Source organism: Xyrauchen texanus, chromosome 18 (genome assembly GCF_025860055.1).
Source record: "Xyrauchen texanus isolate HMW12.3.18 chromosome 18, RBS_HiC_50CHRs, whole genome shotgun sequence".
Classification (NCBI taxonomy): domain Eukaryota; kingdom Metazoa; phylum Chordata; class Actinopteri; order Cypriniformes; family Catostomidae; genus Xyrauchen; species Xyrauchen texanus.
This window is the reverse complement of record NC_068293.1, coordinates 10,676,912-10,962,759: the sequence shown is the minus strand read 5'-3', so window position 1 is coordinate 10,962,759 and position 285,848 is coordinate 10,676,912. Positions and strand designations below refer to the sequence as shown.

General features: G+C 38.6%; 5 protein-coding genes across 7 annotated transcripts; 1 reads left to right on the top strand and 4 right to left on the bottom strand.

Moving 5' to 3' along the window:
- Positions 1 to 5,114: 5,114 nt before the first annotated feature.
- On the bottom strand, positions 5,115 to 17,255 carry LOC127658584 (poliovirus receptor-like). Of its 2 annotated transcripts, none has more exons than XM_052147951.1 (5): positions 17,009 to 17,255; positions 14,414 to 14,728; positions 10,773 to 10,878; positions 7,655 to 7,806; positions 5,115 to 7,490 (listed from the first exon to the last, which is right to left on the bottom strand). In XM_052147951.1, exons 1-5 carry the CDS (start codon positions 17,073 to 17,075, stop codon positions 7,456 to 7,458), a joined length of 675 nt encoding a protein of 224 aa, XP_052003911.1. In that variant the 5' UTR covers positions 17,076 to 17,255; the 3' UTR covers positions 5,115 to 7,455. The 2 variants fall into 2 exon arrangements, with proteins under 2 accessions (XP_052003911.1, XP_052003912.1); XM_052147952.1 differs by having other exon boundaries at positions 7,655 to 7,803.
- A 68,051-nt stretch (positions 17,256 to 85,306) lies between these two features.
- On the bottom strand, positions 85,307 to 91,294 carry LOC127658579 (cell surface glycoprotein CD200 receptor 1-A-like). The gene is made up of 7 exons (XM_052147946.1): positions 90,996 to 91,294; positions 89,485 to 89,556; positions 88,350 to 88,655; positions 87,887 to 88,150; positions 87,451 to 87,568; positions 86,667 to 86,730; positions 85,307 to 85,827 (listed from the first exon to the last, which is right to left on the bottom strand). Exons 1-7 carry the CDS (start codon positions 91,063 to 91,065, stop codon positions 85,735 to 85,737), a joined length of 987 nt encoding a protein of 328 aa, XP_052003906.1. The 5' UTR covers positions 91,066 to 91,294; the 3' UTR covers positions 85,307 to 85,734.
- Positions 91,295 to 108,779: 17,485 nt separating this feature from the next.
- Positions 108,780 to 157,954, top strand: LOC127658575 (nuclear receptor subfamily 1 group I member 2-like). Its single transcript, XM_052147940.1, has 9 exons — positions 108,780 to 109,103; positions 130,614 to 130,805; positions 132,288 to 132,418; positions 135,173 to 135,342; positions 138,259 to 138,542; positions 141,188 to 141,333; positions 147,622 to 147,738; positions 151,947 to 152,052; positions 153,892 to 157,954. Exons 2-9 carry the CDS (start codon positions 130,678 to 130,680, stop codon positions 154,028 to 154,030), a joined length of 1,221 nt encoding a protein of 406 aa, XP_052003900.1. The 5' UTR covers positions 108,780 to 109,103; positions 130,614 to 130,677; the 3' UTR covers positions 154,031 to 157,954.
- Positions 157,955 to 160,096: 2,142 nt separating this feature from the next.
- LOC127658587 (glycogen synthase kinase-3 beta) lies at positions 160,097 to 256,776 on the bottom strand. 2 transcript variants are annotated; one of them, XM_052147956.1, is made up of 11 exons: positions 255,957 to 256,776; positions 202,223 to 202,416; positions 183,161 to 183,244; positions 174,713 to 174,823; positions 172,305 to 172,435; positions 171,158 to 171,264; positions 170,572 to 170,669; positions 169,091 to 169,198; positions 164,737 to 164,923; positions 164,466 to 164,564; positions 160,097 to 161,008 (listed from the first exon to the last, which is right to left on the bottom strand). In XM_052147956.1, exons 1-11 carry the CDS (start codon positions 256,042 to 256,044, stop codon positions 160,938 to 160,940), a joined length of 1,278 nt encoding a protein of 425 aa, XP_052003916.1. In that variant the 5' UTR covers positions 256,045 to 256,776; the 3' UTR covers positions 160,097 to 160,937. The 2 variants fall into 2 exon arrangements, with proteins under 2 accessions (XP_052003916.1, XP_052003917.1); XM_052147957.1 differs by having other exon boundaries at positions 169,103 to 169,198.
- A 5,804-nt stretch (positions 256,777 to 262,580) lies between these two features.
- LOC127659361 (probable G-protein coupled receptor 156) lies at positions 262,581 to 270,867 on the bottom strand. Its single transcript, XM_052149147.1, has 9 exons — positions 270,751 to 270,867; positions 269,972 to 270,099; positions 268,706 to 268,841; positions 268,304 to 268,414; positions 267,285 to 267,410; positions 265,833 to 265,928; positions 265,418 to 265,654; positions 264,368 to 264,529; positions 262,581 to 263,819 (listed from the first exon to the last, which is right to left on the bottom strand). Exons 1-9 carry the CDS (start codon positions 270,865 to 270,867, stop codon positions 262,581 to 262,583), a joined length of 2,352 nt encoding a protein of 783 aa, XP_052005107.1.
- Positions 270,868 to 285,848: the final 14,981 nt, after the last annotated feature.

Below are 285,848 nucleotides of genomic sequence, written 5' to 3'. Positions count from 1 at the left end.
CTCATCAGTGGTCTCCTGTTGGTTATACTACAACACTTAGTTTGGAAAAATGTCCCTTTTCATATTTTTAAGGAATTTTATTAGGAAAAATATTCAATAACTTCACTGTTACACATTGTAGTGTCACCAAATTCAGTTCACACATCAGTGGTCTCCTGCTGGTTATACTACAACACTTGGAGAAATGTGTTTTTGCATAATTGGGGTATTTTAATTTTTTTATTTTTAATGTTCTTATGGTGAACTCATAGAGCTCATGGCTGCCTCATGGCCACTGCCTTTAAACCAATCAAATGCAAGATTCATAGGGTGACTATGTCACTAGCCAATCAGAAGCAACTTTCAATTAAGCTCTACCTGCAGTGATCTCGTTTTAGTCTGCAAAAAACCTATGAGCTGGAAAGCAATCTTTCAGTTCTTCATGCAGTTGGATTCCATTGACATTTTTTCTTCAGTCCAGTTCCATCATTATATGTAAGTAATCTTTTGTTTTTATTGTCTTTTCATTGTAGTTATTAACCTAGATAGTTGAAGTATGCTTGTATACCTGTTCAGTCTCAGAAATTAAAATTTGATATAGATCTTGTGTGTAAGTTTGTAGTGTCACTTAAACTCATGCTACCAAAAGACATCAATCAATCTCAGGATGGTTGGGCAAAGAGAGATGGAGCAAAGCCCCACACTGCCAACACCAAATTTTACACTGCTCCACCCACTGTTCCAGTTCCAAAGAGAGCAAAGTCAACTCTAACCACTGGCAAAGATCTTCAGAAGAGCACAGATGTGAAGAACAGCAGCAATGATCTCACATGTAAAGTGTCTGAGCCTGCAACAGAGGTACTTTTTTGCTGATCACTAAAATAAAATGTATCCACTAAACAGATTAAAATCAAGTAATTGTAACTTGTAGAGCCTGAAACCACTTAGCAATTTGCAGAGCTATATAAACATTAAGGAAGCATTATGAAACATTAAGAATTAAGCCAGCTGTATTGACACCCAAGGTGTGTTCACCCCAGGACACATGGTCCATCTTCCAATAAATACTTGCAAAATCACATAAAATAACTATTCTAATAATGTGAGAAATATCCATGAATACAAAATGTGGTGGGCTAGTTTAATGACAGCTTTCTGTACCAGGACGGTAGAATGTGCAGACAGAGTATTGCACATTTAAGGCATACTGAACAGAGGCTGAATTTCACCCTGCGGCACAGGGAGTTTCAGAATTTGAGGCCTGATGAACTCATCATATGAGGCAAGTTTCTCATTAAAACTGTGGTTGTACCAGATTGTTTATCTCAAATTAATCCATCTGTTGATGCATCAATCCTTAAAAATGTTTTTGGGAAAATATCATGGGTTGTTCTGCATAAAATGATATCCAAGTAGATTGTCAGTCCAGAAGTTCTGGAGTGACTTCAGACAAACCAATCTCACCAAAGTGTTGCAAAAATGATCTATTCTCAAACTTGTTGACAGCAATGTGATCAAACATTAACTTTAGCCTCTAAGTTACCTGACATTTTTGTGTGATTAATTTTCTTTACAATTTATTCAGAAGGTGATAGAATGTTACATTGGAGCCATCCTCAATTGTAAGAATATACCACATGAATCACTACACCATGGGTGTCATTTTACACCGGCACAAGAGAACAGATGACCAGGCAAGGGTTAAAAAAGGTAGGAAGATCTGTAATAATTTATTATAATTGTATCACTTTAGTACTGTATTCTGAAAGGGTGTCAGTACGGTTTGAAATGTGTGTATAGACCATTTATAGTGTTATTATAATCCTTGATATGAAACTGGAATATGTTGTTTTTAGCCAATACATTTTGGTTCGTCCTGTGGAGGATAATGCATAATGTATACTGTGTACATGCAATCTCTCTTTTACTTCTGTATATTAAATAGATTAGAGAAAAAAATAGTTTTTACATTTTCATACATTGTATCAGGTCAAATTTGATGACTATGATGGAGCCATTGGATTTGTCAATATAAAAAATGCACACTGGAAACTTGTGGTGAGTATATACCTACTCATGTAATACTTTGTGCCTTTAAGCACTTTTTCATGTTTCGTTGTTTGTGCATTTAAAGGTTATCAGCCTTACAATTGCTATAAAGATTTATAACTACATATAATCAAGTAAATATAACTAAATATACATTAATATTTCTTAAACATTTTAATACAAGTTAATGTTCTTTTTTTAAATGTAATTAATCAACTCACAGACAGTGTCATATACTGATATTTGTATCTCACGCAGCCTTATTTTGTTCATGCTAATAATAACATATTACCAGTGCCTCAAGATGCCTCTTCATTGTCTTCATCTCTATTTTTGTGAAATCATTTAAAATGATTGCCCAAACAAAGCACTCAGTTCATCCAACAGTATCTCATTGATGGTCCATGCTGCTCATCTAAAGTTTTGAGTCTTCTGTCATTCACTAAGACCCCTAATGGTGAAACTCACGTCCAACTGATCTGAAAGCTTAGAATTTTCTCAATACTTTTAAGAAGAATGTTAAAATATACCTAAATAAATGACTTGCTACTTTTTATACTCATACTTTTAAGTCTATTTTGTACAGTAAATGTACTTTCAATGCTGTGTATCAGTTTTTCAACTGTGGTTTTTAAGTTTTATATATATATAAAAAAAAGCTTATTTTATATTTATTACTGATGACATATTTAAAGATGGCATGGTGTAATGATATGTAATTTTTCAAACAGTATCTTCATGCCCTTTCAGACCACATTTTTGTGGTTGATTCTATGCAAGTGTCAAATGAATTTGAGGACTCCAAAAAGGCTGGCTACAGATTTGGGTAATATAAAATAGATTATGGGAAATAAATAGGTTACACACATTTTGGGGAAATTCGAAAATAATGTCTAATTATTTCGATTATGTGCAAATACAAAACAAAAATGTATTTTAGACAGTATTTCAAGATGCGCCGGAATAGATTTGGAAAGGAGGACTGGGATAACATCAAGTGGCAGCCTGGCAAGATAAACCACACATTTCAAAATGATTGCACCAGTTGCAGTTGATTGGTTGTGATGCAGGTGATTCTATGCAACATAGAATAGGTTAAATAACCTAAAACGTGTAGTTTTACTATGTAAGATCATACACCGTACATGTGTTATTATGCCATTCATACAGATGACGATGATGGAATTTCCAAACATACCTGTAACGTTTGTTGCCCAAGGAGTCAAGAGGAGATGCAGGAGTAGAAACTTTAAATCCTTTAATTACAATAACTGGAGTGGAACAAACACTGGAGTGGAACAAACACAGGAGTAACATAAAAAATAACAATACAATTCAAGGATTGACAACTACTGACAAACTGGAGGGTACTCTGAACTTAATAAGGGAATGATATACAGGTGGGGATAACGAGGGAGTGATCGGGGCAGTGACTTCTAGGAAACGTAGTGCAGGAGAGAACTTCAAAATAAGAGCCCTTGAATGTGGTGAAGACCCCCCCCCCCCCTCTTTAAATGGGCGACTCCTGGCACCCCAAGACACAGAAGAAAGATCCCAGGAGGATGATCGGGGCCTGGGGGGTGGCTTCCGGGCTGGGAATGGATCAGGAGGCCTGGGAGGCCGCTGCAGGATAGGGACTGGTTCAGGAGGCCTAGGAGGCGGCCGCAGGACAGGGACTGGGTCTGGAGAGAGAGGATCAGGAGTTGGCCACAGGGCAAGGACTGGTTCTGAAGGTCTGGGAGGCGGCTGCAGGGCAGGGACTGGTTCTGGAGGTCTGGGAGGCAGCCGCAGGGCAGGGACTGGTTCTGGAGGCCCGGGAGGTGGCCGCAGGGCAGGGACTGGCTCTGGAGGCCTAGGATTGGGTGGAACCGTGTAAGGCGGAGCCATGGAAGGCTCCGGGGCGGTGCCGTGGAAGGCGGAGCCACGGAAGGCTCAGGAGGCTTTGGGGGCGGAGCCGTGGAGAGCACTGGCAGAAACAGAAGAGAAGGTGCCCTCTTCCTACACTTTCTCCTTCGGCCAGCAGTGAGCGTGGTTACGTGGACGGTCGAGGCTACAGGCCCTGGCTCTGGGTCGGTCGAGGCTACAGGCTCTGGCTCGCTGACCGTGGCAGGCATGGGCTCTGGCTCTCTGACCGTGGCAGGCATGGGCTCTGGCTCGCTGACTGTGGCAGGCATGGGCTCTGGCTCGCTGACCGTGGCAGGCATGGGCTCTGGCTCGCTGAAGCAGTGAATCAACCACTGGAAACAGGATAGGATTGGTCCCTATAAAAAACTCTAAGGACAATGCAAAGGACATTTTTCCAAACTAAGTGTTGTAGTATAACCAGCAGGAGGTCACTGATGTATGAACTGAATTTGGTGACACTACAATGTGTAACAGTGAAGTTATTTAATATTTTTCCTAAAAATAAATTCCCAAAAATATGAAAAAGGAATTTTTTCCAAACTAAGTGTTGTAGTACAACCAGCAGGAGGCCACTGATGTGTGAACTGAATTTGGTGACACTAAAATGTGTATCATTGAAGATATTGAATATTTTCCCCCAATAAAATTCCCCAAAAATATGAAAAAGTAATTTTTAACAAACTATGTGTTGTAGTATAACCAGCAGGAGGTCACTGATGTGTAAAGTGAATTTGGTGACACTACAATGTGTAACAGTGAAGTTATTGAATATATTTGTAGTATCGCTTTTCGGTTTTGCACTTTGCAGACGGTCCCTGCGGACTTGAGTCTCAGCCGGCTGCGCTTAGAGAGCAATGTAATTTGTCCAGCTATGATGGAGGCTTGTTTTGATGTAAACGAGGTTGTAGCTCGTTGTCTACATTACTGCTGTTTGAAATAGGTGTTGTTTGTGTTTTAAGAATGTTTCTCGTATGAGTTATTGATCCGGGAAGTTCGAATCTGTGAATATACGTCCAACTTTACCGAACTAGAAAAGACGTGCCTTTTCAGCGTGAAGGTCGGATCCGACAGATTGCTTGTCGCTGGAATCTTATCATGTTGCATCTCGTTATGACAAGGTGTAACACCAAATGGAAATATTAGCTAATAATTTTGCTTTGCTGAAAATACGGAATTATGTTAGATACTGTACATATGATGTTTACACACTGTCACTGTGTTAGAAATAAAAGTCTTCTAAACGATAGCAGTGCCTTTTCTCTCCGTCTTTTATTGAGTCATGAATGAATCAGTACAAAGCCTCCAACGTTGGGGAGCGAAAGTAGCTCAACTCTTCTTATGTGTGGCATACACAGATATACTACAATAGTGAAGGGAGTTCACAATTCTAACCAATCAGAGCACACATTACCTCATAGATAACAATTCCATATGGCAAAGGCTCCTATATTCCTTGAGAGCCTTCGGACCTCTGCCATACACACTATTACAATCTACACACAACACAATGTATACACAGAGAAAGAAAAGGAGGGGGCTCCTTACAACTCCAAGTTAATATGAAACAGATGTTTGATAATGCATACAGAAAGGAATGCAGCAACTCAGCATCTCTCTTGGACAGAGCTGAGATATAGAAATAATATTTCTATTTCTTACACACTGATTACATACATTTAAAATGTTTTAAATTCAAAATTGTCTCTGACTACATCTAAATATTATTTTCATAAACACATATGTAATGGAAGAGCATGCTTATCTAGTTAAATAATAACAGTTTCAAATCAGACATGACATAATACATTAGAATTATATTCCGCCATAGCATTATTATACATAATATTCAGCATATAGTAGATTAATATGACACTATCATTAAAGCTTTGCTTTTGTCGTGTTCTTTTTTGAGGAGAAGAAGTCAAGTATTCAAAGTAAAAATTGTATTTATTAACAAGAAAGAATAAGTACAAAAATCATTCAGCCTGCTGGGGATCTAGTCTGCTTCACCCATAAGCTCTGCTCGAAAAGATCCCATTTCTCCTGTGTTCCCTTCTTTTCTACATTTCTGACCCAGGGTGTATTCCTTTGTTCTCCGGTTTTTACTCTTTTGATTGGCTTATTTTTGCCACCGGGTCATCTCCAATATTCTAAGAGATAAGTGCCACTCATTCCGTTGGTTTGTTTTTGCTGCAGTGGGATTACTGGTTTTGCCTCCCATTGGTTCATTCTTATCAGTTTTTTGCCTAAAGAATTTACAATGTAGGTACTGTTTCAAGGTTCCCCTGCCTAAAGAAGTTAGGACAAAAACTCTGATTAACATGGAAATGATAACTTATATCGTGTGTCGCGGCATCACGCCATGTCTGGTTAGGACATGGTGTCACCATTGCCTTCTTTTGGGCCTACAACTCCACGTGACAGGGATGGACCATTTAGCAAAATTAAGAACAGCACTTGTTTGCTACATTTTAAAGGAAAGAAACATTTTCATATGACTTTAAAGTAATAATAAAAATCAATCTTAACTTTTATTGATTCAGGCTTAGTTTTAAGAAATGTGAACCAAACCATGAGCTCAGTATCATGAACTAAAATGAATTGTGAAATGAGTGAATTGTTACACGCCTAATTACATCACACACGCATACCGCTGCTAACCGGAAGTAATAATTTATAGTTTAAAGTACTTACATTTATTTGTATTTTTTCACACCATCACACATCATGTCACTTTAGAAGACATTATTTTAACCTCTGGATGACGTTTATGCTGGTTGTTCTTTTTGGAGCTTCAATGGACCGACTGAGCTGAGATTATTATTATTTTTTTCTTTAAATGTGTTCTGCAGAAGACAGAAAGTCATACACACCTGGGATATCATGAGGGTGAGTAAATGATGAGAGAATTTACATATATTTACATATATTCCCAATATACATTCTCCTCCATGCTCAGTAGGGGGCGATATACATGAAGAATGTGAACCATCAAAAAGACAAGAAGAATGTGAAAGTGGAGATTTATAGTATCTACGCGACAAATCGTGCACTCACTAAATTCAACAGGTGCTCAAACGCGCTGCTGACAGTTGCAAGAGAGAGAGAGCGGGAGAGATTTACTCGCAGCTTCTGGAATTAAATATATTATATTACATTAAAATATGAAAGTTTCCCAAATCATGGGATCATCATGGGCCAACTTTGGTTGCCCTGGTTTGGGCATCTCTGTCTACACACTTTTGCATTATTATATTAAAGGGCTGAATCCATTAGATAGAACATTTTTACCTAAATTACACATTCACATGCAAAGAAAAATGAGGCAAAATTATAAAGACCACTTTTCAACATTGAAGTAACCATAAAACCCTGAACCCACAGAACATAAAAAGATGCGCTTCAACCTTGCGCATAACAGTCTCAACTGGTGACCATCCCCCGGAAATCCATGCAAGCTCATGACTGTTAGAAATGTTAACAAATTAAATATGTTGTTGAATAATGTCCAGGATCGAGTGCTCAAAGCTCAGAATGGATGTCTCCCATATTATCCTCTAGAAAAGATAAAACACATGATAACAACTATAGGCTAACCAAACTGTATCACTGTAATCAAAACATGCCTACTCAAAATAATTTTATTACATAACTTTTCCTCAACATTTCAGACATTCCAAGCTAACACAACTCATTTTTGTGATTAACCCACAGTATTTACCTATGTCCCAGTAGAGTGAGCCAAATCCAGCACCATACTTATTTGAAGCATTGCAGATATAAAGGCCACTGAGGTCAGGTGTCCGTATCAAGAAGTACAGTCTATTCCCCTCTTCTTTAATGGAATCATCAAGGATTGCCTGGTGCATCCTACTCCATGAAGAGGAAGAGAAGACAGTGATGTGCAAGGCTAAGGAGATGATTGTGGATAATAGGAAAACACAGCAGGTCTCAATTATCATCAAATTGGTAAAGGGTGGTGAGAGTCCTTGGAGTCTATTTTATCATGTATCCACATATTTTATCTATAGGCCCTCAAGGCTCCTGTCCCATTATACTTCTTTACATATGGAGATTTCTTTTATTTACTTATAACTTAGTACTTTCCATTTACTTTACATAGAGAAGAGTTTAACTTGTATTCCTTTGTTATACATTGTGTTAACATACCCATGACATCTTTTGCACATCTGTCTATTGTCTCTTGTCAGTGTCTTGCAAGCTGATCCTCATCTTAAAGGGTTAGTTCACCCAAAAATCTGCACGTTCACTGGCTTCTTCTATCCTCTGCGCTTCCACGTTCGTCACTTCTCAACAAAGCTTAAGCTATGCCTACGTCATATGCCGGAACTCGACTCTCTCTTGAACGCACTGACGGCCGTTACCAGAAGCCAGTGATTATAGTTTATAAAGTTATAAGTATAGATATTTTTCTCGCAAAAATGCATTGCTTTGCTTCAGAAGGCCTTTATTAACCCCCTGGAGCCGTATGGATTACTTTTTTGATGGATGGATGTGCTTTTTTGTGCTTCAAAATCTAAGGTACCATTCACTCCCTTTATAAACCTTGGAAGAGCCTGGATATTTTTTTTATATAACTTCGATTTTGTTTGGCTGAAAGAAGAAAGTCATGTACACATAGGATGGATTGAGGGTGAGTAAATTATGGGATAATTTTCATTTTTGGTTGAACTAACCTTTTAAGCATTTCAGTGGCTGTGCAAATGATAAATAAAACGTGACTTGACCAAGGGACAAACAGCTGGGACAAACAATCAAAAGGGAGGAGAAACTTTTGTTGTTGACAAGGCTGTGTGACCAATCAAATTGTGCAGTATTTTGGTTCAAATGTATCTGTCACTTGGTGGAAATTAGCCAATTATTTTATCTTGGGAGAAGCATGCAGAAGCAACATGGACAAGTTGCTGTATGATATGCCTTCATCCTTGGTGACCCCGAGTTTGAAACAATGACAATTCAAGGGACATTTATAATCTAAACATGTTCAAACTATAAAGACATGTTTTCAAAAGAAATCAATGGGATCTGACGTTATGAACACATGCTGCTGTCATTTGAAGGATAATATTAATTGATTTCATGTTACATTTTTGTTTACCTTTTACAATTTTGGTATTGTATTGGGTTCCACTTGACATCCAATTTAAAATCTGGGTTCTGAAGCAAAACCAGTTGCAATGCTGTAGGGTTCACAAACCTTCAAGCAGCACTTGTATTTATTGTAAATTTACATTTACGTTATTGTCACAATAACCATCCCACATGCACATTCTGTTTGTCAGTTTGTGAAGTGTATATCAGCCAAGCAATAAATGTAAATGTAGATGTAAATGTGTTTTTAATGTAGATGTAAAAGCGTGCGGTTCTCTTACTGTTTACTGGTTTAGAAACTGGAGGAATGCTGCAGCTAAACATTTTAAATGGACTGCTTATGGATCATTATGGAATCAATACTAAGAGATCAAATAAAAAAACATCTTATAAACAAAGATCCTATTGGGTAATATAACTAGGAAATGTAAGCACAGCGTAGTTCTAGAGGGAAGACTAGCAACTGTACATCATTGCACCATTAGCTGGGTAATTCCCAGCCAGTCACATGTAAGCCATTGCTTTATAAGTCTGCTCACAATCTATCAAATTGCTGTTTCAGTGTGCTAATGCGGCAACCTCCACCACCTCACCACCACCAGTTGAGTCCCGTCCTGCACGGGGGTAGGCTCCTCGCCCCTGCCTTCTATCTCCAGCAGGATATGACAGTTCCGAGTACTACAACTTCGGACTGCCAGACGGGGCCTACGCCTAAGAGAGACTTTACTTTTCTGTTTTATATTCATCAAATAAATGTCATCTTCAATTTCACTCAAGTCTGCGAGTCTTCCTGATAGAAGTGAAAGGTTCAACACCACTCAGGAAATACATGTATCTACACAATTTGCAACCACAAACCAGTGGATAACTTGTGACTGAGAGTGGATAATTTAGATAACAGTAACTGCTTTTTTGTTAACCATTACTGACAGTCCACAGTCCATAATTATACAGTTACAATCGGAATTTTGTAATCTTGTCTTTTGAGAGTAAACTATTGAGATGAAAGTTTCTAATAAATGTCTTTTAAGTTTAACAATCACATTTTGGTTAATACTCTGGAAAACATTGCCATTCCATTGATATTACATGTACTGATAAAAATCTACTTACTAAAAGACAAGCAGTGCTGGGTAGTAATGGATTACATGTAATCTAGAATATTTACTCATATTACAAAAAAGTATGTAATTGGATTACATTATATTTTATAATGTGCATAATCAGATTCTAGATGCATTTTTTGGGATTAAAAGAATACATCACCAATCAGCAGTAATTTACTAATTATGAACCTGAATTGTAAAACAGCAGTCTGTATAGTACAGTATATACTGTATTTTAAAACATCTTGCCATGTGTACAAATTGAATATCTCTTCATAAATATAAACATGTTCTTATTGTCTTGAGTAACATAAATTGATGACACTTTAAGCACCTTTTTTAACTTAGCAACAGACAACTAGCATGTTTCCATTTGATTTTATGTTAACTAATGTTTAATGAAAGTGTTTAATTGGTACTTAATACATTTAAAATTACTGATTAGAATTTAATAAAAATATGAAATAGTTAATCCAAAAGTAATCATCTTAGATTACCTAACAATGTAATCTGAAATATTATGTAATGGATTACAATTTAAATTGTTTAATTTGTAATAAGTACCATATTACATGTCAGAAGTTATCTACCCAGCACTTAGGACAAGATCACATGTCCTACCTGTGCCAGCTGAAGCTGGCTGCAGGATTGGCATCTGCCTCACACTGATACCCATGTACACTGGAGAAGTTCTCAAGTGGTGACACAGTGACCAACTGAGGTGGATCTATAAAACACACAAACAAATACATGCTGATCAATTAATCGCATTGAAAGTGGCTTTAGAAGTCAATATAGAGTATATTTTGTTTTATTTCCATACCACTGAGAACCCTACATTTGACAGCAATACATATTGCAATTGAGCCAGTCAGTTTTCAAAGGACGTGTTTTTGCATTCTGTCTGGGCTGTTTTAAATTTGTCCTTCTGAGTACATGTGCGTCAGATGGACGGGTTTAAAGCTGTGCACACTTTCTTTTTTAACACAAATTTTTGTTCTCAATAATTTTACATTATTATGTATTAATGCAATCCAGTGCAAAAACAATTCACTCATATCTATACTTATGTAATATATCCTACCTCTTCTATCAGTAGAAACTGTATGTCTGAATCTAAGAACTAAAAGGAGTGAATTCAAGGAATGAAAACCGAAAACAAACAAAACGGAACAAAGTGATTTTCTATTGTTCCGGAGTGAAAACGCTATTTTTAAATATCGGTAGCTGGTTGTTAATTCCGTTCCAATAATTTTTCTATAAAACCAAAAGACAAGAGGATCAGTACATTTCTGGATCTACACCACATCATGTTGCCCGAAAAAATGAAACATGCTTGGATCCTGAAGGAAACTGTTGGATCACAATTTTCTTTGCCTAGTTATTTGCCTGTTGTGGATGTTGCATTCTGTAAATGAAGACCTTTTTAAAAACTAAATGTAATTACTACATACTTTATACATGCACAGCTAATCCAGATATAATGAAAGCATTATTAGAGATAAAATGTGTATTGCTCAGTTGATTCTCTTATGAAATCTAGCAACACTTAAATAACCAACGTTTACCACATAGTATTGTCATTTTAAAAAGATTTTAGAAAAGTGTTTTTTTGCTCAGAACAAACAAAAATGTAAAATATTGAGTTTTTAGTCCCTGGTCTTAACATATATGTCATATTTGTTCACAACTTATTTATATACATATTTTCCATATTTTATAAAAATGTCCTATTTTATTTTATGTGCACTGGAAGCTTCTTTTACCAAGACAAATTCCTTGAGTGTGTGTAAACATACTTGGCAATAAAGCTCATTCTGATAATGACATTATTTTAGTAATCATTTTTGTCTTTTGGAAAAAATGGCTTTAACATATTTTCAAGGTGTTACGTTCCCGTGTTGTCTGCCCCGTGTTTTCTGTTTCACATGTCACTTATCCCGTTCCATGTCACGTTTTCCTTGTTGTCCGCTCCGTGTTTCACTTGTCTTTGTCTAAAGAACTACAATTCCCACAATTCCCGGCCTCCCTCGCTGCCTGCACTCATCATTGTTCTCACCTGTGTCTCGTTTAGTCTTCATTGTGTCTGTGTATTTAAACCCTGTTGTTTTCCTTTTCCTTTGTCGTTCGTTGTATGGTTACATGTCGTTCCCATGCCCCTGTTTCCTGCCCCTTCGTTTATGTTCTTCAGCTGTGTGTTCTTTTTGTGTTAGAGTTAGTTTTTTTCCCATCGTGGACTTTTCTTTGTGTTTATTGTTTGTTATCAATAATAAAGCCGCTTTTGGATCCTAGCCACCCGTCTGCCTTCTCCTGCTTCCCACATCCTACATTACACAAGGCTTAGTCCATTTATTTGAGTAACTTTGGATATATATATATATATATATATATATATATATATATATATATATATATTATTATTATTTTTTTTAAACATTTAAAGATAACTATGTATCATTATTTCATCATTATATATTGAATTATTTTTTATATGAGGGGCTTTCTCCGCAAATATTTGTAAATGCGATTAATCACGATTAATTAATCGGGACACCATGTAATTAATTCGATTAAAAAAAAAAAAAATATATATATATATATATATATATATATATATATATATATATAAAATCGCTGTCATTTTCTGCATATCGCATTTTGTGGTCCGTTCTGCATAATGCTGCGGCTCATTATAGCTTATCGCAGCCCATTAGGTCTGTTTCGCGGCCAACCTACCGGACCACTCGGTTCTCTCAATGGCCAGTCTGCCCCTGATCGGCCCCAAAATGCATCGGCCCAACGGGAAAACGCCCGGTATGCCAGATTACCAGTCCAGCCCTGTCGACTATGCCATTACAGACATGGACCCCTCCTATACATGCATTCACTGTCAGACCAGTCTTCCTTATAAAACCAAGGTCAAATGAATATGTTCCTAAAGAATATCCAACACCATAGAACAGCCCAAGGGCCCAGCAACCTATTCAAACTAAACCCAACATACAAATGGTCCCCAGAATATGAGTCTGAATTCCTTAGTGGAATTAGCTCCAAAGAAATGTCCAGCCTAATTAATAGATTTCATATAACATAGTTTATGGCTAACAAGAATTATGTAAATTCTGCAGTACAACAATTAAATGATATTCATCAAATGTGCTCAAAGCAAACCGACTCCATACAAACAAGAAAACTAAACTAAAAACTGGGGATGTAAAATTAAAATAAAACTCTCAAACAAAAACACAGGGAGCCACACTAAGATGAAACCAGACAAAATTGTGAAGCACTCAGGGTTAATAAAAATACAATACGCCACAAAAAGCAATGACACCTAAACCACACTCTTAATGAAATTCAAGCCTCAATTAATAATAATCAGTTCTGGGAAATATGGAACAGTCTGAATAAACAACACAGCCAGGACATACAAAACTGAGAAATATGGAAATTCTATTTTAAAAACACATACAAAGAAATTTCACCAGAAAATATCACACCTGAGCAGAAAAACATTCACAATACGCTGTAAATTGAAATCTACTATAAAAAAATAGTGACTCAATCCGGGTGGCGGAGGATGAATCTCAGTTGCCTCCGTGTCTGAGACAGTCAATCCGCACATTTTATCATGTGGCTTATAGAACGTTTTACCACGAAGACATAGCAGGTGTAGAGGCTTCACGCTATTTTCTGCGGCATCCACGCACAACTCACCACGTGCCCCACCAAGAGCGAGAACCACATTATAGCGACCACAAGGAGGTTACCCCATGTAACTCTACCCTCCCTAGCAACCAGGACAATTTGTAATGTTTAATGTGTGTTCATGTATTTCATGTTTTTAATTTTGAAAAGTTCAAACTGCACTTGGGTTCTCCATCTTCACGTCATCGTCTTTGTCTTCGCCAGCGCCAGCAGCTCTGTTACACAATTTGTTTGCTTAGGAGACCTGGCTGGAGTCACTCAACACACCCTTGATTCAAACTCGTGACTCTAGGCATGGTAGCCAACGTCTTCACTTTCATGCACATGTAAAAGTTGTAATTTGATTGCTCTATTTCTCTTTTTACTCTCAGTTACTATCAACCAACCATCTAGGATGTGGCACCAGAATGAGAGAAAGTAGACTACTAAACCTACTAAGTAAACATTTACAGAATTAGATGTCTAGCCTCACTGGTCAATGACCACTGCAATAACAAACATGAATCTAAGGGTTTGAAATGTCATCAGTGTGGTTCTGTGCCTCTTCTACTTACAGTGAACAACAATCTTATGATTCATTTCCAGATCCTCTTTCAATGTAGAATGTCTCACCACACACTGGACATTGTGCTGATTCATCTCTACAGTTGGGACTCCAATCAAACTGCTAGTGACTGTGTATGTCCCATCCAGATGTTTAACAGCGTTGGTCAATACCTTCACAGAATCAATCAAAGTGCCCAAATGCCATGAGACCTGGGCGGCGGGCTGGGATCTGGAAGCTGTGCAGGTCGCCAAGGGAACCGCCGAGAATCCAACCATGGGAGTTGCATCAGTAGTCACACTCACATTCGCAGGCCTAACTGTGGCTGGTGAACATGAATAACTAGATCAGTTAATAACAACTTTTAAAGCATTATCACATTAAATCAATTTAATGAAAATTATGGAGAATATGAAAAAAAAGCAGGAAACCGATGGAGTGCGTACTACAGGTAGGGAATGAGGTTTTGCCCCAAGTGAAGGAGTTCAAGTACCTCGGGGTCTTGTTCACGAGTGAGGGGACAATGGAGCGGGAGGTTGGCCGGAGAATCGGGGCAGCAGGGGCGGTATTGCACTCGCTCTATCGCACCGTTGTCACGAAAAGAGAGCTGAGCCGAAAGGCAAAGCTCTCGATCTACCGGTCAATTTTTGTTCCTACCCTCACCTATGGTCATGAAGGTTGGGTCATGACCGAAAGAACTAGGTCGCGAGTACAAGCGGCCGAAATGGGCTTCCTCAGAAGGGTGGCGGGCTTCTCCCTTAGAGATAGGGTGAGGAGCTCAGTCATCCGTGAGGAGCTCGGAGTAGAGCCGCTGCTCCTTTGCGTTGAAAGGAGTCAGTTGAGGTGGTTTGGGCATCTGGTAAGGATGCCCCTGGCCGCCTCCCTAGGGAGGTGTTTCAGGCACGTCCAGCTGGGAGGAGGCCTCGGGGAAGACCCAGGACTAGGTGGAGAGATTACATCTCCACACTGGCCTGGGAACGCCTCGGGGTCGCCCAGTCAGAGCTGGTTAATGTGGCTCGGGATAGGGAAGTTTGGGGCCCCCTGCTGGAGCAGCTGCCCCCGCGACCCGACTTCGGATAAGCGGTTGAAGATGGATGGATGGATGGATGAAAAAAAAGATCTGTGTAGGCAGTTCTTGCTTATTGTAGTTTAAAAGAAATTAGATCCATTAGCAAACTAATAAAAGTAGTTGAACGAAGGCTGACAGAAGTCAGTAAGTCTGTACAAATCATATCACATCACAGGCTAATTGTGTTGCTCAGCAGCTTTCATGAAGCTCAATTACTGTAAACCACAAGACCTGTGTGGTAATGGGGCATGGCCGAGCGAGCTATTGAGAGCAAAGCCTTGAGGAAGAAAAGTAAGTATTTGCAACTGTGGGAAATGATCTCTAACAGTTGTTTGTGTTTGCAGTGTGAGCTGAGACGGATAAAAGAGCAGTCCAGGCCACCGGAGGAGAGAGACTGACACATGCTTGCTATGCCCCATTTGCATTTGTATTATTTTATTTCTTAAACAATTATTTTAAGAATATATCATTATATTATTTACAATACACATATTTTAATGATATTTTAGGGGGGGACAACCCTCCCAGTGATTTCCACCTATGGCTGTGACACTGTGAAGTGGAAATGTGAAGTGGAAATGTGTGTAGTCTCTGCTTCCTCATGACAGAGAGTTCACAACCCGTTTTTATCTGTTTTTATTATTCCAGTTATCTGCTTAGGAAGTATTTTACCAAGTTAAAAAACATTCCATTGATAATGTCACAACTAAAGTTTGTACAGCCGCTGAAGACAGATAATATTGTGTTTACATGTGAAATCCCATACAGTATATGTATATGTTTATTAAACATTTGACTATGTTAATATTTTCATGCCAATAAAGCTTCTTTAACCTGAATAAAGCTCCCATTGATTTGACGGCATACAAATAAAAAAAAGCCTCAGCAAAAGCCCTGATGAAAAATTAGCCAAATAAATGCACAGAGATATGTACCTTTGACCCACACTAAACAATAGAGATTGGTGCATGCAGGAAATAAAAGTAATTACATAGAAGTTACTGTATAATCAAGCCTCAAAGTCTGTTTTAAAACAATATTATAAGGAGGAATGAAAACATGCAAAACAGGTCTATTGTAATTTTTCAATAGCGTGAGAAAGTATTGTGGCATACAGTATGTTCAATAATGACAAAAATGTAATAATGGCAATTCAAAGTGATAAAATATTTAATCTCAGAACAAATTGTATCTAAATGTACTAAATTCTCTTAATCTGTCAGAGAAAAACATAATTTCCACATTGAATATATACAGTATAATAGGCTATACCCCTACACAGATATTTAAAATGCAACAGTAATAAGGTGAATTCATTGTGGCGCAATTTGAGTTCAGATTAAATTATATTTTATCTATATGATCTAAACTAAACTCTATTAATCTGTTTGATTTAAACTACATGTTGTCCACATTGGCTATACTGTATTACTATATACTTGTATTCTGGATTTAAATGTCTGCATTGCTAGCAACAACTTGCTTATCACTAAACCACAAATATTAGGCTAATGATGTAAAGTGAAAATCACTTACCTCGTTCTCCTTTGCAGATGAAAAAATACAAAACAAAAGTTATTGTCTTTAATTGAAGGGAAAACATGCTTATATAGAGGGAAATGAAGTGAGTGCCTTCACATATGTCCCAATGAAAAGAACACAGCTGGTTGTGAGCGAGTCCCTTTCACTTTCCAATCCATACTCTTGTATGGGTTGTCACTTGACAGGCAGCCAATATTAATATGAAATACCCATTAACTCTTTAACTAAAGATGGTAGTGAGAAACATATCACACCATTCTCAGTCTGTGGCAATAAATAAAGATTGTATTCTATTTAAGGACAAAGCCATGCATGATTGAGTGGCCATTGGCTCACAAAATTTCATAGTCTCACAAATATGCTATATGTGCAAAATCTGCATACACACTTGAGCAGGATGAGCACATATGGTGTAGGTAAAGGAAATGTAAACCACATGTGTGAGAATGTAGCCTACATGAGAAGAGTACAATGACAGAATGAAAATATGTCTTTGTATCAACTCCCTGAAGAAGGCACCGCAAACATCCAACGTAAAACATTTTATTGTCAGTACTTTTCAGTGTAACAAAACAATCAACACCACTGCTTTTCAGCAACATGAACACACATTAACGGGGTGCTTTCAGCTTCACACAGACACACACAGCTTCCTTGTGTCTTTCTCTTTCTGTGTCTTTCTCGACTGCAACTCTGGTTGCAGCTTTATCCCTAATTCACTAATTCACTCCTGGTAGGGTTGCACCAGCTGTGGGTAAGGTCTCACTTAAGTCAGTGCTTAATTTGGTTGCACCGCCTGTTCTTAACGCAAGACTTAACAAGTAGGTCGTAAGCTCTGCGTAAAGTAATGCGTAGTCATTTACCTGAATTGTTCCAATAAACAACCTTTACAGAAGTGTTAAAAACCACTCATACTTTCTATCTATTACTCCATCACTTTCTTTTTCTATCTTTACATCACTCTTTTTATTCTTTCTTTCACTCTATCACTTTAAAGGGTAACTAAACCCCTGCTCAGAGTCTGACTCCACCCACTAGCAATATTTGAAAAATGCTGGAAAAGTGGGCAGACCCCAGCGGGGAAACCGAGGGCAGGGCTGAGCGGGGGGCGTGCACCTGAGACCCGTAGTGACGGATTAATTGACAGCTGCTGTCAGACTCTATGTTATTATTATTCCTCACACGGTCGCAAGACGACATGTACATGAATCTGGCATGGTGAGCTGGAACCTGCTTTCGTCAGCTCTCACCGCTTACGTCTACGAACTACCGCAAACAGCCAATAGGAAAATTCAACTGCAGTAGCCACAGTTCAACCTGAAGAGGGCAGCATTCAGATGTTTTTACACCATAGTGTAATGTTGTTACAGTTACATTACTAGGTTCGCAATGTTCAGTGTTACATTAGTTAATAATAATGTTGTGTTTCTACCTCATTATGGGAGGGGTTGGAGTTATGTGGGAGGAGGGGAGTTTCTTCTTGTTGTCATGACTCCTCCGGGGGGGTTGTGTGTGAGAGGCAGCGTGAGACAAGTGTTAGACGGCTGTGATATTGAGTGTAAAGGCGAGGGTTACGGCCATAACAGTAGCCCTATATTTGTGAAGTGTTCAATAAACACGAAAAGAGTTCAGTTGTCGTAGTGTTAAATGAGAAACGCTACATTTGGTGTCAGAAGTGACGAACTTAGCGCAAATTCAAGCTGGACCGCAATGGACGCTAAGATGGATGCCGGGGCTCGGGTTAAAGTGAAAGTAGAAAAGACGAAGGATGAATGCTTGTGGACAAACGATCCTTATGTGGAGCAGTGGTCTGTGAGAAATGCAGCTGGCTCTATGGAAGCTGCCGAAGCCGTATTTGCTCCGCCCTTAGTCCCAGATGGTGAGATCGCACAGCACAGTTTTCGCGCCGACATGACAGCGCACGCATACCCCAGTACGGTGCCTTCACACAATGACGCAGGGACACGTGATGTAAACAAACATGGCGGCGCCCATATGCGGATCGGATACGTTGGAGATTCAGACCAAACGCTCGCTATCAAAACACCGAAGTACTCGGGTAAGGCAGATTGGGATGCTTTTAAAGCGCAGTTTGAACTGCTAGCTGATGCTGCTGGTTGGACAGAAAGACATAAGGCTTTACAGTTAGCTCTGTGCCTCACTGATGATGCAGCTGCCTGCCTGATACTGTTGAGCTCTGGGGAGAGAAATGATTATGCAGCATTAGTTGGGGCTCTTCAGAGACGTTTTGGACAATGTTATCAGCCTGTCCTTTTAAGGACTGAGTTTAATAACAGGTGCAGACAACATGGAGAGCCATTAAGAGTTTTGGCTAATGACATTGAAAGCCTATGCAAACGTGCCTACGCTGACATGCCATCCACAGTCCAGAATGAGCTAGCTAGAGACCGATTTATCCAAGCCCTTAGCCCAAGAGAACTACGTATTCAAACGCAGCTGGCTCATCCTAATACTTTAAGTGAAGCATTGGAGCTTGCTGTGGAAAGAGAAATAGTGGGAAGTGAAATGGAGCAGGATGTCCTTCCACCAATGGTGCGAACTGCAATTATGACTGATCCACCCACCAGAGAGCCTATACAACGAGATAACACAGCACGCGCAACAACAATGCAGCAGGGCCGCACAATGTCAGAATTTCGCACACGTCGTCGGCTTCTAAGCTGCTGGGGGTGTGGCCAGCCAGGCCACCTGATTAGACAATGTCCCAGGTTCAGTGGCATTCAGGGAAACGCCCAAGGGCCCGTGTAGATGGGAGGACGCGGGCCTGTGATGATACTCCCCAAGGTATGCCCACACCTCAAGAGGTGGGTTGGGGGGTGGGGGAATGTGCTACATCGGCCCCTATGGAGACAGTAATAACAGTGGGGTGGACTTATGTCGGAAATTTCTGCCACATACCAATTTTAGTGGGGGGAGTCGCATGTACAGCCCTGGTCGACACAGGATCAAATGCAACTTTGGTGCGGCCTGATCTGGTCCCAGAGGGGACTGCAGTAGAACCGACATTAGCTCGACTAAAAACTGTGACTGGTGATTTCGCCCCAATAAAAGGAAAGGGGACCTTTCTGTTCAATGTCGGAGGCCTGTCTGTGTCGTTCCACATGTGGGTGGCTGATGTGCAAGACCCCTGTATTCTTGGCTTAGACTTCCTGAAGGCTATAGGTTGTGTAGTAGACTTAAGCAGAGACGTACTTGCTCTTCCTAATGGACGCTCTGTGCAAATGACCCCACCCTCCCCATGCCCAGGTCCTTCGCCCATATTTGTGTACGCTATGGAGACCTCAAATCATGCCTCTGCTGCTGTGTCCTCAGACCATAGTCTTCCACTGCACGTCATGACCCATCCAATAACCCTCCATCAGCAGCTCGACCCAAATTGCTATTCAGATAGAAAACACATGCTACCCCAGGTTGGCTCAGCCCAAAGACCCGTACAACTCAGTGAGCAAGATTTGGAGCGGGTTTCAGCAGTAAGAGACATCTGGACCAAAAACCATGATGGGCTGAACCAACAGCAGCAGGATGACTTATGGCAGGTCATGTCAGATTTTAAAGACATTTTTGATCTTAATGATGATGAAGTAGGCCTCACACATCTTGTGGAGCCTGTTATTGATACCGGAGATGCCCAACCCATCAGAGTACGACCACGGCGTCTTCCCCTTACAGGAGGGGGCAGACAAAGAGCTAGAGTTAATGTTGAAGGCAGGTATAGTTGAGCCATCTGAAAGCCCTTGGGCATCGGCAGTTGTCATGATGCCCCGGAAGAAAAGTTCCAGATGGCGGTTCTGTATAGATTACAGGCCGCTTAATAAAGTAACAAAAAAAGACTCATATCCCTTACCTAGAATAGATGAGTCACTCGACTTAGTGGCCGGCTCATCCTGGTTTTCCACCCTTGACCTTCGAAGTGGCTATTGGCAAGTGCCACTGTCAGCAGAGTCTGCTGCAAAGACTGCATTCTGCACAAATAAGGGTCTCTGGCAGTTTAAAGTTCTCCCTTTCGGCCTTTGCAATGCCCCTGCAACATTTGAGAGGCTCATGGACAAGGTATTGAGTGGAGTTCCCCATCAGGAGTGCCTTGTGTACTTAGACGACCTTTTGATCCATGGTGGTTCGTTCGAGGCAGCCCTCGAAGCCCTGCGGCGAGTACTGGAGAGGGTAGCGGCAGCCGGTCTGAGGTTGCACCCTGATAAATGCCACTTTATGAGACGTGAGGTGGAATTTCTGGGCCACAAATTAAGGAGTGAAGGCATTGGCACTTTGGAGGAGAAGATTTGTGCCATCAGAGACTGGCCGACACTCACTGATCAGAGGCAACTGAAAAGTTTTCTGGGGCTAGCCTCCTATTATAGGAAATTTGTGAAGGGGTTCTCTTGTGTAGGAGCGCCGCTCTTCCGCCTCCTACAGAAAGATTGTAACTTCGATTGGTCTGAGGAATGCCAGGAAGCATTTAACACACTCAAACGGGCATTGATGGAGAGCCCTGTCCTTGTTCCCCCTAACACTGCTTTGCCTTTTGTCCTAGACATGGATGCTAGCAACGTTGGCATGGGGGCAGTCCTGTCGCAAGAAGGGCCAGATGGAGAGAAAGTCGTGGCTTACTTCAGCAGGGTGCTCAGTAAGAGTGAGCGGCGCTACTGTGTCACTAGACGGGAGCTCCTCGCCGTGGTCATGGCCGTGAGACACTTTAAATACTACCTATGTGGGGCAACGTTCACAATAACAACAGACCATGCTGCACTTCAATGGCTGTTGTCCTTCAGAGAACCCGAAGATCAAGTGGCACGATGGCTGGAAGAACTTCAATCTTATGACTTCACGGTGGTCCATAGAGCTGGGTCCATTCACGCCAATGCGGATGCATTATCTAGACGCCCATGCGCTGCTGAAGGTTGCCGCCACTGTGATAAAAAAGAGATGCGTGAGAATGAGCTATGTCAAGAGAACATGGCAGTGCAGCCTGCCTGTGGGATGCTTAGGGTGTTTGAAACAACAGAATGGAGGCTGCAACAAGAACAGGACATGGATCTGCAGCCTGTGATGAGATGGACAGAAGGACAACAGAGACCCAACTGGGGGGACATTGCAGGATTTTCTCCGGCTACTAAGGGTTTGTGGTCCAAATTTGACACACTGTGACTGAGCAATGGAGTGCTTCAACGAGCATGGAAGGAGCCTGCTACAGGGGAGTAGAGATGGCAGGTGGTAGTGCCAAAAGTGTGTGTGAGAGGCAGCATGAGACAAGTGTTAGACGGCTGTGATATTGAGTGTAAAGGCGTGGGTTACGGACATAACAGTAGCCCTATATTTGTGAAGTGTTCAATAAACACGAAAAGAGTTCAGTTGTCATAGTGTTAAATGAGAAACGCTACAATATATTGTAGAATTAAAACACTTTATACACAAATGTCAAAAAAATTACTTGAATCAATGACCAGTACTAATAAAGCCCCATTCTTACAGATCATTAACCTAAAAAAAGTTGGTTTAGGGTTTAGTTACCCTTTAAGTCATGGAAAACTGTTGCAATGAGTCAGTGTGGTTTCTATGAGTGAAACTCCTATTGAATACCACTGATCTGATTGTATATTAACAAAAATTTAATAGTTACAGTTAATAGTTACAATAGTATCAGCATCTGTTACAAAATAATTGTTTTCATTTTTATAATTTTCATAACTTCCAGTTAACCTGTCAGATTTGTGATTTTTGCAACAGCTTCTTATAGCTTATGTATTGCATTGTTTAATTTAAGTGGGTAGTTGTTAATTTTAGTCCTTTTTCCCCTCATGAAACATGAATGAAACATGAGTCAACAGTTAAAGGAATAGTTCACCCAGAAATGAAAATTCTCTCATAATTTACTGATCCTCACACCATTACAGATGTGTATGACTTTTTGTCTTCTTTGCAGATGTTGGGGAAATTATCCTAATAAAGTAAGACACATGAGAAGTTGTGAGGAGGAGGATGTTGTGGCTGGGCCGTGATGGAGCATGGCCTGAGCTGAATCAGCTGATCAGCGGGAGAGTGAGATAAGGGGCAACCGGAGACGCCGGTTCAGGAGAGAGAGATGTATGCGGCCACGCTGCATGTGTGTCTGTGTCCTTATTCTTTATGTTGTTTTAAGTTCATTTATATCATTAAAGTATATGTTTACTGTTCAGCTGGTTCCCGCCTCCTCCTTGCCCATCCTTATACCATTACAGTGGTGCTGAAATCTGGGAGGGAGGCAGGATGCACTATCACGGTGTCCTCGCTGCTGCCGTCTGCCAGGGAAGCAGCCATGGCCGTCTGCCTTGGGATGGAGGGGTCGTTGCTGGCATCTGCCGTCTGCCAAGAAGGAGAGGAGCGGTTCCGTCCTCCAGGGGCCGGAGGACTCGCTATCGTCCGCCGGGGGCGTCTCTTGCTCTCTCTCTCTCTGTGTCTCCACTCACCCTTTTACTCTCCCCATGCATCCCCTCTTCTCTCCCCCAGGTTCGCAGGAGTTTGGGTGGACCACCGGCTGATGATAGGTGTGGGTGAGAAACAGATCAATATTTACAGTAAGTCCTTTTTTAATATAAATCTTCACCTTTGACCAGCATCGACCAGTAGGTGGCGTTATGCATGGAAAATGAAAATCGCAAAAAAACAAAAAGAAGAATGTGGACGTGAAAGTGGAGATTAAAATGAATAAGGACTTAAATATGGATATGTTTCTCACCCACACTCATCATATCATTTTAGAAGACATTAATTTAACCACTGGAGTTGTGTGGATTACTTGTATGCTGCCTTTATATGCTTTTGGAGCTTCTAAATATTGGTCACCATACACTTGCATTTTCTGGACCTACAGAGCTGAAATATTTCCCCAAAAATCTTAATTTGTTTTCTGCAGAAGAAAGAAAGTCATACACATCTGGGATGGCATGAAGGTGAGTAAATGATGAAACAATTTTCATTTTTGGTTGAACTATTCCTTTAAGTACTATCTGACATTAACCCTTTTTAAGTTACCTCACTATCACTGACAGCACACAAGGACAGTTAAAAACCAGTAGAAGGAGCCATGGCTCTATAGTGTTACCAGTTTGGAATCCTTTGCAAAATCTGTATTGTCCTCATGTAGACCTAAGGTTTAATATTTTAATTCTTTGACCAAAACTGTGTACTGTATGGGTGAAACGTTCACAAATGTTGATTCCATCTTTAAATACAGTACATAAAATTCTATTAGACAAATTTATTTAATACTTTACAAGATTAGGGGAACATAATGAAGTGACTTACTCTGTATGAGTTTATTTATGGTCACAGGTAAATTGAACTGTAGCTAATATTATTTCCGTATTACAGTGTATACATATGTGGCAGGATAAGTGATTAATCATCATATTAGCCTGTTTGGGGTATGGCTTTGGCAGACCAATGAGGTGGGAGCTACCATACTATTTATAGACTTACTTTAAAGGGTGTATACGTGTCCTGGTGATTCTGGGTTCCTCGCTCCCTGGCATTTCCGTTTCCGTTCAGGTATGTTGAGGCTTTGCTCACGGTGTAATGATGTGAACATCTCAAGGCTAATAATACAGTTTGATTAGAGCGGAGCTATATTTATATGATAACAAGTTTTTAATGATGCTGAAAATAAAATATATATTTTTTATGATACTCACGTCTCACTTTCTCTTATTTCTTTGCTTTCAATTGGTAAAACTTACCTGTGTGCCCTTATTGAGAGCACTGACGTGCGGTCTGGGTAGGCAAACTAGGCACTGCCTACCCTGCCAAAATTCAAAAATAAAATGTTTAATATATAATAAACTTGTATTTGTATTTTTACTTTTTATTCTTGTGATTTATATATGCAATATGTGTGTTATTCCAGTTGTTTAGACGTTATGATGACAAATGTAGCAGTTACGCATAATCAACTAAAAACAAATGGTAGAATAAGCAGTGCTTTTACGGTCCATTCATTGCAGATGACAAGCGGCAAACCCATGTTGCGCATGCGCACTTCGATCCTGTATTCTTTAACATGTACGGCAAAAAGCACAAATCTGCTGTGCCTTTTGACGTAAATATGTTATGCCCGTAATCATCTCCGTTATGTATCAGACATGGACCAATTAAAATCGAGATATTCCTGGACATTTGCGTAGCTAACGTCATTACACCACAGCTAGCCAAATTCAAAATCAAAATGACAGCACCGGCCGTAATCACGGAATTAAAAAATTTTTCCAAGCTCGATTTTAATTCCAAATATGAGTTAATTGCAAGAGTGAGGTCTACGCCAGCCTTGGATGGACTAGTACAGCAAAAGGGCCCAAAAAGTATCCGATCATTTCAAAGTGATTGGTATGTAAGAAAAGATTGGCTATGTGGCTGTGCTAACAATCAGCGGCTGTACTGCTATCCCTGCCTGCTTTTTTTCAACCAGTCAGACTGTTTGGACTTCAGCGGGATATTGCCGATGATATGGTGTGTGTGTGTGTGTGTGTGTGTGAGAGAGAGAGTGTGAGAGAGTGTGTGAGAGTGTGTTTGTGAGAGAGAGAGAGAGAGAGAGAGAGAGAGAGAGAGAGAGAGAGAGAGAGAGAGAGAGAGAGTATACGATAAACATCCTGATTTGTACATTTCTTGATATGCCTCGCTTGTGCGTAACGTTCACTGTTATTACGTATTATTAGCTTAAACAATAAATCAGGTAATCTGGCTTTCATAACTCAGTGCCTAGCCTCTTTAAGACATCACCGCACGTCACTGATTGAGAGTACTTCCCTGGCTCTCCCCCAGGGTTGTGTAGTTGGATTTAACTTTGAGAATGCCACACATATACAGTGTGTGGCTCATGAATTACTCACAACATGAAGCTAATGTATTGTAGATTTAGATTTATAATGGTGTCTGCTGCAAATACAAAAATCATTACAACAGTATCAGCTGCCATGTGGCCAGGGTTGGGAGGGTTACTTTAGAAATGTATTCCACTACAGAATACAGAATACATGTTGTAAAATGTAATCTGTAACGTATTCCGTTAGATTACTCAAGGTCAGTAACATATTCTAAATACTTTGGATTACTACTTCAGTATTGGTAGATTTTTTTCACCAGTACAGTAAGACAAAATATATGTTAAAAATAAATGATCTGAAAAACCTAAATATCTTATGCAGTGTTGTTTCTAAAACAAGATTAATCAAATTGATCTTGTTTTAAGGATTTGTAGATATTTTTACCTGAAAAACAATACAAAAATTATTATCAAGAATATGATTTTTGTCATAATATCAAAGGCCTTACAAGAAAAAAGAAATTATGATCCAAAGTGAATTTTCTTGATAAAAAAATATGATCGTGTCTGGTAACATGTGCATGTAAAATGGCTAGAAACTGCATTTTAGCTTAGCGTAAAGCTGACAATTTACACAAGGTTTATTTCTATTTCTTCTGCTCCAAACGTACTTCATACTTACTTCTCTGTTTGCTCGTATGAATGTAACACATCATAAGAAAGTGTTTCACTGCTGTTCAAATGCACTTTGGATCACATCATTTATATGTATAAAGGTTTCCATCTGAAAGGACTAAATATTAAATGAAACAATTGACAATAAAATGCAAAGTAATCTCTTCAGTAATCAAAATACTTTTTGAATGTAAATGTATTCTAAATACCAATTATTTAAATTGTAACTAGTGGAATACAGTTACTTATATTTTGTATTTTAAAGGCGTAACCCCATTTTGTATATGTATTCCATTACTCCCCTACCCTGCATGTGGCACTGTTAAGGGATACTTTGCCCAAACATGACAATTCTGTGATTCTCTGGAACACAAAATTAGATGTTTGTTAGAATGAATCACATTTTACTTTCATTATGAAAAAAAAAGAAAGTGAATAGTGATACTACCTGACCATGTACCACAGGAAAAAGTAATTTGGACTTGCAGTGGCAAATGAGATTGGATTGGCTGTTAGTCTCACATGGTCTGATTTCACGAAAGAACAAAGCTATTGTTTCAGCCATCTGACAAATTTTTTTGATTTGGCAAGATCACAAGTGCTGAAACATGTTACATTTTCTAAGTATCAATAGTCATGATAAAATGTGAGTGTGTGAGTAATATGGTAACTGAAGTGACATCACATTTACATTCTATGTATTTATCCAAAGCATGATGTTTTTACCTATACATACATATCTCTGAGAACTGAATTCAATCTTGCCGTTGGTTGCGGCATACTCTTGTTGAGCTATAAGAAAAAAGCAATTGAAATTTCTACATCTTTAAAGAAATCTCACATCTATAGAAGTTGTGCTTACAGAATAGGTTGTGTAAATTCTATCAAGATTATAATTTAAACAAAGCAAGCAAAAAATGATGTCTGGTTCTCAGAATCCCAATGCAGCCAGGGAAAAAGTAACAAAAACAAACAAGCTTCCTGTGACGAGTCTGGTCCGTGTGGGATAGAGGAAGCATGGTACAGGTAACCGTTTCTTCAAACTCTTTATTCACAGAATAATAAATCAGCATTTGTCTGCTTTTCAAATATCCACTCTAAACACACAAACACGCTGCTGCGCATCTCTCTCCCCTTTCTCTTTCTTTGACTCTCCTTTTATCAGTCACCCCAGGATTACTGGAACGAGAAACAGCTGTTAGACATAATTCCCCTCAGGTGTGAATCCTTACCACTTTCTCTCTCTCTAAAAAAAACGCTCAATCATGCCGTCATCACCCCATACCCCCATTTCTGGAAAGGAAATCCACGTCAGACATCTGTGCCCCGGCCTGTAAAAGCCTGTAACCTCAGATACCAACGGGTGATCCGTGCGTAAAATCTAGTGTCTAATAAAATCGAGCTGTGCCTAACTGATCAAGCAATTCATTAACACGAGGCATTGGGTATGCATCAAATTTAGACACTGCATTTACTTTCCTATAATCTACACAGAACTGGACCAACCAGTAACTCTTAGGGACCAGCTAAATTTGGCTGGACCATTCACTGTGGGATTATTCTATTACTCCCATCTTGAGCATAGCATCCAAATCTTCCCATACCACTTTATTTTTGTGTTCGGGAAGTTGGTAGGGATGACTACGTACCACTCCCCTCGGGGTGGTCTCGATGTGGTGCTCTATGAGATTCGTACAACCGGGTAGAGGTGAGAACACATCTGAAAACATATTATATGTGATTTGAGATGGCGAGAGGTGGTCTCCACAAGGGACTGGGTTGATTTGACTAGTGACTTTGGAATTTACCTCTGGCCCAAGCCCCTCCCTCTACAGAACTACCATCGCCAAAATCCCATGGACCGCCTCCCTCCATGCTTTCAGGAGGTTGAGATGGTATATCTGACATGCATTGCCTCTATCCATTCATGTCACCTCATAATCGAGATCCCTATGTGACCTGCCATTGGATTATAATAAGCTGTCTGGAATAACATTTCCCTTAGGCTCTTCCACCGCGTTTCAGCGGCTTGTAGGGGACTCATACGCCCCTGGCAGTGGCCCTGATCACTCCAGGCGGTCGGTTAGGAACCCCTTCTCCCCTCGCGGTCGACGGCTGTCCACCGCTTCCAGGCGGCTGGGCTCCTCGTCCCCCGACAGATGGCCGCGGCTGCTCCGTTGGGGTGGACGGTAGTGGCGAGAACTCTACTATGGCGTATCCCTCCTCCTTCACGGATTTAGACACCAGTGTAACATAGTCTAATGGAAAGGAGGCGAGAACCGACTTGACAATATAAATGATATTTTAATTGTAAACTGAAACAAAAGACAGGCTTGATTAGCCTGATAAGGGACCGGGTGTCCGCCCTGCGACAGTCTCCTACCACAATACAAAGACAAACTACCTGATGTCGTGGACGTGGCGCACCGACTTGGTCGTAATAACTCAAGGAACAACACACTTAGAGTAATAATCTTCCAGTTCACTTCACGCTTCTACAGGGATGCTGTCTGGCGCGCTGCCAAAGATTCGGTCTTTCTGAAGAACAACTACCTGAGAATCACTGAGAATCTCCGGCCGACAGAGAGAGAAGGCTGAAATTATGGCCCGCTGTTGAAAAAGCACGTAAAGAAAACGAGAGAGCTTTTTTTCGGTGGTCGTGCTTTTGTAGACGGTGTTGAGATCTTGCCATGATCTTAAGATGTAATGGATTCCTTCACCTTCTGTGATTGAGCTGGTGACAGTAGCTCATGTACTACAGTCTCATTCGATGCAGTGGTATCTGTTTTGTTGTTTGATTTAAGGACTTTATACGAATCTCGTTTTAGAAGCTCAAATGTTTCTTGATTGTTACATGTATATAAAAGAAACGCACATTTTTTTCTTTCTTTGCACTAAAAGAGGGATTGCTGTTCTCATCCCTGGTGAGCACATTTGTTGCGACCGTTAAAGATTTGCTATAACCTATAGAAATCTTTTGGTTTAAATTGTTTGTGGTCTTTATCCATTGTCTCTTTTAACTGTAGAGGGTTAAGCAATATTATAATATCTTAAGCGCTTTAATACAGATTCTTGCTTTTTACAAGAATGCCATTCTAATATTAAAGACGTTAATTTTTGGAGATCGCAATGGGGACTAGATTTATGGATCTCTCATGGTACTGCCCATTCGGCTGGGGTTTGTATCTTGAAAAATCGCTTTAAAGGGAAAATATTAAGTTCTGATTGCTGGATCAATTACCATTGTCTGGACATAATATTTTACTTGCTCTTGAAATCTCAAACGTAATGTGTATTATTATAAATGTTTATGGTTTTAATTCACAAAAAGACAATAAGGCCTTTTTTGACAGATTAGGTGATCGAGTGGTTTGTATGTTGAATAGGTATGCCAATTTCTCTTTGATATTTGGAGGTGATTTGAATGTAGTCCTGGATAATAAATTAGATAGATGGCCTCCACAATCTGGTAGTTCAACTCCTAATTATGTAACTAAGTTTATGAAGGATTTTTTCTTAATTGATGCATGGAGAAAATCTCACCCATCACAAGTATCCTTTACTTGGAGTAATAATTCATTATCAAGTCAGTCTAGGATTGATTATTGGCTTACATCCAAGGATTTAGAAAATATTATGACTGATATAATACCATCTCCATTTTCAGACCACAAGGCTATCTCTGTAAGTATTCCCTTTAAATCTTTGGAAAATTTAAATAGAAAATCTTCCTACTGGAAACTGAATAATTCCGTACTGCACATAATGAGATAATCACCAGTATAGCAAAATGAATCTCATTTTATTGGAATAAAGCAAAAAATTATAAAAATTACAGTAGCAATTAGGAGCTTCTTAAATTTGAAATTGGAAAATTTCTTAGGAAATATTGCAGCAAACTAGCAAAAATTAGGAAAATTGATGAGGATAAAATTTTAGGAAAAACTTCTATCTTATTATCTAAAAAAAAAATAGAGGAAATTTCTGAATTGGACAGAGCGGAACTTACTGAACAGAAGCTTAAATTAGAGGAAATTTACAAAAGAAAGGCTGAAGGAGCCTTTATAAGATCTCAAAGAAAATGGCTTGAATAGGGCGAAAAGAGTTCTGCCTATTTTTTTATACTTGAGATACAACAAGCAAAAAAATTATTATATTGAACAATTGAATATTAATGGTGATATTGCCGAGGATCCCAAAATAATTGCTAATTTTTGTTTTGAGTTTTATAGTAATCTATATACCTCTAATTTTTATCAACAATCTACTAATAAGTTTTTTGAGACCTTGCACAACATAAAGCAGCTTAGCATTGAGGATTCTAATGTATGCGAAGCCCCTTTTAGATTACAAGAAATTATTGATGCCATAAATGATTTGAAAAATAATAAGTCTCCAGGAACAGATGGTTTAACTGCTGAATTTTATAAAGCATTTAGTAAGACCTTAGCTCCTTTTTTGTTTGAAGTTTTTATGGAGAGTCTTGAAAAAGCTTTGCTTCCTCCAACCCTGTGTCAAGGACTTATCACCCTAATTTCAAAACCAAATAAAGATCGATAGTTGGTGGCCAATTACGTTGCTAAATAATGATTATAAAATAATTGCTTTGGTTTTATCAAAAAGACTGAAATGTGTTTTAAACAATCTGATTGATGAATGTCAATCTGGCTTTTTACAAAAAAGGCACATCTTCAATAATATACGTTTGGTTCTGGATATTTTAGATTACTCTGACTTTATCTCAAATGATTGTTTTATCCTCTTCTTAGACTATTATAAAGCTTTCGATTCCTTAGAACATGAGTTATTATTTCAGACCCTTCATAAAATGGGATTTGGTGAGTTTTTTTTGTAGATCTATCAAAATGCTTTTCACCAATGGCAATAGCTCTATTAAATTCAGTGGTGGCACCTCTCCTAGATTTGCTCGGAATCGTGGAGTCAGGCAGGGATGCCCAATATCTCCGTATTTGTTTCTGATAGTTACAGAGCTTCTAAACTTACACATTAGAGAACGCCCTATAAAAAGAATCACCATTAATGACACCGAAGTGATTATAAGTCAGTTAGCCAATGAGAACGCCTTGTTTCTAAATGATGTCTCTCAAGTAGCTATAGCATTAGAAACTCTTAAGCCCTTCTCCAAAGCCTCAGGTCTTTACCTTAATATTAATAACTGTGAGCTGCTTCCAGTTGGTCACTGCGTGGAGTCCTCAATTTGTAACATTCCTATAAGAGATAGCGTCACCTATTTGGGGGTTAAAATAATTAAAGATAACAAGACTAGGTGCCCCTCCAATTTTTCCCCAATTATTGAAAAGACATGCAAGGCACTGAATCATTGGTTGCAGAAAGATCTGTCAATCAAGGGTAGAGTTCTGCTCACTAAACAGAAGGAATTTCTCGCTTAAACAGTCACTTTATGTTGACAAAAACACATGTAAATTAATTGACTGTATGTTAGGCAAATATTTATGGAAAAACAAAGTTCACTACATTAAGAAATCAGTAATACTAAATTCATATGATAAAGGCGGTTTAAATTTTTTCGACTTTAGCTCTATGAACAAACTTTTAAAATAAACTGGCTTAGACAATATTTTTAAAATCCATGGTCTGTTTGGAATACAATCCCTCAACATATTTTTTCTCATTTGAGTGGTATAACATTTCTATTAATGTGCAATTATAAGATTGAAAAACTTTTTTTCAAATCAACAATTCAACTCTCTAAATTTTATCAACAAGCACTTGCTGCTTGGAGTCTCATATACAAACACAACTTTTCTCCCCAAAGATTCTTTATCTGGAATAACGGCAATATTTTGTATAGGAATAAATCTTTATTTTTTTCACAATTTGTTTAAGAATGGGTTGTTATTAGTGAGTCAGTTATTCAATAATGAAGGGACTTTATTTGAGTTTGCAGACTTTATCTCAAAATACAAAATATCTATTACATTAAAATAATTCAATGTGGTTAAAAAGACTATACCTGCTGAGGTGAGTATGCTTTTTAGAAATTGTGTCTATAAGTCTGCACTCTCTGTCTGTCCTCCAGACCTGAAAATACCCCAGTTGGTTCGATTTTCTTTTCCATTAAAATATTTTTCTCATGTTTTGGTCCTGCCAAGAGAGATTCATTGCTGTTAATATCTTAAAAACTTTTATCTTATCCTATTAGTATGTGATATTAGGTTTGTTACGAATGCAGACAGCGAAGGCAGACGAGGAGAGCGGATCTAAGTGCAGCCTACTTTATTATTACAAACACAAAAACACAAAGGAAAACCCTCAATGGGGAAAATAAACACAACACCGAAAACACAGGCAGGGAACACACACCGGGCTAACAACATTCAACGAAAGACAAGGACTGAACCAAAAACCAGGATATAAATACACAAGGACAGGATGATTACAAATGATAAACAGGTGTGAACAATGACACAAAATGGCAGTGATGATGACAGGTGGATACTGGGAAGTGTAGTTCTTTAAACAATAGACTAGTGAGACAGTGGAGCTAAACAAGGGACAAAAGTGAACCTATGGAAAACAAAAGGGACAAACATGGAAACCAAAAGGGGCAACGGTAAAACAAGACAAGGTAACCCTAACAAGGTTATTATATTAAGGACCATTACTTAAAGGATGCTGGTTTCATTATACATTTTATTTTACTTTTATGTAAATTGCATATCCATAAATGTAAATTGACAAATGGCAAACCTAACTTTATATTGCTTAAGAAGGAGATCAAAATGTGCATTGATGTAATGTCAAAATCTAAAAATAGCAAAGCAATTAAAACAATGGCAATATGTTCTTTATTTAACATTTTTATATAGAAAGTATTTACTTATGCTTATTCAATAATATATAGATATGTACCCTCTCTATCTGTTTTTTTTTTTCTTATTTTTTTTGTACTTTTACTCTGTTTTATATTGTATTGTGAAGCAACTCACAGAGCTTACATAGATGGCACCAGCTCCACCTCGCCAGCCAGTGAATTACAAACCACACACAGAGACACTTTATTACAGGACCCATCCACAAAAATTCACCTCAATAATGTAGTAAATGCTGGCCAATTCGTACCCAAGATTAATGGATGGGGGAGGCTAACCGTACCCTCAACACTATGATTTTGTCCCCGAAATTGAATGATGACCATCACTACCGGGTAATCGTGTATATCCCCGTGCACAATCCTCATCTTCACCCTCTGATCTATGCCCAAAGCCTCATCTTGAATCAAACATTAATGGATAGTGGTTTGATTACAACTGTTATCCACCAAGGCTTGATATGTATTCTTCTTGATACTCACAGGTATCCGGTACATTCCAGTTCAATCGGGGGCAGCCCGTAGGGTGTCGGGGATCCGCTCTATCACGGAACATTGGTCTTGGAAGTGCCCTGGCTCCCCGCAACTCAAAGGTTTCCAATTCCATAACTGGATTTTAAAAAAATTATACAAATAAGAGATGAGAAAATAAAGCTGAGATGGATCATGAAGCATCTGAAGTTACATTTTAGAACATGCCTTTTATATACAGTTTCTGTTCTCTTTGAGAATGGCCTCTTCGTCCAAATATGTACTCATGATATCATCCAAAAATATCATCCAGTAATATCATCCAAGAAAATCTTGTGCCTTGATTATTTACATCATCACTCCTTCTAACAGGACATCCTAGCTTAACCTATTTCAGAGAACTCTTTTATTTTATATGCATAAAACACACTGTAATCACTTCATATGATTACATATTTTATATTAACTAGCAATAATTTCTTTCTACATTAATTTGATTAGTATATTAAATGATTTCCCTTATTTCAGTTTATTGGTCACACAACACATCCCTGTGAGAAGAAGTGTGTGTGATGCCACAAGAAGTCATTGAGGCTTCTTATTGATGCATGATTCTTGATTTATCCCAATACTCCCAGTTCCATATATTGTCTGCATCAAATCATGCATTGTCGGTCTCTGTTCTATTAAAAGCATTATCTTATTATTCCTTGACACAGACAAATCATGCATTGTCTGACTCTATTCTATTAAAAACATTCATAGAAGAGCCTTACAAAAAGACACAGAGAGAGACTGTTATTCTCCCTAGAGAAGCCAAGCTGCATTTTTCTATTGATTTGCACTTTGATTATTAAACTAAGTAAATTATAATTAAATCAATAAATGAACGATTAAATATCTAACATATTAAATAACATTCATAATGCAGTTATTCATGTTACATTGATTACACATGGTCATTTTTAGGTCATTGCACATTGCATGCATGTTAATGCCATCATCATAATAGACTAACCGAATGATTAAATGAAAATATACTATATATTCCTCCCATTAGGACATAATAGTCCCACTAAATTTGCCTAATTCAAGAGTTATAATTCTATAATACTTATACTTATGTAACGCTTGAGCAGAGAGGCAGACGAGGAGATGCGGATCCAAATGCAGTTAAGAATTTATTAAATAAACAAACAAGTAAACACAAAGGAACAACCCTCAATGGGGAAATAAAACATAAAACTGAAAACTAAACACGATGAACACAAACAGAGAACTCAGGCAGGGAACACATACCAGGCTAATAACATACCTCCATTAACAAACAACGACTGACAGAGACTGAACAAACAGACAGGGTTTAAATACATAAATGTGGGACAAAGGGGCCAATGAACAAACAGGACTCAAACAAGATAACAAGGAGATTAACAGAAACCAAAGGCAAATTAACAATGGCAGGTGAAAACAATGAACAGTGAACACGAGGGAAAACAAGACTGTGGAGCTACAAAAGGGACAAAAGTGAAAACTAAGGAGTACAAAAGTGACAAAAATGGTAAACAAAAGGGCAACAGTGGAACAAGACAGGGTATACATAACAACTTATAATACTTAATAATCCAGTCCATTCACTCATCACTTTCTATTGACCAATTGTACAGCACTCCTGTCTTAACCAGATAGGAGTAAAAGATCCAGTCTCCCTCAACCCTACACTCAAGAGAGATAAAATATTATGTTATAAGCATGAGCGTGTAAATGGTTCAGCACTTTTGAGTTTCACAGTTTTGTAGAATATAACAGAAAACATAATTCAAAACCATAACATTTTTATTAGAGTAACATGAAGATCTAAATCAGTAAGTATATCAGTCATTAAAATTAAAAAGTTATTTTCTTTTAAAGATCACTGTGGCAGCAGGCGCGTGGTCAAATGCCCATCCGGAGAGAGAGAAAGCGGTAAGGGCCCTTACACCTGAGCTAAATTATGCCTAACACCTGTTTCTAATTCCAGTGAGCATGGGGAGAGTGGCATTAAAGCAGCCACACAACCAGCAGACAGGAGTGAGAGCCTGGGTCGAGAAAGTTATTATTGTGAAGCTGAAGAGATGATTATTGTGAAGCTGAAGAGATGATTATTGTGAAACTGAAGAGATTATTGTGTGACGCTGTGAGTGCTGAAGCATGGTCATTAAAATCCTTACCTGTGAGTGGAGCAACCTGCTTCCTGTGTCCTCCTTACTGACCACCCTCACACTGGTACCGAAAGTTGGAAGTACGTCCCATGGAACTCTCCAACCAGTTAACCGAAATCCTCCAATCCCTTGCCGGCCTACATCAAACTCACAAACAAACCTGAGCTGCGCCAAGAAGAAGACTGCCAGTTCTTTGAGATTCTGCGAGCTCAAGCAGAGGACCGGCACGCGATCCAGAGCCTCCTCAGCCAGGAGAGAGCCCTGGCCACGACCCCAGAAAGCCACAGCCCCCTGCCCCACCCACACTCTTAAAGATGGGGGCGGAAAATGACCCAGAGGCCTTTCTCGATATTTTGAATGAACCGCGGAGATCTAGGAATGGCCGTGTGACCAGTGGGCGGCCAGACTCCTTCTGTTGCGGTCCAGGGAATCCCAGCTTGTGGCACAACAACTGCCGGCGGCTAACCTCCTGGCTTATGAGGACCTAAAAAAGCCAATTCTGCAATGGGTTAGCTACAGTCCAGAGCAGTACCGCCAGCTCTTCAGAACCCGGAAGCTGGAGAGGACCGGTTGCCCGTTTGTGTTCTCCTAACAGCTCCATGCCGCATCTCCATGGTGACGCATGCCGGAAGAGGCTGCTGGTAGGGACTCACGATGTAGAGGGAGTGGTCAACTGAGCGATGCTAGAACAGCTGATCCGTCGACTGCCAAAGGGAATGGCGGAGTGGGTCCAGTGCCACCACCTGGCGTTGCTGGAGGAAGCAGTCCGACTGGCAGAGGACCATATGGCGGTGTACTCAAGGGCGGAAGAGCCCTCTTCTTCTCTCTCCCCTCCCCCTTCCCTCTCACTCTGCTCTCTCCCCATGCTCATTGGAATTAGAAACAGGTGTTAGGCATAATTTAGCTTAGGTGTAAGCGCCCTTACCATTTTCTCTCTCTCCGGATGGGCGCTTGACCACACCCTCGCTGCCACAATCCCATTGACAAAAGATATTCAACCAATTCACTTTGCATAATGTAGAGGGCCACCACTGGGGAGAGGTTAGGCTAGCACTTACATCCCAGGGCATGGCTTTTCATTCATCTCCTCATATATATATATTAATTGGAGGAATCAGTTTCCTCCCATATTGGTCTTTCTGTCCATCCAGGAGGGTTGTCATTGTATTGTTTACTGTATTACTGTCATCTGCTTCGTTGTTGCTCGGATCAAGAATTATTTGATCAGTGGTAACACACAACAAAATATTATTCCTCTCACAAGCCCAATCATTATACCAATTTTAGCCAACCATGCACCCCATTTCTTCAACAATTATATCTAAATTGTTATAAATAAGCAAGACAACCAATCTTAAACTTTTGTCAGCACAACATTTTTCCATTCTTCATTACAATTAAAATGTACATGAGTTCTATAAAAGCATAAGTAAAAGTAATAATTCATCTTTCAATCTTAATTATTCATCATACAAGCATTCCCAGGTTTGTTTAACCGTTTCCAGCTGGAGCATTCAAATTTGGGAACTATTATTCCCATGGTTCCTGTCTCAATATCTTCGCCGTCCAATCACCGATTTTATTTCTGAAAACTGCCAGATGACAATATAAGCTAAAGGCATATATGATTGGATAAGGGGTTACTGGGCATGAATAATAAATGTATCATCATCTGTGTCATCCTCCATTTACCTGAGTGGAGCCAGAGAGGATGTCATGCGTGATTACCTCCAGTGTTGGATTTACTGCTTCAAATTGAAAACTGAGGCAATGTTTCAAGGTAAGACAAGTTATTTAACATGTGTTGTCAATATTGTCTATTGAAAGTCAAATGTTTTAGTTACGAAGCAATTATTTGTAGGAGTAATGCTATTTTTTTTCTGGAAAAAATTATGGCGTCCATCGGACAGGCAGTTAGCCTCTATTTTTAAGCACATTTCTGTGAAACTTGCTAAATAAACATTAGCTAGCAATACTATGTACATTTTTAACTAAAAATCAATAACGTTTTTTGCCAATTTTGTCGCTTGTGAAAAATCCAACTGAAGTAATGTGAGGCAGAGAGCAGACGCTGTTTTTTTAACTGGCCAGCTAGTTAAATAAGTTATCTAGATTTTTGATTTTCCCAAGTAATAAAAAAAATGGTAGATATCTTTCTATAATGTAGCAGATAGCCTCACTCATCCATCACACAGTAAAAAAAAAAATACATATAAATAAACCTTCAGCTGCCAAGTTAGGCTACTGAGAATTTGGGGGTAAAATGTGCTAAATTGTCTTGAAAATAATGGCAATAATTGTCCTAAAAGTAGGCAAAATTTTCTATATCCAATATATATATGTGTGTGTGTGTGTGTGTGTGTGTGTGTGTGTGTGTGTGTGTGTGTGTGTGTGTGTGTGTGTGTGTGTGTGTGTGTGTGTGTGTGTATGTATTTATTTGGGGTTAAATATGAAATTTCTTTGACAGGTTTAGTGAGAATCACCCATTCTACATAGAAATACATTTTGTTTAGATGATTTCTTTGACTTTGATTTATTTAAAATTGCCTGCACTAACCTTTCCAGAGCAAGAACTCCACACACTGCAGCAACTGCATTTAGATTGTGTGTAGCTTCCTGTTCAAAAGGAAAGTGTGATAGGGCTGTCTGAAGTTGGACATTCTGGTTAGTCTGCAAGCCTTTGGTGACTATTCAGTGTATGGATTTATGAAGAACACACTGCTGGCTACCAATTGTTGTACTTTTTTCTGTTGTAGAGATGGATAGAGACTATGGTTCCCTGCTCAGCACCCTCAAGAGGAGAAGGCAGCTGACTGCTTATGAGCTTAGGTTCATAGCAGAGGAGGACAAGGCTCATGAGGGCATGAGCACACAGGAGGAAGATCTGCTGGACCAGGAACTACTGCAGGAACACCCGGACCACGAGGATATGGAGGATGAGATGGGACCTTATCCCCAGCCAAGACCATCAACTGGGTATGCATGAATGTGTATGTATTGTTTGTTTCTTTTTCTCATATGACTGATACTCACAGTAACACTAACACTGTTACTCTTATTATTTTGGGTATGGCTAGCAATTCCCGCACAGGTTCAATGTCAGTTTCTCTAACTCTGGACAAACGCTCAACCATGTTCCTTTGCTTTAAGCCATCCCAGGTGTACCAGGAATGTAGAAAACTGAATCTTCCAAGAAAAACAGTTCAAAAGAACTTAATATGCTGCATTTATAAAGAAAATAAATGCTCTTTCATGTTTGTCCACCACAAAAAATAAAATTGTGCTGAAATATTTAATGCTTAATTCTGTTACACCAATTAATCTCAGGAGGCTAAAAAACTTGGCCATTCCTGCACTTTTGCCCTAAACACTTCCTAAATCAATACAGCATTATTATTACATATTCATTAACCATTTAAATTCCTCTTGCATATTGCAGATAATACATTTTCCACTGGTATACTGGAAGCATACTGAAGTGAAGCAGGCCACAACCTTTCAGTATTTGCTGGGGCACTTCCAGCATGGCTTAATTTTCCCACCATTGCTCTGGGTTCAGAGAATGTCTGGAGTAGTGTTTCTCAAATTGTTGTACAAACCCAACACTTGCAAAATTGTTTATCAAGCTAAAGTGAACAAAAATGTCCTTGAAATCGTACATTGAAATGTATTAATATTACCATGAACTGCACATGCCTAATAATATATAAAATTATTAAGTGTTTGATTTCTAAATGTCTGTTGTGTATTCATGGTTTCATGTTCTTTGCAGCCAATATTCACCACACAGAACACATTGTGGTTGATAAAACAGGTTTATCCTTGTTACAAGTGAAAGCAAGCAGTCTGGGTCATTTTTTTTCTCTCATTTGCATGGGCATGGCACACAAACTGTCCATGTTGGCTTTTGCCTAATTTGCATTCTAACATGCAACACATTGCTTTGATGTCAACAACTAAAAATATGGAAGGAGTTCCCTCAATATTAACTATGCATTGTTATATGATTAATTACATCTGATTTTTTCATTTATCATTGTATTTTTTCCCTGCTCTCCATGACCTATTAGAACAGACCTGCGACCCATTTTTGGGTTGCAACCCACCATTTAAGAACCACTGGTCTAGTTAAGAAGGCATAATAATTTTGCAATGAAAAGGAATAGGCTGTAAATATAAGTACATTAAAAACGAAATATAAGACTTACTATCAACCAATCAACCTTGTAAATGTATATTTTCTATTTATAATATAAACATCACAAAATAAAAAAGATATCATAGAATCATCAGCATTTTTCAATAGAGACTGTAATTTACTTAGTGTGGGAATAGCAACTTTTAAAAACGTGTCTTATAGCTATGCATTCTATTACATTCTGCTGTGCTGCATCTAGCTGTGTTTGAATGCAAGAACTTGTTGTGTGAGAATGGCCCCTTACTCTAACCTTCATACTAGTTATACCTTACTTAAACACAAGGATTTATCATAGGAATAAGATCTTTCATAATTTAGAGAAGTCTGGTCTTCATTGGCTGGAAAAGCAATTCTATCACACGCAGGCTTGAGTGAGGTTTAAGATGCCATTTATTTGATGAATGTAAAACAGAAAAGTAATGTCTCTCTTTGGCGTAGGCCCCATCTGGAAGTCCGAGGGAGTTGTACTCGGAACCGTCATATTGCATGTCATGGGGAATTCCTTTTGGCCACTTCATGTGTCACGATTCCCTTGTTGTCTGCCCTGTGTTTCACCAGTTTGTGTCAAAAACTACACTTCCCACAATTCCCGGCCCTCATCACTGCCAGCCCTGTGTCATTGTTCTCACCTGATTGTCGTTTTGTCATTACCATGTCTGTGTATTTAAACCCTGCTGTTTCTCCATTCCTCTGTCGATTGTTGTTGAATGTTGATGCCTGTATGTTTTCCTTGCCCTTCGTGGATGTTTCTCCAGCCTGTGTTCGTCTTGGATGTCTCCGTGTTTTTGTTTCATTGTTTCCCTTCGTGGATGTTTCTTTTGTTCCTGTTTGTTTGCCTTCACTTTTTTATTAATAAAGAACCGCATTTAGATCCCCACTCCTCGTCTGCCCTCATCTGCATTCCTAACATCATGCTTTTATACTGATTGGATAGCTATTTAATCACATAAAGACCAAGTGTAAATGCCCTCCAAAATGTATTAAACACAAATAGCACCACAAGAGGTCATCACAACACCAAAGTCACAAGACATGACATGCAATGTAAAAATGCATCTAAACTGAACTATGCCAGTAGGTGTAATTTTGGGAGCCCAATAATGACAAATAAAATGCAGCACATACCAGTTGTTGCCTTTTATACCACAATTGTCGAAACAATTGTAGAAATTTTAGCTGCCCCCTCTTTTCATGAACCACATCAAAGCATAATTTCCCTGTCTGGCATTGGCAACATAAAGGACATAAACTCTATATTTGCAGGTTAAGTTGGAATAGTAAAGCATATTTATATGTATTTTGCAAATACATATTTAAAGTATGTGGCCTCATGTAAATAAAATGTGCATTCTCAATCAGATAGCAATCTAATTGATCAAGATGCATGAAGTGAAATAGGCCCTCAAACTCTATCAAAAGTAACTTCAGGACTACATCAACATGAGTTATGAGAGACTTTCTCACAATCATTAAATAATTGTGATAAAATAAAACTGCCAGCTTTGTTTGAAAAGATATACTTAAGATACTGTTTTATAACAAGCCAGAGTGAGGCACCCAAGATCTTTATTTGATATGTCTGAGGATCATAAAGAAACAATCAAAATATTAATGAAAAATAGCTGAAAATACTGAGAGAAAATTCCTTCTGCCTTCTTGGTTGTTATGTGTTCACAATTGCTGACACCCGGTTGGTTAACATATCTTTGGAGGGTGGGGTTGTGAAAAGAGGGTTTATGGTTCAAGGGATGTGGTCTACGTTAGCAAAATGGCTTAAAGCACCTATATAAATGGGGCTCACACTGAGAAATAAATATTAGTTATTAAAATACTGGTTGTGGTAATACCACACACACACCACAAAGAAAAAGATTTTTCTGTTCTTATTTGGGTAGAAATGATCTGAAGGATTTATGTTAAAAGAATTACAGGTCATCTCATTGAAGGAGATGTAGGTCACAGGAAGAGACTTATTAGCCTACTTCCTGGTCTACATTTCTGAAGAAAACACCAACATTCAACTAACTGTTTCTCTGTCTCTTCTTGGCAAGTGCTGCTCATCATGGGCAGTCCACATACAATGTGTAAAACACAGAAAATGCATACATGCACAAAGTTAAATTTCAATTTAAGGGGCAGTGGTGGCTCAGTGTACTGACCAGAAGGTCGGGGGTTCAAGCCCCAGCACCACCAAGATGCCACCGTTGGGCCCTTGAGGTGCTTTTAACCCTATCTGCTCCAGGGGCGCCGTATCATGACTGAACCTGCACTCTGACCAGTTTGTGGAAACCTCACTCCCCTTGCCTCAAGAGGTGCACTAGCGACTGACGCTAGAGGCTGTAGCCTTTAGCCTCCTCGTCAGCACAGCCGCCTCCAACGCCGATTCAAATCCCGTTCGGAGTGGGTCGAGCAGGACTGGTTACAATGGTGCCAAGCAAGTGAGGATTGGGGGGGTGAGTCTAACAGTAACCAGCTGGTAGGCATCTGTGCAGTGTGTAAACCTCACTCCCCTTGCCTCAAGAGGTGCACTAGCGACTGACGCTACAGCACGGCTGCCTCCCACGCCGATTCAAATCCCGTTCGGAGTGGGTCGAGCAGGACTGGTTACAATGGTGAAATGCGAGTGAGGTTTGGGGGGGTGAGTCTAACAGTAGCCAGCTGGTAGGCATCTGTGCAGTGTGTAAACCTCACTCCCCTGGCCTCAAGAGGTACACTAGCTACTGACGCTAGAGGCTGCATCCTTTAGACTTCTCATTAGCATGCCCATCTCCCATGCCGGTTTGAATCCCGTTCGGAGAGGGTTGAGCAGGACAGGTTACATATGTGCAGCTAATATTAGCGTGGATTGCTGATGAACCAGTGATAATGCGATTCAAGCTTTGCAAAGGAACTGTTATTATTGTTATTGAAGAATGGGGCAGTTAAAAACACTTGGACTTGACTGCAAAACCGTGAGTAAAAAGTATTATTTAAGAATATTACAAATGTCATCACAGTTTGATAGTTTATTGTGCTGCTGTGCTTGAGTGAACAGTTTAATATATTCAGATGCAGTGTGTTGGAGGTACGTTTTCAGATTAAGTTTCGAATATGGCTGAATTTGAACGGCTGCATGATGTTGCCCAAACAGAACAATCGGCATTTACATTGAAGTTTAAGGGAGATGTTTCAGCCAGAGGGCCAGGTCAGGGTGGAAAATTATCATTTATTATTAAACTATGACAGTTTTTGTGCAAAAACCTTTACTGACATTATTAGTGGACATCAGTGAAAATTATTAAATTGCAACAATTAGTAAGCTAACAGGACACAGTTGTGCAACTGTGTCCTGTTTTTCAAAGATACATGTTTCCAAACATTTCTGCAAGCTATATATCTAAAGTGTACTATATTGTCATAATAAACAGTGTAGCTAGCCAATTTTTGCTCACAGACTTAATGTTATCTTCATTTCAGTTTGTTAGCTAGCAAGCTGATGGTATTGCAGGACTAAAGATGATAAAATCAATCAAATTTGTCTTGTCTTCATTATTTTTCAGGTGCCATATTGAAATATTTAGGGCTTCAAAAGGCAGATGGGGATTCAGGTACACAAATTCCTTGTCAATAACCATTTTGTATGTAATCATTAGTATAAATGGCTAATGCAAGAGCCTGTCACATAAGAAGATTCTCACCAGTCACTGATGAGACACAGAAAAAAGACAGATTAGTTGCTACTTACAGATTATTTTTTCTCTGTTACATTTCACTCAAAATGTTTCCAGACATCAAAATATTTCAGTATTATTGTGCGACAACAATATTTATGTAGTTTATGAAAGAAATACAGATGACTAATTCACAATCACAAAAAGGTTTGCGTCAACAGCAGCGAACATACAGAATATAGGGAAAATTAGCTGTCACACAGGAAAGTTGTCAAACAGAAACCTTGGAATGCATGTATGACTTTGGATTGAAACGGTAATATAGAACGCTGTTGAGATGCATGAGATGACATCCCTATGCCATCAGAGTTTCCATATAATGAACTAATGCCATGAAGCCTTTGTGATTAGGATCTCTCTTCTCTGCTCCCCTTTCCCCTTTTAAAACTATTGAGATATTTTTTGAAAGATATTCATCTACTTTTTGTTATCCTAAGCTTTGCCCTGCCTAATGCTTCTGTCCAAAAGCAGCTCTCTCAAAGGCAGACCTACAGCGAGGGCCAAGAAAAAAACTGGGTGATTGATAAGCTCTGAAAACTGACATAACAGAGCTGAAAACATTATTAAAAGAGCACAACTATAAACAGGAGAATTCACATACAACTGAAATTGCAACCAACAAAATATGGCAACCATAAAACAGGAATTGAGAGAATTATGAGGTAGAGAGGGTGCCAGGATATTACTATTTTGTAGCTCTTTGGTTTCTCCAAAGCACATTTTTGTTATAATAACAATTTATTACAAATAAATAATACACATTAGGATAACAAGTTTAATCATTATGTACAGAAAGCGAAAAAGCTTCGTCCTTTTTCTTTTTGAACACTCAAATGCAAATTTCTTACAGAATTCTATATATTGTATCTTTCTTCTTCTGATTTACTTATCTTTGTACTTCTGTTGTTTAGGAATAATTATATAAATCCAGACAAGCTGTTTTTGCAGCTTAGTTTATATTAATTATCTTTTTCAACTGGGCTCTGTTAAGAAAAATTCAACCATTAAAATAGAAAACTATGTTGATCTTATAATTTTGCAAAGTTAAATGGATAGAAACAACTCAGATGCACAGGTAGATGTGCTGGGCATTATTGCCTACCGCAGCTTGGCCAGGTTTTGCTACCCATTAAATCCTTCTCCAAAAACTCCCAGATAAGGACAGAGTGGGTGAGCTCTACATGTCTATCCTCCTCTACATGTTTCTTCACCACGTATCACAATTGTTCCCTATGATTACATTCTTTCATCTGTACACCCAAATAGCCAGAAGCTCACTTTTTCTGCTTCTTCTGCCATTTCCTTCAGAGACATCTTCAACACTGATCCAAAGATAGCGATGTTTTTCAACAGGTGCTGCATGGATGCATGGTCGACACCTGACCTCCACGGGGTAAACGGTAGACCTCCATCCATTTTCCCTGCACTTGGTGGCCAAATCAGAAGTTATAGCTTCTTCCTCTCATAGGCTGCCCTCCAGTACCTCTTCCCATGGGATAGTAAGTTCAATAATTATGACTTTCCTAGCTGTTTCTGACCATAACACTATGTCTGGCCTCAAGGAGGTAATGGCAATCTCGGAAGTACATTTTAGCTGCTGACCAAGCTCGACCACCATTGACCAATCACTTCCATGTGCCAGGATTGACCCTTCCTCCCTCCATGCCATGACTTGTTTTTAACAAACTCAATGTACCTCCCCTGAGTAGTATGATGGGCTTTATTCTAGACACCTCAATGATCTCTGCCAGCTTACGCAGAACCTGATCATGTCACCACCTGTACCATCCATGTGCCAATGTGGTCTTTCACCCAGCCAACATGTGCTGCAGCTTTGCTCTTGAGGCTTTGCTCTTGAGACCTCGCTGAGGGGACAACTTTCCTATTTGCCATACCACAGAGACAAATTTCCAGGGCTTGGAAGAGGTGGATCTTATTAGAGAACTTAGCCTGGCCTGGGGAGTCTGACCATAACACTATGACACTAGAAATAATTACAGGCTACATTATAGGCACACAGAATGTCGATATGTTTCTTCAAATTAGAGGCAGGATTAATTATTTTATATGGATTGAGCAAGTTAAACTCACATGACACGATCAAGCAACTGGCCTTTTTCACTGCAAAAATACCTTTCAGGTGTGGCCGTGATGTTCAGGTGTTGAACTGTGCTTGAGGATTTCTCCATATCCATTACAGTTGCCGCCAAATCTCCAGCTGCTGTTCAAAGTTGTTACGTGTGATTTCATTTGACGGGAGTCACGAGACTCTCCCTAGCCAATCAAGTTGATGGATAAAAATCTAATCAGGACAGGGAAGTATCGAATACAGATGGTTGGAAAATAGTGCAGTAAAAGTACAGTTACAGCAATTAAAATGTAACTTAAACTACTTAAAAAAAGTACAATTCTTGAGAAAAAAGTAGTTAATTACAGTAACATGAGTATTTGTAATTCGTTACTTTACACCCCTGCTTGGACCAGATGACTCGAGAGGTAAACTAATAATTTCTGTTTCCTGTTTGAGCATTGCATAGCGTTTATGGCTGTCACATGACAAAAGAACGAATGACTTGGACCAAAAGAGTTGAAAGGTGAACTAATTATTAGTAGTTAATAGTTTCCTGTACAGTGCCTATACGGTTTTCACGTAAAAATCGTAATGTGCATGCACGGCCAACACAAAATGAACAAATCCCTCTCTGAGACTACTCGTTCATCTGAGTCACATAAAAGATCGTTCATGAAAGACCAATCACTATATTTCAGCCTGCGGCTGGGCAATGACAGTACAGTTAGCCTCAAACACTCCTGGATATGTGGTCTTGTAGCTTACTTGAGATTTAGGCAGGAATGAACAGGAACACAATACACAAAGCTGCTATTAAACTGGTGGATGCTCTTTTTATGGTGTCTGATTGGTTCCAAAGCCTAGTGAACTGTATTTTTATATATTCAAAAAAACTTCATTTAGTATGTTTTTAAGCAATTTCAATTATGGGGTCACTAGAAATGTCCTCATAAACATAATTTAAAACATAATACCCTTGTAATTACCACACACAAACTCGAACTCACACAAACACCCACATGTATGATATGTTTTAAAATAAGAGGGGTAGTCAGAAACATATTTTTTGCATCAAATAAAACACAGAACTATTGATGACTTTGTACCTTAATAGGGTAACGTATCTAGGGAGATACAACTCATAATATCCAAAATACTGTGTATAAAATATATAAAAAATTCCTTTGGATATCTGTTAATTAAGTCCAAATGAAATAAAAAGTGATGTGAAATGATTGTTTGTTTATCATTTTCCACTCTTGCCTGTTTTAGGGTTAAAGGTATAGTTCACTAACAAAACTAAAATTATATTCTCATTCACTATTTTACAGTAAACCCAAAGTAAACACTTTTTTCAGGTCCGAAAAAGAGGATGTATGTTCACCCTACTTACACTCCATGGAAAAAGGGGAGTGGCTGCCAATTTAAAGCATTCTAAATCAGTCACATGAGGTTCCATAACAACTAAGATGCTGCCTTTGAAGGCAGTTGCCGTTGTAAGCAGTGAAGAAGTTCACTAGGTTTTGGAACAAAGAATGATAACCATTTGTGTTGGCATGAAATCCAAGAGCTTTGTAAATCAACAGAGCTACATGCCATCACTGAGTGGTTACAGCCCACAAGTTTTAACCTTTAGTTCAAAACTACAGAGATGCCCATTCAAACCACAGTGCTGGCCAAAATGGCTGACACGCTTCACATTTTGATGGTGGATAAGCAATTTGCATTCTTGCAAAAGCATGACCCCTTCAGATAAATGCAGCACTATGAATAAGATATGCGTGAATATGATTAAAGGAACAGTGCATCCAAAAATGTTTTTTATGTCATTATTTACTCATCCTTGTATTGTTCTTATTTCTATGGATTGTTTTTGAAGAAGTTCATAGTGGCTGCATTTCAAGCTCTACATAACAATTCGTCAATGAAATATACTTTTGTGCTCCATTGGAAAAAAACAAACGCATATGGTTTTGGAATGACATGAGTAAAAATTGGAAATTTACTTTTAGAGTAGGTTTAAAAGTGGGTACTTTTTACTTCACTCAAGTATATTTTTAAATGTTTTTTTTTACTTTAACTTCTTTACAATGTTTGGCGTTACTGTCATTACATTACTTGGGTTAACCCTCTGGTGCCGACGGACGTGCCGGTGCGTCCTGCTGGATATTTTCGTCATTACAGCAGAAACAACTTAAAATACTCCATCATTTTTGGGTATACAGATAAGTGTAAAACATCATTAGAGACTATAAAGGGTCTACTTTTATTTGTGTACACTCACAATAACAACAAAATCTTGTGCTTTTGTAAAATAAAGAAAATAAGCAGTCTCTGTGTTCACAAGCATATTTCAGAAACAAGACACAAAAATTAACTGAAACTCCACGAATACTTATCACACAAACATGAAACATATGTCTAAAGAAAGCATAAAATGTCTACTTTTAAATAAAACAATTCAAATTTAAAACAAATATTCTCCTGCAATGTAATCTGTATGAAACAAAGCGATGTACGGTTTTCCTGGCTCAGCTTCATTATAGGTAATGTGATCACACCCACCAGCAGAGCGCACCATTCATATGCTAATGTCCTGAGACAATCAAGGGAAAAGTACACGCCCTCGACTGCGTGTTCTGCGTGTTTGTAAACTCCTGGATGTAAGGATGAGTTAACATTTTCCTCAGAAGAACAGCGGGACTCAGATGAACGTTTGTATTTTGAAGAGAGACTTGATCCAGCTGAGGATACAATTTCAGATGAGTAAGTCATTTAGTTTTCATTAGCTGACAAACTATTTTATATAAACATATACGTACACATTCCAGACAGGATTCAAAGTATTGACATTTGAAATATGTCCTAATAGGCAAGTTTTAGGAACATTTAAATGCTGTTTCGGCTAAATCAGGCATTTAAATTGTATGCTGTATGATATAAATATGATATGTAATATAATATAAAAATTATATGAATGTTTAGATTATATTTTAACGTGTTTATGCTGCCTCATTATCATCAACAAAGCTTGTGCTTGCAAATATCTGTTCAGGTGTAAATGAGTCAAATGCACTTTAAATATGCCCATATTAGAAAATCAGCATATTATGATGATATCTGAAGGATCATGTGACACTGAAGACTGCAGTAATGATGCTGAAAATTCAGCTTTGATCACAAATTGCATTTTACAATATATTTAAATAGAAAACTGTTGTTTTAAATTGTAAAAAGAGTTCACAATATAAATGTTTTTACTGTATTTTGGATCAAATAAATCCAGTCTTGGTGAGCAGAAGAGACTTCTTTTAACGGTAGTGTAGGTCTAAAATTAAGTAAAGTCTTTATGTAAAGAAAATGTATAGTCAGAGTACTTCTTTTAACTTAAAACTTGATTTTGATCATTAAGTCTCCTCACATTCATTCTCTCTCAGTCACATTCCTCATTGATAGGCCCAGGGGAGGGGTCTTTTTTATCCTCAGGTGTGAATCACATAAATATTCATGATAGTTCATGCCTCCTCGCATAGCCTATTACCTTTCAACACTAAAATTTTCATACAAAAGTTAAATTACTATATTGTTTTGTATGAATGAGTGATCAGGATGGTTTTCACATCATTTTGTAGCAGAAACTCTAGGCTACAAGATCCAGTTCTCAAAAGTCTTGTGGACAAATGTTTAGTATGTGTTATATGACCTTATTTCAGTGACTTAACATTTCTGTTTTTTCAAAACCACGCATGAACATTATTTTCTCAAAAATACAAACATGTACACACATGTTGTTCACATATTATTGTAGCCCAGTTTGTGCTGAATCTGAAATCGTTCACTTGTTCACTATTTCCTATATAGTGAATGGCAGTTAGTGCACTATATCTCAGCAGTAAGTGAACGAAATTAGTGAATTTCTTATGTGAGTGTCGGAGCTCTGGGGCTGGTGCAGAAACGTCACATATGACATTTTAAAATACTTGGGCCTTATTTGTTATTCTTATTAAAAAATATATTAATTCAAGAAATCTTCATTCTTTTTTTCATTTTTACTGTGTGTTAATATAAAGAGTAAAAAATGTTATCAAATAAAGAGTACATTTTAAAATGTACCTGTATGTTCCCCGTCTGTCGCTCACTACGACGTTGTGTCGAAGAAGTGACACTAGGGGTCTCTCTTGAGATCCTTGCGCATCTCTGAACTTGAGAAAAAGCCCGTGAGAAATTGTCAGACAGAATTTGCATGTCCCGCCCCCTGACATACAGGTATAAAGGGAGGGAAAGGCTTCTGTCTATTCAGAATTTTTCTTCAGAGCCGAACGGTTGTGTGATCAGTGAGCTGCATTCATGAGACTGTTCACTTCATCTCTGCTAGAGTGTATGCTGTTGGATCTATGGCGCATATCAGCGGCTTTCTCCTTCTCTGCACAGCAGTGCAGCTTTGCCCCTGTGCACTTCGACAGTGCTTTTAAAAGAGAATGTTTTCCTAAAAGAGTTTATATCTCTAAAAGAGCAATACACAACTGGCGTTGGACGTCCTTTTCAGTACGCGTCTTTTTAAAGATGTCTTTCCGCCCCTATGTAGTTCCTGGATGCGGTCGAATTTCTCTCCACTTCTGACAGTCAAAAGAGCTGCCTCGTGTGCCTGGGCTGCAATCAATCATTCACTCAGTGCGAGAACATAGCCATGGCAACTTTGCAGGCGCGGCTTATTTTCCTCATGAGAGAAAGCCACTTCAGCCGCCCCCCACGCCTGGTGGCGATGAAGGCGATTTGGGGCTTTCAGCGGGCTCGGTTTCACCAGGTAAATCCCCACGAACCACCCGCTCCCCAGCACGCTCGTTTGCTTCCATCCGGGCTCAAGGTGAGTGCGGCTTGCCTCATGGCCAGTCTGTTTACTCCCTCAGACCCCGCAACCTGGATGATGATTTTGCCGCTGCATCGGAGAGCGTCACAGCGGCGTCTGATGCTGATGAGTAGACTGGGCTGCCACCTCTGGGTCTGCTCGTCCAGTGTGAGCCTGAGGCTATGCTTGCCGGACCGGCATGTCGACCGGCATGGCTAGACGATTGGTTACCGGGTCAGGGCGGTGCTTGCAGCCACCCCGGTTCCTTTCTTCCCAGAGGTGCATGACGAGTTGACAAAGCCGTAGGGGGCACCTTTTACTGCACGAAACCGGCTTCCTCTCTACTACGCTCTCAATACCCTCGATGGTGGAGCGGCTCCGAGCTGTCTCCGCCCGGCATGCCATGGCCCCCCTGCAATCCACCAGGCCAAGGCACTTGTAGATCTGCACTTGGGTAGTCCTGTTCCTGATGTGCTGCAGGAACTGTGTTCAATGACCGATCACAGTTCACAGCAGTGAAGATACAGATGGGCCGTGCTCTGTCTGCTTGCCGAGGGCGTCCTCCTGCGGCTTCCAAACATCAGGCAGCTCCACTTCAACCTGGGCCCAGCTCTCAGTCCCATCGTCGAGTGCCCCGCAGGAAGCGCACGCCCCCCGTCTCCCGAACGTCCTCGAGGACCCGGAAGGCTCCCAAGCATTCCTGAGACAGACGACCCAGGGAACGAGACATTTGCTCCGGAGCTGGTAAGCAGACAACTCCATCCCCCCGGTGGAGGGCCGGGAGGAGAACCTTCAGTTTAAGGTATTTTTTTTGCCACACCCCCTTTGGCTGCAGGTCTCACATTCTCAATAACAGAGCAATTTCCTCTCCCCCTTGGTCACTTGGACCGCAAATGCCATCATCATGGCAACCCGGTGCCACACTTCAGCAGTCCCGGTAACCCGGACATGGACCCCCCGCCTCCGGACCCACGACAGCTGCCCCCCGGCTGGCCGGTTCTGATGAGTCCATAGGATGCCTACATGAGACCTCCTCCTCAGTCACTACCCACCCCTGAAGACGCCAACACCCTGCGTGCGGAGATCGTGATCCTTCTACTTAAAGATGGGATAGAGCCTGTCCCTCCAGACGAGAGGGTCTCTACAGCCCTTATTTATAATATATAGTTGAGTATGCAGATGCCCACTTCCCTTAGCAAGAGCTGCCTCTACGATCTTCGTGAAGACGCGAGGGGACAGGGACAGGCCGAAAGGGAGGACCTTGTACTGATATGCCTGGCTGTCGAATGCGAACCGTAAGAAGAGTCAGTGTCGAGGCAGAATGGAGACGTGGAAGTACGCAGTTAAGAACGCAGTTAAGAATCTGTTTCTGCGTGAGCATTTTGAATGGGAAGTGGAGCGAACACCGCTGAAACGAGGCTTTGTGGCTATGAGCGGCACCCTGCCCGGAACCGATCGAGTAGCCGGCGGCCCGGGAAAGCATAGCGGACATCTGCGCATCAGCCTCAGACTGGGCGAGCAGACCCGAAGGTGGCAGCACAGACGAGTCATCAGCATCAGACGCCGCTGTGACGTTATCCGATGTAGCGGCGATATCGTCATCCAATTCCGGGGGCTCAAGGGAGAATGCCGGATGGCTGCGAGGCGAGCCGCACTCATCCCGAGCTCGGACGGAAGCAAGCAAGCATGCCAGGGGCAGGTGGTTCGTGGGGATTTTTCTGAAGTGGCTTTTACTTGTGAGAAAAGAAAGCCGCGACCGCAATGTTGTCATGGCTATGTTCTCGCACTGAGAACATGAACCATTCATAAAACGCTGCGTGTGATCGCAGCCCGTGTGTGGGATCAGCTAGACTGTAAGGTGCATTAGAAGTGCCCGATAAGACAGCCACATCTATGGCAAGTACTACAGAAAGCGTGGGGTGAAATGTCACCTGGACAAAAGGACAGCTAGAATGCCAAGGATCTGCAAAACTTTCATTGTTGCACGTGGAGATGTTTTTTTTTATGACAACTCTTTGAAGTAGTTTAAGGAATTCTGAAAAAAAAACTATTCTTCCAAATTGTAATAGTAATTTGCACGTTATTAATGTCCTGACTATATTTTGTGATTAGTCGAATGCCACTTTGGTGAATAAAAGTACCAATTTCTTTCCATAAGAGCAAAATCTGTACATTATTCCAAACTTTTGGCCCCCAGTGTATCTCACATGCATATCAGGAGCAGAGAATATCAAAAACACATGCACACCAGAATGATGATTGTAAGGTGCTGAATCTAAACAATGTCTAAAATCCAAAGAAAGAGAGCTTGCACACTATACTGCTCCAAAAGATCTTCATACCATCAAAGTAAACAGTACATCAACATTACAACATCCCTGCATATGGATTTAGATTTCAGACAGCCCCTCGAATAGCAGTCCTCAACTTATGCTAAAGCATGCACATATAAGGACTTGATTATAGAAAGAACATTCAAGCAAAATCTCATGATGGAAACGTGACTGACTATCAATGAGTGCAGGAGTGAGAAAACAGCTGCTCCTGCTATATTGACTCACAAGAGTCTCCTCAATACACAGAGTATGCACTTCACAAATCCACCCACAGCGTTATCTCATGTCAATGAAGTAATTAAATTCTGAAAGCATATCATATTAGTTAAAAAGCTAATAATAATAAAAGCAGTATGTTTGTCATTTTCAGAAGATAGGAGTTTTTTTTTTTACACCGGACATATTGGGTGCTCCAATTTCTCTGATTCATTTTAATACAGGTGGTCTATTTTGGGCTAAAAAGTCTCTGTTTAAAAAAAATGTTCAAGCTAATTTATAGATGTTTTACCAGTGCCCGATTCTGTTTTAGAGAGCCCTTAGAAGTGTGAAATGGACTTCAGTTGTTCTGTCTGCTTTCACTGATGTCATAGCTCAGGATAGTTGTTAGTGAAGGGCGTCAGACATCGCCACCACGAGGAATTAGAGTGTGGGCATGCCAAATTGGGTAGAAAAGGCAATTAAAAAAAAAACATAAAAAAAAGAAAAGAAAAAGGGCGTCAGAAATCTTTCTCTTCTATCAGCCAATAAGTGATTAAGCACAAGGTTTCTGCAATTTAAGCTGAGAAATTATTTCAAAAATGAAAAAAAAAAAAAGAAAAAAAATGGATATAGCTTTGAGTGAGGTGACAACTATATACAAAGATGTTCAAAATTAGAAAAGTGTCAGACTTGATCGCACTTGACTGTTGAATTCATTCTTTTGTTTGTTTACCATTTGTGCACCATCTGCATGCATTTAATAAACCACACTTTACAACATTTTTACCATATAAAGTGGTCAGAGGCCTTGTATTAGTGTGCAGAAACTTGAATGAGAGGAAACATCAGGCTTGGAGCGTAACCTTATTTGTATATTGTTATCACATGTCTCTGGCCTTTTTTTCAGTCTCATATGCAATTTTCATAGAAGACTACATAGTACTATCACTGCATACAACATTATTTAAAGAGCTACATAATTTAAACATATTACAGTACAAAAGGGAAATATGACCTATTGCAGTACACCTATTATGTTTATCACAACAGTGGTAAGCAAAGGTTTGAGGTGAGACCCAAGCAAAAGAAATAATTAAAGAAAATAAATCCTTAATCTACACTTAAAAAAAAGGAAAACAAAGATGACAAAACATACATAACCCATTTCCCAGTACTGTTTATAAAGCAGAAAAAAATTGTTTGGAAAAATTCATGCACCCTATTGGTCTGTGCAAAAAACAAGTGAAAGCCCACACGTTGCTGCAGCAGTCTGGGTTTTTACCTCTTTGCCATATCTTTGGAAAGAATCAAGCATGGGGTCCAAAACAACAAAGTTATAATGTTCTCAGACAATAAATTGTATCGCTTATCTGATGTCCTTCTTCCCACCAGTGACCTTTGGTTTCCTTGCTTTAGGAACGTCTGTTGTATTGATATAAATGGGCTCTTCAGTAAAACAGAACAAATGGAAAGTCTGATATTAAAAATAGATTCTGTATGAGTATTGGTGTTTAAGGTATCCACAAACTTTTGGCCATTTGGTGTAGCAGCATTTCAATGATTTTCAGTTATATATTTCAATATGCATTTCTAAATTCAAACAGCAACCATATATTGAGCAGCTCTGTGTGAAGAAAGTTATTCATAATAGATATAATAATAAAAGAGGAACAATAAATGAAAATCACACTTACCTGAAGTGCAACAACACTTTTTTCTACATTTGAGGATGAATATGGTGGCTACAATAAGGACAACTGTGAGTGCTGAGCACACGGGTATTGCAATCAGTGCTCTGTTAGGATCATGCAATTCTATGAAGAAAGAAAGACAACAAAATTTTAATATAAAAGTAGCTGTAAATAATGCTCTGTATTTCATAACATTAGAAACACCCAGTTCTCCATTGTCTACCATTCCAATGGATTTTGATGTCATCACTGTTTCAGTTTTTGAGTTGTTAGGATTTGTAGTGGTCAAAAGATTAAATTCACTGTTAAGATGTCGTTTAGTTGTAACGTGCCTTTTTTATTATAGATACTGTGTTAGGCTGTGAGTCATACCTGTGTTTAATTGTTGATGTGAGAGGCAGACAGGCAGGAGAGCAAGAAGACAAGCAGGCAGTTAGACAGGAGGGCAGGCAGGCAAGTAAGGGGATAGGCATGTATACAGGCAGGCAATACACAGTAGTATCTAATCAAATTGCTAAATTCCAAACAAGGGGTTTGCAATTTGGTCAGCTTTCCAATAACAAAATGAAGAGCAACAGAAGCTGTAGAATAAAGGCGGAACAAAACTGTTAAGTCAACAGCATCTTCCACTGTCTAACTAAGAAAGTCTTTTTGAGCACATGGAAGACACCATATTAACACCTCAGGTGACCTGGGTAAACGTCAATATAAAAGTCTCAAGCCAAAGGCCAATAAATTCTGTAGTCCTACATCTCCAGCCCCTTTTAGCAACTGCGTGAAGCATAAGATAACATAATATAACAAAAGATTATCCATGACAAGGGAGCCCTTTGGACCCAAAAAAATAATAATATTAAAGAAAATGTGTGAAATGCAAATGGATGCGATGTATAGTATTTGTCACCATCGTCTTCTGGCATACAGGTCCTGTTTTCCAAATAATCCAGGTGGTAATAAGGATTGGACCTTGAGTTGGAGTAAGTGACTGGGGTTAGTGGCTCAAAGTCATTGGGATCATCTTTCATTTGATCATTCGATCAGTCGTTCCCAAACACCTCCCTTTTGAAGGAGACTGCCTTTTATTTGTTCCACATTCCAAGACATTATAGATTCCCTCAACTCCTTTTCAGTAGAGCTAAAATTTGTTCCATTGTTTAATCTTAGCTCTCTCACTTGGCCTCTTCTAGAAATGAAATGCCTGAATGCATTTATACAGGAGTCTGTATCCAGAGAGTGTGTCACCTCCAGATGTACTGCCCTACAGGTGAGACAGGTTAAAATCACACCATACCGCTTAACCTCGCCCTCTCTTATCATCTATTGGACCAAAATATTCAACTCCGACATGAGTAAAAGGAGGAAGGTTGGGGGTCAAATGGTCAAACGGGAGGTCCGCCATCTTTTGTTCACCTGTGCATAATGCCACCTGCAGGGAACACACATAATTTTCCTTGCCAAGGAATTTGCACAAGGGATCCAGAACCTTTTCCGTAGAGTAGACAACATGTGGTTTCTTCCACTGTGCCCAACTTGCTGGTGGATATGACGAAGCCCAAGCTTGGAAACATGATGTTCTATAGGCAAAATTGCAGGATGTTTCTGTTCATCTGGAAATGTCACCTTGCTGAGACGACCACAAACTCTTAAGATATCAAGGTTAAGCACTGGGTCCAGCCTAAAAATGGAGCTCTTCCTACTGACATTCTTTCCACTGTGTAAGTTTGCCATGTCCTGTGGAAATCCTTGGTGTTGGCAAAGCTTTACAATACTACACTTTGTATACTATACAATGTATACTTTTATTTTGCCTTGTTGACAGTTAACATTTTCAAATTATCTCTTTCGTTGTAGGAGTAAGTTCTTAAACTTAAGCATCCATGCTACAGTATTCTTGAGTTTATTCCAGCTTGAAAGATAATTTTGGAATATGCTGGTAGCATCACAGTTGTTTGTAACAGTGATGTTGACTGTAATCTTTTCTCTTCTTAACTCAGGGTAATCTTGATGGATTGGAAATTTGGATGGAGGATCAGGCCAAAGTTGTGGTAAATCACTTACAAAGTTTGGTCCTTTGATCCAGGTTCTATTTATGAGGAACTCCTCAACATGCAGTCCACGGGAGGCATAATCTGCTGGGTTCACCTTGCCAGAAATGTGCTTCCACTGTGAGACTTCAGATGTGCCCCTGATGATGTTGACATGCTTTGCAACAAAGGTGTTGAACCATCTACATTCATTTCTAATGTACTTCAGAACAGTTGAACTGTCCTGTCCAAAATACAGACTGTTCCAATTGCATCAGCAATTCAGTGGACAGCATACGGTCAACACAAACTGCCAAAACTGCAGCAGTTAGCTCAAGACGTGGGATAGTCATCAACTTTAATGGTGCCACTCTCAAACAAAAGCCACATGTACTTCGTCACATCTGTTGGTAAATCTTAAATAGGTCACTGCACCATATACAGAAATCACTAGAGATAATGTTAAAGAGGTGTGTGAATTTGCAAAAACTATGTCAGACACTGTAATATGCTCTGCCCACCTCTCTGCTCATCGTGGTGACGAGGTTTATAGTAATTTAGTGTTACTGACTGGCTGGATGTCTGAGTGGTGTATGGAGAATAGAATAGGATTTATAGACAATTGGAAGAGTTTTTGGGGTAGACCTGACCTGCTAAAGAGAGACAGACTCCTTCCCTGGGATGGTGCCACTCTCCTTTCTCCTTTTCATAACATAGTCTTAATAATGATAGTATTTGAATAACTGGGGCCCGGGTCAAGAAGCAGACAAACTGGTTAATCCAAACGTCTGCTAGCTGCCTTGAGACGTCACACAGGTCACATAAACTACATCACATAGAGACTGTATCTCCTAGATATCATATAGAGACTGTGTCTGTTCCATGAACTACTAAACACAAAACTCACTAAATCATTTAGAAAAAAAATTATTTAGGTCAAACTTGAACAAAACAAAAATATTTTAAGATAAACATCATATAAATATATATATATATATATATATATATATATATATATATATATATATATATATATATATATATATATATATTGGAGATATATATTCATCATATTAAAATAGGGCTACTAAACATTAGGAATCTTTCAACCAAAGCACTAAATGTAAAAATTAAATTCTTAGAGATAATAGATTGGATGAGCTCTGTTTGACTGAAATCTGGCTTAAAACCAATGAATATATTAGTTTAAATGAATCGACTCCCCCAGTTATTGTTATAAACATGTGCCTTGTCTGAAGGGTCGAGAAGGAGGTGTGGCTACAATTTGGTTGCTACAAACTGGGTGTTACTCAGAGGACAGTATATATTTAGTAATGAACTTCTTACTTTTATTTAGTAATATAATTATTTTTGAACTAATAATGCGATAAATAATAATGTGACACCGTCAGATATAGATATAAATAAATAAAAATCTGTCGTCTTTTACCCTTGCTACAGTATATAGATCACACGGGTCATATTCTTATTTCTTTGGTGAATTTGCAAATTTATTGTCAGAACTTGTAGTTACAGTAGATAGAGCTTTAATTGTTGGTGACTTTAACATTCACATAGATAATGAAAAGGACACATTGGGATTAGCATTTATTGATATTCTCAACTCTCTTGTAGTCAGACAAAATGTAACAGGACCAACTCATCATCATAATCATACACTAGATTTAATTCTGTCATATGGAGTTGATAATATAGAAATTCTGTCACAGAGCGATGACATCTCGGATTATTACCTCCTCTCTTGTATGCTGCTATCAGCTAATGTTACTCAATCTACACCATGCTATCATTCAGGTACAACTATTCTTTCGACCACTAAAGATAGCTTCATTAATAATCTTCCAGATCTATCTCATACACTCAGTAAACCCAAAGCCTAGAAGAACAAGATGAAATGACATAAAATATCAATACAGTCATCTCTAGCACTCTTGATGGTGTTGCCCCCCACTTCTATTAAAGAAAATTAAAGAAAAAAGCCCTGCACCATGGTACTATGATCACACTCATGCTCTCAAGAGAGCAGCTCGGAAAATGGAGCGCAAGAGGTAGAATACAAAATTAGATGTATTTTGCGGTGCATGAAAAGGTTAGTGTCTGTAGCTACAGACTGCTACGTGTGCATATTTTAGCAAACTCATAGAAAATAACCCCAACAATCCTAGGAGTTTATTTAGTACTGTGGCTAAATTGGTTAGGAATAAAGGCTCAACAGAACCAGATATTCCATCACAGCACAAGAGTAATGACTTCATGAATTTCTTTATGGATAAAATTTAAATAATCAGAAATAAAATTAAGCAATCATCTGTCACAGTACCTCAAAAAAACCGTGTCTCATAATTTTCCTCACGTGCAACTTCAATCCTTTGCTGTCATAGGTCACAAAAGCTAACAAAACTTATCGAAACATCAAAAGCCACAACATGTATGTTGGATCTAATACCAATCAAGCTCTTAAAAGAGGTATTCCCTGTAATCTCAGAACCTCTTCTTAATATTATTAACTCCTCGCTATCTTAGGGCATTTCCCAAGAAACTTTAAAATGGCAGTTATCAAACGTCTAGGTTACGTATGTAACCTCTGTTCCCCGATGGAGGGAACGAGACGTTGTGTCAGAGAAGCGACACTGGGGGTCTCTCTTGAGCGCCGATATTAACCTCTGATCTATGAAAAAAGGCCAATGAGAAGTTGGCAGCCGGTATTTGCATGTCCCGCCCCCGGACATACGGGTTTTTAGATGCCGCAAATACAGGAGTTCATTCAGGATTTTTCTGAGGAGCCGGAAATGGTCCGGACACAACAGTGGCTCCATCGGGGAACGGAGGTTACATACATAACCTAGACGTTCCCCTTCTGTCGCTCTCTCCACGCTGTGTCAGAGAAGCGACACTAGGGGTCCACTTATAAAAGTGCCATGCGCTGAGCGTGTACGTGAACTGCTGATACAGGAGCGAGCAGGTATTCTTACGTGCAGGACGACCAACTGTATCAGGCTGCACGTACCCTTCCCCAATGCCCCATTCAAGCCATCAGAATCCTTTTCGTTACCCTGGAAGGGGGAACAAGGTGATGGCCGCCAACCTGGGAACAGGCCAGCCTGGCTGGGCCTCTTTTTCTCTATGTTTCTCGTGATAGAGCAACTATGGCCGGGGCCCTTACACGCATTGAGGGAAGGGGGTCTTAGCCCTTCTTTCAGGGGGAGAAGACCCTGCGGAGGCCACACCTACCCGGCAGGGGAGGCAAAGAGTGGCAAATGCATCACATGGCCTGTTAGGACCCATGTGGAAAAGTTGGTACGGTGGTAGATCCAGCCTCGTAGAGGGGGGAAGCATACAGCACGGCGACCGAGGCAGCTGTAACTGCCTAAGGGAGACACGGGGGTCCGCTCGTGAGGGGACAGTACCGTGGAATTACACACAGGGGGAGTCCGAGCAGGAGGCCTTACCTGTGGAGCACCTATTCCAGTACAGGGTAGCCTTCGTGGACCCGTAGTGGCTTGGGTCGGCGAGATCCTCCGCTGAACTGTGGACCCAACAGGGTTAGGGAGGAGTCAACCAGCGACCTGAAGATGGGGTCTTCTGGGAACGGAGGCGCACTATTTTACCTCGGCTGAGGGAAAGGGCGCTAGGCGCAAACGATTCACCCGGTCAGAACGTCAGCGTGTTACCGAGTTCTACTGGCTCGGACCTGAGAAAACACGGGACAATACTGACTCAACACGGAGGTTGTAAAACCTCGAGAACGTGTTAGGTGTTGCCCACCCCGCTGCTCTGCTGATGTCTGCTAGGGAGGTGCCCCTGGCCAGTGCCCATGAGGACGCAACACCCCTGGTTGAGTGAGCTCGGACCCGCAAGGGGGGGAGCACGGCCTGGGTGTGATAAGCCAATGAAATTGCGTCGACAACCCAGTGGGCAAGCCTCTGTTTGGAGACAGCGTTCCCTTTCCGCTGTCTCCCGAAGCAGACAAAGAGCTGCTCAGAGCGTCTAGTGCTCTGCGCGGCGTCCAGATAGATACTGAAAAGCACGCGACTGGACACAGCAACGCAAGGGTTGGGTCTGCCTCCTCCCAGGGCAGCGCTTGCAGGTTCACTACCTGATCTCTGAAGGGTGTGGTAGGAACCTTGGGCACATAGCCCGGTCAGCGTCTTAGGATCACGTATGTGTCTGCCGGACCTAACTCCAGGCAAGTGTCGCTAACAGAGAACGCTTGCAGGTCCCCGACCCTCTTGATGGAGGCGGCAGCCAATCAGCAGGGCGGTCTTGAGAGAGAGGGCCCTGAGTCCAGCTGAATCTAGCGGCTCAAGAGGGGACTCTGGAGGCCCGTGAGGACGATCGAGAGATCCCAGGAGGGGAATAGGTTAGGCCGGAGGGAGTTAGCCTCCGGGCACCTTTGGGGAACCTGACAATTAAGTCGTGCTTACCAAGAGACTTGCCGCCTATCGTGTCGTGGTGAGTCGCGACGGCGGTGACATACACCTTGAGGGCGGAGGGGACAGCCTCCTCTCCAGCCTCTCCTGAAGAAACACGAGCACTGACCTAACCGCAAGACTTCTGCGTGGTCTTCAGCTCGGAAGAACACCAGTTCGCGAACAGACGCCACTTTAGGGCGTAAAGATGCCTGGTCGAGGGGGCTCTGGCTTGGTTGATAGTATCTATGATGGTCGGTGGTAGGCCGGCTAGATCTTCCGCATCCCGTCCAGGGGCCAGATGTGGAGGTTCCAGAGGTCTGGGTGCGGGTGCCAGAGCGTGCCCTGTCCCTGAGAAAGAAGGTCCTTCCTCAGGGGAATTCGCCAGGGAGGGGCTGTCACGAGGAGCTTGAGGTCCGAGAACCAAGTCCGGGTGGGCCAGTAGGGGGCCACCAGAATGACTTGCTCTTCGTCCTCCCTGACCTTGCATAGCACCTGTGCAAGAAGGCTCACTGGGGGAAATGCATACTTGCGCAGCCCAGCGGGCCAGCTGAGTGCCAACGCATCTGCCCCGAGGGGAGCCTCTGTCCGGCCATAGCAGAGCGGGCAGTGGGAGGTTTCTTGGGAGGCAAACAGGTCTACCTGGGCCTTGCTGAACCGGTCCCAGATCAGCTGGACCGACTGGGGGTGGAGCCTCCACTCTCCGCCGGGCAAGCTTTGTCTTGACAGCGCGTCCGGTATCACATTGAGGTTGCCGGGGATGTGAGTGGCGCGCAGTGACTTGAGTCGCTGCTGACTCCAAAGGAGGAGACGACGGGCGAGCTGTGACATGTGGAGGGAGCGTACTCCGCCTTGGCGATTTATGTAGGCTACCACTGTGGTGCTGTCTGCCCTGACTAGGACGTGTTTGTCTCGAATTAACGGGAGAAACTTCCTCAGGGCAAAGAAAACAGCCAGCAGCTCTAGGCAGTTGATATGCCAACGCAGCGGGGCCCGGTTCCAACGGCCTGCGGCTGCGTGCCCGTTGCACACGGCGCCCCAACCCAATTCAGAGGCGTCGGTTGTAACCAGAACGCGTCGGGACACCTGCTGCAAGGGTACCCCTGCCCGTAGAAAGCAGAGGTGTGTCCAGGGTTTGAGGGTTTGGCGGCAGGCGGTGGTAACTATCACATTGTGCGTGCCGCGGCGCCATGCTCGTCTCAGGACTCGAGTCTGGAGCCAGTGCTGAAGTGGTCTCATATGCATCAACCCCAGTGGCGCGGCCGCCGTGGAGGATGCCATATGCCCCAGGAGCTGTTGGAATCGTTTTAGAGGGACCAAGGTAACTGGCTTGAGGGAAGCGAGGTATTTCAGCACCGACTGAGCACGCTCGTTGGAGAGACGTGCTGTCATTGAGACTGAGTCTAACTCCAAACCGAGAAAAGAGATGCTCCGGACTGGGGTGAGCTTGCTCTTTTCCCAGTTGACCTGAAGCCCCAAACGGCTGAGGTGCCTGAGCACCTGGTCTCTGTGCGCGCATAGTAACTCTCGCGAGGGGGCCAGGATGAGCCAGTCGTCGAGGTAATTGAGTATGCATATGCCGGCTTCTCGGAGTGGGGCAAGAGCTGCCTCTGTGACTTTCGTGAAGATGCGAGGGGATAGAGACAGACCGAAGGGGAGGACTTTGTACTGATAGGCCTGGCCGTCGAACGCGAACCGTAGGAAGGGTCAGTGTCGAGGGCGAATCGAGATGTGATAGTACGCGTCCTTCAGGTCTACCGCTGCGAACCAATCTAGATGCTGGACGCCAGATAGAATTTCTGGGTGAGCATTTTGAACGGGAGTTTGGACAGGGTCCGATTGAAAACTCGTAGGTCCAAGATCGGTCGTAAGCCGCCGCCTTTCTTGGGTACAACGAAGTAAGGGCTGTAGAAACTCTTCTTTGTTTCGGTTGATTAGAAGGGAGGCGATTTCTTCGCGCAGGGAATGGGCATGTTCGCCGTGTACTGCAGAAATATGAACGCCCACGAAGGGGGGCGGAGGCCTTGCAAACTGAATTGCTAACCGAGTTGAATGGTCCGGTGCAACCAGCGTGACGGGCTGGGCAGTGAAAGCCACACCTCTAAGCTCCGTGCTAGGGGCAGCAAGGGGACGAGTATTTTGGACGTACCCGGCGGGGCTTCGCAGCGGTGCGGAACAGGTAATGCGGCGTCGGGAGGCAGTGAAGCGCTGTTACGCTATCCGATGCAGCGGTGATGTCATCATCCAATGCCGGGGAGCTCGAGGGACGGGACGGTAGGCCGTTAAGCGGACCGCACTAATCCCGAGCTCGGGGGAAGCAGGCAAGCGTGCCGGGAGGCGGGAGGTTTCGAGGGGATTTACCCGGCGAAAGCGTCCCGTTATTCTCCCCAGATCGTCTTTCATCGCCCGCGGCGCCTGCCTCAATCCTGTAGGAAGGAGGCGAGGCGTGGGGGGCGGCTGAAATGGCTCTCTCTCACTACAAGAGAAAGCAGAGATCGCAACGCTGCCGCGGTTATGTTCTCACACTGAAAACATAACTCATTGGAGAGAATGCTCATCCCGAGCTCGGACGGAAACAAGCAAGCGTGCCGGGAGGCGGGGGTTTCGAGGGGTTCACCCGGCTAAACGGAGCCTGTCATTGTCCCCAGATCGCTTTCATCGCCACGGCGCCAGCCTCAATCCCGTGGGAAGGAGGCGAGGCGCTGGGCGGCTGAAGCGGCTTTCTCACTACAAGAGAAAGCCTACGACCGCAATGCTGTCATGGCTATGTTCTCGCGACTGAAAACATAGACCATTCATAAAAACGCTGCCTGCGCGTGATCGCAACCCAGGAATGCAAGGCAGTTTTTATGACCGTCAGAGGTGGGGAGAAATCAACCACATCCAGAAACTACACAGGGGCGAAATATCATCTTTAAAAAGACGCGTCCTGAGAAGGACGCTCAACGCCGCTGTGTTTTGCTCTTTTAGAGCGAAAATTACTCTTTAGAATAACTCTTTCGAAGTTGTCTGCACTGTCGGCGCTCAGGGGCAAGAATGCACAGCCGTGCACGAAGGAGAAAGCCGCTGTTATGCGCCGTCAAATCCAACAGCATGCAGAGCGCCAGAGGATTAAACAGGAACTTGGTGTGTAACTCGCAGCAGACTGCATGCACGACCATCAGCTCCGAATAAATTTTCTGAATGAACTCTTGTATTTGCGCCGCCTAAATACCCGTATGTCCGGGGGCGGGACATGCAAATACCGGCTGCCAACTTCTCATTGGCCTTTTTTCATAGATCAGAGGTGAATATCGGCGCTCAAGAGAGACCCCCAGTGTCGCTTCTCTGACACAACGTGGAGAGAGTGACAGAAGGGGAACTGTTTAATAAGCCACAAATGGCTAACTATAGACAGATTTCATATCTCCCGTTTATGCCAAAAATACTAGAAAAGGTAGTATCCTACCAAATATGTTCATTTCTACAGAGAAATAGTAAATATGAACAATTTCAGTCAGGATTTAGGCCTCATCACAATACAGAGACTGCACTTATCAGAGTTACAAATTACTTGCTCTTATCATCTGATCACGACTGCATTTCACCTCTAGTGCTTATAGATCTTAGTGCTGCATTCGGCACGATAGATCAAGACATTCTCTTGAATAGGCTAGAGAATTATGTTGGCATTTGTGGAGTTGCATTAGCATGGTTTAGGTCCTATTTAGCAGACCGCTACCATTTTGTCTATGTAAATGAGGAATTGTCAAACCAAACAAAAGTAAAGTATGGAGTGCCATAGGGATCAGTTTTAGGGCCTCTGCTTTTCTCCTTGTATATGCTTCCCCTGGGAGATATTATCAGGAATCGTGGAATTTTCCACTGTTATGCTGATGATACCAAACTTTATATTTCTTCAAAACCTGACGAAATTTCACATTTCTCCAAATTAGTAGAGTGCATCAATGAAATAAAAGATTGGATGGCCAGAAATGTCCTTCTGCTCAAGTCCGACAAAACAGAGGTACTCATTATTGGACAAAATACCTCTAAAAATAAACCGCTAAAATATAATTTGACTCTTGATGGATGTACTGTTACATTGTCGTCAACAGCGAAGAACTTATGTGTTATGTTTGATACCAATCTGCCCTTTGAAAATCAAATTACTAATGTTTGTAGAACGGGGAATTAACCGGAGCAGGTGGTCCCATTGTGGTTCCCAAATCACCCCCAGTGCTCGTCGCGCTGGCCTCATACCCGTAGGTAGAAGGACCGAGGCAGGGAGCCTCTGGGGTGGCTTGCTTTCTTACGAAAGCGAGTTGCGACCGCAACGTTGCCATAGTCATGGCTTCACAATGAGGACATGACGCATCCACAAAAGATGTCTCGGTGTGGGCAGTGCCCAGGCACGAAAGACAGCAATTGTGGCCGTCGGAAGGTGAGAAATATCGAAGACAACCAGGAATAACACGCAATCGGAAGGGCATCTTTAGAAAGACGTGTCTTGAAAAAGATATTCCGATGTGTGCCGCTCTTTTAGAATATACTCTTTTGTGAGGGAAAACACTCTTTTAGAATATACTCTGGTGATTTGCTGAAGTGCCCAGGGACGATCTAAGCAGTGCACCCGTGCAGAGAGGAGAGAAAGCCGCTGTAATGTGCCGTAAATATCCAGCAGAGGTGAGGGATGCAATCACTTGCTCAGCTTGAACCATCGACCGTTCAGCTCCAAAGAGAAAATATGTATGAGTGGAATGCACGTCCCCCTTTATACCCGTATGTCCGGGTATAAAGTTCCAATTACCATTGGCATTTTATCAAAGATCAGAGGTGTTTCGGCTCTGATCTTTGATAAAAGTCACTACATCGACACAACGTCGAGTGAGTGACAAAAGGGGAACATGTTCTACTTGACAAAATCATTGTCACTGTGTATGTTTAGCTGGCACAAAGTGTCGAATCAACAATTTCCATTAGAAAGGAACGTAATCTGTCATTGTTAGATTAGCGTGTGCAGTGTTTGGAAAGGTACCTGAATGTTTAAATGTTGAGTTGTACACAGTGTTGTTGTGTTGTTCCAAGTCTTGAGCTAGGAAAACCATGTATTAATATCAACAAATATACACACCCCTAAAATAATTAATAATTCTTTGTTAATTATAAAAATAACACCATTCTTATCAAATCCTATTAAATTATTATAGTAAAACAATCATGAGATAAACAGCCTAAAAATAATTGTAAGACATTAGTGTGAGGTACCATTAAGTACTTGAAAATAAATCTGCTGTGTTTGCATTCTTTGATCCTGGAAAATGATGGTGCATGAGTAGTTCCCAGAGTCTTCATCTTTAACATCTTTTATGTAAAGTGTACCGTTCTCTGATATCTGCATCCTAGTACTCTTACTGAAAATCCTTGTATCACGATTTGGTTTTTTATTTAGAGAAATCTTGGCCAGCAGAATTGTTTTTATGCTTGTATGATATTTCCATTCAACCTCATTGATAGAAGTCCCCGCCAGAAGTTCAGGTAGAGGAAACAGTATAGTCTTTCCCTTCATTATGGATATGTCCACACCTTTTACAAGAGAGACAATAAGGTTTTTAATTCATTAAAAGTTGTTGGTGTCACTGAACAGTAAATGGTTAGTTAATGGCAGTAAATAAAAATGAACTGTAATGATAATTTAATATATCATCATATATACAGTATATATTATTACATTCTGAAGAGTTTCACACACGTAAAGCATGTTTAAGACTTTTGGGTGAGAGTGTAAAAAAGGCAGTATAACAGAAGTATGGGCAATTTATATGTTTGGTGGTCAAATATGAAATGTTTCAAAACTCTACCCACACAAACACATACATATACAATGTACAATGTAACAAAACAAAAAAAAAGCAAAAATAGAATTAGTTATAAACTTGTAAAATGACAACCTTATGTACCCTTTATTGCCAAATTGCACTATATATTTCACTTTGTAAGTGGTGAGGCATACTGAAAACGAATAGTTGCAGGTTCAAACACACTAAGAAGTGTTCCAGGGGCTATAACCATTGTGCCCTGTCTGTGAACAAGGCATCTGACCTCAGGTTGCTACATGAAGACCTTCCCTCTAATGAATGTAATGTTAGGCACTTTGTTTAAATCCATCAGCAGAATGACAACTTTCTACACTTGCATACTACACATAAATATGAACGTAAACATGGTATTTAACATATATTTAATTGCATAACAAATGGAAACTTAAAACAATCAATGTATTACAAGAGTAATGCCAGTATAAAATGCATTGAACCGCATAGTAATCATATATGGATCATAGAGGACCCACATATGAAGTATAGGGGTAGTGATACAAATTCTTTTATATTTTAAAGAATATTAAATAAAACGCTAAAAAGGTCAGTTCACATGGTCAAAGACACCTTAACTGAGAAATACCACAAGTGGCAGATCAAAAGACCACTTCATGTAAAACATTATAGTCAGAAAATAGATGGCCGTGCAGTTTTTATCCCACTTTTGTTTTCTAGGGTTAAAGTAAAACAACTGAAAAATAATGTATATAAGATCACAAGTCTCACCTGAAGTCAGCTGCATAAGAGTAAAAAAGATGATGCACTGATAATTTCTCATCCCAGCTAAAATCCACCATAAAAAATAAATAAATAAAACACTGTTAAAGTCATCAAGGCTGCTTTTCCAATACTTTCTCTCCCAAACAAGGAGAGTATTTTTAATATTTCTTTTCGTTTTCTGGCAGAAAGAGAGGTGCGGAGTGAGAAGTGCAGAGCTGATTAGGTTTTAATGTATACGCTGGCTCTCAAATGCTTTTTTCATTATTAAGTGACTGTGCTTTCTATCGTAGATGTTGTCATATTGCCCCCTAAAGAACTGATGATGGCACTGCAGAGAAATAATTAATCTGAACAAACTTTTCCCCAACCAAAGTTACAAGCCAAAGTGGGGTCAAATGGCAAATAAGTTATATTTTTGCTACAAGCTTAGTGTATAAACTCATGGACAGATTGTAAAATTAGATCAACAATTACATTTTCAAATACTGTAAAACTTCCTGTCAATAAAGCATAGCAGTTCATGGTGTGTGTGTGTGTGTGTGAGAGAGAGAGAGAGAGAGAGAGAGAGAGGGAGAGAGAGAGAGTATTATTTTTATCTACCCTGTGGTCTTAAAGGATATGCTCAACTTCCTGTGCTCAGCAAACAATAAATGCCAGACACCAAACATGAATCATTTGTGCTCAATTAATCTTCAAAGTCTACATGAACTATCTGGAACAGCAAGAAGTATTAAACCAGTCAATAAAAAAGCCCTGACTGATTGTGTGTGTTTTCTAAAAAAAGAAATAATAATAATATTAATAAAAAAATGAATAATCAGAAATGCACAGATGCTATCCAAAACATTTGTTTTCCATACACTTTTCAGCCCTCTTCATATCAAGAACCCTTTTTGCTGTATCTAGTTCCATATGAGGCTTTCTGATGAACTACTGAATAAAAAGTTCCTTCTGGATCTTTAAAAGTTTCTGCCATGACATCAGTAACATCAATGCACAGAATTGGTCTGATGACACATTTCCATATTTATAGAGATGGAATATGAATATGAAAATGCTCTTTAGCAAAAAATAAATAAATAAAAAAATGGTCATTTATAGAATAGTTGTCATGGAATAACACACACACACACACACACACATTATATGGATTGGAGAAATGCATGAAAATAGAAGTGTGTGCGCCAGCGTGCTCAGAGGCAAATGAAAACCACAGAACACAGGAAATTCAAACAGATTACAAGCACTGTAGTTTTAACTCTTTACACGGAATTATCTCTGCACTTAAACACTCCATCCCTCTCTGCTTCTATTACTGAATGCTGTTGTATCTTATACTGTCCAACTGACAGGTTTGACATTTTATGTTTCACTGTTAATCTCTGACTAGACGGTTTCAGGACTACACTGTCATCTGTGTTTATTGGTCCAGTATTTACGTTACGGCAGACAAGTAATATTGAACTTGCTGGAACTATGGGAAATTCCTTTAGCAAGAAAAGGTAGGTCATCTAAAGAGCTTGATTATGTACTGGTAATATGTAGGGAATCAGTAATCTATTAGGCTACTATAAGTCTAATGCTGTTTATTAGACAGAGTTATTAAGCCTTTCTGAATGCTAATGCTAATCTTTCTAGTTGCGGAAACGTTATCATAGATTTTCTGATATGTTAAACTGCAGTACATACAATATGTGATTTACATTACATGTTTTAAACTACTTTTTTATCCTCAGAAAAAAGAAACCACAAGAAACTGGTAAGATTTCTTTTCTTTTTTTTCCAGTTTAAAATCTAATTTTTTGAAGACAAAATGTTAAAGCCAATGTATTTTTAAGGAAGTCCTTTTTTACAAAATAAGCCAGGCTTCTGCAAGCATGAGTCTATTTTTATGTGAGCAAAGTGCATGTCATGTCAATAGCTCTTTTGTATGCATGCACTCCTATAGCTGAGAGTGCTATTTTTACAGAATGTTGGTGTGATACAAATTCATAAAGAGCATATGTAAATGGATGCCTGCACTGTTCCCTCACCACTGAACTGGTAGTGATAGCTAATGTACTTTGTATGTTCCATCAAGCAGATATTGGTAATCCGAATGACACAGCCGCAATGGTAAGAATGCATTCTGAATTGTATTTTTATTGTAATCTAGTTAGATTTACATTTTCATCTTTCTTTAATGGTGGCCCAGTAGTGCACAACACAACGAAATTCAAAAAGCAAACATAAGTTCACAACACAACGGAAACAAGCCACAACACAACGAAATAGCCACAACACAACGAAATAGCCACAACACAATGGAATAGCCTCAACACAACGAAATAGCCACAACACAATGGAATAGCCACAACACAACGAAATAGCCACAACACAACGGAAATGATCCCGACCACTAGGGGGCAGCGTCGGCACTAAAAAGCCGATATTTCCTCAGGAGATTTTATTTTAAAATTATTATATAGGCCTAAAGGCGCACACATTCATTTTGACTGTCTGATCAGCCTCACGTTCTGTTCCTGTCAATCATACACAAGGTGTCAACCAATTATATGGCATGAGGGCGGGGCCGAGCCATCACACACACACACACACACACACACACACACACACACACACACACACACACACACACACACATACAGCGTCAAACTCGGAGGAGAGGAGAGGAAAAACACATGTGAAAACAAAGCAAAAGCAGGAAAATGAGTCGGAAGCACAGCAGCATTTGGAACCACTTTAATGATGTGGACAATGTTAAAGCAGAGTGTAGAATTTGCCAAAAAAAAATATTGCATAAAGCCGGTTCTACGCACAACCTACACCGGCATATGCAAACTGTGCACCCAACTGTGAAGCTAACAGAGCTTCGAGAAACAGCTTTTTCTTTAATATGGGTTCTATTATGTTCAGATTGTATTTGTTTTGAATGTTTTTTCTATACATTAAAAAGTTCTAATGCAAATGCTTAATAGTATTATTTTTTCATAACAAATCAATGCATTTTTAAAGAAATTGTGAGACATTGCGAGTATGATTTCATTTAATAACTGAATTAGAATTGTTTTCACACCTATCATAGAGAAAACATTTTTTTTTTAAAGAGCCGTTTGTGAGCCAAAAGAGCCGGCTCTTTTCAGTGAGCTGAGTCAAATGAGCCGACTCACGAAAAACAGCCGGATTGCCCATCACTAATCCAGACCGCCAGCGGTAACGCATGGGAGATTGAGAGCAATTTACCGTTTCCGGAGACCACCTGTCCCCCTAGTGGTCGGGAGCATTTCCGTTGTGTTGTGGCTATTCCGTTGTGTTGTGGCTATTTCGTTGTGTTGTGGCTTGTTTCCGTTGTGTTGTGGCTTTTTTGCGTTGTGTTGTGGCTTGTTTCCGTTGTGTTGCGGCTTTTTTGCGTTGTGTTGTGGCTTGTTTCCGTTGTGTTGTGAACTTATGTTTGCTTTTTGAATTTCGTTGTGTTGTGCACTACTGGGCCACCGTATTCATTGGCAGTGTAAATTTTTTAAATTAAAATATTACAACTGTACAATTTAAACTCACAGTGTTTTCATTTGTTATATCCTTTGCCCTTTACCTTACATCTTTAATACTATCTAGTAGTTATTTTCAAATATGAAAATTAAAACACTTTCAGACAGGTATGGTGTCAGTTTCATCACAGTAATTCTAGGTTTTTTAAGGCTTTTCCACCTGAACAGCTGCCTAAAAAGCATTCAATGCTTGTTCTGCATTTTAGTGCATCATAAAGTCTGCCCTGAATGGGTCTGTTGACTAGAATATTCAAATGATGACCTGCACAGCATTTAACCACAGTGTTTTCTTCCTCTTTCTCTATCTAAATTATGCTATCAATAAAAATGTAACCCAGCTGGAAAACACTGTGAAGGTAAATGACACTGAGGGGGAAAAAAATTAAATGAATACATTTCCACATCCTTGCAGAAATTGCATAACTTCCTTGAAAGTTGCATTTTATTTTCTAAGCCAGTTTACGCATTCATTTTTGAAAGTGTCAAAAAAATGTTTTAGCAGACAGAGCTTTCTAAACCAAAACCAGCGATTGTACTGCCTCACTGCTCAGTCAGTCAGAGAACCTTTTCTGATCATACAATAAACATGTGAATGAATTAACTTCTTCATTAACTCATTAATTAACTGATCCATTAATTAATTACTTGCTTCATCAGTGAAAACTTTTATCCTTTCCACCAATCTCTAAACTGTGTACAGAGGATGGCAAGATATTATGGACAACAAAGGATCTATGCTGCCTTAGTAACAAGCCAGATGAAGGTATCTTAGTAGGTATCATGGCTATGCAAAAAAGTCTTGAAGCCTTCCTACTTCCGTATACTGCTATCAGAGGCAGCATGCTTCTGGTATCTGATACATCCTTATCTAAATGTTATCCTATACTTACAGTGTACTTACTAATTACAGTATGGTGTCCCTTGATGAGCCTGGGGATATATGGCCTATACATGGGGTAAAATGATGACAGATCATGGATTACCTTTTATTCCCTTGAAGTAATCATACAGTTTCTATCCCAGATCTATCACTTCTAGGCTACACCCCAATTCATTCTAGCTCTATAGAAAAGATACTGTTGAACATTTCAATCATTATTGGCCAAGGAAAAAAGATACTGTTAATTGAGCTCATGTTGACTTTTTGTGAAATCAGGTCATTTAATCTGACCAAACACATCACAAGATTAAGTGTTTTAATTTAAAATACCTAAATACCTATAAGCAACACACCTGCAGTCATTTATAGTACCGTAAACCTTCTTGTATTAGGTATACAGCTGGATCAAAAGTAAAAAAAGACGTAGTTTTTTACATCCAAAAAGACATTTGATTGTACATATACAGTATATATATATATATATATATATATATATATATATATACACAACAACCAAAAATCTTGTACAAATCTATACATGGACAAGCAAGGAGAAATGTATTTATTGTACATATATTTTGTGGTCTATACTATAAAATTAATATATGTAAAAAAGAAATTGAAAAATTTGTGAAATGATGTCTAAGTATGGTCCAAAAGTGTAATGTGTTATATAAATATGTATGTACAAGCAAGTTATCCAGATGTTAACATGCCAAGGAAACGATCCAAGGACACATTAGATGTTGAATTTAATTTGGATGAACTAAACCTGGCAATTAATGGATGCAAAAATACTGCACCTATAGCCTCCCCAGATACCCCAAAAAACATTGTGTAGTTTCCCACATCCCTGGGGGGAGGCATATCTAGTATATCTTGGGAGCAGGCCACGCCAGCTGCGGCCTTTTCTCTCTAAGCATTCTCTCCACAGAGTATTAGATACCGCTGGGGCCTTTAATGCTCACAAAATGCGCCGGGGAAGGAGTTCTTTTCCTTTTTTATTCTTTCAGGGGGAAAAGACCCCATGGAGACCACACCCTGCCCCGAAGGGGGGTAAACATGTGGCAAATACATGCGGCAGTAAGTCCTGCCCTTCGAAGGGGAGGAGCTCTACAAGCACAGCGACCAGAACAGCGAGGGCTCTGCCCAAGGGAGATGCGGGTTTGTGTTTGAGCGATTGTGTTTACCATTGTGGGCGGTAGACCATTTAATTCTTCTGCCTCCTGTCCAGGGACCAGACGTTCCTTCCTTCAAGATCCTTCCTCAGGTGAATTTGCCAGGGAGGTGCTGTCATGAGGAGCATGAGGTCAAAGAACCAAGTCTGGATGGGCCAATACGGTGCCACGAGGGTGACTTATTCCTCGTCCTCCCCGACCTTGCACAAGGTCTGTGCAAGTAGGCTCACTGGAGTGAAAGCGCACTTGCACAGCCCCGGGGCCAGCTGTGTTGCAAGTTGCGACATGCGACGAGAGTGTAAACCGCCTTGCCGGTTTATTTAAGCCACTGTCACCATGTTGTCCATCCGGACCAACATGTGCTTGCTCTGTACTGCCAGCAACTCGAGGTAGTTGACGTGCCAACACAGGCGTTGTCCTGTCCAGGAACCGGTGGCTGTGTGCCCATTGCACATGGCGCCTCAGCCTGACTTGGAGGCATATGTCATAACCTGACATGCCTGGACACTTTCTGTGGGGGGACTCAAGCCCGCAGGAATGCAAGATCTGTCCAAGGGCTGCAGAGGCAGGCGGGCGTGATAGCCATGCGATGTGTGCTGCGGCACCATGCGTACCTCAAGACTCGAGTCTGAAGCCAGTGCTGTAGTGGTCTCATATACATTAAACTGAGTGGCGTGACTGACGCTGAGGATGCCATATGCCCCAGGAGCTGAAAGTATTTCAGTTGGACCGCCATTCTCCACCTGGATAAGTTCAGGCAGTTCAGCACTGAATGCTCACGCTCGCTAGTGAGGCGCGCTAAAATTGAGACTGAGTCTAACGCCATGCCGAGAAAAGAGATGAACCGGGGAGAGCTTGCTCTTTTCCCAGTTGACCTGAAGCCCTAAATGGCTGAGGTACGTGAGAACCAGTTCCCTGTGTGCACACAGTAACTCCCGAGAGTGCACTATAATCAGACAATCTTCAAGGTAATTGAGTATTCTAATACCTACTTCGCTTAACAGGGCAAGGGCTGCCACTGTGACCTTCGTGAAGACACGAGGGGACAGGGACAGGTCAAAGGGGAGGACCTTGTACTGATATGCCCGACCGCCAAACGTGAACCATAGGAAGGGTCTGTGTCGAGGAAAAAAACAAGACGTGAAAGTACACGTCCTTCAGGTCTACAGCCGCAAACTAATCTTAATGCTGGATGCATGTCAAAATGTGCTTGTGAGTCAGCATCTTGAAAGGGAGATTGTGCGAGGCCAGGTTCAGAACTCGCAGGTCCAGGATTGGCCGCAACCCACCGCCCTTCTTCGGAATGATGAAGTAAAGGGTGTCAAACCCTTGCCTCACCTCGAATGGAGGGACAGGCTCTATCGCACCCTTCTGCAGAAGGGCTGCGATCTCTGCACGTAAGATGGCAGCGTTCTTGCCCTTCACTGACGTGAAGTGAACGCCGCGAAACCGTATCGGGAATGAGTGGTCCACGGGGGATTACCCAGCAGAACCGTACACATAGAAGCCCCCAAATCGCCTCGTCAAACGGGGCGGCCTCATATCGTAGGTAGAAGGACCAGTGGAGGGGACAGCTGAAGTGGCTTTCCCCTGGAAGAAGGAAAGCTATGACCGCAACGTAGCCATGGTCATGTTCTTGCAATGAGAACATGAACCATCCATGAACTCTTCCTCAACGTGATTACTGCTCAGACACGTAAGGCAGCGATCGTGGCCGTCAGAGGCGGAGAGTTAATAACCGCGCACAGGAACTACACAGAGCCTGAAAGGCTTCTTTAAAAAGACGTGCAAATATTACTCTTTAGAGGAGAAATACACTCTTTTAGAGCTGTCGAAGTGCCCTGGGGCATTGTTCTGCACTAAGCGTGCAGATGGAGAGAACAGCAAACGCCTCTTTACAGGTTAATTAGAACAGCAGTGGTTTCAGCTCGCTGATACACAACCGCTTGGCTCTGAAGAAAAGATCAGAATGCACTCTGCATTCCAGCTCCCTTTTATACCTGTATCTGTGGTAGTGGCATGCAAATTCTACTTGCCAATTCTCATTGGCCTTTTCTCAAAGATTTGAAGGTGTTTTTGTGCTCCCAAGAGCGACCCCTAGTTTCACTATAATGACACAACGTCGAGTGAGTGACAGAAGGGGAACATATAATATAAAGTGTGGAGTACCACAGGGAAGTGTGATTAGTACAATATTCTTTCACATTTTAAAAAATGACATTTTTGATGAAATAGGATTAGGAATTTGAGCTGCTTTATATGCTGACGATGGCATTTTGAGGAAAATTGGAAGAAATGTAGAACACATAACATCAGTTCTTCAAAAAGCAATATTAGAGGTGGAAAGATGGTCAATAAAATGGGGATTTAAGTTATCAGTTAGTATATCATGTTGTATGTACTTTTCAAATATATTTATCCCTGAAAATAACAATCTTTATCTGTATGGTAGTCCACTAGAGAGAGTGTTTACATAAAGTATACATGAAGAACACATATAATATGATAGAGAATAAAGGTAAGAAAGTTATACATTTGATGAGGGCCATATCAAGTTGTGGATGGGGTGCAGATAAAAATTCAATGATGAGTATATACAGACGTATGTTAAGATCCATTATTGACCATTTTATTTTGCCGCTGCTCTATATATTGGATATACTGGATATCAGTAAACTGGATAAAATGCAGACTAAGGCCTTGAGATTATGTACTGGGGCACTTCGTCATACCCCAAATACTGCTTTATTTCTAGTGACAGAAGAACTCCCATTAGACTTAAGAAGAAGCCAACCATCTTTAGCATATTAGAGTAGACTTAAGAGCAGTAATAAAGAACATCAAACTATGAAAGTACTGGAAGATTACTGGGAATATCAGAGGAATCAGGGAAGAGGTTTTTGATGGGCATTCAATGAAGTTAAAGTTAAATAATTAAATATGGTTTATCACGAGTAGAATAAGCACCATCAGTTTTAATAAGAGTAATCCCACAGTGGTTATTTCATGACAAAGGTAGACGTTAACCTAGCAAAGAATAAAGAAGTGTATGAAAACTGAAGAGATTAATTTGCATTTTACTGTCATTTGTTTCATTTCATTTTTAGTCCTTTCAGATGGAAAAATGTAAACATATAAATGATGTGATCCAAAGTGCATTTGAACAGCGGTGAAACACTTTTTTATGATGTGTTACATTCATACGAGCAGACAGAGAAGTACGTTTGAAGTAAGTTTGGAGTAAGTACAAAATCACTAGTAAACATGAAAATAGTTTACGGAAATTAAATTGCAGATATGTTGGCAAAAAAAGGTAGAGGAACATTATCGACATTGAGGTTCCATTAGGCAGAGGTGAAATAAATCAATAATTAAATCAAGTATTCAAAAAGAGTGGCAGACGAAAAGGGATTTATGCAGTACAGGAATATTTTATTATATGATACATACATCAGTTAAGGAGGCATACTATTTAGGGAGATATAGGAAAGAGGAGGTGATTCTATCTAGATTGCAATTTGGACATACAGGGCTTAATGCGTCATTACATTTAATAGGTAAACATAATACAGGTAGATGTGATTTTTGTGGGGAAATGGAAACAGTAGAACACGTAATATTGAAATGTAGAAAATATTTAGAAAGAAATGTAAGGGCAGCATAGTTCTAGCGGGATGACTAGCAGCTGTACATCATCGCATTAGCTGGGTAATTCCTAGCCAATTGCATGTAAGCCACCAGTTGAGCCCTGTCCCGCATGGGGGTAGGGCCCTCGCCCCTGCCTCCTATCTCCGGCAGGATATGACGGTTCCGAGTACAACTCCCTCGGAGTCGGGGCCTACGCCAAAGAGAGACATTACGTTTCTGTTTTACATTCATCAAATAAATGGCATCTTAAACCTCACTCAAACCTCACTTAAACCTCACTCTTCCCGATAGAAAGAATATGATTGAGAATGTAAAAGGTTATTCATAAGATAAAGTATGATAAATTGGATCATAGGGAAAGGTATACAAGATCAAATTAATCAAAGAGCAATTATGACTTTCTTGATAGACAGGTTTAGACCAGTGTATTTGATACGGAAGAGGGTCTTGATATATTATTAACATAAAACTCACTACACTGATATATAGCTGAACACACATCAGCCTGACCCCACCATAGCTGGCACCCAAACATAAGAAGAAAGGTAGAAAGTTCACCCATGTTGGTTGCAAAAAAAAAAAAAAACAGTATGTGGCGGTATGTGCCTAAGGTGCATAATATGCCAAAACCCTAAAGAAGAAGCTTATAGGTATTTAGCACTGATGAAGGAGTTATCCTGAAAACTTTGTGCTGCTGCACATGGCACTTTTTGTACATCCTTTGCTCTGTTGGGTCCTTTGTAGAAATATATTGACATACGTTTTTTTCCTATTTTGAGTGCGGACCCCATTTTTACCTTTAGCATATTTATAGGTCTACGCAGTATGCACCTGAACAATTGGATAAAACATTTTTATTTTTTTTATTTATTTTTTTTTCAACTTGGACTGGTGTTTGACAGTGTTGTTTGTTATATTACACTTTTAAATAAAGAATGTATTTCACGTGCATGTGTTTTCTTTCTGACCTTCAGACATCACCTACAGAAGACGTCCTCTATGCCTCCATTAACCACAGTAGGGTCAAAGCAGAAATGCCTTTGAGAGACCTTGAGGACAATGATTGCAATTATACTGTTGTAAAGATTCCTGATGAGATGACAAACCCGACCATACACAAAGACAATGAGGACTGTTCAGATGATTATGTGCTCATGGGCTGAGCATTGTAACCCTGATATGGCTAAAATCAGCACATTCCACTGGAATGGACAACCTGAGATTTACTTTGTAAATGATATTATAATGATATTCTGTTTTTTTTATTATTATTTATTTGTGGGTTTTTCATTTATTTTAAAGGTCGGGTTTTGTTTTTGTTCTTTTCAAAGTTCTGTGACTGCATCTACAGTATGGGGCTATATAAAGCATGTAAAGGAATTATTATTATTTCTTTATAATTCTTTTGGTGCATTTTGCATTTTGATGCGTTAAAGGCTCCATAAAATCAGAATTGAAGTTTTGTGACTTTTAGTTCATGTATGTTAGCTTTGAAAATCACTTTTAGCAGATATACACATTTAATATTTACAGTATTTTTTCTGACAGATTCTGTTCTGAAAAAAAAAAAAAACGAATTTAAAAAGTGTCATCCTGCACTCATGGCCTTTCCACATTTTTGTTCAATCAAATGCTCTCTACTCTAGAAATGGACGCATAGTGGGAGTTCTGTCAGGAAGACTCATAGTAGCAGTACACCATTCATTCAATTCAGGCATCATCCAATCATAATCCAGCATCTGCATTGTAAACTCTGCAGCTGTCTTTCATCGCTCTTTATGTGTGTTGAAGATTTCACACACTCATATGAGTGAAACACACAATCGTGGTGCACACTCTTAATATTTGGATTATACATAGTTTGGTTTACTCACTATGACGTTCACGTTCAGTGCATCTGGTCTCCATCATCAATATACACAAGTCCTCTGATTCTTCTTCTTTTGGGGTAACAATTGTCAATGCCTCTAGCTTGTTGGGGTTTAGGCTTTCCGCTATCAATGTTCTTAATTCTCTGTTCATCATATTCCTTACTACATCGGTATCGTTTTTCAAACAGCAATTCTCTGTGCTCGGTGTACACCTCAGGCAATCTGGCAATCATTCTCTTTGATTTTACTCACCTGTGTCTCATTGTCCTGTGTGTATTTATTCCCTCTCTGTGTTTGTCTGTTCCCCGCTCGTTTGTCTCTTGACACTATGTCTTCGTTCCAGCCCCTTTATAGCCTCAGTGATTAAAGAATGAAAAACTCGTTTTTTACATGAGTGATTGTCCACTATTTTTGTCCAACTCATTTGTTAGTTTTTTTCCATTCTGAGTGCAAATCCCAATTTCTTCAGTTGGAAGTGCCCATTGGATTGCTATTCCATGTTCTCATTCTGACGTTCTCTCTGTTTTGCCAGACCAATGTATGGTTCCCTCTGTCTGCCCTCAGCCTCTCAGGATCAGATGTCGACTAGGCTGAATGCTTCACGCTTGAGCCACGTGTATCAAACGACCAGACAACCTGAGTGGTTCCATTCCTGTTGGTCACCTGTGGATCCAGGCTCTTCGCTATTTATTTTGTTTTTAACTTCACCCCACTGAGCATTCCTGAGCCTTTAATAAGCCTCTGCTAATTCACACTTGCATTTGGGTTCCGTGCCTCTGCATTGATTCTTGTGTTCTGCTCGTTACTCCTAACTTAATTCAGGGATCAGATGCGTCATACGCATTGTTCTTAAGGGTATTGCACAAATATTGCCGGCAAAGAGCCCCTCCCTGCTCGCGGTCTGTGGTCTCAGACCCCATCGCTTTTCAGCAGCTGGAAGGCATCTCCTCAGCCTCTGGCAGTGGCCCTGACTGCTCAAGGCAGTCGGTTAGGAGCCCCTCCTCCCCTCGTGGTCGTCCCTCTGCTCTCAAGTGACTGGGCTCCTCCGTCCTCTGGCAGATGGCCGTGGCTGCTCCATTGGGGTGGATATTAGTGGCGAGGACTCCGCGCATCCCTCCTCCTTCCCGTGTTTCGGCACCAGTGTATCATGGTTCAATGGAAAGGAGGCGGCGAGAAACGGCTTGACAATATAAATTATAGTTTAATTATGATCTTAACCAAAAAGACAAATACACACAGATGTTGGGCAGCTGTCCGTAACTCTCCCTCTGTCACACTGCCGTCTTCGGTTGCCTTTATCCCTCTCGGGCTTCATCAGCCTAATTAGGAGCCGGGTGTGCGGAATCACGACCCAGCCCCGGCTGTTGGCATTTGGCAGCACGTTTGACCTCTGGTGTGGGGAGGCCGACTCAATTTGAGTTATTCAAACAACATCATTGAAGTGGGCCGTCACTGCAGAACTCGTTGTAGAAGCGCGTGTGTTTGCATCGGTTTACCACACTAATGATGGCCCTGTTTATAATTTATTGTTAAAAATATATACACCTCGGGAAAACAAATGATGGGATTTTTACTTCCACATCCAGACCGTAATTAAAAACAAAGAAGAAAAAAATTTACGAGGCCTTTAATATATTCCACTCCAACTTCCAACTAAGTTTCAATAGTGTTTACCACAACACAGGAAATAGTCTTCAAAGCAATTATAGCCCTTATCCAAAATGTGTAAATGTTGTACAGTGAATAAACATGCATATACAATGAAACTTAAGTGAGAATTATTATTTTTTTTCATTAATAAGGTAAATTAGTAGTTGACTAAATGTGGTCAATCTTTAAGAATACAATTTGTTTGGTAACACACTGATAAAAATTTGTTTGGGATTACACTGTAAAGGTACACTATGAAGGATTTCTCATTTAGTCCTTCATTAGAAATGAACAAAATACCTACAATAGGTCTTATGCTTTTACACTTAGAGCTGTCGGGTTCCATTTGTTATTACATTTCAGGCTTCCGGCTTTCATCTTTGTGTGTTTACATCACGTCTGTTACCAAAGAACAAGGTCTAACAGCAGATAGGGTACAATGGAGCTTAAGGCACACCTGTAGGATAATTAGCTTTTTCTGGTCACTAAATGCATCACGAGATTTAAAATAAATAAATTATATATATATATATATTATTAAATATTGATGGAATTTGTGTGGGGAAAAAAATTATAACAGAATTAAAATTCAGTTTTTAAATAAGGTGGCAAAAAGGGTTACACTTTTTGGGGGTAAAAGGCCCCAGGGGGTTTATAGTGATATTGTGTAGATTTAGGGGCAATAGGGCAAATTGTCAATTAATGTAAAAAAAATAGAGAGACTGCAAGATGCATTTTTGAGTAACTAATTAATTTAATTCTTATTACTTCTGAAATGAGTGCATAATTTGGTGTTCATTTCAATCACAGTATTCTAGAAACAAAGTATAAACAGTGTCTTTTGTCTCAAAATAAATGTGATAATCAGAGATTTTCATTAGCAACATACATTTGCAACATTTTAAAGATGGTTAAATATGACCTTAAAATCAAACTTTAGACATTGCACAGAATGATCTCATGGATCAAGAAAATATTGCATTGTTTATTGACAGACAGGTATTTAGGAAGGTGCTGTAGAATGTTTTGTTGCTATTGAGGATTTGGGGAGACAATAAAGCCAAATGTTCCTTTAGCTCCATTGTACACTGCGCTACTTACTTTCTCTGACGACATACATCTTTTAGAACTTTCTTACTATCAATGATGACACTTGGTGTTGCTAGTCAACTCTGCTCTGATAGCATGCATATGTTCAACCTGAAACCATCAGATTCCTCTGCGCAGAAGAGCAGTGCTGAAGCACAACTTTCTTATTTATTTAGATTTGTTTGTGTGTTTGTTTAGATGTTACTAGAGGAACCAGAATTCCATAGCATACTGTTAATTTGCAACTTTTCAATAAGATTACACCACCATTACCACTAGAGAGCGCAAAATGCTTTTGAATGTTATGTAAAGTAATTTGTCTTAGAAACCAAGGCACATTACAAAGCTCTATCATCTAAATTTCGATCGAATGAAAATTCTCGCTGTCATAGTTTTTGGGGATTCCCTGTTTTATCAAAATCAAAAGATGTTGATATCATCCCACCAGTATCAGTTTCGGCAGGAGTATCTTGTGTAATATCTGAGGGTGTACCTGATCTTTCCTTTCCAATGACAAGAATGCAGAAGGGTATATAGTTACCCCGAAGTTTCCACTTCATTACCCTCCACGCTTACTCATCCACGGTGATGGTGTGATTATTTTTTCATTCGCCTCAATGTGGCTGAGATTCTACTGGGCTGACTCTATTCACAAACCCTCAATGTTACATATTTTAATAAGTAATTAGTCACAAACACCACTTGATGGTGGCTGTATTAAAAGCATATACAAGTCAGACACACAAGTCACGTTATTAAACATCAATTTTGACCCAAAGCCAGGCCTGTTTGTGCAGAAAACCACTGGAATCAAACATTAATAATATGTAACAGGTTGAAAGTAGTTCATTTAAAAAGATCTTTATATTTTTTATTAAACTAAGATTTTCAGTTCACATACAGTTATGTGAACTGAAAAAAACTCTTCTTAATATTATTAACTCTTTGCTGTCCTTAGGACATGGCCCAAGAAACTTTAAAATGGCAGTTATCAAGCCACAACTTGATCCTGGAGAACTGGCTAAATATAGACCAATTTCAAATTTCCTGTTTATGACGAAAATACTAGAAAACATAGTATCCTCCCAAATATGTTCATTTCTACAGAGAAATCGTATATATGACAATTTCAGTCAGGATATAGGCCTCATCACAGTACAGAGACTGCACTTATCAGAGTTACAAATTACTTGCTTTTATCATCTGATCGCAGCTGCATTTGATTTCTAGTGCTATTAGATCTTAGTGCTGCATTTGACATGATAGATCATGACATTCTCTTGAATAGGCTGGAGAATTATGTTGGCATTTGTGGAGTTGCATTAGCATGGTTTTGGTCCTATTTATCAGACCGCTACCTCTTTGTCTATGTAAATGAATTATTGTCAAACCAAACAAAAGTTAAGTATGGAGTGCCACAGGGATCAGTTTTAGGGCCTCTGCTTTTCTCCTTGTATATGCTTCCCCCGGGAGATATTATCAGGAATCGTGGAATAAGTTTCCACTGTTATGCCGATGATACCCAACTTTATATTTCTTCAAAACCTGATGAGATTTCACATTTCTCCAAATTAGCAGAATTTATTAATGAAATAAATATTGGATGGCCAGAAATTTCCAAAAAACAGAGGTACAAATTATTGCAAAAACCGCCGCTAAAATATAATTTGGCTCTTGATGAATGTACTGTTACATTGTCTTCAAGTGAATAACTTGGGTGTTTTATTTAATACCAATCTTTCCTTAGAAAATCAAGTTTGAAGAACATCATTCTTCCACCTAAGACATATTGCTAAATTATGACACATGCTCTCTGTTGCTGATGCCAAAAAAATAATTAATGTGTTCATGACCTCAAGACTAGATTATTGTAATTATTGGGAAGATGTCCAGCAAGATCAATAAATAAACTTCAATTGGTTCAAAATACAGCAGCCAGAGTGCTGACGAGAACCAAGAAATATGATCATATTAGCCCCATTTGATCATCGTTACATTGGCTACCTGTTAAATTTCGTATACATTTTAAAACTACGTACAAAGCTTTGAATGGTCAAGCTCCACAGTACATAAGTGACCTTCTACCACGCTATATTCCATCACATTCAGTACCAATCGCAAAATTCTGGCATGTTAATAGTTCCTAGAATATCAAAATCCACTAAAGGAGGTAGATCCTTTTCATATTTGGCTCCTAAACTATGGAATAGTCTCCCAGTTTAATTCTAGACTAAAGACTCATCTATTTAGCCAGGCATACACCCAATTTATCCATCAACTCACAATTAGGCTGCTTTAGTTAGGTCTGCTAGAACCAGAAACAGTGATCATGATCTATAAATCTGCAATATATTGAATGGCATCTATGTTAATATTATTTTATTAGTTTCCCTGTCTCAACCTCGGAACTCCTATCCTGAGTTCACCAGATCCGGCATCATGTTGGACTCCACTGCTACGTGTCTCTGAGTGATGATGACTAATGGTAGCCAGTGTCAGCCAAACAACACTTCAATCTATTACGATGGACTTCAGAGGATGAACTGATGCCAACTCCAACCATAAGGCATGGGATACATCATATGCCATTGTCTGAACCTTGGACCTAGGATAGACCTCACCGAAACAACCGGCCAGGTTGAATTGCGATGCACCTCACTGATCTCAGCCAGCATCACCTCTGTCTAATGATGGACAACACTCTTGAAATGGAATACATCGTCTATCAATTAATTGGCAACAAAAGCCTTCATCAGCCAACTAACAAGGACAATTGTATCTATGTAAACTTCTGCAGTTAAACCAGGATGGACTTCAAAGATATTAGTCATTAATCTTACAGTTCATACAAATTCTGTTTAAACACTGACCCTTAACACTTACTTAGTTTAATCATTTTTAACCATGACTTGCACTATACATAAGTAATATTTACATTGTATTCATGATGTTAGCCAGAGGGGAACTGGCCCCCACAGTGATTCTGGTTTCTCCCATGGTTATTTTTTCTCCATTAACCTTATGGCGTTTTGTGTTCCTTGCCACAGTCCCCTTCAGCTTGCTCACTGGGTTTCTAAATACAATTATTATTTAAATACTTATTTTTAAACACAATTCACACTTGTATTTTATCAAACTACATAATGATGACTCATAGACATTATAGATATTACAGTTTCATTTTCTGTTAATGCATGATATTCTGTAAAGCTGCTTTGAAACGATGTGTGTTGTGAAAGATGATATTCAAATAAAAATTACAAGACTTGACTTAAAGTAATTATGTTTATTTATATATTTTTTATACATTTTAATTGTGCAAAATGTAAAATATGTTCTCTTTGATTTTTTTTACAAGGCCCACTTTAGTATTTTGAGGACAAAGTTGTTTGCTGTAGTTTTATCACCTTTTAAACTATGAAAGGAAAGATATCGTCACAAATTTGAAAATAAAAATATTTGTTAAAGTGAATAATAATAGACAATGTCTACAAATCTGTATTTTAATGATATCGCTGCCGCTGAAGTAGTCCAAAGTATGTTCCTTTGTAATCACCTTTCATAATTTTACTTAGTGTGGCATTTGTCCCTCAGTTAAAGCCAGTTTGTTTCGAGATGCTCTCTTGAAATGAGTATGATTCTCATGTGTATGATTTTCTTGTGTGTAATTCTGACCACACTTTTCTCTGTAAATTCTTAGTCAACATGTGTCACTCTTCTGGTATCCCATTTCATCGTGAAAAGTGATGAAAGTGTGTGGCTTGCTGCTTAAGCATTGAAGAGTTCAGCTGAGGAGTTGTAGATGAAGTTGACTCGCTGTATATAACTTGCATAGGGTTCCACCTCTTCAACATCATGGGGCTTCATACACATAGCATATGCTTCAGTGAGTGGTACATCAAAAATCATGCTTTTATGCAGTTTAAAATACAAAAACTCCCCATCAAAAGTTTGGACACACATACTTACTCTTTATCATTACTTTTTCCATTTCATAACTACAACAAATGGAAGTATGGGAATTATGTTGTGAGCAAAAAAAAAATGCTTGGTAACACTAAAATAAGGTTAGCGTTGTTAACATTATTTGACAACATTAGTAAACATGAACTAACAATGAACAATGCTTTTACAGCAATTATTCATCTTAGTTAATTTTCGTTTCAAAAGTTGTATTTCTAACATTAGTTAATGCACTATGAATCAACATGAATGAACTATGAACAATTAAATTTTTAATAACAAAGATTTATAAAAGCTGTAAAAATATATATTGTTCATTGTTAGTCAATGATACCTAATGCACATTCTAATCGTAACAAATGTAACCTTATTATAAAGTACTACCAAACTATCTTAAATTTAAGACAGATCTGCACACTTAATTTTCCTTTAAATTAAAATGTTAGCTTTGTTTGTTAGTTAATTAAATAAATTCATACATTTATTTTTGTCTACAAAACTAAGGTCTAAGGCACTTAAGGATATGCCTTTAGATCATAAGGCAATGTACATAAATTCAGCCAAGTGTGTCCAAACTATTGTTTGACAGTGTACATAAAACAAATGAAATAGTCAATCTTGATGTAGTCCAAAGAAAATACAAATAATAATTATACAATAAAATATATATATATATATATATATATATATATATATATATATATATATATATAACACCACTTGATCTTACTCCTTACCTGGATTGGTTTGTCTTTAGCAGGGGTAGAGATTTTGGATTTGCAGCAAAGCATTTTCAATACACTAAACAGACATTGAAAAAAATAGCTATTAATAAGACAGACATTAATAATGAATCAACCTACCAATGCTCTCGATCACAAAATTTTAGGTGAAGGGTTAGGCCAGATAATTTAAATATGCAAAAAGGTGGGGTCTTAGTAGCTCAGCCAGTACTGACACTGACTACAAACCCTGGAGTCGTGAGTTCGAATCCAGGGTGTGAGTCACTCAGCACACCCTGGATTCGAACTCACGACTCACACCCTGGATTCGAACTCACGACTCACACCCTGGATTCGAACTCACGACTCCAGGGTTTGTAGTCAGGTCTCCTAAGCACATGGGGAAACCTCCTTGTGGTTACTATTAGTGGTTCTCGCTCTCATTGGGGTGCGTGGTAAGTTGTGTGTGGATTGTGGAGTGTAGCATGAGCCTCCACATGCTGCAAGTCTCCACGGTGTCATGCACAACGAGCCACGTGATAAGATGCGTGGATTGACTGTCTCAGAAGCGGAGGCAACTGAGACTTGTCCTCCACCACCCAGATTGAGGTGAGTAACAGCACCACCACGAGGACCTACTAAGTAGTGGGCATTCCAAAAATTGAGGAGAAAAGGAGATAAACAAATATATATATATATATATATATATATATACACCACTTGACTTGATATATATATATATATATATGCAAAAAGGTTCAATTCAACAGCAGTTAATCATGGCATTAAGAGATCCTACCTTAGTTTGTTAAGCTTCCTGCATAGTACATAAACCACAGCCAGAAATACAATGATAAAACACACAGAGCCGACTGCAATGGCAATAATTTCCCATGGAAATTTGTGATCTGAAACAGCTGAAATGAGAAAAGATTAGTTCAAATTAACTCTAATATCAAATTATATAATAAATATAATACATTTAAAATGGAATATAAACAGATACAACTGCAGTATTGTATTGTCAAAGCAAATGTCTTTTTGAATGTAATACCTACTGTTGCTATAATGTGGGTACGTATACATTAATGATTTCCCACCCATAGGCTTTGTGCTGTCAATTTCTTTTTACCATTTTTAGCTAGAGTCTGAGCATCATTTCATAAAAATGACCCACTATCTCATTGAAAGTCATTGAAAAAAAGTGTTCATGCACTTAAATACAGTGTGCTTACCTGGTTTTCTAAGATCAGGTGTTATGTGCTGTTGCCAGTTAGGGTAATTGGCCACACAGGTGAGGTTACTAACATTTACAACATCGCGCAGATATACTCGATTCTCCACAAAATGCACATTACCATTTTTGATAATGCTGGTATTCTGAGTAATGTGCAATGCAGGTTCCCAATGAAGAGTGGGTGCAGACTGTTCATATTTGGCTTCACAGACAACATACCACTGACCATTTTTAAACTCCTGCTTGCTGACAAGATTGGGAACTAAAAAAAAAGGAATTTATAATATCAGTAACACACCAGAATATCAATACCATTGGCTACATTTCTGGTCCAAAATACTTAGTCCAACAAATCGAAGTGTTCACTCTTCACTAGCTCGTGACCACTTTGAGAAGTATAATAGTTTTTACTAGTCTTATTGAATGAAACAAAGTTGATGTGAACAATAACTTGTACTTACCAATTACAGAAACATTCACTGTTTGAGCATATGTTCCTTCCCTATAGGATATATCACACGAGTAAAATCCTTCATCTTCCTTTGAAATGTTGTAAATGAATAATGAAACTCCATTTGAGTGTTTGAGATGCATCTTTCCATCATTACAACTGGATTCCAGCCTGGATGGCTCCATGCCGATGAAACACTTTCTGCTTTTCAAGCTAATATTCCAGGTGATATAGATCAGCTCATTCCATTTAACCTCAGAATTTCCACATGTTAAATTGACATTGTGGCCCTCCACAAACGTCTCAGCTTTGAAAACTACAGAAAATATTTGAATGTGTATAAAATTAGATTAAAATAGCTGAATAATAGTGATAATTAGAATTTGTTATCTAGAGCATTACAAGAAAAGAAAAATAACTGTTTGTTCTGCTTTCATGGTAAAAAAAAATAAAAAATAATAATAAAACATTTGTTGTTCTATTCATACTCTATAGCTGATTTGGTTGGTATTAGCAAGCAAACTCACAAACAAATATTAAGACATGATGAACATGAATCTAACTAAAATTATCTCTCCCAGCCATGCCAGACTGCTCTTATACCATGGTGTTGCTTCCTTCCTTAACCCCAAATAACACCTATACTACTGTAATATTTTTGGACAGTGAAGCTTTACTTTCACAACAAATGTGACACATTTGTCACTTTCCACGAATATGGTAAACTTTGAAGTTCCATAACATTTTTTTAAAGCATTAAATCCCCTAAAGCAAAAATACCATGGTTTATTTTGTTCAAATTATTACATATGTTAGATAAATGAATTATCTAAAATGAAATTAACCTAGCATGAAAAGTCTGGAGTAAGCATGTGATTTCCAAACTGTAGTTTTACTTAAAATTGTGATACCCAAGAACTAAAACCATTTTCAACAGAATAGCAAAAGACAAGAACATAATTTCCTTACATTTACTACATTTTTTATTTTTTTTTTTAACATTGACTACACTCTGCAAGAACAATACTCTGTTATGCAAGATACTGAACAAATCTTAATATTTAATGTGTCTGAAATCTAAAGGTAAGGTGGTTAATTTACCCAAATAAATAATAAGGAAGAAAATAAAAGTGTAGCTTTCTGACCTGTTAATTTACTTTCCAGCTTGTCATTCCTAGCTTGAAGTGGTTGTGTTAAGTTGATGTTTTGCTCTTCTCCTAAGATGGTTAGTGATAAAGCATGTTAGTACCATGTTATCATGACAGCTCAGCCACTCAGAACATGGAAACAGAGTCTGTCAAGTTAGTTTTTTCTCAAAAGTAGACTGTGTGTTTGTTACACAAATGTAAGTGTAGGGATGCTAAAGTTTAGTAGAAGCTTCGATCACATGGATAAATCATGTGTTATATCATCTCTGATTTTTGGTTAAAGAATAGGCAAGCATTTATCAAGATTATTTTAGTACAAGGAAAAGGGGTGTCATTCTGAACCAAATGCAGTTTGAACACCTGGCCTGCAGTAAATCAACAACTGACATACCACCCCATGAACTACATTTAATGGCATTATTGTGAACAGTCAAAGCACAAATGTCATTTGTTTCCATGTACATTACACTTGCTCATAAGGTCATGCTCTACATTTACAGGTTTCTATTCAGGTGTTTCTGTCAGCCTCACAAACCTCAGCAAATCAGTTACACCCATAGAATCCCCCCAGAAAGGAAGAAAGCCTTGTCATGGCATGTGCTCTTATAATAGAAACAAACAAAAATAGAAACACACACAAAGAATCACATGCACGTGAGAGTACAGATTCCTCATTCTGCTCTACATCCATCACTATTTTGAGCTCTATGTAACCACAGAAAGGCACCATACTAACTTTCCTTGCATTCTACTGTAAGTGGAACAGTATAGAATTAGATTTCCCCCTACAGTGATCAACAATTACTGTCAGTTACACTCTCAATTTAATCACATTGCTAAGTCATGACCTGACACTTCAATATACACTAAAGTCGAGTAAAAGTTTGGACACATTAGCCTTAAAATGTTTCAAACTAAATGCTTACGCTTGAATGCTTGATTACATTTGTTGACAAAAAAAACAATTTATATATATATATATATATATATATATATATATATATATATATATATAATTGTACCGAGGTAGGCCTACTATATGAATTTATGTACAAAACTACTTTTTATTTTTATTTTTTGCAATGGGTAAGTTGGACCAGACAGTGAGGGAAATACAGTCAACAAGTGTCCAGTATACATGGGAGCTCCAACATTTTTTAAAAAGCATCTGAAGAGAAAGTCCTGAGTGTGCAGAGCTGTAATCTAATACATTTTGGACACTAAATAACTCACATACATCAGTTGCATAATTTATAATACTTTACTATTATTGTTGTTAAATATGGAAATATTAATAATAAAGAATGAGTAGGTGTTGGCAAACGTTTGACACACAGTTTTGTAATTAAAAAAAACCACAGGCCACAATGTTAACCACAAATCAAAAATATGCCTACATAAAATGGTAAATGACTTAGGTTATCTATTACATCTCATAAGATAAGGGTGAAATGATTCTTAAAAGTATAGCTACAGACATTTTCACATTGAAATTTATTTGAACTAACCTTTGGTATGATGTCTTGCCACGAAGAAGCTCAGGAGGATGACCACTGTCAATGTCTTATTGTTTGTCATGGCTTAAAAACTCCAGTCAACTCCTATTCACTCACAAGTTCCTTTAATATACTTTCTATGGTCTGAACTCTTGTGTCCAGATTTAAACTGTTATGCGCTTGTAGTCAAAGTACTTTTAACCAGCTTGCCCGATTGTCTTTTTCAAAAGCACTTAAAAGTCACACATTCTTTTTTCATCACTCTGATTATAGACACACTTAATCACTCTTAAGAATAAAGTAATACAGGTTTAATCTGAAGCTACTCTTTACCAATCTCTCACACATTCTCTCTTTCCCTTGTCTCTGTTCTCCTCCTTTTGTTTCCTTTAATGGTGTGATGCTGTCGTACACTCCTCCATTTTTTCTTTTTTTTATCATTTCTTTTTCTTCTCCCACATATGAAAATGTTGACTTCCTGCCTTGTTAACCACTGCAGTCATTTGTGAGAGAGTGTTTTCTTAAAGCAAGAACATTGCAGTTTGTCAGTGTGTAGCCTATAAGGTGATATTGGTTAATTTTGTTATCCAGTTGACAGAATTACGAGAGTACACCTTACAGCAACCTGAAAGCCCCATTCTGAACTTTCTGATTTATGATGAAGCCTGCTTTGGTGAAAAAAACCTTTTTGCTTGCTATAACATATTGGAAAAATATGCTAAATAAAAAATAAAGTTGTAACAATCAAGCAAAATAATCAAAAGTTTATACAAAAGGTATTAAGCGCCTAGTTTTGTCTCAAATACCCAAATTTAAAATCTTTCACAGGTGCCATGACAAAGCATCACTGGGGCAATGTTTGCCAGCATCATTAAAATGTTGCCCTATTAAACTCATTCCATTACTTTACCCAATGCTATATTATGTTAAATAATTTGAAAATTCTCTTATCATTTACTCATTCCTTTATAATTACATTTTTAGTTTGCTGTGGGACATAAAGGATGTTTTTAGAATGTCCTAATTGTGGCTCCAAAAATTAGAAAGGCACCATAAAAATTATCATAATAGTAATCCTATATTCGTATTCGCTTTATTCCAGGTCTTGCGATGCCATGTGATTGCTTTGTGTGAGGCACATGTCCAAATTTAAGTCTTTATTTAATAATCAACATTCCCATCCACCATAACAGTCAGATCCCACACTCGTTTAAAGGGTTAGTTCACCTAAAAATTAAAATGGATTAAAAATGTATATAAAAAAAGGACTTAACTATTGATCTTTTTCCCACCCACATTTATCATATCACTGCTGAAGACATGGATTAATGCCTTAAGGCCTGTTCAGACCAAATCTGTGAAATTTTTGCAAGATGAACTGATAAGATCTATTCACACAGAGACCATAAAAAATTAAAAGCTTGGAATTTCACCCTGGAAAAATGGCAAAAAGCTAATATGTCATTGGTCAGTTCGTTTTCATCATGGTCTGAAGGAAAAACAAATCTGACAGCTCTCTGTAAAAGAAACCTTATGTTCCCCGTCTGTCGCTCACTTCGACATTGTGTCAAAGAAGCGACACTAGGGGTCTCTCTTGAGAGCCTTTAGCATCTCTGATCTATGAGAAAAGGCCAATGAGAAATTGGAAGACAAAATTTGCATGTCCCGCCCCCGGATTATACCGCCATACGGTTATAAAGGGAGGGAAATGCATCTGTTTCATTCCGAAATTTTATTCGGAGCCGAATGGTTGTGTATGCAGCGAGCTGCGAGTCACACACTGTTCCTCCCATCTATGAATACGATTGCTGTTTGATCTACGGCGCATATCAGCGGCTTTCTCCTTTCTAGGATGACGTCTTCACTGACCTTCAAAGCCTACAGTTCCACCAGACAGGCCGCTTCCACCCTGCATGCCATGGCCCTCCTGCAAGTCCACCAGGCCAAGGCTCTTAAAAATCTGCACTTGTGTAGTCCTGATCCCGACGTGCTGCAGGAACTGCGCTCAGCGACCAACCTCGCCCTCAGGGCCACGAAGGTCACAGCGTGGGCACTCGGGGAGGCGATGGCCACTCTCGTGGTTCAGAAACGTCATCTGTGGCTGAACATGGTCGAGATGCGCGAAGTGGACAAAACACACTTCCTCAACGCACCTGTCTCCCAGTTCGGCCTTTTCGGCGACACCGTCGAGGACTTCGCCCAGCAGTTCTCAGCGGTGAAAACATCACATCATGCCCCATCGCACCTCCAGCACGGGCCGTACCCCGTCAGCTCTCCTGCGGCACCTAAGAAACATACAGCTCCGCTTCAACCCGGGCCCTACTCTCAGCCCCACCATTGAGCACCCCGCAGAAGGTGCACGCCCGTCGGTGGATGGCCGGGAGGAGAATCTTCAGTTAAGTTTATTTACTTTGTCACACCCCCTTTGGGCTGTGGTACACACATTCTCAATAAAAGAGCAATTCCCTTTGTCTCTGGGTCACCTGGCCCGCAAATGCTGTTCTCTCGGCACTCTGCCGCCACACCTCAACAGTCCCGGCACATTGGACGCAGACCTCTCGCCTCCAGCCCCACGACTGTTGTCCCCCGTCCAGCCGGTTCTGATGAGTCTAGAGGACGCCTCCGTGGGACCTCCTCCGCAGTCACTAACCCGCCCCCCGCCGGGTGTACGGAGCGAGGTAAGTGCTTCGAGTCTTCTCTCAGCACTAGAGCCTCGGGACACTTTTTTGCCTCCCGACGCAGCATTACCTACTCCGCCCTGCTACGAAGCCCCGCCGGGTACGTCAAAAATAATTGTCCCCTTAGTGCCCCTAGCACGGAGCTTGGACGCATGGCTCTCGCATCCCAATCCATCACGCTGGCTGGCCAGGACCATTCAACTCATTTATGCAATTCAGTTTGCTCAACCTGGCCCACTCCCAAGAGTTACTATGCGCCCACAGGGACCAGGTGCTCAGGCACCTCAGACGTTTAGGGCTTCAGGTCAACTGGGAAAAGAGCAAGCTCACCCCGGTTCAGAGCATCTCTTTTCGCGGCATGGAGTTAGACTCAGTCTCAATGTTAGCACGCCTCACCAACGAGTGTGCACAGTCAGTGCTGAAATGTCTCACCACGTTCAGGCCGGGCACGGCGGTCCCCTTAAAACATTTCCAGAGGCTCCTGGGGCATATGTGTCCTTCTCAGCAGTTCGCCTCCCGAGAGACCTCCCACTGCGCTCTGGTACGCCCGAACAGAGGCTCCCCTCGGGGCAGATGCGCTGGAACACAGCTGGCCCGCAGGGTTGTGCAAGTACGCATTTCCCCCAGTGAGCCTTCTTGCACAGGTGCTGTTCAAGGTCAGGGAGGACAGGGAACATGTCATTCTAGTGGCTCCCTATTGGCCCACTCGGACTTGGTTCTCAGATCTCATACTCCTCGCGACATCCCCTCCCTGGCAAATCCCCCTGAGGAAGGACCTTCTTTCTCCGGGACGGGGCATGTTCTGACATCCACACCCAGACCTCTGGAACCTCCATGTCTGGCCCCTGGACAGGAGAGGTTGGAGGGGAGGAGAGGTTGGAGGGAGGGAGGCTGTCCCCCTCCACCTTGAAGGTGTATGTAGCTGCTATTGCGGCCCACCACGACACAGTAGATGGCAAGTCTTTGGGTAAGCACGACTTAATTATCAGGTTCCTAAGAGGCGCCCGGAGGTTAAATCCCACTCGGCCGAGCTTGTTCCCCTCAGGGATCTCTCAGTGGTCCTCTCGGGCCTTCAGATACCCCCCTTCGAGCCGCTACAATCAGTCAGAATTAGGGCCCTCTCCTTGAAGACGGCCCTCCTGTTCGCGCTCGCCTCCATCAAAAGTGTCGGGGACCTGTAAGGGTTCTCTGTCAGCGACAGCTGCCTGGAGTTCGGTCCGGCAGACACTCACGTGATCCTAAGACCGCGACCGGACTACGTGCCCAAGGTTCCTACCACTCCTTTCAGGGACCAGGTAGTGAACCTGCAAGCGCTGCCCCGGGAGGAGGCAAGCCCAGCCCCTTCGTTGCTGTGTCCGGTACGTGCTTTGCATATCTACTTGGACCGCACGCAGAGCTTTAGACGTTCTGAGCAGCTCTTTGTCTGCTTTTGTGGACAGCAGAAAGGGAACACTGTCGCCAAACAGAGGCTTTCCCACTGGGTAGTGGATGCCATTATGTTGGCCTTTCACACCCAAGCCCCCCCCCCCCCCCACGGGTACAAGCACACTCAACAAGAAGTGTTGTGTCCTCATGGGCACTGGCCAGCGGCACCTCCCTGGCAGACATATGCAGAGCAGCGGGTTGGGAAACACCCAATACCTTTGCGAGATTTTACAATCTCAGGGTTGAGTCGGTTTCTTCCCGTGTTTTCTCAGGTCCTAGCTGGTAGACATACTGACCTGGTGGACCGCTAGCACATAGCGCCCTGAGGTAATACCGTGCGCTTTTACCCCAGGAGATCCCATGAACTCGGCTCCCTGGATGAATCCAGCGGATGAATTCGCTGACCAAGATCAGTGCGGATACTCAATTTAACCTGTGGGTAAATAGGTACTCCACAGGACAGGCTCTAATGTGGACTTTTTTTCCCCCTGTGTATTTTCCGCTGTACGGTCCCCTTGCGAGCGGACCCGCGTCTCCCTTGGGCAGTCCTCACGGACCCCCGGTCGCCGTGTTTGTAGCAACTCCTCCCTCCCAATGAGGTAGGATCTACCACCGCGCCATTCTCCACATGTGACCTAAAAGCCCATGTGATGTATTTCACCACTCTTTACCTCCCCCAGTCTGGGCAGATGTGGTCTCCTCAGGGTCTTCCCCCCTGAAAGAATAGGAAAACTGGGAAAGATCGCCTTCCCCGATGCATATGATAGCGTTAAGATGGCCCCAGCTGCTTTAACTCTATGCGAGAAACATAGAGAGAGAAAGGCACGGCTGGCGCGGCCTGCTCCCATGCTTGGCACGTCACCTTGTTCGCCCCTGTCAGGGGTAAAGAACCAGAAGGCTTTGACGATTTTATGGGGTATTGGGGAAGGGTACGTGCAGCCTGGAACAGCCGATCCCTTTGGCACGTAAAATACCTGCCCGCTCCTGTGTCAGCAGTACACGTACACGGCTCAGCGCGTGGCGTGATTTAAATTGGACCCCTAGTGTCGCTTCTTCGACACAACGTTGAAGTGAACGACAGACGGGGAACGTCTAGTTTACCGAAAATAAATTCATAAGGGTCTCCTAGAATGAAACGCATTTCCCTCCCTTTATACACATATGTCTGGTGGCGGGACATGTAAATTCTGTCTGCCAATTTCTCATTGGCCTATTCTCATAGATCAGAGATGCGAAAGGCTCTCAAGAGAGACCCCTAGTGTCACTTCTTCGACACAACGTCTTGCTCCCTCCATCAGGGAACGGAGGTTACGTACGTAACTTAGACGATTGTTGGCAGACTATTTGGTGGACCAAATGTGAAAAGCTCCATAGGAATTTTTCAGAAGATCAATCGCTCAGAAAAACAAGGATTTGGTGTGAATAGGCCTTAAATGTGCTTTTTGGAGCTTCAAATTTCTGGCCACCATTCACTTGCATTGTGAGAACAAACAGAGCTGAAATATTTTCTAAAATGTTTCATTTGTGTTTTGCAGAAGAAAGAAATCTGGGATATGAAGGTGAGTAAATGATGAGAGAATTTTCTTTTTTGGGCTGAACACTCATAAATATCTACATAAAAGTGTAATGTATCTAAAATTTTTCCACTACTTTCCACTACATGTTTCATTTTGTTTATAATTGGTTAGGTTTAGCATTAGGGGATATAAAATATGAACATGATAGTATAATATTATTAAACGAATATATTTATAAATATAGGAATACATTACAGTTAAACATGCAGTAAATCCAAAAATTGCAGCGCTTTTATGGAACGGTTTAAACTAAGGTGAAAAAAAGAATGTCAATGATGTTTTCGTGTTGCAAGCAAAACGTCTCTTATGAGGCTGCCCTCAGGTACCACTCTTACAATCGTTATTTTTTCACTCTAGCATATTGCATTTTAAGTAAATACAACATGTAATTGGTTTGGCTATTGTTCCAGAACTCTTTGACTTTCTTTTGCAGAACACCAAAGGAAAAAGGTTTATTAGAGCGGCACTCTTAGCACCATATAAGCATCATGAATGTAGTTTTTATGACTTGTGCATAAGTACTGCACGTATTCTGAAGCCATACTATAGATTTGTGAGAGGAACAGACTACATTTTAAGATCTTTAAATTCTTGTTTGACAGTTGTGTTTATCATTCATTTCCACTGAATGAAACAGAGCAGCTTGGACATTCTACTAAATAACTCCTTTTGTGTTCTACAAAAGAAAATAAATTCATAAGGGTCTCAAAAGACATGATGTGATTAAACCATGACAGAATTTTAATTTTGCGGTGGAACTACTACTTTAAAGGTTAGGCGTTCATTTATAAAATGCACTGTGACAAGTTTGTCAGTTGTCTTCCTCATACAGTAATATTGAATTATATCGAGTTGGACTATCCTTGCATAATGTATGTTAAATGAGGTTGTGTAAAATAGCACCATCAATTGATGCTTGTGCAGGTGTTGTGCGTAGTTCAGACAGATCCGGCCACACAGGATGCAGTTATCAATGCCCCCCTTCAATCACATATGGGAATAAGGGAATTATATCATAATAATAAGACTTCATGCACTTTACTAATCTCTGACCTGAATGTGCATTGTGGTGGTCTGGAGTCCACCATTTGCCTCATCACAGTGCATTGAATGTTGAGTATTGTCTTTTATGGCCACAAAAGATAAGGCCATGATGGTGTGGTATTACACGTTCAGTAATCAGAACAACATTGTACCGTTGTTGTAATGAAGTTGCTCAATTCGAAGGTTCTCAAATTATGATATCCAATATCATAGTGAATGGTGAAGTTAAGGTAGCACATTTAATAGACTTATCAACTCTTCAAAGAGATCAAAAATCATCCCATATCTTATGTTGTTTGTCAAAGGATTTTTGTCCAGTCAAACTCTTTGAGCAAATTCATGTCAGTTGATGAAAAGGTAGCCAAATTATGAAGATGTAAACCAGGACAGGATGTGTGACATGCCTTTCAAACCCTCAAAAACCATGACTACATCTGCACAAGGTAAAATAAAATGACCCAGATTGCATGAAATACAGATTCAGAATTGTGTTGAGTTGCCACTTGATGTCTAATGTAAAATCTGGGTTTTGAAGCAAAATCAGTAGCGTTATTGTGTTTAATGTGATAGGTTGAACAATTTCATAATTCTTGCATACCTTCTTACCTCTAAAAATAATTTGATACCTTAGAATAAAAAAAACTGTATAAAAATCTAACAATCTGTGGATGTTTGTTTGCAACTCTGCCCTCTTTTTTTTTCTCTTGAAACACAAAAACACCCACCCACACATATGTATACAGTGAAAACTTGACAGCACAACCCTCAAACAAACAATCCACTACAAAATGTGAGGGCTGTGTCACTTACGGCAAATCAGATGACATGCAGCAAAATGCAATGTACCGTAATGGAAGAGCATGAGGTACTTTCGATTGAAACTGTTGTGTGATAATGTGAGTGCACATTTCTTGTGATCTTATTCTCGTTCAGTCTATCATCAGAAGATTTAACAACTGACATCGAGCAAGTTAACGCTTATCTGCCACCATTGTTGAGCAGGTGCATGCTAACTTAACCGCATAATGTTGAAGACCAATCAGACGTTTACTGTTCTCACACCAATGATTATTTTGAATGTGTGTTATGTTTTAGCTGATGGAGTTAAAATGCCATATTTGCCAAACATAAGTCATTATGCTTCATATTTTTATCTTCATTCTTTAAGAAGTGTGAGATATTTTTAACATCATTTTCTTTCTTCTAAACAATTAGATGGGGAGCAAAAGGAACCATTTACATTTCTCTCTTGTGGAACAAAAAATAGAAAATAAAAATAATATAAGTTTTAGAAGAGATATCAACAATTTTCAAACTGTGCTCAGATTTGCCATGATAGCAAAGTCTGCAATCAAAAGCCAGAGATTTCAATATGAACTCAAAACATTTCTCATCAGTCTCTTCCAACAGCTAAATATATGGGCTATGCTGTCCATATTACTTGTATAGGTCTGTACTCTATACTGTAAGTCAAAAGTCTTAGGAATTTTAGAAGAACAAATTAAGACAAAGTTAATGCTTAAATGAAACAGATTTTTTGGGGGTAATTTGACCTTTATAGTGCTACAAACATGTCATCATTGTCAGAGAGATGAGAATAACTTGAATGAAATTAACTTAAAAAAATGTACCCCTTTGTTTCTGATCACAGACCACGTGGGCCCCCTGGTGGGCACTCGTTTCAGTGTCAGAAGCTGGCACTTTGCTGCACACTACAATGCATTACAGAATCAGGCTCTGTCTCTTTTGGATGAGGATTAGGGCCAAGTAAAAATATATCTATGATTTCAAGAATAAAGTCATACTATTTTGAGAATAAAGGAAACATTTCTAGAATAAAGTTATTGTAACATGTAGGTGTTGGACAGAAAGACCCAGGAGCTGAGGTAACAGTTCCAAAAATATTTATTATGTCAATAATGCGCCACTGCAGAGTCAAGAGTACGGTGTTCATCAGTGGAGTGTGTGCATTGTGAAAGTCAGGAGGAGCTTGGCAGAATCCTCCATAGAAGCTGAGAGAGATGTCCAGCAGACAGTGCGAGCAACAGCAGAAGTTTAGATCCCCGGCACATGGGCATAGAGCGGAATTCCTTTGTGGATTGCCAGCAGAGGTGGGTAGAGTAGCCAAAAACTGTTCTCAAGTAAAAGTACAATTACTTTAAAAAAAAAAATCAATCAAGTAGAGGTAAAAGTACTAACATAAATAATTACTTGAGTTGGAGTAAGAAAGAATGCAATTAAAAGAGTGCTCAAGTAGTGAGTATCTCGTTACTTTCACAAATGACAGAGACTGTCTGTCCCAAACATTATGTCTAACATATTTTGTGTTCCACATAACACAAAGCATCACACTGGTTTGGAACAACATGAGGGTAGATAAATTATTACAGAATATTAAAATATGGCTGAGCTATCACTTTAAAGAGATAGTTCACCCAAAAATGATATTCTCTCATAATTTACTCACCCTCATGCCATCCCAGATGTGTATGACTTTCTTTCTTCTGCAGAACACAAATTCAGATTTTTAAAAGAATATTTAACGTAGGCCAAATTTTTGATGCTCCAGAAAGCACATAAATGCAGCATAAAAGTAATACATAAGACTCCAGTGGTGAAATCCATATCTCCAGAAGTGATATGATAGGTGTGGGTGAGAAACAATATTTGTCATTTTATGCTAGACAGCAGGGGGCGATATGCAGAGAAGAATGTAAAAAAAAACAAAAACACAAGAATAAGAATGTGAAAGTGATCTGTTTCTGTTTCTCATCCACACCTATCATATCACTTCTGCAGATACTGATTTAACTAGTTATGGGTTACTTTTACGCTGACTTTGATTTTGTTTAGCTTTACAATTTTGGCACCCATTCACTTGCATTGTATGGACCTGCAGAGCTGAGAAATTATTCTAAAAAATTTTATTTGTGTTCAGCAGATGAAAGAAAGTCATACACATCTAGGGTGGCAAGTGGGCGAGTAAGTAATGAGAATTAACATTTTTGGGTGAACTAACCCTTTAAGGACTCTTGTCAGATCTGGATGAATTAGTCAATAAGAGAGGTTTGGAAGGATTTATAGTAATTATTACAGTGAAAATGTCCCACAGGGACAATATATATATTGCTAAATTACTTTTTGACAAATCATTACTTGATTAAAATAACATAATAGCAAATAGAGAGACAAAACATACAGATACAATGTAATCAAATGTTTGTACTCATTTATTTTATATTTTTATATTGTTTATATTAACACACATTATATATTAAAAATGACAAACAGAATGAAGATTTGTTTTATTAATATATTATTTAATAAGAATAACAATTAAGGCCCAAGTATTTAAAAATTTGGTATGTGACGTTGTTTCTGCACCAGCCCCAGAGATCCGACGCTTTGTGTATACGTCAGCATTCCAATTCACTCACTCATTTCGTTCCCTTACTGCTGAGATATAGTGCACTAACTGCCATTCACTATAATAGGAAATAGTGAATGAGTGAACGATTTTGGACACAGCCACTCAATTCGCCACTCGTTGTGAACACAAAGAAATGCTGTCTGTTCGCGCTCCAGTTGTTTATCATGCGAATGGTAGAGCAAAAGACATTTATTTACACTTAATTTGGATGTTTACATGGATTTATACAGTTAATCCACTTGAAATATCTGAGATAGCTTCAGGGCTGGACTGGTAATCTGGCATACCGGGCATTTTCCCTGTGGGCCGACGCTCTTTGGGGCCGACCAGGGGCGAACTGGCCATCCGGAGAACCGAGCGGGCTGGTGGGTTGGCACTGAGAACATGAACCATTTATAAAACGCTGCCTGTGTGTGATCGCAGCCCAGACATGAATTATGACTGACAAAAGCGCCGAGATTTCTGCCTCATCCAGGAACTACACAAAGGAGGAAAGACATCTTTAAAAAGACGCGTCTTTAAAAAGACATTCAACTCCAATGTGTATACTCTTTCAGAGGAAATAAACTCTTTTACAGGCCTATTTGCTCTTTAAGGAAACGCTGTCGAAGCGCTCAGGGGCGTGGACTGCACTAGCGTGCAGAGAAGGGAGAAAGCCACTGGTAATGTGCTGTAGGATCCAACAGCAAAATTCTGTCTGCCAATTTCTCATTGGCCTTTTCTCAGGTTCAGAGGTAACCGAGGCCTTCAAGAAAGACCCCTAGTGTAGCTTCATTTGACACAATGTAGGGTGAGCGACAAACATTCTCCCCAGTTCAAAAACATTATTTGAATTTTTTTTACTTGGGTGGAGAAATTGCTTGTTGCTGACTTTGGCAACTTTATAAAGACCCATCTAGCAGCCTGTTGTATAAGGGTCAAAGAGAGGGTGTTAAATGGCTATACAAAATATTTGACACTGTAACATTATAAGTGGACAGATAATTAAAAATATATATGATAAGCCCCCTTTAAGAATTAAACATGTGAGTTTTGTTTCTCAGGGCTTGTCTGGGACAAGTGGATTTTTGTTAAAGAGTGAAAAGTGAGAACAGACTGATTAAAAGGTCAATAACCAAAAAATAGCCGGCTATATTTGTGATAGCTTAGGCCCGTGTCACTTATTAAAAAGTTCATATTGTTATTCTGCTTTTGAAAGTAATCCAGAGCATGTCATTTTATAATTCGCTAGAGATCTAATAACAGCTGTGCTCTGTTTGATTGACAGGCAGCGTATGTGTTTGAGCTGATCATGCACGTGTGTTCTGAAAATCCTCACGCTAAAGTGCACCTGAATGGTCAAATACAGTCCACCAAAATGCCGTCTTGGTGAGGTATTCATGTAAACACAGAAAGTGTCTAAATCTAAAGATGTCTAAAGTGAATGTAAACAGCGGAGAAAAAAGCTGATTTGTATTAAAATATCGGACTTGTAAGAATAAGCTAATAGACCTGCTTTTGTCTAGTGAGTCATTATAATAATCAAACAACAATAACAAGAAAACGATAAATCACTCACTGCACTATAACTTTTGTAGCTTTAAAATTATATTAATCAGAATCAGCTTTACTGCCAAGTATGCTTACACATACAAGGAATTTGTCTCGGTGACAGGAGCTTCCAGTGCACAAACAATACAGCAACAAGACAGAGATAATAATAAAATATATAAATTAAAAATAAAAGTGAATAGAAAATAAAGTATATATAGAAATACACAATAGGACAATATAAATATATATATATATATATATATATATATATATATATATATATATATATATATATATATATATATATATATATATATTTATGTATAGTTCTTGAAGGGGGCAGGGGCAAACAATCATCCTCTCAGGAGTCTGAACTTTCCTTTGTAATCTTCTGGATATCAGTCTGAACTTTCCTTTGTAATCTTCTGATATCCAAATTCGTAGCTGCACCAAACCAGAGAGTTACTGAAATGCAGAGGAAAGACTCAATGACTGCTGAGTAGAACTGGATTAGCAGCACCTGTGGCAGGTTGAACTTCCTCAGCTGGCAAAGGAAGTACAACATCTGCTGGGCTTTTTTCACAATGGAGTCAATGTGGGTCTCCAAATTAAGGTCCTGTGAGATGGTAGTACCCAGGAACCTGAATGACTCCACTGCTGCCACAGTGCTGTTTAGGATGATGAGGGGGGTCAATGTTGAGGTGTTCCGTTTTGAGTGTGTTCAGCTCCAGGTTGTTATGACTGCACCAGAGAGCCAGCCGTTCAAACTCCCTTTGGTATGCAGACTCATCGTCATCTTGGATGAGGCCAATGACAGAAGTGTCATCTGCAAACTTCAGGAGCTTGACATAGTGGTTCTTGGCAGTCATTTGTATACAGGGAGAAGAGTAGAGGGAGAGCACACATCCCTGGGGGGCACCTGTGCTGATTGTACATGTGCTGGAAGTGAATTTCCCCTGTCTCACTAGCTGATGTCTGTCCGTCAGAAAGCTGGTAATCAACTGACAGATAGACGTGGGAACAGAGAATAGCTGGGAAGATGGTGTTGAAAGCCAAATCCTTGCATATGTCCCTGGTCTGTCCAAATGTTGTAGGATATGATGCAATCCCATGTTGACTGCATCATCCACAGACCTGTTTGCTCTATAAACAAATTGAAGGGGATCCAGAAAGGGTCCAGTGATGTCCAGGTGGGCCAAAACCAGTCTCTCATATGATTTCATGACCACAGATGTCACAGGTCTGTTGTCATTAAGTCCTTTGATTTTGGGTTTCCTTGGGACAGGAATGATGATTGAGCATTTGAAACAGCATAGGACTTCACACTGCTCCAGTGATCTATTGAAGATCAGTGTGAACATGGCAGCCAGCTGGTTAGCCCATGATTTTTGACAAGCGAGTGAAACTTCATCTGGGCCCTGTACTTTCCTTGTCTTTTGTTTTTTCGGAAGACATGGCACACCTCTTCATAGATCTTAAATGCAGGTTGAGGAGATGAGGAAAGAAAACTGGCCATCATCTTCGTACAGAAAGTACTTCTGGAGATCTATCCAGAATCAGGTAACGTGCAAAAAGCTCAGTGGGTGAAGCGTGTTTATCTCTAACTTATTGTGTGGTCGTTGATGTAAATGGATAATAACGTATGATGGTGTCAGATATATGAGGGGAAGGAAAAACGGTTTGAACTGATCCAAGAACTTCACACCACCCACGCATTGCAGAGAGAGGAGCTGGATAAGAAGGAGGTGGAAAAACAGGTTCTAGCCTTACAGAGGCACAGAGACATCCACTCTGACATGCTAAGACTGAGGATATGGCACAGGTAGGACAGTAAGCACCAACCATTAAATTCACTTGGCTGATAAAACTGTGTACTTATCTCAGTGTACTAATAATGTGGTTCTTAATGCGTTCCAGACTACGCTGTTTGTTCATTATCTCCACATAAACCTAACAGCACCACTGCTTTATCACACAGTACTACTGACCTTCTCCAATTATTTGTGATTCAAACAGGCTTTATCAGCATGACTATGCACTTGAGGATTCAAATTTGTATGAGTTTATTTTATTATGAATACATACTGTCATTTTTGGAACTCAAAAATGCAAGATGCAAAAATGGCTTGTTCTGTACTTTCGCAACTCACTGAGAAAGCAAGAAATATACTCTTATACTTAAACACCAGAAGAACTAACGATAAGCAAAACCTTGTGCTGGTTGCGGCTGTGTGTAGCACCTGTTGATCTGCATATCCTTCTAAAAGATCCCAAACAACAGCTGAAGGTTATTTTAATTAGGTCCCAGATGATTTCAGTCTTATCTTAACAGATTCTGCAGCATCTTTCAGCGAGGCTATTAGTTTAGGATGGGGCAGTTCAAAACGATATTATGCATGTAATGAGATCGATGCATCTCGCTACAATAGATGTGTTTTGCTCTAGGGGTTCCCCAACGCACTTGAGCACAAACACACATGCGTCGTATTCTCCAACAGAAACCACTTTTGTTAAAGCGCTTTCTCTTATCAGCCTTTTTAAACACTTAAATGGCTGCATTCACATTTGCATTACATTTCAGAAAGGCTTTCTGCAAAACTCAGAATAAGTCTTTGTTTTTAAATGCATGTAAATAAAAGATAGAAAGCCTAAGTGAAGTGAAATGATGTCCACACAGCAAACCATGAAAGGAACTATGCTTCTAACCACAGGTGCAGAGCTGTAGTTCCAACCACACAACTTTGCGATGCTGTTTGTGATTGTTCGTTGGAACTGCAGTTTCGGGAAACACCAAATCGTAGAACTGTGTTGGTAAGGATGTAACTTACGATTATGGTTGGCTAACAATGTTTTTGGGAAACGCACCCCTGGTTGACTAGTATTTTTGCTGGTAAACAGCTTGTCTATGCTGATCCATCAGCTAGACCAGCACAAAACCAGCCTGAACCAGTATGGGAATGTATGCTGATCTGAGCTGGTCTTTTACAGAGAAGCAAAAAAAAAAAACAATTAAACACAAATGTGTCAAAGAGGGAGCTTATTTTTATTTTTGAGATTGATTACGTTGTGATTTTGGGTAAACTGTTTGCCAGAGACTTCCCATAACAAGTAAACTGATATGAGAGTGTAATTAACTAAACCAAACTTTACACAAACAGCAGAGAGCAGAAAGCCGCTGGGCAAATGCTGCTTTAAAAGGGGACCTATTATGCAAAATTCCCGTTTACATGGTGTTTGTACATAAATGTGAGTTGGCAGTGTGTGTACACAACCACCTTACAATGTTAAAAGTCCACCCACTCCTCTTTCTTATATTTCTATTAATCAAAAACAGTGTGTCAAAATGAATAGTTCTAATGTTAGAACTATTCATTTTGACATTTGGCCTCGCCCACGAAAGGTGACGGACTCCACTCTATTATCATTGATCTACTCACAGTCTGCCATTTTTTCCGTGCTGGAGCAGATACAGTTAGAAGAATAATGTCTCAGCTTCATAAGTGTCATAAGTGTTTTGTTGTTGGCTGTAAAAGACTTCATGTACTCCCAGCATCAGAGCCACTGAAGACGCTGTTTTCTTTTTGAAGGAAATGTGCCCCAAAACTTACAAAAATGTGTGTGTGTTTGTACAAATCACAAATCATTTAAACTCCGGACTGCTTTGTGAATGAGTGTCAATATAAAGCAGGATTTTCAAAAATAATTGATTCTCAAGCATGGATCAGTACCAACTGTTCATGTTCCAGCTTTATATCCTGAAGATGTTATGTGAATGTTTGCAAATGGCCTTTCCGAATGTGCTTGTTAGCTGATTCCACGGCTAATGCAGCTTAAGTTACCATAGTCTCTGATTGTATTCACGGAGACCAGAGTTACAGTATGTCAGGGCGGGGAACAGCAGCTAATTTGCATTTAAAGAGACACACACACACACACACACACACACACACACACACACACACACACACACACACATGAAAAACGGCATGTTTTTTGATTCCACCCAAAAAGAGGCATTTACAACATGGTATAATAAATGATCTGTGGGGTATTTTGAACTGAAACTTCACAGACACATTCTGGGGAAACCTGAGATTTATATTACAACTTGTAAAAAGGGGCATACTAGGTCTCCTTTAACTTTCTTTGCACCAAAATAGCATCTTGTTTCATCTTAAATTGTCAAATTAATAAACGCATTTTACTCTCCGTTTTTATCAGAGAGCATTCTCTATTTCTTAGCAGTGTAGTAGTAAACAGGTCACACATTCAGCATGGCTTAAGAAACATCACCCTTGGAAATAAATAAATAAATAAAGGCATCATTGGAGGTTATGCAGGTACATATAAATGGAGGTTTACTTGGAGTCCAATGTTATTACCAATACAAAACACAGCAACAAGTGAATGATTTACTTACTCTTTACTATAAATGCTGACGTTAGAAAATTATCCAACATTAGGCCATCACTGTACATCATGTGGTTGTGTAATAGTTTATAAACTCTGGTATTATTAGCCTTCTATTTATTTACATTGTGGTCAATAACGGCTGAACTTTTACACATTCTCCAGGAATGCAGCTGCTGCTTACTTCCGCATTGCAAAAATAAGGTGGATATAGTCATACCTGTCAACATTTGGGTACCAAAATACGGGAGACCTCTGAGCGAGGCCTCCCTTATATAAATATATATATGTATTTTTAATTTTTTTGTGTGTGTGTCTTCTCCCATCTACCAGTGATGCTTGATTCAACTTCCCACGTCTACTACTGCACAGATATCAACAGCGCAACTGGGTTATAGATTGCAGGTTGAGGTCACAAATTGGTTGAAATTTGTATGATGTGTTGATTGTGTGAGTAGGATGCGTTTCATGCAAGATCTGGCAACTGGACAACTTTGGAATAATATACTGATGTGATTATTCATATCACAAGGTTTGGGCCATACAAATGACAGGAGTTTCCCGTGAGAAATATCAAAACAGGAGGGGGCGGGAGATCAGTGTAAAATACAGGAGACTCCCGGGAATAACGGGAGAGTTGAGAGGTATGGATACAGTGCACAATTTCAGGTGGAAAGTAGGAGTGTCTGAATTAAGAGTAATTGTAATTAAGTATAATTCCATTTTTTTATTCTAAATTTTATGTAAAAAGCACCCACTTTTAAACCTATCCTAAAAGTATTTTTTTTTCCAAAAAGGTACTCAAGTAAATGCAGCATGTTACTACCCACCTCTGCAAGGGATGGTAGTTATCAAGTCTCACACTAAGAGCTTGGCATTAGCAGACATTTAATCATGTTGTGATGTTGTTTGATGTTTCTGTGTTTAAAGAGATAGTTCACCCAAAAATGCAAATTCTCGCATCATTTACTCACCGTCATGCCATCCCAGATGTGTCTGACTTTCTTTCTTCTGCAGAAAGTAAACAAAGATATTTAGAAATATATCTCAGCTCTGTTGGTCCTCACAATTTAAGTGAATGTGTACCAGAATTTTGAAGCTCCAGAGGCAATTTCCTCTTTCACTTTTTATTTCACATTCTTCATTTGTTTTTGCCGATTTGCATTCTTCGTGCATGTCGCCACCTACTGGGTAGAGTGGAGAATGTATAGTAAAAAAAGACTTACCTATCATATTGCTTCAGAAGACATGGATTTAAACACTGGAGTCATATGAATAAATGTTATTCTGCCTTTGTGTGATTTTTGCAGCTTTAAAATTTTGGTACACATTCACTTGCATTGCGAGGACCGACAGAGCTGAAATATTATTTTTAAAATATTGACTTGTGTTCAGCAGAAGAAAATAAGTCATACACATCTGGGATGGCATGAGGTTGCATAAATGATTAAATAATTTTCATTTTTGGTAAACTACCTTTTAAGTCGTGTAATATGATTTATATATAAGTAAGCCATCCTGAGCTCTCCTTGGATCGAATTATATTAAATAGTATGAGAACCGCTGCCCTAGCCACCATAATGTTAAAGGGAAATCAATACAGTTCAGCTCTGTAACAGTTGCATAACTACAAATGTTCTATAAACAAATTGCATAATATGATCCTCCTTTCAGTTTTGCCCCGCCTGCGTTTTCTTGCTTTCACCCACATTCCCTCTCGAAATGTAGATATTCAGATCTTTTGACTGATCAGCAAACTAGGAAAATACCATTCGTTTCAAGTGGGAACATCAGACACGTTTTTTCATTTTCCTGTCAAACGCGTCCTTCTCAGGACATCAGTAACCAGGAAGTAAGACATGTACTCGCTTGTCAAGTCCTCGGTCAGTTGAGTGAGTGAAATTAGGACTCGAACTCAGTATCTGAGTTTGTCTGTGTGGCTGGTCGTGTCATGATTTATGACTTTGGGGCTCGTTGTGTCTTATCATGAGGAATTACATGAATGTCCGGCTGATGTGACATGGTAAGTGCGTTTCTTTTTATTTACATGTACTGTGGAAAGTAGCGCGTTGACAACAACTGTTGAGCGTGCAGTGGAATTAAATCTTGCTGTTGAAAACTATAGGAATTCAATACAACACATTTTTTTGTGTTTAACGTGATTTAAACGGGAAGAAGAAATGTATAAAGACTGATGATGCGTCGGCTCTACACATTACAACATGTCGTATCGGAGGTCAGATCTTAAGCGATTATTAAACAAACTTCTGGTCTCAGTAGAATATAAGAGCGGAAAAGTTAGTTTTATATTTGACATTCTAGACAATACCCATTATCTCTGCGTGCCTATATCATTTTAAAACCAAACCAACTTGGACATGCATGAATAGGTTTTCTTTGCCTAGCACAAAGCTGAATTTAAAAGATTTTTTTTTTTCATATCAGTTTTATTAGCCCTAAAAATCAATTACGCAATTGAACCATTTTATATTGACACCACAAATATAAAATGTTCTTAAAAATATTTAATGTAATGTAAATGTTTGTTATATTATAATTCCATTAAACTCAATGACCGTTTGACCTAGAGACATAAAACCAACCATAAAACACTCAGAATATTATTCTTCATATAGAACAAGACTTTCCAGTGCTTTACAGATATTTAATCAGAGTCTATTAAACTAAATTATAAAAAAAAAATATCAATGACTATAGAATTATAATATCTGGATTAAAATTACTGAACATTTACTCCCTAAAACAAGTCTTGTGCTAAATGAAGAATAATATTCTGAATGTTTTATGGTTGGTTTTATGTCTCTAGGTCAAACGGTCATTGAGTTCAATGGAATTATAATATTGCAAACATTTACATTACTATATTTATTTGGAAACACATAGAATGTAAATTCCACAAACAGAGTGTTGTGTCATGAAAGGGGTATTTTTAAGAAAATGTTATATTTGTTGTGATGTCATAATATCAAATGGTTAAATTGTGTAATTGATTTATAGGGCTAATAAAATGGATATGAAAAAAAAAATAATTTAATATTCAACTTTGTGCTAGGCATAGAAACAACCTACTCATGCATGTCCAGGTTGGTTTGGCTTGAAAATGTGATTTGCATGGAGAGTTTAATGGGTATTGTTGTGAATGTCAAATATAAATCAAACTTTACCACACTTAAAAAGTTTCAGGTCATCAATTAAGATCAGTCTGAAATGTTTGTGGTTGTTGCCGCATTATTTCACCTGAAACGTGCATTCGGGTGAATAAGAAGCTGAATTCTGCCTTCTCCTGCAGAGCAGGTTTAAAACAAAGACAAAATCACAAATCTCAGTTTGTTATGCTAAAACCCCAAGGAATGCTTTATACTATCAGACTGTTAGCTTGTTTCAGACATGTTGACCTATTGCAGTTAGCTGAACATGCTGTTGCTCCAGTGCAATACCTTGGTGTGAGATATTCACACAAAGATTCTCATATCTCATTCAATTAAAAAAATATATATGTTTACAATAATTGCCTTCCAAATGCTTTTAGAGAATATTCTCATGTCACAAAAACATGTTTCTTTCTTGACTTTGATATAAACAAATATATATAAAACATGTCAAAGGCTTTGCTTTGTGTTTGAAAGGAGACAAATTGTGTTACATGGAAATTGGAAAAAATTCAGAAATCGGTAAATCTGCCCTGCCTCCTCTCCACATTAACAATGGAAAGTTGCTTTGTATCATGTGCAGTACAGAACATAATTTACAAGATATTAAGAGAAATATACAATAAGACCTGTTTATTGTCAACATTACTTCAGTGGTATCAAGATTTGGGGTTTGCTCTAAACAAATACAGAGTCCTAAATATTAATCCTCTACAATTAGTTCAGTCCAAACTGTTTTCCTCAAACTTTTTTTTGTGGAGTGTTTCAGCCATCTATTTTTGATTTTTGTTAACTTCCAATGGAAAATCTCCAATTGACTAATGCTCAGGATATAAAATATGATTGACAGCGATGATGCCATTGTAATATTTGAATTTGTGATTACTCTTCTTTCTTACATTTATCAGCATACTACTGAATTTTGTCCTTCTTGTAGCCTGTAGCCACCTTTAAGTGAAACAGTGACTATGTGTTGATTCTCGTGTGCGTCACGTGTCAATGCGGCTGACTGAAAATGACGATGGAGAATTTCATGAATGAATCAAAGCCAGTGTAACTTTCGTAACACTGTTCTTTGACTGAATCTAGTTAGTTATATTGCTCAGTTTTGGGCTTAATAATGGCCTAATACAATACGCTGGAATAATAAAAATAAAAATGTAGTGTCATTACTGGAAATTCACTTAAAGGACCAATTTTATAACAAAGTTTGAAAAGGTTTATGTGGATGTAATAAGTTAGGTAAGATTTGATTCTTTAAATTACAACAATATATCAAACTTTTAATGTGTAATTACATGACATTGTCCATTAAAATAAATTCACCATTACTATCGCAGTAGGGTGCCATTGCAGGCTGTTAATGTCATCCCTAATGTGATTTTAGTGAGTGTTCACTGTCCCTTCCCCCTTCATCTCTCTCTCTGTCTCCTATTCTATCTTCCTATGTCTCTCCCCCACCCCAACAATAGAATTTCAATAGGTTTGACAGCTGGTTATATAATTGCACTTATTTTTTTTAACTTCCTGGGAATTTGCAAAGCAGCATTTACACATTGACGCCTGTTAGAAACAAGCTCTGAATTAATGTAATGTGGAATTCAAATTCCGTGGAGTGCTACTCTCCAAACCACAGAGTTAAAATAATTTTTCATAATTACTGTTATTATTAAAGTTTGAACTACAAAGCATTTTGTCCTCAGGCATATGACGTCATCAAAGAGAGTCGCGGGGGTAGTGGTTTATGCATGCAGTACAGGTCATTTTAGGAGCATTGGCTGATCAGAACAGTATCTGATTTGGGCCACATTTAAATAGTCATGTGAACAACCTCACAAAAAAATCAGATTTGAGCAGAAAAGCCTTATTTGAGCCATATTCAGCTGTGGTGTGAAAATAGCCATAGACTCACAGTCACATGTGGATGTTTTGGAAGAGAGTGTATTATAGATTTGAAAACAGATACTGTAATTCTGACTCTAAATTTGGATTGGATGTGATTCATTTGAAGCCGTTGTAAAATACAGATAAATGTACATGTGTAACCACATATTCTATATCAATGCTCTACAGTAAGTTGTTACATTGTTTGCCACCTGTAAACAGTCAAGACGAGGAACTGTATTACTAGGGATGCATGATATATCGACTGCCAAACCCAATAATATACTTGTCTGAAAAATAGTTTATTCTGGTAATTACTAATAATTAAAGGTGACAAAATTGTTATTATTAAATTAATTCATTTAATTTAAAAAATTAATTTTTAATTATTAATGCATTTAACAATTTGACATTGTATTCACTGCACTGAGGCATAAACCACAACACACACACAACAGTGATTCCGTGTTAATGATCAAGTGATGGAGAAAGGACCTCTTTACCAAATTTTTGGTAAGAAAATGTATAGACTTCACGGAACTTCAGTGTGCCTGATATCAAGCATCTTAGCTCTGTTAAAACAGGTTCCCCATTTAAATAATTGAGAATTCTGGTTTAAATGTAATGTTTGGCTAAAATTTTATGGTATGCCGATTTTTTTGGTGTGTGTGTGTGCATTTTGTTATTACACTTTTTGCATTTTATTTTCATCGATAACACATTGAGTCATTACATCGCTCTTTGGACCCAGAGAGTGAACGTCTAGGTTACGTATGTAACCTCCGTTCCCCGATGGAGGGAACGAGACGTTGTGTCAGAGAAGCAACACTAGGGGTCTCTCTTGAGCGCCGATATTCACCTCTGAACTATGAAAAAAGGCCAATGAGAGTTGGCAACCAGTATTTGCATGTCCCGCCCCCGGACATACGGGTATTTAAGCGGCGCAAATACGGGAGTTCATTCAGGATTTTTCTGAGGAGCCGGAAATGGTCCGGCCACAACAGGGGCTCGGCTTAGCGACGTGGCAGGGGAGACACAACGTCTCGTTCCCTCCATCGGGGAATGGAGGTTACATACGTAACCTAGACGTTCCCCTTCTGTCGCTCTCTCCACGTTGTGTCAGAGAAGCGACACTAGGGGTCCACTTAAAAAGAGCCATGCGCTGAGCCGTGTACGTGATCCGCTGATACAGGAGCGAGCAGGTATTCCTACGTGCAGAACGACCAACTGTATCAGGCTGCTGTAACTGCCTAAAGGAAACACGGAGTCAACTCGTGAGGGGACAGAACCATGGTTTTACACACAGGGGGAGTCCGAACAGGAGGCCTTAACTGTGGGGCACCTATACCAGTACAGGGTAGCTTGCGGTACCCGCAGTGGTTTGGGTCGGCGAGTTCCTCCGCAGAACTGCGACCCACGAGGGCTAGGGAGGAGTCAACCAGTGTCCCAAACCTGGGATCTCCTGGGAATGAAGGCGCACTGTTTCCCCTGGTGAGGGGAAGGGCTGGGTGCAAGCGATTCACCTGGTCAGATCGTGGACGTGCCACCGAGTTCTACGGGCTCGGTACCTGAGAGAACACGGGACGATACTGACTCAACTCGGAGATTGTAGAATCTCGCAAAAATGTTAGGTGTTGCCTCGCCCGCTGCTCTACAAATGTCTGCTAGGGCATTGCCCCTAGCCAGTGCCCACGAGGACGCAACACTCCTGGTGGAGTGGGCTCGGACCCGCAAAGGGGGGGGCACGGCCTGGGTGTGATAAGCCAGGGAAATGCCGTCGACAACCCAGTGGGCGAGTCTCTGCTTGGAGACAGCATTCCCTTTCTGCTGTCCCCCAAAGTAGACGAAGAGCTGCTCAGAGCGTCTGGTGCTCTGTGTGCGGTCCAGGTAAATACGTAAGGCACGTACTGGACACAGCAGTGAAAGGGCTGGGTCTGCCTCCTCCCGGGGCATCGCTTGCAGGTTCACCACCTGATCCCTGAAGGGTGTGGTAGGAACCTTGGGCACGTAGCCCGGTCGCGGTCTTAGGATCACGAAAGTGTCCTGCTGACTCCAAAGGAGGAGACGACGGGCGAGCTGTGACATGTGGAGGGAGCGTACTCCGCCTTGGCGGTTTATGTAGGCCACCACCGTGGTGCTGTCTGTCCTGACTAGGACATGCTTGCCACGAATCAATGGAAGAAATTTCTTCAGGGCAAGAAAAACGGCCAGCAGCTCTAGGCAGTTGATGTGCCAGTGCAGCGGGCCTCGGTTCCACCGGCCTGCGGCTGCGCGCCCGTTGCACACGGCGCCCCAACCCAATTTGGAGGCGTCGGTTGTAACCAGAACGCGACGGGACACCTGCTGCAAGGGTACTCCTGCCCGTAGAAAGCAGAGGTCTGTCCAGGGTTTGAAGGTTTGGCGGCAGGCGGGGGTAACTTCCACGGCGTGCATGCCGTGGCGCCATGCTCGTCTCGGGACTCGAGTCTGGAGCCAATGCTGAAGTGGTCTCATATGCATCAACCCCAGTGGCGCGGCCGCCGCGGAGGATGCCATATGCCCCAGGAGCCGTTGGAAACGTTTCAAAGGGACCACGGTGCCTGGTTCGAAAGAAGCGAGGCATTCCAGCACTGACTGAGCACGCTCGTTGGAGAGACATGCTGTCATTGAGACTGAGTCTAAACCGAGAAAAGAGATGCTCTGGACCGGGGTGAGCTTGCTCTTTTCCCAGTTGACCTGAAACCCTAAACGGCCGAGGTGCTCGAGCACCTGGTCTCTGTGTGCGCATAGTAATTCCTGCGAGGAGGCCAAAATGAGCCAATCGTCAAGGTAATTGAGTATGCGTATGCCCGCTCCTCGTAGCGGGGCAAGAGCCGCCTCTGCGACCTTCGTGAAGACACGAGGGGACAGAGACAGGCCGAAGGGGAGGACCTTGTACTGATACGTGAGAACGGCATTTGCAGGCCATGTGACCCAGAGGTAAAGGAAATAATTTGGGTACCGCAGCCCCCGTCAGGGGGTGCGGCAAATGAAAAAACAAAAGATTCTCCTCCCGGCCCTCCACCGGGGGACGGAGTGGTCTTACCACCTCCGGAGCTAACTTCTCGTCCTCTGGGTCCGCTGTCTCAGGGACGCTTGGGAGCCTTCCGGGTCCTCGAAGGGGTCCGTGAGGCAGGGGGCGTACGCTTCCTGCGGTTTGCTCGACGCCGGGGCTGAGAGCTGGGCCCAGGTTGGGGCGGAGCAGAAGGTCTTCTGGCCGCGGGAGGACGCCCTCGGCGAGCAGGTGGGGCCTGGGCCGTGGCGGCAAGCTTGCGGCATGGCATGATGTGCGAAATGGCCTCCGTCTGCTTCTTCACCAGGGAGAACTGCTGGGCAAAGTCCTCAACGGTGTCGCCGAAGAGGCCGAACTGGGAGACAGGGGCATTGAGGAAGCGAGTCTTGTCAGCTTCACGCATCTCAACCAAGTCCAGCCATTGCTGACGTTCCTGGACCACCAGAGTGGCCATCGCCTGCCCGAGTGCCTGCGCTGTGACCTTCGTCGCTCTCAGGGCGAGGAGAGCCATGGCATGCAGGGCGGAAGCGGCGCGTCCGGTAGTGCTGTAGGCCTTCGCGGTGAGCGAGGATGTTGCTCTACAGGACCGGGAAGGGAGTACAGGGCGGCCCCGCCAGGTGGTAGTGCTTCCGGGACATAAGTGGAGCGCAACAGCTCTATCCACCTGGGGGATCTCCGTGTACCCGTGGCACGCTCCGCCGTCGAGGGTGGCGAGGGCTGATGAGCAGGTGGCGGTGCGACGAGTGGAGAGGGGTGCTCTCCACGAAGACGTCAGCTCATCATGCACCTCCGGGAAGAAAGGAACCGGGGGGGGCGAGGCTGTGAGCGGCGCCCACGCCCAAGAACCAATCGTCCAGCCGTGATGGCTATGGGGAGGATGGAGGGTTCCAATCCAGGCCCACGCTGTTGGCTGTCCGGGAAAGCATATCGGACATCTGTGTATCTGTGTATCTGTATCTGTGCGTCGGCCTCCTCCTGGGCGTTCCATCCCGAAGTTGGCAGCCCAGAGGAGCCCTCAGCATCAGAGCCCACGCCCTCCGATGTCGCGGCGAACTCATCTGCTTCCATCGCAAGAGGGTAGGCAGACTGACTGTGAGGCGAGTCACCTTCACCTCGAGCGGGGACGGGAGTCAACGAGCGTGCCGGGGCGCGGGTGGTCCGAGGGGGCGTACCCGGCGGAGCTGCACCCGCTGCCATCCCCGAATCGCCTCCATCACCAGCCGCATCGTCCTCAATCCTGTGGGAAGAAGGAGCGACGCTGGGGCGGCTGTAGTGGCTTGCTTACGGTTGTAAGCAAGCCACGCACCGCTAACGTTGTCATGGTCATGTTCTCGCAATGAGAACATGAACCATCCACAAACGCAGCCTCAGTGTGATCACTGCCCAGACACACGAGACAACGCCTGTGGCCGTCGGAAGCGGAGAGTACTCTACCGCATCCAGGAACAACACAGGGGCGGAAAGGCATCTTTATAAAGACGCGTCCTTAAAAGGACGTTCAACGCCACTGTGTTTTTTGCTGTTTTAGAGGAAATTACTCTTTTAAATAAAATCACACTTTTATGAATGAAAGAACTCATGAGAGATCTTTCTTATCTGCAACTGTCGATGCGCTCAGGGGCAGGAGGTGCACAGCCGTGCAAACAGGAGAAAGCTGCTGTTGTGCGCCGTAGAATCCAACAGCATGCTGCAGAAATTTTCTGAATGAATTCCCGTATTTGCCGCTTAAATACCGGTATGTCCGGGGGCGGGACATGCAAATACTGGTTGCCAACTCTCATTGGCCTTTTTTCATAGTTCAGAGGTGAATATCGGCACTCAAGAGAGACCCTTAGTGTCGCTTCTCTGACACAACGTGGAGAGAGCGACAGAAGGGGAACTAAGGCTGACCTTACAGAAGTTTAGCTGAGGATTACATAACCTGTTAGATTTAAGGGTTTATGATCATGTCTTTTAACACTTGGGGTCTTCTTTTAAGAGTGCTAAGTGCAGTGATAAGTCATTCATGCAAAGTCAGTGTTCATGGATATGAAGTTTTTTGGTATTTTGATATGCAATTCTTAAGTCTAAGAATTGCATGCACAAAGTGCTAATGGGCTGGGTAAAGTACAATTTCAGAACCCTATAATACAGTATATTCCATTCCCTGTCAAGCACCAGAGATATAAACAAATACAGCACATTCAGAAGAAACTGATAGTGTAAATGGACTGTATGCAGTATATTAGAAGAAAAGAAATTACGGACATGTCCGTCAACGAGCTCTCTCTCCCGCACGATACTCTGCAGTCAGCCTTTAACCCTCACGGAGGCATAATTAGCCTAATACGGGACCGGGTGTGTATGATCACGACCCGGCCCCGCCCTCCGCCCTGCCACATGGACTAACGTTCTTTTGTGCATTAACTGCATCTTTAATGAATAAAGCTGGCTACACACTAGCAGACTCAGAACAACTCGGTTTGGGTGGGGGGTGTCACACTTGGTGACAGTTTTCGCTGATCGTGTCCTACTAGTCAGTGAGTCTGTCACACTTTCCGAAATTCCTGGAATTTATCTGATCTGGCTGAAGATCAAACATGACCTCAAACTCTCAACTAACAAATAGGTTTTGATTTACTTATCTTTGAAAAAAAAAAACATGAATGTACGTATATTGTTTAAGAAAACTGGGAAAGAACAGTTAGATCTGCTGAAGTCACATAAGAGAACAATGGCAATCTAATGTAGTTTTTTTAATTATCCTCCCATTCAATGAGGGCATCCAAAAATGCTTCCAATAAGACTGTTAAGACTTGTGGCTCATTTTATTGCAAGAAAAAGCTTGGTGACAGAATCTGAGAGTGATGAAAACATTCACATCAGCTTGACATCTTGTCCGTTCTTCAGTAAAAGAAGAAGCTCAGTGGTCACTTGACGAGAACACAAGACCCTTCCTCATTGACAGAATGATTTTTTCAAACAAAACATATTTTTTCAGTCTCTGAAGCCCTCAGCAGAGAGTCCCGTAAGTCAAATGATTAACACCTTCCATTGAGAGACACTAATGGGGATTTTCCATTGCATGGTAAAACTCCACTTGACTCTGCTCGCTTTTTGGGGGTTTTCCTTTGTGGAGAGTACCTGGTACTTTTTTTAGTACCACCTCGGTCAAGGTTCCAAGCGAGCTGAGCCGATACTAAATGTGACGTCAAAACCCTGCAGGTCACTGATTGGTCAGAGAGAATCATCAGTACCAGCGTCACTGGATTTGCGACACAGGACATCAACCCATTAGTTTTAAAGATAGCAACAGCTATAGCAGTATCATTTGTTCACGCATCTTAAAAATTAAATAGCTGTGCGCAAAACCACCCCATGGTCAATAAACGAGGTGCAGACGTTCCAAAAGAAACGACACAAAACGACAAAAAAATCTTTCAAGAAGTGTCTCAGCTGTTGGCCACACATGGCTACCACCGGACCTACCAACAGTGTAGGGAAAAGTAAAAAAATGTGTGACTACAGAACCATCAAGGAAAAGTGGAAGTGGTTCGACCAAATGGATGCTATCTAGACCGGCGAGCAATGGGAGGGAGAGTGCCTTGGACTCAGCCACGACGTTGTTGGAGTCCATGATGGAGGATGGTACGCTAACTCTATACTCTTTATTTAACTTTATTTAGTTGACCAGCTACTGGAAAGCTTGCTTCTAAAACAACCAGGCCAATTTAACTGTTACACTTGTGTAAAATCACCATGCAACAACTGCTTTATGCAGCACAATGAGCTAGTAGCTAACAGCTAGCGGTTGTATTATTGTTTATGGTCAGTATTGTTTGTGTCGTGTTTAAGATGAAGTCACAGCAGTAGAGGCGGCGCAACTATGACGATCAGCCTATAATCCCACCCACATTGAGGCGGCACTAAACTGCAGAGAAAAAGCAAGCTCAGAAAAGTAAAGCGAGTAGAGTCGAGTTGAACCGAACCATAACGTGCAGTGGAAAAGTGCCATTATGTGCACTGTATCCCTCTGCCTGGCTGGTGATTATTTAAATGAAGCTAACACCTGAATATCATTGGAAAAATTAGCTAGTGAGATGCTGCCTTAACAGGCATATTTCTATGACCGTGCTTCTTTTATTCGCATGGGAAATGTGGTTCTCATCAGGATCAGGATCTGCGTTAAATATAGAGAATGTAAGTATTATTAATCATATTGATTAAGTGACACAAATCATGGCTAGTATTAGCAGCGATTTCAGGTTTGGCTATGGATTTTTGTATGCACTACACTTCTACCAGTTGATTTTGCTTTAAAAAATGTAATTCATTTATTGAAACTATAAATAAATAAATAAACCAAAAAAATGTCTACATTTAATTTGGACTTAAAGGACCAAAGTATAATCAAAATAACAAACTGATCAAAAAATCCTATTTAAAAATCCATTATATGATGGCAAATTCTGCGATTTTATTAAATAAATAAGTGTGGACGTGACAGCCCATTCTCTCTGAGAGCTGTTTGCCCATTTTCTACATCGCTAATAAAGATGACCAGTCAGTCTCAGTTTAGGGAGTGGCATGTGTGGTCATGTCATGTGAGTTTCCGGTGTTCAGCGTGGAAATCAGTTGAAGCTGGATGCCGAGCAGACCGACACTGAACTGGTGGCCAGAAAAAATAACACAGAAGCACAGAAGGGAGCGTGACATGTAAACACAAACTCCAAAACTGTCATTCTCGATGCGGTCAGAGCCGCTTCAACCAGTCACGGAAGAGACCCAATCTGAGCGTGTGTCGAAACCGGGAGAGATATAAAGTTCTGCCGGCTGATGCGCACTCTAACACGGAGATGCTCGTCTCTCACCCCTGCTGTCTGCAGCTCGAGTGTCTGATAGAAACACAGATCACAGCTTGGTGATATATCTTTATTTTATGTTTAATTAAAGTTCATATAATACGAGAGCATGCCATGTAAATAAACACAAACTGTCATTCTCGGTGCAGGCAGAGCCACTTCAACCAGTCCCGTAAGAGACCCAATCTGAGCGGGAGTCGAGACAGGAAGAGGCTGATGCGCACTCTAACACGGAGATGCTTGTCTCTCACCCCCGCTGTCTGCAGCTTGCAACATGTAGCATAAGATCAATCTTATGTGAAAAATAACATAAAAATTACAATAACAATAAAATGTGTGTGTGTGGTTGAATCCATATCTCTTTTAGCAAAATAATTAAAGAGTTATGGCCAAAAATTTGATTTTTGTTTGTTTTACTTGTTTTGTCTGAGTCAAATGAACGAAACCGGAAGTCTCTACATTGTTCAGGTGCAGAGATATGTGATTTATTATGTGGTTGCTAGGGCAACCCCATCTGGTTTCTAGGCAGTTACCAAGGTGATACTCAAAATGCTCCTTGCTACTAGGGATGCACCGAAATGAAAATTCTGGGCCGAAACCGAAACCGAAAATCCAGGATGCACTTGGCTGAAAACCGAAACCGAAATTTTTACCTATTTAAAAAAAAAAAAAAATGTTGTGTATAATTGTATTAATTTGATACTTTTTCATTAATTTCATGAATTTAATTAATCTGAATTGAAAAACTACAAACCAATAAAATAAATCACACTTTTATTGAAAGTAGCACAACAAAATTGGACAAAAAATATATTAAAACTATATTAAATATTATTCTTCTTTCAGTTCTGTAAAAATCTAATTTTACAGATTTTATTAACAATTATCCAAATAATGTAAAGTTTTAGAAAACTATTATATGCAAAACTACAGTCAAGTAATGAACTTAGCTAGCATCTTTCAAAAAGTTTAAATATGCGACAGAACACAGAATGGCAGAGGGCCTCTATTCCACTGATCTATATAAAACTATAATATATAATTATATATATATAGATCAGTGCTCTATTCTGTTTATGTAAACATATATCCACTTTAAGTGAACATTATTGTGCAAAACAACAGTAATTGAACTAAATCCAACCTCAACTGTAAACGACAGATGTATCCTCAAGTGAAGAACAAGTGTAATGTAATTGCTATACACATCATATTGGACCGCTTTCTATTTAACTACAAGTGACAGGTTTCTCTTCAAGAACAAAAGTTGCTAAACTTTCTGACAGTCTCTCCTGTCAGAAAGCTCATCAAGAACATGAGATGCTGCACTGAACAGTCTCTCACTCTCTGTGCTGGTGCTTGGGCAGATAAATACCTGTGCGCAATCCGCGCAAGCAAAGGAAAGCGGTGTTTGTTTATGCGCCCGTAGTCAAGGGGATTGTCGCTTCTGGAGTAGTTCAGATAAATACATCTCAAGTTGTGGTGTAGCTGTGCTAGTTGTGACATTTTCCTGTAGAATCTCTTGCTGTATTCTGTATATATATATATATATCTTGAAAGTTCTGCTGAATAAACACTGCAGATCGCAAATGTGATGTCCTTATCAGAAACTTTGAAGAATTTCCACACCGCTGACATGATCGGCCTTTGTTTGGTAGCGCCGTTGTGGAATTATCTAACAGCTGTGATAAGGGCTACATCGATCCAGATTGAAATCTGAGCACTGAGGGGCGGAGCGAGGAGGTATATATTTTCGGCCTTTTTTCTCTTTCGGCCGAAAACCGAAAGTGCCATTTTCGGCCGAAAATATTCGGCGGCCGAAATTTCGGTGCATCCCTACTTGCTACCCTGAGACAAATGAATGAAATCGGAAGTCTCTCAGATGTTCTGGTGCAGAGATATGTGACTTGTTACATGGTTGCTAGGGTAACCCCATTTGGTTTCTAGGAAGTTACTAAGATGATACTCAAAATGCTTCTTGCTACCCTGAGTCCAATTAACAAAACGGAAGTCTCTGCTTTCTTCTGGTAAAGATATGTGATTTGTTATTTGGTTGCTAGGGTAATCCCATCTGGTTGCTATGCAGTTACCAATGTGATACACAAATGTGTCCTTGCTACCCTGAGACAAATTAACAAAACCGGAAGTCTCTCCGATGTTCTGATGCAGAGATATGTGATTCGTTACATGGTTGCTATGGTAACCCCATCTGGTTGCTAGGTAGTTACCAAGGTAATACTCAAAAGGTTCCTTGCTACCCTGAGACAAATGAATGAAACCATAAGACTCTACGCTGTTCTGGTGTAGAGATATGTGATTTGTTACATGGTTGCTAGTGTAACCCCCATCTGATTGCTATGCAGTTACCAAGGTGATACTCAAAAGGCTCCTTGCTACTCTTAAGACAAATTAATAATACTGGAAGTCACAACAATGTTTTGGTGCAGGATAACACCATCTGGTTGCTAGGCAGTTACCAAGGTGAGTTACCAAGGTGAATCTTAAAAGACTCCTTGCCTCCCTGAGATAAATTAATGAAACCGGATTTCTCTATGATGTTCTGGTGCAGAGATATGTGATTTGTTACTTGGTTGCTTGGGTAACACCATCTGGTTGCTACGCAGTTACCTAGGTGATACTCAAAAGGCTCCTTGCTACCCTGAGTCAAATTAATGAAACCGAAGTCGCAATGATGTTCTGGTACAGATATATGTGATTTGTTACTTGGTTGCTAGGGTAACACCATCTGGTTGCTAGGCTGTTAACAAGGTGATATTCAAAAGGCTCCTTGCTACCGTGAGTCCAGTGAACAAAACCAGAAATCTCTATGACATTCTGATCCTGAGATCCTCATCTAAGCATTTGGAACATAAGTCAATGTGGTTTGGTTGCTATGGTGTTCTAAATGGTTGCTATGGCATGGCTAAGTAGTTTCTATGATGGTACCTGAAGTCTGATTGTTCACCCAAGTAAAACAAACCAACTGTCATTTCTCTAGGACATTCTGATCCAAAGATATCACTCTCAGCCATTTTGAATGGAAGTCAATGGGGCTGGTTGCTAAGGTACGCTAAATGGAGGCTAGGCTTAGTGGCTGATTACTAACCTGACTCAAAAGATCCAATCCACAAGTGTCTACAAAATTCTGTTCTGAAGATATCCTTCTGAGCCATTTTGAATGGAAGTATATGGGGTGGTTGCTAGGGTGCTGTAAATGGTTGCTATGGTGTGGCTACGCTATTTCCAAGATGATACGTTAAGACTTAATGTTAGCCCGAGTGAAATGAGCCCACCCCTATGTCTCTATGTCATTCTGATTGGGAGATATGATCCCACAAAATTCATAGTCTTGTCATAGTAGGAACAAAACAATTGTATTCATGGGCAAGAGCCTTGCCATAGTATGCCTATGGGGGATTTTTTGGCTGGTTTTAAGGCAGCATTTTACAGTTTCCGTACACAGCCATATAGAAATGATGCGAGACAGAAACATAATGGAAAAATAAACACATAATGTAATTCCAGACATATGCAAACATATCCCTAAAACAACGAGACAGTTTATCATGTCTGGCAACTTGACAAATATGTTTTCAGTATTTTTAGGATATGTAAAAATTAAGGTGACATTTGATTATCTATAATCATTTTGGAAATCACAGATTTATTTGCAAACTAATATTATAAAAGTCAGAAGACATTGTCAATGTATGGAAGCGTATTGCATTCACTTGAGAAAAAAAAATCTACTCTTGTTTTTCTGAATTAACGAGTTAATTATCTCAGAATTGCGAGATAATTTTTCATGGAAAAAAGTTTTTGCTCTGTTTTTCTGAATTAATGAGATCCCTCAAAATCCTGCCAGGAGCTCTATTTTAGCTGGATTGCATGGAAGTAAACATGTCCCGCCTTTCAAGTTTAATCCGGTTTTATTTTACTTTGGGTCTGAGACAATTTATAGAGATATATTTTAAACTTGGCCTTCAATACAAAGACATTACTGTCTATGACATTTGTAATACTGTCATGGCTGAGACACGCTTTGATCTTCCAATGGACACTAATCGAGCAATAGACTTGTACTTGCATTTAACACTAGAACTACCGGAATTCTAGAACTACTAGAATGGCCATAGTGGTCATTCTGACCGTTCATACTAGACTGGACCAAATGTCATGTCATATTTACATTCGAAACTTCTATTGAGGTTTTAGAATGAAGCTTCTAATGTCTGTCGTCATATTTTATATCGTCATCACCCTAAAAATGTATTGAATAAAATGGAATAATATGGATTAAATTGAGCGCCAAGCGAACGCAGATAGTCCTACATAATACGATCTTTTTTTGTAATGTATAATAGTGCTAGACTATATAAATACATAGGCCTATATATATTATATATTAGCTGCTAGACTGCCCCGGAAGGTGCGTGCCTCGCTTTGTGTACAGCAAGTTTTTCCACCACAGTGAAAATGTTTTCGAAAGTCTAAACGCCAACAAACATGGATTGAGGCGGAATATTTCGTTAGATAAAAACATGTTGTGAATTTTGGAAATTATTACATCTATCCTTTTTCAAAACATGTTGACTTTTGGACTTTACAGCGCTCTGGAGTTATTGGAAATTGGAAACAATCCTATGCAGCCGCCACTGGAATCAAATCCATGAATAAATGAATCTGTTATATTAATAATAAACACCAGGACACGAAATTTTAATTCTAATGAATGTGAAAATGTATTAGTTCATCGACAACCACAGAACTTGATATTGTAGCTGATTACAGATACAAATTTGATTATTTATATTAAATTATTCTCTTTGTAAAATAAAAACAAATCAATACAATAGCTTATAAAAACATCACCAAAGTGTATTTCAATGCATAAAAACCTTAGACATGTATGAAACACATATAGGCCTAACCCAAAATGGCCAAAGCGGTTAATAAAGAATATGAACATTCACTAAACTGTGGGAAAACTGATTTAGAAATCAATATTTGATTTACTGTGAGCAAAAATATCATGCTGTAAAACTATAATGAAAATAGTATGCTGTAAAATCATTATGAACGAATTCTCCTAAAAGTGGGCCCCCTTTTAGGAGAATAATTTAAAGGGGTCATGACATGAGAAACCAAATTTGCCTTGATCTTTTGGTATATAAGAGGTCTTTGTATCATTAAAACGTCCTGCAAGTTTAATATTTTAAGACGTCCTCCCCATTCTAAACGAATCATTTATTTAATCAAGCTCAAATATACAGCTCGTTCTGGATTCATGGTTAGAAGTGACGTGACGGTTAGAAGTGACGTAACAGCGTTTGCATATGACCGCCTCCAGCACAAGATAACTACGCTTTAAGCGCAAGACAACTACGCTCATTTCGTATCGCCGTGCGCCTCACAAGTGTTCAGTCGATGGACAGCGAGCTCTGACAGAGACTACTTGTGCACAGGAAAATTACGATGCCACACAGATGTGCTGTTCCTGGCTGTGGTCAAACAAAACCTCTGAATAAGCTGCCGAAAGATCCAGACGTCAGGGAAAAATGGATGCAATTTATTTTTTGCGGACGTTCCAGTCACGGCAGTGTTAACTTAAGCGTTTGTTCTGTACATTTTAAGGATGACTGTTTTGAGAACAAATCTCAATATGATGCTGGCTTTGCCAGAAAACTGTTGCTCAAAGATAAGTCCGTGCCGACTATTCTGGGAACAACGACGACGCAAACTGTAAGTAATCTATTTTAAACTTTAAACTACTTTTTAAAGCGCAATTTCATTCATTATGAATAATCACAGTGTTTTTACTTAGTTTACTTGCATATTGTTCTGGCTGGGGCGTCAATAATTGATACATAGGCACTGACGTTAGCCAATCATAACAGTGGGCGTTAACACTGAAGTCTTAAATGGAAAACGCCCCCAAAACAGACTGTTTGAATCAGAGGATGAGAAACAGGGTGGGAAAAGGTCATAAATCACTAGATTTTAAAAGTTTTTCTTAAAAAAAAAATATATTAATACTATAATTGCACCTAAGGGAACATAATAATACAATAAAAAAAACCATGTCATGACCCCTTTAATATAAATAATCAAATTTGTAATAAAACCGGATTAAACTTGAAAGGCGGGACATGTTTACTTCCATGCAATCCAGCTAAAATAGAGCTCCTGGCAGGATTTTGAGGGATCTCATTAATTCAGAAAAACAGAACAAAATATTTTTTTTAATGAAAAATTATCTCATAATTCTGAGATAATTAACTCGTTAATTCAGAAAAACAGAGCAAAAACTTTTTTTCCATGAAAAATTATCTCGTAATTCTGAGATAATTAACTCGTTAATTCAGAAAAACAGAGTAGATTTTTTTTTCTCAAGTGAATGCAATACGCTTCCGTATCAATGTACCACATTTCTTCAAATACATTTATATGCATTCATACACTCATGAAAGCCTTAGAAAGATTTATTATCATGTGACTCTCTCTGGTGGACAAACAACTGTATTACAGCTTTCATTGAAATGGCTGATTATTTAAAATTTGCTGTTAGTCCCCTGTTCCTCATAAATCCATGAAATTTAGTATGATTCCTCAGAATGTCCTGTTTTCCATATTTACACAGTTTTGTGAAGTTTACCATTTGTGCACACAAGGTACAGGAATATTAGTCATAATGGGCCACACTAGTCAAATATATTGGATTTTATCTTCTAGATGATTTAATGGATAAAAAATTATTTTTCTATCTTTTTGCCTGCATGGTTTAGCGCTGACCTGGGCCAAGTTAGGTGAAGATCTGATTAACGCCCTAGGAGGAGTTTGAAAAAGTAGGGTTTTCAGTAAATTAGAATGGCAGAATTTTTTTTTATAAATGAGATATACATTTTGTATACATCATATACACAAGGATTTAAAGGTAAAAAGCATTTTGATTTTAATGTGCTCGGTTGCAGAGTAATTAGCAAAAATGTAAATGTTTTTGTTATAGCATCACCTTGTGGCCAATTCTTATAAAACTTGGTACACAGCCTCATTTTGACACAGTGTATAAATATAGTTTAAAAGTTTCGTAATGGCCGGCCATTCAGATTTGATGTTATTAGCTGTTGAAATTTGATTGGCTGCTGGCGGTCATCTTTGTTGATTTTTCCAAATTATATTTGAGTGATATGTTAGAATTAGCGCTTTCATTAAAATTAGATAATGCGTTGTGCACGGTCATTGCATTTAGCACTTTACCTAGCGTGGTCAAGAAACTATGAAGCCCTTATAAAGTGCCTTGACGAGCAACGTTTTCTATGGTCTGTTCACATAGTTCCCCCTGAAACATTAAGTTGGGGGTGGGACATGTCGAACGGCCGTGCCTTTAAAAAAAATAGCCAATAAACTTTAGTTTACAAAGCCATACCCACGCCCTCCATCTTGCTGCTTCTTGTGAGACCACTTTTCCACTGTTTTGAGAACAGCACGATGATAACTGACCATATTACTACATAACCAGCCCACAAACAAACCCAGTGCATCGCTGTCTTTGCATGTGTTCTTTTTCTAGAAAGTAATTAATGGACAAAGTTTCTCTATGTGAAGTTATGATTTTGCCTGGGTCTGTTTGCCAAAAGAGACAGACTGTCGATTTTAAATGCTTCTATCTTCTGAAAACAAATGTGGACAAAATGTAGAAGTACACCAGCATATAGATGACCTTCATGCTAATAGATATGCACTAAAACATTAGTTTTGACATTTCTAGGACTTTTAAACTGCCTTAGCAGTAAAATAGGTCAGTATTCTGTCTAGCTTTGTGTTTTTGGGAAAGTGGACATAAACCCTGATGTGCTCTAATCAAGGCCGACTGTATAATAATAAATGTTAAGGTATATCAGGGGTTGTCAATCTATGGCACGTGTGCCAACATTGACATGTGAAGGCGTAATCAGTGGCACGCCAGCAAGGGTGAGAGAGGGGTAGACTATTTTATTTATATAAATTCCACACCTGCATTCCAATCTATATCTTGATGTAATCCTTCCTCATGATCACACAGCATGTTTTCATCAGCTGAATGGGAGACTTAACAATAAGTCCAAATGTGATGAGACTGCAGTATACACCCAACAGGTGCCATCATGAACCGGCAGCGCTTCACTTTCGGTTAATCAATTTCCAACCCAGCATACAGGTACATCCTCCTTAAACCATGGTCACACTCAAAATGACATTAAAAGATTAAAAGAGAAAACACAAACACACATTGTGGGGTTCAAAAATCAGATTCAAATGAACAAATTCATCAAATGATCAAATTAAACCTGGAAATAAAGTTTTATTATTCTGCAGGTGCGATTCGCTGAAAAGCGTTAAATAGTTAAACCGCTTGTGATGAATGGCTTACACGCGCAGGCGAGTCTTGACAAACTTTAATAGTGTTTAGTCTCCCATTCAGCTGATGAAAACATGCTGTCGGCACAGGCTTTGACCAGGAAAATAAAAAATGGCACTCCATGTCAAAAAGGTTGCCGACCCTTAAGGCATGTGATAGCAGTGAGGAGAAATGAATGAAAGACCCTGGTATGACTTACTTTCTTTTTAGACATTAGTGAGGCTAATATCCTGCCTCAGTCATTCAGATTTGGAACTACATGAGTGGGAGTAAATAATGACAGAATGGGGGGGGGGGGTCGTTTGGCGTAAACTATCCCTTTAGGGATTAATTAAGGAGTTCCAGTTTTTTTAGTCGACTCCTCTCAGGAGGAATCTTATTTATTGAGCACAAAATGTTGTCAGATGATGTCACGTGTATCCTCTACATACTCTCACGGCGAAATCGTAAGGATTCATATGACTTTTCTAAATTTGGCTAATTCGTATGATATCGTACAACTTTCATCTAATACGGGACATTTACTTGCTTCTGTCACACACAACAGCTTCCTATAATGTAGAATGTAACACACTCTACTGATTGGTTAGATTTAGATAAGGGGTAAGGGCTAAATATTAATAAGCTTGTCCCTGGCGCCTCGTGCACGAAACACGTGCTTACTTCAGCATTAGACATCCTCATACAAATTTATATGAAGGAACTCATATGAAATCATGCAAAATAGCCAACTTGTAAAATATGTTACATTTTCACGAGACTGGGTTGGTGTTCTACAGGTCAAATGGGATTGGAAAGACTTGAGGATTTATATTATTATTATATGTTATTCTTATTTTCATTTATATTAAATATTCTAAACTATTACTTATAGTACTTGCACTTAGAAAATCCTTCTGCAAAATTTGGAAATTTGGTGTGGCAGTAGTTGTATTGTTTCCTTCCTTGAATGCATCGCATCTGTTTGTATTATTCTCGTATATAAGACCCCCAAAAAGCATTTGCAAAATGTATAAATGTAAATGTAAATTGCTTGCACAAAATAATGAGATTTATTGATACCATAAATTAATTGATCAAATCTAATAAAAGGCAAAATAATTTTAAATGATTAAAATGGACCACTTCATCAAATACTGTAAGATAACAATATAGTAATAGAAAAAAAGCTCAATAAAAAGTATTAATAGTGTTTTGTGTTCTTAGACTTTTCTATTCACTTTAAGTGTTTTTCCATGAACTTCCATTTATTTCTTGCCTATCCCTACAAATCCTGAATAAACTTATTGGCAATTATGTTGCAGCACTTCAGTATTATGGGTTAGAAAGGAAGTCTGCCTTGACAATTGCGTTGTGGTTCCACGTGAATACCATGGCAACACGTAATTCAGCTCTGTTTGGCATTGCTGTGTGTATGCGCTGTGTTCTGTCAAAAGCTTGTTTAGGATAAAGGTCTTGCCCTGGAGGACACACTTCACATTTCTGCGAGACACTGATAATGCAAAGGGTATGTTGCCTGAACTCTGAAAACCTTCTGCTTTATTTGATGATTTACTGATACAGATAGCATTGATAGTCAGAGGGATTTACGTGCTTACAATTAACTGTTTAGTGCTTTTGTGCTGATTATTACATGTATTACTGATGGTGATTCGAGAATTTTAGCATTCAAAGAGGCTTGCTGGAGGTTGTTTATTTAGATGGTGTAAGTTGAGTGAAAAATAAACGTGATTGCTTGCATTGCTGGATTGTTTGTAAGTTTAATTCATTATATTGAAGTATGCGTTGCATTGTTTTAATAGAAATTGAAGGAGGCATTTAGTGGTGACTCATGCACAGGTGGACAATATTTGCTTATTGGGATGCCTATTGGGAGCATGTGTGTACTAAAATCATGTCAAACCATTTAATGCAGTTTTATTTAATTTGCTAACTGAAATGAAAGAATTTCTTTACATGTACATTGCATTATTAAATACCTTCCTTTAAAATATTTTAACATTATGTATAATAAATTATATGTATAGTCTTCCATCTCTCTCTCTCTCTCTCTCTCTCTCTCTCTCTCTCTCTCTCGCTCATTTTTTTATTAAGTCACATTAAGGGTTTTAGAGAACATTTTACAGTGCATGTGATGTCATTGATGAGATAATGATCAAACGATGGTTCATGAGCAAGAGTAATAGTGTGACATGTCTGCTTGCTACAGTGCTTGTTACAGCTCAGGATGAGTAAAGAACTGGAGGAGCTCTCTCCCCTAGGCGACTGGGTTCATGATGATGGTTCCGAGGTGGAAACGGAGGAGGATAGACGAGCCCAAAATTTGTCAAGTATGTGGTGACAAATCCACAGGCTATCACTTTAACGCCATGACCTGTGAGGGCTGCAAAGGCTTTTTCAGGTGAGTGAGCTGATTCATTACCTATAAGACAAAACCGACATGCTGAGAATCTTATGGAGAGAAAAGGGAGGGTGGATGAGGAAGGAATCGCGATTGAGGATAGAATAGGATTAAATTACCTTCACAAAGTGTTACCCTGAAGTATCCAGCTCACTAACTAGCCTGTAGATATGAGGGAATACTAATTTATAATAACAAAGAGAGAAGAATTCCTGTTGTTTTCATGTCCTTTTCTTTCTTGTTATTTTTTTAAAGGAATTGTTCAGACAAAATGTATTCAATGTCATAGTATCCTCACCCTCATGTTGCTCCAAACCTGTATGGCATTCTCTCCTCCATAAAACACAAAAGTAAGGTTTTTTTCTATGTAATGAATGGGGACTGGGTCTGTCAAGCTCCAAATTGTCAAAAAAGCACCATAAATGAAGTCCAGAGGACCTTTACATTATAATCCAAGTCTTCTGAAGCCATATGGTAGCTTTGAGTCATTATTCACAATTAATAATCCCCTTCACCAAAGCTCTGAAATGTGTTTCCGAAGTTGTATAGACAACAAAAATTGTGCGTCAACACAAATTATGCCAAACAACATTGGTTTTCGTGTTTCTCATGACCAAAGGTCATTGATGTCAAAGGTGCCATATTTGCAGCTGCAGCAGATGGGAATTTTGCTTGACAGATCCAATCTTCATTTAATTTCATTTACCCCACCGAGAGCGAAAACCACATTATAGCGACCATGAGGAGGTTACCCATTTGACTCTACCCTCCCTAGCAACCGGGCCAATTTGGTTGCTTAGGAGACCTTGTTGGAGGCACTCAGCACACCCTGGATGCGATCTTGCGACTCCAGGCATGGTAGTCAACTAGATATTCTTCAAGAAATTTTACTTTTGTGTTTCACAGAACAGAGAGAGTCAAACGGATCTGGAACGACACGAGGGAGAGTAAATGATGACAGATTTTTCATTTGTAATTTGAATTAGAATTTTTTTATGTGCTAGAAATGACTCGGAGATCAAGGATAAGTATATTGAAATGTGTTTGTTGGGTGTGCTTGAATGTAATGAACCTTGGAGAGATAAAATCTCACCTAAACTGAAAACGGGACCTTCAGAATGACACAGAGGTTGTAGATACTGTAAAAGTATCATTCAGTTATGATTTACGTCAAAGACTTGAAAGTGACCTGTGAAAAGAGAAAATGATTATATTGCAGCAAATGTGAATTTGTGACCAACCCACACACATAACAACAAATTGTGTTCATTCAAGTGCATTCATGCAGTACTTGTGGGCTTCTTGTGGTGCTTGAGTTGTTTTTTAAAAACATGATAGATTTGCATTAAAAAAATTGTTTTATATATATATACATATATGGATAGACATGTATCTAATGTATTTCTTGTTCTGCAATGTTGCCTCTCTCTCTTGGAATTCACTGTAGCATATGCCTGTATGTTTATTTCTGCTTGTTTTAAGGCGTGCCATGAAGCGACCAACACAGTTCTGCTGCCCATTTCAGAATGCCTGTGTCATCACCAAGAGCAACAGGAGGCAGTGCCAATCCTGTCGACTCCAGAAATGCCTCTCGATTGGAATGAAGAGAGAGTGTATGTTTAATTGAGCTGCTCTTTCATGTTCCCTGTGCTAACTGTGCACACAGAGCTCACTTTTCAGCAAACTGCCCTAGCAATTTTATTTTCACATGGACCTTCATGGTCAATTAAAGCAATAAGAGTGAGTCATTCTTTCGTACATCAATGGCAGCAGCAATATGATAAAATACATCAGTGTTCAGTAAATAGTTCCATTTATTAATATTAAAAAGAATCCTACAGGGACAATTATTACAGGGACAATCCCCCCGGAACAACCTGGACTTAAGTGCCTTGCTCAAGGGCACAATGGTGGTGGCCGTGGGGTTCGAACCAGCGACCTTCTGATTAACAGCCCTGTGCTTTAGCCACTACGCCACCACCTCTCCATGTATGAATCTCCATGCCGGTTCAGGCTGGTTCAGACTGATCTCACAGTGAAATCAGAAACAGTATGTTGACTTTTCTTTAGCTAAGATCTGTCTGTGCTGACTGAAATTCAGAAGTGGCCAAAGCTTGTTGGTTGTATGTCCACGTGTGAGCTCCATTTTCCAGGTGTAGTGTCCACAAAGGGGCGCCAAAAGCGTGTTGTGAAGGGACAGACTGTAATACATTGAAGAGGAATGCTTATTTTATTAACTGTACCCCCAACTCAAACCCCAAACCTAAACCATCAGTTGAGTAAAAATGTAATGTGGGAGAAATGCAGCCTTTGAATCGTGCTTGTTACTGATTATGCAAATGCAATTACTTCCTGGTTTCAACATGGCATCTGAACCAGGTTCTCCTATGCTGCTAACGCAACATGCTTTCCAGTCACACCACAACTCTCTGAAATAAAATGTAGACTTCCCGTGTGATCATATTAACTGGTTTGGTGCTGGTCTTCCTAGTTGACCTCTTGTTGGTGAAGCCAGTTAAAAAGCTTGGTGGGAACGCTAGCAAACCCAAATGTTTTTGATTGCTTGGTTTCTGCGGTGTCGAGCTGGGTAGTCACGCCCACTGCAAAATCCCCATAGCTGTACATTTAACATGAAATATCTTCTGATTGCCTGTGATTGTACCACTCCGCGCAGCAGTTTTTCGTTCAATGTGGACAGACAAATTGGTTGTCGCATTGTGCCTTGTGAAAACAATGTGTAACTGTAGGCTGTTTACGGTTGCCAACTAACGCAGCATCTAAGCACATTCATGCAGAATTTGTGATCACAGGAGTTCATTTATTGGCATTTAACAATGGCTTTGAATGTGGCTCATCCTTTCGGTTTGTGCTATGGCCATAAAATGACCTATTAATTGTTTCCATAGTTACGTATATCTGTTTTTCTTTTTACCAGTTTATTGGTTATTATTCTATTCATAATTAGACCAGTGAGCCTTACGTCATGTGTAATGGAGTGTAGTGTAGAATTTTGTAAAGTACACTAAATCGCCAAAGTATACGGGGCACCCCCTGCTAATTAATGTTTGACTAGACCCCTTAATTCTAGTTAAAACAAATCTAAATCCAAGAGCATACACAAATTCTAGAGAACTGTGAGCTTTCAACTTTTGAAAAGACTTCCCAGGGGAGTTATTAGGGAGGACCAACTGTTAATTATAAAAGTAATTCACAAAAAAATTAAAATTCTGTCAAATTGACTCACCCTCATGTAATTCCAAACCCAAATAACTTTCTTACCTCTGGGACTCAAGCACAAAAGCGGATCTTACCCATCTCCTTTGCATTCCTGTCCGCCCTCAACCAGTTGGAAGCCATCAAGTGTAACAAGTTAATCGGAAGTCCGTTCATTCAGCCACGTCTCCATAAAACACATAATATTACACTCGCGGCACTCCCTCTTTAGCCTGGTAAGCTCCGTTAACTTCTCCATCTTGTTTCCGAGTTATTGTACATGCCCCATAATAATCGCTGGCAAGAATGGTTTATACCATCTCCACCTTGCTTGAGCTTACTCCAGTCAATAACTCTGAACTTTGAAAATTAGCAGATTTTTTACATTCACAAACAGCTATATAACACACTACATGAAAGGTAATATTTGAAAAACCATTATAGGTGCTCTTTAATTTTTTTTTTAATGTATGCCTTCAATCCAGCAGCATTCTGTGTTTTATGCTCCGTATTCTCAGTTCTCAAAGTCTCTGTTCTTTAATGACAGCATGGCGCACAGCACGCCTTTCAATGCTGTCTTATAGTTGTATTATCTTTCGCTTGCAGTTACCATTTCTGAAATGACATATGTTACGGGAGCCAGCAGGTACGTGAAAGCTGTGTGGCATGTATAAACGTCCCCTCAAGAGGCACATTAGTGACTGACGCTAGAGGCTGTAGCCTTTAGCCTTCTCGTTATTGCGCCTGCCTCCCGTACAGGCTGGTGCCGGTTCGAATCTCACTTGGAGTGGGTCGAGTAGGACCAGTTACACATGCTAAATCACTTTGTAGGTTCAATTTAATAAATTTGAATTCATACCACCCTTGGTTTTGTGCGTGTTGGAGTTACACCACAGATTGCATTTTCATTCAGAGAAACCTCCAAGAACTGACAAAACTATTTTGTGCATCGAAAAGAGGCAATCCTCAGTAGACGTTTGTAGATCAGTGACTTCGGTGAAGTTTTGTTTTCTATTAAGTTTGCAAATATTTTATACACACAAATCTTTAGTAAATCAGGGCCATAGTGTATTGTCAGAGGTTTGTGAATTCTGAGTGTAAAATGACATTGTGTCGGCATTGCTCGCATTGATGTGTGTGGTTCTGTTCAATAGTGATTATGTCAAATGAAGCTGTGGAGAAACGGAGGTCACAGATAAGGAGAAAGAAGATGCAGGAGGAGCCCGTAACGCTTTCCCCACAACAGGAAGCTGTCATCCAGGAGCTGCTCACTGCACATAAAAAGAACTTTGACATGACCTGTGCCCATTTCATTCAGTTTCGGGTAAGACAATTATCCAATTGTGTTTGTGTGATTGAGAAAAATAATAGTCATGTCCCTTATTTAATGACAACAAGCTTGATTATATTGTTAGTTGTTTTTTTTTTTTTTGCTAGAATGCTACAAAGCTGAGGATGGTGTGTCTAAAACAGTCACTTTTTTCAGTGTTTGCAAGACAGCACTGTATTGATATACTCAAACATTCTGGTGGGGTTGTTCTAAATCTCTAAACCTAAGTATTAGGTTTAACTTCTGCATTTAATTCAACCTTAAATACTTACATTGAAACTTTGTATTGTAGAAAATTTCAGCTTTAGGCATATTGTCAGTTTTTTCAAAATGTTTTACTTTTTAAGAAATTTGAGATTGACGTTTATGAAAATCACTGACAGTGATGACGTCATTGTAATATTAGCTAGGGATGGGCACGAGTACTCGAGGAATCGGGTACTCGGACATGGCAGCAATGATTGATCATGAAAACGATGATCGATAGTGATCTTTTCACTTAATTCGAAATTCAGTGACAATTACCTGACAACTAAACACAAACGTGTCAGAGGAAGCTTATTTTTTAGATTGATTACGTTGTGACCTTGAGGGGTACATTGATTATCAGAGACCTCTCATGGCAAACAAACCAGTACGATGCTGCAATGCTATCGGTACGATAATCAAAACAAAGAGAGTGTAATTGACCGTGTTTTGAACACCTGTCTCTGTAAAACGTTTGCTAAACATGCTTTATTATCATTTAATGTAAGAACTTTGACTTGTTAATGGATATTATTTAATAAAAGTGAATGATTGTCACTGACTGTAAACCTCCCTGCCCTGTGTGACCTAACACACACCTGGATCTCGACGAAATAAATGAAGATTTCCGCTTGAGTTTCCAAGTTAGATATCCTAAATAAAGTGTAATTCCGTGGCAGTTTCCTCAGTTGAAAGATGGAAATTCACTCTTCGAATCGAATGGAATGCTTCATGAATCACAGCAACAACAATACAGAGAATCGTGGCTTTCCTCACAAGAGCAAACATTTGGACACACACACACACACTTACACATACACCAGGCTCATGTGGCAGTGTACAGCAGGCGAGTGTTTCAAACAGCTAGACAGAGCGCAGTTAAATGGAACACAATGCAGCATCTTCAAAACTGAACTTCAACTTAACACGCATATTAAAACGCAATTGTTATGGCATCTCCTGTTATTTGAAAATAGACTGTTCAGACAGTCACTAAAAAAAACTGGTGCACACTTACTAAGATTACTATGGTAAACTGAAGGAAGAACAGACAGGTGTGCATTGTGCACATTCTGTCATTGAGTTGAGCAGCGAATCTTCACATAATGACAAAATATGATGCATTATATTTTGATTAAACAATCTTTTGTACATTTTGTAACATACTATTTTATAACAGCCTATAATAATAACAGCAAGACGCAATGCAGCAGATATGTTATTATATACAGTTATGAACATGTAATTGCCCTTTGAGTACTCAACGAGTGTACTCACAAAATGACCAAAATGCCCATCCCTGAAAATACATGAACATACATGACAAAACACTGCATCACTGTTTTTCATAGAAGCATGCAGTGATTCCTTTGGTCTTAACAACAGCAAAGCAAATCCGATGCAGAACCAAAACCTAAAATCTACATCTTTGTGATCAATCATTTGAGAATCATCAATCAAAGAGTTTATTTCCTCTAAATAGTTTGAGTTCCCACTCATAAAAGAGCAATACACAGCAGGCATGAACGTCCTTCTCTGAAACTGCCCCCTATCCACCAGGGATGGGCATGAGTGCTCGAGTACTCTGACGTGGCAGCAATGATCGATCATGAAAACAATGATCGATGGTGATCATTCACGCATGATGTGACATTTCACTTAATTTGAAATTCAGTGGCAATTACCTGAAACAACTTAACACGAATGTGTAATAGAGGGGGCTTATTTTTAATTTTGAGATTGATTACGTTGTGATTTTGAGGGGTACATTGATTGTCCGAGATGTCTCATAGCAACCTAACTTATATACGACGCAGCAATGCTATCGTTACGATAATCAAGTGTAATTAACCTTGTTTTGAACACCTCTCTCTGCTAAACATGTTTTATTATCAATTTTTGTCACTGACTGTAAACCTCCCTGCCCTGGGTGCCGAAATGTTTGCATGACGTAACACACACCTGCATCTCGACGAAATGGGAGTTGAAGATTTCCACACGAGTTTCCAGGTTAGAAGTCTGACAAAGTGTCATTTCGTTGCATTTTCCCCAGTTGAAAGGTGGAAATTGGGACTCTCCGAACGCTTCATGAATCATCACAGCTACAACAATACGGAACATCGCGTCTCACACACACACAAACACACGCACACACTCAAGGCATGTGGCCGTGGACTCAACGCATATACAGCAGGCGAGTGTTTCAATTAAAAGAGTACTCAAGTTGTGAGTAGCTTGTTACTTTCACAAATAATGGACATTTCAGTGTTTCAGCTAGAATTCGAGATATGGCGTAAATCAGTTATAGGCTGAAAAGTATCGAGATATAATAATAAAGGGCGTATGCCTGTTTAAAAGCCAATAGGCTTTAGTTACGTCACAGCCATGAGCCACGATTTACTGCTTGTTGTACAGTAGCAGGGAGAAGGACATTCTCAGTATAGAGAGTTTTGTTTTCCCGGAAGAGAGAGACTGTATATTTTCTATACATTTATATCTGTATACTATTTATGTCTGCTAAAAGGGAATTTTTGTCAAATTTTAGGAGTAAACTAGAATAAAGATGGCCTTAAAGCTTACAGACATTAAATAAAAGCCAAAAAAATATATATATTTTTGATGTGTAATTATTGAACAATTATCTTTAAGATTTTCTGTCCACAGCCTCTAGATCGGGATCAAAAAGCCATCTCTGAGCACAATCAACAACAAAACAGCAGCAGGCACTCCCATCTAAGCATGAGCAAACATGAGCCTGAAGATTCAATGCAGATGGCCATCAGCTTCACCTCCCCTTCGTCCACTTCCTCCAACTCTCAGCAACCTCAGAATAAAGAAATGAAGCCGCTTGCCAGTGCCATCTTCACATCTCTGCCACATTTTACAGACCTCACCACGTACTTGATCAAGAATGTCATCAACTTTGGCAAGGCACTTACAATGTTCAGGTAAATACTGGCCCTGTTTACACCTGCTATTAAAATCTGTCTCGGGTGATCTGATAATGGGTGGCCGGGCAAGAGAGGTCAATGTTTGCACCTGGCAGTAAAATGCGTCTCAAATTTGTTTACTTTTGGAAGCAATATGTCCTCAAAAATTCAGGTGAGCAAAATAAACTGCGGTACATAACTAAAACAAAACAATGTTAGGAAATGTGTGCTCAAATAATGTGCGTAGAATTCATCTTTCTGCAGGCACCCTGTCAAACAGCGATACCCAGCCGATAAAGTTTCAGTGGGAGGCAGCATCTCTCAAGTCTCCCTTCAGCTCATTGCTATCTCATTCATCACCTAGCATGGTGTGATAGTGGGGGTGGGGGGGTTAACAGCCAGATATAAATGAAACGTCACGTGAGGGGAGACGCTGGCTCTGATTAGCGCTGATTCATTCAATACGCTGTCAATCAATCAATGCGATACTGCCCGCCTTTCATGCTCTCGTCCTAACAGCGGGTCTCTGCAGAATGTGACAAACTGATGGAAGTGCAGAAACTATTTGACAGAAAACTGCACTTTTGGTCACATCCAAATCAAAATGAACTTAAAAATACTTGAAATCTGAAATGTTGTGTGAGTGACACACTGTTTAGTGAGCAATCGTTCTTAAAGGTACAGATCCGTGCCATCATAAGCCCTATGTTGTTTACCAAGGATAAGATGATGGACAGCCGTGGCCCGTGCATTTTAAGTCTAGGCGTTCAGTGTGATTCATGCCATTAAGAAAACACAGTTTCACAATGAATAAGATGTCATGTTTCCATCAAACATTACATGGCAGTCAACTAATAATACCAATTGAAATTTGAAAAACACGTCCATGCACGAAAGTCAGAACAAAGGAGATCTAATATCAAGAATAAGCTCTCTCTAATAATATTTGTGATTTAAATTTCACTTACAATACATTTTGTGTCATCAGGGTACACGGTTACTTTTCAAAACTTGATCCGACACTGAATGCGCAAGCAGCCTAATTTACACTTAGAAAACTCCTGATGTTGCTATAACAATGCAAAAACATTTACCAATTTAGTTGAAGTGCAAATAAGTCCTACTTTCCTGTTTCATTAATCTATCAATCGTATGATCATGCAGAACATCTCATGTTTTTAAATCCATAAGGATCTCTTTCTCAACGGCAGAATCAGCAGTGATGACAGCCGACGCTTTCAAATTACATACATCACTTAAAGCGATTGCGTCACTCAAGGCCAGCTAGAAGGCCTCGACCGGGACATATCCTAAAGACCAAACCCACTAAGAACAAATAAATCAATCTGATTGGCTGATGAATCTGACAATCTGACATTAGATGCGCATTCATTTCCACTGTTGAGGGATTCTGTGGAAAAAGGCCTGACCGGGTGGAGCTCAGACTCACATGCTACTTTGGTTAAGGAGCATGGCTTTGGGCAATTTGTGAAACATTTGTCACACTGTGCTTGTAAGCATCGAGGAATAAATTCTGATTGGACATATATTTTTGTTTTTTTGCTATTCGTTTGTACATTAATTAAGAGTGGAAAGCTATTAAAAATACATAGGCAAAAAGGTCAATGAGAATGAAAGGATGAAAAATATTTATTTAGCAGAGAAGGCTTTGCTGGCCCTGAGAAATCACCACTGATGAAAATGAGATGACTATAAAAATAATAGGCGAACAGATGAAATACACATGAAATATACTTGTTGTTATAGTCTTATAGGTATTGATTTAGAGGCAGTGTAAAAATAATCATTATAAAAGAATGCATAAACTTTATGAGTCTTTGATTTGACTTGATTTAATAAAAAGTGTTAATACACAGAAATAATATTTCATGCTTATTTACAGTGTAAGTTAAACTGTATTTCATATGCCTCTGCCTTAAATGCCTCAAATCTGATATATGGCATTTAAAATATATAATCTTCATTTTGTTTGGGCATATATGTACATAGACTTTATGTTATATATTTTTATACAGCCCTACATTTTCATATCATATGTTGTGGTAAATCAGATTTTAGATTTGTATGGGTTTAACCTGAAAGCTATTTAAATGTCAACTGGAACTGAAAAATGAATTTCTATTGGACTTTTCAAAAGTCCAACACATGCCACTGATGTCAACATACATCAAACACTACAACATTGTGTTACTGCATGATGCCGTGAGTCAAGTTGGACATTTGAATATTAAAGTTGATGTCAGACAAGCAGTCTGAAGTTCATGAATCATACGCTTATTTTCTTTCAAATCTGTACGTAATTGGCAGAGTATAAAACCTTTGTTTTGAAGCAGTGAAGGATTGACAGGTGGGTAGGCGGTCCTTCGCTGTTGTCCAGGATGCATCAGGACAGATTTGCGTTTACACTACAGATGCAATGTGGTCACATGTGTTTTCGTCTACCTTCAAATGTGGTTTGAGTAATCGGAACACAAAACATTTTACCTCTCATTTACACCTGTATTTAGTCAATACAGATCACCCAGAACAGATGCAACCAGGTGTAAACTGGGTCACTGTGTCCCTATGACTGCTGTTTCTTGCTCTTTAAGGTCTTATGTAAGTTTGTAATTATGTTGTTGTTCTCCCGTGTGAATTGGCAGGGCTCTGATTATAGAGGACCAGATCTCGCTGCTGAAAGGTGCGACCTTTGAGATCATTCTAATTCACTTCAACATGTTCTTTAATGAGACGACAGGCATTTGGGAGTGCGGCCCGCTGCAGTACTGCATGGATGACTGCATGCGAGGTTAGGGTCTTATTACTAATTAAAGTTTCGTTTTACTGAGGTACGTAAGACTTGTTTTTGTGTGCTCGTAAAGTAGTGGTTGAAGTCAACATAAAAAAAAATGATTGCAACACATTTTAATTACGTTATCCTTTTTCTTAACATTTGTATTGATTTTTTTTTTTTTCATAAAAAATGTTATGTTCGGAATCTGACATATTTCTGAGTCAAATAGGATTTTCAATAAGGAAAAAATGTAGGGCAGGACTTGATTTTATCCATCAGGACTCAATTATATTCTGAAAAGTGAATGTTAATGAAGCCAGGTGATTGAAAGGACTGCTGAAAAATTTGGAGCAGAAAAGTCATTTCAGATCAGATGGAATGAATACATTTAGATAAAAGATTGCAGATATATTTTATTATTATTTTTTCTTTTAAATAACCTGCACCATTGAATCAGTAAGACCAGGAACAAGGATTAAGAAAGTAAATTGGTCAATTAATTTAGATGTCATGTTACTTTCTTATCAAGGACAAATGATGACTTTGTAAAGTGATTTTGTAAAGTGCTTTGGTATTTTAGGGTTTGTGAACATTGCATGCATGGTTCAGCACAATGCTTAGAGGAAGAAAGCCAGGTAACCATGGCCACACAAGGCAATAAAGAAAACAAGAGTGCTATGATAAAACACACTGAAAAGGTTTCTGCCCCCTATCACCGACAAAATGCACCAGCAAAGAGGAGGAGAGGAACGCAGGAGGAAAGAGCAGGATAAACCCCCTGTAGCGCAAGAAAGGGGTGAGGGACACAGCGGGACATTTCTCAAGATAATGAGGGAGATGGAGGCAGTGTGTCAGTTCTGTGAGCAAAAAAAAAAAAAAAACATCTCAAGCAAAAGGTGACATGTACAGAACCAGGCTTTAGTTCAATCAAACCATTTCCTGCAGCATTTCGTGCCTTATTCTTGAAGCATTTTAGTTTTCGAATGTCATTATATTGTCATACTTATTTTTCTCACAGTATATTGGATTGAGTTTTGTCAGTTATCTTTTCTTTCATCCATATTTTAGTGACTCATATCTGGTATTAAATACGGCATTTATGCGATATCTAATCATCTGACCTGAAGTCTAAAAACTGGTGTCTAATTCTACTCTGATTTGACAATTTATAAAAAAATGTGGCATTAATATCAACTGTAACTGGAATATACATTTTTTTATCCATGCATGTCCAAACAAAGTAATTCTGGATCTGCGACACATCAAGCAGTTATGAAATAAATTGCTAAATGTATCATATACGTTTTTAAATGCACTCAAGGCTACTTTTCTGCACACATATTTTAACAGAATTTGAAGGACATGAATGTGGTCATATTATTTCCTTTAATTGATGAGCAGAATTGCCAAAATACAGCATCATGAGCAAGCATCTCTGGTGTTTTTACAAGAGAATTGGGAGAAAAGAATGGGCATGTCATGTTACAGGAATATTTCTGAATAGTTTGTTTTCACCTTCCATAATTAATATTTATAAACATATTTAAAAAAATAAAATAATGTCAAAATAATGTAATATTCCATGGTATTTATGTAAGGATTACTACTAAAAAGTTAATTAACAGTGTTAGATAGTGCTGACCATCAGCCTAGTGCATCTTTGTGGGTCTTTATTTAATGTAAACACAATGGATTATGTGGATTAATAAGTGGAGATAAACAAACAGGATAAACATTGCATATGTTTTTTATGTGTTCAATAAGCCTGGCGGTATAAATGCAGCCTCTGTGTTTGACTTTTAGAGATGAAGTGTGCTATGTTTTTTAAGTCCAAAAGACAATTTCCCATCCCAAATTACTGGGTCAAATTGACCCCAAATGACATATCACACTTTAAGCATCACAATTTGTTGTTTTTAACTTAGCATCGGTGAAAGACGTGGTGACACTGTAAGCATTTTACAATTCCTTTTTCAATTTGCAGAGGATGTCATAACGTGTCAGCCTGAAAGTTGACACTAAGTTGCCTTAAATCTGCGTTAAACTCTATAACGGGTCAAAATGACTCACCAGCACTGAAGGGGTACTGTAAATAGATGGCTCTTTGGCACTTTCAAAACCTTGAATGTTTAAGCATTCTGACAACATTGGCTCAACCAATAGGGTGAGTGTGGGGCACTTTGCCCAACCTAATGAAGACAAGGAGACTGTTGGGGAATTATTTTTGCAATTTAATTCTATTTTGTGCTCTTAGTGGAGAAGAAATTTCACACATGTAAGATATGAGGCAGTAAACAGAGAGAGTTTTTTTGCTTCTGTCAGTACTGTACATGACAAGCTTTTTCAGCTTACCATTTGTCACGACACACACACAAAAGGTTAGGATCCAAGTGCATTTATTAGGGGTAATCCAAAATCCGTAGTCAACCAGGCAAGAGTCAAAATCCATACAAAACAGTCCAAGAAACAATGGGACAAGAACTAAGAGGTGCTGGTAACAAACTAACACAGAAACAGACAGGGTATAAATAGACCAGTGCAAACAATGTGAGTGGGAACAGCTGTGTGTAATGATCAGTGATGAGTGACAGAACAGGATGATGGGAAATGTAGTACAAGAGGAAATGTGACAATCAGGGAAAGCGCTTCTAGAAAACCCAGGGAACAAACCAGACACTGTGACACCATTTTGATACATATTAAAAGCGTCATATCATGGCTCAAGGGAAATTATTATTTCCCTGATCTATTGAGATAAAAGAGTCATACTGTTACTTTCAGAACTCAAACTCCCTTCCCAGTGAAAAAACACAATTTATTCAAGCTGCAATGCATTTGAACACATGAATACTTGACTGCCCACATAGGCGAAGGGTAAACAAACTGCATGGGAAGGCTAATGCACACAGCAATCGGCTGCACCAACTGAAGTGATGTAAGATTGACTGCAGTCACTGATCTAGAATCAGATTTTCCCTTGTTAGAATTTCATAATTCCTACTAGGAAAAGTGCAATAGAATGCCAGTTGAAGTTGGCCATCAAACTTGGAAACTCATGCTGAAATCTCCAACTCTGAGATGCAGATGCATGACATCACGCAAACATGTTGGTAGCCAAGGAGATTGAAAGAGTTAATGATAAACATGAAATTTTCTTTAAAAATATCCATCGATGAGTCAAAGACTCGTAGTAAGTATTATGTCATTCATTCTATTCAGGCATCCCATCAAATCATAATCCAGCCTCTGCTTCATATTGTAAACACCAGACAATTGTCCTTCATCACTTCATTATGTCACCATTTTTATAATGGTTTAAACTGTAAACTGTTTATACTTGTCATTATATGATTGATGTTATTGATTTACATTTTGTTGTATTCATAATATTTTACTGCTATCCTTTCGCAAGGGTAGTCTGTCTGCACAGATTCATCTTTAAGCAATTCCACCATTGGTGGAAGGGATGTCTGTTTGCAAAGAAACATCAAAGGAAGCAATGCTTCCCTTTTTAAGCGTAATCTGTTTAGCTCAGACACAAAGATTTTAAGCATTGCCCCTTGTCCAGGGTAGTCTGTCCACATAGACACGTTGCTCACTTTCAGCCATTGCCCCTTTTAAAAGGGTAGTTGGTTTTCATCAGATCATCGCATGAAGCAATGGCCCCTTTTCAAGGGCAGTTGGTTCACATCAACACATGGTCGAAGCATTGCTCTCCTTTTGCAAGGGTTATTGGTTTGATTGTCACAATTATGAATTGACTGCGTTTTTTGCAAAAGTCCTTGATAGTCACCATCTAATTTTTTGCTTCCAGCAAAGGTCATTGTATGTTTTATTGTACTGTGTATCAATTACAACATTTACAACTAATTAATCATTTTTTTTCTGTGATTAATCATGATTAATTGGGATTCAATTATGGTACATGATAAATAACAACAATCATTATATATATATATATATATATATATATATATATATATATATATATATATATATATATATATATATATATATATATATATATATATATAATCAGTGGACAAGTAATTACTTATTACAAGTAATTTGGGCAAAATCTTATGCTGGTTTCCAGTGGACATTTTTTAAATAATACAGTAGGATGAAATGGGCAGATTCAATACATATAAAACTTTTTTTAGGCACTATACATACAGATATAAAACATTTTGAATGTTGAAGTCTAATTTGCTCAAGTTTAACTATTAACTATTATTTTTTCTGGCTGCTGTTCAGTCTCTTCAAGTGTAACGGGCTTCAGCCTGCTGAACGGCCTGGTCCTTCTCAGTCTCTATTGCGCGCATGCTGGGTCTCTCTAAGTTGGTTTCACTTTTGAAACAGGTTCAGATCAGTAAACGTTTTCACATGATGAGAAAAGATACAGCATCTTGCCCTTATCACATGCACACTTGTGGATGAAGTCTTCATTCTCCATACAGAAAATCCTCACCTGTATTTATTATGCCCGGGGAATGTGTCGTTAATATTTTAAAAATATATATTATCACAGAAATTAACACGTTAAATTTACCAGTTCTGATATTTTAGCTAAATCATTCTGTGCATAATCATAGATATGGGGAAGGTATTGTTTACACTTCTGCAAAGATATTGCACAAATAGTGCTCACCCTTTTGCAAGGGCTCAACATTTCACAAAAGCTAGTCTACCCTTCTGCAGGGGAAGGTCATAATTACTTTCATATTTGTAAGGATAAAGTATTTGCACACAAATATACAGGGTTATATTTGTATCATTTTTTTCTTCACATTCTGAAGACATGGGGTCGTATGTATAAATCCAATTAGAGGAAAATTCTAGCATTAAGTGAGTCAAAATTCTAAGAATGAATTTAATTTACTCTTATTCTTAGACTTAATAAGTGTGATTCATAAAGTTTCATATGTGTTCAGATTTGGTCTCAGCTCCTAAATTGTTCAAGAGTGCTGGAGAGGTCTCCTAACCTAGTTAAGAGTAGCACAATGACTGTTATGTGGAGAAAATACACACTACGACAAAGAAAGAATCTGTTGGATTTATGATAGTGGAATTTGGGTACATTTGTTTGTAGTTAAGTGAAATTAAATCCATCAAAATTGTTTGTTTTAATTGCAGCAAATTTTTTTAAACCATTTTTAACCAAATGGAGTGCCACAATAAAATATTGTTCATATGTTGAATGTCAAATGTATTAATAAATTGAACCGGGTTTATCTGAAATATTACATTACTGTAATGGGATTATGACAGTTTGGTTTATTATAATTTTATTTCCATGATTTCAGTTGTCCTTCAGTTCTTCTTTTTATATTTATATTTACATTGCAATATTTAGCATTTCGAGTTTTTGTAGCCTTCAATTTCCACATTGTTTGAGGATAACATCTGGCAAATGGTGGAATAATGTTTTAGAAATAAAATTTTAGAATTAATCAACAGAAAATAACCTATTTATCAAAATATTGTTTTATAATGGGTTTGTGGCAGGATGGAGCTGTGCCGTGATTCCACACACCCGGCCCCTAATTAGGCTGCACTGCCATCTCCGTTGGCCTTTGTCCTCTCGGGCTTAATCAGCCTAATTAGGGGCTGGGCGGAATCACAGCCCGGCCCCGCCTTCCACCCTGCCGCAGTGTTGCATTAAATCATAACATTTTAGTAGACATCCCTGTAGTCCTTATTCCACAACACTTAAGCTTCACCTCTGTCAGCTCTTAAGCATCCATCTTAGACTTTGCTGAAAGTTGCTCTTTCTAAGAATTATTTGACACTTAATTCAAAGCTTAAGACTAATATATATATATATATATATTCTTTCAAGATAAGCCATGGTATTTAGATACATTTTTGGGCCTGGTTTGCAGATGGAAATCCAGTTCATGACAAATATTTGCAATGTGTTCAGGTCTGGGCTTTGTGCAGGCCATTTTTTAATGGACCTCACTTTTTGCACAGGAGTATTGTCATGCTGGAACAGAAAAGGGCCCCATTCTACTAAACATGTTTGTTTAAGGACATTGCATTGATCTTCTGCACCTGTTAGTAATGGCTGTAGCTGAAATAGCCAATCCCATTCATTAGAAGGGGGTGTCCACATACATTTAGCTATGTACTGTAAATGTGTTTAAATTGAGGGTACACAGAAGTGTAAATACTGCACATACAAACTAATGTTTTTTTGTTAACCGAAAATAGGAAAATACAAGTCAATTAATCCATATCTTCAAACTTCATCTTTTGCTTATTTTGTCTTTCTTCCTAATGCCACACTCCACTGGACAGCTGGTTTTCAACGCCATCTACTGGACCCTATGGAGAATTTCCATTACACACTGCGTAAACTGAACTTGCATGAAGAGGAGTATGTTCTGATGCAGGCTATCGCACTTTTCTCACCAGGTACTTCAAACAAAGCTTAGCATTCACATGAACAGCCATGCACTGGCCATATACAGTATATATATATATATATATATAGCCTATATGTATAGATATCTCCTTGTTTTTGTATGTGTTTGAACACACACACACACACACACACATAATGGGTCACTATTAACACTTGGGCATAGAAAGTTGTTATAGGCCTAGTGTAACTAATGTGATTATGTTTGCTTATACACAGTGTGAGCATCAATCTCTTGCATTGGACTACAACTGGGTCCTGGCTCTGCTTCTGACACTAAATCAAATTTTACAAATGGTCATATTTCTCACCACAAATCTCCCCTTTTTACAAAGCTTTCTGATCAAGTCAAATCAGTTTCATTAATGTAGTGCTGAATCATCTGGTATCATGAATTATCTCAGAGCATTTTTCATTGAGCAGGTGTACACCATACATGTGCTGCAACTAACGATTATTAGAGCGATTATTCAACTATTCTGTGATTAATGCAATGATTCATCATTAGCTCTTATCCGATTATTCAGCATGTGTCCCGATTTAAAAGGTTATATTAAATATGCTTACAAACAATAAAGAGGACAAAATCATCTGTTAAAAATACCTAAATGACATTCACTTAATTAAAGGGAAAAATACTTTTTATTAAATGTAATTCAGTAAAGAAGTTCACTGCAAAAAATCTATTTCTATCAAGTGTTTTGTCTTGTTTTCCATTTAAAATTGTCTTAAAATTCTTAAAACAAGATACATTTACTTGAGAAGCAGCATATAAGATATTTAGACTTGCTTTAAGAGGATGTATCTTAAATATACAGTAAGTGTATTTTCTATATTAGTGTATTTTGATCACATGTTTATACTTCTGCTAGTGCAATAAAGACAAAATATACTTATATTCAAGATCAATTCTCTTAAAGCAAGTCTAAATATCTTATATGCTGCTTTTCAGGTGAATGCATCTTTTGTTAAAGGATTTTTAGATATTTATAATATTTATATTTTTAATATCATATTCAACATTCTCAGATAACAATTTTTTCTTCTGCAGTATAGTTCCTAAAGTAAATTATTGTTTTAAATGAGTTTTAGTTATTTATATTAGAAAACACTGTTTTGTTGCAGTGTATAATGGGGTGAAGACTTCACCTCTCTCATCTTTCTGTTCTCTTCAATCCATCTTTAACTCTCAAAAAAAAAAATAATCTTATTAATAAAGCTGCGTATATATATATATATATATATATATATAATAAGAAATGCACAGTGACATATATATTATGATTCAATATTCATGAGCTATCACGTTATAATCTATCTTTAGTAAGTGCGGGCTCGAGGGATGAGCATCCCCATTACAGTGTGTCTCTCAGCCGGGTGCAGTTTCAATACCACCCCCCCACCCCCCCGCTTAGATCGGGACATTCGTGCAACTCATAGAAGAGGCGCTGACCGCACAGAGAAATGCCAGTTTCGGAGTTTGTAGTATTTACATGACCAGCTTCCGTATTATTTGAACTTTAATAAAGCTATAACGCATTAAAACTGCATTTAAGATGTAACACCGGGGTGTTTCCTTTAAAAAGCTCCGACTCCACCTATTCCACAACAAGAGTGCTTCTGTATTTACTTATTGGATATTTTTGTATAATTCCCGCATACATTGCGATCTACATCATCTGAAGCTGTTTGGAAAGTTCAGAGTGCTTCTGGATTGTGATCTGTGTAATTCTTCCTCTCCTCAGTCAGACACGAGTTGCAGTGCTGCTCTCACGAGTCATCACTACAGTTTAATGTGATCTCATTTTATGTTTAATGAGATCAAACGACAAATTTGACAACTAAAATTATTGTCGACAATTTTTTATTGTCGACTTTGTCAATAACTTTAACTTATAGTTTCAGCTTTATACCAAACTCTTCATTAACATTAATTCTTCGAATTCTTATATTCACTCAATGATAGAGGCTGCTGAAGAACTACAAGATAAAGTTTGATACATAAAAATGAACGGTGGTTTGTAGACAACATTGTTTTGCACTGCCGCTAGCATCTTGCACTGCTCCTAACTAGCTTAATGTTACCTTACCAGCCCTCACCCCATCAGTTTGAAGAGCTCTTTCTTTTTTTTTTATCTTGCCTTTTCAGCGCCGCCTTTGCGCTTTCTATTGTCCATTTTAGCCTGTATCCTCCATCAACCACAACCACCACTGACTGAAGTTTACAAGTGACATTTCTTTTTTAAGCAAGGTGCCGCTATCGGGGGAGTCAAAAGATAATTATGTCATTAACCTGCAGGCTGCACTCTGTGAGTGGGCTGTGAAAAAATGACATAAAAAGAGTGGGCTGCTGTGAGTGCAGGCAGCCTAGGGACAGTATCCATATTTCAACCCAGTGCCATGACAACACCGGCCCTCACGGCCAAAAAAACAGACTGGCCCACCGGGAATTGTCCCGGTTCGCCCGATTAGCCAATCCAAGGCCTGGATGGAGATATATATGTATATATATATATATATATATGTGTCCATGTTTTAGTATGTGTTTGAACACACACACACACATATATATATACAGTATATACAGTGTGTGTGTATATATATATATATATATATATATATATATATATATATATAAATAAATAACAAATGCATACAAAAACAAGGACATACATATATATATATATATATATACAGTGTGTGTGTGTGTGTGTGTGTGTATATATATATATATATATATATATATATATATATATATATATATATATATACATAAATAACAAACATACAAGAACATACACTCACCTAAAGGATTATTAGGAACACCATACTAATACTGTGTTTGACCCCTTTCAGCCTTCAGAACTGCCTTAATTCAACGTGGCATTGATTCAACAAGGTGCTGAAAGCATTCTTTAGAAATGTTGGCCCATATTGATAGGATAGCATCTTGCAGTTGATGGAGATTTGTGGGATGCACAACCAGGGCACGAAGCTCCCGTTCCACCACATCCCAAAGATGCTCTATTGGGTTGAGATCTGGTGACTGTGGGGGCCAATTTAGTACAGTGAACTCATTGTCATGTTCAAGAAACCAATTTGAAATGATTCGAGCTTTGTGACATGTTGCATTGTCCTGCTGGAAGTAGCCATCAGAGGATGGGTACATGGTGGCCATAAAGGGATGGACATGGTCAGAAACAATGCTCAGGTAGGCCGTGGCATTTAAACGATGCCCAATTGGCACTAAGGGGCCTAAAGTATGCCAAGAAAACATCCCCCACACCATTACACCACCACCACCAGCCTGCACAGTGGTAACAAGGCATGATGGATCCATGTTCTCATTCTGTTTACGCCAAATTCTGACTCTACCATCTGAATGTCTCAACAGAAATCGAGACTCATCAGACCAGGCAACATTTTTCCAGTCTTCAACTGTCCAATTTTGGTGAGCTCTTGCAAATTGTAGCCTCTTTTTCCTATTTGTAGTGGAGATGAGTGGTACCGGTGGGGTCTTCTGCTGTTGTAGCCCATCCGCCTCAAGGTTGTGCGTGTTGTGGCTTCACAAATGCTTTGCTGCATACCTCGATTGTAACGAGTGGTTATTTCAGGCAAAGTTGCTCTTCTATCAGCTTGAATCAGTCGGCCCATTCTCCTCTGACCTCTAGCATCAACAAGGCATTTTCAGCCCACAGGACTGCCGCATACTGGATGTTTTTCCTTTTCACACCATTCTTTGTAAACCCTAGAAATGGTTGTGCGTGAAAATCCCAGTAACTGAGCAGATTGTGAAATACTCAGACCGGCCCGTCTGGCACCAACAACCATGCCACGCTCAAAATTGCTTAAATCACCTTTCTTTCCCATTCTGACATTCAGTTTGGAGTTCAGGAGATTGTCTTGACCAGGACCACACCCCTAAATGTATGTCTTTGTTTTTGTTTGTGTTTGAAATTTACAAATACATTTTACTGTAATTTCAACAATATATTTATTACTTTATCATTGAAAACTTAACAAATGTCTTTTTACTTGATAGTTTGAACATTTAAGTCACACTAAAAAAACTGTCTGTTTGTTTTTCATTAAATAACAAAACATCAAATCAAGTGGCTTTTATTTTAAAGATAGAAAAAGGATATATTTTTTGGAGGCACTGTCCAGTCATTTAATCTGTCACATGTGGTTTCATCTATAGATCGCCCTGGTGTAACTCATCACAGTGTGATTGACTGGAACCAGGAAATACTTGCCCTCACCCTGAAAACCTATATTGAGGCCAAAAGGACAGAGCCAGAGAAACAGTAAGGAGATAACTTTTCTTGCTTTCTGTATGTCATGTAACATTTCATAACTGTATTATATATATATATATATATATATATATATATATATATATATATATATATATATATATATATATAATATTATATATTATAGCTTAATTACCAAAAGTGTGTAAGAGTAGGGATCCATGATAAGTAATAGTTCTGTAATGTACTGTATGTTTGCTTAAGTTTACTATCACAGGCTATTTATTTCTTTGTTCATTGCAAGACAATTGAGTACTAGAAACATAGAAAAGGCTACTACATCAGTAGATTACATTTTACATTTGACAAAGAAGAAACATGGAAGTAAACTAGAGTAAGTACAACACATGAACATTATGATATGGCTCTTGCCATTTAAGTGTACTACTGAAATAATATGTCTATTTAAACTCAGTAGGTGCCTAAGAAAATAGAAATGTGTAGCTTATGTGTTGCGTTTGAGAGCCAGTTGCCTCATAAATATTTCAGAGTGGAAATTTGAATCCAGGGACCGTACGCATACGACTTCTCAGAAATGCTCCTAAGAATAGTCTTAAACTTTGAATTAAGTGTCAAATAATTCTTAGCAATGAGTAGGACTTGTGTACGAGTAGGAGCTTTTTATAAAGATGATAAAAGCAACTTTCAGCGATGTCTAAGACGGATTCTTCAGACTGACAGAGGTGAAGCTTAAGTGTTGTGAAATAAGGACTACAGGGATGTCTACTAAAAAATGGCCGCCTCAAGCACTGAATCAGCCAATAGTGAGTCTGCAATGGTAATTTTCCCCGGATGGTTTGATATGATTAAATCACTCATGATTATTAGGTTATTTTCAGTTGATTAATTCTTTGATTACTCAAATGAAAAAGCTAAATTGAATTTCCTGTATTTTCAAACATTATTCCACATCTTGCCCAAAACAATGTGCAAATTGAAGGCTACAAAAAATCTAAATGCTAAATCTTGCGATATAAATAGAAGGAATATAGAGAAATATAATGAGAAGGACAATTTAAATCATGGAATGTAACGATAATAAAACAAACTGTTATAATCCCATTCAATTTACAAATCTTCCATATGTCCAATATTCAGCATATCAACAACATTTTATTGTTGCACTCCGTTTGTTTACTTCACTCCATGAAGTAAGCCTTTTATATATTTATTTATTTGGCCTATCTGACAGTAATAATGACTTGTTTGTTGTTTAGGACAAGTTGTTTTGCAAACTTTGAACTGAAACTTACATGACTTTGAGTTTATAATATTTACAAATAAGAAAAATCTGTAAAATGTAAGTTATGAGCTGGGGTTAAATATCTCTCCAGCACATTAAACTGTGGAAGGAATCTGTTAAAACACCTGACACCCCACACAAAACTATAAGCTTATTAAACTGCTATTGAACTGCAATTAAAAATATATATTGATGGATTTCATTTTACTTAACTACGATACATTTTGCCCAAATTCCACTATCATAAGTTCAACAACATTCTTTCTTTGTCGTAGTGTGTATTGTCTCCGCAGAACACAGTCCAAATCTGAACACATATGATCCTTTATGTATCACACTTATTATTAAGTCTAGGAAAAAGAGTCAAATGATGTAATTCTCAGAATTTTGACACACTGAAGACTAAAAAGTGGCTTTCTAAATACAGCTCCTGGGGTATGTGACATTGTTAGGCGAAACAGATGTATTTAAAAGTTAATAGCACTCATTATATTAACCCAGTACTGAATGACTGTTTCTATTCCTGTGGGTATGAAAACATTTTCTTTCATTTAACTTTCTTTGATTTTAATCTTCTCCTTGACTAGTCTGCTGTACCCAAAGATCATGGCGTGCCTGACTGAGATGAGGAGTATTAATGAAGAGTACACAAAACAGGTGTTGAAAATCCAGGACAGTCAGCCAGTGCCACCGCTTTTGTTGGAAATTGTAAGCAAAGACAGTTAAGCCTTTACAGAGCTAATGCGACTCTAAATACAGGCCTTGAAATATTTAGCACACTATCAGTAGCTGTGCATAGTTGTGCTGCTTTTACCTTCAACTGAGGATGTTAAAGTTTGAGAAGCAGTCCAAACGATCAAGGACAAGGACTTACTGCTGAACAGCAGAATATTGTACAGTATATTGTGAAATAGTATTTTAATATTTGGTGTTTTGTCTCACTGAATGTAACCGTATTGCATTTTAATATGACAATCAATCTTTTTCCCGAGTCTATTCACATAAGAACAATTTATGTGGGTTCATAACCCAATGGAGGATGGCACAAATGATCTCTTACATTTAGAAGCCTGAAATGAGTGGATATTATAAAGGGATAGTTCACCCAAAATAAACTTTTGTTGTAAATTACTCACCCTTCTGTCATTCCAAACTTGTATGACTTTCTTTTATCACATAGAACACAAAAGGAGATTTTAGGCCGAATGATCAGCCACCTTTCACTGTCATTGTATAGAAAAATAAATTCAGTTAAAGTGAATAGCGACTGAGACTGTCAGTCACTAACATTCTGCATATCATCTTCTTGTATTCCACAAAAGAAAGAAAGTCATAGGGTTTTGGAATGACACAAGGGTAAGTAAATTAAAACATAACTAGAATTGTATTTTTAGTTGAACTGTTCCTTTTAAGTTTTGATATAAATATTTCTAGGTATTGTTCATATATTTGAATTTACCACCTTGATAACATCCCAAGGCTTTTCTGTTGTAAACTTTGAAGGGTATACAATGGATATCCTGTAAGAGAGACCATTACTATGGCAGCAAAGATCACAATGTGTCAAATCATAGCTATAAAACTACAATGTGATGCATACTAGTCATTTCTGTTTATGGTCTATTGATATGTCTTGAGAAATCTGTTTATTTATTACTAGTTTTTAAACACAAAATAGTGGTGTAAGTAGACCTCTTAGGTTTGTTTTGTTCAGGGTATGTATATAAAATATAAGTGCCAATGTCTGATGTTAGTAGTGATATTTCATCCAGACAATTAAGAATATTTACCTTCTTATGGGTTGAATTTCACGAAGAACATATCGGGGTCATATTTGACCGCAAAAAATAGGGCCTGAATAATCCTCATAACAATTATACAATGGCAAAAATGTAAAGGGTCTTAAAAAAGGCTTTGTTTTCATTATTCAATTAAATTTATTTCGGGGGGAAAACGACCCAGACATGTTCTTGACAAGCCTTGTGAGATTCACCCAATGATGTGTGGTTGGAAGAAACTCCAAAAACGTTCTCGGTAAGTGAATGCCTTTAAGTGCTTTTACTGTCAGTTGTGAGACATTACTAAATCTTTTTCACTCGGAGCACATTCAGGTTTTGAGATCCTGTTCATAAGCTAAGAGCAGATTTTGCTGAACAGATTTCATAATGACATTTACAAGTAATTCAGACCTTTTCTGACTTTTCATTTTGGCTTTAAAATGAACAGTTCACGACAATCGGTGTGAAAATGAGCTAGTGTCATATTTACAATGTGACAGTCTGTACGTGCATAAAAGCAGTAAGAGTATTTGGATGCCAGGTATCATTCAACTTGTTTTCAAATGCCTTTTGTTTGTTGTTTAGTGGCATGTAGTGCACATTAATCAGATGTATTAATTTATCCTTATGTAAACCGATGACGAATCCCAGAACTTGCGTCACAAAATTACCACATAATCAGGGGTGTAAAGTAACAAATTACAAATACTCGCGTTTCTGTAATTAACTACATTTCCCCAAGAATTTTACTTTAAGTAGTTTCAAAATTGTATACTTTTACTAGAAAATATTTTAATTGCTGTAACAGTACTTTTACTGCACTATATTCCCACTGTCTGTGTTCACTACTTCCCTGTCCGGATTAGTTTTGTATCTATCAACATGATTGGCTAGGTAGAGTCTCGTGACTCTCGTCAAATCAAATCACTTGCAAAAAACTTGAACGGCAGCTGCAGATCTGGCGCCAACTGTGGAGAATACCTCAAGCCTAGTTTACAGCTGATCATCTCGGCCGCACATGAAAGGGATTTTCACAGTGAAAAAGGCCAGTTGCTTAATCGTGTCATGTGAGTTTAACTTGCTCAAGCCAGATATCAGCATTAATCCTGCCTCTAATTTGAAGAAACATTTTGAGGTAAATTTCATATTTCTGCTTACTAGATTCTGTGTGTCTATAACGTAGCTATCACTGAGATTATTGGGCTGCTTTGAGAGATTAATGCAATATTATCAATAGGGCCAGGCAATAAATTGTTCTAGATATTTATCGGTAATACATCTAGAACAGGGGTGTTCTAGTTGTTTGATCTAGATTAAATATACATTTATAGATTGACTTTTTATTTCCTGACGTCTGTCGCTGTATGCTGTTTGATTGACAGGTGGCTAATATTTGACTGCTAATGATCAAATATACACTTTATAATTCTGCCAATGACCGTCTTGATGAGGATTTAATGTAAACGCAGTTGTTTATGTCTATAGTGAATTGAAATAGTGGGATAAAAAGCATATTGGCATCAAAATGTCAGACTTGAAGTGTACATGTATGTGAATTGAGCACTGTCTAGCAGGCTATATATCATATAAAGGCTATTAATCAAACAACATAAACAAGGAAACCACTGACTACTTTTGGTTGAATAACTTAAGTAGCTTTAAAAGTATTAATGTAATAGAATAAAACAGTGCCATTTTTAATAATACTGACCTCTGATGTACAGTGTAATAATTGTTATAATAAATTACCAAGAAAGTAGAGATGATAAAATAATTTATAATTATGCTTAGCCTTTATAAAGATCAACATTTGTACAGCAATACTTCAGCAGAACATTCCACCAGTCACAGACTCCAGAACATTGTGCATCATGCATCAGAATGAGAACACGACTATTTCTGAGCTTAAAAGATACAAGAACTAAATCAATGTTGAACATTGAGAATGCTACTTAAATAATTCACACAAAAAGGAAAATTATCTGATCATTTACTCACCCTCATGCCATCTGTCTATGACTTTCTTGCCTCAGAACACAAATTAAGATTTTTGGAAGAATATTTCAGCTCTGTAAGTGTATCTCAACGTAACTGAAGGGGTGCCAAAATGTTGATGCTCCAAAAAGCACCAATTCACTTTCATTGTATGGACCAAAAGCGCGGAAATATTCTTCTAAAAATCTTAATTTGTGTTCTGCAGAAGAAAGTCCTACACATCTGGGATGGCATGAGAGTGAGTAAATGATGAGAGAATTTACATTTTTGGGTGAATTATTCCTTTTTAAGCGTGATACAGCCCCTGTAGTAAACAGCTTTTCCCATGCCTGCTCCACATCCTCTATTGTGCAGGACACGACGTGCCAAGAGATCCTGCTTATTTAGCATATTTTTGCATTCCTTGCATTGTTTTGAACATGTTTTATGCACAACAATAACACTCTGTCGGCATTAAGGGAAATTTAGACCCTACATTTGATTTTAATGTGATTGTTTCATACATTAAGATTTAAAACGGTGATCAGTGTATTGAAAATATCTTATTAATCTTTTCATTTCTGTTTTCATGTCTCCCTTAATTTTTTGGAATCAGATTAATGTAGTGTTTATCATAGATAAGTGATGTATATTAAAAGTTGGCATTCAGTGTTCATTATAATGGGGCATATGTTTTGCAACTCAGTACTCTAACTTAAGTAGTTTTTAGGACAGCTACTTTTACTCACACAACATTTTATGGGAAGTAACAATACTTCTACTTGTGAATGATTTTTCAGTACTCTTTCCACCCTTGCACATAATACACTCAGGTTAACAATATTTTACTTTGGTTAGGAAGTGCCCTTCTCAGGAAAATAAAGTTTAAAATGTTATGAAACAACTTGCAGAATGTGTAATTGTCTTCATTTCCTAACATATCGTCATCATATAAAACAGCATGCAACAGAATCACATCTGAACGGACTGAAAAATGACTGAAATTCAAATAGTGGTGTAGTGAGACATTTCTGTGTGGGAAAATCAAGACACGTGGCAAATGCAAAGTCATTTCCAAGCTATCCTACTCTTTATTTAATGCAAATTACAGTACCAGGTAACTAGTCTCTGAATCCAAGTCACACCAAGGACCAAAATGGACATATTTACAAGGAAAGGAGACATTTAGCATACCTTCACAGAAAAAATTATATATTTAAAATAAACATTTCAGTCACAAACAGAGGCATTCAAGTAATATTAATGGTATACAGGTTGTATTTTTGTCATTTTTTTTTTGTTTGTTTGTTTGAATCCAAGACAACTTTTTTTCCCCAATAAGTGTATGTAACACGATAGTCTGTATTTAGCCCACAGTCCTTAAAACTATTTGATAACTTTTTGTCTTTTTTTTTTTTTAACTTATTTTGGTAATTATTTTTAACCTTTTGTGTCTTTACATAATTTACTCTAACTTTAGTCACAAGAAGTGGTCACACCATTCGTGGAAAGCAACACATCTATGGTAGCATATCTTACAAGCAAGCTTTACACAGAGGGTGCAGGGTCGAGGGAATGATGTGACATCTCTACTGCGTACTGTCGGCTGGCCAACATTCTGTGCATTGCCGAGATAAATGAGAAAAGAAATAAAATCATTATTGCCCCCGGGGATGTCGCTGTAACAGTACATCACAACACACTCATAGTTGGTTCACTTTGGTAGAGGAACAAGTGTCAAACATACATTGTGACAGTGGTATTCATCCAAACAAAAATACATCAACATGGTGATCGCTACTTAAAAACTAAAAAACATCTACAGAGATGCTAGAAATTAGTGTGGCTTCGAAGGAAATTAAGTGGTAGTAACTACTATAAAAAGACACAAACGTCATTTTAAGAGACTTGACTAATCAACAGCACTTGCAGAGGGTCACAGGAAGGGAAAGGGAGTGGTCTGTATTGTGTGATGCGAGGAAGGGGTGTGGTCTAGGGACAGGATGTGTATGGAAGCAAAGGCACTCCAAACGATAGATACACTATACATTACTAGTTATAGATACAATAATATAGCTGGCACCTACTGTACAGGTAAGATTGAACTATATGGCTGGAGAAAACTCCTTGTCTACCAACAAACAGTAAATGTTTTGCCCCCCCATTTAATCCCTCGTCTTTGCTTTTGCTCATTAACAGTTCTCAGGTCAGCATATGTACATAGCAGAACACACGCATACACACATTCACACGCTCACAAAATCATACAAAAACAAATAAAAAGTACAAGCCAGAATTTGGTGAGGAGCAACTGTGCTGTACTGTATATACATGTTTTTTTCTTTGTGTTTTTGTTGCATATTAAGACATTTGAGGAAAAAAAGAAAAGAAAAAAAAAAAAGGAATTTTTTTCCATATGCAGGTTGAGACAGGATAAAGAAAAAAAAGAAATATGAAAGTGGTTAAATAGTGGTTAAAACAACATGGCCACTTCAGTTTAACATCGCAAATGGAGCACAGGCTAAAAACAAATTGTGAGATTTCTATACAAACTAGCACATGAAATTGAATAATTCCTGTGCCACTTTGGTGTACAGACCCAAATTGATGCTTTATAAATATTTCTTCCTTTTTTTATTAGGCTGTGTGAATAAGAACGATGTCTACCATGAATCTGATTACATTAACACACAAGGAACAATAAATAACAAGAGAGGGGAGGAAATTAGGACAGGAAGGCAATCTATAATTCTCAATGGGCGAACCGAAAACAGCACGAAAAAGGGAAGCGTTTTTCTAGAGATCTGCTCCAGCAGACTGCCCAAGTTCTTAGTCATATACATACTGTATATATTTGGCCAGCAGCAAAATCAGCTGCTGCACTGCAAAACCATGATGAATTCTGAACGAATGATGCTAGATATATATCTAAATATAACTATATATATATATATATATATATATATATATATATATATATATATATATATATATATATATATATATATATATTTATTTATTTATTTTACATAATGCAAAGTAATATATAAACTGTATGTATATATCATACAAGAACACAGAGATGGAGACATGTTGAACACACCTCACCTGTCAATCAAAATGCCTGTCCTAGTCCTACGCCGCCCATAAAGTCCTGCCTTTCATTATAAAACAAAATAAAAACAGGATTAGCTTGAAAGCCTTTAAAACTCTTAAAACATCATGCCGTTTTCTCCGTTGGCTTTTTTGTTGGAACATGCGCTTTTGTGTAGCGTTTAACATTATAACACTTGTGTGATAACCTTGTTTTAAACAGATACAATTAGGATAGAATTAAGATTTGTGTTACATTATTTCCTCATTTTGTAACCTGCATAATTTTCACCCAATACATTTATGCATTATATATATATAAATTAAGTGTATATAGGGTGCTCCGAACCAAATTCAAGCCATGCGCTATGAGAGACCCCAAAACAGATGAAACGGGAGATAGAGGGAGTGTAAATAAATGAAACGGAAGTGGATGGATCTGGCTACCAGATTGCTTAGATAACAAGACTGTCCTCTGAGAATGAACAACATTACAGCTGGTCACAGACCAGGTTTTATGGTTTGACCAACACCCCCATCCCCCCCACCCAATTTCTCAGCGCTCTCTCTTTCCCTGTCACTCTCCACTGATTACACTAGACGAGGCTTTTCCGTGTATAATTTGGAACCCTTTCGGAACTTCATAATAAAAGACGTAAATGAAGATTGGCTCTTGCAGTCTGAATAGGCGTGGTGGTTACATGTTTCATATCCTGCCCATTAAGTTGGTGAGCAGTGGGGGTGGGCGTGGCCTCTGATGGTGGCTCAGGTCTGATTGGCTGGGGCACTCAGGTGGAGGTGTTGGAGGCGGAAGCAGAGGCTGCAATTGTGGTCTGACCACGATCTCCACTATTGGCATCTGGACGCAAAGAGAAAATACTTTTAAAACACATTTTATACTTTGAAATTCTTACTAAACACATAAGAACAATCCATCACGGTGAGCTAGAGTGGGCCAAAAAAGAAATTGGTCACTTTTGGATGCTTCACGACCCAAATGTATGAATTTCATTGAGTTCGTAAACAAAATATTAATCATAAAAGTTGCATTTTGTTTCTATTTAGTACTGCCCTAAAGAAGCTATTTGACATAACACATCCTCACATATATTCCACATGACAATATAGTAACTGCATTTACACATGATCCTGTGAAGAGGTTTACATTCCCTTGGTTTCTAATATGGTGTGTTGCTTTCTTGATGGTCAGTGACTGTTTGTGTAATAATTGTTCATGAATCCCTGCTTTGTCCTGAACAGTGAAGATGTACCCTCTTAAGAAAAAAACCCAACTACAGTCAAATTATTTGATTTCTCTGCATCTTCTGCACATTTGAGTTCTTCCCAACAGTGGCTTTATAGGAGGCACATATTTTGACAATTGAGGGACTAATACAGAACTATTACAAAAGGTGCAAACAATTACTGATGCTCAAGAAGGCAACATAAGATCAAAGGGGTGCAAACATTTGAACAGTATGATTTGTGTAAATAAGAGTAAATTGTGAGGTTTTATCTTTTTTTTATTTTTATATACTTTGTTTTTATTTTCTTGTAATAACCATTTTACCAAGTACAGCACTTTGGTCAACCATGGTTGTTTTTAAATGAGCTCTATAAATAAATATTGATTGATTGATATGTAGCTTTTGAAGGGCAGTACTACATAAAAAAAATAGAATCTCTTATAGGCTATTTGTGTGGAAACTTATAGAAACAAAATGGGTATGCAAACTTATGCACTTAACTGTATAGGCTATATTGTTTGTGAAAATATACATTTTATTTTTTATTTAACCACGTTTGAGCTTTTTTTAAATGTACAAATTCCATGTAGCCTATCCTATCCATATGATGTCATAATGCATGTGTAATTATGAAATGACTTCACAAAAAGTTCACAACATTGCAACCAAAATTCTAAATGCAACCCCCACCTCAAGTGCTTGTAATACGTAAAAAGTGCAGAGTAGCTGTCTAAATGTGACATTGTCTGATTTACCGCCGTGCTCGTGGGATTGAACATTACAGAAAAATACTTGCTTACAAATTGTTATGATGGGTGTGAAGCAGGACAAGAGGTGCGGATCCAAATGCGGTTTTATTGGGATAAACACATAAGAAATCAAAGGTAAACACAAATGAAAGTCCACGATGGGAAAACAGGAAACTAAAACACAATGAAACAGATAAACACGAGGAAACAATACGCAAACAAAACTAAGAACTCAGGTAAGGGACACAGACCAGGCTAGACGACATTCAAGAAATGAACAACAATCGACAGAGACTACACAAAGAACCGGGGTTTAAATACACAGACAAAGTGGAGACTGAACGAGACACAGGTGGAAACAATGATGAGTGCAGGCAGTGAGGGAGGCCGGGAATTGTGGGAAATGTAGTTTAACACACGGACAGTGAGACTCAGGGCGGACAACAGGGAAAACGTGACATGGACCGGGATCGGTGACGGGTGAGATGAAAAATACGGAGCGGACAACAAGGAAACGTGAAATAATCATGATAGTGAAACCGAGAACAAAGGGCAGACAACACAGGAACCTAACACAAATTCACGTGCTGCATCAAGAAAATTGTCTTAAAATCCTTAAAACAAGATACATTTACTTGAGAAGCAGCATATAAGATATTTAGACTTGCTTTAAGAGTATGTATCTTAAATATACAGTAAGTGTATTTTGTATTTAAGTGTATTTTGATCACATGGTTATACTTCTGCTAGTGCAATAAAGACAAAATATACTTATATTCAAGATCAATTCTCTTAAAGCAAGTCTAAATATCTTATATGATGCTTCTCAGGTCAATGCATCTTTTTTAAAAGGGTTTTTATATATTTATAATATTTATATTTTTTATATTATATTCAACATTCTCAGATAACAATTTTTTCTTCTGCAGTATAGTTCCTAAAGTAAATTATTGTTTTAAATGAGTTTTAGTTATTTATATTAGAAAACACTGTTTTGTTGCAGTGTATAATGGGGTGAAGACTTCACCTCTCTCATCTTTCTGTTCTCTTCTCTCCATCTTTAACTCTCAAAATAAACAAACTCTCTATTATTAATAAAGCTGCGTATTGCCAATTTTCTTCATGATAATAAACACACAGTGACATATATTATGATTCATTAAATCGCGAGCCATAGCATTATAATCTAGCTTTAGCAAAAGCGCGCTCGAGGGATGAGCATCCCCGCACCAGTGTGTGCGTCAGCCGGGTGCAGTTTCAGTCTCCCCCCGCTTAGATCGGGACATTCACACAACTCATAGAAGAGGCGCTGACCGCACAGAGAAATGCCAGTTTCGGAGTTTGTAGTATTTATATGACCAGCTTCCGTATTATTTGAACTTTAATAAAGCTATAACGCATTAAAACTGCATTTAAGATGTAACACCGGGGTGTTTCCTTTAAAGAGCTCCAGCTCCACTTATTCCACAACAAGAGTGCTTCTGTATTTACTTATTGGATATTTTTGTATAATTCCCTCATACATTGCGATCTACATCGTCTGAAGCTGTTTGGAAAGTTCTGAGTGAATCTGGACTGTGATCTGTGTAATTCTTCCTCTCCTCAGTCTGTCGTGAAGTGCAGTGCTGCTCTCACGAGTCATCATTAGAGTTTAATGTGATCTCATGTTACGTTAAATGAGATCAAAAGACTATTCGACAATGAAAATTATTCTAGACAATTTTTTATTATCGACGTTGTCGATAACGTCAACTAATCGTTTCAGCCCTACTCTAGAGGTTTAATCAATTTTTTCAGAAGTGATATGATGGGTGTGATCAATATTTAAATCCTTTTATGCTAGAAATTCTTCTCTTTTTCCAGTAGGGGGTGATATGCATGAAGAAGAATGTGAAAGTGAAAATTAAAGTGAAGATAGACTGAGCAGGGAGGAGAATTTAAAATATTGATCTGTTTCTCACCCGCAACTGTCATATCACTTCAGAAGACATTGATTTAACCACTGGAGTCATACTTTAATGCTGTCTTGTGATTTTTGGAGCTTTAAAACTTTGGCACCCATTTACTTGTATTGTATAGACCAAAAGAGATGAGAAATTCTTCTAAAAATCTTCATTTGTGTTCAGCAGAAGAAAGTAAGTCATACACATCTGGGATGGCATGAGGGTGAATAAATGATGAGAGAATTTTCATTTTTGGGTGAACTAGCCCTATCACTTTTCCACATCTAGAAATCACAATTTTAAAATTCCTATTATGTTTCTTTCCATGCCCTTGACCTGAAAAGGGTCTAAATGAGGGGTATAAAACAAGGACTAACCTGAAGTGGCAGAGGCGTTGGTGGGAGTTGAAGCTCCTGCCTGGTTACGTGCATGAGCAGGAATTAGGATAGAGGCCAGGGAGGGGTTACTGGACAGCTCTGAGTGAACGAAAGAGAGAGTGGAAGAATTACAACAGAAAAGGTATTTGCAGTCAGAGATTAAAAGAAAACATATGTTCTTTGTTGTTTATCATAAAATAATTGATACTGATCATCCTCAACATACATTCGGTAGCAAACCTTTAGCATTGAGTGTTGATAAATGTCAAACCTTGAGTTGTGAAGTTGAACAGGGATGGTTTCTCACGTCCATTAGGAAGTTTGACATTTGGATCCCGCAGTTCATCAAAGAAGGAATGAGCGCAGGCCTCTAGTGGGGTCAGTCTAGCAGTCGGTGTGTACTCCAACAGCCGGGAGCACAACGCAATGGCTTCAGGAGGCGTACGGGGCCGGAACACCTACAAACCAATCAGATGATGCAGTCAGACACCCAAACAACACAAGAAGTTTATTCACTTTAATTAGAAAACCAATCTAAATGCAGAATGCTTTTGCATTAATTAACAAATTATAATTAATTAAAAATGTACTTTGAGTGTCTTCTGAAATCAGTTTTAATAAACAGCAGGGGCCTCATTAATTAAACGCACAAAAATCTGAACTGATTCTAAATCCCATAGATATGATCCAGCATAAAGTGAGGCAGAAACGGTGTCCGGCAAATGAAAAACATGCTTACAAACTTTTTCTGTGCGCCAGTGACATTTTCAAAAAATATGTGCATTTTCCAATTCATTCTTCAGCCTCTCATCTGCTATTGTTGAGGATATCAATGAAAATAAATAGTTCGGTTAAATTATTCAAATGCAATGTAATAAATGGAAATAGCGAGCAGAAGAATGCATGTCTTATTTCATTCTGATTATACCATGTTTACAGAAATGTTCCAAATAATGTACACTCCATGCATGTACAGTAAATGTCTTTTTTAAATAAATGTTTAATGAGAATATGATTGGAAAATGACGTGTATTTAAAAGTGGTCAATGAATGAATCTAACATTAATTATGAAAATCACTGATTAGGTTAATGAGATTTATACACTTACAGTATATGGGCAGAAACAGTACATATACGGATAAATATATGGAAAGATGCATGTAAAGTATATGAGCAGAAACAGTGAAGTGACTCTGGCTGCACTCACTTTCTTCAAAGTCGCATGGCTTATACTTGACTTGCGACTCGACTCAACATAATCAAAACTTGACAGCGCCTTGACTAGGACTCGATCCCTCTGACTAGGAAAGACTTGATACCTTCTAAAACCAAATATCAGAGATGTGCAGCAAATCAACGATTCATTTTACCCAATAAACGATTCATTTGATTTTCAAATCTGCATTTTCACGCTCCACATTCAACCAACCAGACAACCAACCAATCAACTTCCACGAGAATAGGACCAAGTTTGAAGATCACTCATTTAAGGACGACACAGCCAAAATGATACCAAAGGTAATTTCATTTGGATATAAAGAATACATCATCGAAGGCCACAAAAGGATTGCAACATGTAGAACCTGTGGTTCAAAAATTACAGACGCTTTATGAACTGTGTCCAATTTTGTGAGGCATCTGAAAACCCAACAGAGGTAGGATGGGATTGTTAACCTTTACAGGTCAGCTAAGATGCAGTAGCATTTAACTTACCATATTAGCTGGGTTAGCTAGCTAGCAACTAGTGATGGGACCATATATTGACATTTTATATCGCAAACCAAAAAACCAAACCATAGAGGCAAAACCTGATATAGTGAAATTTGCAACGAACATCGAACATCATAATCTCTCTATCGATTGATTTGACCCCTACAGTGCTTTTTTACACTGTTATAGGGTTTGCTTAAGTCCCTGAAGTGCTTAAAATTAGCTTTTATACTTTAATACCTGGAAAATCAATTTTTTGTTAAAAAGTGCTTGAAATTAAAAAATGTCTTCCATGTAAGGTGTCCATTAATGATTAGGCACATTTCACATTCATTGAATAATGTGTAGTGGCAGGGCGGGGCCGGGTCGTGATTCTACACAACCGGTCCCTTATCAGGCTAATCATGCCTCCGAGAGGGATAAAGGCCGACGGCGGAGGATTGTGCGGGAGAGAGAGATAGTTTACAGACATGTCCATCATGTGTCTCTCTCTCCGCGACAATCCTCCGCCGTCGGCCTTTATCCCTCTCGGAGGCATGATTAGCCTGATAAGGGACCGGTTGTGTAGAATCACGACCCGGCCCCGCCCTCCGCCCTGCCACATGTGTCTTTAAAAAACCTTCCTGTTCTTTACAGCCAGATAAAAAAGTAAAAACAAATATTAATTTTAAATCACAAATTGCATTGGTGTGCTAAAAAAGAGAGACTTCACGCTCATTAAAAAACAAGGCCACCTGTGTGAGTCTGTGAGATGCTTGTTTCTTGTTAAAGTGACAGTGCCATTTTTGTGCTTGTTAAAGAGTTATTCCGGGTTCAATACAAGTTAAGCTCAATTGACAGCAGTTTGTTGCATATTATTGATTACCACCAAAAGTAATTTTGTCTCATCTATTCTTTTCTTTAAAAAAAGCAAAACTCAGTGAGGCACTTACAATGGAAGTGAATGGGGGCCAATTTTTGAACGTTAAAATACTGTTTCAAAAGTATAGCCAAAGACATAAACAATATGCAAATCTTTAACATGATTTTGTCTTAAAATCGCTTACTAGGCTTTTCTGTGATAAGTTAAAGCCAATTTTAACCTTATTGCCATGATAATATACTGTAATGCCAACAAACCCTAAAACCCTAACATGACTAAAAATGACAATTTAAACAATTTTACAGTTCAAATAATACACAACAGTTTTAACAGAAGAATTAATGTAAGTGCTTTTATAAAATTATAAGATTCACTTTTCTTTTTAAACCCTTCAAAACTTGGCCCCCATTCACTTCCATTGTAAGTGCCTCAATATAACCTCAATTTTTGCTTTTTTATAAATAAAAGGAGGGACAAGTCTAAATTATTTTTATGGTAATCAATTGACATTATGCCACAAATGCAATCGACTGAGCTTAACTTGTATTGAACACGGAATATTCCTTAAAGACAAACTTGTAACTTTCAAGCACATCCCTAGGCAGACAAATTGAACTGAGATCGCTCAGTGAAAATATACAGTATATCTCAAATGATATTGAACAGGGAAGTGATGAACATACTTTAAAAGCCTTCCTGATATGAATTAATATAGTAATTAATACTCTGACACTTATTTGGGCAAAGAGCACAAATTACTTGTTTATGACTTGAAACTTAAAGTTGAGGACTTGGATGCCTGTCTTCAAGGACCACTGCCAACTATAAACAAAATTCACTTTTCACATGTGTTTTAAATTGCATTCTGTCCCACCATATTTGTGGCCATTCTGTAGGATCACTCCTTTATGTGCTAATGATTTAAAGTTGATTTGCAATTTATAAAATGGGATGGCTTTAGGAAAAAAATGTTATGCATACAGACATTTTTTTATCATTTGTAGGAACATTTAAGATGATTATGCTCAAGTTTTAATAAATGAGACCCCATATGACAACTTGCCCCATTTAGGGAATACAAGTCCCTTTATGAATCTGTTAAATTTATCTGCAGTTTTTCTGGGCAGTGACAGTGGAAATGTCCAGCAACTTTTTTATAATCAAACTTTTAATGTATGTGTCTGTACAGAAAATGGCTTTATATAAATAAGCCCAATCTGAGAATATTTAACTGGAGCAAGTAGTGTGACAGCTTGCCCCGGTCCCCACACTTAACCTTAATCTTAATTTAAATAAGCACTGTATCCGTTTCTAAATTATTATTATTATAATCTAAATTAATTCTTTTTAAAATGGTGTTTTAGTAAGCTGACTCTGGTTCACATAGTGGAAGAGAACTCACCCTCTTTCAGGGAGTCACAAGCATTTGGGCATATCCTGTGTAGAAGGTAAGACTGTAGTAGAGGGAGGGGTTTAAATGGAAGCAGGAAAAGTCCAAACACACCCTCCAGTTCAGTCATGTACTATAACCAATAACCACCAGGGGGCATCTGAGAGACCCAGTTATAATTCATGGTTTGATAAATTGAATGTACTTGCAAGTACACAGCATATGTGCATAACACATTCATTTAGTATTTAATAACCTTTAAGCAATCAATACAATTAACATTTTATCTAATCTGGGTAATCATAAAAAGCAGCCTAATTAGCCTTTTGCATTTTTGAAAGTCACACGTGCACCTACGTTATAAAAAAAATACTACCTATGTAGGCAGCTCACTAGGTTTTTATACAGACCAACTATAAGGACACTTGGCGAACTTTCACAACAGAGCTATTAATATTTTTCTTGTTCTTTAATCAACCAGCTGAGAACATGAATGTCTAAGAACAATAAAGAGAAAAGAATATGAGTTAGGTTGGCAGGATCTGTGGGATACAGACGAGTTATGTAAATGGAATGGTGTGAAGACGACGAGTTGAGCTAGGTGGACGACGAACTGGAGTGAAGACGGCTGTGCTAGAAGTAGTAAAATAGTTGACCTGTACCTGTTTACTCACCTTAGTCCATGGGTGGGCCTTAATCTGCGGGAATTTGAACTCAGTGTAGTTTGGGTTCATTTCCCGTATCTGCTCACGAGTGGGAGTGCCCAGCACCTGGAACAAGACAAGCAGAGAAAGAAAGATATTCACCAGTTAAGCTAATATAAGCAGGTCATATTAAAGTTGTCTTGTTAACTTTTGCCCATAACTACATAATTAATTATTTAGCTAATTCTCAAAGCCTTCAATTAATAGTTTTTCTGTTTTTCCTGTTTCAGAGCATTTTTATAATCTGAAAATCCATCACAATATTATAAGATTTTTACTGATAATCCAAAAAAAGTTTATATTTATAGTGTGAAAACAGCTTATATAAAATGTAAAAAGTTATGACTGTCACCTTAGTTGTGCTGTCATTTCTACCAAGACCAACAATTTTGCCACTATGTTTTATTAAAGGTTAGTGTACTTGACCATCAAGGAGACCAAAGTGTCAATAAAGAGCATTCTTGTGGTGAAATATTATGTGATGTGTGAGCCAAATAAAGAAAAATCAAGGTAAATATCCATTTTTACAACACGGGTCTCTGGAATCCTCAATTCTGATTTGTCAATGTCGCCATCTAGTGGTCTGATATTTCTGAGTAACAACCGCACATCCACTTATCACACTCCTCCGTGTATTGCGAGTCATCTTTCATACTTCTCGTCTCACTGTGCGATCTCTACAAGTAAGCTAATAAAATAATTTCAACTCAAATCAATGTTTTATATGCATTTATTTATTCATTTAATATGAAGTTTTGTAATAAACTGGAAAATAAAGAGTCAGACAGTCATTACTTAAACAATAAACACCAACAGAACTGGAGGTGGAATCTGGCTGTTCAGCTATTTATTTCTTCTCACAAAATAACATAATGTCATGCCAAATCAATTATGTCCATTTATAATTTTTTTGTTTAGTAGCTGTGTAATAAGTGGGATAATGTACAGTCAGCTGTTTGTTACCGCTTCATGTCGTGTTCCTGATAACCCTTTTGTAGTTTATTCAGCTATAATGACCGGCTGACTGTACATTATCCTTTGTGAAAGTGTGAAAATATAACTTAATAGTGATTTTTAAGAAGACATTAGTCTTTCAAGTCAGCTTAAAAGTCAGTTTAAAATGTTGTGGCCACCACCGTGCTAATTAAGCACAATACAATTTTAGACGTTTCAGAATAATGACAAGAATGACAAAATTCTCATGTAATGCATCTATATTCACTGCTGAAGAAAGTGGACACATTACATAACCTTGTGAGCATTTTACTAAAAACAAGGCCAAAAGTGCCCTTAAATTTAAATCATGTTAACAGTCATGTACAGAACTAACCATCTGAACCTATAAGCTGCTTTTGACACAGCAATGTTGTCCTTCCTAAAATCGCACACAAACATTTTGATTACATCAAACAGATGAGTCGGTGTAGTGGCGCCAATACCTTGATGATTTCCACCAGCTGATCCACTCCGCTGTCGCCGGGGAAAATTGGTTGTCCTAGCAACAGTTCCGCAAGCACACAGCCAGCTGACCACACATCTGCAGTGAAAGCAGGTCAGAGAGATGGTGAGACTGATGGAGGGGCAAAGCTAATGCTTAACAGGGCATTCTTATTAGCCAGAGGTCAACAACTTGTACTCAAAACAAGACTGTATAGAATACATCCTGAATATAATCAGCCTAGTGAATTCACAGCATGTCCTTGCAATGACAAGTAAAACAATAAAACATAACACAAGGCTTTAAATATCAGTGGTAAAATCCACGAGTTGATTACTGACCCTTCAGTTCCACAATATTAGTACAGCCCATATTATCTGAAGGATTGGCTGACAGATATAGAGTTTTTATACTGAATAAAACTTAATGATAGTAAAAGAAAATTGCTGAAATTATATCTGAAATGTGTAATTTCTGCACCAGGGAAGAGCCACTAAACAGAATTTGAATTTGCATATTTCAAATGATAAAAGGAGTAAAAACACGCATAGACGATTATGGTTGTAGTATGATAAGAGATCGCATACCAATGCTGGAGGTGTAGTCGGTTGCTCCAAAGATGAGCTCGGGTGCTCTGTAGTACCGTGAGCATATGTAGGAAACATTGGGCTCTCCACGTACTAACTGCTTAGCACTGTGAACAAAAATACATATTGTCACATGTATGACTCTCTGATCGAGTAAAGACTCATCATCATATACAGTAAGCGAACACAGAGCACATTAACCTACAGTTCAACAAATAAACCTTGAGATGCTGAAACTGTAGTTTTTATGCTTTAAACTGCTTTAAACAAGTCAGTTTAATAAGTTAAATAAAATGAGAAATCAGTGCTTGTCAAGGTAGTAATGGCATTAACATTTAAAGTAATAGTTCACACACAAATGAACCCCATATTATTATTAGTCTTTACTAACTGATAATTTTCCTGTCTTCTGGAGCTCTTTAATCTCATTTGCCCTTGTGTTCAATTTAAAAATGGTACTTTTAGAACGACTTCAATTTCTATTTGTTTATTAAACAAAGCAATCATATTGCTTCAGAAGACAAGTTATACAGTCCATGTATCACATAAACTAGTTTAATGTTTCTTTAATATATATTTTGTATAAATTACTTTCCAGATTATTATGATTCTGAAATCAGTTTGGCACAACAAGCTAGCTTTCTGAAATCTTAAACTGATTTCTTTGTGTCGATGTAAAGTTGCTAACACATCTCAAAATATCTCAGTGCCACTTTTAGTGTGCATGAAGACTGCTGCAATATCTGTGTCCTCATTCATGAAAAATGTGCAATATTTTTGTCAAAGTCCTAGGTTTTCATTATCAAGCTGTTTTCTCGCTGTGGTCTCACATGACCTAGCTTTCTGTCAATTCACATAAAGCAAGTAAGAAATAGACATGTGAATATCACTTCGCCTAAAATCTTCTGGAAAATATAACCAGAAAAATATTTAAAGTGAGAAAGGCTGGAGTCAGCACACAGATATCTCAGAGCACAAAGAGGCCATCTGGAGACCTATTGAGGTGTAATATGGGATTTTCAGGGTAAACGCAGTCAAGTGATACTTTCAGTTCACAGATCCACTGGGACCTGCCCTGGACCTTTGACAGGTTATCAGAAAATGCACGGTCTCCAGTGTATTGGCTATAAAGAGATTACCAACTGACCTGCCAAAGTCACAGAGCTTGAGCACAGCCGTCTCTGGGTCCAGCAAAAGGTTCTGGGGTTTAATGTCCCGATGGCAAATCCCGAAAGAATGGATATAGGCCAGACTCCTGAAGAGCTGGTACATGTACAACTGCAGTGATTAGGACAAAAGAAATATCAACAATCAGTTTAGAAAAGGAATTATAAGAACGGGTCATAAAATATGACACATACTATCCCTAACAAGTTCAAGTTCAAACTCTGTCGACAGAATTTGTGGCATAATGTCGATTACCACAGAAAAATCATTTCAGCTCGTCTCTCAGTTATATAAAAAAAGGTGAAAATAGCAGTTACATTTACAGCCGTTGCACTAACAATGGAAGCACACAAAGCCAGACAGAAAACTAAAATTACACACGGTTTTAAAGGTTTAGCCACAAGACTCAAACACTGAGTGTGTTTACATGCACACCAATACACTTATAACATGGCATGTGAAATTATTTGGTAATATTACGGAAATATACATAAAACGTTTTAGCCAAATCGTTTAGATTTTTCGGATTGCGCAATATTTTTTCCCCCCATCAGTGAATCAAGATTTACAACAATTCATGTATGCGGTATATATGATAATGCGCACTCTGATGTAAATAAAGGCAATGTGGACTTGAAGCAAAGAGGAAAGCAACAACCCTTTATCTGCCGTCTGAGGGTTTAAGTCGGAAGTGAGGAAGTATTATGGGTTCCATAAAAGTGCAGAGGGATAGTTGGCTGAAGATGGTTTCCCTTTGTGTAAAACATGTGACAGAAAAGTGTATAAATAAAGTTTGTTTGTCATTCAGCCTGTTTTTGTAATGTAATTCAATACCATTATAATACCGTATATCATGATAAAAGATTCAGAAATGATCGTGACGTGAAAATGTTATGCCGTAACATGCCAACTTATAACTAACAAAAATCAGCATATTTAAAAATGTAAGAAATAACATTTAAGAAAACCATGTTTACATGAGATCAGAAATCATCTGATTATTCTGGATTTAATGTCAAAATGTAAACACAAAACTTGAAGAAATTGTGCAATCCAGTAACACCATCAGTAAAGGTATTTAAATGCAATGCAAAATTGGGGTAATTTGCAAAAATGTAAGTGAGCTGATTGATTTTTTGCTTGAACCATTTATGAAGTTACCCAAACAAAAATGTTTAAGGTCTTTACATGACCATGCATGTTGTCACCAACCGTAACATAAGAATGTGCATGTAAATACACTCAGTATACGTGTTGGCATGAGACTAGTGTGATTGAATTGCTAACTGATTAGTTTGTCTAAAGTTATATCCAATGTTTCAACTGGTACTGTATATTGTGTTACATTCGCACAATACAAAAACTACTAAAAGGGGCGTGCCATAGCTATCTGCAAAGCATTGTTTACATGCAGAAAATGCCACCCATAGAAAATTATGTTGGTAAGGCATTACCATAAGTTCATCCCCTTAGAAAAGTATTCCCACCTCAAAAATGACGATTTTGCTGTTTAAATATTAAATGTTTTTACGTAATAATTAAAGTGCATTAACAAAAAAAGCAAGCTTCACAATTCTGCTTTTTCTGCACTTACAATGTGTATACTTTCCTTGTAAGTGTGTTGTTTTCTTCGTAACGGATTTTTCCTTTAAAAAACTATTAAAATCTATTTGTTGTGGTAATCAACATTATGTCACAAATTCTCTCAATAGGGCTTAAATTGTATTGAACATACATTTGTTTAAATTATGTTTAATAGATAAGGTCTACACATACTGTTTAATTGCATCCCTATACATTTAGGTGTGCACTTGTGTGTGTGTTTGTTTATTCATGCCACATCCTGCCAATAGCAGGAAGGATGTAGCTCAGCACACAACACAAAGGAGTGATGATGTCATCACAGCAGTCAAGATAGTAGTGACGCAGAACTGCACAGGAGGAAGGGAAAAATGCCAACACACTCGACTAACTGGTCAAATACTCACCAGAAGGAACATAACCTCAGATTTTCATTCAAGATGTACACTAGTACACATTTCTCACGTAAGCTTTGTATCGCAGTTATGTGGTCACGGTTTCATTTTGGTAAATTTGGCAAAGGGGTGCATAGATTAAATGATTCTGAGGGAGATCAGATTGTCAAGATATTTACTTTAAAGCTATACACTGCAGCAAAATGCACCAAACTGTTTAATTATAGCCAGAAATGTATTTGTGAGATGTCCACATTTATTGACATAGATAACAAATATGATCAGTTCTGTTTTCTCTGTACAAATGCAGTACATATTCACTATAGATATACAGTGGGGTCCAAAAGTCTGAGACCACTAGTGAAAATACTTCTATTTTGCTTTTTTCTAATGTGATGCTTTATATTCTCACCTTTACATAAACCATGGGAAGGGTCTGCTTAGCACGGCTGTAGTGTCTTGCCACTCTGTACACAGTCTCAGGAACGTAGTCCAGAACCAAATTCAGATACACCTCATCTTTCTGTGGACAGAGAACAAGAAAGCAAATGCTTTATGAGTCAGAGAGCACACACAGTTAAAAATGCTCTATAGCACATCCATATAGAACTGAGTGAATCTATATATAAAGCATGCTTTGTATGGAGGAGGATAATGGCTCTGAGTCAAAGTCTATACTAAACATTTCCCATACACCACATCCCTGCATATATCTCTGTGACTTCATCATAGCTGAACTGTCAGCCTGTGTATCATTAAATAAGCTGCTATGGTAAATGCACAAAAACACAATTCTGGCATGATGTCTTTGTGGATGTGGACTGCAATGCATTGTGTCGAATTCTGCCTGAAACCAAGCGATGATAATGCCCGCCATCTATACATAACATAAATGCTCAGACATTGATGTCATATCCTGCTGAGGAACTAAAAAAAGCAGAACTGAATGGGGTGGCCTGCAGCACCACTCTGACCCTTTGTCTGATGTCACATCCCGTCTTTTACGCCCTTCTTCCTTCCTCCACAAGTCCCTTAAGCTCATAGAGTCAACTATAGAAGCTGGTCTTCATCAGTCTGAGCTCATTTACTGTAACCATGTCCCAAAATGTCACAGTGCAAACTGACCTTTAAATTACTACCCCAGTGATTGGTCGGCTGCTGGTCGCTCAAATATAAATGACAAGATACTTAAAATATATGAGGAATCTTTTTCTTCTCTTTGCATCTCTCTTTCCGTTTTGAACCAGATGACTGATAAGTGGTCTCTAATAACGGATGGTTGATTTCATTGACAAAAGATTTCCTAAAAAAAAAGGGAAAACCTAAACCAGCCCCCAACTGTGGTGTGCAGCTAAAATTAGTCCCAGTGATGACTCACTCTCCATCCTTGCTACAGCAACAGCAACTCTTCCTCAATTACAGCTGATGGGAAAAGCTTTGAGGTGATTGGCTCCTGAGATGCTCCCGCTGGATTAAGGGGCCATCAGATTGGTTGCTTGTCTGTAGTCACATGACTTTTGGAGTGTGTGACTGGATGATCTTGTGCTCACTGCACCATAACCTACATCTCCCTCAGCGAGTGAGCCACAGGTAGATACCCATGCATCCCCAGGCCCTACTATTACAGACTCCCACTAACAACTCCTATCAGAGCCAAGCGCACCGACAGATGATGCTGAATAAACTAATCTGTGTGCTTCTACGCCTTCACACAACTAGTAAAATTAGAGGTCGACCGATAGTGGATTTTGCAAATACCAGTAACCAGAGACTAAAAAGGGTTAAAGGAAAGAAAATGAAAACCGAAGACGAACACACATTTTGGCAGAACGCAACCAAAAATGGGAACAAAGTGATTTTCAATTGTTCTGGAGTAAAAAATTTATTTTTAAATGCTGATTTAATACTGATTAATTTTGTTCTGATAATTTTTTCATGACACCAATGACAAAGGGTTTATCACAGTAAATCTTTGAAACTCCACTACATGTTGCCCAAAAAAAATGAAACAGGTGTGTTGATACTGTAAGCACCTCCTTTCAGAAACGAATTAGCTAATTACCTAATGGCTTAACATAATTTTCTGGAATTTCCCATGCGGCTTAAAGGCACAGTTAACTTAGTGTTTTTAAACTTCTGACCCACTGGAATTGTGATATAGTCAGTTAAAAGTGAAACAATCACTACTTTCTTTGCCTATGTTGCTACTTTGTTGTCCTTAAGCCATTTTACCACAACTTTGTAGGTATACTTAGGGTCATTGTCCATTTGGAAGTCCCACTTGTGACAAGATGTCTTGAGATGTTGCTTCAATATATCCATATAATTTTCCTTCCTCATGATGCCATCTATTTTGTGAAGTGCACCAGTCCAAACTGAAGCAAAGCACTCCCACAACATGATGCTGCCACCGCCATGCTTCACGGATGGGATGGTGTTCTTCGGCTTGCAAGCCACACCCTTTTCCCTCCAAACATAACAATGGTAATTATGGCCAAACAGTTAAATTTTTGTTTCATCAGACCAGAGGACATTTCTCAAAAAAGTAAGATCTTTGTCCCTATGTGCACTTGCAAACTGTAATCTGGTCTTTTTATGACGGTTTTGGAGCAGTGGCTTCTTCCCTGCTGAACAGCCTTTCAGGTTATGTCGATATAGGACTCATTTTACTGTGGATATAGATACTTGTCTACCTGTTTCCACCAGCATCTTCACAAGGTCCTTTGCTGTTGTTCTGGGATTGATTTGCACTTTTTGAACTAAACTATGTTCATCTCTAGGAGACAGAATGTGTCTCCTTCCTGAGCGGTATGATGGCTGCGTGGTCCCATGGTGTTTATACTTACGTACTAGTATATCATTTGTAAATTGGTCCCAAGCATGAACCAGACTTGTGGAGGTCCACACATTTTTTTTTTTCTGAGGTCTTGGCTGATTTCTTTAGATTTTCCCATGATGTCAAGCAAAGAGGCACTGAGTTTGAAGGTAGGCCTTAAAATACATCCATAGGTACTCCTCCAATTCAGTGCACCTCCTTTCAGAAACAAATTAGCTAATTACCTAATGGCTTGACATAATTTTCTGGAATTTCCCATGCTGCTTAAAGACACAGTTAACTTAGTGTTTTTAAACTTCTGACCCACTGGAATTGTGATATAGTCAGTTAAAAGTGAAATAATCTGTCTGTAAACAATTGCTGGAAAAATTACTTGTGTCATGTACAAAGTAGATATCCTAAACTTGCCAAAACTATAGTTTGCAATATTAAATCTGTGGAGTGGTTAAAAATGAGTAAAAAAAAAAAAAAAGTGTACAACTGTATATCAGGGACTAAAAATGGTTCAAAGAACAAAAATGTAACCACATTTTTTCAACATAACCAAAAACAGGAATAAAGTGATTTTCAATTGTTCCGGAATGATTATTATTTTATTTTTTTAATGCTGGTAACCGGTTATAACTGGTTAATTTCATTCGGATCATTTTTTCATGAAACCAAAGGCCAATGGTTTATCACAGTAAATTTTTTGAACTACACCACTTCATGTTGCACAAATATTTTTTTATATTTGCTTTGATCCAGAAGGAAAATGCTGCATCACAAATTTATTTGCCTAATTGCCTGTTGTGGATGTCACATTCTGTGAATGAAGGACTTTATAACAAATAATAGGTCATTCTTACACAGATTAGATTCTGCCGGGTTTTGACTGAGAAGCAGATCTGTAATTAAATTTATACTTAACTGTAAATTAACTGTATGCTTGTTATGACTTCTATGCTGACAAATCCACCACACAAGAAAAATTGTAATTGCTTTTTCCCCCCGCTTATTTTGGTGAGGCAAGTGGCTTATTTTGGGCTTCTTGTTCAAGACCAGGTTGCTTGAGTCTCTTGCGAGATCTGGTAACACTGCAACTGGTATTTCGCCAACCTCTTAGTGCAGAGTACTGTCATTTTAAAAAGAATGTCATTAACTGTTCTTCTATTTTGTTCTAACCAGTAACCTTTTGGAACGCAGGCTGCGGAACTTCTGAACCAAAATGAAAAAATACAGTTTTTGCTCAGAATGAACCGAAAGGAAAAACATTCAGTTTTTAGTCCCTGATCCATCAGTATATCAATATATGATGGTATATAGGCCAAATAGTCTATAATTTTGAGTTTGTCTGCATTGGGTTGCTATCTGTGCCAACTTGATCAGTTAACAAAATTGGTCGTTCTGCTTAGTATCAGTTCCAAAATTGACCAATTTCCAGTCAATAATTTTATGTGTTACACGCACTGTGCGAGACGTACCGTCACACAAAAAAAACGGTATACTATGACCCTTAGACTATGATCTGTCCAGTGACAGACAGGTTTGCCTCAATTTAGATTAAAAGAAAACAGAGTGAGACTTGTGTGGCTGCACTGTAAGGAAAATTCTGCAGGCAATAAATATGGGTGAGAGAGATAGGATTTGTGCTTGTTAAGGCTCAGCAATCTCAGCTGCCCGTCTCTAAAGACTCTACTGTAACACCATCTCCTACACCATTTCATAAATAGACCGTTTTAACTGGCGTATGATCTGTCAGTTAAGCTCAAAGTCTTTGCTCACATCATCTGAATTTGCTAACACACCACACACACACACACACACACACACACACACACACACACACACACACACACACACACTTAGCTCTTGCTTTCTTTTAAAACCTAGTCGGCTGCCAAGTAGGCAGCATTTTAAGACATCTTATGCAGACTCCACATGTGAAGGCTGTTCCAAAAAGGTAGGCAACATGATTATGCTAGTGCCTAATACAATACCTTCTTAGACCAAATTTTAAGGCAGCACTGCTTGTATCCTTCACAAAGAAGACAATCTGATGATGCAAAGTGGACAACGTGAGAGAAATGTAATAAATATAATTCATTCAATGCTGAAAAGTGTTGATTATTGTCAATTAGTATCAAGTATTTTTGAAATCTACTTAAAACTGAATATTTAAGCCAATATGTGTTTGCTTTATATCTCATATATAGTTTTTATGCTTATAAGCATATCACATTAGCTTAGCAACATGCTAACAGCAAACTACACGTCTGTTACAAGACCCGAGGCCAAACTTTACACAGTATTATATTAAATAAATCACACCAAACTTATTTACAAACTTATTAACTTAACTTACTGCACTGTTTTCAATTGTTTATCTATGTAAACACTTGCTGGACGGTTGTCTTCGACCATTCCGGCGCTTCTTGCTGTTTTTTCTGCATCTCACGCAGGACCACCGCATTCTTTAGATAAGTTAAAAACTTGACTTAAACTTCATAAAATAAAATAAAAGCATTTTGTATTTGGTTAAGGCTTAAAATTTGATGTTACCAGTCAGGTCATGTCACACAGTCTCAGGTACGGGCCAGGTTCAAGTTTAAACTTGCCCATGCAGACCTCTACATCAAACTCTATTGAAACCAATTGTAAGTAGCTGCCTGTGTAGAGCATCCCAAATCAGTCACTAATTAGGTTACATTTCAGTTAGGATGCTGCCTTAGAAGTCAAATGCCTATGTAGGCTGTAGACAGCTAGGCAGCTCACTAGGCTTTTGGAAAAGAGCCAGCGACTTTAATGAGAATCATTTATAACTTGGTCTGTGATCGGGCTCAAGGGCAGAGTACTGCCTGCCTGCAATATTGTTAATTATGCACTCCAAAAATATTTTAGTCTATTTTTAAGATTTACGCATTTTAATTTCATAACAAAATTCAATCAAATTGAATTGTTTAATGTTTAACTAAATTAAATGAATAAAAAGAAAAACTTGGAATGTTTGGTGGAATGTTGCTATGAAATTGAAATGCATAAATGTAAAAAAAGAAAATTGAGTATGCCACTTAGTTGAAGGAGAGATGAGATGAAGCAGACAATGTTCAGACAAGACGGCAACTCATCTATGTCCAACATTCTCTTTTCAAGCCTGATCTTAATCCCATCCGCCCTCCCCAAGGCTACGTCATCTGTCCATGTCATCTCACCACATTATTTCTCCGCTAGGTGCTCTGGGCTCTGATTTCATGGTTGTTTACACTAGGCCTACAACCAAGCAGCTACAAAAATTAAAGCAGGGAGAAACTAACAGTCTGTGTGGTGCTAATGGGGGTCACATAGATGTGCATGTGTGTATTTGTGTGTATTGTGCATTATAACGTTATATACTGTAGGTTGTTTATGGTTGCCAACATTGCAACGTTGTGCATTAATATTGAATTCAACAAATGTGCAATCACAAGTGTGTGTAATTCTATTTTTTGGTGGGAGTGGTGGTGGCGTAGTGGGCTAAAGCACATAAATGTTAATCAGAAGGTCGCTGGTTCAATCCCCACAGCCACCACCATTGTGTCCTTGAGCAAGGCACTTAACTCCAGGTTGCTCCGGGGGGATTGTCCCTGTAATAAGTGCTCTGTAAGTCGCTTTGAGTAAAAGCGTCTGCCAAATGCATAAATGTAAATGTTAATCAGAAGGTCGCTGGTTCAATCCCCACAGCCACCACCATTGTGTCCTTGAGCAAGACACTTAACTCCAGGTTGCTCCGAGGGGATTGTCCCTGTTATAAATGCACTGTAAGTCGCTTTGGATAAAAGCATCTGCCAAATGCATAAATGTAAATGGATTTGGTCAAAAGAGGATCTTCAAAGGTTTTAAGTCTTTTGCTTTAAACTTGAGTGCTCTATAACGTGAAGCTGTTTTTGCTAATCTTTTGGTTTGCGACCATCAAGTTCTTGAAGAAAAGAAAAAACATTTAAATGTAAGGTACTTAATTCTCTAGGTTATCAAAAATAAATAAAAAATAGGCATTACTACATAGCTATGTGATAAATAATGCATGTTTTGGTTGAATTTCCAGCATAAAATAAATATATTTTGACACTGTATATCATTACCAAGATATAAAATGACTCGAATCGTGATATTGATTTTGGCAATAGTTGAGAAAGCAAATAAGGAGAAGGCAAAGATGAAAACTAGAGAAAGTGAGAAGGACAGGGTGAATTCCTCACACCTAAAATGCTCATTATAAGTTCTTGGGGAACAGCTCTTGCAAACGAGATGTCCGAGATCTTCTGATTGGCTTGTTTAATGAGGAACGATCAATTCCTGCATTGACAGGAATACAGTGTCTGTCACATGTTGTCCCTGTGCTTGTCAGGCTACAGAAAGCTCTCCACATCTTCAAGCTATGTTGAGTGGACCCAGGAGAGCAGGACAGTCATTAATATATTCAGTTAAGGTGTAGTGTAATTTCTGTGTGAATAGCGGCCCCAAACCTTTTCTGTGTTTTTTAGTGCATTGCTAAGCAGTTGCTAGGTTGCAATGTGTTTGATTACTGGTCCAAGTCAAAACCACCAGTATCGAGTGAAATGTTGCCTTAATCAGACAAGGTTTTAAAGGTGAATGTTAGATGGAGGTTTTAATGAGTAAACATACCTCTCTAACCTAAAACATTCACCTAAACCTTTGACATGGCCGGGACTCTCTCTCGGCTCCTCATCACATATCTGAATGAACAGTGCATGCCATCTCCTTTTATACCCGTATGTCCGAGGTGGAGAACAGCATGCAAATTTCACTCGGCAAATTTCATTGGCCTTTTCTGAATAAAGCAAAGATGATTGGGGCTCTCAAGAACGAACCCCTTGTGTCAGTAGTACATCGACATAACACTCGTTAGAGGTTACATCAGTAACCAAGACGTTTAGTGTAGTTATAGTAACGTTCATTCTAAGAGACTAGGTTGAATTAAACAATAATGGTGTTAGTTTAGAGTGGTACTACCTGTTTTATGAACAATGGCAAGCAGGAAAGTCCTTGAAAAAATATATTTTTTAAAATTGGCAAAAATTTACACACTTTTAAGCTAGGATTCATATCACCAAAAGAGGTGAGAGTAAAAAGTCAAGGGTTTGTTCAACTCTCAGTGAGTGGACTATTGCTGTTGCAATCTGTCTCACCATACTTCTGCCCTTGTTCCAGTTATCTAACATTTTTTATAATTTTTCTGTGGACCTGTTGTCCATGTACTCCCTGTCAGCCTTTACCCCGGTGCTCTGTGATTGTGGGATACAAAGGGGCAGAGAAGTGTGTGTAGGCGTGTGAGCGGAAACCAGCTACTGACATTTCGAAAGAGTGTTTCTCTGAGAGAGAAAAAAAACAATCGGTGGTCAGGTATTTCTGCAAAGTCATGGTGTGTGGGCGACAGGTCAAGAGGGTTTGTATGCATGATGTGTGAGATAATGCACACAGAGCGCAAGAAAAAGACAGAGATGTAAAAGTGTGGTTCGAGGTCAGGCATTACTGTGATGTTTACAGTCTTAATGTGTGTGTGTCAATCTCTCAGTCAATGTTAGTGCTGCTTGTGCCCTGCAGATGCACTTATAATCGCATGGATAAATCTCAGAGTGGATTTCTCACAGGTCAGCATCTGGGCACCATTATACTCCATTAGACATCAATAAACACAGACAGGCAATAATTCGAACTTACCTACTCTGCATTTTTAAATCAGAGTTTAAATCAGAGACGCTATTGAAACATCTGTCTTATTGCACGCATACTCGCAAATTGCAATACAATCAAACAAATCTACTCCAATGAGCCTTAAGGAACCTTAATGGTCAAATAAAAAGCATACTAAAATCATCACAATATCGCAATGTCAATTAATTTGATATTGCCAGTAACATCATAATAAATTTTGTGAATATTCATTATATCGTCCTGTCCAACCAGACAAACGGCACTGTAAAAGGATAGCATAAAACACATTGTAATGTAACATAGCATAAGATGAACAGGTAAAAAGAGACTTGCCTTATCTCCACTTGAGTAGAAGAAGTAACGCAGACGCACTATGTTGCAATGGTCCAGTTTCCTCATGATCTGAAGCTCACGGTTCTGCAAGATAAAAAGAAAAGGAAAAACTGATTAAAGTGGACATTATTTAAACATTAATTTAAAAAAAAAAGTATGGATGATACAGTACATTGCAATAACATCAATTTTATGTATGCTACAATATGTGATTTTGAGGCCTGCACTATATCTGTGGCAGCAGAATTTTGCTGAAAGTTCTGCAGATGATATATTTAACACCTCATAAAATTTTTGGCTAATTTAATTATGCTTTAACATATTTAAATCCATTCATGAAATTGGTTCCGAAACCCGGGACCAATGTATCAGGGTTATAATGGGCAAGGAGGATGCAGGAACCAGACAAAGCATCAAAGTAATATTTTAATAAAAACTTAAAAGACACAAAACATAAATGCACACACGGCAGCTACGTGTGGCTCTCTCCCTCCCGAACTGCCGCATCCAGCTGCATTTATCTCTCTCCTCGGCTGATTAGCCCGATTGGGGGGCGGGTGTGCGTAGTCATGGCCCGGCCCGCCCTCCTCCTCGTCACACTATGGTAAGACCCAAAATGAAGAGCGACATGACCTTGCAATTGTCTACACTACAGACCTTCACTCTAAGAGGACATACAATAGATTCGTTTCTGACCCATATCTGACCAGAATAAAAAGACCAGAAGAGAGCTACCGAAATGGCCTGTAACCATGACAACCAGTCTCATCTGACAGCTTCAGTGGGAGAAACTGGTTAATCAACAACTTTATTTAGAACACCACCCACATGGTGTGTGCAGAGAGATGTTTCTGCAATTTAGGCTACACAGTGCCAGCAGAAAATGGCTGTCAGGGCATTTGTATATATACAGTGAGGAAAATAAGTATTTGAACACCCTGCTATTTTGCAAGTTCTCCCACTTAGAAATCATGGAGGGGTCTGAAATTGTCATCGTAGGTGCATGTCCACTGTGAGAGACATAATCTAAAAAAAAAATCCAGAAATCACAATGTATGATTTTTTAACTATTTATTTGTATGATACAGCTGCAAATAAGTATTTGAACACCTGAGAAAATCAATGTTAATATTTGGTACAGTAGCCTTTGTTTGCAATTACAGAGGTCAAACGTTTCCTGTAGTTTTTCACCAGGTTTGCACACACTGCAGGAGGGATTTTGGCCCACTCCTCCACACAGATCTTCTCTAGATCAGTCAGGTTTCTGGGCTGTCGCTGAGAAACACGGAGTTTGAGCTCCCTCCAAAGATTCTCTATTGGGTTTAGGTCTCGAGACTGGCTAGGCCACGCCAGAACCTTGATATGCTTCTTACAGAGCCACTCCTTGGTTATCCTGGCTGTGTGCTTCGGGTCATTGTCATGTTGGAAGACCCACCCTCGACCCATCTTCAATGCTCTAACTGAGGGAAGGAGGTTGTTCCCCAAAATCTCGCAATACATAGCCCCGGTCATCCTCTCCTTAATACAGTGCAGTCGCCCTGTCCCATGTGCAGAAAAACACCCCCAAAGCATGATGCTACCACCCCCATGCTTCACAGTAGGGATGGTGTTCTTGGGATGGTACTCATCATTCTTCTTCCTCCAAACACGGTTAGTGGAATTATGACCAAAAAGTTCTATTTTGGTCTCATCTGACCACATGACTTTCTCCCATGTCTCCTCTGGATCATCCAAATGGTCATTGGCAAACTTAAGACGGGCCTTGACATGTGCTGGTTTAAGCAGGGGAACCTTCTGTGCCATGCATGATTTCAAACCATGACGTCTTAGTGTATTACCAACAGTAACCTTGGAAACGGTGGTCCCAGCTCTTTTCAGGTCATTGACCAGCTCCTCCCGTGTAGTTCTGGGCTGATTTCTCACCTTTCTTAGGATCATTGAGACCCCACGAGGTGAGATCTTGCATGGAGCCCCAGTCCGAGGGAGATTGACAGTCATGTTTAGCTTCTTCCATTTTCTAATGATTGCTCCAACAGTGGACCTTTTTTCACCAAGCTGCTTGGCAATTTCCCCGTAGCCCTTTCCAGCCTTGTGGAGGTGTACAATTTTGTCTCTAGTGTCTTTGGACAGCTCTTTGGTCTTGGCCATGTTAGTAGTTGGATTCTTACTGATTGTATGGGGTGGACAGGTGTCTTTATGCACCTAACGACCTCAAATAGGTGCATCTAATTTAGGATAATAAATGGAGTGGAGGTGGACATTTTAAAGGCAGACTAACAGGTCTTTGAGGGTCAGAATTCTAGCTGATAGACAGGTGTTCAAATACTTATTTGCAGCTGTATCATACAAATAAATAGTTAAAAAATCATACATTGTGATTTCTGGATTTTTTTTTTAGATTATGTCTCTCACAGTGGACATGCACCTACGATGACAATTTCAGACCCCTCCATTATTTCTAAGTGGGATAACTTGCAAAATAGCAGGGTGTTCAAATACTTATTTTCCTCACTGTATATATATATATATATATATATATATATATATATATATATATACATACATACATACATACATACACACACACACTGGCAGCCAAAAGTTTGCAATAATGTACAGATTTTGCTATTATGGAAAGAAATTGGCACTGTTATTCACCAAAGTGGCATATATATATATATATATATATATATATATATATATATAAATATATTGAAGTGGCTCTGACCACACAGAAAATGACAGTTTTGGAGTTTGTGTTTATTTACATGTCACGGTCCCTTATTATATGAACTTTAATTAAGGATAAAATAAAGATATTTCAGCAAAGTTGTGATCTGTGTTTCTATCAGATATATATATATATATATATATATATATATATATATATATATATATATATATATATATATATATATAAACAAAAAGAGCCTCACAAAAGAGCTCCATATGACATTTTTAAATTGTATTAAACATTACATGAATGAAATAAACATTAAATCTAACAGCATTGACAGTGCATGGCCAAAGTTTATAATTCAAAACACTAAGATATCAAGTTCATGTAAAGTGCATAAAACAATAGCAACATTAAGAACATTAATGACCATAAAATCAACAACAATGATATTGCTAGGTCAAAGCATTCATCTAAAACAGACATGGGTAACATATGGCCCGCGGGCCGGATCAGGCTCTCCACATGGTTTAATGTGGCCTGCAGTTCATTTATCGTAAAAGCATTTTAATTTTTCATTGGATATTACAGTTAACTTTCATTGGGACCTAACGCATCTCCACAAGCGTTTAACATGCTTAGGGTTGCCAGATAAGAGACGCAACACCCCAAGTTTGAGATTTATACTTGCACAAATTGGAAATATTCTGCCTAATGTTATACTTATATTGTGCAATCTGGCAACCATGCACGCGAGTGCACTATTTCTATCAAGCTTTCCCCTTTAACAAATTTTGCGGTCTGTAGTGCAATATTCTGCTCAAGGAAAGTGTTATACGGCTACTCTGTGTCCATTCTTGAGGCTGCTTGTGAGGTTTAGTGCTACTTTGCAGGTAAACCTCCTCAGTGATTAAATTAAATATAAATGTAGATCTCGGCATCATTGACATGCGAGAAAAAGCAAGCCAGAGACGAATAGTTATATGTATTTTTTATTTGTGCAATTTAGAAATGTTGAAATCCCTTCGCACCTGTATGTTAATCTAACTCTTGCAGTAATCATTTATCATAGTCATGCCGCCTGTGTTATTCAGTTGTGTGCTGAAAGTCAAACCATCGAGGAGACCCACATCATGACCCTTTTAGCATGTAAACGGGTAATGTTTTAGAAAAAAATAAGTAAACTCGCCCGCTTTGCCCAAACATTCAAAGTTCTATACATTTTTTTTTTTTTTTATTAAAACAGACCCCTGATTTAGATTGTTAATTTGAATAATAAATTAACAGGGAAGTAGAGATGGTAGAATACATTTATAAGCTCAGCCTTTGTTCATTTTTTTAATGCCTGATAGAAGAGCATCTACCTTTGTAGAGCAATACATTACTTTAGGCAATTGCAGAATAGTCCCGTTAGTCACAGATACACTTCAGAAAATTGAGTACACACCTATTTCTGGGCTTAAAAGTTACAAAAACCAAATCAATACAGAACATTGTATCTCAAAAGGAATGCAATGTGCCCCCCCATGCACTACTTAAGCCCGATGTTTCCCGTTTACCAAAATAGTTGTCCACCCCTGATCTAAAATCACAGAAACACTTTTAACCCTTACTGCTTACTGATAGTCCATCACCTATTCTAAAGCTGAAGTGCAAGATATGATCTTTTAAACAGCAAGAACATTCTAAAAGAGCGGAATATTTTAAAACAGTAGAGTTCCACCGAGTCACACAAGGAACAATTGTGTCAAGTTTTATGTCAAATTTCATGCAGTGGACTCCACTGCATCAGCAGCAACAGTAGAGCAATGGGCTTTGTTCCATATTTATGCACATTTTGCAGTTGAACTATTGTGTACCCAGTGGGCAGGACCCTTATAGATGGCATACACTAGATCCTTTAAAGGGGACTTTAAAGACATTTTAAGAGTCGAATGTCCTATGGAGCATAGGGTTGTGCGGATGGACGATATCATCGTCCATCGTGATGGCTGACCAACATCACGATGTAGAGCCACCATCGTGATGCCACGCCCCCTTTTGCGAGTCTTGCTAGTGTGACTCACTAATCCTAGTCTCTTCTATAGTTAACCTAAAAACTTTGCAGGGATTGCTCTGTAAATTAAATTGAGAATATAACTAATGCATATATGCTATTTTAAATACTGTAGTATATGCCAGAGACGTGACGTGTTAGTCTGTGAAAATACCGTGTCAGGCAGGCTACACAAATATTGATCTTGACATTGTTAGCTTCTTGTCTTTTTTTTTTACATGTCTTACACTGTACATTTAGATTAAAATATTTTATGTTGTAGGCTACAAGAAAATAGCCTTTATTAATTAATTATTAGTAGTTGTAGTGTCTCAGAAAATCTTGCTCATCGTCACATAGCTCTTGTATACACTGAAGCGGCAGTTTAAGATAAACCCAGACCAGCGAACGTCAAATAACTTTTGTCTGGTTAATACTTTTAAAGAAAAATTTCCTTGGCCATAAATCCATAATGTCAAATCAAATGAAAGAAACAAGGTGAATATGAATAACACACATTTATTAAAACATAGAAGAACAAGAAAACGGGACTCAGACCGAAACTCGGCATTAACATTTCACTTATTATTAGCAGCACAATTAACTTCAGCACAGGCTACAAAATAAATTATGTTATTGAAATATTGTAAAGTGGTCATATGAACTACACAAATGAACGTTTAAAAAATAATATGCAAAATCGAATAGCTCCATAACGGATGGCTGAAAAATGCGTAAAGAAGTCTAATATCTTTCACCATAGACCATGTTTAAATTTCGATGTTTCTGGCCAGAAACACCAACATATTCAATTTATCTGGTTTTAATAAGCTGCGGATTGGAGTAACTACACTACCCGCTGTGCTGAAGACCCGCTCTGATGGAGTACTGGTAGCACATATGCACAGATATTTCCGTGCTAATCTTGCCATGAACGGAAACCTTTTGTCGTTCGTTTTCCACCAAGTCAGCGGGTCCTCTTCCCCATCAATGGCCATTTCCTGCAGGTACATGGTCATTTCTTCCTCGACCTTTTGCTCATCAGTGAGCGTGGCTGTGGCTGCTCTCTTCGCAAGAAGGCTGCCCAAAGACGACTTTTTTTTTCTTAGGCGCAATATATTAAAAAGCCCGGATGAGTAGGCTACTAATTAGTTGGGCTAGTAAAATAACGAAATTATAGTTTTGAGTAGGCTACTAATTGAGTAGGCTACTAATTGAGTAGGCAAATAGTATTTATGTAAAGAGATATATTAAAATAAAAAGTGCACAACTCTTCTTAAGTGAAAGCTAAAAAAAAATGCTTCACGTGTCGTGCAACCTGCTGATAAAGCGCCGACGAGTCATAAGTTGGGTTAGTAAAATAACGAAATTATAATTTGTTATATAATTTCATATAATTTTAAAAAATTATATGAAATTATATAACCCCCCCCACACGATATCATCGTCCATCGCGATGTTTTACTGTCAACATCGTCAACTGCCAATTCAGGGGACATCGGCCAACCCTAATGGAGCACAACAGTGTCTCGTGCACTTATTCAGCATTTGGGTTCAGGAAGTATTTTTCCCATTTATTTCTTCCATAAACTTTTCAAAAAACCCTCAATTAAAGAATGGTACAGCATGAACCAAACCAACCAGCTCTGAGGTAAATCGCAACATTACAGACTGTATTTTAAGGAAAAAATTATAAAGGTACAAGTCTGTGTACTAACCGTCTTTCACGAGGGAATGAACTACCATCCCATGAAGCATTGCGAATTACATGATCGAATATATAACTATGAAAATATAGAAAATTATTAATTTTAGGTTGTTGATTATAACTATAGAAATAATATAGTTTATGTTTTTTAAGAAATATTGAAATATACACAGATATATATAAGTGCAGGGAGACAGACTCGTTTGCGTCATTCAGGGCGGTCCCTTCCGGTCTTATTTCGTGGGTGTTCTTGGATGCGGTTTACCCTCAACACTCAGTGAAAACATGCTGAACTCGGTGCTGAACTGGTGAAATATGAAATACTATCAGGCAGTCGCTAAATACAGACATTTTACATCACGTCTGCGAGTTATATACTCTCACTGTAAAGTGCTGCGCATAGAGTAAAAAATTGTGTTTGGGATTTTAAGAATCGGTATCGATATAATCAAATGAAGATAGCGCTTAGTTGGAAAATCAATAGTTTTGCATGTCCCTAGTGTTAAATGCATGAGAGAGGACCAGTGTGTCTGTGAGAGAAACAGGCTCAGTTTCAGTCTCTCTCATGCCTCTTTTAGAAGCATCTCTGACTGATCTGAGAAGCACTGCTCTAAACTTTTTAGATTACCTGCTTCATCTTAATTGAACTGTTGTACATGACTTGAATTCAGAAATAATTTAATATAAATATCACGATACAGGGATCTAAAGTATCGATACAATATCATGAGAAAAGTATCACGATAAATCAATATTTTATAGTGGTGTTGGGTTTGAGTCCACCTTTTTCGAGTCCAAGTCAAGTCTGAGTCTTTAAACAAGAAAATAAAAAGGGTGAGCTTTCAGCTGTCTATGTGTTTGCGGGGATATTTCCGAAACACGTCACAAAAATGAACTGAAACTCCGCAATCACTTATCACACAAACATGAAACATGTCTAAAGAAAGCATAAAATGTCTACTTTTAAATAAAACAATTCAAATTTAAAACAAATATTCTCCTGCAAAGCAATCTGTATGAAACAAAGCAATGTACAGTTTTCCTGGCTCAGCTAAATTATCGCTAATGGGATCACATCCACCAGCAGACCATGCTATTCATACAGTAATGTGCTGAGACGATCAATGCAAATGGGACACGCCCCCGACTGTGCCTTAAAAACAAGTCCGTTAATTTTTATGCGCGTTTGAAAGACAGCGCAATACACAAGTGAGAAAACTTCTGGAGAGTGATGAAGGGTTACAATTTTCCTCAGAAGAAGAGCGGGACTCAGATGAACGTTTGTATTTTGAAGAGAGACTTGATCCAGCAGAGGATACAATTTCGGACGAGTAAGTCATTTAGTTTTCATTAGCTGACATGCTATTTTATATAAACATGTAGATATTTTACTAGTGGGACTGTTTCCAGACTTGCCAGCCAGGATTCAGAGTATTGACATTTGAAATATGTCCTAATAAGCACGTTTCAGTTACATTTAAAAGTTGTTTCGGCTAAAGCAGTCATTTAAATTGTATGCTGTATGATATAAATATGATATGTAATATGATAAAAAATTATATGAATGTTTAGAATATATGTTATCTAGTGTTTATGCTGCCTCATTATCATCAATGCTTGTGCTTGCAAATATCTGTTCAGGTTAAATGAGTCAAATGTACTTTAAATATGCCCATATTACATTTACATTACATTTACATTTATGCATTTGGCAGACGCTTTTATCCAAAGTGACTTACAGAGCCCTTCTTACAGGGACAATCCCCCCGGAGCAACCTGGAGTTAAGTGCCTTGCTCAAGGACACAATGGTAGTGGTTGTGGGGATCGAACCAGCGTCCTTCTGATTACCAATTTACCAGTTATGTGGTTTAGACCACTACACCACCACCACTCCACTATTATTAGAAAATCAGCATATTATAATGATTTCTGAAGGATCATGTGACACTGAAGACTGCAGTAATGATGCTGAAAATTCAGCTTTGATCACAAATTGCATTTTACAATATATTCAAATAGAAAACTGTTCTTTTGAATGGTAAAAATAGTTCAAAATATCACTGTTTTTACTGTATTTTGGATCAAATAAATGCAGCCTTGGTGAGCAGAAGAGACTTCTTTTAGTAGTAGTGGTAGTGTAGGTCTAAAATTAAGTAAAGTTTTTATGTAAAGAAAATGTATAGTCAGATTACTTCTTTTAACTTAAAACTTGATTTTGATCATTATGTCTCCTCCATATGTTTTCTCTTTCTGTCTCATTCCTCATTGATAGGCCCAGGGGAGGGTCTTTGTCTCCTCAGGTGTGAATTACAATCCATATTCATGATAGTTCACGCCGCCTCGCATATGACCTTTCTAACACTAAAGTGTCTTACAAAAGTTAAATTACTATATTGTTTTGTATGAATGAGTGATCAGGATGGGTTTCACATAATTTTGTAGCAAAAACTCTAGGCTACAAGATCCAGTTCTCAAAAGTCTTGTGGACAAGTGTTTAGTATATGTTAAATGGACTTATTTCAATGACTTAAAAATTTTGTTTTTTTCAAAAACTATGCATAAACGTTATTTTCTCAAAAATACAAACATGTACACACATGTTGCTCACATATTATTGTAGCCCAGTTTGTGCTGAATACAGTGTTATCAGACTTGAGCCATTAATGTGTTTTTAAGCAACTGAAAAAAGCACAAATGTCAAGGCATGTCAAAACTTCTCCAGGGCCCAAAACACCCTCAGACCCCAGAGAGGTCAAACTGGACTCGAGTGGGCCTGGGTAGCTCAGTAAGCAAAGACGCTGACTACCACCCCTGGAGTTCGCAAGTTCGAATCCCAGGGCGTGCTGAGTGCCTCCAGCCAGGTCTTCTAAGAAACCAAATTGGCCTGGTTGCTAGGGAAGGTATAGTCACATGGGGTAACCTCCTCATGGTTGCTATAATGTGGTTCGCTCTTGGTGGGGCACATGGAGAGTTGTGCGTGGATGCCGCAGTGGATGGCGGATGGCCTCCACATGCGCTATTCCACCTGAACTGAGGCGAGTAACTACTCTTGACTCAGACTCTATTTGACAGTATTGAAACAACTCAAATTAATACACTAGTAATATTGAACTTGTGTTACTTAAGCATTTCGAGTCACTTTGGAAAACAACAGGACCAGATCAGAAATAATAAGATATATTCACACAATAGCGTTTGATGTGGACCCAAATCTGTTTAACCTAAAGGTTTTAATTAATTTGGTTGTTGTTTAAAAAGCTTTTCCTAACTTGGGTGAACACCAGCACATACCTGTGAGAATAGGGTGAGGGGAGTGAGATCAAACTCTTGTTTGAATTGTTTTGGATCAAGCAATCAAACCAAGTGTGAAATGTAGGGATACCCGGATCGGTATCGGCTCCAAAACTGAAGATTTTAGACAGATTGGGTATGGGTCCGACGAGCCCAATCCAAATCAGATACTGTGTATTAGTCATGTTCGTTACTGTCAAGCTCAAAAAATTACATAAAAGAACCATTAAAAAAATATTAAACAGTTCATATGACTTGTGCATTTCATTCAAAGCCACTTGAAGACATGCAATAGCTCTGTGAATCACAAAAGGCCGTGTTTAATAAGTAAATATATAGTATGCGCAGCACGTTAGTTAATGGCGCTGCCCTGTTTACACACACACCCGTGGCTATTTTTAGCCTTCACGTTTGCGCAACATTTCAGCGCTACTCAGATGTAGAAGCTCAATAGTTAGTTTCACATATAATATGCATTTAGAATGGCACCGGAGGTGCATTTGACCAGAATTTTAATAAGAAGCAAATTAAACTACGGTGAACTTGCATACAAACAGACACATACGTCCTGAAGGACTTCCTGGAGAATTTAGAATGTCAAAATAAAAGCGTGAGGGTTTAAAAAGTGCACGACTTAAATATATTTCTGTTGTATTTCAAATTAAATGTAAAAAATTATTATATTAATAACTATTTATTATTATTGTCATCATTAGTATTTGTTTTATAACAAAATTTTTGGGTTCCAAAAAATAACTGTGTGAAGGAAAAGTGGACTTAGATCTTACAACTAAATTGAACAAAAAAGAGATCTGAAATCAGCTGTAAGTTGAAACATAAAAAAAAAAAAAAAAGAAAGAAAGAAAAAAAAAAAATAGGTTTCTTTTCTACTGAAGACTTGAAGACTGGAATTACTGTTAATATTGCTGCTACAATATCCAGTAAACTAGTTAATAATAAAGTGTTTCTTAATAAGCTATACATTTATATTGAAATAATGTGTAGTTAGAGGTTTGTGTTTCTTTACATATTAAAGAGCACACCCAATTAGTTCCACTCAATAATGTAAAGATATTCTAACTGGTTATGCATAAAAACAACACTGGTATCGGATTGTTATCGGGCGATACTGAGATTTTCGTAATCGGAAGAGAAAAAGTGGTATCGGTATCCCTAGTGAAAAGAGCCAACATCTATGAGTGTGTGTGTGTGTGTGTGTGTGTGGCCTCACACATGCATCTATGTATGTGTTACTGTTACTTTGTTAGTCTGTAACTCACAATCACATGGTGGGTGGTAATTTGTGAACAATCTAGTCACTGCCAACTCTGCATACAGGCACTCTCATCACATCAGACTGTTACATTTACACACAGCTTTATCAACTACCATCTGTCACACTGGGCTTAAAGTTGGTAATTGCCATTTGCAAACGATTTTACTTCCATAACCTGTTTGTGCTTCCAAGAGAAACATGATATTTACAAAAGAAAAATGAAGGATGGGACTTGATTTGATCCATCATGAATTGATTAGATCATGAAAAGTGGCCATTGCATACCAGAACGGAGCCAGACATGAATGTGAGTTTAAAACTATGCTATAATGCTACATAACTGGCATTTTGGATATCAATTAACATATCCAATATAGGGCTGGGACGATTCATCGACATAATCGACGTCATCGATTACAGAAATACGTCGATTTGCATAACATGCGTCGGTGCGTCGCAATGGAATAATTCAAATGCATCACCCATCAAGAACAAACTGCAGCTAAAAAAAACTTGCCCATGGTGATCTAAAGCGTGGGAGTATTTTAGCCGGAGACACAACGATGTGGTGCTGTGTAAGATATGCAAATTGGAAATGGCTTATCACAGCCATACAACCGCCATGAACGAACACTTCAAGCGAAGCATCCCGGAGCGCTTGTCAAGACGGCAGCACCGTAAGTCCTGTTTACTTTTTGTCCCCACCCAAACACGATATAGTATTACAACACGTGTTTCTGTTAGTAGTAGTCACTTAAAATAGATTTTCGAAATGTTTCCTCATCGCCCCCATGTTAAAAGTAATTTCTGCACCGCTGCTAACATAACTTTACACCATGTGTCATCTAATTTTTTTATTTGGCCGTTTTATATTTTCTGTTTACTTTAACGGCCATGCAGCCCTCTACATTGCGAGTAAATTTCACACTATGCGACCAAAAACGTCTGTTATTAGCCACTGGCAAGTACCTTTTTACATTTCACTCGCCAGTAAGCGCGGAGGACAAAGCACTTGTGTCTCATTCACTTGAACTCCAAACATCTCAGGGAACCGCACCACGGACATCACAAGAGCAGCTCTCGAGATCGTGTGAAGATGAACCACTTCTCAAGCGCTCTGATGCCCGCAAAAATATAAACAAGGCATAAATTGATTCGTTTTGTAAACGCAAAGCGCACCAGTTTCACTTTACGGCCATGTAATGTAAAATATCCGTGGGTATTGTGGGTTTATTCACGCAGTGTTATAACATGCAGTGAGACAGAGGAGATGTCCTGCTGTGGAGATCAAATGCAAGAAACAGAATCTCAAAGTCTTCCCTCAATTGACAAACAAGACGAGACAGGACACTGCGTGAGAGTTCGGCCACACACATCCTATACCTCAATGAATTGACAAAGCTCAACACGCACCTGCTGATGCAAGAGACAGATACAAAGACCGACATAGAGTATTGACACAAAAAATTTTAACACCGTTAACATGGAATATGACCCTTTTAATAAATCGTAATTCATGAGAAGTGAATCAATTCAGGTAAACGCTGCTAATGTTACATGCACTGACCGTTGGGCAAACAGATGGTGGGAGACATTATGCTGATACCTGCCCCAAACATTTGATCAATGTAGTACAGTAGTAGAACATGCCCGCAAAGCACAGATAGAGCTCAGAACTTTGTAACATGATTGCAGCGGCATGACAGCTGCTATTTGAACACCTGCCTTGCACTGCAAGGCGCATTACGAAAGTTAATGGCTCGGTGTGTGTGCAAAGTTAGAGTGTGAGCACGAGGCGATTGTCTGTGTTCCGCGACTGCTCCCGGGTCCTTGTATAATGTGCCAGTAAAGGCAGCCAGTGGAGTTTCTGGTGCCCCCCAAGGGAGTTGGTGCCTTACGCAGACTGCACAGTATGCGGATAGGGAGTGATGGTACTGATTACCGGCTAACGGAAACCCTACCGCTGTCTCCAAGTTTCTGTCACAACAATTCTGTTTGAGAGTGCACTAGCCAATGCAGAAGTTGGAGATATTGCTGGAATCCTGCAAGTAATCTACACTGTCATTAACCCATTAAATCCCACAATTGTCTAAAAGGAGTTTTTAATGTATTTTGCAATTGAGCTGTCAATTGTAAATGACAGTGCAGAATTCTTTGCATGAGTGGTCCAAATAGTCACCTGACCAGAACTATTTAATTCCACTCTGCTCCTGGAAAGATTATATCTGTCAAAACTCTATAAAAAGAAGTGAATAAATCCTATCATAATTCACTTACAACTACCATATTTTGTACATAATTTGAATTGAGTTCTGTTGTGTTCATTTTCTGTTGTTCAACTCTGTCGGTGGGGTATGTTTTGTGTGGATGACTGAAAAATACATCTGGATAAAACATATTTTTGTGCACTCATGTTTATAAAGATATTGCGATTAATCGCAATTAACTACATCAATTTTGTGATTAATCACGATTAAAAAAAAATATCATTTGACAGCCCTAATATATATATATATGTATACATATATTGCTGTTGTATTGCAAATTCATGGATATTTATAATTTGATAGTGACACCATTTAATGAACTAGTACTTGTTGCAATCAAGCTTGGTAAATTAATCCATAAGAGCTACGCATGAGCGCTTGCTTTGGTGTTGCCACCCCTCATTGTCTGCATGCCACCCCCTTGCCACACCATGAAAAAAATTCTAGATCCACCCCTGCTGCTTGGCATTCATAAACTTATCTCTGCTTTTACATTGTTCTCAACTGGTTTGGGACACAACCCGCTCTGCATTTTCACAATAATCCATATTTCTTCATCACTCTCATGTGTAATAACGTAAAGCAGTCCTGCCCACCGATAGTCACAGTATATCAGGATCTCTATGGGTTTACACATTTCTACTGCCACATGGTATGCAACATCAAACCACCCAGCACTGAGGCAAACCATGTGTGTGTGTGTCTCAGTAGACTCTGTCCAGTTGCAGCATGGTACAAAGCCTTCTCACATGCCACAATCATGTGTATGCAAATATGTGTGTGTGTGCATATGTGCGCGCGCAGCATGATAAAGGTCATATCCACACAAACACAAACACACACAAACATGTTGGTCTACCTATCATTATGAGGACTTTCCATAGACATAATGATTTTTATACTGTACAAACTATAGATTCTATCCCCTAAACCTAACACAACCCCTAAACCTAACCCTCACAAAAAACTTTCTGCATTTTACATTTTCAATAAAACATTGTTTAATATGTTTTTTAAGATATTTAAATTATGGGGTCACTAGAAATGTCATCATAAACCACATTTATAGCATAATACCCTTGTAATTACCAGTTTGTAACCTAAAAAATTGTCCTCTTATACCACATAAACATGCCCACACACACACGCACAGAGCAATGCATATTTGCTGACAATTCACACATACAGATCATCTCACAAAAGGTGGTAAAGAAATGACAAAAATAACAACAAAACTATGTCAGACAGATCACGTGCAGAGAATTAACACTTCTAATTTTTCCAAATCCCAATGTACATGACATGCAAACTGAAAGCGCAAACTTGCATATCTAGTAACTGAATGAACTGCTCCTTTTAAACTTATAAATGTGGACAGCACAAAATACTAGGGATGCACTGAAATTTCGGCAACTGAAAATATTCGGCCGAAATAGTTTTGGAGGGCTGAAACCATTGACCGAAACATTGACGTTTAATTAGCGCTTCTCCGATGACGCGTTTTGACAGAGTTAGCGTCTCCTCCCATTTCGTGAACACAGGTAAGCATGTCTGTAGTGTGGATGCACTTCACCGTGACCAAAAAGGATGCTAAAATTGCAAAATGTAAAATTTGTTCAGCTGAAATATCAAGAGAACGGAACACCCTGAACAACATTGCGAGTTCACCAAAACAACAATGGCAAAGAAAAATCTACCTGGCCCCAGCACACCGACTCCATCAGTAGCTGATGTTTTTGAAAAGGGTAAAAAAATGACTAATGACAACGCCAAAGCCAAAGGCATCACTAAGAAATTAATGGAATGTATTACCTTGGATGATCAGCCTTTCTCAGTAGTCGAAAACATAGGATTTCGCAAGTTGATCGAACACATCGAGCCCCGTTATACAATTCCGAGTAGAAGTTATTTCTCAGATGTGTGTCTGCCAGAAATGTACGGCATTGTTGCAAATCACATCCAGGAGCTCCTGACTGCAGACATCACAGCCATTAGTTTTACTACTGACATCTGGATCTCAGATGTCAGCCCCACTAGTATGCTCAGTCTAACAGCTCAATGGCTAGACAACAATTTCAAATTGCAGAAGGTTCTGCTTCACATACGTGAGTTTGGGGGTCACATTCAGCAGCAGCCATTTCAGAGGTATTTTGCAGTATGCTACAAACTTGGCAAATTGATCAATCAAAAGTGCACGTCATACTCTGGGACAATGCAAGGAACATGGCGATAGCGATCTGAACAGCCTGCCCTACATGGCACATGCTCTTCAGTTAGCTGTCAAAGAGTCAGGGCAGTATGGGAGATGTGATGGCTACAGTGAGAAAAATTGTGGGCCACTTCAAACATTCTCCTCTTGCATACTCACAATTACCAGATTTACAAAAACTGTTGGGATTGCCAACAAAAAGGCTTTAGCAAGATGTCACAATTAAATGGAATAGTAAGCGATAACGCTCAAGCGTATCGGAGCGCAAAACAAGGCCATTTCCCACACTTGGTACAGATGGCACGCAGATTTTTGTCTGCCTCTAGCACAAGCGTAGACAGTGATAGGCTGTTTAGTGCAGCATCTCATGTCATTGATGAGAAAAGGAACCGCCTCTCCTGTGAGAAAGCAGAGAAATGACTGTTTCTGAAGAAGAACTTGCAACTTTTCCTGAAGAAGTAGAACATTGAGTTATTAGGCTACCTAAAAGGCCAGTGTATATACATTTGCAGTGTATATCAGTGTCAGGAATTAGGTTAACTTTCCCATTAAGGGGCAATATTCATTTATGTAAAATACTTACATTTAATCAGTTTACTAACATTAATTCTCAATCTGAAATTAGATATTATTTTTGCAATAATATGTAATGTACACTAGGCCTAGAATATAATATTAAAGGGTTCAACGCAAGTTAAGCTCACTCAACAGCATTTGTGGAAAACTGTTGATTACCACAAAAAAATGATAATAAATAAATAAAATAAAATCAAATATAGACTGAAAGGGTTTAGAAGCAAAAATGTGAATTTTACAATTTTATAAAAGCACTTGTAAGCTGTCAAGCTATTTAAATAGTTGTTTTTAATGGCCATTAGTGTTTTTTGTGCTAATCAACATTATGCCACAAATGTTTTAGATTGAGGTTAACTTGTTCTGAATCCGGAATATTCCTTTAAGACATATACAGTATCAAACGTTACAAATACAACACAGTGGATTTCATTACAGTGGTATTATTTGCCCAAAGCCCCCATTACGTTCTGACCATGGTGTAATGCTGATGATGCATCCCGGACAAGAGCAAATGATCTAAAGGAACATTTCTGATATGCCTGACATCAGCATGCTATAGACTCAGACACAGACTAGAGGTCGAGCAATAGTGGATTTTGCCGATACCGAAAACTAAGGTAGTGAAAAGCCTAATAACCGATTAATCAGCACATAATTTTTCACATTTATTTACAGAATATTAAAAAAATATATATATTTCCTTACTATGACTATGAATAAAATCCCAGATGCTGTTTATTGTCCAAACAAAATCCCAATTGAAAAAAATGAATTTCATGCATAATTCATTACAATGCTGACAATGACAATCATCTTTTTATAGCCAATATTTTCACAACATGAAGGGTTTTGAACATATATACATTTCATATATATATATATATATATATATATATATATATATATATATATATATATATATATATATAGTGGAATCCTCCGCTCCCCCCCTGAATCCTCGCGGCCTAGTGATCAGTCCCGGGACTCTGAGCTCTGCTTACGGCCGCTTCGCGCCCCGCCTCCATACCTTTCTTCCCGGAAATGCATGATGAGCTCACGCGATCGCGGCGGGCACCTTTTACTGCCCGGACCCGGTTCGTGGTCTCGTCCTCTCTCACTACCCTCGACGGTGGGGCTGCCAGGGGGTGCTCGGCGACTCCCCAGGTTGGTAAGGCGATCGTTGGTAAGGCAATCTGTGCACTTGTGACCGCAGACTCTGCAAGAAATGTGCACCTGCATTCGCAAGAAGTGTGAACCCTGGACGTTCTTCCTCCCTAGTAGAATCTTCGGAGAGGCTCGCTGCCGCCCCAGTACGGGCGTCACCCAGGCCCCCGTACTGAGATAAGTACTCCACATGCTGGTTGTCCCCCTAGGCAACCCCGTGTGATGTATATTCCGCAAAATGGATCCCTGCTGGTAAACCGCGTCTTCCTTGGGCAGAGGGCCCTCTGTCCTTGGTCGCCGTGTTTGTAGTAACTCCTCTCCCCTTGGGTAGGATCTACCATGACGCCGCTCCACACGATGTGCTTCCTTTCCTAACCGGTAAAGACCGTGTGTCCCCCCTCTCGGGGCCGGCTGTGGTCTCCACGTTGTCCTCCTCTTTGGAGGGACACATCCCAGCTTGACCATATATTTGGCCTCCAGCCAAACGATTTTGTTCCTTCTTTGGGGAGAACAGAGAGAAGGCCACGGCTGGGCCAGCCAGTCCTTATACTTCTGAGTTAGCCGTTCCCCTAGGTGCAGGGGACCGCTTCCTACCTGCCAGTGTGTTGGGGATAGTTATGCGACGGCTTGCTGCGCTGGCTATGAGGTACACAGAAGTCTGCCTGTCTCACACCGCCAGTCTGCGTAACTTGGTTCAGCTCTTGTGGCGTTTTCCATTGGGACCCCTAGTGTCAACTCATCGACAGAACGTCGAGTAAGTGACAGATAGGGAACATCTCGGTTACTGACGTAATCTCCGTCCCCTGATGGAGGGAGCGAGACGTTGTGTCCCTCCTGCCACAACACTGAACCAACCGCTGAAATGGCCAGGTCTTTGGCTCGGCTCCTCAGTGCGATACCTGATGTGTTTGCAGTGTCACTCCTTTTATACCCGTATGTCCGGGGGAGTGGCATGCAAATTCCACCCGCTAATTTCCATTGGCCTTTTCTCAAGATCAGAGATGTCTGTGCTCCACAGCCCCTATTGTCAACTCATAGACACAATGTCTTGTTCCCTCCATCAGGGAACAGAGGTTACGTCAGTAACCGAGACGTTTTCTATCGCAGCACCCTGATTGAAATGGAGTTAAATTAGAGCTGCACTTTAACAGTGCCGTCACCCTAGAGGACCTGACAAATTGGCAATGCTAAAGGCAACAGATTCACCAACAAAACACATGTACAGTACACACAGATATGGTGTCAATTTATTTGCCAGGTCACTGTACACATGCTGTCCTTCTGTCTCACTCACACACACACACACACACACACACCACATACGGAGATCTCTGAAGATACGGTTCATCCACACAGGTTGCTGCCAAAACAGGTCAACGTCACCTTTTTCACAAAAGCTGAAATCTTTGTTGACACATGTGACCTAAATTTCACCTAGAACTGTCACTCTCAGCACGACAGCATTTATGTCTTACTGCTCGGGAAAAGCGATATCTCTCTCCTGTCAATCACACTTTCTGCTGCACAAATGTGTACAAATGAGACATGTCATCTGTCATGAAATCGAGTGAAATCCCATCACACTTACTGTAGGTGCACATCCACATCAATGAAAAGGAATAGTTCACTTAAAAAATAGAAATTCTGACATAATTTATCATGATGTTCCAAACCTGTAAGCTGTTAAAAGAGAAATTGTATCCTTATGTGTTCCACTCAAAAAATACAAGTATACAGTTTGGAACTGCATGAGGGTGAGTACATAATGATGGCAATTCCATTTTTGAGTGAACTTTTCCTTTAAACAGAAAAGACTACACAAATGAAATCATTGTAGGTATGTTTTTTTCAGTCTTACCTTAAATCGCTTGTCTTGAAGGACCTTCTTAATGGCCACAAGTTCTCCTGAGTCGCAGAGCTTGGCCTGATAGACCACGCCAAAAGAGCCGTTCCCGATGACCTTAGTGTCAGTGTAGCTGACCTCCTGTGGCCGGTCAGGTCCTTGTCCAGGAGTTGCCACTACTGTTGTCACTTTACTGCCATCTTTATCTCCTATAGACATAGAGAGATGGGTGGTTAAAGTAGGGATACAAAGACAGATCCCACTTTTTCAGAAAGAATTTAAGTCGTTATTCATGGAAAATCTTGCCCTCTGCCGAATAAATAATCATCTGATTGCAGTTATTAGAGAAGACGCGTGCTTGCTCTATTTCTGTGGAGTGATTAAATGAAGAAACAAAATCTTCTGCTTTATGAGAAGTAAAGGCTCATGGGTTTAATCATAGAGCATTAAAATAATGTGTGAAAGGGAAAAAATTAGGAAAGAAATATTTTACTATTGCATAATATGATATAATATTATAAATATATATTTTAAACTTTTTTAAGTTACAAAAGCAACAGTGTAAATGTAAAATTTACATGGAACATATTTTAAGTATTTAGAAATATTGTGATATTTAAAAAATTATTTTTCATATAATTTAAAAGTTTTTAAAGCTTTAAAAGGAAATCATATATCCCTGTTTATTATTTGATTATAATATTTGAAGTTAAAAATTTAAAAATGACTTCTTAAAGTGATAGTTCACCCAAAAATGAAACATTCCCTCATTATTTACTCCCAGATGTGTATGACTTTCTTTCTTCTGCTGAACATAAATCATGATCTTTAGAAGAATATTTCAGCTCTGTAGGTCCATACAATGTAAGTGAATGGGTGCCAGATTTATTACTGAAGTGTATATTTCATATTTTCTGAAGAGATATGATATGTGTGAAAAAATTAATCTTGAAATTCATCTCCCTGCTCAGTAGGGGGCAGTATGCTTGAAGAATATGAATCACCAAAAACACAAGAAGAAGAATGTGAAAGTGATCTGTTTCTCACCCACAATTTTCACATCACTTCTGAAGACATTGATTTAACCCCTGGAGCTTTATGGATTACTTTTGTGCAGGATAATGTGATTTTTGGAGCTTCAACATTTTGGCACCCATTCACTTGCATTAGATGGACCTACAGAGCTGAGGTATTCTTCTAAATATCATAATTTGGGTTCAGCAGAAAAAAGTCACACATCTGGGATGGCATGAGGGTGAAAAATGATGAGATAATTAACATTTTTGGGTGAACTAACCCTTTATGTAGCCAACATGCACCTTAAGAAATATGAAAATTTATTTGACAATTAATCGTGAAAGAATAAAACAGTGTTTCCCGCTATGGGATTGTGTCCGAGTATTGAACTTATTCATCAGCAGTATTCTTGTAAAGGTTATGGGAATTTCTGTTCTGACCAGTCGTCAGAGGATTCGTAAAAAATGTGACATCTCTAAAGCTGTACACAAAAGCTCTTATGTTTTAGATGCTGTGGAACTGCTAACATTGTACATATCACTGTATATCCAAACGTCAAAAAATGAGGATATAAACATTCCGCACAAATATCTATGAATACTTATAAAATCACCCTGGATTTGTGCACACCTAGGTTGTATACCAACAGCAAACGAGCAATAAAAACTCAATAGGAAAGCACAGTACACTCTCAATTGTAACACCTGAGGCACCCCCTCATTAGTGATTTACTGACTGTAACTGAAAAACCAAGTGTTGCAGGTCAAAGCGGATCTATAACTTATCTAATATGGCTCAAACAGGACTGCTCTGTAAATAAAGAACAAGCTCAGACATGTTAACATGGAAAAACTCCAACAAAAATTTACCTTGAGCTTATGTATTTTACATGAATATTTTTGGCAGACACGTTATTACCAAAGTGGCACATTAGAAAGTGGATTTGGCGTGTGTGATGATTACTTCAGCAGGTGACTTAGGATAAAAGTTGATTATATTGCTTATAATGCAAACAGAGCACGTGAAATATAATCCTCAGCACAATGTGGAAAGCCCTTCAAAGGAGCTGTACATTCTGTCGGTGCTGTGAGGGGTGATGAATAACCAGACAAATGAGAGCAGTGGGCCAAAGGAGAATGCAGTAGTTCATCTGCAACACGGATCATTTATCTTCATCCAGCACTTAAGGGACAGATTTAACAATAAAATGAAATGATCTACTATGTATTAGATCTACTTTACAATTAGGTGCGTTTTGGTATGACATTACAGTACAATGATAGTGTATTCACTGGGAGAGATTCTGTTATAGGGATAGCACCGATCCAATACCTTGATCGGTATCGGCTCCGATACTGACGTTTTAGAGGTATCGGCCCAACGACCCCAATCCAAATCCGATTCTGTGTGATAGTCATGTTCGTTACCGTCAAGCTCCAAAAATGACAAAAAAAATAATTTAACAACACCATTACAGTAGTTCATATGACACGTGCATTTTATTCAAAGCCACTTGAAGATGTGCAATAGCTGTGTAAATACAATAAACAATAAAATGCACACGCAGTGCCAGCGTGTTAGTGAATGGCGCTGCTCTGTTGACACACACACACAGCAATATTTAGCCTTCATGCATGTGCAATATTTGAGTGCTACTCATGAACATCATCCCAGATGTAGATGCTCAATAGTTCAGTTCACTGATATGCATTTAGAACGGCACTTCTAAAACGATGCATTTTACCAGAATTTGAATATGAAGTGAATTAAACTACTGTGAACAGACACTTACAGGACTTCCTGGAGAGTTTAGAATGTCAAAATAAAAGCCCGAGAATGTTTGTTAAAAGTGCATGATTGAGAAATATTAATTTTGTATTTAAAAGTTTAAAAGTCAATAATAATAATTATAATAATAATAAAATGTATTATTATTTGTTTACAAATTATAACAATATTTAAGTTGAATGGGTTCCAAAAAATAACTGTGAATGACAAGTGGACTGATGTCTGTGTAATGTGTAAATAAAATAAAAAAATTGATCTGATTCCTTTATAATTCAGAAGCAAAATTGAAAAACAAAAACTGCCTTCTTTTCTACTGAACACTTAGACTGGAATTACTGTTAATTTTGCTGCTACATTAACCAGTATACTAGTTCACAATAAAGTGTTTCTTAATAAGCTATACATTTCTACAATAATATAAAGATATTCTAAACTGATTATGCAAAAAACAACAACACGGGTATCGGATCGGTCGATACTGAGATTTCAGATATTGGAATCAGAAGAGAAAATAGTGGTATCGGTGCATCCCTATTCTACTAGACCATTTTTACCGTGGTACAGTAGCTATAGTGGGGGGGGGGGTGTATGTGATTGGGGGATCTTGTCCAGTATTAGCAGCTGGTTATGCCTGCTTGGTTTCGTTTCTTTGATTTGCAGACAACAGTTTGAAGGCTTTGTTGACTCTGTTAAAGGTTAAGTGCATGGCTCTCCCAATCCTCTTACCCCCAGAACCCCAACAGCACACATTCCACTAAGAGCAAAACTTCAAATCAAGCCTCACAAGATCAAATCAACACAAAAACTCTTTCCAAAATCATCAGTAAGTGGCAGATTGTTCTTTATTTGTGAGTCTGTTACAGTTAAAGAACAGAATCAGGTTAGAATGGTCACAGTCCAGAGTGCAGCTCTACTCAACATGCCACATTCCCTCCCTCACAATCTTACATTTTATGCCAGCCTTACGGATTCCCCTAGGTATAAATCTTTTTTTGTGTGTTTGTTTTTATTATTATTATTTATCTATTGCAATCTCATTTGAATGATTCAAAATCGATTCTTAAAATCCAGGGATTGGTCGGAGCTGTAGCCTTGCGTACAGTGCTCCGATATACTGTGCAGTAGTATGATGAGTTTGAGTCCTCTAAATCTTGTGACCATTCGCCCCTTTTATGACAAATTAATTGTGTCCTAGCGGGGAACATTTTCCAGGAAACTCCTTGTCCCATAATAAAGTCTCTTTAAGGCAAGTTAGTTCACTTAGTGGCCATCTTGGTAACACCTCCGGACAGCTATTTTCTATGAAGGCAATAGGCATGTTGCAAGTACAGATCTATCTACTAATGGAACAAACTATCCAAAACTGTTTGTCAAGATGAAAATTTAAAAAAATACTTCAAATGAGCAAAACAAATCCGACAACAATGATATCATAAAGTGTGCTTCTAATTTTCAGTCTGGTCTAAATAATGCACAAGTGAGTAAACTAAAATTCTTTCTAGCAACCATGCGGTTATTAATAACTAAAACAGGTCTGTTGTCATTGTCACTAAAATGTTTCCTTTAGGGATGTGCTTGAGTAATCAGGTACTCATTCTGCACAAGCTGCTACTGTTGAGTATTAAAACACTACTTGAATACAGCAAATGCATTTCCTTTGTGCATTTCCCTGCCGTGAGCTACACTGAATTAAACTATTTTTCCTCAGAATCTCTCACTAAATCTTGCCATTAAAATCGAGTCCACTGGGGGCACTGTGGATGTATGTAGTTGAGGTGTTGAATGAGAGAAGCTACATCATGCCGTCAGTGCTTCGAAAGCAAAGCCAATTTATAAGGCAATATATGTAATATTTACATTCTTATTGAATTCTACCAGAGATTATTTAGCAGAGATGGGCCACTTCTATTAAAATGAATGGGAGAAGTGGGAACGGCCAACCAAGAAGCTCTTCTGCCTAATGGTCAACGTGTAGAAAGGAAGTCCTGCCTTATAGTTAAGAGTCAATCACCTTTGAGATACAGACATCACCTGTCAATCAACTCTAGAACGCACATGCACATTAGCTTTACAAGCCGGGAAAATTTTGTTTTTTATACCAGTTACCAGATACCAGTTTTATCAGATTTTATTGCTGATTTGAAATATGTCTTGACCAAACTTTTAGAGATTTTGGTGTTCTCCCATTCAAGTAGATAGGAGCTATACTGTCATGACTGGAAATAGCCTCCCAAGATCATTCCAAAGATGGCCGAAAGTGGACTGACTTGCTAGAAAGACTTTGATTCTATTCAATTGTTATTCGATTCTTGTTAGAGTCATGCAAACCAATGGATGAGGATCTGCTTCAATTGGTGGAAAGAAAATGAGAAGCAAACTAATACTCTATCAAACCTGTATGTGTGTGTGAACTCTCTTAACACAGCATTTGATAAAAAGACAACTTTCAACACTTTTTGTGAAATTATAAAAATTTGACTTTTTGAAATTATAAAAAAAAACTTTTATGTAGACTCACTGTATACGTACATTACCCTCATGCCGTCAGTATTGGTTTCTAATCGGGTACTCAATTTTTGTGGTTATGAGTACCAAATTACAAAAAAAATGCCCATCCCTAGTTTCCATATGAAATCAAAATCTTTGATTCAGAGTGCATTTCAATCAGAATCTAACCATAAAGTCAGTGCCGATACCCAGCCAAGCTATTTCCCCTCCATCTCCATAGCAACTGATACGTCTTTAAGCCTGAGAGATGTTGTGGCCCACTTGCTAAAGACTCACCCACTCATCTACATTAATACACACATGCACACAGAGTGTGTGTCAAGGGTGACATTTACACACACTAAAAATAACACCATTAAATGACAATAGAACGAAAGCCAGTACAAGTGAGAATGGAGATGTGCTGGAATGTTTGACGTAAAGTAAAAGTTGTGATCTTGTCTCATCCCTGAACTATAACATTATGAATGAAAAAATGTAATGTTTAGGCATTTGCTAAAGCTAAATACGATCTCTCTCTCTAGACAAACATGCTGTCAAACTTGTTTGTGAGGTTTTCCTTTGTTCAGGGCAAGAAACCACTTCAAATATCAATTCTGTAGTTGAAGAAAGAAAACTAGACTCAAGAAACAACACCCAATCCAGACAGCTCTTTTAAAAACTTGTTACACTGTCAAAAATGTTTTGTCAAATAACCTATAAGTTGTAGTTCAAATTGTAATAATGAAATAAACCTCTTCTATGTAAGTCAAGGAAATAATTTAGTATGACTGAATCAACCAGATAACATCAGGTTACATCAACATCAGGTAGAGTCAACCAGACAACATCAGGTAGAGTCAACCAGACAACATCAGGTAGAAATACGTTGTTAATGTAACAACTGCATATCATGCGCTTGTTAAATGGAGAACTTTAATATCCAGCAAAATCATCCAGATCCAAAAAACCAAGAGTTGGAGTTAAAGATCCCTTGGAATTTGAGTTTTATGGCTTTTAGTCCATATGTATTAGATTTAAAGCTATATGTACGCTAGTGTCCTCCTATTAAGTTGTACAGTTGTTGTCAAGATGAACCTTTAGCAAATATACAGTACACATTTAAAATTTTAAGATTTTGTCTTCCGGCAAAACTGTACAAAAATATTGATGACTCATCTTGCACTACACAAATTTTTGTTCAATTAAATGCTCACTAGAATGAGAATGACCCTCCCCCTGATACAATCTGCAACCGACTAGCAAATAGCAATTTAAAGTTCATAGCTGGGAATTTTTTTTAAAAGGGGCTCACCCAAACTTCCTGTGATAATAGGTAATATGTCAACACAGGAAAGAACACTGAGCTTTCAAGTGATTTTATGGGATTTTTTATGAAATTAAAGTGTTTGTATTAAGCAAATCAAAGTGACCTCTTTAGGCAATTTCTCCTGTTTACCATTGACAGGGTTGGCAGGGTTACTTTTGAAATGTATTCTACTAAATTTGTAATGTATTCCGTTAGATTACTCAATGTCAGTAATGTATTCTAAATACTTTGGATTACTTCTTCAGCACTGGTAGATTTTTTCACTTGTTTTGACTATAAAAACTCTGCCAGTACAGTAAGACAAAATACACATGTTAAAAATACATTCTCTGAAAAACCTAAATATCTTATGCAGTGTTGTTTCTAAAACAAGATAAATCAGACTGATCCTGTTTTAAGGATTTTTAGATATTTTTTACAGGAAAACAATAAAAAATTTATTATCAAGAATATGATTTTTGCCATAATATCAAAGTCTTCCTATAAAAAAAGAAATTATTATCCAACGTGCATTTTCTTGATAAAAAATATAATCGTGCCAGGTAACGAGCATGTAAAATGCATTACGCTCAGCATTTTAGTTTAGCGTAAAGCTAACAATTTACACAAGGTTTATTTCTATTTCTTCTGCTCCAAACTTACTTCAAACTTACTTCTCTGTCTGCTCGTATGAATGTAACACATCATAAGAAAGTGTTTCACCGCTGATAAGACAATACAAAATCTGGCTTTAGAAGTCAATATATTGTTTTACTCCCTAATCATTGACAGTCGACAGCCATCAATTTTGCAATTGGGTTCGTCAATCTGACCTGTTCTCACATCATGGTTTGTTATGCTTTGTCTGTGATATTTTTATTATATTGTCGGTCTATGTACATATGCATCAGACGGATGCTTTTGTAGCATCTCACTGGTTTTCAGATAATAAATGCCACATTTTTAGTACTCTGTGAGTCTGTGTCAAGTTGAAAAGTATGAAAATCGCACCTTGAGATCAATACATTCTGTTGTGCTTTGTTTAGCTGTTAAGAACTCTCATTCCATGACTGCGCTGCTTGAGATGTTTGTTGAGGCGTGCTTTAAGCCCCCTGCTGGTGTGGCTGGTAAAAAATGTTAAGTTAGGCCTACATGTACTTCAAGCTTAAATTACTCAGGTGGTAGGAAAATAAGTACTTTTACAACAGAATTTACATAATTTAAATCGACAGCCTTAGTAAATTTTCATTATTGTGAGGATTTCCTATTATTCGCAATAGTGATTCTCATTAGATTCTTATAAATATAATACATTATTGCTTACTGTATTACAGTAAAATAATTTTTTGAATCATCTGACACATAGACAACTTTTTTGTTTAAACCAGTGTAAAACTAGTACAACAAATACTCCCATAATGTTTAAAAGTGTTTGTGTGTTTCTCTTAGGCCCACAGTTTTCAAATAGGGAGGCGTGCCTCCCCAGTGGGGTGCCAGAGCATATCAGAGGAGCTGCAGAGAATGATGATAAATTCACCAAGTAAAATCAAAAGATAATTGAAAAGAATAAAAATGTATCATGAATAAAAATGTAAATGTATAGCTTTACAGACCATACTTAATAGACCATAGCTCTATTGCATTATAATACTGTTATATGATGAGTAGGGGTGTAACGGTTCTCTGTAAAAATGGCAGCATGGTCAGCTCACCTCACGTTTATTGGTGCATCTGGAGCACAGATTTTGGTCAAGAAAACAAAGCGTCAAACAGACACAAATGCACCCGAATGGATCTGTAAATGGAAATGTTCACCTGTGTTTCACGTGGGACAACTTGATGACATCACTGTTCTGCAAGCGTTGTGTGTCGTTGAAAATGGCAAGTGAAGAAAACAAAACATTGATAGAGGAGCCCCCAGCGTTTCTACTTTCTGGGAACATTTTCTTTTTGCAGTCAATATAACAGCGATGGTCAAAAGACGTTTACAAAACAGGCACTGTTTGCAGACATCCCTCGACACGAGTGCAGTATACTGGTAATATATGTCAATAATGCACGCAAGGGTTTATTTAAAACGAGCACGCAAGTTCTTCCTGTTTCCTTGAGCGGCTGTAATCTATCACGAGCGTCAATAATGCACTTTGATTAAAGGCATTAAGATGCCGTTATAGTAATACACTGATCCATAATTAATCTTTTACGTCAACATCGCCCAGGGGAAGAGCCGCAGGTGAGCCGAAACTGCACACACTCCCTTCCATTTTTTGCTAATTCGGACAGACATGAAACAATAACTAAAGCACTTGGGGTGTTCATGTGGGATTTCCATGTATGATTAAAATGCTCAAGCAGCCTTATCACAACATCCCTTATCAAATGCATTCTAATAGCAAGGTTATTCATTTTATAATGATGAACATCTTCCGAATATTGAATACGTTGAGATGAGTTATTAGCGCAAGTATTCATTTAAAATGTTGATTTTTTAATTTTTTTAGTTAAGGACCCTGACAAACATTAACCATGGTTTTACTGTAGTAATAATGTAGTAACCATGACTGCTGAAATCATGGTTTTGATACAATTAACCATGGTTTTATATCAGTAATGTTGTAGTTTCTATATAGTAACCATGCTTTTACTATATATTGTAACCAACAGTGACAAATTCGAACCGTTACACCCCTAATGAGTTACGCAAGTGTGAATCTCTCAGCTGGCACACACATTTCCTTCGCTCTCACACAAAACTGGATGCATGTTCTCAAATATACGCTGCTCAATGAAATCTCCCTGCTCCCGTGTGCACGCTCAAAATATGTTTTGTACACTCGCAAATCTATTATAAAGCCACATAGCTCTGCCTCTGCCTATTCATTCTTACAAATATTCTGCCTCTGTAGACATGTTATATGAAGGTAGAAACAATACCGGAAACTCATGAACTCAGGCCATTTCTCCTCTCCTGTTTTCCATTGACGTAATCACTATTGCTATTGGCTGTGATGCAGGGTAGGTTCCTCAGAGGTATGTGCTGTTTAGAGTATTAGAGAAAAGAGACTTAAGGACAGACAAAGAGAGGAGTGATTCATCCCAGGATTTTCTGTACATGGACACACACCCACAAATCAATTCACATGTGCAAACATACCAGAACACACACACACACACACACAGTGTAGTCAAAGGCCAGAGTGTGATGTCTGAGATCAATTCTGCATGATATATTTCTGCTTTTGCTCTGAGCACTGTGACCCATGTATTGACCTTTGCTTGAATGATCTTGCAATCAAAAGCGTATACTTTTAAAGGCTGAGTATGATCTGAACGCAAGTGTTTAAGGGTAATGATAAACACGTTGGAATCAAGGTAAACTTAAGGTTTATGCGCTATGCCACTTCTATGGCTCTACGATTTAGTAGAGCAGGAAGTTCAGTACTTAATACACAAAGCACCAATGTCTAATAAAGATGAATGAAAAACAAGTGAATAGATGATTGCAATATCACAATTTTGCATCTAAATAGAGTAAACAAAACTAACTATATTATCGTATATTATCATAACTGGTCTATCAATATAATAATCGCCAGATCCCAGCTGATTCCCACCTCAACATCTCTAGGGTCTCGACGAACTGCAGTGAGCAAGAACAGCAACTATTTTGTGGGCAAAACACTGTTGTAAATGTGAAAGTTTTGTTTTGTAAATTACAATCCTGCTATATCAAAGAGTCGCAAAAACATTCATCTCTAAATCAGAAAAACCTGTAAAAGCTCATTAAATATTTACTGAAGCCAGACAGAGATGTTACCCTAATATTACAGGTCTGAGTCACAAACACACACACAATCTGAACATGAGTAAACACGAGTCCATACTTTTCAACCACAGGAGCACATAAAACAAAACATCCAGTGTAGTAATCTCATTATAAAACAGAAAGTTCTGTTCCTGGCTTCTAATCGGCCAATGCCACATTACATCTGTGCTGAAATCTAGTAGTTACAGCTATAACACAAAACATCTGTCCAGCCATAGCGGAACCTTATTTATGCTGCACAGTACGTATGTAAGGGATCTTCTATCAAAAGGATGGCACTTAATGAATTTGCTACTTATTAGTTACATTTAATTGTTGTAATGCATAGCCTTATGGGGCTTTTTGATTTATTTTACGATGGAAGTAATGAAATTGGCTAGGAAAATTGTAGGGGTGCACCGATCGATCAGCCACCGATCTTCGTCTTCGATCGGTCAATCGTGCCTAGAATCAGGGCTGATCTTTTTTACAGCACGCACGGAATCACACCTACACTTCTACTCTAATGAATGAGTGCTTTCTCAGCTCTTGATGCAAGACAGAGTGGCCTCTGGAGGGTGAATTGTTGGCAATTCTAAGTATTCATGCTGTAATTCAGATGAATATGCAGGTTTGTTTTTAAAAATGTGTAAGAATTACATTAAGTTGCCCATTTTCTAGAGTCATTACAGTAGTAATTCTGACTCACTGCACTGTGAGAACCGAGAGGAAAAAGAGACTGCAAACGTGTATAAAAACAAATTAAACAACAAATAAACATGCGATTACAAATCTGAGTATATGTGATGTAACACGAGTCGTGACAATCAAGAAATTTTTTCAGCTTCACTCCCTTCAATATACTCACTCGCGGTGTCAAATGTCCATCAAACATGCCTGCTCTCCAGGTACATTTTTGAATGTATCTCTGCTGTGTGTGATGCTCTCATTGTTTTAACTGCTTACCAGTGTGTCACAATTATCTTTGATATTGGCAACAGAACTATTCATAACTGTTTAAAAACAAATAAACATTAGTAATTCACAATCAATGTAATTTTAATGTAATTTTGGTAACACTTAATAAAAAGATCCCATTTGTTAACAGAAGTTAATGTATTAGGTATCATGAACAAACAATGAACAATATAATTTTACAGACTTTATTAGTTGTAATGTTAGTTAACAAAATTACAATTGTTCATTGTTAGTTCATAGTGCATTAAAACATGTAAAAGTATATGTTTTATTTTAGTTTAATTAAGTTCAATAATTCATGTTAACTTAAGTAATTTTGTTAAATAATGTAAACAAATGGAACCTTTTGTTACTGTCATTTTACTGTTTGGCATAATCATACACATTATAACTTGCAAAAGTGTGGCAAAGGGCACTAAAATCAGTATCGGATGATCTTCGTGTTTTAAAATCAGAGATCGGTTTTAGCATCAAATTTCCTGATTGGTGCACCACTAGAAAATTGTTTTTGCTTCTCAGCTAAAAGTTGATATTCTTCAGTAACTATTAAAACAAGAAAAGAATCCAGTGGATGCAGGTTAAACTTTCTGTATTAATTCAAACTCCCCTCAGGCAGTCATGTCTTTAACCCTAGTTACAGAAAAGAGGAGAATCACAGACTCAGCCAGAATACCTTCAATAACAGGATATTTCTTAGTGCAGGTCTCTCTCTATTACTCTCTCACTCGCACAAGCTTTAATTCAACAGATGTGTTGTGAAAACTGCGGCTTATTAAAGGACTGAAGATAATGGACAAAACTCACGCAGACACACACATTTCCAGCACTTAGTATCTAATATAAGACATCATGTTCACAGTGTGCAGCGGCGCAGCCCTGTAGGCCTACTGTGAGAATGTCCCTCTGCCTCTGCGGTTTGCAATAAACAAGTTTTTCTCCCAGTACAGAGGACACTAATGTAAACTCTTTTCCAAAAAGATGAGCAATGATCTTTTAAATAGTGGAGGACTGATATGGGTTTTTCAATGGCCGATACAGATATGGGTAACTAGAGAGCAGAGTGGCCGCTAGGACTGTGTATTGATCCAGATCTTTCAATTTGGTTCCTATTCACAAGCTCTCGATTTGATTATATTCCAATTCATATGGGGTTTTTTCAGTCATAATGTCCCTTTTTCTTACATATAAAATAAATTCTGCTAATGCTGTTAATTATACAGGGGACCTTCTAACAAGGTACTTTATGAAAATATAAATGTTTCTAATGATATTTTATTCACTTTTGTATCATTTTGGTCACAGTATAGCTTTATAAAAATGAATAAATCAAGTAACAAATTAATAAGTATGATATGATATTGCATTTATTATATTTTGTTACTTTATACAAATACTTGATGATTTGTTGAACTAGTGCTAAAACCCAGTACTGTCTCTTTAAGAAAACTGGCAGTTCTGTAAAGAATGTCTGTAGATGATCATGTTAACCTGAGAGGACTCAATTGGCTTTTTCTCATGCGTGCTAGGTGTGATTAGAATTATGTTTATTTTTTTTATTTTTTTGATCAACAACTGACTGTAAAAAACAGAAAGGGAATTAAAAGTGTAAAAATGTGTTGCGTGGATCTCATCTTTAGAAACACATGGAGCGAGTCAAAGACAAACCAAACTTTTACTCTCAACAGTCAAAGGATCTGGATGTTAAACATCTTTTCCGCTATACTACACAAGCACTGGTGAGTGAATATTTACCAGCCAGATAGCGCAGAATTGGTTGCAAATACGAGTGATTTCCTCTTATTGTAGTAGAGGGTTGCACGTAGAGTAAAAGATGGAGCTTAGGATTTAAGAATCTACATCAAGATTGCTCAAATGAAAATCGCGAAGCATTGGAAAATCTATATATTTTTTCCTAGTCTTTGTGGCCAATGCCCAATATTAGGGATGCGATGCACCGAAATTTCGGCCGCCGCAAATTTTCGGCTGCCGCAAATTTTCGGCCGAAAATGGCACTTTCGGTTTTCAGCCGAAAGAGAAAAAAGGCCAAAAATATATACCTCCTCGCCCCGCCCCTCAGTGCTCAGATTTCACTCTGGATCGATCTAGCCCTTATCACGGCGCTACCAAACAAAGGCCGATCATGTCAGCAGTGTGCAAATTCTTCAAAGTTACTGATAAGGACATCACATTTGCGATCTGCAGTGTTTGTTCAGCAGAACTTTCAAGATATATATACAGAGTACAGCAAGAGATTCTTCAGGAAAGCGCCCCGATCCACAGCAGTGCCACAACTAGTGCTGCTACAACACAACTTGAGACGTATCTAGCTGAACTACGCCAGAAGCGACAATCCCTTTGACTACGGTCGCATTAACAAAGACCGCTTTCCTTTGCTTGCGCGGATTGCGCACAGGTATTTATCTGCCCAAGCACCAGCACAGAGAGTGAGAGACTGTTCAGTGCAGCATCTCATGTTCTTGATGAGCTTTCTGACAGGAGAGACTGTCAGAAAGTTTAGCAACTTTTGTTCTTGAAGAGAAACCGGTCACTTGTTCTTAAATAGAAATCAGTCCAATATGATGTGTATAGCAATTACATTAAACTTGTTCTTCACTTGAGGATACATCTGTCGTTTACAGTTGAGGTTGGATTTAGTTCAATTACTGTTGTTTTGCACAATAATTTTCACTTAAAGTGTACATACCTTTACATAAACAGAATAGAGCACTGATCTATATATATATAATTATATATTATAGTTTTATATAGATCAGTGGAATAGAGGCCCTCTGCCATTCTGTGTTCTGTCTGTTGTTTTAATAAAAATTACTGTTGCATATTTAAACTTTTTGAAAGATGTTAGCTAAGTTCATTACTTGACTGTTGTTGTGCATATAATAGTTTTCTAAAACATTACATTATTTGGATTATTGTTAATAAAATCTGTAAAATTTGATTTTTACAGAACTGAATGAAGAATAATATTTAATAATGTTTTAATATATTTTTTGTCCAATATTGGTGTGTTACTTTCAATAAAAGTGTGATTTATTTTATTGGTTTGTAGTTTTTCAATTCAGATTCATTAAATTCATGAAATTAATGAAAAAGTATGATGTTAATACAATTATACACAAAATGTTTTTTTTCTTTTTCTTAAATAGGTAAAAAAAAAAAAAAGTAAATTCCGGTTTTGGTTTTCGGCCAAGTGCATCCTGGATTTTCGGTTTCGTCCCAGAATTTTAATTTCTGTGCATCCCTACCCAATATAATGTCTATATATGGCTACATGATATCGGCTATTATAATTTAATTAAGGAAACTGAGACAGACAGCTATATATGCTGAAGTTTATTTTTTAATAGATGTACAAAATTCACACAAAATAAAACAGGCAAAATAAGACAAAATATCTTTAGATCTACACTGTAAAAAAGATAACCTAAAAAATGTACTTCATGAGGTAACATCTACATGAACTGGTTTTATTCAAGTCAGAAATAGTTAATTATGGTAACAACTGCACATTAACACTTTGTGTCCTTGTGAAATTTCCTCATTATCTACAATATTTATGTAGATTAAATGTAAGGCTTTGATTAAATCAAATCTCAAAAGCAATAACAATTCAAAAGTACTAATTCTTTCAATTGTCATGCTTCTGTGAATTCAGCAGTAGCCCGATCTCTTTTGTCGTCGTGCATGGCCTCACTGCCTCTAAGCCAATAAGAGCTCTGTTTCACTCACTGAGGGGGCTGGCATGCCTCCATCACTCTGCTGCAGCTAACGTTTAATACCCCTCTAAAATTAATTATGATCAGTCAGAGAGAGGAAGACAGAGTTTGTGTGGTATGTGGGTGAATGCATGATCATAAGCGTGTATGCGTGTATGTATATGGGATGTGTAGTGGAATTCATGATTATGACAGGGTCTGTGTGTTGACTTGAGCATATTTGTGTGCATGTGTCGCAGTTCCTAATCTGTTGGCCAGATGACCCAAAGCTGACTCAGGATGTTACATTAACTATCAGCCTAAGAAATTAGCATTCAGTTAAAATATAAAAGAGAGAGAGAAGGGATGAGAAGCAAAAAAAGAAGGCATCTCTTATGGGGTCTTCATATTTACAGCACTTTTATTATTGGAGACATGGAAATTATACAGATTACACAGATTCTACTGTATCTATTTTTGGTCGTAATGGCTTTTCCTACAGCTTCTGACTTAACATGGTGGGGATGGCAAAACTGGCCATAGCAATATGGTCAAAAGTGTGAAATATTTACATAAAATTAAGATTTCATTCTAATTTCACAACAAATCTATTTTCTTGCAGTTATAAATGAACATTTTGGAGGGCAATGCATTTGTATGAATACAAATTCCAGCAGTGGATAATGAATCATATCATAAAAAAATGAACAGTATTCAATGCCCAAATCAAATTAACTTAAGGGCTATTCACACAAGAATTGTTCTTGTATACAAAAACAGCTGGGTGGAGCACAATTTAATGGAACAAAGGGATCACACACACTTTCATCTGTCTGGCACATGACAATGATTAAAAGCAGATGTAATACAAGAACCAGCCCTGTGTGAACACCCCCCTAAAATGACACAATTTTTACATCGTTTTTTGGTATATTCCTGAATGAGGGCAGAAACAAATCACTTCTCACCAACTCACAACTTCAGTGCACCAGACTGTGCATGACAACTACAGTTGAAGTCAGAAGTTTACATACACTTAGGTTTAATTAATATTAAACTAATTTTTTAACCAATCCACAGATGTCACATTAGCAAACTAAGTCTTTTAGGATACCTACTTTGTGCAGGACACAAGTAATTTTTCCAACAATTGTTTACAGACAGAATGTTTCACTTTTAATTGACTATATCACAATTCCAGTGGGTCAGAAGTTTATATACACCAAGTTATCTGTGCCTTTAAGTAGCTTGGAAAATTCCAGAAAAATAATGGCAAGCTTTTAGGCAATAAGCCAGTTAGATTCTGATAGGCTAATTGGAGTCAATTGGAGGTGTACCTGTGCATGTATTTTAAGGCATACCTTCAAATTCAGTACCTCTTTGCTTGACATCATATAGGAAAATCAAAAGAAACCAGCCAAGACCTCAGAAAAATAATTGTGGACCTCCTCAAGACTGGTTCATCCTTGGGAGCAAGTATGTCTGAAGGTACCAAAATAAAACAAAAGTAAGCAAGTATAAACACCATGGGACCACGCAGCCATCATACCGCTCAGGAAGGAGACGCATGTTGTCTCCTTGAGATGAACGTAGTTTGGTGAAAAAAAAAAAGGTAAAATCAATCCCAGAACAACAGCAAAGAACCTTGTGAAGATGCTGGAGGAAACATGTAGACAAGTATCTATATCCACAGTAAAATGACATAACCTGAAAGGCTGCTCAGCAAGGAAGAAGCCACTGCTCCAAAACCACCATAAAAAGCCATACTACAGTTTGCAAGTGCACATGGGGACAAATAAATGTTCTCTGGTCTGATGAAATAAAAAATTAACTGTTTGGACATAATTACCATCATTATGTATGAAGGAAAAAGGATGAGGCTTGCAAGCTGAAGAACACCATCCCGCTGTGGGGGTGCTTTGCTGCAGGAGGGCCTGGTGCACTTCACAAAATAGATGGCATCATGAGGAAGCAAAATTATGTGGATATATTGAAGCAACATCAGCCTGGAAGTTAAAGCTCAGTGGCAAATGGGTCTTCCAAATGGGCAATGACCCCAAACATACGTCCAACGTTGTGGCAAAATGTCTCAAGGACAACAAAGTCAAGGGATTGGAGTGCCCATCACAAAACCCTGACCTTAATCCGATAGAAAATTTGTGGGCAGAACTGAAAAAGCATGTGTGAGCAAGGAGGCCTACAAACCTGACTCGGTTGCACCAGTTCTGTCTGGAGGAATGGGCACCAATTCCAGAAACTTATTGTGGAGAAGCTTCACAATAAGGAAGGCTACCCAAAAGGTTTGACCCAAGTTATATAATTTAATAGCAATGCTACCAAATACTAATAAAGTGTATGTAAACTTGTGACCTACTGGGAATGTGATGAAAGAAATAAAAGCTGAAATAAATAATTCTCTCTACTATTATTCTGACATTTCACATTCTTAAAATAAAGTAGTGCTCTACAATTAAATGTCAGGAATTGTGAAAAACTGAGTTTAAATGTATTTGGCTAAGGTGTATGTAAACTACTGATTTCAACTGTATATGTATGCACCACACACTCACACAGAGGCATACACACAGAGAGACAGTATTCTATCCTCTAGGCACCCCTGTCTGCCCAGACACCAGCAGATTATTCATTAACTCCTATATTTCTTTTCATCTCATTTTTCTCTTTTTAGTTCTTTTATGCAAATACACACACGCACACACACACACACACACACACACACACACACACACACACACACACACACACACACACACACACTGTACAATTCAAATTGGCTGTCTTAGCAACCAGGGTCATCCAATGGTCACAATGAGCATGTGACACGAGACAAATACAAATAAGAATGGGCAGGAAACTGCAGTGGATCAGGGCACAGATCTAGTGGTACAGACACACGACCAAGCCAACATTACCATAAGGAATCAAAAGCAGAACCAACGATCAATCAGATCTTATGGGGAGAATTATTATTACAGAGCTTGCCAGGCTGCACTCTAATGATATTCCTTGAACATGCTGGTTAGGGGTTTAGAAAACAGTCCTAAGTTTTAAACGTCTGTAATTCATCAGATTATAAGGTTTACTTTAGTGAATTACTGTACTGAAAATTTGTTTTGTTAATAATTTTAGTCTTAAGACCAGGCTATACTTTAGGGGTGCACTGATCGATCGGCCAATGATCTAAATCAGCCGATCTTCATCTTAAGTCTGTGATAGCGCCTAGAATCAGAAACTGTTACAAAACAAAACTGTTATAACATTTTTAATAAATTGTACACAGAAATTGTGCAACGCAACAAACTCTCCCATTACAATAACTGCTGTCGCTCACTGCAGGTTTACACAGTTTGAGACCTGCATTTCCACGCAAGCGCAGTGACGCTCCCCACAAAGCTCTGCACTCTCACGAATGACTTCATTAAAAACAAAGCTCTCTAATCAGCATAACAACTCAATTATTTACACCACGTCTGTGCCTTGATTACAACGGGATTGTTTTAGTTTTGTCGTGTTACGCATTTGCAGTGTATTTAACATTTAATGAGTGGTGCAATATGCAATGAATCCAAAATAATTACAGCTTCTTTTCAAGTGTCAGGTGATGTTTCTTCAGTATTCATTTTCGTGTGCTGCGCAAACAGAGCAAGAACATAAAGCAAGCATCTGGGCATTCAGATGGTTTAAAACTTAAATTGACATTTATTGTTGAACGTGATGAATTTGTACAGAAGCAATGCTTTAAATAATGAGGATGAAAAGACAAAACCTTTCTCTTCTCGCTGATAGTAACTACATGAAATGCACCACACGCATCTCACAAAAAGTAGAATCTTTAAATTCATCATTTTCAAATCACCACAGCTAAAAATATTAAACTTACTAATTTGTTGTTGGATGACTTGTGGAGCATCCTGTCCCATTTGTAAGATGTGTTTCTTTCTCAGACTTCTGTCTGCATAAATTACATCCATTGTCTTCAATCAGTCATTTAAATGCTCCCTAACAGCCAGATATGAGTCTGTTAGATCAAAATGTTATTGTATATTTTGTTAAAGCCCCAGTTTCACGTGAATTGAAAGTTCACTTTCAGTCTGCTACACCTGGCTAAGCACCATACGGCCATGTCTGTAACCATAGCTACAGCTCCAGTACCCACACAGACACAAGAGTTTTCACATTTAGAATTACAAAATCTTATGTATAACTCATTTATATTACATATTTATACATTATGTATATTATTTTTGCCACATCTAAATAAAGCATTTCACAGATTTAACCGTGGATTCTAAATTCTTGACATTAATAGTGGTTAATAGTGAAACAGTAGAATCACGGAATCTCTAATCAGAAAGAATATAAAGATATATTTATGTGTCTAAACTCCTGAAGAGAAATAGTCAGGTGTCTCATAGCAGTTTTAGCACACATGCACCAAACCCCTGCTTATGCGTGCACCATCAAATGGAGTATACTGAAATTTGACAGGCTCGCGTTCGACTATACGCAGAGTAGACACTGAGCGTTCCTGTCAAAATCAAAGTATACTTTGGGCTTTACATGTGCTATTGTTTTTATTTTACTTAATACTTTTTAAGATAAATGTAAAAATTTTAGTTTGAAAATCACCCATTGACTCTCAAATGCGTAAAAGTCAAACATTTCAATAGACTGTAAATCGATAGCAACAGGATTTCACTCAGGATTAAGGCCTCATCATAGTACAGAGACTGCACTTATCAGAGTTAAAAATGACTTCACAAAATGACTCTTATGATCTGATCATGGCTGCATTTCACTTCTAGTGCTTTTAGATCTTAGTGCTGCATTCGACGATAGATCACAACATTCTCTTGAATAGGCTAGAGAATTATGTTGGCATTTGTGGACTTGATTTAGCATGGTTTAGGTCTGCTAAATTGGAGACCGCTACCACTTCGTCTATGTAAATGAGGAATTGTCAAACCAAGCAAAAGTAAAGTATGGAGTACCACAGGGATCAGTTTTAGGGACTCTGCTTTTCTCCTTGTATATGCTTAACCTGGGAGATATTATCAGGAATTAAAAGTTTTCACTGTTATGCCGACGATACACAACTTTATATTTCTTCAAAACCTGATGAGATTTCACAATTCTCTAAATTAGCAGAGTGCATCAATGAAATAAAAGAATGGATGGCCAGAAATTTCCTTCTACTCAATTCCAACAAAACAGAGGTACTAATTATTGGACCAAAAACCTCTAAAAAATAAGCCACAAAAATATAATTTGACTCTCAATGAATGTACTATTACATTGTCTTCAACAGCGAAGAACTTAGATGTTATATTTGATATCAATCTTTCCTTTGAAAATCAAATTACCAATGTTTGTAGAACAGCATTCTTCCACCTAAGACGTATGGCTAAATTACGACACATGCTCTCTGTTCCTGATGCCGAAAAACTAATTAATGTGTTCATGACCTCAAGACTAGATTATTGTAATTATTGGGAGGATGTCCAGCAAGATCAATAAATAAATTTTAATTGGTTCAAAATGCAGCAGCCAGAGTGCTGACGAGAACCAAGAAATATGATCATAATAGCCCCATTTGATCATCGTTACAGTGGCTACCTGTTAAATTTCGTATACATTTTAAAACTATGTACAAAGCTTTGAATGGTCAAGCTCCACAGTACATAAGTGACCTTCTACCACGCTATATTCCATCACGTTCATTACGATCAAAATTCTGGCCTGTTAATAATTCATAGAATATCAAACTCCACAAAAGGAGGAAGATACTTTTCATATTTGGCTACTATGGAACTGTCTCCCTAACACTGTTCGAGATGCAGATACACTCTCTCAGTTTAAGTCTAGACTAAAGACTCATCTGTTTATCCAGGCAGACACCGCATTTATCCTTCAACTCACAATTAGGCTGCTTTAGTTAGGTCTGCCCGAACCAGAAACAGTGATCATGATCTATAACTCTAAAATAAATTGAATGGCATCTATGCTAATATTATTTTATTTGTTTCCCTGTCTCAACCTCAGGACTCCTATCCTGAGGTCACCAGAAACGGCTGGATCCAGCTCCATTCCTGCTTTGTGTTGGACTCCACTGCTACGTGTCGCCGTGTGATAATGACTAATAGCAGCCGGTGCCAGCCAAACATGACTTCAGTCTATTACGATGAACTTCAGCAGATGCTCTTTTTCTCTCTTCTGATTGTGTGTAAAGTTTGTGGTAGTCGTGAGGACAGAGCTGACTGTCCGTTTCAGCACCTGATCTCTTTGATTCTGCCTGTGCAACAGTGTGTGATGAAACGATTGCAAAATGTGATAAAAGAACCAATGTGTTTATGAAAATAATAATGAATGATGATTATACGATGACAAATCATATAATTCCAGTATGCAATATAAAGCAGCATAAATATGTATTTTTGTATCACTGAAATAGCTGGAGCTTTTTTCATGGGCTTATATTGGAAGAGTACACATTCAGGGTTGATAACCCTTCTTGTTGAAGAAGAAGGTTGATTGCTGCCTTCAAGTGCACCTGGGAAGTTTGTACCTCCGAGTCGGGCATTCATTACTACGACATACGTCATACATTGTACTAAATTAGCAAAATCATTGCTCCATATCATCTTTCATGTCGACACTCCTCTTCCTATATCATAGCTTGGCAACTCGAGAATCATCAATTCTGTGTTTCCCACTTATACGATTTTGGAACTCGGAATTACGATATTTCGACTCCACTTAAAGAGCACATATACGTATGTCACAACAATGCAGCAGTGCATTCTTCTTTTACAGAACCCATGTTTAATCCAAAACAAATCCAAACTTAGCAAAAACGTAATATTATTCATTCACTATTCCAGTTCTTCTTCTTCTTCTTATTATTATTAAAATTACGCAACATCACATGAGCGTCTGAATATCAAAACAAAAGCACAATTGAGAGTGTGATATTTCCGTTCTATAAACAGTGAGTAAATATCAAATAACGTTCTAATTTTAACCTTTTTGCACGTTATTATATCCGGTACTGACAGACCACCCAGCGCAAATTATTTAATGCGCACTGTAATTTAAAAAAAATCTTACCTTACTCTTCACAGCAGATGCACTGGAGGACAGATTATTTACTATCAAACATATAATGTGGTTTTTAGATGTTTATAATGATTGATTGGAATAAATAAGATGCAATCGCAAATGCATACCACCATATTGTTTTCATGCAATACAGCATGGGAATTTGAGTTCGTCATAGAAGCAAAGAAGGCACTAAAAATTGAGCCAGTCCACTTAGCCCTGAATGTCGAAGTGGACTGACAACTTTATATATTCTTTGTTTGACATCAGAAAACAATGCTGCATCAAAAAAGTCAGCTCCGATGTTAATGGCTTTATACTTTAATTCGTTCATTTTTTGAACGTTTGTAACACAAAAAATAAAGATATTGTGATGTTGAAAGACAGCTGGTTTATTATGATATCCGCTTCAGTCCCACTCTGCTGGTAAACAGCAGCATGAATGCAAATCACACCGGTTTGATCGTACCCGTCTAAGCCAAGCCTACTGTAATCCCACACGGGAGTTTGATGGCAACTCAATATGAATTTCTATCAACTACAAGTAAGCTCTGCTTCAAGACATGATAAACTAAACAGCAGCAATCACATCTTTATCTCTGCCAGTAGAAATATATATGTAGTGTGTGTGTGTGTGTGTGTGTGTGTGTGTGTGCGTGTAGGTATATCATTCCTGTGCAGATATGACAGAAACGTGGTCAAATGGAAATTATCAGGTAAGTGGAATGCAGACTTTGCCTCTTTATAAGACAGATAAAGAAATAAACTGCTGTACCTCAAGAATCAAGTCCAAGACCTGTACTGCAAGTAAACATTATAAAATGTAGTTGCTATTGGGAAGTTATAAATGTTAAAACTTGAACACTGACACCTACAATGCTTAAAGTTGCAAAATCACAATGCGGTCCTGAAGGTAATATTAATATGGAGTTACCTAACGGGTGACATACTTGTGACAGTTTACAAGCTCTCCCATTGAAGGAGGAAGTGGGAGCCGGATATACAATTTAACGTGAGTTTTTATTTCCCACACTTCTCAGTCTCACACACACACTACTGGATTTTCAGCTGCACATTCAAAACACATACAGTCTGCCTGTGTGTCACTCTCTCTCCCCTCCAGGAGTCTGGACTGCTCTTTTATCCCTTTCAGCTCTCACTGCAAACACAAACAGCTGTTAGAGATAACTTCCCACAGGTGTCAATCCTTACCATTCTTCCTCTCGTTGCCTTGCTCTCCACAGACATCACTTGGCCATGCCCCCATCACCACAATACTCTATAGGCACTGACCGGGATATACAGGCACTTCGTATTGTAAAATGGTCCAACCATTAAAGGGCAAATTCCATTTGAAAGTTAGCATTTACTATTCCCTATTCACTCTGAAGGGTGCAGGGCATTACATACTCATAGTTGTGTTTGGTACACAAAGACATACGTCATCGCCACTGTATTTCAACCGGAAAGTTCCTTAAACAATATCATAGCAAAATACACGCTCATAGCTGTTTAAATTGTTGTGGCAAATAAAACATTTACATCCTCTCCCAAACATAGTGTCAAATAATTGCATTTATGCCTTGTTTTACATTCATTTTAAAAGTTTGACCCACGTTTCATAAGATCAAAAATGTATTCAACTTCCTCCACTGTCTTTTTTTCATTTTACAAAGGAAATTCCAGAGATCTCAAAATGGGTACCAAGGTTTTCAAGTCATTCGGGGAGTTGTGGGTGCGGGAAGTGAGAGAGAAATAAAATATGTAATGGAATGTACTGACTGGCCCATAATTTGGGTTGCTACAGCAAATCTTAGCTGGAAATGAAGATTTTATCAACTGATCCATTTCAGGGAAACAAAGCAGTCCAGTTTTATTCACCTCCATTTAAAAATTGAATATATATGATCTTCATACACCTAACAGACTCAGACCAATGAGAAGAGACATCACAGCTTATCATAAGGATGCTTCTTTGACCCCATGCCAAATGTGAAGAGTTATGGTGTGTACTGAGATAACAAAGGCTTAAAGGACTGCAGACAAGTTTGCTCAGGCATCAAGAACTTCCGAATGCTTTCTATGTAGCTACTGAGATCAAGCAGACATCATTGCAATGCCACTTTTTAGAAAGTCCCAGAACCTGGAATTTAAAGAGACAAGAACTATGACCATTACCAAAAAAATAAATAAAAAGATGAAAATGTGCAGCACACACACATCATTGTATGATTGGTTAGACACTGTAACGTACTGTAATATATCAACATTTGCAGTATTACAGGTTAATGTGTTAGCATCAACGGTTTCACAATAATTTATATGAAAATGAATTGTCATCATAGTGAAAGCACTAAAACAGACTAGTGGTCAACTGATATATGGTCGAGGTCGATAAATCGGCCGTTGCAATACATTCAGAATATCGGCCAATTTATTGATCTCCATATATCGGTCGATCACTAGTCTGTTTTAGTGCTTTCACGATGATGGCAATTAATTTCCATTTAAATTATTTATTTATAGAAAGCAAATTATACATTTTCCCCTTTGGCCGATTTGTTTCTCATGGGGCTAGGAATCGCCTGCTTGCACGTGAAAGCGCTGTCTGAGACATGTAAATGACCAATTATAATTTGTTTTGCTGTTACATGCCATCATATTGCTACAATAATAGACCTGGCATGTAACAACATCTCATTTAAACAGTCCTGCATATCAGTCACGACATGCATGCAGCAGCTAGAGATGTTTAAAGTGCTCGGGTGTTTTATGCTCTCTCTCTCTCTTTTTGCCACAGTTCCCTGTAACTGTCTCATGATAAAAAGGATTGTTGATATAATGTGTGGCTCCATCCATTGATGTTTGTTATCTTGTCTGTTCTTAATCCCTTAAGAGCCGTAAGGAAATCGGCATTCTGATCTCGTTTTCATGACGTTTCAGAAGGCCACTTTATGCAAAAACACTGGAGTAAACCGTTTTCTTAAGTGCATGTAAATGTGGCCCCTCTATCTCTGTCTCACATACATAAAGTGTGTGTTTGTGTGTGTGTGTGTGTGTGTGTGCATGCATGCGTGTGCGTGTATGAATCATTCCTGAGCAGATATGACAGAAATGTGGTCAAATGGAAATGATCAGGTAAGTGGAATGCCGACTTTGCCTCTTTATAAGACAGATAAAGTAATAAACTGCTGTACCTCAAGAATCAAGTCCAAGATCTGTAGCGCAAGTAAACATTATAAAATGTAGTTGCCATTGGGAAGTTGGAAATGCTGAAAATGTATTCTGTTTGCAGTGGAAACTCTGACATCTACAATGCTTAATGTTGCAAAATCACCATGCGGTCTTGAAGGTAACATTTATATGGAGTTACCTAATGGGTGATATACCGTGTAGGCACCGACCGGGATATACAGGCACTTCGTATTGTAAAATGGTCCAAACATTACAGGGCAAATTCCATTTGAAAGTTAGCATTTACTATTCCCTATTCACTCTGAAGTGTGCAGGGCATTACATACTCATAGTGGTGTTTGGTACACAATGACATACGTCATCGCCACTGTATTTAATCCGGAAAGTTCCTTAAACAATATCATAGCAAAATACACGCTTCTAGCTGTTTAAATTGTTGTGGCAAATAAAACTTTTACATCAAATGTTGCCTCTCCCAAACATAGTGTCAAATAATTGCATTTATGCCTTGTTTTACATTAATTTTAAAAGTTTGACCCATGTTTCATAAGATCAAAAATGTATTCAACCTCCTCCACTGTCTTTTTTTCATTTTACAAAGGAAATTCCAGAGATCTTAAAATGGGTACCAAGGTTTTGAAGTCATTCGGGGAGTTGTGGGAGCGGGAAGTGAGAGTAACAAAAACAAATTTGCACTTCTATGCAACCGCCAGTGAGGATATTTTTAAATGTCTTTATTCAAAAGTAAATAATGCACTACTCTCTATTCAATGTTATGATGTAATATAATTTCTATGAAATGTCTCTGATTTGGTTAAAAATCCCAATTAAATAAAATAAATTTTCTAAACATTATAACAAAATAATAGATGTAAGGTTTGTTAAAATATAACAATATAAAAAAAATGACATGTGAAGATGTAAAATGTATTATATTTTAAAAGGTTAAAATTACTTACAATGTCTGAGGGTACTTCAAGTTAATCATTTAGATCAAAAAAGCTCACAAAAAAAAACATTGGGAACCCCTGTTCCCTTTACAAAAACTTCACTACGATGCTGCGCTGCTAAGCGCTAGGGGAACAACTCTCGCTGTGAACCGAGCTGAAATAGTGTGTGTAACACGTCAATGAACATTGACCGGAATTTATAGCCTTGGCTGATGTAATCATTAGATGCACCTGCGGCCAGGCTATAAATGGATACGTCACCAGGTGTCGTCAAAAACTCTTTTTTCAGAGCGATTCTGTTTCTGTGTGTTTCACAAACCCTGTCAAAACTTTCTTTCCACTGTTAGGAGTTAGAATCAGTTAGGCAGTGTGCAGTGAACGTTGTTCTCTTTTCTCTTCTGTTTAGAAAATATTATATATATATTTAAAAAAAAAAAAAAAAGAAATAAAAGAGAGAATGACTGAAAGCCGCAAACGGTGCGTGTTCCCCTCTTCTTGCTCTATAGCTGAAGACGACACACATCAGTTTTTGCTGTTTGCTTGGGGGTAAGAGCACGCTGCTCTCGCGTTGCAGCAGGGCAGGTGCGAGCACTGCGATTTGCTTTAACAGGCAGAGTGCTTTGTGCTCGCCTCGCTTACTTCCGTGAGGCAGCACTCACGAAAAAGAAAAAAATAAAGATCGTTCGTGGGGCTCTTGCATGGATTTGGCTGAGGAGCAAGAGACGGGTTGATCCCTTTCTCTCGCTCTCTCCCCAAACCCAGCTGGTCCTTCACATGATCTCGAGCACGCTCCGACGCTTCTTCGGATCATGAGGAGGATCGCGATTCTCTTCCCGCCTCCGAGCTTTCCGTCCGCGATAAAAAAATCTACGGAGGAATTGCTCGATGTTGTTACTCAAGCGGTTGCCAGATTGGACTGGCCACGTGAAAAAGAGACACCAAACCCTCCAAATTAGGGGATAGATTTTATCTTCTATTCTAAGAAAGGGAACGCCTCATGAGTCCCTTCCCTTCTTTGATAACCTCCATGAAGAGCTTTTTCGCTCATGGAGGAACCCCTAAAAACATAAAAAAAATAAATAAATAAAAAAAATATATTTATATATATTTTCTTCCCGTGTTCACATACCCTCGCATCATTATATTCGACCATCGTGGGTGCTGAGGCACGGGGGTATTCAGTGATGCCGCCGGTCGAAGAGACGCTTGGGGGCTATCTCTCGCCGGGCTCGGCATCATCACTTAAGAAGCCCTCTCTCCCCTCAAAGCCTTGTAGGACAAACTCCACTTTAGTGGGAAGGGCTTATCAAGCAGCAGGTCAGGCTGGTGCTGCTCTGCACACTATGCTGTTTTACAGGCGTACCAGAATGACCTCCCGGATGACCTGAGTGTGGGTTCTGCACTTGACGAGCAAGCCTCAGACCCGCCTCAGTCCTGTCTGAACGGAGGCTCAAAAGCAAAGCGTGGCGAGTCGTGCTCCTCCTCCCAGGGATTGGGGACAGTCTCGCCTCCCTCGCCAGTCTCAAGCAAGACCTCAGGGCTATCATTTCTAGTAAGAGAAAACCCTGACGGTCTTGCGCCTAGATTAGGGGGTAGCTCCCCTCGGGACGGGGTGCGTGATTCACTTCACCCCTCCCGGTACCCCTCAAAGCCCCTCCATTCCCGCCACCTCTTGGTGTTTCGGGTTGCAGAGGCTTCCGTCAAAATTGGGTGTTTTCGCTGTTCCTGCATTTTATTCAGGACACCAAACACTCGACAACCCCTCAACAGGAAGTGTTCAAATATAATACCCATCTCAGAGATCCTGGCAGCGTGGAAACTTCTGCCAGATATATTCTTTACTGTGGGTCTTATAAGGGCATCAGGATTTAATTCACTCGCCTCTTTTCCGTGTTTCCACGGCGTGTTCTCACTACCGTAAACCAGATTTCTTTTTTATGTAAAAAAAACCAAAAACCTCAATATCCTGGTTAAAGGGGCCATGATATGTGTTCCCCTTCCAGAGAGAGAGTTAGGTTATTACACTAAATACTTCCCGTTTCCCATGGAGGGTGAGGGGTGGCGTCTGGCTTAGGTCTTAAAGCTTGAACTGCCCGTGGGTGTTCAAGTCCAAGATGATGCCTGTCAAGACGGTCGTGTCTCAAGCCCTACAACTTGTTTGGCTGGTCACCATCGATCTTATGACGCACTTCTATACTTCATTTAGAAGTTCTGCCACAACATGGAAAGTTCCTGAGGTTCGCTTCCGGGGGCGAAGTCTTCCAGGATCAGGTTCTTTCACTCAGCCTAGCCCTTTTTAACCGCACATTCACAATGCATGATGTAGCGCTGGCTCCTTGCGACTCCAGGGCATTCTGAATTATGTAGACGACTGGCTGATCCTAGCGCAGTTCCAGGAACTGGCAGTTCAGCACAGGGACATCGTCTTAGCTCATCTGTTTCTCTGGGGTTGAGGCTCAACGCCAAGAAAAGCGTCCTCTCTCCCACTCAGAACACTGTCTATCGGGGCATCGTTTGGAGTTCAATCACAATGCGGGCACAAATGTCTCCCGCTAGGATTGAGTACATTCAGATCACCCTGAGCAAAGTCAGGCTAGGTCAAGTTTGCACTGCTATCAGTATCAACGATTTCCAGGTCTCAGGGCGACTGCGTCCACGGTGATCCCTCTGGACCTTCTGCTCATGAGACCGTTTCTGTTGTGGCCCAAAGCCAGGGGATTTCTTCCAAGGGCCAAAACCTCTAGGCTAAATAGGGTTACACACCTCAGGCTTCGTTCTCTTCCTATGTGGTTAAGACCCCGGTTTTCTGCCTTGGGTCCCACTCTAGGTGCATCTTGTTGTCGCAGGCTGCTAACGATAGACGCATCCCTGACAGGCGGGGTAGCGGCCTTAAGTGGTCGTCCAGCTTAAGGGGATAGGAGGGTCGTCAGCTCGGTTGTCACAGTCGCTGTCTCGGGTTGATGGCTGTATTTCTGGCCCTGAAATACCTCCTCCTGAGGCTGCCATGTCTTGGTGCGGGTGGACAATACAGCGGTAGCCTCTTACATAAATCATCAAGGAGACCCACGTTCCTGTCAGCTGTATTTCTGACACGCCGGATTCTCCTTAGGGCCCAGGGCAAGCTCCTGTCACTCAGGTCAGTTATATCCCTGGATGCCCGTATATGGGAGCAGATTTACTGTCCAGACAGAAAATACCAATGGGGGAGTTAAGAACTCCACCCTAAGGTAGTAGTTGGCCAGAGTTCGCCAGCAAGGGTTTTTGTCTCTTACTGATAGCACCGCGCTGGCCAAACAGGGCTTGGTTCTCAGAGCGAATTTCTTCCCTCGACGGCTCGCCTTGGGCGATTCCGAAGAGGAAGGATCTTCTATCTCAGGCACAGGGCAATATTTCATCCCTGCCCCGAGCTGTAGAATCTTTCATGTTTGGCCCCTAAGGGTACCAACTGAGGGACACAGGGCTCTCTCCTGAGGTTATCGAGACCTTTTTAAATGTCGGGCTTTTTCCACTTGGAACAAGTTTGGGTGAGATCTTAGGGCAGAAGAGGACCTCTTCAGCCTCTATGAATAGCTTAATGTCTCCTCTACTTCTCCCTGAAATCACCCAGCCCCCTTGGGTCTGGACGCTAAGACGCATACATGACCCAGAATGCGTCTGTATGCCTTTCTTTCCCGGTTTCTCTGCTCCCGGAGCCTTGGCAATGTTCACCAGCAAGGGTCTTGCCTCCTATTAATGGCTTGCGCTGGCCGAACAGGATATGTTTCTCGGAGTTAATTCCTCTCCTCGACAGCTCAGCCTTGGGCTTATTCGAACAGGGAGGACCTTCTCATCCTTGGTCCGAATTGTGAAACCTTTCATGTCTGACCCCTAAGGGTACCAAATGAGGTTCACAGGGTTTTCTCTTGAGGTTATCGAGACCATTTCAAGTGCTAGGGCTCCCTCCACTTGGAACTGACCTGGGTACATTTTACAGGGCAGAAGAGGACCTCTTCGCCTCTGTTGATAGCGCAATGTCTCCTCTACTTCTCCCCGAGTCGCCCAGTCCCCCCCGCAAATACGCCTGCATGCGTTTCCTTCTACTAAAGTTCTTATTACAGAACCAGCTAACTGCCAGTTTGCTTCAGTTCTGGATTTTCTGTAGAAAGAACTGTCAGCGGGCACTTGCCTCGCCACTGCCAGGTTCTATGTGGCCACTGCGGTTTGCCACGGCTTGGTGGGCGGGGTGCCCTCAAAGAGGCATCCTCATTATTGCCCGGGCCTACGAGGCGCGCGGTCAAGCTTCGCCAGTAGGTTCAGGGTGCACTCTACCAGAGGGCTCTCCTCCTCTAAAACCTTGGCTAGAGGTCTCCCTCTGCAGCAAGTTTGTGATGCGGCAGGTTGTCCTTTCCGCACACATTCATTGGACTTTTTTAGTTTGGATATTCTGCATTCCGGGCTCTTATGCCCTTGAGTCGACATCTCAGCTCATACCTGAACAAGTTTGTGATGTGGCAGGTTGTCCTCTCCGCACACATTCATTGGACTTTTTTAGTTTGGATGTTCTGCACTCCGGGCACTTATGCCCTTGAGTCGACATCTCAGCTCATGCCTGAACAAGTTTGTGATGCGGCAGGCTGGTCCTCTCCACTCACATTCATCAGTTTTTATGACAAGTTTGTGTTGCGATAGGGTTCTCTTTGCACACATTCATCGAACTTTATGGGTTAGATGCTTTGCTACTCCGGGCTCTTATGTCCTTGTGTCGACATCTCAGCCCATGCCTAAACAAGTTTGTGATGCGGCAGGCTGGTCCTCTCCGCACACATTCATCAAAATTGAATGGTTTAGATGTTTATGCTACTCTGGGATCTTATGCCCTTGAGTCGACATCTCAAGCTCATGTCTGAGACCTCTCGCATTTTTGTGAGTACACTGCACAACCGTAGGGGTCCGGACAGCCCCAAGTGTGGCGGCATGGGTATTGCGTTCCCCTAGCGCAGCATCGTAGTGAAGCTTTTTGTAAAGGGAACGTCTCGGGTTACATGTGTAACCCTTGTTCCCTGAAAAAAGCGGAACGAGATGCTGCGCTGCTTTGCCACACTGGGACGTCCCAGGACTGCTCTTCAAAAAGAAGTATCTGACGACACCTGGTGACGTATCCATTTATAGCCTGGCCGCAGGTGCATCTAATGATTACATCAGCCGAGGCTATAAATTCCAGTCAATGTTCATTGACGTGTTATACACACTATTTCAGCTCGGTTCACAGCTAGAGTTGTTCCCCTAGTGCTTAGCAGTGCACCATCCCGTTCCGCTTTTTTCAGGGAACAAGGGTTACACATGTAACCCGAGACGTTTTACAGAACAATTTACATGAAACACATATTTTGTTTCCAGTGGTGACTATTCCTTTAAAGGGATAGTTCACAAAAACATTTTATTCTCTCATAATTTACTCACCTCCTGGCATCCCAGATGTGTTTGCCTTTTTTCTGCAGAACACAAATTAAGATTTTTAAAATAATATTTCAGCTCTGTAGGTCCATACTATGCAAGTAAATGGGTGGCAAAATTTTTAAGCTCCAAAAATCATAAGTCAGCATAAAAGTAGACTAATCCATGTGACTCCAGTGGTTAAATCCATGTGTTCAGACATGATAAGACAGGTGTGGGTGAAAAACAATATTTAAGTCATTTTTTATAATAAATTATCCTACCTTCCCAGTAGGGGGCGATATGCACAAAGAATGTGAATAAACAAAAATAGAAGAAGGAGAATGTGAAAATGAAGGGAAAATTACTTAAATATTGATCTGTTGCTCACCCACATCTATCATATCATCAACAGAGTTCACTTATGTTGAGAGTACTTTTATGTTGCCCTTCTGTGGAGTTTGGAGCTTCAAAATTTTGGCACCCATTCACTTGCATGGTATGGACCTAAAGAGCTGAAATATTCTTCTAAAAATCTTAATTTGTGTTCAGCAGAAGAAAGAAAGTCATACACATCTGGGATGGCATGAGGGTGAGTAAACCCTTGGGTAAACTAATCCTTTAACATGCAAGAGCAGGTCGCTTAGAATACAAGTCTGGAATTATACCTTGGTTTCATATCTTTTGTTCAAGCAGGAATGTCAAGATGTTTAACAAGCATTAAGACAGGTTGTGTTACTTTGAACACACAATCTATCTTAGGGATAGGTTGGAGCTGAAAATTCTTATGCTAATAAAATGCTCAAGCAATAAATTATGCGGCAAGTTCGGCATCACCAAAATATCATATATCTGTCCTCCAAATCTCTTGCTTGATGATATTATTGTAAATTCAGTTGACCTTGTGAGGTCATATTGTAAGTTAGATTTGGACAAAATGTACATTAGAGATGTTTTGGAACCTGAGACACCCGAGTGCATGTAATTTTCATGAAGTCTTGTAAGCAAAAGTATGTATCTGCCTGGAAACGGAGGCTATATGGTCATCAGCACAATTTATCTCTTAAGTTAACATGTCCCTATGCATCACCTGACCTTCATCAACACTATTTATATCTTGCAAATACATAACATTCTATGTCAGATGTTTCAAGCTTGCCATTTCAAGCTTGAGGACATCATTACATTTTGCGCAGAAAGAAAAAAGTTCTAAAGAACAACTAATAGAGAACACCAGACAGAGCAAGTTGTCATATTTTTATTGGGGCAAATTTTAAGTGTTGTAATTTTTGGAAAAAAATGGTTTTAGATTATTCCATTTAACTTTTAACATGTGTGCTGTTGTTTTTGTATAAAATATAGGTTAGAAAATCTTTTTTCATGGGCAATAACAATGGCTCAGTAGCTTTTAGGCAGCCCAAGACTTTAGGATGTGTGTCTATCCAGAAATAAACTTTCAAAAATAAAGATAAGAAATATTGACTGAAATATTACCAAGTGTGTTAAATAGCCCTGGTCTCCTCTTTACATACTGTATGTGTACAGCTTAGTGAGCCACACCCTCTGGCTGATTATAGCTCCCTCTTCCCCTTTTTCTTCTCAGCTTCCATCCCCCCACTCACTCTCTTCTCATTGCATAGGAAGGCAGAGGGGCCCCTGGACAGAGATTTCACCTAAACAGGCTATGATCCTAAGCAGGTGGTTAAACTTTGGCTACAACTACGTTTCTGGGCTAAAGATAAAATTATAGCTACACTAAATATACTGTGAGTGGCGAACAGCTTTGGTAACCAATGCCATATGTCTTCTGAGGCCATTACTAGTTTAACAGTACGCTCAAAGTTACATCTATTTTCTTATATGAATACAATCATCAATCCCAAATTGGATGAAAAAGAGGCATCCAAGACTATCGACAATCACCAAACACATTGCTTTAAGGTGTAAAATTAACGTTGTGTCCATTTACACAAGAATATGGTGGGGCGACTGGCTTTTAAATGCTAAAGAAGGATCTCATTGTCCCTGGACAGCTGCCTTTTCCAGAAAACAATCTGAGAGCAGGGGTTGGCGGGGGCGGTAGGAAGAATCACATGGCCCACTTCAGAACCAGCTGCTATGGCTGACCACTAATGCAGTCTCCTCAGATCTGCTGCCAAGTCGCACGCTTTAAACAAGACAAGCTGTAAGCACATCTCTTTCTATGCAAGAGAAAAGAGTACAAACATACAATGCCCGTCAAAAGTTTGTACACACACAACTGAATCTGTTTCTCAAGATCTGAAAAACCTTTGGATCTAAAGGCTTAAGCTTAATGCTTAAAGACTTGAATATATATATATATATATATATATATATATATATATATATATATATATATATATATATATATATATTTCTTAACTAAACACAAATGTTAAGTTAAAACAATTATTTATATATATATATATATATATATATATATATATATATATATATATATAAATATATTTCTTAACTAAACAAAAATGTTAAGTTAAAACAATATATTATATATATATATATATATATATATATATATATATATATTTCTTAACTAAACAAAAATGTTAAGTTAAAACAATTATTTAATTGATGATTTTGACAATATAGTGAAGGAAAAGCAGCCAACAAGTGCCCATCATACATGGGAACCCATTTGAAAGTGTTTAAAAAGCCTCACATGTGGCATCACATGAAGTTAGTTAAGAGAATGTCCAGAGAGTGCAGAGCTGTAAACTAGACAAAGGCAATTACTTACAAATTAATTTCATAGTTTTGACTTTACAATTATTGTAAAACTTGTAAACGGCAATAATTAATAATTAATAGGCGAGTCCAAATTTTTGACTGGTAGTGTAGCGTATGGAACTAACCAACATGATCACATGAGAAATCAACACATTGCTTTCAAATGTTCATGTGTCCTGAAATGAAACCCATTCTGCCAAATTACTAAGCGCTGCGCTACTATCAGCATGTTGCGTAAGCAACCACTGAGAAACAGGTTCTGGTCCATTGGAAACCAGGAATTAAATGATTCAGAGTTTGCATTTTTGCTCTATTATTGTATTTTTGTTGGTTAGGTTTAGGGTTGGGGTTTGGGGTAGGGTGTACGCTTAATAAAATATCCATTCCTGTTGACTGTATTACATCATTCACAACTAAATACACATTTTGAAAAACCTGCTATAGGCGCCACTCTGTGGACGTTTCACCTGGAGACTGGAGAGCACATGTTCAACAACACTTCAAGCTTCGGCCACTGGGGGCAGCAACTAGAATTTCAGTAAGCACACACACCGATTTCAGCATTAAAACTTTCAACCTATTGTCACTGAATTCACAGTGTGATAAGCACGAATTAATGTACTGAGCATGCTCCAAGTAGGGCTGAATGGTTAATCAAAATAAAATGTAAATTGCGATATCACGTTGTGGGATTATTAAACCGCAAAGGGCTGCAAATTCATTAAATAAATAAATAGTCTGCACGCTTCAAACTTTGTGCGATTTGTCATTCTGTCTGTATTGTGTGCATTATTACAGTGTTTTCAGAGAGGTTCTGTGCTTCACAACTCACATCTCGTGCTCAGAGTAACAGAGGTGCTTCGTGTTTGATTTAGATTTTTTGCTTGCTTGCGCTAAACACATTATATTTTAAATGTGCAGTATGTAAAGGTGCGTACACACTGCCAGCGACATAGCGGCGACAGTGACTCAATACCATTCATTTTCAATGCGAGCACAGCGACTTCCGGCGACACGAGCTGTCGCAACCGTTGGCGCTAGATGTGGGCGTGTCCAGCGACGCAACAAAGTTGAGAAAAGTTCAACTTTGGAGTGACTAACGGAAGCGACACCCAATAGGAGAGAAGACGGGAGAGCTCACGTGATCCTTCTCTCTCTCTCAGCTCCTGCAGTAAAGGAAAGATGGATGAAAGGCTAATTCTTGCTGTTAGAAATTTTCCAGTGCTCTATGATATGTCTCTTCCCACTTACAAGGACATTTTTAAGAAAAATACGGCGTGGAAAGGTGTATCTGAGATCGCGGGGATTTTATGGACCCAGACAGACCGGCATTTGCATTTTCGCCGCAAAAACAGCCGCTATGGCAAACAGCACGCCTTGTTTCTCATTCATCTTTGATATAAAGCATTTTATGTACTGATTCCATTTATATTTAGTCTTTTCCCTCCAAAATGTTTGTTTTTAGTGGCAAGAAAAGAGATTCGCTGTCAGCAGCAATGTAATGGCATCCGTGAATGTCATTTATAAACGTTACTAGGCAACCAGTAGTGGCAACACCCACTAGCGACTTCACCGCCAGCCACTGGCGACCTGCAGCGATAAAGTCGCTGGCAGTGTGTACGCACCTTAAGATTCAGAAACCCTTCTTATTAATGACACCTGTGGCCATTAAGTGAACTGCAGCCAGATGCCTGTTGCTCGTGCACACACTCCATAGAGATGCGAGCAAGCGAGCATTGGCCAAAACGTAACGTACAAACAGACTGAACATGATTCACTGGCATCATGCTGACAGATGAGGTAACATAATTAAAATTACATGATTGTTTTACAACAAACTTTGAGACTAAACTAAAACTACTTATCAGCTAACATAGCATACTGATACACACATACAGCTACATACTACCGAACTATACCAGACAGTTTACTGTTGCACTGCACTGTTATGTTGCACTATTGTATGTTTTGCATGTCATATGTTGTACTACAATCAAGAAACCAGCGTGTTTGCTTAAATTGATCCTGTATACCTGACATTTGGTATAAAGAGAAGATTGTTGAAATTATTTGAAAATTACAAAGCAAGGTAGCTTGCAATTCGTCAGCGTTAGCAGGCAAAATAAAGTTAGCTAAAATTACACAAGATCAATCCTTATGGCACTATATTACACATGCTTTGCAGTTATGTAAGCTTACCTATCCAATAATGGAGCGCACATAAACGTCACATCTTTTGGATTTTCCCGGCAAATCTGACCCGCTCCCTTCACATGAAAATCAGTCTACAGGCTCTAATAGACAAACTAGGACATCTGGGAAGGGCTCATTTTTTAAGTTGCGTTACAAGAAGTTCACACTTTGGCAAAAAAAAAGGCAAATATTACATGAAAATTGTAACATACTGCACCTTGAAGCCAGTTGTGCTCATTATGTCGATTGCAAGACTACCGCTGATTGATAGCAGGCCAAAAGGAAAATAGGATATAGACAACAAAATAATGAAAATCTTAAAGATATACTTTTTATTTCCTTGTTTCTGCATCAGCGCACTGTTGGACAGACAGCAAGTGTGCGCTTAATGCGCATGCTCCAAGAGGGCACATGATAATGCAGATACGCTCTTAAATGGACAAACACAATTAAAAATTCTGCTAAAATGCCCATCTTGCCGATGTATTTATGTAAACATAGTCAGATATGTCAAGTGAATGTAAACAGTGGGACAAAAAAGCTAACTTGTATTAAAATGTCAGACTTAAAGTATACTGTAAATGTGACATAATAGACCTGCCGCAGTCTATGTCGCTATAACACTAATCAAACGATATAGGAAGCGAGGAAACGATACAACCACTCACTGCTCTTGGGTAAATAACTTTAGTAGCTTTAAAAAGTATTAATGTATTACAATCATAGTGACATAGTGGATCTAATCCCATGTGAATTGGATTTTAGTGACGTAGTGGATGTTTTAATGCGCATGCATATTCACATATTAATGTTTTGTTTTATTACTGTAGTGTACTTAACAGTCATTAAAACAGTATATATATTCATATAACACACACACACAAACACACATTTATATATTAGGGCTGCACAATTAATTAAAATAAAATCGTGGTATGACAAGAGCTATGACAATTTAATTTAATTAACACATAAATCAAGCTGTTCGCTTCAAAGTCTATGCATACTGCACTGTCCTGTCTTTATTGTGTATAACCATTATTACAGTGTATTCAGATTGGTTCTGTGCTCCACAACTCCATCTCGTGCTCAGAGTAACAGATGTGCTTCATTCGGTTCCATGTGCGGAACGCATTTTAAAATGTTCCAGATTCACTTTTGCATACTTCCAAGTATGTTTGACCACTACATGTTAATATACAAATACAAATAATTCACACCATGGCATTTATGTACAGAGATGAGCACATTATAATGAGGAATATATTACTTAATTTATGTTTGTTTTCAATGGGTGAAGAGGAAAAACAAGGAAAAGTCATTTCTGAAATCCATGGTTATGACCATTTTTAAAAGCTAAGCTATATTAAACAAATGACTCAGTGTAATACTTAGTAATAATGTAATAAACTCTGACTCTAACGAATAAAAACAAAAACATCCACTATGTCACCAAAATCCACTACGCAGGGGATTTGATCCACTATGTCATTGCGCTACAGTCTGCAACGAGGAACCTTTAAAACATTTTTACATTATTCTGATACATCACATTTGTGAGTACTGGTCAGAACCTACCTTGAAATATCCTTCCATTGCATCACAGGCATGTTCCAAAGTACTTCTAAAGTTCTAAAATGGCCACATCTTTTTAAAGAACACACCCATCTCCTTGCCTCAGGTAATATCAAGTCATAGATGTCTTTCATCCAAGCTATGACCAAACTGTATTGTGAATGAGTCATTTGGTTTCAGAACATCTGTCCAAATAGAAACTCAGTGAAAAACCTGTTGAAGCACATCTCTTTAGACTGACACCAGATGTATGAGGACATGCTTGGCTTCTGGCATGTCTCGGCCTACAACCAAATACATGCCAAGATCTTTGCTGAATGCATTCACTCTAATATTCTACTAATACTCCACCGACCATGGTTCGCGGGCGGGTTCCTGGGTCGGTGCAAATTCTCGAACAGTTTTACACATTTCCACCACAGAAAAGGCTGATCCGGGGCCGAAAACCTGACACTGGTCCGGAGTCGACACTGATGCAGGAACCGATTATGTCAGGGGATGTAGGGTGGTATAATGTTTCATCACTAAAGTTTTCCAAAACAACAACAGTAGCTACCATCTGCAGCAAAGAGTATTACTTCACTCTATAAAAACAATACTATATAATTATATATTTTTTTTAAACACAACATTATCAGACATCAAAAGCATTCAGGTAACATGGATTACACGAGCGCTCTACTTGTGATATGTCTTTACAGAGATCTGAGATAATCTAAAGTGAGATAGCAAAGGAAAAGTAATCGTCTATGAGAAGGTACAGCAAGAAATGTTGCACACCAGCTTCAATCAGACAATTGACCAAATTTATATAAACAAATTTAAAAACATTTAAATAAGGGAATGCAGGGACCATAAGAAGGACCTAAACAAAACCGGCAGTGAACGGAGCAACAATGTTTTGAACTCAGACACTGACCAGCCTAACCAGAGTATAAATATGTCCTCAAAAATGAGAAAAGCTGCATACAAACATACAAGCACTGTTTGTTTGTGGGCAGGTGAGGCAACCACATGAATCTATCACATAGCCCGCTATGTCATCGATCTGTACTTAAGTGAGTGGCAAAGAGTGGCTGGTGTACGAAAGGCTCCAGATTGCCCCGGACGTGAACCAGTGGAGCACATGCTTGGCACGAGAACTATCGCCCCTTTGGTGGAAAAGGGCTATAAGGTGACAAGAAGAACCAAAACAGACTTCCTCAGATAATACCCAACAGGTACAAAAAGACGAAATTCCCAGAACGAAGAACATGGCTCTGCACAGCACCTGCTAAGATTTTAGGTTGGCCTACTTACCTAAATAGGAATTAAAAGACTATTAATAGCATGAGTAGTATGTATATACCTAGCATAGGCGACCACAAATTAATGTTGCACAAGAATGAGATAACTTACCAAGAGGTATAAGATGATAAGATGACTGTAGAAGCAAAAAAGTAAGAATGTGTGGGAGCCAGCATAGCCCTAGTGTAGCATTTACACTCAGCATTTTCTTTCTTTCCCTTTGAGCACTCTATAAAATGGTCCTATGGGAACCTGGTATTTCTTAAGTTGCTCTCCTGATCCACTTAACAGAATATATCTAGAAGGCACTTGCTTCATCTTAAAACTCATCAAAGAAAGCTCAGCAATGTATATTTTTTGTAACTAAGCCCAAAGTATACTTCGGGTTGACTGCATATGCATACTGTTAAACACTCAAAAGTTTTTGACTGTGCGCGCAAAAACAGGCAGTTGGCGCATGAATGCTACAGCTGCAAGAGACACTGTTGTCTTTTTAGTCCTTCAGACTCAAGTTATGCAAATGCAGGTATCTCTTGACCTCCTCACACATGTGCCCTTGATGTGCACATCCACTGTTGTTGTTTCCACCTTCGTCTCCTGTTGTTTACTGCCGATTACATCTTGAGTGTTGCCACCTTGTGAACCCACTAATTATTGCAAATAACTTTTGGCACAAGTGCATACTGTTTGTTCAGTATATCAGGGTTTTTCCTGGCTCAAAATGAGGAAGAAGTGGTACCATACTGATCAAAAAAGTGACGTTAAGACCACGTAAATGTTGGCTTTGCATTAATACACTCAAATGACCTGACAACTGAATAATAGTGATAATTGGTACTTTAATTGACCAATGTGGCATTCAACTGATAACAAAGTATAGTCAGGACATTACTGATGTAAAAAACAGCACTATCACTATATGAAAAAAGTCATTTTTTATCAAATCTAGACAGGTCCCATTTCCAGCAGCCATCACTCCAACATCTTATCCTTGAGTAATCATGCTAAATTGCTAATTTGCTACTAGAAAATCTTGTTGCCATTGTATCAAACACAGCTGAAAGCTATTTGGGTTGTTAAATGAAGCTTAACATTGTCTTTGTGTTTGTTTTTGATAGACTGGCATGTCTTAAGGTCAATATTAGGTCAAAAAAGAAAAAAAAAGAAACAGCATTCTCTAGAAACTCGTCAGTCAATCACTGTTTTGAGGCATGAAGGCTATACAATGCTTGAAATTGCAAAAAAAAAAAAAAAAGATTTCATACAAAAGGTGTACAGTAGAGTCTTCAAAGGACAACTGGCTTGTGACAGGGCGGAGGGCGGGCCGGGTCATGACTCTACACACTTGGCCCCTTATCAGGTTAATCAAGCCATGAAAGGGATAAAGGCCGACTGCGGACAGTGGTGCGAGAGAGAGAGAGCGTTTAAGGGCAGCTGTCCGACATATGTGTGTGTTTGTGTCTTTTGGTTTAAGTTCTTAATTAAATATAATTTAAATTATCAAGCCGGTTCTCACCTCCTCCTTTCCTAAAATACCTTTACATGGCTCTAACAAGGTCAGAAAGAGATGTGGAAGTCCAGATGTACAACTAAACAAGATGATAAGTACATCGGAGTCTCTAGTTCGAGAAATAGACATCCCATGTCCTCAGCTGAAAGCTTCATTGAATTCTACCCGCTCAACACCAGTTTCATGTACAACAGTAAAGAGAAGACTCAGGGGTGCAGGCCTTAAGGGAAGAATTGCAAAGAAAAAGCCACTTTTGAAACAGAAAAACAAAAAGAAAAGGTTTGAGTGGGCAAAGAATCACAGACATTGGACAACCGATAACTGGAAAAGAGTGTTATGGATCTTAACCCCATTGAGCTTTTGTGGGATCAGTTAGATTGTAAGGTCCGTAAGAAGTGCCCAACAAGGCAGCCACATCTATGGCAAGTGCTACAGGAAGTGTGGGGTGAAATGTCACCTGAGAATCTGGACAAACTGACAGCTAGAATGCCAAGGTTTTGAAAATTCAAATTGTAATAATAATTTTTCATGTTATTAATGTCCTAACTATACATTGTGATCAGTTGAATGCCACTTTGGTGAATAAAAGTACCAATTTTTTTCCACAAGAGCAAATTCTGTACATTATTCCAAACTTTTGGCTGCCAGCATACATTCACATCAACATGATGATAACTACCAAAAATCAGTGCATTTAAAAATCCAGCAATGCAAGAAAATCATATTTAAAAGAGACCTGAAATCACCAGGTTATTCTATCCTTTTGTCGTCAGTGTAAACAGGCTTGCACACAACATTTGGTTAAGAACGCTAGTAAAGGCAAAAATCTACATTAAAGGAAAACCATTTAAGATGTTTATATGATACTAATGCTGTTGCCTTATTAAGCATAATAGGTGTAAGATTGTGTATGTAAACACATTCAATCTAACAGAAAGTGCGATTAAATTGATTGTTACTTTAATTAAACAGCAACACAATAAATGTTAAACATTTTTATCCTAACAACTGGAATCAACAATTTCTCCCACGTAATGCAGCTGATTTGCCTAACTAGAAGTTGTATAAACAAGCAATGTACTGTAGCAGTGGGACATCAATATAGAATGTGCGTCACTGTGCGTCACTGTGCCTTTGAGTATTTTATGAAGGTGTTGAACAATTCATTCAATTAGAATCTGAACTGCCCATTACATAATGTAGTATTTAGCACAGATAAAGATTTACTGTACTTGAAAGGAGATTAATTAAACTTTTCAAACAAATTTCAATGGCAATACCGAATTGAACCTTGTTTTTAAAAAACTATTATTTTGCATTGCATAACTGCTCTCATTTGTTCATGACATTTGCACTGTAAAAATCTTTTGAGCACCGTACAGTTTGGTAAAGCTGCAAATGTAAGGCATAGTTAATTCCCGTTGATGGTTTCAAGATATTGAGAGACAAGGTCTCTTGTGATGTGTGAAACAAAGGCTACTTAATCATACAAACTGTGAGAACTTTTGTGGGTTCTCTGAATGAATGGCATGTCATCAAAGGGAACTGCAGTAAACTTCCTGAAGCACACTGTCAATCAATCAAAAATAGCACACTACACTGGTTTACTCCCTCCTGAGGAACAAAAGTTCTAACATTAGATCTAGCATGAGTTGTCCATACATTGGGGCATCATCTAAACAATGTACAAGGATCTACCTTTGAATAATACAATAGGCCACATAAATTACCCAATGTTTAAAACTTCTAATAAATTTACTTTCCGGCCTTTACTCAACCAAAGTTTCAAGCTACTTAACATGAATGTTTTGAGTCTATGCTGGATGAATGTCTGATAATGCAGTGTGAATTCAATAAGCAAAGAAGGCAAAATATTAAGGGAATAGTTAACCTAAAATAGAGATTTTGTCATCATACACTCACCTTCATTAATTAAATAAACATCGGTGCTCAATGTATTACATGCGCTTACATGATGAGGGGAAACCATCTAAAACACTTTACAAACTAGCACATTTTGACCTCTGAAACATCAGTGACATCCATGAAAGCCGCAAAATTGATTATATTGAAACTGAAATATGATATTGCAAGATTAGTAAATAGCAAAGCTCAGTTTAATCAAAATAATTGTGCTCCCTTTCTCCACTGCGATGAGACTTGCATGTGATAAAGACAAACAGTTTTGCAAAAGGAAATACATGCCTGATTTTTTATTCAAAACATGTATACAATATAAAACAGAAAATAGCAACTAAATGTAAGTTTAGGAAACAACTCTTTAAGCACATCAAACAGCACAATCTATCTGTCACCTAAACGCACCTGACACACCAATCGGTCCACATTAAACTCTATGCTTATTTTGATCTAATTTGAAGTGTTTATAAAGTGCTCGTGTGCTATGGACAACTTGTGTTGTTTTTTTCCACTTCAACTTTCAAGAAAGTTATTATGCAAACACATTCTTCTCTAGGCTGTAAAGTGACATCACTGACAGAGCTTCTCCATGCCCAGCGTCAGTGATGGAAAGAGTACTGGATAGTGCAGGATATTCTGACCAAATAGACCACGAAAGTAACTTAATTTATAGATTGTCATTGTTACTAACCAGTGGTCAATATCATTTCAAGACTCACATGTCCTTGTTAAGCCTAGGACTAAAGGATTTATGTTTTTTAACAAAAAAAAGTTATAGTGTAGCTTGAAATAGAAATAGCCATTTGAAACATTATAAATGTCTCTAAATCGTCTCTAAACTACATAATGTGCATTGTGACTGCAATACATTCCTATGTCAGGTTTATTCTCATTCACGTATGTCCAAGTATTTTGGCTATTAAATGAACATACTGTACAAAACTAATATAATGCAACTTCCTAGAGGAGAAAATGTATCCTCTATGATATTGCAGCAATTATCCAGATATGGAATGAGATTAGTAAGCAAACTGTTATCAACGTCTACATGGCAACTGAATAATATAAGGCAAAAATAAACATTTCACTCAGTGATTAGTGAGAGATATGATTGATTCAAACACTAAAAGTGGTTGTTCTGTATATGTATTATTGTATTACAGTTGTAATAATAAAGTCTTAATTAACATTGTTTTTTTAGTATATTGAGATACTATTATTAAGGAAATTGTAGAATTTGGTAGCTCCAGTTACCCCCCAAAAGTCAAAAAATATGCAGGTTAAGTGAATTGGAGACTCTAAATTGCCCCATAGGTGTTAGTGAAAGTCCCCCCGCCACTGGGGGTTGCATCAGGAAGGGCATACAGCGTAAAACCTGTGCCAAGTCAAATATGTGGATCATGGATGATCCGCTATGGCGACCACTACTGGGAGCATCCAAAAGAAGAAGAAACTGTAGCATTTGGTAACATTATGTTTTGTGATTTCTCATACCTTCTTTATATAACATCCATCCCTTGCTCAGTTTTGGACTCTAGCAGGTGAGGCTTTTCAGACAGATACAGAGCAGTGCAGGGCAGAGAAGTACCTTACAGCACCATGAGTGAGAGTGTTACCCATTAGGACAGTTTATTTTGAACAAGAGGGGTGAATGGTTATGGAATTTAACGTGGGAGTATGACACCGATCTGATGCGGATTGATAGAAGCAGAGAACCCGTCTGTGCGCACGATGGTGCGAGGAACTAGCAGTTAACAGTGGGGAAAAAAATTTGTTCGGTGAAAAGTCAAAAGAAGATCGCAATGTCATTGTAACTATATCAGATATTATTAATAAAACACGGGAACTCATTGTGTGGTCATTTTTTGTCTCCATATTTTGAATTTCAGGGATATTGTTTTACCCCATGTCCCTGTTCATTTCCAACACTATTGGCATTGTATCTTTCTAAGGTATTTAAAAGTTTGTTTTAGACATATAGTAGCAAGTAAACTAGACATCCCCAAATACCACAGTGAAAATATTGCCTACCTCAAAGCAAGTTAAGTTTGATCAGTGGTTAAACGTGTTCAGACGGTTCCCTCGTACCTGAATGAATGGCTCCTTTCCAGAATAAAATTAAATATGCTGAAAATCACAGTATTACAGTTCTTGTATAGTGACAGGACAGAAAGTCTTGAGGAAGCTAGAGAAGAGAGGACACCGGCGGCAGTTTATGCAAGCTGCTGTGCTCATGATGCTGTGCCCTGTGAGCTGTTAGCACTTATAACTTTCTTCTTCCTGAAAATTCTGAAATATTATGTATTTTTTTGTACTTTGTAATTGTGGTTAAAAATGTAGACAGATGAATACTTAATTTTTATCAACCCAAGTAAAAGTACTATTATGTATTCTTACTACAAAATGTAGAACATTTTGAAAAATGTGCTCAAGTACTGTAACGAGAGAAGATGTAATTAATTAATTTCCACCTCTGCTCGTAATGTTGCGTTTGTCATCGATAAAATTTCAGCTTCATCACGGAAAAACAGAGCACCCTTTCTTTTGGGTCTCTTTTTACTTTGTTGCACTTTAACATCTTGCAGTAACATGGTGGCATAGTGATTTATGTCATTATGAATCCGAGACCCTCCCTGAACATATAAATCCGAAGTGGTCATAAGAGATGCATTTAGTGACCAGATATAAACTGCGATGTGTCTTACCTGACCACATGTGTTCAGATCATAATACCAGGTGCAACCAAAACAACCTAGAGCTCAACGCTCTAAAGACAGTGGAGATGGTTGTGGACTTCAGGAAGAACTCAGCCTCACCTGCACCTGCCCCCATCACCCCCTGCGACTCCACAATTGACACTGTGGAGTCTTTCCGCTTCCTGGGAACTTTCATCTCCCAGGACCTCAAGTGGGAGCTGAACATCAGCGCCCTCATCAAGAAAGCACAACAGAGGATGTACTTCCTGCGGCAGCTGAAGAAATTCAACCATCCAAAGTCAATGATGGTGCACTTCTACACAGCCATCATCGAGTCCATCCTCACTTCCTCCATCACTATCTGGTACGCTGCTACTACTGCCAAGGACAAGGGAAGACTGCAGCGTGTCATCCGGTCTGCAGAGAAGGTGATTGGCTGCAATCTGCCGCCGCTCCAGGACCTGTACGACTCCAGGACCCTGAAGCGTGCTGGAAAGATTGTGGCTGATCTCTCCCACCCTGGCCACAATCTCTTTGAATCACTCCCCTCTGGCAGAAGGCTGAGGTCCATCAGGACAAAAACCTCACGCCACAAGAACAGTTTCTTCCCATCCGCCACTTGCCTTATCAACAATGCCCAGTACCCACCCTGACACTCTCCACACTCCACCTCTGGCTCTACATTTCACTGCACTACTCTGCTCTCTTTTATTTTATACTTACTTTTAATTGATAATGCGTGGACATATTTATATTTATATTGCTTTATTTTTATTCTTGTTCATATATTTAGAGACTGTGTGAACGCACCTACAACACCACAACAAATTCCTTGTATGCGTAAAAAAACGTACTTGGCAATAAAGCTTTTTCTGATTCTGATTCTGAGGTGTAAACCGGGTCATAGATGCTCTTAAACTTTCTGCCCAACATCTCCTTTTGAGTTTCACAGAATAATGAAAATAATATGATGTTGGGAAGACTTGACGGCAAGTAAATTACGATAACATTTAAATTTTTGGTTGAACTATTCCTTACAGGGTAAGTGTTTACCTAGACTAAGTGTTACAATTAATATCTATTAAAGTCCATATGTTTCTAGTCATTTACTCAAATTTGTGAGATACCAATATTTTTTAAGTCTGATCAATGTAACCAGAGTTAAAAAAAAATCCCATGGACACTGGCCATGGACAGTCCATCAGTTACATTTACAAATGAAGAGTTACTGCAATTGCAAAGGAAGGAAGGAATGTGCACATGCAAAGACACAAGGAGTTATTCTGAGGGTGCAGGAAATCCTCCAAACATCTACAGAAGCTGACAGAAGCAGATGATAATGGTGTGGGATGAAAGGGGACACCCAACTTACAAAATCCACAGAGACAGAGAGTAAAGCAGAAAGACAGACAGACTTTTATACTGCTGTGGGATGGACAGCAGAAAATCAACCCAGATTATTGAGCTGAGCAAATCTGATCAATTGAGCAACATAACAATGGAGTACTGTGTGGTACAGAATGAGATTGAAAAATAAATATGACAAAGGCAGAGAGAGAAGGCATGAGCAGAGAGTCTGACTCTGCACTGAGAGACAGAATAGGTTCTTTGATCTCAGTCCTTAAGTGAAAAATACTATAATACATCCCAAAATAACCTAGTACTCTCACACTGTGAATGAATAAAAAAAAAAAAACGTCTCTGTCCCTTCTTTCTAGTTGAGTAAAAGCTGTCACTCCGCTGAAGCAAAACTTCTGTGTCGAGCGTCTTTAAAGGAAACAAAACGGCGTTACATCTTAAATGCAGTTATATTTAATGCGTTATAGCTTACTTAAAGTTCAAATAATAAGGGAGTAAATCATGTAAATAAGTACAAACTCAGAAACTGCCATTTCTCTGTGCGGTCAGGGCCTCTTCTATGAGTTGCACTAATGTCCCGATTTAAGGGGAAGAGATTGAAACTGCACCCGGCTGATGTACACTCTGGCGAGGAGACGCTCATCCCTCGAGCGCACATACTTAATGCAGCTAGATTATAACGTGATAGCATTAAAACAAAATTGCCTAAAATTGGCAATATGTCGTTTTATTAATAAGAGGGAGTATGTTTTTTAGTGAGTTAAAGATGGATTGAAGTGAACAGAAAGGTGAGAGAGTGTAGTCTTCACCCAATTATATAGTGCAACAACAAAATATGTTTTTGATATGCTTTTATTTTAGCTCATTTTCCAATATAAACAAAATACAAATATTTTTAAATATCTAAAAATCCTTTAAAAAAAGTTGCATTCACCTGAAAAGTATTATATAAGATATTCAGACATCCTTTTAGGGAATAGATCTTGAATATAAGTATATGCCTTTACTGCCCTCGCAGAAGTATAAACAAGTGGAAAATATACAAGTATATATGTATATTACAGTTGATGTCAGAAATGTACATTATTTAATGCCAAATTTATTTAAACTCAACATTTAATCATTGGCAACCTCCCCAATCAGTTAGGATCACTACTTTATTTTAAGAATGTGAAATGTCGAATAATGTTGATGATAGATGAAATAATTGTATTTCTTTCATCACATTCCCAGTGGGTCAGAAGTTTACATACACTTTGTTAGTATTTGGTAGCATTGCCTTTACATTTTTTAAACTGGGTCAAACGTTTTGGGTAGCCTTCCACAAGCTTCTCACAATAAGTTACTGGAATTTTGGCCCATTGTTCCAGACAGAACTAGTGTAACTGAGTCAGGTTTGCACACACTCCTTGCACACACATGTTTTTCTATCGGATTGAGGTCAGGGTTTTGTGATGGCCACTCCAATACCTTGACTTTGTTGTCCTTGAGACATTTAGCACCCCAAGGCATGCTTGGGGTCATTGTCCATTTGGAAGACCCATTTGTGACTGAGCTTTAATTTCCTGGCGGATGTCTTGAGATGTTGCTTCAATACATAATTTTCCTTCCTCAGGACACATCTATTTTGGAAAGTGCACCAGTCCCTACAGCAGCAAAGCACCCCACAACATGATCTTGCCACCCCCATGCTTTACGGTTGGGATGGTGTTCTTCGGCTTGCAAGCCTCACACTTTTTCCTCCACACATAACTTATTGAAATAACAAAAGCCACATGTTAGATCCAATACCAACTAAGCTCTCAAAAGAGGTATTCCATGTAATCTCAGAACCTCTGCTTAATATTATTAACTCCTCATTATCCTGAGGACATGTCCCAAGAAACTTTAAAATGGAAGTTATCAATTAAGTTATTAAGAAGCCACAACTTGATCTTGGAGAACTGGCTAATTATAGATAGAATTCAATCTCCCATTTATGTCAAAAATACTAGAAAAGATAGTATCCTGCCAAATATGTTAATTTCTACAGAGAAATAGTATATTTGAACAATATCAGTCAGGATTTAGGCCTCATCACAGTACAGAGACCTCACTAAGAAAGTTACTATTGACTTGCTCTTATCATCAGATCACAGCGGCATTTCTCTTCTAGTGCTTTTAGATCTTAGTGCTGCATTCGACACGATAGATCACGGCATTCTCTTGAATAGGCTGGAGAATTATGTTGGCATTTGTGGACTTGCATTAGCATTGTTTGGGTCATGTTTAGCAGACCCTTTGTCTGTGTAAACAAGTAATTGTCAAATCTAACAAAAGTTAAGTATGGAGTGCTACAGGGATCAGTTTTAGGGACTAATACTTATATATGCTTCCCCTTGGAATTATGATCAGGAATCATGAAATAAGTTTCCATGTTACGCCGATGATACCCAACATATTTCTTCGAGACCAGACAAAATTTCACATTTCTCCAAATTAGCAGTGTATCAATGAAATCAAAGATTGGATGGCCAGAAATTTCCTTCTACTCAATTCCAACAAAACACAGGCACTTATTATTGGACCAAAAACCTCTAAACATAAGATGCTAAAATATAATTTGACTCTCGATGGATGTACTGTTACATCATCTTCAACAGCGAAGAACTTATGTGTTATATTTTATACCAATATGTAATTTAAAAATCAAATCTCCAGTGTTTGTAGAACAGCATTCTTCCACCTAAAAAATATTGCTCATGACCTCAAGACTAGATTATTGTAATGCATTACTGGAAGGATGTCCAGCAAGATCAATAAATACAATTTATTTTAAGATCACAAAATTCTGGCCTGTTAATAGTTCATAGAATATCAAAATCTACAAAAGGAGGTAGATCCTTTTCCTATTTAGCTCCTAAACTATGCATTAGCCTCCCTAACACTGTTTGGGATGCAGACACACTCACCCAGTTTAAGTCTAGACTAAAGACTCATCTATTTATCCAGGCAGACACCTCATTTATTATTCACCACAGAATTAGGCTGCTTTAGTTTGGTCTGCCAGAAACTGAAACATTGATCATGATCTTTAATTATGCGAAAAGTGTAATGGCATCTATGCCAATATTATTTTATTTGTTTCCATGTCTCAACCTCGGGACTAGGGCTGCAACTAGCGATTATTTTGATAATCGATTAATCGAATGATTATTAGAACGATTATTCGTCTATTAAGCGATTATTGCAATGGTTAATCATTAACTCTTAAATGATTATTCAGCTTGTGCCCCGGATTAAAGGTTGTATTAATCATGCTTACTAACAATAAGGAGGCCAAATCATCTTTTAAAAATACCTCTAAATTACATTCACTGAATTAAAGGGGGGGGAAATACTTTTTATTAAGTGTAATTCAGTAAAGAAATTAACTGTAAAAAAATAAACTATTGTTATCAAGTGTTTTGTCTTGTTTTCCATGTAAAATTATCAAAAAGTACTTAGAATACTAGATAGTTAGACTTGCTTTAAGAGGATTGTGGCAGGGAGGAGGGCACGGATAATTTTTTTTTTCATCTCTCTCTCCTCTGTCTCTCACTGCTGCTCTGCACTGGCCTTTTCCCTCTCGTTTAAATTTTACAGTGTTTTTTTTGAACTACACTGTTACAGGAAGTACCCGTTTTTTATTTTTTATTATTTCTGTTTCCCTCCCCTTGTCCCCTCCCTCGTCAAGGTAGATGGGGATGACCTGCTGGCACACCAGACTTAAAGCACGCCCTCCCCCAGGGAAAGGGGAGGGGGAGTAACCGTCAGGCCGGGGGCTCCCCAGCCTGAGAGAACGAGGGAGGAATGTGGCACGGCGGAGGGCGGGGCCGGGTTGTGATTATACACACCCGGTCCCTTATCAGGCTAATTAAGCCTCCGAGAGGGATAAAGGCCGATGGCAGACGGTGGTGCGACGAGAGATAGTTTACGGACATGCCCATCATGTGTGTGTGGTTGTATTTTGTTTAAGTTATTCATTAAAATATTATTTATATTGACAAGCCGGTTCTCGCCTCCTCCTTTCCATCGAACTACCATTACAAGGATGTATCTTAAATATAAGTGTATTTACGTGTATTATTTTCACTTGGTTATACTAATTCCCTTGTACTTTGCGATCTACAACATCTGAAGCTGTTTGGAAAGTTCAGAGTGCTTCTGGACTGTAATCTGTGCAATTCTTGCTCTCCTCATTCAGACGCGAGTTGCTAATCGTTTTAGCCTTACTCGGGACTCTTATCCTGATGTCACCAGAACCGACTGGATCCAGCTCCATTCCTGCTTGGTATCAGACTGCACTACTACATGTCACTTAAATACAGCTGGTGACAGCCAGACATCACTTCAGTCTATTACAATGGACCACAGCAGATGAACTGATGCCAACTCCAACCATAAGACATGGGCTACTTCATATGCCATTGCCTGAACCTTGGACTTAAAATAGACATCACCGAAATGACCAGCCGGCTGAAGCACCTCACTTATTTAATCACGACAAAGCACCTCACATATCTCGGCCAGCATCACCTCGGTCTAAAGATGGACTACAATACATCGACTATCAATTAATTTCCAACAAAACACTTCATCAACCAACAAAAAAAGGATAAAGCATCTATGTGATCTTCAGCAGTTAATCCAGGATGGACTTCAAAGACATTATTCATTCATTTTACAGTTCATACAAAATCCTTGTTTAAACACTGACCCTTAACACTTACTTAGTTTAATAATTTGAAAGCATGACTTGCACAATACAGAAGTAATATTGGCATTATATCCATGCTGTTTAGCCAGAGGGGAACTGGCCCCCACAGTGAGACTGGTTTCTCCCAAGGTTATTTTACTCCATTAATCTTATGGAATGTTGTGTTCCTTGCCACAGTCCCTTTCAGCTTGCTCACTGGGGTTCTAAATACAATTATAATTTAATAACTTATTTTTATAAACACTTCATAATCATATTTAATCAAACTACACAATGTTGACTAAGATATTATAGATATTACGGTTTCATTTTCTGTTAATGCATGATTTTCTGTAAAGCTGCTTTGAAACGATGTGTGGTGTGAAAGATTATATTCAAATACAAATTACATCACTTAATCCATGTAATTCCAGTAGTTTAATAAGAGCTTATTAAGTGATCCAATCAGTTTTGAATGAGAACAGACCAAAATATAACCCCTTTTTCCATATAAATCTTGACATCAGCAGTCTCCTTGGCGATCATGATTTCAAGGTTGATTACACTTCCATTCGCCATCTAGTGCTCTGCATATGCATCAAGCACTAAAAAGAATAATTGAGCTTGAAATCGTGATCATGCCTGGAGACTGCAATGGTAAGATGTACAGTGACAAAGGTGTTACAGTTGGGTCTTTTCTCATGCAAAAAAGATTTGACGCTTCAGAAGACATCGATTAAACCACTGGAGTAATGTGGATAACTTTTATTCTGCCTTAATACACTTTTTGTGATTCTAAGTTCTGGCCACCATTCACTTCCATTGTATGGACCTACAGAGCTGAAATATTCTTCTAAAAATCTTCATTTGTGTTCTGAAGAAGAAAGCAAGTCATAAACATCTGGGATGGCATGTGGGTGAGTAAATGATGAGAGAATTTCATTTTTGGGTGAACTATCCCTTACAATTAAGAACCGGGAAACGAGAGATCCCTTAGCATGTTTCACAAATATACCGATATTATTTTGGCCATCAACCACTGTGCACTCTAATTATTACCATCTATCATTTAAAGAAAGAAAAAAAACATTGGTCAATCAATAAATCAGTCAATCAATCATTACTGTCAGTCTGGAAACTTTAAGGCCAACATACCCTTTTTAACTACACATTTCCTGACAAGTCCCGCAGCGGGGTGACGATAATGTTTTTGCGCCATAATTTTAAAGAGAAAAAACAAATAAAACGTTCAGCCATTATGCACAAAAGAGGCAATATGGGGACTGAAAATTGGTTCAGGGTAAGACTCAATCCAGTGCGCGCTGGGTCTGCCACGTGCCCATTCTCGAGTATGGCTAAATACTATTTTGTTGTATATGCGGCTGTATAACCATATTCCACATCGCATGACAGTGCTTAAACATTGATCAAAAGACAGGAAAAGCAAGCGAGTAATACTTTATTATAGTAGTATGCAAAAACTCTCTGCAACTCCCCTTCCATGAATTGCGTAATGGGCCGCAAGGCGTCAACGAAGTATTCCTTAAAAACATATAATTATGATTTACACAGAACCATACGATTTTGATACACAATTAAGAGTGGATCACGTGACATGCACAATAATGAGTGATTTGGCACTGATTCTGTCAACTGTACTTTCAAGACCTACCTGATAATACAATGAAAAAAAGAGGTTCGATCGCCACCAGCCTGGGCTGAATCAGTGCCAGTCATGCCCGATGAAGGTATTACACGGGCCTGCTACAGGTTCAGCAGCGGGGCAACGACGCACGCTGACCGATTTAAAATGGGCACGTCATATTTAAACAAAAGGTGACACCTGAAGGCACTCAATCTCAGCTCATGAGCCTGATGAGGTCAATGTGCGACCACATAAATCGGCAGCTCATGCTCGAATACCCTCCGGTTTCGGAAAATTATACTTACTGCTGACTTTCATGCTGCCAAAAGCCGACGGCTGCGGCACTGGCTTGCAGCTTTCTGCAAAGGAGGTGGTTCTAGGCCGACCGGACATTTTCCAATCCGATATCCCCCTCGTCTCTCACAGTTTAATGCGTGTATTTGCCTTGTGAACGAATCCGTTTCGACCCACCGGAACCAGTTTATCTCCGACTGAAATAATGAGGAAAATAGGGGGAAGCAAGTCTGCTATCCGGGGTCCCTTCTCGGTCGTTTTCTTTAGACAACTTTCTTCTCCTGTCCACCGACAGTCTCGCTTTCAGATCATTTTTCTCTTGGTCGTTTCTCTATGACTATTCGTATTATTTTTAGTGATGACAACTGAAATACATCTGTTCAATCAAAGTGGTCATGAAATTGGCCTTTTCCCAGTTTCCCTCGGAAAAAAACGCTCTTTCTCTCTCTGACCGAAACAGAGATTTACACAAAGAACACAGCCGGTGTCTAATATGCCATCAAACAGAGTGTTTTTTCATCACAACCATGCAGTATTTTTCATATACTGAGGTGGAGACTCAATGATCCAGTAGCACCAGCCATGGCGGCTTCCTTGCTCGAACCAACGAGACGAATGAGAATTTTCCAATTGCCCAATTTCAAGACTGATATCCTCCGATGCACGTAACTCCATGCACACGGATCACGGAATAAGAAATCCAATATACACACAGAGAGTTTCGTATAACTAGCCAAACCGGCTGCTCCGAGAGGAAAATGTGATCAGAATCCTCACAGCAATTCAGAAATTAGCTTTTTTATGTCTTCACCGTCGGTCTGTGCTCGTTCTCTTTGTCACTCCGACCGATGAACGTAAACTGCGTCAGGTACGCAATGTTTGCAATGTGTTAAATTAGAGCACGGATGGGGTTACGCCAGATCTCGGCATAGAGAATCGGAAAATGTGAACGCGCAGGAAGGCCTGGGGAGTGAGGAGGTCCGAGCTAGCCAATCCAGCGCCTTTCCTTACAGATGGGCGGGGCAGCATGGATTCTCTCGGCCAATTGAATGTTCGTGTCCACAGAACACATGGTGAAATTTGCCAATCAGAGTTCTGCAACTATGGATGACGCGCGGAAGTCGGAAATAGGCGGGGACTTGGATAGATTGATTGTTTAACCATCCAATAAGCTTCACCGTGGAAAGAAAACAATCCAATCCCGAAGCAGCTTCAAAGGGGCAAAGTAACCAAACTGCACTGTTGCTAGTCAGCTGAGCTCTTGTGAGCTATTCAAATGTCCTGACGCTTTGGCGCTGTCACCGTTGGGTTATTTACAAATCACTCACATTTGTTGGTCCATGTATGATTATAATCATGTAATTACCTAATCATTATAGTATGTATTATTTACATTTTATTTTTATTTTTTGTCCAACATATTCTTAGTTCAGCAAGACTATCGACAGATTCGCCATGTACATAACAAAATCAGCTTGTGCATCTTACAGTGTCCAGAAGTCAATATGCAGTAGTGTTACAGTGCTAAAACAGCAGAATTTATCTGACTTTTTGACGATCTAGTTAAAACAAAACTGCTTTGTCATTTGCAAACGCTTTGCCTTTACATACTGTCATTTTCATTGGATATTATGTACACATGGAGTGTTCCATTCAAACTTTGTCTGATATTACTAGCAGGTTTAAAAGCTTAATGAGCAGCTAGAATGTAGCAGGTCTCAGAAACTGTTGAAATCAGCCAGACAGATTGCAATTAGGGATAGTTCACCCAAAAATTATGTCATTATTTACTCACCCTCATGCCATCCCAAATGTGTATGACTTTCTTTCATCTGCTGACAAATTAACAGTTCTTGACAAATAGTTCAGCTCTATAGATCCTCACAATGAATGGTGACCAAAACTTTGAAGCTCAAAAAGCATAAAGATAACCCATATAAGGCTCCAGTGGTTAAATCCATAACTTGAAGTGATATGATAGGTGTAGGTGAGAAACAGATCAATACCAAAAAATCAAGTCCTTTTTTATTATAAATCTCCGCTTATAAACAGCCCTCCTATACGCATTCATGAGAGTTCTTCTTCTGTTTTTTTTTTTTTTTGCTGATTCGCATTCTTTGTGCATTTCGTCACCTAATGGGATGTTGTGCAAATATGATTCATTTATTCTGTTCCTTTGCTTTAACCCTCCATTTATTTTCTCTCCTCTTGCCCAGTAGGAGAGCTGGTGAAAGTGCAGATTTATAGTAAAAAAGGACTTAAATATTGATCTATTTCTCACAAACACCTATCATATTGCTTCTGAAGACATGGATTTAACCAGTGAAGACGTATGGATCACTTTAAAACTGACTTTATTTGCTTTTTGGCAGGGCTGGTTTAAGACTCCATAGTGCCCCTGGGCCTGAACACAAAAAGTGTGGTGGCACCAAAGAAAAACATCTTTGGTACCTATAGCATTTGAAAAGAGCTGCCCGGCTCACAGTTCTCTTTCATTGTTTTTTTTTTTTTTTGTTTTGTTTTTTTTCTCCAGTTTTCAGTTCTTATGGTATGGGAAGACAGTAAAAGCTTGCATATTTGGACTCATGGATGATGTACATAAGGTGGGCATGTTGCAGCTGAAAATGCAGCTGCAGAGGGCTTACATAACCCGCTTAATAATTACCTGTTTACATTTTGTCGACTGGAACCACAGATTCATCTCATTCCCTGGCAATCTACATTAATGTGGCTTAGATCTACAGTGCATGTTCAATATCACACGTATCAAATGCGCTGTACATCTACTCTAGAACAAGTGATGTCTAAATAATTTAAGTTACTGTTTTCTTTTTTTCCTTAATGCTAATTCTTCCTTGGGCGAGTTTATTTGTATTTGCGCAGACACACACACAAATGTGTTTACACTTATACACTCAATAACTACACAAACACAAATATAAGCACACAAATCTCATCATTATCATCATTTTAGTATGCCATTCCATTGACCATCATTTTGTTCATGTATTTGTAGATTCTCATTGTTTAATACGAGTTATTCAGAAGCAAAACTATGCTCACAAGAATTGAGAAAGCATAGTATGTTTACAAGAGGAACACAGAGACTTAAACATGCACACAAACACAAACATATTTACACTTGTGCAATATATGAAAAACAATTAATATACAAAAATAGTATTTGAACAGAGACAATAAAATAGCATTAAGATTTAGAAGTTAAGGTTTTCAGTCATCCTCATTATAGTTTAAATTATATAAATAAGTGGGATGAACAAATATATAATAGCCTTGATTAACATATTCATGCTCATAGAACACGTAAAAAAGTGTAGTCAAAAATAAATAGAAAAAAATAAAAGAATAAAACAGAAGCAGAGGTCTCTTCAGTAATGACTGTGTTATGTAGCACAAAATAAAAGTACTTAAGTACTTTAAGTACTTATTATTTATAATTTTGTAATATTAAAAATGTTTCAGCAATTGGAACATTTTACATAATTTATTACATAGAAAGAGCAATTCAAAATGATCAATGCGCTTTCATCACATGATGATTTAAACAGTCTACACAACTATAAGTACAGTAAAAGATAACTTCACAGCTGATCATTTTTGTGTGTTGATTATTTATTTTCTTTTTTGACAATATTTGCATATTGTTTCATCTTATCTAACCCCTCATTTAGGTTGCACAGTGTTTCTGATTACTCTCAATTATTTAGTCAGTAATGAAGTCATCAGAGTAACAATGTAAAATGTACTATTAAATTACTGAAATAAATAAACTGTGGATGGCCATTCCAGGAACTTTATGGGAAAAGTTATAAATAGCTTTCCAAAAGAATGAATTGTAAACAAATAAATAAACTAAAAAGGACTTGCTCTTAAAAATTGGCTTACTCTTCCTCTTAAATACAAAACTGGCTCATTTTTTACTTAGTTTTGCTGATCAAAGAAGAAAGCAATACCACAATGTCATAAATTTATGACCCAGTACACAATGCGGAAATTTGTAAACTGCAAATGGTATTAAGAAAGTGGATGTAAAGGTGTTGCAAATGAACACCAGAAGCACCTCAGACACAGATTGACCAATTGAATGTATGTCCAATTCGACAGTTACTGTAAAAGTGGATTAGAGCAGTTAAGGTAGTTACAGCTTAGTTTTAGCTTGTGCAAAGAGGCAAGATTAATAAATATATGCCATTAGTTTTTCACTCATAAACAATTTTGCATTGTTGTTGTTATTTACAGAAATGGGTCAGTGAAAAATTAGGATGCCCAAGATGATGAAAGGGAAATGGCTTTTAGAAATGTAGTTTAAAACGCATGTGCCAAGTTCACTGAAATGTTTTTGTAAACAACTAACTTTGTATACTGTACACGTTGGTGTAACCATCAAGTAAAAAAACAAAAATGAACATAATTTTACACCTTCAATATACATGAGAAAACTAAGCAAAAAAATAAATAAAATAAAAATCTTCAATGTTTTCTTGGGGTTATTCAATTGTGATATTTCATGTAAAACCTTTCATTAAAAGTTTAACATTTAAAAAGTTACAAAAATTACATTATTGAAAAAAAAACATACTGACCTTAAAGGGTAACTAAACCCTAAACCAACTTTTTTTAGTTAATGATCTGTAAGAATGGGGCTTTATTAGTACTGGTCATTGATTCAAGTAATTTTTTTGACATTTGTGTATAAAGTGTTTTAATTCTACAATATATGGTGTAAAAATGTCTGAGTGCTGCCCTCTTCAGGTTGAACGGTGGCTACTGCAGTTGAATTTTCCTATTGGCTGTTTACGGTACTCGTGACGTAAGCGGTGACAGCTGACGTAAGCAGGTTCCAGCTCACCACGCCCTTGGTACGAGCTACCACGCCCATGGCAGTATAAAAACCATCTCGTTTCAGTCAAAACCACTGTAGCGAGTCAGGAGTTGGAATTGCGAGTATTGAAAGCGATCAGGATAGAGTATTTTAGCATCTATTTAGCATAGCATTTATATAGTTATTTAGATTATTTTGTGTAGCCTAGGTAGTTAATTAGCATATTTGTTAGTGTAGTATTGTTAGAAGCATAGTTAGTTAGTAGCATAGTATTAGCGTCAGTTAGGATAGCTTCAAGTTAGCGTAGATTATCTGTATTTAGTACAGTGGTCAGGATGGTACGTAGGTGTAATGTTGCTGGTTGCAACAGCACTGCTGGACTGTATTGCTTTCCATATAGACTTGGAAATTAGAGCCAGGGGTTGCACGTCCTTGTTCTGGAAGACTGCGAGTTCCGCCTAGAGCTGTAGGAGTGTGCAAACTGCATTTTACGCGGATTGCTTCTCCAACGCAATGGAGGTGGAAATGGGCTTCTCCAAACAGCTCAGCTGAAAGCTGACGCAGTGCCAAACGCTGCTCCTCCTGCATGGACTCCACCACCTCAGCGGCGTCTTGAGGTGAGTGATCATATATATTTGAATCACAATTTATGGTTAGGCTAAAGTTAATCCTCTGGGGCCGACAAGCGCGTGTTAGCGATCGCGGGAGTGTTAAGCGTATTGCACCCTTATACATTGTATTACGGTATTGACTACCTGTATAGTTTTATTTGGAGGTATATGGTTTTGTACATGATGGCGTTACGCTTTACGTCACATTCTTCTAAGTTGAGAGAACAGCTAACTGATGTTATGTTCAAGTGAAGCTTGCTAAATAAAAATCCTGCTAAAAGGATAAACATCACTGAACAGCGTTTCGTTTGTTTTTCCTGCACGCGAGTGAAGGTGAATGCGCACTCGGATGCTCAACAGGGAGTTAAAACCGCAGTTTGAGCCAGCGGCTCGAATTGATATGGCTCCGGCCCTGTGTCCACAGACAATTCACCCTCCTCCACTTCAGGTGAAGGTGGGGGAGAAAGGTCCTCGACTTCAAAAGACCGCTCCGTGGCAAAGCTACTTGCGTCACTCCAGTCACTCTCCATTTTAGAGTCTGACAGCAGCTGTCAATTAATCTGTCACTACGGGTCTCAGGTGCACGCCCCCGCCCTCGGTTCGTCCCCTCTATCCCCGCTGGGGTCTGCCCACTTTTCGAGCATTTTTCAAGTATTGCTAGTGGGTGGAGTCAGACTCTGAGCAGGGGTTTAGTTACCCTTTAACAGATGGTCATTGTTGGTCTACAAGGGTCCTCTGTGAGATTTCCTGTTTTATGGTTTTCTTTTTGTGTAAACTGTCACACTTTCATTTGACATTCAAATGTTTTTAATATTAATTCTAATATTTAAAACAAAACTGCTTCACTTATTCTCTAAAATAATAAAATATTATGCCAAGCTACTTAAATATATATATATTTGTCTAGAAATCCAGCCTTTTAAAGAGGCAATATACGGACAGTTAAACCACCTAGAATTTATTATTTAAGCACCACAAAAAATATCAAAATTATTTTTAATTCAGAAATTTAAAACATTATCATGTGTATTCAAGTCATTGTATGTATAAATAGCATTTTTTATGTATTTTTAAATAACTTAATAGATTTGAAGAAATAATAAGTGTCACAAGAAACGACATTGACCGAAATACCAATGAAGTATGTGCGGTTTGCACAGAGTATAGAGCAGTTCATCTATTCAGACAAAGGTTGGTTTAAGGTCCTCTTTAAAGTTCACTAAAGGTTGTGCTGAGTGGCAGAACCCTCCATCCTCACTGTCAGAGCTCTCTGATGTGAGGCTGTCTGTCGAGTCATACGGGCGATGTCTACAGGCCCCGCAGTAGGGCCGGTGGTAGTAACAGTAGCTCTCCGAGCTGCTGGAGTCTGAGTCGGAGTAGTCATATGGCTCATCTGATGTTTTAATCTCCTCCATCAGCCCAGCTGAGGCAGGCTGAGGAACCTGTCTCGTGAAAGGAGTAATAGAACGTTTACAAGAAGACAACCTACAACTGTCCTGTCTCGAGTCAATTCTGCTTGGTCGAAGTCCTGGAACCAAGTCCTGTCTTTGAAAGTTGCTCACTCTGGGGCTGATAGGACTTTTGGGGCGATCAGGATCTGGAAGTGCTGATTCTCTTTTACGCCCTGGAGGTACAGAGCCTGGAAAACAGTAAGGAGGAGGTCCCACTCTAGAGGAGTAAAATGGAGGTCTGCGTTTCCGCATGAGATAGGGTGAGATAGTAGGGAAGAAGAACTGTAGTGTTGATTGAGGAGAGAGTGGAGAGTTGAGATCTTCATGATCTGGATTAAAAGAAGGGCTCCGCATATGGTCGGGTGATCTGAGAGAGCTGCTTACAGCATCAACACTTAGGTCCTGCAGGATCTCCACCAGCTGCTCATTGCTTACAAAGCCCTGTCGTCCCGCTGCTGACACAGCATTAAATTCTAATGTGGTTGATTTATCAACCTGAGCTAAACTAGACCAAGGGGGATCCAATGGCGAGGAACTCTGCTCTAATTTGCCCTGATCCAAAGGTTCATCCAAAATCACTGTAACTCCTCCCAGATCATCTGAGACACTTGTAGAGTTTCTGATGCTGTTCAGGGTTGAAAGTGCCTCTTCTTTGGGTAGAGGCCCTTGTTGTGGAGAAGCTTTTGGGCTTTCAGGGAATGTTTGTTGTGAGCTAACGTGAGAAGGAAGCGGCGGAGGAGGTACGTAGGGAGGTGGAGAGAGAGCTACAGTGGGAGCGACTTCTGAGTATTTCGTTAGGAGAGGGGTTGGAGGAGATCCTACTGTGGTTTGAGTAGAGGTGGAGTTGAGGTTCGTGTTGGAGGAGTCCAATTCTCCCTCATCCAAGGGTTGGTTGAAAGTCATCAGTTTGAGCAGTTTGTCCTTGGCGTTGTTCACTTGTTCCTGCAGGCTGTCGATAATGGCATTCTTCTGCAGTTTGAAGGACATCCATGAATAAAAAATTAAAATACTCATCACACTAATCATGTACTGTATGCAATTATCATAAATGGCTTAATTCACTTAGTAGGTGAACGGATTATGCACCAATTTTAAAAGGATTGTAAAAGGTAAAAGGAAATGTAAAAGGATTCAGCCACACTGGTTGGGGCGGCTGTGGCTCAGGTGGTAGAGCAGGTTGGCTGCTAATCGCAGGGTTGGCAGTTCAATTCCCGGCCCATGCATGGCAGCTCTGCCACCAATGGTGTATGAGTGTGTGAATGGGTGACTGGACACAGTGTAAAGTGCTTTGGTAACCTCTTAGGTTAAAAAAAGTACCATATAAGTGCAGACCATTTACTAATGGGACAGTTACGCAAAACACACTGTTATCCACACCCACAGTTATAATGTGTACATATGTCTATCTACACTATTTAGCTTGCATACTTCAAAGCTCAAAGCTAAAAAGCTTCACTTAAACATTGAAAAACTGATAACATTTGCATAACATGATCACATGTAACAATAATTGGTACCTCATTAATGAGCCTTTTCATTGAGTCATTTTCTCCCAGTAGATAATAGATTTCATCCTCGCTGTACATGGAGTGTGTGGTCTTGCTGGGGCTACTGAAATATTTGGCCATTTGACTGGGATGAGAGTTTGTCTCCTCTTCAAACTGTCTCCACTGGGTCAACTTGAGGGGAGAATAAGTGAAGGAATGTAGGTAAAACTGGCATTAAATGAAATACCATTACTGAGTGTACTGTTGCATTAGGTGCATTTTAATTTGTCCAAATATTTCCACTTTTTATGCTGGCCTCTTCGTCTTAACCGCATACATCGTTTTGACATGAGTGGGGTCTGACTTGGGGTGGCAAGTGGGGTGGCACAGCTAATTTTAAGGGTGCCATCCTTCTGGCCCTACCCCTGCTCACATACACATGCAGAGTTCTTTGATTCTGAAGGAATCCATCGCCTGTGTATATTCTGCTTTGTACAGACCTTGATTTCACCATTCCTTTTTTAGGTCGCTATCGTCACACATAACAGCTGATTTACTCAGCATAAGTCAGTAAAGACCATCTACCATCTAATTATACAGTTGGTATGTAATTGTATGGCTTGGGAAGATGGTCTAGCTATCTATAAGGGATCGGCACAAGTACCCTTGTACTAGAGTACTCCCAAGTCACAGCAATGACCAACCACATTAATTGTATGCCTTTTTTGAAAACTTTTCCAACTTCAAAATATTTTTTATTTTATAATTGGTTCAGTCTTTGAAAATTGCAGTTTCCTTGTCATTTTCAGTCAATGTCTATAGAACATGACTTAAATAGATAACGCTCTTGAGAAGAAAAAAAACCTTACAACCTTATCAACTGAAATAACTTTTAATCAAAACAAACTTCTTCTTTTTTTTTTTTTTTGCATTTTGTTTCACTCTAATTCTGTTGCTCCATCTATAATCAATAGAATTTCCTTAAAGGGTTCCTTTAGTCCCATTATACCCAACCATGTAGATTTAAAAAAAGACTGAAAGAATATTAAGACATTTGTTGATAAATTGACTAGGACTCACTTGAGGGACAAACAGCAGACAATTTATGGCTAGTGTACAGATGAAGATGGCTCCAGTCATGACGCTGCAGACCACATTTGGCCAGGCATACAGGTAAAGAGACACGGGCACAGCCACAGCGCTTGACATGGTAACTAGGCAGACAGCACCCATGATGGTCACAGACTGGTTTACTGGGGGCAAGCTTACATTGCTTGTCAGGCCGGCAAGGTACGTGCCATAAAGGAGGAGGCTGCCCTGCAGAGGGGTTGAGATCACAAGAAAGATTCACTACTGTGAATCAAAATATATAATCAATGTTTTATATCAATATCTTGGTGAAAAACAATGCCAATTCTAAAATAATGTTGAAAAAGAAGACTATTGACTGAAAAGTGTAAAGAATATAATCTACTAGCTTCTCTTTGCAGTTTACCTTAAGCACAGAGAGAAGTATTACCCAAAGATCAGAGAAGCGAGAAGAACAGGAGACTAGCTGGGACAGAGAGTAAGATGCATCCAACTCTATTACCTGAAAACAACACAAAATCCTTCACATTCCATAGGTGATTTGAGACTGCATTACTCATAACCCAATATCTCTTTATGTATAAACAATGGCTGTGGAGGCTTTGAAAACAAAGTGTGGCTTCATCACTGCTTGAAAGGAACTGCAAATGTTTACATTGAGTATGAGGTGCAACACTCACTTTAGGGATAGTTTACCCAAAAATGAAAATCTTTACTCTTTTACTCACCCTCGTGCCATCCGAGATGTATATTACTTTCTTCTGCAGAACTAAAATATTTTTATTTTAAAATTTTTTAGCTCTGTAGGTCCAATGCAAGTGAATGGTGGCCAGAACTTTGAAGCTCCAAAAAGCACATAAAAGCAGCATAAAAGTCATCCATATGACTCCAGTGGTTAAATCAAGTCTTAAGAAGTGATATAATAAGTGTGGATAAGAAACAGATCGATATTTAAGTTATTTTTACTACAAATTATAGGTGGTGGTATGCATGAAGAATGTGAATTGCCAAAAATAAATGAGGATGAGTGTGAAAGTAAAAGTAGATATTTATAGTAAAAAATTACTTCAAAATGTATCTGTTTCTTACCCACACTTATCATATCGCTTCTGAAGACTTGATTTAACCACTGGAGTCTTATGGATTACTAATAAGCTGCCTTTATGTGCTTTTTGGAACTTCAAAGTTTTGACCACCATGCCCTTGCATTGTGAGGACCTACAGAGCTGAAATATTCTTCTAAAATCTTCATTTGTGTTCCACAAAAGAAAGAAAGTCATACACAGCAGGGATGGCATGAGGGTGAGAAAATGATGAGAGAATTTTATTTTTTTGAATGAACCAGGAGAGGGCTGGGAAGAGAAATCGGCCCTGGATTTGAAATAAAAAAACCATCCCAAAAGTTATTGAGTTGAGGTGGGGGTGTTTGGCCCCGTTTTGCGGCCGGCCCACTGGGAAAAGTCCTGGTTCTCCCAATGGCCAGTCTGTTCTTTGAGTGAACTATCCCTTTAATTGCGAAAATAAAGCTTAAACTTTTGTTAGATTAAAAACTTCCAAATGTTCTGGCTACCTTCAGGGCCTTTATCATATGCCATGAAACATCATGAAGTTTTAATCTAATAAAGTTTAAGCTCTATTTTAGCTTGCAGAGTGAGTGTTGTGCCTCCTTTTTCTCCAAGTAAGACATTTTGATTTTTGGTTTTGAGTTGGTTTAGCAGCTTTTTCCCCAAACGTTTTATGTTAAGTGTTCCCACTTCTTAAAGGAATAGTTCACCCAAAAATGAAAATAATATTCCTAGTTATTTTTATATGATTGTGATTGTGAGTGTCTATTTGATAACAGAAATCTTCAGTATACCTTCACAACAGCACTAATAGACTGAGAACACTTGATTGGATCCATCAGACGCCATGTTGTTAGAACAACCACATCCACTAGAACCAGCAGAGCAACAAAACCCATCAGCTGGATGTCTCTAATAATCTGAAACACAAAGGAACAATAGGGCACTGTGTTAAACTCAATGAAATAAACCAACAATCAGGGTTGGGAGAGTTACTTTTGAAAAATATTCCAGTACAGATTACAGAATACATGCTGTAAAATGTAATTTGTAATGTATTCCATTAGATTACTCAAGGTTAGTAATGTATTCTAAATACTTTGGATTACTTCTTCAGCACTGGTAGATTTTTTCACTTGTTTTGACTATACAAAATCTGCCAGTACAGTAAGACAAAATACATGTTAAAAATACATTCTCTGAAAACCCTAAATATCTTATGCAGTGTTGTTTCTAAAAGGATTGTTTTAAGGATTTTTAGATATGTTTACAGGAAACAATACAAAAAATATTTATTAATAGATTTTGGCCCTAATATCAAAGGTCTTACTAGAAAAAAAGAAATTATGATCCAACGTGAATTTTCTTGATAAACAAATATGATTGTGTCTGGTAACATGTGCATGTAAAATGGCTAGAAATTGCATTTTAGCTTAACCTAAAGATAACAATTTATACAAGGTTTATTTCTATTTCTTCTGCTCCAAACTTACTTCTAACTTACTTCTCTGTCTGCTGGTATGAATGTAACACATCATAAGAAAGTGTTTCACTGCTGTTCAAATGCACTTTGGATCACATCATTTATATGTTGAAATTTTTTCATCTGAAAGGACTAAATAATAAATGAAACAAATTCAAAGTAATCTCTTCTACCAATGATTTAAATTGTAACTAGAGGAATACAGTTACTTATATTTTGTATTTTAAATAAGTAATCCCATTACATGTATTATATTACTCCCCAACCCTGCCAATAATACACATAAACAAGCCAATTCATAATCACAAACATATGAACCATTAAACGCACCACTCTCTTGTCAGGTACACGCTGAGTGAACACTCGGTAGAGCCGCCATGTTTTCCCAAGGATAGGACCAAACACGAGAGAGCTGCCAATACACAATGTCCAGATCCGCGCCTGAGGGGCAAGGAGGGAAGGTATGAAAAAGAGCTAGTAGTTGGTACATTGGTTGGCAACAAAAGCTGTTATGATGTTCCAGTCTGTATATGGGTCCCTCCAATATAAGTCAGATCAATTGCTTATAAAACTAATAGCACACTTCTCAACGAGCCTCACGATTTGAGTTATCTTCCATGCTAATAGCACAAACAGTGCTGGACAAGTTAGGAAGTTTAATACTTTGGTTAAAAACTTTTGTTTAGCAAGCACCTCCAATAATCTAGAGTGTGTTTGTGTGTGTGTGTGTACCTCTAAGATTGCTCTTGATCCGGCAACCTGCAGAGGTGATTTCTCCTCCATGGTGAATAAGAAGCCACTGCTGTATGTAAGTACACTGCCACAGAGAGTCAGCACATTTAGATTGGGACTGGACATCTTCACAATCCTGTGTCAAATGTACATAATCAAAATATATGTTTGAGGATACAGTTAGTAATTGATAGTGTCATGTAAACGAAAAAGTAAAGACCAACTATGTAGCAGTAAATGGGTCACAAATGCAGGACAGTTTCTGATCATATGGGGGCCCTAAGCTAAATCCTACTTGGTGGCCCCCAGCAATCCCCCCGGGACATTACCTTCTCCCTTCCATCACGGGCCACAAGGGGGCTCCCTATAGTTGTGTAATTGAGCCATAACAACTGAGTCTTATTCGCAGCTTTTAGTTTTTTTTTTTAAACCTTGCTTTGAGGCGCCCCCTGGTGGCTTAGAGACCCTAAGCGACCGCTTATACCGCTTATAGCTAGAAACAGCCCCTGCAGAGGGGGGTGTCAGAACATGTTTGAGAGCTGTAACTGTAAACGAGCTTCTCTCATAGCGCTCATGAACACACAACAGAAATTGCAAAAGATTTTTATTGAAAACATTTTTGGTTATTTCTCATCAAAACCTATCGTATGTCTTCTGAAGACTTGGAATATGAAAACGAATTGCATGGACTACTTTTATGATACTTTTGGTTCCTTTATTAAGCTTTATAGTGAGGCACTAACCACTGCCATTGCACTGAAAAGACGGACCGGGATATTCATGAAATTTTCTCCTTTTGTGTTCAAGATAAAAAAGAAAGTCATATGGGTTTGGAGCGATATGAGTAAATTATAAGATACATTTTCAGTTTTGGGTGGACTATTCATTTAAAATTAAAGGCTGTTCTTCATTTGTAAGCTTAACTTATTTTAGTTAAAAATACTTCACATGATTATATGTTTCTCATTGGCCTTGAAAAATATATTCATACTCCCAGTTAAAATAATGAGTGCCATATAAAAGTGAAAACTGCTCAGTATTAGAGCAATGCTGTGATGCATTACATAAATGTATGCTCTTCTCCACTGGCTTAATATGATATTTCCTCAAGTGTTACCATTGTAACACTCTGACTCATTGTGTTAAATTCAAAATAATTAAAGTAAATAGTTTATGTATATCATATCATGACAATGTAAAAACTTGTACCATGTCCCCCATCTCCTCTAAAAGAGACTCAAAAGGAGTGAGAGAGGTTTTCCATACCTATTGTTTTTGAAGCGGAGTGTGAAAATAAAAAAGAAGAGAGCCAATATAATCCCAAAAGAGAGCAGTGTCCAGAATACAGCATGAAGAGCAGGGGACAGCGTTCCCCTCTGTGCATCCACACCCCTCTAAAAAAACGCAAACCAACATATACTAAATATAAACATGATTTTGATGAATACAGTGGACTCAAAACGTATTTATACACTTAAGGCACACTTAAAAATGTCATTGCAATAAATAAAGAAAATGTCAAACCAAGCTGCATCTGTCCAGTTATTGTCCAACTAGTCCCAAAATGTTGGGATGTTCCCATTAGTTTAGTGGATGTATGAAGTCAAGTTCACAAATATGCAGTTCATCACATTAATTATGGGCATGTTCACTTAATGTTTGAAGTGTCTTATCTATTGCTAAATAATTTAAATTCTAATAAATTAATTTAGCAATTTTCTTTGCTTGAAATGTCTCCTTGTGCTATATTAATTTACATAATACATGTACTTGGTTTGATACAACATTGAGGTCTATTTTTTATGTAATGCAATGTCATTCATACATTTTTAAGTGTGGCTTAAGTGTCCAAATACTATTTGGGGCCATTGTATAAAATTGTACATCTGTTACACACAAATAATGCATGCCTCTTTGTGTATGCTGGTGGGTTAGGTTATTTCTATGCATGTAGGTTAGTGTGTGTGTATATTAATCGTGTGCATGCACTCATATGTGCCTGCATATGTATGTGTGTGTGTGTGTGTGTGTGTGTGTGTATTTACCGCTAGGAGAGCACAGAGTCTCTGCAGTACATCCCAGCCCTGCTGGTGGTTCACTGCTGGATAGATGAAGCAGACACCAGACTCACAGTGTGAGCTGCAGTTCAGTCCTGCCTCCATAATTAACTTGAGCTCTAGCTCAACTTACACACATCCTAAATAAAAAAAAACATAAAATTAAATACAATATTAATTTAACATTAACACATCCCATCATAAGTTTGGACCTGATTTTGTATACAAATATAAATTATGACTACGTATGAATTTCTTTACAAAACAAACATTTTAAGTACATCATTTAAATGGATGGCTTGGACCCAGACAGTGATGGAAAAAGCAGCCAGCAAGTGCCATACGTATATATATATATAAACGTATGTTTTTCTTTATTGCATAATTATACCCCATGCTATTTAAAAACTGGAATTACTTTGCTTTAATGGAAAAGGCAGGAAAAGGCTTGGGCTTATCACTACAACACAAAGTTTAAAGAGCTGCAAGGAAGGCACTAAATCCCACACGGATCCTCCAATTATCCCTCACATTGCAGTGATGTTCGTAAAAATAACTGCATGTATGAGCCTAAAAGGGCAGACCACATTATAGCTGTGCTGTGATCTTTGAAATTTGTTTTACGGCTGCCTTTTGACAGTTTTAAATGTGGGTGTATCTCCTGTCTTACTGAAACTGAGTGTAAAGGTGCGTACACACTGCCATGACTTTAAGGTGCGTACACACTGCCAGCGACTTTAAGGTGCGTACACACTGCCAGCGACTTTATCGCTGCAGGTTGCCAGTGGCTGGCGGTGAAGTCGCTAGTGGGTGTTCCCACTACTGGTTTTTGCTGTTGACAGCGAATCTCTTTTCTTGCCACTAAAAACAAACATTTTGGAGGGAAAAGACTAAATATAAATGGAATCAGTACATAAAATGCTTTATATCAAAGATGAATGAGAAACAAGTCGTGCTGTTTGCCAGAGCGGCTGTTTATCTGCGGCGAAAATGCAAATGCCGGTCTGTCCGGGTCCATAAAATCCCCGCGATCTCAGATACACCTTTCCACGCAGTATTTTTCTTAAAAATGTCCTTGTACGTGGGAAGAGACATAGAGCACTGGAAAATTTCTAACAGCAAGAATTAGCCTTTCATCCACCTTTCCGTTACTGCAGGAGCTGAGAGAGAGAGAGAAGGATCACGTGAGCTCTCCCGTCTTCTCTCCTATTGGCTGTCGCTTCCGTTAGTCGCTCCAAAGTTGAACTTTTCTCAACTTTGTCGCGTCGCTGGACACGCCCACATCTAGCGCCAACGGTCGCGACAGCTCGTGTCGCCGGAAGTCGCTGTGCTCGCATTGAAAATGAATGGTATTGAGTCGCTGTCGCGCGCGATGTCGCTGGCAGTGTGTACGCACCTTAAGTAGGTAGCTGAAATGGAATACAATACTCAATCTAAATCTTTTGAGAATTATTTGTATGCAACTTTCATGATCTCATATTGCAGTGACTTTTCAATGGAATATTTGTACTTTTAAACATTTATTTGTCACACTGAAGGACCATATAAAAAGGTAAAAAGGTGTTTAAAATGATCACCGATTACAATCCCTAAGGGTAACAATTATGGCAACACTGTACAATAAGGTTCCATTTATTAACATTAGTTCACAACATTAGTTAACACTAACTAATAATGAACAATACTTATTAAACATTTATTAACCATGGATATTACACGGCTCTCTGGAATACTCGATTCTGATTGTTCGATGGCACCATCTAACTTTCAGATATTTCTCTATAACAACCGCACATCCTGGGATGTATTAGACGTATTAGACATATGTTCAGTGATTTATTTATTCTCACATAATTACATAATTTCAGTGCTAATAAAATGTTTCATGTCCATTTATTTATTTATTATGTCTTGTAATAAGCTGGATAATAAGGAGTCAAATGGGCATTTTCACAAAATAAACACCAACAGAGCTCCAACGCAAACCAGAGGTTGATTCCAGCTGTTCAGCGATTTCTTTCTTCTCAAATTCCACAAATAAATATTTGATGCCATGTATTTATTGATTTGGTTAGTAGCTGCGTAATTAGCGGGATAATAAACACAATAAATAACACAATCGCACAATAAACCCCGACAGGGTGATCAGGACACCGATGTGATTTATTAACATTAGTTAATGCACTATGAACTAACATGAACTAACAATGAACAATTGTATTTTTATTAACTAACATTAACAAAGATTAGTAATTGCTGTAAATATGTTGTTAAATGTTTTTTCATGATATCTAATGCATTAACAAATTTTAACGAATGGAAACTTATTGTAAAGTGTTACCAAATATACATTTATGATCACTTTTTAATAGTTAGTAAGCCATTTACAAATGCATTATAAATAATTGATATGCAGTTATAACAACATGAGTAAAAAGGGCAACTTTCATAGAATACTGGCCAATAGATAGTTATAAATGCTTAGTTAATACACTTATTCATACATAAATGAATCAAAAACATAAAATACCCTACTTCATTATTTGTCACAATACAGCAAAACAGACTATAATAGTGAGATTAAAGGAATGATTATGTCATTTTACTACATTACGCTTTGTGTTTACATTAATTATTGTGACGTCTTGATTTATTACTTGTGTTGTCACTTTCCTTGATCACGTTGATGCCAAAACAATTTTCATTTACGTACATTTATTTACCTAAAGTACTCATTTTAGGTCTTCTTGCTCATTCGCAGCATATATCATAAAAAAGCCGGATGGCCATTAAACTATACTGAACTTTATAAAGTTGGGAACTGCTTCATAAAGGCTTTTTATGTGTACACTTTACATACAGGAGGTTACTGATGTTGAATAAGTGTTATTAAGCATTTATAACAAGTGAGGTATGATGCTCATTATTTGACAGGTATTGCATGAAAGTCACCCTTTTTATGCATGTTGTTATCGCCATATATCAATAATTTATTCTGGATTTTTACATGATTTATAAGTCATTATGAATCCCTTTATAATCCCTTAACAAAGGGAACATTAAACGTAAAGTTTTACCGACCTAAGACACACACTTTCCCATAAATATTCACATAACTTTTAAGCTTGAAGGATACCTATTGAAAGATCTTGGAAAAATTAAATATACTATGTATCAGTTATGCTGATTATATTTTACAAACATTATATATTATTGGGAATACAAGTATGTATTACAATACTACAGCAAAATGGCCAAAAAATGAATACAAAAGTCTTATTGTACAGTATGTGCGGTGCCTAAACCACTCATGGTAATGATTGATAACTTCACTATATGTTTTATTATATGTAATATTAATGCCATAGACGCACAGTCAGAAGCTAGACAGAAAGAGCAATTTCATGTCATCTTATTGGTGGGTTATGACCTAGAGTGACTATATTTGTGTCAGTTTTATGTCTGAGTCTGACTTAACCAATATCTCACGTGAACGTGTGACTAAGCTTTTGAGTGAAGTTCATGAAGCAGAGGATCCCTGTGACTACATGACCTCTATGAGTCTACAAGAGAGCGCCAGCGTCTGATTATGATAGTGTTGATGTGATTGAGACTCTTTCTGTTAAGGACTGGGCATTGCTCCAAGAGCCTGAGGCACTAACATAAATACAAGCACCTCACAGACACACTGTTACTAACAAACATAGTCTCTGGAAACAGACAGTAGACTGACACAGTGGGACCCAGATAATGCATATTTGAAGTATGCAGGCAAACTATCTGTTGAAAGGTTTAGGCATTATTTAGCCAAGTCATTATACTAAGAAAGCATATGTTAGGCAACTACATGTAAATTGCCTACATAATTAAAACATAGGATTCAGAGCTAGGCTAACCTCAAGAGATTTTATTTGAAAATGTGTCCATTTTAAAAAGTAACTCAAGATTTTCTTGAAACCACTAAAGCCTCTCCAGATAATAAATGTATCAATTCATGTGGAACTGAGACTTTGACTTGAGCACAAGAGTATTATAATAGAGTACTTCACAAAAATAATAGTGACTTGATGCAGACTTGAGCTGATGATTCAAAATGAGTCATTTCTTCACAGGCCTCTAGCTGCTCTTTAGTATCGGAGCAGTGTGCACTGATTTATGTTGGGAAAAAATCCCCGCAAACAATCTTTTATGGACGTCATTGAGAACATCATAAAATTCATTTGCTGTTATTGTTTAAACATCTGGAATAATACATTTGCAGCATACAAAAAACAGTCAAGTGTGCAATACGTAGAGCCAAAATATCAATATATATACGTATATATATATATATACATGTATATATATATATATATATATATATATATTCTTGAGGTGTCAATTAAAGGATTAGTGCACCCACAAATGAAAATCCTGTCATTATGTATTCACCCTCAATGTCATTCCAAATTTGTGCGCTATTACTTTTTCTGTGAAACACAAGAGGAGAATTTAAAGAATCTTTACGCAGCTCTTTTCCATATAAAGGCACTTAATGGTGACCATGTCTGTCCAGCTCCAAAAAGGACAAAATAGCATGATTAAAGAGTCATAAATATAGTCCATACAGCTCATTCACTATATTCCAAGTCTTCTGAAGCCAGACGATAGCTTTGTATGAGGAAGAGGCCAGATTGGTGCATTTTTTATGCTTTTTATCCATTGTTTGTCCAGATATTCTTGATCATTCAGTGCCATGGCACTATAACTCTGAAACTGACTCCAATTAAGAGTCCACAACTTCACCGTCTCTTCCTTCAAATCTAAATTACAACTCTTCTATTTTCACAGTATGTTTTTTTGTAATTGTGTATTTTTTTTCCTCACGTTTGACAGTTTCATTTCAGCTCTTTTTTTTTTGGAGCTTGACAGATGTAATCACAATGAACTGTTGTTGTATCAAACATACATGTGAAGATTCTTCAAAAAGGATTTTGTGTTTAGTTGGAAACACTTAGAGGTCGACCGATAGTGGATTTTGCCGATACTGATGATTTAGGTAGTGAAAAAGGCAGAAAATCAATTAATCAGCCAATAGTTTTTTTAAACTATCAACATGATAATACAAAATAACATATTCTTTCCTTACTATGAAGGGCACAGACATTAAGGCTGCAAAATGAATAAAACTCTCAGGGACTCTTTTTTATTATTAAAGAGATTTGGCTCAGTTAAAATGCTCTATATGTAACCAAATTAAGCTTTTTATTGCATATAGATTAACCAGATGAAGAGTTGTATATGCATGTATTTAACCAGAAGAGGTTTATTGATAAGGAATTACAAATAATTAGGGTAAGTATTTTAAATAAAATATCAGCAACTATCAGCATTGATTTTTTTGATAACCTGTAGTTCCAAAAGGCAACTATCTGTACCGATTAATCGGTAAAACCGATATATCGTCTACCTCTAGAGACATTATCTGCACACAGGTTTGGAGTAACATGAAGGTGAGTAAATAATGCTATTTTTAAGCTTTTACCCGAGTTCATGTGTGCACGGCTTGGATATAAGTTATCTATTTCATACCAATGTGCTGCTATCAAGAGAAGAGAAAACACTCAAATGTGTTTATTCTTCTATAGGGGTGTGTCAATTTTATTCTCCTTTGTAGAACTCTTATCTAAGTTCAGAGTAAACACTGGACATTTCGAAGCATTTCGATAATAATAATATCCTAATAACAACAACAATAGCATGTGGTTTAACATGCACGTGAGTTAACTTTTATATTTGACATTGTTTAGTCAACATCTTTTAGTTTTTTTTTTTCTTTTGTATTGTGTTTCGTGTTGATTAACGTGTGCATCTGCAACACTGTCACAGCAGATAAAAAGATTGTTATATATAAAAAGATCAAACCTGTGGTCCATGTCAATGAAATCCTCTCCCTTGCCTTGAGCGATCTGTAACAACACGTCTCATTTCATGAGCGACATCACAAGAAAACAGCAAAAGTCACGGGTGAGAAGATCCAAAGGCTCGGACTCTATTTGTAACGTTTTAAAACTGTCTGTGAAATCTATCATGAACAGCAGGACAATAACCTAAAGCGCGCGCACTGTACAAACTCCTGCAATACTGAAGTGAGAGCTGAGCGCATTGAGAGAGAAAGAGGAGGAGGCCGGAGGGAGGGAGGGATGGGAAAGACACGGAAAGTAGATTTGGAGGTACATCGTAAAAAGTGTATACTAGGAACTATTTACCTGACCCGACCTCTGAAAAGTAAAAAGAAAAAGAGTAACATAATATTTTAAATTATATTCAGTCACTTTTATTTTATTAAATAGTTGAATGTTTTATTATGTTTTTTTACAGTAATACGACAAATAATAAAAAATTGATATTAAAATGTAAGTAAAATATTTAAAGTTAGTTAACAAAACATTTTTACAGTGTATGGTGACAAAAAAATTGTGGTTGGAAGCAGGTTGGATTTATACTGCAACGTATCTAGTGTACAACGTATTAGTTGTATAATAAATGTAGCGGCTATATTATAACTACATTGTAATAAATAAATAAATACAAATTTACAGTAAGAAAAATGAAAGAAAAAAGGCTGCTTTGGTTGCCTGAGCTTTACCGACAAAAATATGCCAACAATAATTTAGGCATTACGGGATGATGTTTTTGGTGCATGTAGCCTACGTTTTACAGGTCACAATTGTATTTATCATTAAATGATAAAATGTTAATAGTTCAAATGAAAGAAATCCAAGGAAATCCAACAGTTTACTGTAAATTATGTACATTTTCCCCTCTAACTTTTGAGTAATTCCTTTTTTACATCTAAAGACATAATTTTAACAATATTTTACAGAAACATTTGTCACTGTAGGCCTGTAGCATATGCACACTCGCAGTTAATCAATGAAGAGTTTTGTACCTTTGCATGTTTTATTATATTTCCATAAAAATTACAAGCCTTTTCTTCAGTGTATAGTATAGTACAGTATATTATTTTATATTATAGTAGTGTATAGTATTCAGTATAGTATACAGTTTAGAATAGTACAGTATAGTACATTACAGTACAGCATATTATTGTATAGTATAGTACATTATAGAATATCGTATAGTACAATATATTATTGTACAGTACAGTATACAGTATAGTACATTATAATACAGTGCAGAATAGTACTGTATAGTATACAGTATAGTACAGTACAGTAGTACATTATAATACAGTCAAGTATAGTCAAGTATATATATAGTATAGTACAGTACACAGTACAGTATAGTATATTATAATACAGTACAGTATAGTATAGAGTATAGTACAGCACACAGTATAGTACACAGTATAGAGCATAGTATAGTACACAGTAAGGTATAGTACAAAGTACAGTATACAGTATAGTACAGTACAGTACACAGTACATTATAGTGTACAGTATAGTACATTATAATACAGTACAGAATAGTGCAGTATAGTATAGAGTATAGTATAGTACACAGTACAGTATAGTACATTATAATACAGTACAGAATAGTGCAGTATAGTACAGTACACAGTATAGTACACAGAACGGTACAGTATAGAGCATAGTATAGTACATAGTATAGTACATTATAATACAGTACAGTATATTGCAGTATAGTATAGAGTATAGTATAGTACAGTACACAGTACAGTATAGTATATTATAATACAGTACAGTATAGTGCAGTATAGTATAGAGTATAGTATAGTACAGTATAGTATAGAGCATAGTATAGTACACAGTATAGTACAGTACACAGTACAGTATAGTATACAGTATAGTACATTATAATACAGTAGAGTATAGTGCAGTATAGTATAGAGTATAGTATAGTACAGTACACAGTATAGTACACAGAACGGTACAGTATAGAGCATAGTATAGTACACTGTATAGTACAGTATAGTACATTATAATACAGTACAGTATAGTGCAGTATAGTATAGAGTATAGTACAGTACACAGTACAGATTAGTACACAGCACAGTACAGTATAGAGCATAGTATAGTACACTGTATAGTACAGTACACAGTACAGTATAGTAAATTATAATACAGTACAGTATAGAGCAGTATAGTATAGAGTATAGTATAGTACAGTACACAGTACAGTATAGTGCAGTATAGTATAGAGTATAGTACAGTACACAGTACAGTATAGTACACAGTACAGTATAGAGTATAGTATAGTACACAGTACAGTATAGTACACAGTACAGTATACAGTATAGTAGACAGTAGAGTACAGTACACAGTATAGTATAGAGTATAGTACAGTACACAGTACAGTATAGTAAATTATAATACAGCACAGTATAGAGCAGTATAGTATAGAGTATAGTATAGTATAGTGCAGTATAGTATAGAGTATAGTACAGTACACAGTACAGTATAGTACACAGTACAGTATAGTAGTAGAGTATGGTATAGTGCAGTATAGTATAGAGTATAGTACAGTGCACAGTACAGTATAGAGTATACATAGTACAGTATACAGTATAGTAGACAGTACAGTAGTACAGTACACAGTATAGTATAGAGTATAGTACAGTACACAGTATAGTACACAGAACGGTACAGTATAGAGCATAGTATAGTACACTGTATAGTACAGTATAGTACATTATAATACAGTACAGTATAGTGCAGTATAGTATAGAGTATAGTACAGTACACAGTACAGATTAGTACACAGCACAGTACAGTATAGAGCATAGTATAGTACACTGTATAGTACAGTACACAGTACAGTATACAGTATAGTACACAGTACAGTATACAGTATAGTAGACAGTAGAGTACAGTACACAGTATAGTATAGAGTATAGTACAGTACACAGTATAGTACACAGAACGGTACAGTATAGAGCATAGTATAGTACACTGTATAGTACAGTATAGTACATTATAATACAGTACAGTATAGTGCAGTATAGTATAGAGTATAGTACAGTACACAGTACAGATTAGTACACAGCACAGTACAGTATAGAGCATAGTATATTACACTGTATAATACAGTACACAGTACAGTATAGTAAATTATAATACAGTACAGTATAGAGCAGTATAGTATAGAGTATAGTATAGTATAGTGCAGTATAGTATAGAGTATAGTACAGTACACAGTACAGCATAGTACACAGTACAGTATAGAGTATAGTATAGTATAGAGTATAGTATAGTATAGTGCAGTATAGTATAGAGTATAGTACAGTACACAGTACAGCATAGTACACAGTACAGTATAGAGTATAGTATAGTACACAGTACAGTATAGTACACAGTACAGTATACAGTATAGTAGACAGTAGAGTACAGTACACAGTATAGTATACAGTAGAGTACAGTACACAGTACAGTATAGTACATTATAATACAGTACAGTATAGTGCAGTATAGTATAGAGTATAGTATAGTACAGTACACAGTATAGTACACAGAACGGTACAGTATAGAGCATAGTATAGTACACAGTACAGCATAGTACAGTATAGTACACAGTACATTATATAGTACAGTGTACAGTACAGTATGGTATAGCACAGCATATCACAGTATAGTATAGAGTATAGTATAGTACAGTACAGTATGGTATAGTATTGTACAGTACAGTATAGTACAGCACAATATGGTATAGTACAGTATATCACAGTATAGTGTTACGTCCCAGGGCGTATCTTTCTTTCATTTCCTTGTTACATCTGTGGATGTAGAAGTTGAATGTATATTGACTATACATGGTTTGTATGTTTTCTGTTGTCTCCCTTGTGTTCCCTGTCATCCCAACCAGGTTAATTTACATCAGCTGTGAGTGATTAAGATCGAGTGCTGAGCAGCTCTGATTGGTGCACTACCAGAAGAACATGGGAATAAAGCTGAGGTGGAAAGTCTGCTAGGAGAGACTCTTTCCTCCTGGCCCAATGTTGCTAGACTTTGTGTTTTAGTACTGTTGTTAATTGGAAACCACCAGTTGTATTTTTATGGTAAACTGTTTTCCCACGTTAAACGTTATAAATTCCTTTGTTGGGTGTGTGACCATTTCCACCCGTTGGTCTACGGAAGCGGTAAAGAGGTGGGCGCAATTTTCTTTGCTATTTAACCTGTTTATAGCTAGATAGGGAGTGAGGCAAGATTTGTTGTTAATTTTCTATTTCTTTGTTGTAAGGGTAAGTAGTTTGTGCCTCCCTTTCAGTTAGACTCATTTTTGTTTGTTATTTTGGACTTATTTAAGACTTTATGCTACCCTTTGTTTTGTATTTATAAGAGGAAAATAAACTTGTTAACTGTTTCATAACCTGTTGTGGTTATTGTTGGCTGGGACAGGAGTGAAGACCTCCAAACACGTTTCTTTTTTTTTTCTTTTAAGTTCCTTATAACTTTGTTAGTTTTCTTCCCGACCCCTAGACAGGGAGGAAACGTAACAATAGTATAGAATATAGTACAGTATGGTATAGTACAGTACAGTACAGTCGTATCATAGCTGGCATGCGTTCTGAAAGTTCATTATTTCTCTTGATTGTCATAACTTGTGTGCTAGTTTACCTAACTGAGGTCTCATGGGACAGGGTGGCGTGGGATAGGGTGGATGCTGAACTGCATGAGAGTCATTACAAAAATACAAAAAATGTATATCATAATACACGTCAGTGGAAAGAAATACAGTCGTGTTTTTCACACCATTCAGCGCATGTGTGATGAGATATCCAGCAGATAATAATTTGGGGGTTATGCTGGTCTAAATCATAGCTTTTAAACAAGTGAAGGTTATTAAAACAACACATGTACTTTCTGTGTTACTGTGTTTACTGCATTTACTTGCAATAAACACAGTAACAGTCTATTCCTAGATATTTACAAATAACTTTTTCTCTCTTGTGCATTTACATTGCCTACAGTACATTCTGTATGCAGTACACACAGTAATTCTTTATGTGTCAGTTTTTACCCGATGTTTACCAGAAGATGTCGCTGTAGGGCTCGTCAAATTCATATACTGACATCATCCGGTTGTAAACTCTGAATCTGTCTCTTTTCATTTTCTTCAGCACATTGTCTGTTATGATTGTGGGGGGAGTATCATGGAAGTAGCCTAAACTTATTGGTATCTGAAAACACTATCAAAACAGCCAAAATTAACATTTATTTAGACAAAATTTGTTAAACTCTTTCACACCCCCTTAGATTGTCATTGTGCCACTAAACGGAGTACTAGATCAGATATTCTTTTAATTATTTTGATAACCTGCGCGGTTCTATCATAGGAGAGCGTAACGGTTAGCTAGCGTGTTGTGTGTTGACAACTACTTTCAATGAAAAGTAGCTAAAGCAGAGGAGGTCGCGTTTGCCGGTCGCATACGTCATCGAGGCAGTCTCGTTTCATTTTTTTTTTTTTTTATTGAGAATGCAAAAAGGTTAACAATTGTATAAATGTAAGTGCATATACATAAAAGGCATTGATAATAGAAATAAATAAATATAAATATTAAACGTGAAAGCCTCTATGACGTATGCGGCCAACAAATGCGACCTCCGTGATGGCGCATCCTTCCAAACGAGACACAAAGAGGTATGACTGCGGCGGGAAAGCAAGACATCGCGCTCGCACGGCAGCACTGGCGACTCTTGTAGCTAAGCTCTGTCCAAAAAGTTGCAAGAGTTGTCGTTAGGTGCATTTTAGAGAGAGAGAGAGAGAAAGTCACCAAAGGGGTCTGAAAAGTCATAAAATCTAGGTTGGCAACACTGCGCGTTTCAAATGAATGGGGAAAGACGTCAAGTGACACCTACCTGTTGCAAAATCGTCAGTGACTTCTCTTATAAAACATACATTTATCGTAGTAAACTCCATATATAGTTCACTCCAAAGGGAATTTTTGTGGGTAAAACATGTAATATTAGCGTAAAATCGATCAATTCTGTAAGTGATGAGCTGTTATCTTACAAAAGCAGTTTATTCAGCACACTGAAGCATCTCCTCCATAGGCATCCATTCAAAAAGAACGTCCTCTTGTCTCGTCAGTGTACTGCCCATAGAATGTCTATAAGAGCGCCATGTTATGCTATTTTAGGCTAAACTTGTAGGCTCCCCTTGAAGGGCTTTGAATGTAGTGGTTTTTAGGTAGGGTCTATGCGTTGCTAGGTTGTTCGAGATGGTTGCAAGGGTTTTGCTAGGGTATTCTGAATGGTTGCTAGGCTTTACTTACTGTCTTAAAGGAATATTCCACGTTTAATACAGTCAACAGCATGTGTGGCATACTGATTACCACAAAAACTTATTTCCACCTGTCCATCCTTTTCTTTAAAAAAAAATTATATTATTTTTTTAGTTTCAATGAGGCACTTAAAATGGAAGTGAATGAGGGCCATCAGTAAACATTCAAATAGTCACTGTTTCAAAAGTATAGACACAAAACATAAAGGATATGATTGTAAAAATATATATTTTAAATATATATACATTACTGTTAAAAGGTTTTAGGCACTTAAGATGTTTCACAAAACATATGTCTTAAGATGGTTATTTATATCTTCAGCTTTAGTGTGTCAATAGGAAAAATCAATTTTAGACTCCCGAACATTACTTTTGCAAATAGAAAAGATTATAATAGAAGAACAGAGAGCCCTGCAACAGACTTGGACTTTTTATTAAGTTAATTGATAAATGAAACTATTTATGTCATTATTTTTGAAGACATCCTCACTATGCAACATTTTTCACAAGTGTCTAAAACTTGTGCACAGTGCACTAAGGCAAGCTTGACTATTGCTATATTGTTCATACTTAGGGTTAGGGATTTTAACAAACTAAAGCATTACTCTTCAGCATGTAACTCATTTTGCACCGTTTGTGCTAAGAACATGAATGATTTCTCAAATTTGGGAGCTTATTGAGTAGATGTGTGCTATTAGAAAGAAAGAGGGTCAGCTTATTGGAAAAAAGTATATTTTGATCTTTTTATTTTCATTATATTCTATGTATAAACGATATGTAACAATGTGATGATCCATCTTTTTCTTTTTTACATCAGAAGTTTAACCGATTAGAGATTATTAATTTTCCTCATCTTTGTCCTTCACTTGGAGGTGCTCTTCATTTTACTGTTAAGTGCCATTCCCTGAATGAGGATCAGTGTTGGGAGTCTGATTCAGCCAGATTAACCTCAGAGCAGATGCCACACTTTTAGGCTCAAGTTGCATAGACCTGATAAATTTTTCATCCACACCAGACAACAGTAGATGGCTGTCTACTCAGTTACAGAGCAGGGAAAGAGGAGACATGTACAGCAAATGTGCCTAGTGACTACGGCATATGGTCAACGATGGGTGAGCAAAGCAGAGACTTGTATGGACACAGGATGACATGCTAGAATCCTATTCATTATTACTTTCTACTTTTGTTTTAAGAATAAATATGGAACACATGTATTCAAAAGCTTGATTTACAGGCTAAGATGGAAAACCTGAAATATTAGGGACTATTTTACTTGTGTTTTCCATGCCTGGAAAAGTCATGGAATATAATAAAATCCTAAAAGTCAAGGGAAAATACTGAATTACAAAGTCATGCTCTGCTCTGAAATAATTAATCAGATAGACATTGTAGAGTACAACTTGACTGCAAGACATAATGATGAAAATCTTATATAATGGACATTTGTATAGTGAATATACTGTATATGTCTTTTTTTCCCTCCTAATTTCCTAATAATCTACTTTAAAATATTCCATCTGTATGATAGTTCTCTTGTGTACAGCTTTTGTAAAACTTGCACACAAGCTATTGGTGACGTTCGATTTGTGAGTGAATTTTTAGTTGGAGTTGGTTCTTTTTGATAAAACTATCAAACTAGTTCATAAATCATTCTAAAATGATTCATTAGTGAAATGGTCTGAATCAAATCAATCTGTGATTGGCTTTGATCAATAACATTTGTGAACAAAAATTGTGTGTGATGACTGGAAATGTCATGGTAAAGTCAGAGAAATTCATTGATAAAAAAACATAGAAAACCTGAATTTAAAAGTCTATGCTGTAGGCTACTATATTACCCCTCATTATTTGTACCATCCTTTATAGACAGCCATAACTAAGTTGTCTTTCTGTAAAAATTAGTAAAACCATAAAAACTCTACTGCCATTCTTTGCAAAGTAATCAACATAGGCTTAAATACAGGAAATGGCAGGGTTTCCTTTATCCAAAGCACCATAATGTGCATTCTTGATATACAAGACATGTGTTCCCTGGGATTTGACCACACAACTTGGTGTTGCCAGCACCATGCAGAACCAGTTGCTGCAGAAACACAATCAGATAGAGGAATGATTCCTCCTGACCTGGTCAAAAGTTATTACACTTCAATTATCTTTATTGCTGATTGATTTCAAGATGAAACTTGTGTGGCCACAGGAATCATTGGTACACCAAGATAACACACTCACCTTAGCAAGTCGTAAAATACCCATATTCTTATGGAAAGATCCACAGAATAATCCTACGATTTTTACTGTCTGACTCAGTTGAATAATTCCTCATCCCTTTCACCCACTTTGCAATGGCACATTGGTTATTACTCACCGCTTGTGGCAGGTAGTCACGCCCAAAATGACAGGATATCTCACATCCGATGCCCCTGATGCTTTTGATGAATCTGGGTCATATTCCTGTCGTGTATAAAGAATGTTATTGTCAGTGAAAGGTTCCAGAATACCGTTCTGTCATGTGTACATCTAAGAGTATATTCTGCAGAGAGTGAGTGCTGGACATTGTATAACACTCAACTTTGTTCCCACCTCTCAGCTTACAACTATTTAAATGTGAATGCTTCAATTTCATCTTGGCGTCTTTCATGTGTCTCAAGTTACAAGTAATTGCTGCTATACAGATACATGCACACAGGCATACACATACACACGGCAAGTTTACACCGTTATTTCCACATGTTTTCCAATTTGAAAGTAGCCACACACTTTTTCAGTTTCATAAACAAATGGCCATACATTATGTGCTGGCATGAGGGAAATTCCGAATATTTTAATTAGAGAAAAGATTTCTT

Excerpts from the sequence above, each read along its gene's own strand:
- LOC127658584 (XM_052147951.1), bottom strand. The coding sequence starts at position 17,075 with ATGTTTTCCCTTCAATTAAAGACAATAACTTTTGTTTTGTATTTTTTC. Across the intron at positions 14,729-17,008 it reads CATCTGCAAAGGAGAACGAG|CCACAGTTAGGCCTGCGAAT; the intron begins GTAAGTGATTTT and ends CATGTTCACCAG. Across the intron at positions 7,491-7,654 it reads CTCACTCTACTGGGACATAG|AGGATAATATGGGAGACATC; the intron begins GTAAATACTGTG and ends TATCTTTTCTAG.
- LOC127658579 (XM_052147946.1), bottom strand. The coding sequence starts at position 91,065 with ATGACAAACAATAAGACATTGACAGTGGTCATCCTCCTGAGCTTCTTC. Across the intron at positions 89,557-90,995 it reads GGCAAGACATCATACCAAAG|GAGAAGAGCAAAACATCAAC; the intron begins GTTAGTTCAAAT and ends TAACCATCTTAG. Across the intron at positions 88,656-89,484 it reads GCTGGAAAGTAAATTAACAG|TTTTCAAAGCTGAGACGTTT; the intron begins GTCAGAAAGCTA and ends TATTTTCTGTAG.
- LOC127658575 (XM_052147940.1), top strand. The coding sequence starts at position 130,678 with ATGATGATGGTTCCGAGGTGGAAACGGAGGAGGATAGACGAGCCCAAA. Across the intron at positions 132,419-135,172 it reads GATTGGAATGAAGAGAGAGT|TGATTATGTCAAATGAAGCT; the intron begins GTATGTTTAATT and ends TCTGTTCAATAG. Across the intron at positions 141,334-147,621 it reads CATGGATGACTGCATGCGAG|CTGGTTTTCAACGCCATCTA; the intron begins GTTAGGGTCTTA and ends TCCACTGGACAG.
- LOC127658587 (XM_052147956.1), bottom strand. The coding sequence starts at position 256,044 with ATGTCCGGTCGGCCTAGAACCACCTCCTTTGCAGAAAGCTGCAAGCCA. Across the intron at positions 183,245-202,222 it reads TTCAAGACAAGCGATTTAAG|AACCGTGAGCTTCAGATCAT; the intron begins GTAAGACTGAAA and ends TTTATCTTGCAG. Across the intron at positions 169,199-170,571 it reads AGCTGGTGGAAATCATCAAG|GTGCTGGGCACTCCCACTCG; the intron begins GTATTGGCGCCA and ends GTCTTGTTCCAG.
- LOC127659361 (XM_052149147.1), bottom strand. The coding sequence starts at position 270,867 with ATGGAGGCAGGACTGAACTGCAGCTCACACTGTGAGTCTGGTGTCTGC. Across the intron at positions 268,415-268,705 it reads GATCAAGAGCAATCTTAGAG|GCGCGGATCTGGACATTGTG; the intron begins GTACACACACAC and ends CTTGCCCCTCAG. Across the intron at positions 263,820-264,367 it reads TGAAAAGGCTCATTAATGAG|AAGAATGCCATTATCGACAG; the intron begins GTACCAATTATT and ends TTCAAACTGCAG.